Source organism: Orbicella faveolata, unplaced genomic scaffold (genome assembly GCF_042242905.1).
Source record: "Orbicella faveolata isolate gen_17 unplaced genomic scaffold, um_ofav_v1 contig_12, whole genome shotgun sequence".
Taxonomy (NCBI): domain Eukaryota; kingdom Metazoa; phylum Cnidaria; class Anthozoa; order Scleractinia; family Merulinidae; genus Orbicella; species Orbicella faveolata.
The window spans coordinates 21242342-21521925 of record NW_028301539.1 but is presented as its reverse complement, the minus strand read 5'-3'; the positions used below and the strand labels follow the sequence as shown (position 1 = coordinate 21521925).

The 279584-nt window shown below is 38.6% G+C and overlaps 10 protein-coding genes, 12 long non-coding RNA genes and 5 pseudogenes across 28 annotated transcripts; 15 read left to right on the top strand and 12 right to left on the bottom strand.

Moving 5' to 3' along the window:
• The first annotated feature begins 11710 nt into the window (after positions 1-11710).
• On the top strand, positions 11711-17150 carry LOC149117157 (uncharacterized; annotated as a pseudogene).
• Positions 17151-19536: 2386 nt separating this feature from the next.
• Positions 19537-20693, bottom strand: LOC149117156 (uncharacterized). The gene is made up of 2 exons (XR_016204101.1): positions 20468-20693; positions 19537-19726 (listed from the first exon to the last, which is right to left on the bottom strand). It is a non-coding gene; the product is annotated as an uncharacterized LOC149117156 (long non-coding RNA).
• Positions 20694-21643: 950 nt separating this feature from the next.
• LOC149117155 (uncharacterized) lies at positions 21644-22348 on the bottom strand. The gene is made up of 2 exons (XR_016204100.1): positions 22124-22348; positions 21644-21862 (listed from the first exon to the last, which is right to left on the bottom strand). It is a non-coding gene; the product is annotated as an uncharacterized LOC149117155 (long non-coding RNA).
• Positions 22349-38472: 16124 nt separating this feature from the next.
• On the top strand, positions 38473-42840 carry LOC149117154 (uncharacterized; annotated as a pseudogene).
• Positions 42841-45214: 2374 nt separating this feature from the next.
• On the bottom strand, positions 45215-46376 carry LOC149117153 (uncharacterized). Its single transcript, XR_016204097.1, has 2 exons — positions 46147-46376; positions 45215-45404 (listed from the first exon to the last, which is right to left on the bottom strand). It is a non-coding gene; the product is annotated as an uncharacterized LOC149117153 (long non-coding RNA).
• Positions 46377-47322: 946 nt separating this feature from the next.
• On the bottom strand, positions 47323-48164 carry LOC149117152 (uncharacterized). The gene is made up of 2 exons (XR_016204096.1): positions 47798-48164; positions 47323-47541 (listed from the first exon to the last, which is right to left on the bottom strand). It is a non-coding gene; the product is annotated as an uncharacterized LOC149117152 (long non-coding RNA).
• Positions 48165-64494: 16330 nt separating this feature from the next.
• On the top strand, positions 64495-69808 carry LOC149117151 (uncharacterized; annotated as a pseudogene).
• Positions 69809-71839: 2031 nt separating this feature from the next.
• LOC149117149 (uncharacterized) lies at positions 71840-82167 on the bottom strand. The gene is made up of 2 exons (XR_016204093.1): positions 81980-82167; positions 71840-72029 (listed from the first exon to the last, which is right to left on the bottom strand). It is a non-coding gene; the product is annotated as an uncharacterized LOC149117149 (long non-coding RNA).
• LOC149117150 (uncharacterized) lies at positions 72520-75662 on the top strand. The gene is made up of 2 exons (XR_016205574.1): positions 72520-73027; positions 75195-75662. It is a non-coding gene; the product is annotated as an uncharacterized LOC149117150 (long non-coding RNA).
• An 8317-nt stretch (positions 82168-90484) lies between the features above and the next one.
• On the bottom strand, positions 90485-96453 carry LOC149117148 (uncharacterized). 3 transcript variants are annotated; one of them, XR_016205573.1, is made up of 5 exons: positions 96054-96453; positions 93430-93553; positions 91517-91637; positions 90871-91074; positions 90485-90546 (listed from the first exon to the last, which is right to left on the bottom strand). It is a non-coding gene; the product is annotated as an uncharacterized LOC149117148 (long non-coding RNA). The 3 variants fall into 3 exon arrangements; XR_016205572.1 differs by lacking the exon at positions 96054-96453 and having other exon boundaries at positions 93430-93618; XR_016205571.1 differs by lacking the exons at positions 93430-93553; positions 96054-96453 and having other exon boundaries at positions 91517-92023.
• An 813-nt stretch (positions 96454-97266) lies between these two features.
• Positions 97267-151646, top strand: LOC110062877 (uncharacterized). Of its 3 annotated transcripts, none has more exons than XM_089282821.1 (45): positions 97267-97334; positions 111661-111759; positions 112828-112916; positions 113953-114029; positions 114415-114481; positions 115131-115216; positions 115723-115780; positions 115924-115990; positions 117168-117229; positions 117683-117784; positions 118708-118779; positions 120174-120340; positions 120691-120769; positions 121145-121226; positions 121639-121687; positions 121974-122058; positions 123662-123730; positions 124175-124276; positions 125282-125362; positions 125797-125850; positions 127017-127164; positions 128112-128393; positions 129119-129250; positions 129464-129633; positions 131070-131207; positions 131297-131363; positions 131627-131726; positions 132435-132542; positions 132830-132905; positions 133551-133640; positions 134429-134495; positions 135049-135231; positions 135738-136055; positions 137221-137424; positions 138523-138681; positions 138999-139219; positions 139963-140294; positions 141029-141223; positions 146352-146507; positions 147458-147756; positions 148245-148415; positions 148901-149092; positions 149568-149640; positions 150429-150571; positions 151490-151646. In XM_089282821.1, the coding sequence occupies exons 2-45, from the start codon at positions 111678-111680 to the stop codon at positions 151507-151509; spliced, it is 5574 nt and encodes a 1857-aa protein (XP_089138947.1). In that variant the 5' UTR covers positions 97267-97334; positions 111661-111677; the 3' UTR covers positions 151510-151646. The 3 variants fall into 3 exon arrangements, with proteins under 3 accessions (XP_089138947.1, XP_089138948.1, XP_089138946.1); XM_089282822.1 differs by lacking the exon at positions 97267-97334 and adding an exon at positions 107678-107814; XM_089282820.1 differs by lacking the exon at positions 97267-97334 and adding an exon at positions 110653-110968.
• Positions 151647-154959: 3313 nt separating this feature from the next.
• On the top strand, positions 154960-155760 carry LOC149117147 (uncharacterized). Its single transcript, XR_016204199.1, has 3 exons — positions 154960-155205; positions 155499-155563; positions 155664-155760. It is a non-coding gene; the product is annotated as an uncharacterized LOC149117147 (long non-coding RNA).
• Positions 155761-157148: 1388 nt separating this feature from the next.
• On the top strand, positions 157149-159500 carry LOC149117146 (uncharacterized). The gene is made up of 2 exons (XR_016204092.1): positions 157149-157199; positions 158875-159500. It is a non-coding gene; the product is annotated as an uncharacterized LOC149117146 (long non-coding RNA).
• A 6903-nt stretch (positions 159501-166403) lies between these two features.
• LOC149117145 (uncharacterized) lies at positions 166404-167622 on the bottom strand. The gene is made up of 3 exons (XR_016204091.1): positions 167588-167622; positions 167040-167126; positions 166404-166924 (listed from the first exon to the last, which is right to left on the bottom strand). It is a non-coding gene; the product is annotated as an uncharacterized LOC149117145 (long non-coding RNA).
• A 10162-nt stretch (positions 167623-177784) lies between these two features.
• On the bottom strand, positions 177785-178856 carry LOC110062880 (uncharacterized). Its single transcript, XR_002298174.2, has 2 exons — positions 178237-178856; positions 177785-177978 (listed from the first exon to the last, which is right to left on the bottom strand). It is a non-coding gene; the product is annotated as an uncharacterized LOC110062880 (long non-coding RNA).
• A 2808-nt stretch (positions 178857-181664) lies between these two features.
• On the bottom strand, positions 181665-182282 carry LOC149117144 (uncharacterized). Its single transcript, XR_016205570.1, has 2 exons — positions 182114-182282; positions 181665-181861 (listed from the first exon to the last, which is right to left on the bottom strand). It is a non-coding gene; the product is annotated as an uncharacterized LOC149117144 (long non-coding RNA).
• A 5451-nt stretch (positions 182283-187733) lies between these two features.
• Positions 187734-194449, top strand: LOC149117143 (uncharacterized). The gene is made up of 3 exons (XM_089282819.1): positions 187734-187879; positions 190949-191248; positions 192805-194449. Exons 1-3 carry the CDS (start codon positions 187804-187806, stop codon positions 193059-193061), a joined length of 633 nt encoding a protein of 210 aa, XP_089138945.1. The 5' UTR covers positions 187734-187803; the 3' UTR covers positions 193062-194449.
• LOC149117142 (uncharacterized) lies at positions 193572-196947 on the top strand (annotated as a pseudogene).
• Positions 196948-197845: 898 nt separating this feature from the next.
• LOC110062871 (uncharacterized) lies at positions 197846-203371 on the top strand. The gene is made up of 3 exons (XM_020769817.2): positions 197846-198186; positions 199579-199890; positions 200586-203371. The coding sequence occupies exons 1-3, from the start codon at positions 198099-198101 to the stop codon at positions 200945-200947; spliced, it is 762 nt and encodes a 253-aa protein (XP_020625476.1). The 5' UTR covers positions 197846-198098; the 3' UTR covers positions 200948-203371.
• Positions 203372-204502: 1131 nt separating this feature from the next.
• LOC110062872 (uncharacterized) lies at positions 204503-215665 on the top strand. The gene is made up of 3 exons (XM_020769818.2): positions 204503-204770; positions 207582-207887; positions 214141-215665. Exons 1-3 carry the CDS (start codon positions 204689-204691, stop codon positions 214485-214487), a joined length of 735 nt encoding a protein of 244 aa, XP_020625477.2. The 5' UTR covers positions 204503-204688; the 3' UTR covers positions 214488-215665.
• On the top strand, positions 210978-214028 carry LOC149117141 (uncharacterized). Its single transcript, XM_089283575.1, has 2 exons — positions 210978-212113; positions 214017-214028. The coding sequence occupies exons 1-2, from the start codon at positions 211010-211012 to the stop codon at positions 214026-214028; spliced, it is 1116 nt and encodes a 371-aa protein (XP_089139701.1). The 5' UTR covers positions 210978-211009.
• Positions 215666-222597: 6932 nt separating the features above from the next.
• Positions 222598-235242, top strand: LOC110062878 (uncharacterized). Of its 2 annotated transcripts, none has more exons than XM_020769826.2 (4): positions 222598-223131; positions 229440-229733; positions 230314-230637; positions 232860-235242. In XM_020769826.2, exons 1-4 carry the CDS (start codon positions 223065-223067, stop codon positions 233366-233368), a joined length of 1194 nt encoding a protein of 397 aa, XP_020625485.2. In that variant the 5' UTR covers positions 222598-223064; the 3' UTR covers positions 233369-235242. The 2 variants fall into 2 exon arrangements, with proteins under 2 accessions (XP_020625485.2, XP_020625484.2); XM_020769825.2 differs by having other exon boundaries at positions 230314-230700.
• Positions 235243-237365: 2123 nt separating this feature from the next.
• Positions 237366-247762, top strand: LOC110062868 (allatostatin-A receptor-like). Of its 2 annotated transcripts, XM_089282817.1 has the most exons (4): positions 237366-238136; positions 241460-241531; positions 244896-244979; positions 246142-247762. In XM_089282817.1, exon 4 carries the CDS (start codon positions 246150-246152, stop codon positions 247293-247295), a length of 1146 nt encoding a protein of 381 aa, XP_089138943.1. In that variant the 5' UTR covers positions 237366-238136; positions 241460-241531; positions 244896-244979; positions 246142-246149; the 3' UTR covers positions 247296-247762. The 2 variants fall into 2 exon arrangements, 1 of the variants encoding a protein (XP_089138943.1); XR_016205569.1 differs by lacking the exons at positions 237366-238136; positions 244896-244979; positions 246142-247762 and adding exons at positions 241129-241349; positions 242973-243569.
• Positions 247763-248008: 246 nt separating this feature from the next.
• LOC110062873 (cilia- and flagella-associated protein 298-like) lies at positions 248009-258149 on the bottom strand. Its single transcript, XM_089282818.1, has 7 exons — positions 257950-258149; positions 257678-257845; positions 256851-256918; positions 255725-255883; positions 250920-251051; positions 250190-250285; positions 248009-248861 (listed from the first exon to the last, which is right to left on the bottom strand). Exons 1-7 carry the CDS (start codon positions 258086-258088, stop codon positions 248754-248756), a joined length of 870 nt encoding a protein of 289 aa, XP_089138944.1. The 5' UTR covers positions 258089-258149; the 3' UTR covers positions 248009-248753.
• Positions 258150-258221: 72 nt separating this feature from the next.
• On the top strand, positions 258222-263459 carry LOC110062882 (uncharacterized). Its single transcript, XM_020769827.2, has 2 exons — positions 258222-259952; positions 262446-263459. The coding sequence occupies exons 1-2, from the start codon at positions 258305-258307 to the stop codon at positions 262859-262861; spliced, it is 2064 nt and encodes a 687-aa protein (XP_020625486.2). The 5' UTR covers positions 258222-258304; the 3' UTR covers positions 262862-263459.
• A 1989-nt stretch (positions 263460-265448) lies between these two features.
• Positions 265449-272066, bottom strand: LOC149117140 (uncharacterized; annotated as a pseudogene).
• Positions 272067-273832: 1766 nt separating this feature from the next.
• LOC149117139 (neuromedin-U receptor 2-like) lies at positions 273833-276327 on the bottom strand. The gene has a single exon (XM_089282816.1). It carries the CDS (start codon positions 276225-276227, stop codon positions 275142-275144), a length of 1086 nt encoding a protein of 361 aa, XP_089138942.1. The 5' UTR covers positions 276228-276327; the 3' UTR covers positions 273833-275141.
• Positions 276328-279584: the final 3257 nt, after the last annotated feature.

Sequence of the window (279584 nt, the reverse complement as noted above, 5' to 3'; positions counted from 1 at the left end):
TTGTTGGGTTGTAAGAGACGTTTCCTGTTTTAAATATGACATTCTCTGCAGGGAAAGGCGGTCTTATTTCTGGGGGGCGTATTATGGGCATCAACACATCACTTTAGTTTCAAATATAGTCAGGTTGTGGTAGGCGTTTCTTATATTGTAGTATTGATTTTCGGCAGAAGATGGTGGTCCTATTTCCGGGGAGCATATTGTCGGCATTGTACGGATACTGGGAATAGGGGTGAAAAAAATCCTTGCTGCAATTTACTGGTGTTTTTAAACTTCAATGATGTATTCTGATTACCATTCCAGGAATTTTAATATTACAAATAAGGTATTTAAGGAGTTTTACACTTTCTTTTCGTTCAGTTTGTCTGTTTATCTTCAATTCCAGCCCTTGTGTCGAATTCTTCTGTTACTCTTTTGCAAGCGCTGTAAATGGCGTCACACATGTCCCGCATGATCCTTGCTTGTTTTGACATCTGAAAAATTGAACAATAAGGGTGATAGGTTTTTCGCTGAGGTAGCGGATCGGTTAGCCCGAGAGAGGACTCCAGGGGCTTCCCGTCTTATGTAAAAGAAAATTAAATCAAAGATATCATTACAATAATTTGATATGTTGAAAACCGAAAACAAGTTATTTGTAAGCTCAAAGGGAATGGCAATAAAAATTGATACAAAAACCTCGACATTAACATGAAATTATTCTGTTTTGGGAAGTTATAAAACGTTCATTACCAAGATAGCTGATCGCTTTCTACAGGGCCTGCAATTATACCGTGGACTGAAAATTGCGTCTGTTCTAGGCATTATGCAACAGGCAACGAACAGAAGAGAAAGAAGCAATGTACACGTCTAGTTGTGCGTAACTGATAGCAAACTGTGTATCTAGCTCTACTAGTGCCAGTTAATCAGTTGTCCGAAGAGGGGTCCAAATATAAATGATGATTCTTGCCCAGACTGCGACGTGGGAGTTGACAATATGTCGCGACTCGAAGCTTTGTAGAAGAGGTGACGGCCTCAAGAAGCCCTTGTAACAGCAGCCCTAAATGTATGGTTGAGTGGTGATTGTGGTGACATAATTGAAATAATGTAGGAGCCAAAGCCGAATCGACTTTCAAGTGAATACTACATTCAAGTGTGTGACGCTTTTGGAAAAAGGGCAGAACAAACTTCTATTTCTTTTTGGCATATGGTGCTCATCTGCTTACACTGTCGTTTCATAGTTGTTTTTTTTTCACAGTTTTTTTTTTCCAGTTACTGTGAAGGAACTGATATCTTGTTTCTGGATTCCTGAAAGATAAATTTGTTTATTTTAAAATCGAGATAAAACGGCGCAACACATTTTTTGCTTAAAGATTTTGACTGTGCTGAATTCACCCTGCGATCACAAGCACATACAGGTTCGTCTCTTGGCGCTAAACTCGCAATTCTTTTTTCGAGAATGCTGTGTCACTGACATAATTCATCTTCTCAAAACATCTGTTCATTTGAAAAACAGTGACAAAGAAAAAAAGATTTAAAGCAAATGTTTGAGAATTTACGCGTCGCATAACGGCAGCCTGGAATTTAACGTTAGGAAAAATATATAAAGACAAAAATTATAAATGAGGAGTACAATTACTCGTGAAGTGAGTTAGATATCTTGGAACATTTTGCAAGTTCTCGAAAAGGAAAAAACAACAAGAAAATGATGTGATATGACAAGACTCAGTGTTTTGTTAAGAGATCGAAGGACGACGTTCAATAATTTCTATCAATAGATCACGAAATTTTTATACGCCAAATAAGTGGAAAAGAAATTCACTTTCCATCGTGGTACAGGCACTGTTTAAGAGCCAGTTTATCATTTTCCAGGGAAGGCGCTTGGATGACTGCTAAACAACTAGAAGAAGCAATTTTCTTTGTCAAGATATAAGAATGCCAAGTAAAAGTATTCGAACCTAAGCGTCTCTGTATTTCAGTTTGTCTATCACGTACTCTGATAATAACATTATTTTTGAACCCATTGGGTTTTATGTTAATCAATGGTGGCTTCTAATCTCTTTGCTTTTACTGTTTACAGAACAAAGCTACAAAATCTTACAAACATTGTACAATCTGTATAAACGAAACCTCATCGGAAAAAAACCCCGTGGGTTACCCACAGTGACTTAAGCTTTAATAGGTCCGTAAGCAGCCCATGACACCCCGCAGCCTTTTTATAGCGCGGTCAGAATAATAATTTTTGACTACTTCGTTGTCAGTTAACCGTCAGATCGAGTCGGAATATGTAATTTCTGACGATTGAGGGACAAATTAGTCCGAAATTATTATTCTGACGGCACGATGTAGAGGCTCGCGGGTTGTCATGGGACATTTAGGGACTATTTAGGCATTTGGGGGAAGGTTAGGTTAGCTAGTCATCGTGTTCGTCCTCTTTTTTCGTTTCCACATATTATTTGACCACATGTAAACGGTGGTTTTTTAAGTGGTTTTTCGTATCTGGCTTGGTACAGGTTCTAACTGTTACAACGAAGAGTTGTTATTTGCGGGGATACAGGTTATGTTGTAGGATGGAATACATCTATCATCGCAGATGACTGAGTGACGAATCCTCAATAAACTACTCACATTGAATGTCTAGTGTTAAGGTAGTCAAAATTGACATTTTCAACCATCAAATAGGCAAAATTCTTTCACCGTAAAAAGAGACTTCTCCATGTCTCAGTGGTTTCTGTGGCTCTGTGGCTCTTACACGCAAGTTTTTACTGTATGCCGTTGTCACTCATTATTTTTCGAAAGCTTGGAAGGTATATTTCCTGGTGATCCGACCAACTGTCTTAAATTTAAACTATTTGTTTATAATTTTGTTTGATTTTGATTTTTGTCGTGATATATCCAGTAATTCTATCAAAGTACTTGTTATCTAAAATGGTTTTTAATCTGGATCCTAGAGACTAGGGTGGCTTATGTGAATACAGAAGTAAACGAAATGGCTCTTAGAATATTGGCTTATTGGAGGAGGTTTTGTAGATATTTTTTAAAGTATATAAAGAGACTGTTGGTAAGTCTGGGTTTATATCATTCGAGTGAAATAAGTCACTTTAAGTCACCTTAAGTCGCCTTAAGTCCTCTTACAAAAAAATCTACTTAAGTCTAATTAAATCGCCTAAAGTCGCAATATTTGTTTTTTCTGCCAGTCGCCATATACGTGTCATAAAGTCTCCCTATGTTGCGGCGACTTAAGGTCCCAAAGTATGTTGTCCCTTATTGTCAACAGCTTCTGATAACGAGCAACGTGTCATCTCCATTATTCAACCAACAGTTCAGTTGAATACCAAGAGGAACTCTAATTCGCCAGTACAAAAGTGAAGTTGTTCTTTTTGTAATGCCCAATATATGGTGCTTGCTGTAATTAGAGATCATTTGCCATCTCGCCTACCTGGAGAGTATGAATGTAGACTACAAAGAAGGAAGATCCGAATCGCCATCCCCATGACCCATGGAATGTATCTGGGGTCCTTTTCAGAGAGGTATGGGGTCTTACAGTTTGTATGACCGAGCTTGTGAGTCAGTTTTTCAACGATAAATCAAGTCGACTGTGGTGAGTTTTGCTGTAAATGCGAATGAGAATGCGTAATATGATGAGCTGGATATTAGATTGTACCGTTGCAGTTATGTCCTGCGTGGCAGACATGTCCTCTGACGTAATGTGATATACGGAGCCAATCATATCATGCGTTCTATATAATAACACGCAGCATAAGACTGGTAACTAAACTCCGTTTCAGTTCGGTCTTCGAGCAAAATTGATTTTTCGAGGGGTAGCGTAGGGAAGCAGTATTTGACCTTGTATGTCTTTCTTCACTCTAAACCAGAGTGACTCTGAACGTAAATATGTAGCGACTAATTGCAAGAATTGCATTTATCTCACAAGATTTCTATCGGAAATTGACCGCTTAGTCTATTTTCAGTTTCAAATTCAACATGAAAGTTCGATCGAAGATTTAAACAGTGGTTGCTCTCCGGTTTGCGAACTGCGAGTTCCCGGCCAGCCAATATTAAATTCCAGGCTTTGATTATCCTCACTTGAAATCGTTCAGATCGTTCAATGATATTACAGAGGCAAAACAACATTTCTGAGAAGCAGCGTAACCAATTTTAGTTTCGGTGCTGTAAAACTACCACTCAATCTGCGCAATATTTCTCTATTTCACGAAATCCGGTTCGCGAAAGCCCTCTTCTCAGTATAAGTTTGTTGAGGTTGACTGACTGAACCTTTTTGGGTAAGCCGTCTCCTGTAGCATCGAACATTTATTACAGACAGTTTCTTGTCGAGTAGATTTTATGGCCGGAGTGCTTTCTAACTGTTCTTAGTTCGCTTTGCTTTACAAAACAGCAGTAGTAGTCGAAAAACCACAGAGCACTTTGTGGCCTATTGAAAACACCACAGAACGCTTTGTGGCCTGTTCAAAACACCACAGAGCGCTATGTGGTGTTTTATTTTGGGATGTGACACTGAAAACTGGATGGCTCGTTGACTGGCAAATATCGCACAGCTATTTTCTGAAATAATTTGGTTTTTCCAATTTTTCGCACCACAAAGCGCTTTGTGGCCTATTCAAAACACCACAAAGCGCTTTGTGGTCGTCATCGTTATCATAGCGATTCTGTCAGTGGAAGTTATACTATGCGGACAAAGCTGGGAGAGGGGCTCTCTTATTTTGACAGGGAGGTTGGCAGGAGTTTCGCACCAACCCTTACATTAATTGTGCATGCAAGTTTTTGACTGACTCGTTCTTTTCACGATTGCTGTTTGAGTATAATGTGATAGTTTGAGATAGTTGCATACATAATTAATGGATGGCGCTGTACGAAAATCGTACCTGGAGGTTAACCGAGTGCTCTTAAAGAAACCTCTGAAAGGGACCAATAGATTTTCGCAAACGTGCTGAGGCAGGTTATGTTGAACACTATTTCAGTTTTTGTTTTTAGAAAGAAATATCACCGAATCTCCGATATAAGACTTGATAACCTTAAAAGTACTCGTTATGGTTATCAGACAGAGCACTGACTGCTAATGAGATTTGCATTCCTGGGATCGGCTGGAGCTAGCTACAACGGGTGCCTGTTGTTAACTGGGAGAAACGATGAAATGAAAGCAGGTTGAAAATTAGGAATTCAGTGATACCTCAACAACCTATCACTTGTTTCGGTTGGAGAATCTTTGAGGGATTTATTATGTTCATTGATTTATAGCTCTATTGTTAGTCCTCGTTTGTAGACACACCCCTCAGCAATTTAGCATTGAACATGGAATGAAACTTACGTCGGATACTGATATGGGTATTTCTTTTTTTTACAAGTCTATGGATCTCGCCATAACATTGCAAAGTGAAGAACTCGACCAATGTTTTACCAACACGGACCTCATACTAGTTGAATAACATAATTCAGTTATGATAAAGAAGATTACAAATCTTTTTTTTTTTTATTTATGGCTAGACTGGAATTTATACAACTGGTGTTTTCATGGGCAGGTGTAATTACCATTATCACTATCAACTGGAATCTTATAGATCTTTCTACACACGGGCGAACCAAAACAATCTGACTTGTGACCTTGAATTAATTGGCTTGAATTATTGAAATAGTTTTCTTAATTTCCTTTTTTCACTTTTTGTTAGGACCTTTTAGGATGCCCGTAATTGGCCCATGGGCATTAACAGAGAAAAATTTTCAAGTAAAGAATTAGATTCGTTTTAGTGTTAAGTATTTTTAAATTATTATGAATTAGGCATTTTCTTTTTATTTCTTATTTTTTTGTTTTAGTCGCACGTGATGTTTTATGGTTTTACCGACGTATACCATGTAAATGTGGGAGGCGCAGTGGCCTCAAGGTTGTGCGCTCCTCTACGGATCATGCTGTCTGGGTTCGAGCCCTGGCAGGGGACATTGTGTTGTGTTCTTGGGCAGCATCCCATCCAGGGGGGAGTAGAAATACTCCTAGTCGCTTCAGGCTACAGAAACAGGGATAAGCTCCGTCCTGATGGGCCACTTGGCTCGTATGCAGACTTTACCTTTATCTTACCATGTAAATGTAAATAATTCACTTGAATTAGCCAATCAGAGTGTGCCTGATATGGGCTTTAAACACAAACCATATGTAATAAATGTATGTAAATGATATTTTTAGGACAGAGAACTGGACAGGGCAAGAACTTCTCCTTCTTTTGTAAATTTATATATTAATTCCTCTCAGCGCTGTCGAAATATCTCAGGAACCTTCATTTTTGATAGTCCATTATTTTTCACCATACCTGGCACAGAAGCTCACCAAATCCTAACTAATAACCAACATGTGTGTATCTCTGGCCTTTGCTGTGTACTACTTGTATATTCTGTTATCCTGCCTTAACTGCTAGAAACAATTTTGATAGAGCTGTTTCAACAATTTCACTTAAATTAATTTCCAGTAACAGTGCTACATGTAGCAGTGTTATTGAGTATGAGCTTTATGGAAGGTTTTAAATTTTTATGTTTTTATGATTGCAGAAGACAAGAAAATATTGATGTGTATACATAACCTGATGTTGGTGTTGGATGCGAATTGTAGTTCATAATAGTCATCCTATCACAGGTAAGGGAGAAAAGTTCAGAAAGTGTAGAACATCTCTTCCCCCAGCACACCTTCCGTCTACAGGTGAAATAATTGAGAGGTTATATATATACGAAGAGTGTTGGCATCCTCGTCTCGGAGAGGCGATGGTCAGCGAATCAATGTCGACAGGCTCTTGAGTGACTCAAAAGCCCGATTCTTGAGTGGCAGTCTTTGTTGCAGCTGGTACAGATGTAGTTGGTGGCCTCACAAACTGATACTTGTCGTTCCTTTCTCGCCGCCCGCTTGATTGTCGCCTCGGCCCTGGCCTTCATCTCGGCCCTGGCCTTCATCTCGGCCCTGAGTGCCCCCTCCTTCACAGCGTGACGCCAGGCGGCGCGGTCTTGCGCGAGGACCTCCCAGGTATTGGGATTGAATTCAGCGAGTCGCAGGTCACGCTTGCAAACATCCTTAAAGCGAAGGAGTGGTCGGCCCACGCGTCGGGCGCCCTCCCACAGTTCCCCGTAGAGGACTTGCCTTGGCAAGCGATCGGATTCCATACGGTGAACATGACCGAGCCACCGTAGGCGTCTTTGGATGAGTAGTGTAGGGATGCTCGGCATGTCGGCTCGTTGAAGAACATTGGTGTTGGAGACTCTGTCCTGCCATTTGATCTGAAGGAGACGCCGAAGGCAGCGGAGGTGGAACCCGTTGAGCCGCTTCTCTTGTCTGGCGTATGTGGGCCACGACTCGCTTCCGTAAAGGAGAGTAATGTAAAGTTATAGACTCAACATTAAAATCTGACATTTGAACGCCTCCTTTGCTAAATTTAGTCACGATTTAATTGTTATCACTCCCTTTGAATTCATAGAGATTCCAGAGGCAAATTATCAACAAATGTGGAAGTCCTGTCTTCAAGTTAGGGAAAATGACACAAAAAAGTTACAGTGAATGTAAAAAGAATTGTGAATGTTGATATGGTGTACATTGTACATCATGTAAAGGTATTTGGTGAGTGCCATTTCATGTATCGCTTTTTCAGGACAAATTATATAACAGTGACGTTTTAAAAGGTGTGATCAGAAAAATAATGAGTGTATTGTCCAGGCAGTACCAGTTTATGGACGGCATAAGTAGACAGTAACAGGAACTGTAAGCATTACCGGGTAAGTTTGGTTTATGCTTTTGACCCTTGTACTTGGATTTTGTGTCATTTCATGACAAGAATAGGTAATGAAAGATGCAATAGTTGCTGCAATTTATTTTTGAAGGCAAACTTATAAGTCTGCCTATGCTGGATAATAGCCATGTCTAAACTGAATGCAAAGCAAACACACTGTTAAAGATGGAGCAACCCTAAAACCAGGAAACCGGAAACCGGAATCCGGAACCAAAAACGGGAATCCAGAAACTGGAAAACGGAATCCATAAATCAAAGAAAACAAGTTCTTCAAATACTCGAAAATTGTTTTGCTTAGGTTTTTGCCTGTAAAAAAGAGGCGGCCAAGCAAAAAGGACCGCAAACTTAATCTTTTTTGAAAGAAAAATTCCCTATCTGTTGAAATTCGTGCAACCGTTATTTCTAGTGAGGGTTATGATTATGAGAATCTTAGTAAAGTGCGTCGTAATTTTATTCCAAGCACCCTGAGAGCGTCTAAAATAAGCTTGCTGGTAATTAACCGCGCGGCCATGGGCCGAGCGTGGTTCATGTTCTACCCGTGATTTATTTATTTTTTGTCAGTGACCAGACCCAAACCTCCTCTCCGCCAAATTTTGAATCATGCAACCTGTGATGTTTATTCACCGAAAGCTGTTGAAACATTAATACACGGACAATGTTACGGATATTGTTTTCTTTTTTTTCGCGTAAAATATATCTTCTTTTGGTTTTATCAAAGCGTTGGATTCGAAGGGAAATAATAAATACGCTAAAACCACTAAAAAAGGGATGTTGCAGCTTTCATTTTCGCTATGTGACAAATAAGGTCGTGTTTACTTTGCAAGTTTATTTCGCCAGAAGTGATGGTCATTAATTTATTTGCAATTTTGCGAGTATTCTTGTGGGTTTCGGCAAATGAAGCAAATTCTTTGGCTGTTTCATTGCGGCGAGTTAAGAGATTTGAAGAAAAATTAAATATTTGCTGAGGTAAACAAGAGCTTGCCAGAACTTGCAACGTTTAAGTTAGTGCTAGGAGAAAAACACAACTGTTCTAAAATTAGCCGTGGATAGCGTAAACCCTCTGATTGTGTGACTTGCGTGACTACTTCAAAGCACAAACAAATTAAATTTTGACTTTTCAGGAAGAAAGCTGTTTATTAATAGCGTGACACTCCTTTCCTTTTGTATCATTCATGGGCATATCCCAAGCGAACTTCTAGATTAAGACCATTGCATCATCATAGATTTCACAAAGGCTAAGAGTGATGGTGCAATAAGTTATAACACAGTTTGTGTTGATCAAGTGATGTGTTTACAGTAATCAATGAATCATCAAGGCCTGCTTTGGAATGTGCATTGCGTTGTGGCTGTAGTATTAACAAAACAGTTAAATTTTAAAAACACGGTTATAAGATGTAAAAGATCTTCTTGTTGCGATTTTGTTTAATAAGTGATCTGCAATTTACACTGTACCGGAGGTATAAATTTACCCTTTATGTCTAGTAGATACCGAACAAGATAGAAAATGTCATAGAGAACAGGATGTCTGTCAGTGGCAGCCCCCTGTACATTGACGGTCACGCCCCCACTGTCGAAGTCCAAAGGCTAACCTGGCTCATCTAAATATAAAATGTGATTTTTTCAACAGATACGAGACTAATTCCAGATCAACACTATTTCCACACTGATACTGTGACAAGTCAGCATTTCATATTCTTGGCGGCCATCATATTAAAACAATTTATAGAAACGTTGCACACTTACTTCCGTCTGCTTCTCGCTTGCTAACACATTGGACTACATGTGGTTAAAAGATAGTAAAAGACTGCCAGAAACTCACCGCAATAGGTTGTTGTTATTGTGCTATTCACCAGTCTTCTCAGAGCAATTTGATCTAGACAAGAACCGGGCTCTCACCAGGGCCAGGTTGAACGAAAGATGGGTAACTTAGCCTATGAGCAGGCTCTTGTGTTTGGGCTGGGGGCATGAGCGGCAAAGCCGCATGAAGGCACTCGCTCACATGCCAGTGCAGAAGAACACTAAACTCTTATTTAGCCTGCTCAGATACTTGAGACACATACCAGAGCCTGCTCGCAGACTATGAGTAACTCTATCCACCCGAAAAATCACTAACCCTGACTGGATAGTGATTTACCCAATGGATAGCTTTATCCAGCTTTTGAACAATCGGGCCAGATGTATAGCTAAGGGTTGTTCAGAGCTAGTCAATAATTTTTTAGCAATTACAGCTTGTGGCTGAAGTAAAGCCAAGAAAATAAATAACAGCAAAATTATTTTCCCCCATATTTATTTATTAGACATTGCTGAAGTGAATTATTTCTATCATCATTCATAATATCTGGATTCCGGATTCTGGTTTCCGGTTTCAGTGTTTTAGGGTTGCCCTTAATGATGTACGTGCATGTTAATCTTGAATAATCTAAAATTTCAGAAAGTTTAAAAATATCATATCATATCTGTGATGGTTCTGAGGTGGAGGGCTGTTACATGTACATGTAAATGTCTCGTGCACGGTGTTCACTTGTTATGATTCAGCCAATAGTTTCTGTATCTGTTGGTGTGCAACGATCTACACCAATATTTCAACCTAATAATGTACAGTGTATATTAATTAACCAAATTATGCTGTTTTTAGTTGACCAATGCAAATACATAGTAATGTGATGTTGAAGCACACAAATTTACAAACATGCCCAGTGTCAACTTGTCAAATATATGAACTGGCCAGACAGTCTAGATTACAAAATTTTCTGAAAGTTGGAATTATCAGGTAAGATATTTCTTAAACATTATTTTGTAATTAATGATTTCTCAGACATTGTTTTCTTCAAGAAAAGATTCATACCCCACATAAAGAGGTTTTTTCTTTAAGGGCTCCCTCCTCCTGTTACTTTGGAATTTCTAATGACTGGCCATGGATGGGTGTTGGGTGTGAATATCTTCTGGAACTGCACATTCAGATTGAGTCAACAAGAACATCAGTATTTATCCTGACAAAGTCTGATTTTCAGCCTGGATGGCCCTTTGATTGGGACTGTGCACATTGTTGTACTGCAATATTCCAGTTTCTTGTTTAAAGCAAATTGCATGTGCTCTCGAAAGCAAGTCGCGAAGTTCATAACAGTTATATATTTTTGCTTTGCATCTCAGGGTAGAGCCTGCCACTGTGAAAGTTTTGGTACCATCCCCCTAGCATTTGATTCACTACTGTAGACACTCAGTAAACAAATAACAATGAAGTACACTGTATATCAATGAAAGGAATGTCATCTGTTGGTTATAAATTATAATTGATATGTCTTTGTATGTTCAGTGGTGTTCAAGTAGCAGCTATATACAGTATGATTACGTCCCTGTTCCTGTTAGTCAATACACGAACAGTGTACACATAGGCAGCCTGGATTAAAATATCAAAGATTTTCAAAGCAAGCATGGCCATTTGAGATATTTCTAAAGAAATATAAATTCAAGGTCCTTATGATTGCATATAGGGATTGATTTTTATTGTAAAAAATATCTTACTGAGTGTATTGTTCTTGTGTATTAATTGTTGTAGAACACAGAGACCACTATTATGACAGAGATATTAATGTGTGAAAAGTTCCATAAAAAATGCACTGGGAGCAAATTAAATCATCATAGATGCAGCTTCTGAGAGATCCCCAATATTAATGGAACATACATTGTACATACATGTAAAAGAGTTCGATAATTTATTACTTAAGATTGTAATGCTTTGTTTGGTTTCTCTATATTTACAGACAACTTGATGCCATAATAATTTCTGTACTAAGTTCATTGAACAAACTGACTTGGAAGTTGAGTTCTGCAACCCATACTGTGTGTAGTAATATCATAGCTGCAACATTGTGACAGATACACTGTATTACATTATTAAGAAACACCTATGATACATGTATTGACTAATTATTTAGAGTGTCTGTTAAATTAATCATTTTGTCTTAGAGATAATTTACTCATCATGTCATGGTTTAGTTAAATAATTGTTTTTTTTGGCTTAAAAATGATATTTATTGTGCTTGGTTTATGTTGCTCTTAAATCAATTCTGTGATAACCTGTATTGGGCATGGCATTAATTAATATTTTGCCAACACGAAATGGAGAACTGGGTCTTAAGCAACGTTGCAGGATTAGTATTTTTGTTTTTCTGGACGTCAAAGACACAATATTCAGAGATAAGTTTGTAGTTTCAGAAGTTGAGATTGGAAATTTGATCAAGATCCAAAGCAGCTATTCGGTGGGCTTTGATCTCAGACTAGACAACGTAACATTTTCAAACAACCTTGTTTCTCGGATGGGTCTGGTTTACGTAAATGTGATGACTAGCAATCTGAACATATTTCTCAAGGATGTTTTTGTCACTGGAAACAACCATTTGTGCTCTTTTGGAGATTGCACTGAGCTTATCATAGAAAGCAACAATGTGAGCGCAATTATCAGTAGAGCTTTTTTCTTGGGGCTTAGTGGAAGAGCCCTCAGTATCACTGCAACAAACCTGTAAGCACAGGTTTATAACTCGTCATTTTTAGGGTATGGGGTAAATGGAGATGGTGGTGCATTGTTGGTGTCAGCAACTATCCTTGCAAATGTTTCAGCCATCAATTCATCGTTTGTAACAACGGCAGCGTATGGGGCATCAAAAGGTGGTGCCGTTTTGTATAGTGTCCTAACTTGACAGTCACATTTCACAGGTGCGTTTTCGAGGAGAACGAGGCGGTGAAGGTGCTGTTTCAATAAGTGCGTTTAGACAATTACCAATGGATATGGAGAACCTCTCTCTGAAAGAGGATGGTTATTTTTCTACTTAGAATGCAGAATCACTCTTGATGATAGATATATCAGACTGCTTGTTCAAATCCGTTGGTTCATATAGTGCTGGAGGAGGCGCGGTGTCAATTGTTGCTCCGAGGATGCTAGTGCGCCTGCGTAGTTCAAGGTTTCTTGACTGCGGCTCGTTTGGTGACGGTGGAGCATTATTCGCGGGGTCTTTATCTCAACTAACAGAAAGTGTTGTTTTTGACATAGAGCAATCGCACTTTGTTGAATGCAAGAGTGATCGCGGACAAGGTGGGGCCGTATCTGTTAAATCTCCGAGACTGGCCAACGTAACCATTAAAAACGGCGACTTTGTGTTAAACTCGGTATCTGGCTATGGCGGAGCCCTAACTTTCGTCATTCCAAAGTCAGCCATGAATTTAGCGAACAAAGATTTTCAAAGTGGCGCTGAAAATTTCATTACAATTGAAAGCTCACGTTTTGTCAACAGTACTACATTTGCACCTGGAGGAGCAATTTTATCGATGCGGTGACAGCAGAAACTAAAATAGCCTTAAAAAACGCAACGTTTGCGAATAACAGTGCTGGAGGTCCAGGCGGAGCAGTTGCATCCATGAGGCTAGGGAGTGGAGATTCTCGAGTTGGTTCTGAAAATTCCATAACTATAGAGAGCTCGCGATTTTTAGACAATACTGCACTGTATGCACCCGGAGGAGCAATTTATATTGATAGTTCTACAGCAGAACTTAAATTAACAATAAAACACACCCTCTTTAAGAACAATAGCGCTGGCGGACCAGGGGGTGCCATTTCTGCCGTGAAAGCATCGGATAAAAATGGGTAAATTCATTTTGCAAATTTCAGATTGAGGACTCGTGTTTTGTCCGCAATACGGCATCTGCACCTGGAGGTGCTATCGATTTTGGTAGTGGTCATTCAAGTCAAAATATTACAATTAAAGGCACATCGTTCACCAAAAATAATTCAACTGACCGGGGTGGCGCGATTTCCTTGGGTAATGAAACACCAGGAAATTATCTAAAGATCAATTATATAACTTTTACTGGGAATATTGCAGTGGAACCTGGTGGTGGAGCTTACTTTTCGATCAAATTTCACAGGGTAATAATGTCAAATGTAACATATAGGAATTGCAAAAGTTCCATTATCGGGGGAGCTTTCTATCTCAGCGCGGCTGACAATAAGATAGGGATCCTGGTTGAGAGTGCTCTGTTTCTAAACAACTCATCCCCTGCAGCTCCTGGAGGTGCTGCACACATTGTGATGCCTTGGGATACACTTGAAGATCCAGGCTGCATGGACAAAGACCGTCCTACCGCCATGGGAGAAGAGGATAACAACTTTCCTACGTCGGATTATAACAGGAAGCTCTTCCTTAAGGACGCAAGATTCAAGTAAAATACTGCATTGATCGGCGGTACACTCTACTTGAACGAAGGAAAGACAGCATTCCTGAATTGTTCCTTTCAAGACAATTTTGCATCAACTGTTGGCGGAACTATTTACGCTGAAGCGAGGTCGACAACTGTTTCTATACAGGATTGTTATTTTGTGCAATCCAAAAGTGAGTTGATTCGCGACTTATAGACCTCCTCAAAGTCTTCGTTTATTCACACAGAAAGTGAAGGACCGTTAGACATCAAAAACTCCACCCTAAACGGTAAGCGCAACGCTGTTGGAAATTCCTTAGTGAAAATTGCAAAAGGAGGCCTTGTTGACTTTGGAGATGACAATTCCACCCAACTTTACTACCCGAAAGGGAGTCAAATGCAGCTTGTGAGCTTTTCCAATACAATAACTACTGGAACAAAGGATGCTTCGTGCACGATTGTGGTTACTGGGCTGGAGTATAGTTGCTTGCCTTGTGCAGGAGGTCTCTACAGTCTACAGGGTGGGCAAGTACATGGGACGCATTTAATGCCGGGCCACGTAGAGGCCAAACCACCCCTCAAATGTTTCGTCAGTTCTTGGGTATTTCACATTATTTCGCATTACTTAAAAAGTATTGACTCTTTCTACACCAAACTTGGCAAATGAGCAGGAGACCTGTTGCCAATTATATTTACGTGAAAAATGTCAGTAAATGTCAAAGTTGTGACGTCACAGTGATGACGTCATGTTTTTTGCCAGGTTTGAAGTTTTTAACACGCTTTTTATTTTACAATGTGTTCGAAAGAGCACATCAAGGGAAGTTGAAACCTGAAAAAATTTTGTCCATATTACAAAAATTAAATGAAATATGGCATTTTTAAATATGAAAAATAACTCTACAAAATATGGGGTCCCCCCTTGAGAAAAATCCCCAAATTGGAGCCGTAATTTTGTTCCAGCAAATGCGGCTATGTTACACATGTGATGTGGCAGATGACTAAAGCAAAAATAAAGAAGAAAATCGGAATAAAAAATTATCCCTGTGGTGTTATTGCGTTAAAATTAGTTTTGTTACGTCATAACCTGTGACCTCACCCGTTTTTTTACTGTCAATACCATCCTAACAAAGACGAAAATCAAATTTCTAAAACCATACGATTTTTGACAACATCAAGCTTTCTATTTTTCTAAATTATTAGCCTTCCTAGAATAAAACTGAAAAAAAATAAACCAGAGAGACTGACTTAAGAAGGAGAGTATGGTTAAGCAAATTCCGGGGGGACAACAAAAAAAATATATAACTTACCATATCTAAAAAAATAATCATCATAGCAAAAAACGGTTTCCGGCATTTTACTCCTCAAGTCAAGGCCTTTCCAATGACATAATCTTTTTATCAGATTTTAGAAAAAATTATAGCACGTTTTAGTGACGTCATCAATCATGACGTCATAATCTGACATTTTTTCACAACTTCCAAATTAAAATAAACTGGAGAACAAAGAAAGCTCATCTGCCAAATTTGGTTCAGAAATATATAAATCAAGCAAATATAGCCCTCATGAAACATTGGGGGGGTGGTTTGGCCCCTACGTGGCTTTGACTGTCTTATCTGTCCGTTTGGAGCAAACTGCAGTCAGAATATCGTCGCAAAACAGAATTTTTGGGGCTTCGAAGAGTCACACCTCCCGCTAGTCCTGAAGTTTACTATCTTTCCTCCTGGATACTGTGGTCGAAATGAACAGGCAAATTCATTGGAATACAATAGTTGTCAAGGAAACCGTTCAGGCGTACTGTGTGGTCATTGTAAATCGGGCTACACCGAGACACTTTACTCCACCCTCTGTCGGCCAATTCCTAAGTGCTCAGATTATTGGTTTTGGCCTGTTGCAGCACTGTACGTTTTAATAGTGGCACTGTACTTGACATGTAAGCCTCCTTTTCTATCTTGGATAAAGTGCCAAATACTTTGGTTCAAGGAGCCTGTACCCGCAACCCAAGACCTAGACTTTAACAGAGGATACTTGAAGATTATTTTCTACTTCTATCAAGCGGGAAACCTGCTCCTTGTTTCCAGCTCTTCAAAATCGCTTTTAAAAACCTATTTTGTCAAGCCTTTTGTGGGATCGTTTAATTTTCAGCAAAAACTGACCTCCTCGTCCGGGTTTATATGCCCTTTTCCTGGTTTTACGGTCGTAACAAAGAGACTGTTTTCTACTCTCTACGTTTTCGGCACGTTAGTTACGATTTGTCGGCTTTTTTGTTTACATTTTGGATTCCAAATGATAGGTGGTCGGGATGCGCCCTTCCCAGGGCCTTATCTTGGTGGTATACTGGAAGTCCTGCTACTGGGTTACGCCACACTAGGACCTGCTAGTTTTGACCTTCTGCGATGCGTTCCCATTGATTCTCAGTGGCGACTGTTTCACGACTGTAATGTGGTTTGCTACGTGTGGTGGCGGTACGTTTTGATTGCATTTGTTGTAACCTTCATTATCCCTTTCGGGTTTGTGTTGTTTTGGGGTGCACTGAAGTTGTACAGGGAAGCGCTGTCTGTCAAAAAATTCTTGCTTGCTTGTATTCTTCCCGCACCATTCGTAATTCACTTGACAATCACGTCTATTCTGAAGAATTCAAATGATGGGCCCTCTTCCCAGCTCTTGACGGCATCAGTAGAAAAGGTTCTTTATGATGCTTTTAAAAGACCCGTGGATGGTAAGGGAGGTTCCTTGAATTGGGAGAGCATTCTGATTGGTCGTCGGTTGGTGTTAATCATTTTGAAAGCGGTCATCAGTGATCCTTTCTCATATCTGATCCTGATGACGTTCTTCTCGTTTTTGGTTCTTTTTCATCATCTAGCAAGGCAGCCATTTCGAGATTCAAAGGCCAACACAGTGGAAACAATTTCTCTGTTATCGCTTATTGTGTTGGGGATGGAAAACTTGTTTTCTGCCTCGTTCCTTTCCTTGGCCGTTTCATCCACCGGCCCGTTTGCTGATTGGCTGAATGTTTGCTCATGGGTGGAGTTTTTGATTCTTGGTTTTTTGCCTGCTGTATTCGCTCTACTTGTTATAGTGTTTATATTATCTCAGATCTGTCGGTTGATCTTTCATGTTTGCCGTTTTGGGAGCTGCTTTTGTTAGCTTTGCAGGCACTTTGGTTGTTGCAGACTTGGAATCCGAGACGCCGAGCTGTTACCTCCTGTGACTTAACGCTGGGTTATCACCTATCTGTGAAGAAACACAGTCCTAACCTGCAAGAAATCTCGACGAACAGACTTGCGGACTTGCAGACTTGGGGACCGTGATAATAAGTGCTCTATAGACACCAATTTTTTAATGGGTGCAGGGACAGACAGTAGAACAAACGGAGAGCGGAACATAAACCTAGTCTAACATGCAGCTCAGGTATAAATTAGGTCTCATGGAGTGATTTTAAGATATGTTACAAACACAACGTTGCATACAAAAGCGTAGTGCCATTGAATTTTGAAGCGTCCATCTTAATTGTAAACGAACATTTAGGGACCGCCTAAAGGCAGGATACTTGATTTGTGCTATTTGTTACCATGGCCGAGGCCGGACCAAGCAGACGCGAGAGTAGAAAAATCTAAAAAGGTGTTTATTGTAATTCTGTTTATACTGAAACCTTATGATTATGCTTTCGCTTTTGATTGTGCTTGTACTTATGTTTGTTTTCGTCGCATGGGTAAATCAGCCAGAAAACGATATGAAATTAACAGGGCGAGTTTTTTAAGTCTCCTTAAAGTGAAAACATACAAGTTTTCATCATTCGTTTCCCTACTGCTCTTTTGGCACTGATTGGGAGAATAATTAGCGCTTGGTAAAGTTTCGTTACCTACATTATTCTGTGATTGGGTGTTGAAATTCAAGATTGATAAGGTTTTTTATTATATAGATTATATTATAGACTATATATAGGAGTGTTTTACTGGAAAATACACCAATCGTACAATTGATACGAAACTACATCCGGGTCCCGAGTGGCGTATTTTCCATATCCTCACCAGTCATTAATGAGGATACTGATGTCGGTTGTTTACCATTTACCCAGAAAATCCGGAAATTTCGGATGGAATGTAAATGGAAAGATTAATTTTGTCTCCCCGAAAGGAAATTTTGTCAGGAAAACGGGATCTCTTGAAAGGTAGACCAAAATTCTCCAGTGAATTCCCGAATGGAAAAATGTGCGTTCCATTTGCTAGTTTTACTAATTCCAGGCTCGCTCTATAATTTCCTATCTTCCGGGAAAAAGTCGTGGAAATGGAACGAGCGCATCCCCGTGGTAATTTCCATTCGATGATTTAACCGGTTTTTTTAGAGTAAAGGGCAAACAACCATCATTTCCCTTTTTATTGCGGTTGGTTTTGGAAACGGTCAGCTTGGTCAGCTTGTCAACATGATAAAGAGAAAATAACACAGTGGCTTGAAGATTTTCTCCTTTTATTTACTAACACGATTGTAATATATCAAACACGAAATACTGTGTTTGACCAAATTTCCAGACACCGAGAAGAAAGTTGAAAATACTTAGAGTAGTGAAGTTCTTTTGGCGAACTTCGAAGTGGTTCGAAGTGCGGACAAACATGTCTTGAGCGCTTTGCATTTCCTTTCAATCGAAACTAAAACTAAGGAGAAAACGGAATAATGAAATAGCAAAGATCTATGATAATGTTTACGATCTGTACGGCTCATTGCCCGGCAATAATACTTCTCTCGTACCTTAATCCCACTCAGGAAACGATTGGGCATTGTGGACCATTGTGCCAGTGTCGATATGAAGCGATTTATAAAATGATTGATGGATAACTTCAGGAGGGCAAAGCGCCTCCGTGGTTAAATTACCTTGAACGACTTGTCGAAATTATTTTGTACTTAAAGAGACAGCAGTTTTTGCTATTTTAGTTTATAGACTGACATGATCAAGCGTAAAGCATTTTCACAACTTGTCTTTGCTCTTTAGAAATGCTGATCATTAAGTCGACTTTATCCAGCAAAACATGTCTACCTTTTCATGCCAAGCCAAGAGTTTTTAAGGTGTACCTATGTAAGGCTTTTGCGATTATTTTTTTTGTTAAAGAAGAGAACCGTTTTTGAAACTTGCATGCGCGGTCTTTATCAATGGTCCATTGTTCAATCATTTGATCAATGAAGGTAGCAGGAGACTCATGTGGCTTAGAGCCGTTTATGAAAGAGACGTCAGAAGTCTTACGCCTTTTATTTGGCGTTTACTTGTTATGCTAATCTGTAGATTTTCCCCTTTGCTTTGTAGTTCATGTTTTGAGTAGAATCCCTGAAACCGCTCTATGTTATCCATTGAACATATTTGATTTTCTTTAATTTCATTGCTGTAATATGCAAGTTCGTCTTTTCGTGTTGTTCGATTTTGTACTTAAGGCTGGTTGTTGCCTTTTGTCGATCTCTACACATCCGGGCATAATCCTAACTGCGATTGGAGGAATCTATTTTGTTTGCTTGAAATAACCGCGAAGTCTACCTTCGATTTAGTTTCTTGGGAGTGACAAACGAGAAGGGAATATTTACTCTTCAAGGCGTAAAAGAGAGAGACCAGAAACAATTTCATTAACCTAGTTTTACTAATATTTGAAGTTTTCTACATATTGTTTCATTCCTTTTGGTTTTCTTAACTTTGGGCTTTCATTGTGATAACTACTGAATTAAAGCTGCTGTTGATCTGGGTCTGTTTTGCAAACACCTTTGGCGGCAGCACACAGGTCCCTGATATTCTTCTGGCGGCTCTCCAACTTCTAGAAATCAATACAAATAGAATGTAAGGTGGCTTAGAAAGTTTCCAACAGTTGTCACTTTTTTGATGTATCAATGCTAGCTGTCTTTTTCAGTTGAATCTATAACCCATTAAAAGTACCCTCAAATTTAGCCTTAAGTGTTGTATCAAAGAAATGCCTTGTTATAGGTAAACATGACGCAAAAGGCTGCGATAGCAACCGCATAACCCGTTAAAAGCATCCTCAATTTTAGCTTTAAGTGGTTGTGACATTAAGCGCCTGTCGAATTGTAGTTAGAATGTTAAAATACAACCGTTAAATTACAACTGGACAGTTCTGAAACCGTTCCTACGAATATTTTTAACTTTGTAACGCGAGTCTGAAGTGTGCTAAATCCATTAATCGGCCAGAGCGTGACTACAAACGTTTTGGCGCTTGCCTCTTCTCCGGATCGTCAGATGTTCTTTTCTTCTGCTTTTTGTCTTGTTGTGAGATTTCTGGTTGAAGAGACGTTTAATGGTGCTCGCGAATAAATGTTTTACGTTGTACGAGAGACCAGTTCATGAGTGATTTTGATGAGAATTACTGACAGAAAAACTGACCGATTAGTTTATGCACTCTGTAGCCAAAGCACTAAGTTTAGAACACTCTTCAGTCAAAACGTTATTGAAATAAGCCTTTCTGTTCTTACACAATTGATTGGCAGATAGCTATAACTACAGACATTAAGCTCGAGAGATTATAAAGCAAAGTAAAACATACCATGGTCACTGATCGTCTTCCATTGAAATCGGTGTTCTGCCCGTAAATTGCCTCGGTGCCGGACATCAACCAGGCTGCAGATAAGAGACAGAAAGCCAATATAAAAGCCTTGCTGTCCATTTGTGATAAGCGAGTGAGACACGGGAATGATATGACTCTGTGAATAGACGTCGACTCTGTGAATGTCTTCACTTGCAGACGTCTACTCTGCAACCAAATTTAAAGCAAACTCTTTGCCCATCATTCGATGCAGGAACTGTATTGTTTCGTGACCTGCTGTGAACTTTTCCACTGTGTAGATCTACACAGTAGCTGCGTGCAGACGCCAACTTTTGCCTTTGATTCACGCGGCAGAGTCACTTTGCCGCATGAAACAAAGGCAGCGGTAGACGCCTGCTCGAAGGCTATTGTGTAAAGCGCCTCTGCAGAATTAACACATTGAATCTTCTAGTCTTAACTTCTTAATTTTTCCCGCTAAATAGGGGTGCTTTTTAAACTCTCTTGTGTTTCTTTTCGTTTGCTTCAAAAAGACTTCGTAGTCATATATCTGCGGCCTCCACTTTTATTTCATTCAATTTTGAATTTTAATGGGCTGAGAATATTACTGCAACAAAGGAAAAGATGTTGTAAAGCAATATGTCAAATTTCCCTCTGATGACCATCTTCCGTGATGCCTTTGCCTGCACAGTTTTGTCTTTACTGTGTGATAAAATAAAACATCCCAGTTTCATCAACTTCATAAACATCTGTTGCAGGTTGGAAAATTAAAATGGAAGACAGGAGACTCGTAAATCCTGCGTAGAATGAATATTTTCCCGTTAACTTTTAGGGCGTCTGTGTTTTAAGAGTCTGTTGCATTATATATAACTGCACGATTTAAGAAATGGTGGATGCAGTTCAAGACACATCGCTTTACTTTCAAACATTGTTGGGTTGTAAGAGACGTTTCCTGTTTTAAATATGACATTCTCTGCAGGGAAAGGCGGTCTTATTTCTGGGGGGCGTATTAACGGCATCAACAAATCACTTTAGTTTCAAATATAGTCCGGTTGTGGTAGGCGTTTCCTATATTGTAGTATTGATTTTCGGCAGAAGATGGTGGTCCTATTTCCGGGGAGCATATTGTCGGCATTGTACGGATACTGGGAATAGCGGTGAAAAAAATCCTTGCTGCAATTTACATGTGTTTGTAAACTTTAATGATGTATTCTGATTATCATTCCAGGAATTTTAATATTACAAATAAGGTATTTAAGGAGTTTTAAACTTTCTTTTCGTTCAGTTTGTCTGTTTATCTTCAATTCCAGCCCTTGTGTCGAATTCTTCTTTTACTCTTTTGCAAGCGCTATCCATGGCGTCACACATGTCCCGCATGATGCTTCCTCGTTTTGACATCTAAAAAATTGAACAATAAGGGTGATAGGTTTTTCGCTGAGGTAGTCGATCGATTAGCTTGACAGAGGACTCCAGGGGCTTCCCGTCTTATGTAAAAGAAAATTAAATCAAAGATATCGTTACAATAATTTGATATGTTGAAAACCGAAAACAAGTTATTTGTAAGCTCACAGGGAATGACAATAAAAAAAATTAAAAAAAAAAAACCTCGACATTAACATGAAATTATTCTGTATTGGGAAGTTATAAAACGTTCATTACCAAGATAGCTGATCGCTTTCCACAGGGCCTGCAATTATACTGTGGACCGAAAACTGCGTCTGTTCTAGACATTATGTAACAGGCAACGAACAGAAGAGAAAGAAGCAATGTACACGTCTTGTTGTGCATAACTGATAGCAAACTGTGTATCTAGCTCTACTAGTGCTAGTTAATCAGTTGTCCAAAGAGGGGGTCCAAATATAAATGATGATTCTTGCCCAGACTGCGACGTGGGAGTTGACAATATGTCGCAACTCGAAGCTTTGTAGAAGAGGTGACGGCCTCAAGAAGCCCTTGTAACAGCAGCCTTAAATGTATGCCTGAGTGGTGATTGTGGTGAAACAATTGAAATAATGCAGAAGCCAAAGCCAAATCGACTTTCAAGTGAATACTACATTCAAGTGTGTGACGCTTTTGGAAAAAGAGCAGAACAAACTTCTATTTCTTTTTGGCATATGGTGCTCATCTGCTTACACTGTCGTATCATAGTTGTTTTTTTTTCCAATTACTGTGAAGGAACTGATATCTTGTTTCTGGATTCCCAAAAGATAAATTTGTTTATTTTAAAATCGAGATAAAACAGCGCAACACATTTTTTGCTTAAAGATTTTGACTGTGCTGAATTCATCCTGCGATCACAAACACATACAGGTTCGTCTCCTGGCGGTAAACTCGCAATTCTTTTTTCGAGAATGCTGTGTCACTGACACAATTCATCTTCTCAAAACATCTATTCATTTGAAAAACAGTGACAAAGAAAAAGGATTTCAAGCAAATGTTTGAGAATTTACGCGTAGCATAACGGCAGCCTGGAATTAAACGTTAGGAAAAATATATAAAGACAAAAATTATAAATGAGGAGTACAATTACACGTGAAGTGCGTTAGATATCTTGGAACATTTTACAAGTTCTCGAAAAGGAAAAAACAACAAGAAAATGATGTGATATGACAAGACACAGTGTTTTGTTAAGAGATCGAAGGACGACGTTCAATAATTTCTATCAATAGATCACGAAATTTTTATACGCCAAATAAGTGGAAAAGAAATTCACTTTCCATCGTGGTACATGTACCGTTTAAGAGGCAGTTTATCATTTTCCAGGGAAGACGCTTGGACGACTGCTCAACAACTAGAAGAAGCAATTTTCTTTGTCAAGATATAAGAATGCCAAGTAAAAGTATTCGAAGCTAAGCGTCTCTGTATTTCAGTTTGCCTATCGCGTACTCTGATAATAACATTATTTTTGAACCGATTGGGTTTTATGTTAATCAATGGTGGCTTCTAATCTCTTTGCTTTTACTGTTTACAGAACAAAGCTACAAAATTTTAAAAACATTGTACAATCTGTATAAACGAAACCTCATCGGAAAAAAACCCCGTGGGTTACCCACAGTGACTTAAGCTTTAATAGGTCCGTAAGCAGCCCATGACACCCCGCAGCCTTTTTATAGCGCCGTCAGAATAATAATTATCGACTACTTCGTTGTCAGTTAACCGTCAGATCGAGTCGGAATATGTAATTTCTGACGATTGAGGGACAAATTAGTCCGAAATTATTATTCTGACGGCACGATGTAGAGGCTCGCGGGTTGTCATGGGACGTTTAGGTGGCATTTGGCGGAAGGTTAGGTTAGCTAGTCATCGTGTTCGTCCTCATTTTTCGTTTCCACACATTATTTGACCACATGTAAACGGTGGTTTTTTAAGTGGTTTTTGGTATCTGGCTTGGTACAGGTTCTAACTGTTACAACAAAGAGTTGTTATTTGCGGGGATACAGGTTATGTTGTAGGATGGAATACATCTATCATCGCAGATGACTGAGTGACGCATCCTCAATAAACTACTCACATTGAATGTCTAGTGTTAGGGTAGTCAAAATTGACATTTTCAACCATCAAATAGGCAAAATTCTTTCACCGTAAAAAGAGACTTCTCCATATCTCAGTGGTTTCTGTGGCTCTGTGGCTCTTACACGCAGGTTTTTACTGTATGCCGTTGTGACTCATTATTTTTCGAAAGCTTGGAAGGTATATTTCCTGGTGATCCGACCAACTGTCTTAAATTTAAACTATTTGTTTATAATTTTGTTTGATTTTGATTTTTGTCGTGATATATCCAGTAATTCTATCAAAGTACTTGTTATCTAAAATGGATTTAATCTGGATCCTAGAGACTAGGGTGGCTTATGTGAATACAGAAGTAAACGAAATGGCTCTTAGAATATTGGCTCATTGGAGAAGGTTTTGTAGATATTTTTTAAAGTACATAAAGAGACTGTTGGTAAGTTTGGGTTTATATCATTCGAGTGAAATAAGTCACTTTAAGTCACCTTAAGTCGCCTTAAGTCCTCTTACAAAAAAATCTACTTAAGTCTAATTAAATCGCCTAAAGTCGCAATATTTGTTTTTTCTGCCAGTCGCCATATACGTGTCATAAAGTCTCCCTATGTTGCGGCGACTTAAGGTCCCAAAGTATGTTGTCCCTTATTGTCAACAGCTTCTGATAACGAGCAACGTGTCATCTCCATTATTCAACCAACAGTTCAGTTGAATACCAAGAGGAACTCTAATTCGCCAGTACAAAAGTGAAGTTGTTCTTTTTGTAATGCCCAATATATGGTGCTTGCTGTAATTAGAGATCATTTGCCATCTCGCCTACCTGGAGAGGATGAATGTAGACTACAAAGAAGGAAGATCCGAATCGCCATCCCCATGACCCATGAAATGTATCTGGGGTCCTTTTCAGAGAGATATGGGGTGTTACAGTTTGTATGACCGAGCTTGTGAGTCAGTTTTTCAACGATAAATCAAGTCGACTGTGGTGAGTTTTGCTGTAAATGCGAATGAGAATGCGTAATATGATGAGCTGGATATTAGATTGTACCGTTGCAGTTATGTCCTGCGTGGCAGACATGTCCTCTGACGTAATGTGATATACGGAGCCAATCATATCATGCGTTCTATATAATAACACGCAGCATAAGACTGGTAACTAAACTCCGTTTCAGTTCGGTCTTCGAGCAAAATTGATTTTTCGAGGGGTAGCGTAGGGAAGCAGCATTTGACCTTGTATGTCTTTCTTCACTCTGAACCAGAGTGACTCTGAACGTAAATATGCAGCGACTAATTGCAAGAATTGCATTTATCTCACAAGATTTCTATCGGAAATTGACCGCTTAGTCTATTTTCAGTTTCAAATTCAACATGAAAGTTCGATCGAAGATTTAAACAGTGGCTGCTCTCCGGTTTGCGAACTGCGAGTTCCTGGCCAGCCAATATTAAACTCCGGGCTTTGATTATCCTCACTTGAAATCGTTCAGATCGTTCAATGATATTACAGAGGCAAAACAACATTTCTGAGAAGCAGCGTAACCAATTTTAGTTTCGGTGCTGTAAAACTACCACTCAATCTGCGCAATATTTCTCTATTTCACGAAATCCGGTTCGCGAAAGCCCTCTTCTCAGTATAAGTTTGTTGAGGTTGACTGACTGAACCTTTTTGGGTAAGCCGTCTCCTGTAGCATCGAACATTTATTACAGACAGTTTCTTGTCGAGTAGATTTTATGGCCGGAGTGCTTTCTAACTGTTCTTAGTTCGCTTTGCTTTACAAAACAGCAGTAGTAGTCGAAAAACCACAGAGCACTTTGTGGCCTATTGAAAACACCACAGAACGCTTTGTGGCCTGTTCAAAACACCACAGAGCGCTATGTGGTGTTTTATTTTGGGATGTGACACTGAAAACTGGATGGCTCGTTGACTGGCAAATATCGCACAGCTATTTTCTGAAATAATTTGGTTTTTCCAATTTTTCGCACCACAAAGCGCTTTGTGGCCTATTCAAAACACCACAAAGCGCTTTGTGGTCGTCATCGTTATCATAGCGATTCTGTCAGTGGAAGTTATACTATGCGGACAAAGCTGGGAGAGGGGCTCTCTTATTTTGACAGGGAGGTTGGCAGGAGTTTCGCACCAACCCTTACATTAATTGTGCATGCAAGTTTTTGACTGACTCGTTCTTTTCACGATTGCTGTTTGAGTATAATGTGGTAGTTTGAGATAGTTGCATACATAATTAACGGATGGCGCTGTACGGAAATCATACCTGGAGGTTAACCGAGTGCTCTTAAAGAAACCTCTGAAAGGGACCAATAGATTTTCGCAAACGTGCTGAGGCAGGTTATGTTGAACACTATTTCAGTTTTTGTTTTTAGAAAGAAATATCACGGAATCTCCGATATAAGACTTGATAACCTTAAAAGTACTCGTTATGGTTATCAGACAGAGCACTGACTGCTAATGAGATTTGCATTCCTGGGATCGGCTGGAGCTAGCTACAACGGGTGCCTGTTGTTAACTGGGAGAAACGATGAAATGAAAGCAGGTTGAAAATTAGGAATTCAGTGATACCTCAACAACCTATCACTTGTTTCGGTTGGAGAATCTTTGAGGGATTTATTATGTTCATTGATTTATAGCTCTATTGTTAGTCCTCGTTTGTAGACACACCCCTCAGCAATTTAGCATTGAACATGGAATGAAACTTATGTCGGATACTGATATGGGTATTTCTTTTTTTTTACAAGTCTATGGATCTCGCCATAACATTGCAAGGTGAAGAACTCGACCAATGTTTTACCAACACGGACCTCATACTAGTTCAATAACATTATTCAGTTACGACAAAGAAGATTACAAATCTTTTTTTTATTTATTTATGGCTAGACTGGAATTTATGCAACTGGTGTTTTCATGAGCAGGTGTAATCACCATTATCACTATCAACTGGAATCTTATAGATCTTTCTACGCACGGGCGAACCAAAACAACCTGACTTGTGACCTTGAATTAATTGGCTTGAATTATCTGCAATGCTCACGGATGATACAAACCGTTGCTTTATCCAAACATTGTCGAAAATTATATTTTAGGGCCTGTTTTTAGCCTGTGTTGTAAAACCTCTATAATCTTGAGATTTGTATTGTTACAAAGGCAAAATAACCAAAGTCAGAATTATTTTGAGAAATTCTATTTTTGACAGGTAAATGCCTTTTGGACATACTAATATAACACTTATCATTGCATTTACAGTGGTACACTTCTAACACAGGCCACCAAACTAATTTTTTTCATCGTTTTTTGACATGTTTCAACAACTTTCTTATGGCTTCCATTCAAACCTGGCAAATCCAAAATTATGAAAAGAAATGTGAGAGGTGGAGTTGTCGACTGACCAACAGGTTACATGATGCTTGATATTTTCACCATACCAAGTTCATGCATTTTGATTAGCTTATTTAAACCGAGGAAGGTGGCCACAGTTAGTCATGAACGACTGCGACCGGGTTCTTATTGCAAAGATGAAAAGTTCTGTCACTCTTTTGTCCCTTTAATCTAGATCCAACAAACTATTCACAGACAACACGGTGATTTGTGGTTCATTTAGTAAAAAAAAAAGTAATGACATATTTTTTTCAGCCTTTGAGCTTGGGCTAATTTGAATAAGCTGTTGTAAATGTAGGACAATCAAAACAATTTCAGACTCATCCTCTATTTACTTAATTATTACTTATCAATACATCTGTGAAAGAAATACTGATAAAAATTGTAAAAAATCTACAAAATAAATACTGATTATGCTACATCACTGTCACTAAAATCATCCTCTATTAACTTTCTGTAGAGGTGTTCATCATCATTGTATTGTTCTTCTTGCCCTTCCTCTTGTTCTTCTTGATCCTCATGTCCTTCTTCTTCTTCTTCATCTTCTTCTAACTCCTCCTCCTCCTCATCGATCATATCATCTAATGCCTCCAGGTATGGTTTGGCCACGATATTAAAAATATGGAGAGGGATTTACTTCATTAATAGACACAACAATATTGTGGAAAACTGACACTTTCTGTGAAAGGCTCTGTTACGGCTAATGCGTGTTTTCTTTGTGTCCTTTTCTGTTCCGTATGTTAATGTATTTTTTCACATTCTGCATGCTTTTTTCCTCGCGTCGTATGTAAATTTCGTTGCGTATAATTATATTTGTGTTATCCTTTCGTGTTCATTTAGTGCTAGTTTATCGTCCGATACACTTCTTCTTGGTTCGCTGAACCCCGTTGCCAGCATTTTGGTAAGCTGTTTAGTTTATCGTCTGTTTGTATTTTCCTCTTAGTTTTCTGCCGTCTTCGGTTAGTTATTTGTAGTAAATCGTTTCATGTTTATCTTTAGGAATTTACCTTCCTCCTACGGAAAGTCAAATAAATTTGCTGGACTAATATATTGAAAGTGGCTTTAAGTTGTGTCTGAAGTCGGCCCTTTGCCTCTTCAGGGCCCATTTCTTGAAACTTCCTGGCTACTCAAGGGCTGGTCAACTTACAAGGACCGTTTTCAGGCTGCTGTTTTGGGCCCAAAGCACCAAACTACATAATGAAACTGAAATCAGTTTTCAAAAAGAGGTTTGGAATTATAATCTAAAGTACAACAGTAATATTATTATAATTCAAATTATAAATATGCATACCGTATTTTGAAAGTGGAAGTTTCTTCACGAGGAATCTGAACGCCTTTAAGAGATCTTCTCCCGACTGCGCTATCCTGACGACCTTGTGCAGTCAACCATTCGCAGATTTATTGAATCAAAGGATTCACATACCCGAGTGGCTGGTAAAAGAGAAGCCCCAGTCAGAATTGTGTTGCCCTACAGGGACCAGAAATCTGCAAACGTAGCACGTAAACAGCTGGCTGACCTGAGTCGGAAGATCAACGCAGATATTAATATTTGCGGAGCTCCGGCGGCCCGAAGGGCCGCCAAGGGGAGCCCCATACTCATATGGGAGAGAAAAGGAAACCCATGAATGGATTTTCTTTTGTCATGGTTTTCATGGCTAGCGGTATTGCTCGTGGGCGCTACGTACGACGACGACGATGACGGAGTCGCCCAACATGGCGGCCATACTCCAGCTAATAGGTTGACAGAGAAATGCACCCTCGGCTTGTAGCGGAAAAATGCCATTTTTTTGGCGGGATTTTTAAAGAAAAGAAAACTCATTTCTATTTATTATGTCGACAAACGATAGCGGATACGGTTGCACTGAAGCAAAAAAACAGAAAGCAAGAATTAACCGGCAAAGAGGTAGCGAAGAAGACCTCGACAAAGAGCGGGCCAGCGCTGGGGAAGGAGGCGAAACAGTACTGAACAATGCCGTGAATTATAGCGAGTCAAGGGCTAGAGAAAGGAGATGAAATAATACCGAACAATGCCGTGAACGAAAGCTAACGAGGGCTATAGAAAGGAGGCGAAAGTACGCGACAAATTGACTCAGAAGACTGCAGAACTTTCCAAGCATGTTCAAAAATTCGCGCCCGACGTGATGCTGTGCAGCCGTGCAAGAAAAGTCTCATGATTTGGTCAGGTGATGAGCAAGAGAAATCAAACGTTCCTGAGTGTTTAAGGGAATTTACAGAACAGTAAACACAACGGAAGAAGGTGGTTAATTCGTTGATCTATCGAAAAGATTAGTTCAATTCAGTCTTCACAACTTTCGCTGCAAGTTTCTGCCTGCCAGGAAGATTTACACTGGCCGAACTGAATTGCCGACTTGCGGTAAGTGACTTTTGTTGTGGCGTTTGCTATGAAAATTAACAAGTTGCTTCGGCGATGTAAGCTTATTTTCAATTGGAATCCTTTTTAAAGTCTTCCTTATTTGAAGCCATGCTGTGAGACATTTTATAAATTATATCGTTTTAATTTCGCTCATCTCTAAACAATAACACGTGAGTCGCTCTGTGGAGGTTGTTGTAAGTTGCAAACAAATTAAGTTTTCTGTCGATTTTCGTCGTCAACTTAAGCTTATAACCTCACGTCTAAAAACAAACTTAACCAAAACCGTATTTGTAAACACGACCGGGCGAGTTTTGAAGTTTTCTCTGTGTTAGTTGGCACAGCTGCTTCGTAGAAGGTTAAACTTTCTTCTTCTGTTGTTGAAAACCAAGAAAGGTAAACCATTTCAAGCGGGTTTCGACAAAACACTGACCCCCTACTGACCAGCTACTGACCCCCCTTGCTGAGCCCCTTACTGACCCCCTATAAAATCATTGGGAAAATGAAATTAAAAAAGCCCAGAACTATCAATGAGACCGATTCAAGTTCATCAATAAATTTAGCTTACCTAAACTTCCAAGATGGCGGACAAGTTGCAGATTCCCGACTCTCTTGTTCTCCTTTGACTGTTTAGTGGAGGTTTTGTTGACGGAAAATCGAGCACAGAATAAGCTTGAATATCATCAAATATTGTTTTTGTCCGCATTCGAAAATGAAGCAAAGAGAAACGCTGACAAATGAGCAGGCTCGCGAAAGGCTCGCGACGGACTGCTCGTGCGGGCGGCACGAACACGCGCGTAAACCTCAACCGGAAGCCGAAATTCATACGGTAGTTCCAGGCCTCTCGCCATGTTTTTGCATTTCAAGAACTGTAGTAACTGTAGTATAAACCATTTTGACAAGCCCGGCGGATTACTTTCTCCTTGGTGCATGAAGTCGTCAAAAAGACCTCGGATTCTCAAGGTAAAATTCTTGGGTAATCTTATCAAAAACCAACATACCTTTCTACAAGCTCTACCACATCCAGATCGTCAGCAAGGAAAAGTAAGAAAAACGAATTTCATAATGTATTCATGGCATAATTCGGATAATACAAAGTGTAAAATAAGAGGCAAATTGATGAAAAACAGTAATGCCACTTACCGTCCATGACTAAAGCCATGTGCAACGTCGCTCACGGTTAGTCGCGTGCGTGTTAATTTGCCAGAATTTCCTTGCTATTTTCATTGCTTAATTTTCTAATGGGTACAAATACCATACTTGATGATATTCCAACTTATTCTGTGCTCGATTTTCCGTGACAAATCCTTCAGTCAAATGAGAAGGGTGTCGGAAATTTGCAATGCGTCCGCCATCTTGGAAGTTTTAGGTAAGCTAAATTTATTGACGAACTTGAATCGGTCCCACTGATAGTTCTGGGCTTTTTTCAATTTTCATTTTCCCGTTGGTTTTATAGGGGGTCAGTAGGGGGGTCAGTAGGGGGTCAATAGGGGGTCAGTAGGGGGTCAGCAGAGCGGGGGTCAGTGTTTTGTCGAAACCCATTTTAAGCCGAAGCGAACAGGATTTGCTAAATTTACTTGCGACGTTCCTATGTGAATATCTGCATATTGTGATTACAGAGTATGGAGATTTCCTCGTTTGTTAGTTCAATTTATTTGGTTTTGCAAAATGCTTGGGTGAATTCCCAGGTTAATTTGGTTGAAGACTGGTAAAGCTACCGCCGATAAAATGACTGCAAAGCTAAATTAAGCCGTCGGCAAAAATACACACTGTAATCTTCAAATTTAAGGGCGAATAATTATTAAACTTTAACACTGGAAACTTAAACGAATTTTCTTGTTCCTTTCTTTTTTACGGTCACCTTTCAGTGAGAAGGGATTTGCTGTTGATACTCAGATGTAGTGATATGCTTGTTGTGTTTAGAAGGTAGATTTCCTCGTTTTATTTTGTTGTCTGTCCAATTAGTTCGGTTTGGTGAAATGCTTATATAGTCCAAATGTCGAGTAGACGATTATGCATGTAAATCCTGTCTGCAAATAAGGCTCTACTTTGATTTTGATTTGCTCTTTCATTTTATTAGTGCCACTGCTTTTGGTTGGGGGTACATGGGCCCTATTGTCTTAATGAGAGGTTATTCCCCAATGCAGTATTAACACTTAATATGGAAATGTTCCTCAAAAGTGAGATAGCACTAATGAAAAAAATGCGAAGAGCTTTACTCGGTAAATTGAACAGTGTAAATGACATTTACATACTTAGAAAAAAATTACGGCGAAGAAGTTCTTACCCTGACCATTTCTCGGGAGTAAAAATAACTTTTACATACATAAATACACAATTTAGTCGGTGAGAGCGCTTTGCTCTCTGCACTCTCTCTCTCTCTGCTCTCTTCTTCACACTAATTTTTTTATTAACTAACTCATTGACCGAATGTCACTGACTGTTTTCTTTGTTGTGCATGCATATCTTTTTGCTCGTTGAAGAAAGTTTTAGTTTCTTCCTGGCTGTTTCCTTTGTCTTGTCTGGTACCAATTCGTTTGTGATATAACTTTGTGAATTCCCTATTCTCCATAAATTTTATCTCGTCAGGGTGACAGAATGCACTCTCAGAGTGTTCAATCATTGTTTTCAGACGCTACAATTTTCAGGAAAAAAGCAATAGTTTTCTTAATTTCCTTTTTTCACTTTTTGTTAGGACCTTTTAGCATGCCCGTAATTGGTCCATAGGCATTAACAGAGAATAATTTTCAAGTAAAGAATTAGATTCGTTTTAGTGTTGAGTATTTTTAAATTATTATGAATTAGGCATTTTCTTTTTATTTCTTACTTTTTTGTTTTAGTCGCACGTGATGTTTTATGGTTTTACCGAGGTATACCATGTTAATGTGGGAGACGCAGTGGCCTCAAGGTTAGTGCGCTCCTCTACGGATCAAGCTGTCTGGGTTCGAGCCCTGGCAGGGGACATTGTGTTGTGTTCTTGGGCAGCATCCCATCCAGGGGGGAGTAGAAATACTCCTAGTCGCTTCAGGCTACAGAAGCAGGGATAAGCTCCGTCCTGATGGGCCACTTGGCTCGTATGCAGACTTTACCTTCACCTTACCATTTAAATGTAAATAATTCACTTGAATTAGCCAATCAGAGTGTGTATGATATCGGCTTTAAACACAAACCATATGTAATAAATGTATGTAAATGATATTTTTAGGACAGAGAACTGGACAGGGCAAGAACTTCTCCTTCTTTTGTAAATTTATATATTAATTCCTCTCAGCGCTGTCAAAATATCTCAGGAACCTTCATTTTTGATAGTCCATTATTTTTCACCATACCTGGCACAGAAGCTCACCAAATCCTAACTAATAACCAACATGTGTGTATCTCTGGCCTTTGCTGTGTATTACTTGTATATTCTGTTATCCTGCCTTAACTGCTAGAAACAATTTTGACAGAGCTGTTTCAACAGTTTCACTTAAATTAATTTCCAGTAACAGTGCTACATGTAGCAGTGTTATTGAGTATGAGCTTTATGGAAGGTTTTAAATTTTTATGTTTTTATGATTGCAGAAGACAAGAAAATATTGATGTGTATACATAACCTGATGTTGGTGTTGGATTTGAATTGTAGTTCATAATAGTCATCCTATTACAGGTAAGGGAGAAAAGTTCAGAAAGTGTAGAACATCTCTTCCCCCAGCACACCTTCCGTCTACAGGTGCAATAATTGAGAGGTTATATATATACGAAGAGTGTTGGCATCCTCGTCTCGGAGAGGCGATGGTCAGCGCATCAGTGTCGACAGGCTCTTGAGTGACTCAAAAGCCCGATTCTTGAGTGGCAGTCTTTGTTGCAGCTGGTACAGATGTAGTTGGTGGCCTCACGAACTGATACTTGTCGTTCCTTTCTCGCCGCCCGCTTGATTGTCGCCTCGGCCCTGGCTTTCATCTCGGCCCTGAGTGCCCCCTCCTTCACACCGTGACGCCAGGCGGCGCGGTCTTGCGCGAGGACCTCCCAGGTATTGGGATTGAATTCAGCGAGTCGCAGGTCACGCTTGCAAACATCCTTAAAGCGAAGGAGTGGTCGGCCCACGCGTCGGGCGCCCTCCCACAGTTCCCCGTAGAGGACTTGCCTTGGCAAGCGATCGGGTTCCATACGGTGAACATGACCGAGCCACCGTAGGCGTCTTTGGATGAGTAGTGTAGGGATGCTCGGCATGTCGGCTCGTTGAAGAACATTGGTGTTGGAGACTCTGTCCTGCCATTTGATCTGAAGGAGACGCCGAAGGCAGCGGAGGTGGAACCCGTTGAGCCGCTTCTCTTGTCTGGCGTATGTGGGCCACGACTCGCTTCCGTAAAGGAGAGTAATGTAAAGTTATAGACTCAACATTAAAATCTGACATTTGAACGCCTCCTTTGCTAAATTTAGTCACGATTTAATTGTTATCACTCCCTTTGAATTCATAGAGATTCCAGAGGCAAATTATCACCAAATGTGGAAGTCCTGTCTTCAAGTTAGGGAAAATGACACAAAAAAGTTACAGTGAATGTAAAAAGAATTGTGAATGTTGATATGGTGTACATTGTACATCATGTAAAGGTATTTGGTGAGTGCCATTTCATGTATTGCTTTTTCAGGGCAGATTATATATAACAGTGACGTTTTAAAAGGTGTGATCAGAAAAATAATGAGTGCATTGTCCAGGCAGTACCAGTTTATGGACGGCATAAGTAGACAGTAAGAGGAACTGTTAGCATTACCGGGTAAGTTTGGTTTATGCTTTTGACTCTTGTACTTGGATTTTGTGTCATTTCATGACAAGAATAGGTAATGAAAGATGCAATAGTTGCTGCAATTTATTTTTGAAGGCAAACTTATAAGTCTGCCTATGCTGGATAATAGCCATGTCTAAACTGAATGTAAAGCAAACACACTGTTAAAGATGGAGCAACCCTAAAACCAGGAAACCGGAATTCGGAATCCGGAACCAAAAACGGGAATCCAGAAACTGGAAAACGGAATCCATAAATCAAAGAAAGCAAGTTCTTCAAATACTCGAAAATTGTTTTGCTTAGGTTTTTGCCTGTAAAAAAGAAGCGGCCAAGCAAAAAGGACCACAAACTTACCTTTTTTTGAAAGAAAAATTCCCCATCTGTTGAAATTCGTGCAACCGTTATTTCTAGTGAGGGTTATGATTATGAGAATCTTAGTAAAGTGCGTCGTAATTTTATTCCAAGCACCCTGAGAGCGTCTAAAATAAGCTTGCTGGTAATTAACCGCGCGGCCATGGGCCGAGCGTGGTTCATGTTCTACCCGTGATTTATTTATTTTTGTCAGTGACCAGACCCAAACCTCCTCTCGGCCAAATTTTGAATCATGCAACCTGTGATGTTTATTCACCAAAAGCTGTTGAAACATTAAAACACGGACAATGTTACGGATATTGTTTTCTTTATTTGTGTGTAAAATATATCTTCTTTTGGTTTTATCAAAGCGTTGGATTCGAAGGGAAATAATAAATACGCTAAAACCACTAAAAAAGGGATGTTGCAGCTTTCATTTTCGCTACGTGACAAATAATGTCGTGTTTACTTTGCAAGTTTATTTCGCCAGAAGTGATTGTCATTAATTTATTTGCAATTTTGCGAGTATTCTTGTGGGTTTCGGCAAATGAAGCAAATTCTTTGGCTGTTTCATTGCGGCGAGTTAAGAGATTTGAAGAAAAATTAAATATTTGCTGAGGTAAACAAGAGCTTGCCAGAACTTGCAACGTTTAAGTTAGTGCTAGGAGAAAAACACAACTGTTCTAAAATTAGCCGTGGATAGCGTAAACCCTCTGATTGTGTGACTTGCGTGACTACTTCAAAGCACAAACAAATTAAATTTTGACTTTTCAGGAAGAAAGCTGTTTATTAATAGCGTGACACTCCTTTCCTTTTGTATCATTCATGGGCATATCCCAAGCGAACTTCTAGATTAAGACCATTGCATCATCATAGATTTCACAAAGGCTAAGAGTGATGGTGCAATAAGTTATAACACAGTTTGTGTTGATCAAGTGATGTGTTTACAGTAATCAATGAATCATCAAGGCCTGCTTTGGAATGTGCATTGCGTTGTGGCTGTAGTATTAACAAAACAGTTAAATTTTAAAAACACGGTTATAAGATGTAAAAGATCTTCTTGTTGCCATTTTGTTTAATAAGTGATCTGCAATTTACACTGTACCGGAGGTATAAATTTACCCTTTATGTCTAGTAGATACCGAACAAGATAGAAAATGTCATAGAGAACAGGATGTCTGTCAGTGGCAGCCCCCTGTACATTGACGGTCACGCCCCCACTGTCGAAGTCCAAAGGTTAACCTGGCTCATCTAAATATAAAATTTGATTTTTTCATCAGATACGAGGCTAATTCCAGATCAACACTATTTCCACACTGATACTGTGACAAGTCAGCATTTCATATTCTTGGCGGCCATCATATTAAAACAATTTATAGAAATGTTGCACACTTACTTCCGTCTGCTTCTCGCTTGCTAACACATTGGACTACATGTGGTTAAAAGATAGTAAAAGACTGCCAGAAACTCACCGCAATAGGTTGTTGTTATTGTGCTATTCACCAGTCTTCTCAGAGCAATTTGATCTAGACAAGAACCGGGCTCTCACCAGGGCCAGGTTGAACGAAAGATGGGTAACTTAGCCTATGAGCAGGCCTTTGTGTTTGGGCTGGGGGCATGAGCGGCAAAGCCGCATGAAGGCACTCGCTCACATGCCAATGCAGAAAAACACTAAACTCTTATTTAGCCTGCTCAGATACTTGAGACACATACCAGAGCCTGCTCGCAGACTATGAGTAACTCTATGCACCCGAAAAATCACTAACCCTGACTGGATAGTGATTTACCCAATGGATAGCTTTATCCAGCTTTTGAACAATCGGGCCAGATGTATAGCTAAGGGTTGTTCAGAGCTAGTCAATAATTTTTTAGCAATTACAGCTTGTGGCTGAAGTAAAGCCAAGAAAATAAATAACAGCAAAATTACTTTTCCCCATATTTATTTATTAGACATTGCTGAAGTGAATTATTTCTATCATCATTCATAATATCTGGATTCCGGATTCTGGTTTCCGGTTCCGGTTTCCGGTTTCCGCTTTCAGTGTTTTAGGGTTGCCCTTAATGATGTACGTGCATGTTAATCTTGAATAATCTGAAAATTTCAGAGAGTTTAAAAATATCATACCATATCTGTGATGGTTCTGAGGAGGGCTGTTACATGTACATGTAAATGTCTCGTGCACGGTTTTTCACTGGTTATGATTCAGCTGGCAATAGCTTCTGTGTCTGTTGGTGTGCAACGATCTACACCAATATTTCAACCTAATAATGTACAGTGTATATTAATTAACCAAATTATGCTGTTTTTAGTTGACCAATGCAAATACATAGTAATGTGATGTTGAAGCACACAAATTTACAAACATGCCCAGTGTCAACTTGTCAAATATATGAACTGGCCAGACAGTCTAGATTACAAAATTTTCTGAAAGTTGGAATTATCAGGTAAGATATTTCTTAAACATTATTTTGTAATTAATGATTTCTCAGACATTGTTTTCTTCAAGAAAAGATTCATACCCCACATAAAGAGGTTTCTTCTTTAAGGGCTCCCTCCTCCTGTTACTTTGGAATTTCTAATGACTGGCCATGGATGGGTGTTGGGTGTGAATATCTTCTGGAATTGCACATTCAGATTGAGTCAACAAGAACATCAGTATTTATCCTGACAAAGTCTGATTTTCAGCCTGGATGGCCCTTTGATTGGGACTGTGCACATTGTTGTACTGCAATATTCCAGTTTCTTGTTTAAAGCAAATTGCATGTGCTCTCGAAAGCAAGTCGCGAAGTTCATAACAGTTATATATTTTTGCTTTGCATCTCAGGGTAGAGCCTGCCACTGTGAAAGTTTTGGTACCATCCCCCTAGCATTTGATTCACTACTGTAGACACTCAGTAAACAAATAACAATGAAGTACACTGTATATCAATGAAAGGAATGTCATCTGTTGGTTATAAATTATAATTGATATGTCTTTGTATGTTCAGTGGTGTTCAAGTAGCAGCTATATACAGTATGATTACGTCCCTGTTCCTGTTAGTCAATACACGAACAGTGTACACATAGGCAGCCTGGATTAAAATATCAAAGATTTTCAAAGCAAGCATGGCCATTTGAGATATTTCTAAAGAAATATAAATTCAAGGTCCTTATGATTGCATATAGGGATTGATTTTTATTGTAAAAAATATCTTACTGAGTGTATTGTTCTTGTGTATTAATTGTTGTAGAACACAGAGACCACTATTATGACAGAGATATTAATGTGTGAAAAGTTCCATAAAAAATGCACTGGGAGCAAATTAAATCATCATAGATGCAGCTTCTGAGAGATCCCCAATATTAATGGAACATACATTGTACATACATGTAAAAGAGTTCGATAATTTATTACTTAAGATTGTAATGCTTTGTTTGGTTTCTCTATATTTACAGACAACTTGATGCCATAATAATTTCTGTACTAAGTTCATTGAACAAACTGACTTGGAAGTTGAGTTCTGCAACCCATACTGTGTGTAGTAATATCATAGCTGCAACATTGTGACAGATACACTGTATTACATTATTAAGAAACACCTATGATACATGTATTGACTAATTATTTAGAGTGTCTGTTAAATTAATCATTTTGTCTTAGAGATAATTTACTCATCATGTCATGGTTTAGTTAAATAATTGTTTTTTTTGGCTTAAAAATGATATTTATTGTGCTTGGTTTATGTTGCTCTTAAATCAATTCTGTGATAACCTGTATTGGGCATGGCATTAATTAATATTTTGCCAACACGAAATGGAGAACTGGGTCTTAAGCAACGTTGCAGGATTAGTATTTTTGTTTTTCTGGACGTCAAAGACACAATATTCAGAGATAAGTTTGTAGTTTCAGAAGTTGAGATTGGAAATTTGATCAAGATCCAAAGCAGCTATTCGGTGGGCTTTGATCTCAGACTAGACAACGTAACATTTTCAAACAACCTTGTTTCTCGGATGGGTCTGGTTTACGTAAATGTGATGAATGGCAATCTGAACATATTTCTCAAGGATGTTTTTGTCACTGGAAACAACCATTTGTGCTCTTTTGGAGATTGCACTGAGCTTATCATAGAAAGCAACAATGTGAGCGTAATTATCAGTAGAGCTTTTTTCTTGGGGCTTAGTGGAAGGGCCCTCAGTATCACTGCAACAAACCTGTAAGCACAGGTTTATAACTCGTCATTTTTAGGGTATGGGGTAAATGGAGATGGTGGTGCATTGTTGGTGTCAGCAACTATCCTTGCAAATGTTTCAGCCATCAATTCATCGTTTGTAACAACGGCAGCGTTTGGGGCGTCAAATGGTGGTGCCGTTTTGTATAGTGTCCTAACTTGACAGTCACATTTCACAGGTACGTTTTCGAGGAGAACAAGGCGGTGGAGGTGCTGTTTCAATAAGTGCGTTTAGACACTTACCAATGGATATGGAGAACCTCTCTCTGAAAGAGGATCGTTTTTTTTCTACTTGGAATGCAGAATCACTCTTGATGATAGATATATCAGACTGCTTGTTCAAATCCGTTGGTTCATATAGTGCTGGAGGAGGCGCGGTGTCAATTGTTGCTCCGAGGATGCTAGTGCGCCTGCGTAGTTCAAGGTTTCTTGACTGCGGCTCGTTTGGTGACGGTGGAGCATTATTCGCGGGGTCTTTATCTCAACTAACAGAAAGTGTTGTTTTTGACATAGAGCAATCGCACTTTGTTGAATGCAAGAGTGATCGCGGACAAGGTGGGGCCGTATTTGTTAAATCTCCGAGACTGGCCAACGTAACCATTAAAAACGGCGACTTTGTGTTAACCTCGACATCTGGCTATGGCGGAGCCTTAACTTTCGTCATTCCAAAGTCAGCCATGAATTTAGCGAACAAAGATTTTCAAGGTGGCGCTGAAAATTTCATTACAATTGAAAGCTCACGTTTTGTCAACAGTACTACATTTGCACCTGGAGGAGCAATTTTATCGATGACGTGACAGCAGAAACTAAAATAACCTTAAAAAACTAAGGATAGGCTAGGGATTGGATATTCTCGAGTTGGTTCTGAAAATTCCATAACTATAGAGAGCTCGCGATTTTCAGACAATACTGCACTGTATGCACCCGGAGGAGCAATTTATATTGATAGTTCTACAGCAGAACTTAACTTGACAATAAAACACACCCTCTTTAAGAACAATAGCGCTGGTGGACCAGGGGTGCTATTTCTGCCGTGAAAGCATCGGATAAAAATGTGTAAGTTCATTCTGCAAATTTCATAAAGATTGAGGACTCGTGTTTTGTCCGCAATACGGCATCTACACCTGGAGGTGCTATCGATTTTGGTAGTGTTAATTCAAGTCAAAATATTACAATTAAGGGCACATTGTTCACCAAAAATAATTCAACTGACCGGGGTGGCGCGATTTCCTTGGGTAATGAAACACCGGGAAATTATCTAACGATCAATGATATAACTTTCACTGGGAATATTGCAGTGGAACCTGGTGGTGGAGCTTACTTTTCGATCCAATTTCACAGGGTAATAATGCCAAATGTAACATATAGGAATTGCAAAAGTTCCATTATCGGGGGAGCTTTCTATCTCAGCGCGGCTAACAATAAGATAGAGATCCTGGTTGAAAGTGCTCTGTTTCTAAACAACTCATCCCCTGCAGCTCCTGGAGGTGCTGCACACATTGTGATGCCTTGAGAAACACTTGAAGATCCAGGCTGCATGGACAAAGACCGTCCTACCGCCATGGGAGAAGAGGATAACAACTTTCCTAAGTGGGATTATAACAGTAAGCTCTTCTTTAAGGACGCAAGATTCAAGTAAAATACTGCATTGATCGGCGGTTCACTCTACCTGAACGAAGGAAAGACAGCATTCCTGAATTGTTCCTTTCAAGACAATTTTGCATCAACTGTTGGCGGAACTATTTATGCTGAAGCGAGGTCGACAAGTGTTTCTATACAGGATTGTTATTTTGTGCAATCCAAAAGTGAGTTGATTCGCGACTTAAAGACCTTCTCAAAGTCTTCGTTTATTCACACAGAAAGTGAAGGACCGTTAGACATCAAAAACTCCACCCTAAACGGTAAGCGCAACGCTGTTGGAAATTCCTTAGTGAAAATTGCGAAAGGAGGCCTTGTTGACTTTGGAGATGACAATTCCACCCAACTTTACTGCCCGAAAGGGAGTCAAATGCAGCTTGTGAGCTTTTCCAATACAATAACTACTGGAACAAAGGATGCTTCGTGCACGATTATGGTCACTGGGCTGGAGTATAGTTGCTTGCCTTGCGCAGGAGGTCTCTACAGTCTACAGGGTGGGCAAGTACATGGGACGCATTTAATGCCGGGCTTTGACTGTCTTATCTGTCCGTTTGGAGCAAACTGCAGTCAGAATATCGTCGCAAAATACAATTTCTGGGGCTTCGAAGAGTCACATCTCCCGCCAGTCCTGAAGTTTGCTATCTGCCCTCCTGGATACTGTGGTCGAAATGAACAGCAAATTCATTGGAATACAATAGTTGTCAAGGAAACCGTTCAGGCGTACTGTGTGGTCATTGTAAATCGGGCTACACCGAGACACTTTACTCCACCCTCTCTCGGCCAATTCCTAAGTGCTCAGATTATTGGTTTTGGCCTGTTGCAGCACTGTACGTTTTAATAGTGGCACTGTACTTGACATGTAAGCCTCCTTTTCTATCTTGGATAAAGTGCCAAATACTTTGGTTCAAGGAGCCTGTACCCGCAACCCAAGACCTAGACTTTAACAGAGGATACTTGAAGATTATTTTCTACTTCTATCAGGCGGGAAACCTGCTCCTTGTTTCGAGCTCTTCAAAATCGCTTTTAAGAACCTATTTTGTCAAGCCTTTTGTGGGATTGTTTAATTTTCAGCAAAAACTGACCTCCTCGTCCGGGTTTATATGCCCTTTTCCTGGTTTTACGGTCGTAACAAAAAGACTGTTTTCCACTCTCTACGTTTTCGGCACGTTAGTTACGATTTGTCTGCTTTTTTGTTTACATTTTGGATTCCAAATGATAGGTGGTCGGGATGCACCCTTCCCAGGGCCTTATCTTGGTGGTATACTGGAAGTCCTGCTACTGGGTTACGCCACACTAGGATCTGCTAGTTTTGACCTTCTGCGATGCGTTCCCATTGATTCTCAGTGGCGACTGTTTCACGACTGTAATGTGGTTCGCTACGTGTGGTGGCGGTGCGTTTTGATTGCATTTGTTGTAACCTTCATTGTCCCTTTCGGGTTTGTGTTGTTTTGGGGTGCTCTGAAGTTGTACAGGGAAGCGCTGTCTGTCAAAAAATTCTCGCTTGCTTGTATTCTTCCTGCACCATTCCTAACTGATTGACTTGATAATCACGTCTATTCTGAAGAATTCAAAGGATGGGCCCTCTTCCCAGCTCTTGACGGCATCAATAGAAAAGGTTCTTTATGATCCTTTTAAAAGACCCGTGGATGGTAAGGGATGTCCTTGAATTGGAAGAGCATTCTGATTGGTCGTCGGCTGGTGTTAATCATTTTGAAAGCGGTCATCAGTGATCCTTTCTCATATCTCATCCTGATGACGTTCTTCTCGTTTTTGGTTCTTCTTCATCATCTATCAAGGCAGCCATTTCGAGATTCAAAGGCCAACACAGTGGAAACAATTTCTCTGTTATCGCTTATTGTGTTGGAGATGGAAAACTTGTTTTCTGCCTCGTTCCTTTCCTTGGCCGTTTCATCCACCGGCCCGTTTGCTGATTGGCTGAATGTTTGCTCATGGGTGGAGTTTTTGATTCTCAGTTTTTTGCCTGCTGTATTCGCTCTACTTGTTATAGTGTTTATATTATCTCAGATCTGTCGGTTGATCTTTCATGTTTGCCGTTTTGGGAGCTGCTTTTGTTGGCTTTGCAGGCACTTTGATTGTTGCAGACTTGGAATCCGAGACGCCGAGCTGTTACCTCATGTGACTTAACGATGGGTTATCACCTATCTGTGAAGAAACACAGTCCTAACCTGCAAGAAATCTCGACGAACAGACTTGCGGACTTGCAGACTTGCGGACCGTGATAATAAGTGCTCTATAGACACCAATTTTTTAATGGGTGCAGGGACAGACAGTAGAACAAACGGACAGTGGAACACAAACCTAGTCTAACATGCAGCTCAGGTGTAAAGTAGGTCTCATGGAGTGATTTTAAGATATGTTACAAACACAACGTTGCATACAAAAGCGTAGTGCCATTGAATTTTGAAGCGTCCATCTTAATTGTAAACGAACATTTAGGGACCGCCTAAAGGCAGGATACTTGATTTGTGCTATTTGTTACCATGGCCGAGGCCGGACCAAGCAGACGCGAGAGTAGAAAAATCTAAAAAGGTGTTTATTGTAATTCTGTTTATACTGAAACCTTATGATTATGCTTTCGCTTTTGATTGTGCTTGTACTTATGTTTGTTTTCGTCGCATGGGTAAATCAGCCAGAAAACGATATGAAATTAACAGGGCGAGTTTTTTAAGTCTCCTTAAAGTGAAAACATACAAGTATTCATCATCCGTTTCCCTACTGCTCTTTTGGCACTGATTGGGAGAATAATTAGCGCTTGGTAAAGTTTCGTTACCTACATTATTCTGTGATTGGGTGTTGAAATTCAAGATTGATAAGGTTTTTTATTATATAGATTATATTATAGATTATATATAGGAGTGTTTTACTGGAAAATACACCAATCGTACAATTGATACGAAACTACATCCGGGTCCCGAGTGGCGTATTTGCCATATCCTCACCAGTCATTAATGAGGATACTGATGTCGGTTGTTTACCATTTACCCAGAAAATCCGGAAATTTCGGATGGAATGTAAATGGAAAGATTAATTTTGTCTCCCCGAAAGGAAATTTTGTCAGGAAAGCGGGATCTCTTGAAAGGTAGACCAAAATTCTCCAGTGGAATTCCCGAATGGAAAAATGTGCGTTCCATTTGCTAGTTTTACTAATTCCAGGCTCGCTCTATAATTTCCCATCTTCCGGAAAAAAGTCGTGGAAATGGAACGAGCGCATCCCCGTGGTAATTTCCATTCGATGATTTAACCGGTTTTTTAGAGTAAAGGGCAAACAACCATCATTTCCCTCTTTATTGCGGTTGGTTTTGGAAACGGTCAGCTTGGTCAGCTTGTCAACATGATAAAGAGAAAATAACACAGTGGCTTGAAGATTTTCTCCTTTTATTTACTAACACGATTGTAATATATCAAACACGAAATACTGTGTTTGACCAAATTTTCAGACACCGAGAAGAAAGTTGAAAATACTTAGAGTAGTGGAGTTCTTTTGGCGAACTTCGAAGTGGTTCGAAGTGCGGACAAACATGTCTTGAGCGCTGTGCATTTCCTTTCAATCGAAACTAAAACTAAGGAGAAAACGGAATAATGAAATAGCAAAGATCTATGATAATGTTTACGATCTGTACGGCTCATTGCCCGGCAACAATATTTCTCTCATCCCTTAATCCCACTCAGGAAACGATTGGGCATTGTGGACCATTGTGCCAGTGTCGATATGAAGCGATTTATAAAATGATTGATGGATAACTTCAGGAGGGCAAAGCGCCTCCATGGTTAAATTGCCTTGAACGACTTGTCGAAATTATTTTGTACTTAAAGAGACAGCAGTTTTTGCTATTTTAGTTTATAGACTGACATGATCAAGGGTAAAACATTTTCACAACTTATCTTTGCTCTTTAGAAATGCTGATCATTAAGTCGACTTTATCCATCAAAACATGTCTACCTTTTCATGCCAAGCCAAGAGTTTTTAAGGTGTACCTATGTAAGGCTTTTGCGATTATTTTTTTTTGTTAAAGAAGAGAACCGTTTTTGAAACTTGCATGCGCGGTCTTTATCAATGGTCCATTGTTCAATCATTTGATCGATGAAGGTAGCAGGAGACTCATGTGGCTTAGAGCCGTTTATGAGAGAGACGTCAGAAGTCTTACGCCTTTTATTTGGCGTTTACTTGTTATGCTAATCTGTAGATTTTCCCCTTTGCTTTGTAGTTCATGTTTTGAGTAGAATCCCTGAAACCGCTCTATGTTATCCATTGAACATATTTGATTTTCTTTAATTTCATTGCTGTACTATGCAAGTTCGTCTTTTCGCGTTGTTCTATTTTGTACTTAAGGCTGGTTGTTGCCTTTTGTCGATCTCTACACATCCGGGCATAATCCTAACTGCGATTGGAGGAATCTATTTTGTTTGCTTGAAATAACCGCGAAGTCTACCTTCGATTTAGTATTTTGGGAGTGACAAACGAGAAGGGAATATTTACTCTTCAAGGCGTAAAAGAGAGAGACCAGAAACAATTTCATTAACCTAGTTTTACTAATATTTGAAGTTTTCTACATATTGTTTCGTTCCTTGTGGTTTTCTTAACTTTGGGCTTTCATTGTGATAACTACTGAATTAAAGCTGCTGTTGATCTGGGTCTGTTTTGCAAACACCTTTGGCCGCAGCACACAGGTCCCTGATATTCTTCTGGCGGCTTTCCAACTTCTAGAAATTGATACAAATAGAATGTAAGGTGGCTTAGAAAGTTTCCAACAGTTGTCACTTTTTTGATGTATCAATGCTAGCTGTCTTTTTCAGTTGAAGCCATAACCCATTAAAAGTACCCTCAAATTTAACCGTAAGTGTTGTATCAAAGAAATGCCTTGTTATAGGTAAACATGACGCAAAAGGCTGCGATAGCAACGGCATAACCCGTTAAAAGCATCCTCAGTTTTAGCTTTAAGTGGTTGTGACATTAAGCGCCTGTCGAATTGTAGTTAGAATGTTAAAATACAACCGTTAAATTACAACTGGACAGTTCTGAAACCGTTCCTACGAATATTTTTAACTTTGCAACGCGAGTCTGAAGTGTGCTAAATCCAGTAATCGGCCAGAGCGTGACTACAAACGTTTTGGCGCTTGCCTCTTCTCCGGATCGCCAGATGTTCTTTTCTTCTGCTTTTTGTTTTGTTGTGAGATTTCTGGTTGAAGAGACGTTTAATTGCCGTCGCGAATAAATGTTTTTCGTTGTATGAGAGACCAGTTCATGAGTGATTTTGATGAGAATTACTGACAGAAAAACTGACCGATTAGTTTATGCACTCTGTAGCCAAAGCACTAAGTTTAGAACACTCTTCAGTTGAAAACGTTATTGAAATAAGCCTTTCTGTTCTTACACAATTGATTGGCAGATAGCTATAACTACAGACATTAAGCTCGAGAGATTATAAGGCAAAGTAAAACACACCATGGTCACTGATCGTCTTCCATTGAAATCGGTGTTCTGCCCGTAAATTGCCTCGGTGCCGGACATCAACCAGGCTGCAGATAAGATACAGAAAGCCAATATAAAAGCCTTGCTGTCCATTTGTGATAAGCGAGTGAGACACGGTAATGATATGACTCTGTGAATGGACGTCGACTCTGTGAATGTCTTCACTTGCAGACGTCTACTCTGCAACCAAATTTAAAGCAAACTCTTTGCCCATCATTCGATGCAGGAACTGTATTGTTTCGTGACCTGCTGTGAACTTTTCCATTGTGTAGATCTACACAGTAGCTGGGTGCAGACGCCAACTTTTGCCTTTGATTCACGCGGCAGAGTCACTTTGCCGCATGAAACAAAGGCAGCGGTAGACGCCTGCTCGAAGGCTATTGTGTAAAGCGCCTCTGCAGAATTAACACATTGAATCTTCTAGTCTTAACTTCTTAATTTTTCCCTCTAAATAGGGGTGCTTTTTAAACTCTCTTGTGTTTCTTTTCGTTTGCTTCAAAAAGACTTCGTAGTCATATATCTGCGGCCTCCACTTTTATTTCATTCAATTTTGAATTTTAATGGGCTGAGAATATTACTGCAACAAAGGAAAAGATGTTGTAAAACAATATGTCAAATTGCCCTCTGATGACCATCTTCCGTGATGCCTTTGCCTGCACAGTTTTGTCTTTACTGTGTGATAAAATAAAACATCCCAGTTTCATCAACTTCATAAACATCTGTTGCAGGTTGGAAAATTAAAATGGAAGACAGGAGACTCGTAAATCCTGCGTAGAATGAATATTTTCCCGTTAACTTTTAGGGCGTCTGTGTTTTAAGAGTCTGTTGCATTATATATAACTGCACGATTTAAGAAATGGTGGATGCAGTTCAAGACACATCGCTTTACTTTCAAACATTGTTGGGTTGTAAGAGACGTTTCCTGTTTTAAATATGACATTCTCTGCAGGGAAAGGCGGTCTTATTTCTGGGGGGCGTATTATCGGCATCAACACATCACTTTAGTTTCAAATATAGTCAGGTTGTGGTAGGCGTTTCTTATATTGTAGTATTGATTTTCGGCAGAAGATGGTGGTCCTATTTCCGGGGAGCATATTGTCGGCATTGTACGGATACTGGGAATAGCGGTGAAAAAAATCCTTGCTGCAATTTACTTGTGTTTGTAAACTTTAATGATGTATTCTGATAATCATTCCAGGAATTTTAATATTACAAATAAGGTATTTAAGGAGTTTTACACTTTTTTTTCGTTCAGTTTGTCTGTTTATCTTCAATTCCAGCCCTTGTGTCGAATTCTTCTTTTACTCTTTTGCAAGCGCTATCCATGGCGTCACACATGTCCCGCATGATGCTTGCTCGTTTTGACATCTGAAAAATTGAACAATAAGGGTGATAGGTTTTTCGCTGAGGTAGCCGATCGGTTAGCTTGATAGAGGACTCCAGGGGCTTCCCTTCTTGTGTAAAAGAAAATTAAATCAAAGATATCATTACAATAATTTGATATGTTGAAAACCGAAAACAAGTTATTTGTAAGCTCACAGGGAATGACAATAAAAATTGAAAAAAAACCCTCGACATTAACATGAAATTATTCTGTATTGGGAAGTTATAAAACGTTCGTTACCAAGGTAGCTGATCGCTTTTTACAGGGCCTGCAATTATACTGTGGGCCGAAAACTGCGTCTGTTGTAGGCATTATGCAACAGGCAACGAACAGAAGAGAAAGAAGCAATATACTCGTCTTGTTGTCCATAACTGATAGCAAACTGTGTATCTAGCTCTACTAGTGTCAGTTAATCAGTTGTCCAAAGAGGGGGTCCAAATATAAATGATGATTCTTGCCCAGACTGCGACGTGGGAGTTGACAATATGTCGCGACTCGAAGCTTTGTAGAAGAGGTGACGGCCTCAAGAAGCCCTTGTAACAGCGGCCTTAAATGTATGGTTGAGTGGTGATTGTGGTGAAATAATTGAAATAATGCAGAAGCCAAAGCCGAATCGACTTTCAAGTGAATACTACATGTAAGTGTGTGACGCTTTTGGAAAAAGAGCAGAACAAACTTCTATTTCTTTTTGGCATATGGTGCTCATCTGCTTACACTGTCCTTTCATAGTTGTTTTTTTTTCATAGATTTTTTTTTCCAGTTTCTGTGAAGGAACTGATATCTTGTTTCTGGATTCTTAAAAGATAAATTTGTTTATTTTAAAATCGAGATAAAACGGCGCAACACATTTTTTGCTTAAAGATTTTGACTGTGCTGAATTCATCCTACGATCACAAACACATGCAGGTTCGTCTCCTGACGGTAAACTCGCAATTCTTTTTTCGAGAATGCTGTGTCACTGACATAATTCATCTTCTCAAAACATCTGTTCATCTGAAAAACAGTGACAAAGAAAAAAGATTTAAAGCAAATGTTTGAGAATTTACGCGTAGCATAACGGCAGCCTGGAATTTAACGTTACGAAAAATATATAAAGACAAAAATTATAAATGAGGAGCACAATTACTCGTGAAGTGCGTTAGATATCTTGGAACATTTTGCAAGTTCTCGAAAAGGAAAAAACAACAAGAAAATGATGTGATATGACAAGACTCAGTGTTTCGTTAAGAGATCGAAGGACGACGTTCAATAATTTCCATCAATAGATCACGAAACTTTTAAACGCCAAACAAGTGGAAAAGAAATTCACTTTCCATCGTGGTACATGTACCGTTTAAGAGGCAGTTTATCATTTTCCGGGGAAGACGCTTGGAGGACTGCTCAACAACTAGAAGAAGCAATTTTCTTTGTCAAGATGTAAGAATGCCAAGTAAAAGTGTTCGAACCTAAGCGTCTCTGTATTTCAGTTTGCCTATCACGTACTCTGATAATAACATTATTTTTGAACCCATTGGGTTTTATGTCAATCAATGGTGGCTTCTAATCTCTTTGCTTTTACTGTTTACAGAACAAAGCTACAAAATTTTACAAACATTGTACAATCTGTATAAACGAAACCTCATCGGAAAAAAAACCCGTGGGTTACCCACAGTGACTTAAGCTTTAATAGGTCCGTAAGCAGCCCATGACACCCCGCAGCCTTTTTATAGCGCCGTCAGAATAATAATTATCGACTACTTCGTTGTCAGTTAACCGTCAGATCGAGTCGGAATATGTAATTTCTGACGATTGAGGGACAAATTAGTCCGAAATTGTTATTCGATGTAGAGGCTCGCGGGCTGTCATGGGACATTTAGGGACTATTTAGGCATTTGGCGGGAGATTAGGTTAGTCAGTCATCGTGTTCGTCCTCATTTTTCGTTTCCACATATTATTTGAACACATGTAAACGGTGGTTTTTTAAGTGGTTTTTCGTATCCGGCTTGGTACAGGTTCTAACTGTTACAACAAACAGCTGTTATTTGCAGGGATACAGGTTATGTTGTAGGATGGAATACATCTATCATCGCAGATGACTGAGTGACGCATCCTCAATAAACTATTCACATTGAATGTCTAGTGTTAGGGTAGTCAAAATTGACATTTTCAACCATCAAATAGGCAAAATTCTTTCACCGTAAAAAGAGACTTCTCCATGTCTCAGTGGTTTCTGTGGCTCTGTGGCTCTTACACGAAGGTTTTTACTGTATGCCGTTGTGACTCATTATTTTTCGAAAGCTTGGAAGGTATATTTCCTGGTGATCCGACAAACAGTCTAAATTTAACTATTTGTCGCGATGAATATGTTTATAATTTTGTCTGATTTTGATTTTTGTCGTGATATATCCAGTAATTCTATCAAAGTACTTGTTATCTAAACTGGTTTTTAATCTGGATCCTAGAGACTATGGTGGCTTATGTGAACACAGAAGTAAACGAAATGGCTCTTAGAATATTGGCTTATTGGAGGAGGTTCTGTAGATATTTTTAAAGTATGTAAAGAGACTGTTGGTAAGTTTGGGTTTATATCAAAAAAACCACAGAGTACTTTGTGGCCTATTGAAAACACCACAGAGCGCTTTGTGGCCTGTTCAAAACACCACAGAGCGCTATGTGGTGTTTTTTTTTGGGATTTAACATTGAAAACTGGATGGCTCGTTGACTCGCAAATATCGCACAGCTATTTTCTGAAATAATTTGGTTTTTCCAATTTTTCGCACCACAAAGCGCTTTGTGGCCTATTCAAAACACCACAAAGCGCTTTGTGGTCGTCATCGTTATCATAGCGAATCTGTCAGTGGAAGTTATACTATGCGGACAAAACTGGCAGAGGGGCTCTCTTATTTTGACAGGGAGGTTGGCAGGAGTTTCGCACCAACCCTTACATTAATTGTGCATTCAAGTTTTTGACTGACTCGTTCTTTTCACGATTGCTGTTTGAGTATAATGTGATAGTTTGAGATAGTTGCATACATAATTAATGCATGGCGCTGTACGGAAATCGTACCTGGAGGTTAGCCGAGTGCTCTTAAAGAAACCTCTGAAAGGGACCAATAGCTTTTCGCAAACGTGCTGAGGCAGGTTATGTTGAACACTTGATACCCTTAAAAGTACTCGTTATGTTTATCAGACAGAGCACTGACTGCTAATGAGATTTGCATTTCTGGAATCGGCTGGAACTAGCTACAACGGGTGCCTGTTGTTAACTGGGAGAAACGATGAAATAAAAGCAGGTTGAAAATTAGGAATTCAGTGATACCTCAACAACCTATCACTTGTTTCGGTTGGAGAATCTTTGAGGGATTTATTATGTTCATTGATTTATAGCTCTATTGTCAGTCCTCGTTTGTAGGTACACCCTTCAGGAATTTAGCATTGAACATGGAATGAAACTTACGTCGGATACTGATATGGGTATTTCTTTTTTTTCACAAGTCTATGGATCTCGCCATAACATTGCAAGGTGAAGAACTCGACCAATGTTTTACCAACACGGACCTCATACTAGTTCAATAACATAATTCAGTCAAGACAAAGAAGATTACAAATCTTTTTTTTTTACTTATGGCTAGACTGGAATTTATACAACTGGTGTTTTCATGAGCAAGTATAATTACCATTATCACTATTAACTGGAATCTTATAGATCTTTCTACACACGGGAGAACCAAAACAGTCTGACTTGTGACCTTGAATTAATTGGCTTGAATTATCTGCAATGCTCACGGATGATACAAACCGTTGCTTTATCCAAACATTTTCGAAAATTATATTTTAGGGCCTGTGTTTAGCCTGTGTTGTAAAACCACTATAACCTTGAGATTTGTGTTGTTACAAAGGCAAAATAACCAAAGTCAGAATTAGTTTGAGAAATTCTATTTTTGACAGGTAAATGCCTTTTGGACATACTAATATATTACTTATCATTGCATTTACAGTGGTACACCTCTAATACAGGCCACCAAACTAATTTTTTTCATCGTTTTTTTGACATGTTTCAACAACTTTCTTATGGTTTCCATTCAAACCTGGCAAATCCAAAATTATGAAAAGAAATGTGAGAGGTGGAGTTGTCGACTGACCAACAGGTTACATGATGCTTGATATTTTCACCATACCAAGTTCACGCATTTTGATTAGCTTATTTAAACCGAGGAAGGTGGCCACAGTTAGTCATGAACGACTGCGACCGGGTTCTTATTGCAAAGATGAAAAGTTCTGTCACTCTTTTGTCCCTTTAATCTAGATCCAACAAACTATTCACAGACAACACGGTGATTTGTGGTTCATTTAGTAAAAAAAAGTAGACATATTTCCTTCAGCCTTTGAGCTTGGGCTAATTTGAATAAGCTGTTGTAAATGTAGGACAATCAAAACAATTTCAGACTCATCCTCTATTTACTTAATTATTACTTATCAATACATCTGTGAAAGAAATACTGATAAAAATTGTAAAAAATCTACAAAATAAATACTGATTATTCTACATCACTGTCACTAAACTCATCCTCTATTAACTTTCTGTAGAGGTGTTCATCATCATTGTATTGTTCTTCTTGCCCTTCCTCTTGATCTTCTTGATCCTCATGTCCTTCTTCTTCTTCTTCTTCTTCTTCTTCTTCTTCTTCTTCTTCTTCATCTTCTTCTAACTCCTCCTCCTCCTCATCGATCATATCATCTAATGCCTCCAGGTATGGTTTGGCCACGCTATTAAAAATATGGAGAGGGATTTACTTCATTAATAGACACAACAATATTGTCGAAAACCGACACTTCCTGTGAAGGGTTCTGTTGCGGCTATTTCGTGTTTTCTTTGTGTCCTTTTCTGTTCCGTATGTTAATGTATTTTTTCCCATTCTGCATGCTTTTTTCCTCGCGTCGTATGTAAATTTCGTTGCGTATAATTATATTTGTGTTATCCTTTCGTGTTCATTTAGTGCTAGTTTATCGTCCGGTACACTTCTTCTTGGTTCCCTGAACCCCGTTGCCGCCATTTTGGTAAGCCGTTTAGTTTATCGTCTGTTTGTATTTTCCTCTTAGTTTTCTGCCGTCTTCGGTTAGTTGTTTGTAGTAATTCGTTTCATGTTTATCTTTAGGAATTTCTCTTCCTACTACGGAAAGTCAAATAAATTTGCTGGACTAATTGAAAGTGGCTTTAAGTTGTGTCTGAAGTCGGCCCTTTGCCTCTTCAGGGCCCATTTCTTGAAACTTCCTGGCTGCTCAAGGGTTGGTCAACTTACCAGGACCGTTTTCAGGCTGCTGTTTTGGGCCCAAAGCACCAAACTACATAATGAAACTGAAATCAGTTTTTAAAAGGAGCTCTGGAATTATAATCTAAAGTACAACAGTAATATTATTATAATTCAAATTATAAATATGTATACTGTATTTTGAAAGTGGAAGTTTTTTCACGAGGAATGTGAACGCCTTCAAAAGATCTTCTCCCGACTGCGCTATCCTGACGACCTTGTGCAGTCAACCATTCGCAGATTTATTGAATCAAAAGTATCCGAGGATTCACATACCCGAGTGGCTGGTAAAAGAGAAGCCCCAGTCAGAATTGTGTTGCCCTACAGGGACCAGAAATCTGCAAACGTAGTACGTAAACAGCTGGCTGACCTGAGTCGGAAGATCAACGCAGATATTAATATTAGCGGAGCTCCGGCGGCCCGAAGGGCCGCCAAGCGGAGCCCCATACTCATATGGAAAAGAAAGGGAAACCCATGAATGGATTTTCTTTTGTCATGGTTTTCATGGCTAGCGGTATTGCTCGTGGGCGCGTACGCACGACGACGACGACGACGGAGTTACCCAACATGGCGACCATACTCCAGCTAATAGGTTGACAGAGAAATGCACCCTCGGTTTGTAGCGGAAGAATGCCATTTTTCTTGGCGGGATTTTTAAAGAAAAGAAAACTCATTTCTATTTGTTATGTCGACAAACGATAGCGGATACGGTTGCACTGAAGCAAAAAAACAGAAAGCAAGAATTAACCGGCAAAGAGGTAGCGAAGAAGACCTCGACAAAGAGCGGGCCAGCGCTGGAGAAGGAGGCGAAACAGTACTGAACAATGCCGTGAATTATAGCGAGTCAAGGGCCAGAGAAAGGAGATGAAATAATACCGAACAATGCCGTGAACGAAAGCTAACGAGGGCTATAGAAAGGAGGCGAAAGTACCCGACAAATTGACTCAGAAGACTGCAGAACTTTCCAAGCATGTTCAAAAATTCGCGCCCGACGTGATGCTGTGCAGCCGTGCAAGAAAAGTCATGCACATGATTTGGTCAGGTGATGAGCAAGAGAAATCAAACGTTCCTGAGTGTTTAGAGAAATTACAGAACAGTAAACACAACGGAAGAAGGTGGTTAATTCGTTGATCTATCGAAAAGATTAGTTCAGTTCAGACTCCACAAGTTTTGCTACAAGTTTCTGCCTGCCAGGAAGATTTACACTGGCCGAACTGAATTGCCGACTTGCGGTGAGTGACTTTTGTCGTGGCGTTTGCTATGAAAATTAACAAGTTGCCTCGGCGATGTAAGCTTATTTTCAATTGGAATCCTCTTTAAAGTCTTCCATATTTGAAGCCATGCTGTGAGACATTTTATAAATTACATCGTTTTAATTTCGCTCATCTCTAAACAATAACACGTGAGTCGCTTTGTGGAGGTTGTTGTAAGTTGTAAACAAATTAAGTTTTCTGTCAATTTTCGTGGTCAACTTAAGCTTATAACCTCACGTCTAAAAACAAACTTAACCAAAACCGTATTTGTAAACACGGCCGGGCGAGTTTTGAAGTTTTCTCTGTGTTAGTTGGAGCAGCCGCTTCGTAGAAGGCTAAAATTTCTTCTTCTGTTGTTGAAAACCAAGAAAGGTAAACCATTTTAAGCGGGTTTCGACAAAACACTGACCCCCGGTCAATTGACCCCCTACTGACCCCCCCTACTGACCCCCTCATTGACCCCCTATAAAATCAATGAGAAAATGAAAATTAAAAAAGCCCAGAACTATCAATGAGACCGATTCAAGTTCATCAATAGATTTAGCTTACCTAAAACTTCCAAGATGGCGGACGCGTTGCAGATTTCCGACTCTCTTGTTCTCCTTTGACTGTTTAGTGGAGGTTTTGTTGACGGAAAATCGAACACAGAATAAGCTTGAATATCATCAAATATTGTTTTTGTCCGCATTCGAAAATGAAGCAAAGAGAAACGCTGACAAATGAGCAGGCTTGCGAAAGGCTCGCGACGGACTGCTCGTGCGGGCGGCACGAACACGCGCGTAAACCTCAACCGGAAGCCGAATTTCATAAGGTAGTTCCAGGCCTCTCGCCTTGTTTTTGCATTTCAAGAACTGTAGTAACTGTAGTATAAACCATTTGGACAAGCCCGGTAGATTACTTTCTCCTTTGTGCATGAAGTCGTCAAAAAGACCTCGGATTCTCAAGGTAAAATTCTTGGGTAATCTTATCAAAAACCAACATACCTTTCTACAAGCTCTACCACATCCAGATCGTCGGCAAGGAAAAGTAAGAAAAAGAAATTTCATCATGTATTCATGGCATAAATCGGATAATACAAAGTGTAAAATAAGAGGCAAATTGATGAAAAACAGTAATGCCACTTACCGTCCATGACTAAAGCCATGTGCAACGTCGCATGGCATGCGGAAGGCGAGGGGCCTGGGGCTACAAGGTTGCCAAAATAAACTTGGGGTTGATGTAATCGTGTGCGTGTCGCTCACGGTTAGTCGCGTGCGTGTTAATTTGCCAGAATTTCCTCGCTATTTTCATTGCTTAATTTTATAATGGGTACAAATACCATACTTGATGATATTCCAACTTATTCTGTGCTCGATTTTCCGTGACAAATCCTTCAGTCAAATGAGAAGGGTGTCGGAAATCTGCAATGCGTCCGCCATCTTGGAAGTTTTAGGTAAGCTAAATTTATTGACGAACTTGAATCGGTCCCACTGATAGTTCTGGGCTTTTTTCAATTTTCATTTTCCCCTTGATTTTATAGGGGGTCAGTAGGGGGGTCAGTAGGGGGTCAGTAGCGGGTCAGCAGACCGGGGGTCAGTGTTTTGTCGAAACCCATTTTAAGCCGAAGCGAACAGGATTTGCTAAATTTACTTTCAACGTTCCTGTGTGAATATCTGCATATTGTGATTACAGATTATGTTGATTTCCTCGTTTGTTAGTTCAATTTATTTGGTTTTGCGAAATGCTTGGGTGAATTCCCAGGTTAATTTGGTTGAAGACTAATAAAGCTACCGCCGATAAAATGACTGCAAAGCTAAATAAAGCCGTCGGCAAAAATACACACTGTAATCTTCAAATTTAAGGGCGAATAATTATTAAACTTTAACACTGGAAACTTAAACGAATTTTCTTTTTCCTTTCTTTTTCTCGGTCACCTTTCAGTGAGAAGGGATTTGCTGTTGATACTCAGATGTAGTGATATGCTTGTTGTGTTTAGAAGGTAGATTTCCTCGTTTTATTTTGTTGTCTGTCCAATTAGTTCGGTTTGGTGAAATGCTTATATAGTCCAAATGTCGGGTAGATGATTATGCATGTAAATCCTGTCTGCAAATAAGGCTCTACTTGGATTTTGATTTGCTCTTTCATTTTATTAGTGCCACTGCTTTTGGTTGGGGGTACATGGGCCCTATTTTCTTAATGAGAGGTTATTCCCCAATGCAGTATTTACATTTAATACGGAAATGTACCTCAAAAGTGAGATAGCACTAATGAAAAAAATGCGAAGAGCTTTACTCGGTAAATTGAACAGTGTAAATGACATTTACATACTTAGAAAAAATTTACGGCGTAGAAGTTCTTGCCCTGACCATTTCTCGGGAGAAAAAATAACTTCTACATACATAAATACACAATTTAGTCGGTGAGAGCGCTCTGCTCTCTGCACTCTCTCTCTCTCTCTGCTCTCCTCTTCACACTAATTTTTTTCAGTTAACTAACTCATTGACCGAATGTCACTGACTGTTTTCTTTGTTGTGCACGCATATCTTTTTGCTCGTTGAAGAAAGTTTCAGTTTCTTCCTGGCTGTTTCCTTTGTCTTGTCCGGTACCAATTCGTTTGTGATATAACTTTGTGAATTCCCTATTCTCCTTAAATTTTATCTCGTCAGGGTGACAGAATGCACTCTCAGAGTGTTCAATCATTGTTTTCAGTCGCTACAATTTTCAGGAAAAAAGCAATAGTTTTCTTAATTTCCTTTTTTCACTTTTCGTTAGGACCTTTTAGCATGCCCGTAATTGGCCCATGGGCATTACCAGAGAACAATTTTCAAGTAAAGAATTAGATTCGTTTTAGTGTTAAGTATTTTAAAATTATTATGAATTAGGCATTTTCTTTTTATTTCTTATTTTTTTGTTTTAGTCGCACGTGATGTTTTATGATTTTACCGACGTATACCATGTAAATGTGGGAGGCGCGGTGGCCTCAAGGTTAGTGCGCTCCTCTACAGATCGAGCTGTCTGGGTTCGAGCCCTGGCAGGGGACATTGTGTTGAGTTCTTGGGCAAGACACTTTACCCTCACAGCGCCTCTCTCCACGCAGGTGAAAAAATGGGTACCGGCGAACTTAATGCTGGGGGTAGCCCTGCGATGGACTAGCATCCCATCCAGGGGGGAGTAGAAATACTCCTAGTCGCTTCATGCTACAGAAACAGGGATAAGCTCCGGCCTGATGGGCCACTTGGCTCGTATGCAGACTTTACCTTTATCTTACCATGTAAATGTAAATAATTCACTTGAATTAGCCAATCAGAGTGTGCATGATATCGGCTTTAAACACCAACCATATGTAATAAATGTATGTAAATAATATTTTTATGACAGAGAACTAGACAGGGCAAGAACTTCTCCTTCTTTTGTAAATTTATATATTAATTCCTCTCAGCGCTGTCAAAATGTCTCAGGAACCTTCATTTTTGATAGTCCATTATTTTTCACCATACCTGGCACAGAAGCTCACCGAATCCTAACTAATAACCAACACGTGTGTATCTCTGACCTTTGCTGTGTACTACGTGTATATTCTGTTATCCTGCCTTACCTGCTAGAAACAATTTTGACAGAGCTGTTTCAACAGTTTCACTTAAATTAATTTCCAGTAAGAGTGCTACATGTAGCAGTGTTATTGAGTATGAGCTTTATGGAAGGTTTTAAATTTTTATGTTTTTATGATTACAGAAGACAAGAAAATATTGATGTGTATACATAACCTAAAGTTGGTGTTGGATGCGAATTGTAGTTCATAATAGTCATCCTATTGCAGGTAAGGGAGAAAAGTTTAGAAAGTTTGGAACATCTCTTCCCCCAGCACACCCTCCGTCTACAGGTGCAATAATTGAGGTTATATATATACGAGGAGTAATGTAAAGGTTATAGACTTAACATTAAAATCTGACATTTGAACGCCTCCTTTGCTAAAATTAGTCACGATTTAATTTTTATCACTCCCTGTGAATTCATAGAGATTCCAGAGGCAAATTATCACCAAATGTGGAAGTCCTGTCTTCAAGTTAGGGAAAATGACACAAAAAAGTTACAGTGAAAGTGAAAAGAATTGTGAATGTTGATATGGTGTACATTGTACATCATGTAAAGGTATTTGGTGAAAGCCATTTCATGTATTGCATTTTCAGGACAAATTATATAACAGTGACGTTTTAAAAGGTGTGATCAGAAAAATAATGAGTACATTGTCCAGGCAGTACCAGTTTATGGACGGCATAAGCAGACAGTAAGAGGAACTGTAAGCATTACCGGGTAAGTTTGGTTTATGCTTTTGACTCTTGTACTTGGATTTTGTGTCATTTCATCACAAGAATAGGTAATGAAAAATGCAATAGTTGCTGCAATATATTTTTGAAGGCAAACTTATAAGTCTGCCTATGCTGGATAACAGCCATGTCTAAACTGAATGTAAAGCAAACACACTGTTAAAGATGGAGCAACCCTAAAACCAGGAAACCGGAATTCGGAATCCGGAACCAAAAACGGGAATCCAGAAACTGGAAACCGGAATCCATAAATCAAAGAAAGCAAGTTCTTCAAATACTCGAAAATTGTTTTGCTTAGGTTTTTGCCTGTAAAAAAGAAGCGGCCAAGCAAAAAGGACCACAAACTTACCTTTTTTTGAAAGAAAAATTCCCCATCTGTTGAAATTCGTGCAACCGTTATTTCTAGTGAGGGTTATGATTATGAGAATCTTAGTAAAGTGCGTCGTAATTTTATTCCAAGCACCCTGAGAGCGTCTAAAATAAGCTTGCTGGTAATTAACCGCGCGGCCATGGGCCGAGCGTGGTTCATGTTCTACCCGTGGTTTATTATTTTTAACCGCGCGGCCATGGGCCGAGCGCGGTTCATGGTTTACCCGTGGTTTTTTTTTTTTCGCAGATTTGTCTGCGACCAGACCCAAGCTTCCGCTCGGCCAAATTTTGAGTCACGCAACCTGTGATGTTTACTCGCCAAAAGCTATTGAAACATTAATAAATCTCATCTCCGATACTGACTTTCGCGGGAAAAAATTAAAAACCCAGCGTTCGTCAAAAATCATATTTTTTTCAGCAGAAATTTAGCTCGGAACATATACATATTTATATTCCTTTGAATCGTCGATGAAATGACCTTTTCCGGATATTTTTTCCTTCGGGGTCAACAAAAACCTCCGATTACAAAATCACGCCGAACCCACACGTTGCAAAAAAATCTCTTCAAAACCCTGATTTCGAAGCGATATATAATGGTAATTGAACTGAGTGGAGTGCAATTTGGTCTGAAATCATACGCGTGATTTCAAAATCGAACGAGCGCGCAGCGCTCGTTCGATTTGAAATCACAGGTATGACTTCAGACCAAATTGTACGACCCGAAGTTCAATTGCCACTTTATTAAATCCATTTTGAAATCGCTCAATTTTATCGCCTTAAATTTAGATTTTTGGTGTATTGTTCCAGTAGCCGGTTTGTTAAAAAAAAAAGCGGAACCGGAAACGCCTTTACCTCTCATTTAGAATGCAAAACGATGTCATGTGACGAAAACTCATTCGAGCATGACAAAGAAACAAGAAGTTCTGAAGTCAGAACGAAAATAGTGTACTTCAGGGATAAAGTTCAATTCTCTTCGTCTGAATCAATTATGGAAGGCCTTCCTTTCTTCTGTGGTTGAGGCTGAGACTTTTCATTGTCTTTGGAGAAGGAATTTAAAGGTGCATATCCTGTGTAATTCTGCGATCGATTTCTTTTGGATTGTGAAACTCCCGCGAGTGCACGATGCCCAGTGGATAGTACGTTTTATTTCCTTTCAAATACCGGTCAATGGCATGATTTTAAGGGAGTCCAGCTCGTTATCATCTCCGTTTCTTTTTGTGACCTCGGCGTAGGACTCAATACTCAGGACCTTGTCAAGTTCTTGCGGCGCCATTTGTTTCGAGATATTTCCAAGATGGCGGGACTGGCACGGGCTTCGTAAGACGTTCGTTCATTCACTGTTTTGTGCAGTGTGGTGTATTTTGTCTATGTTTATTCACAGCGACAGAGTTGAGCTCTTTTGTTGCTTCGTTTGAAACTACCGGAAACCTGGAAACATCTACCTTCTTGAGATGGCTCTGAATTTGTTGTCGTTTGTTTATGTTTTACTGGACTCGGTATCATACGGATCTTGAGCAGATATTGAAGAAAATCGCCAAAATATTCGTCAAAATGGACACTGAAAGTTGGAAACTTCCATTAAAGTAGGTCTTCATCCTGAAGGAGCTCATAATCGTCATTTAGAAACTGTAATTAATTAAATTCGTTAATTTTTTTGGGAAAAAAACTACAATAACAACAAAGTTTTGGCAATAGACTAGTAGTTGCTAAATTCTCCACACGATGGCCTTTTGTCTTTCATTTTCCTGAAATTTTATTGATTACTTTAAATTAATCTTGAAATCTGATTGGTTGTTTTGTTTTACTGTCCCATTCTCATTGGCTGAGAAAAAGATGCGATTTAGAGCAAAAAATAGTGCGATTCGTTAATAAATCGCACCACTGAAAGCCAATCAGATTGCAAGGATAACCAGTGATTTCAAAATGGATTTAATAAATCACTTATGCGTTAATAGCTACCACACATAGGCAGGCGGTAAATCTATTCCTTAACAATCCAGCTTTATCGTGTTAAAATTTCAGCGAAATCGAACAAAACCAGAATAATTAGAAGTTTTTGTGACCTCGCTCCCCAGACTTGACCTAACAAAGGAAGCCACGGTCGCCCATAGCAACCGAAAAACACGAACATAACAAAGCCAAAAAACTCCAGAATTATCGCCTGAGAGCTTAAACTTGAATGGGAACGTCCTTTTCGAACTTTTTTCAACAGATTTAGACGAAAGACTGGCCTCGGCGGGCTACAAAAAAGACCAAGAGAAAAAACAGAACAAGACAGCCGGCAGAACAAACCGATAATATTTCATCGCGTGGCTTTCGGCACGAAAACGAAAATACAGCTTACTTCTGGATAAATTCAGCTTTAGAAGCCAGCAACTGGTCCCAAATTACTTTCTGTATCCTCACAAATGTCCTGATTTCCATCTCCGAAAGATTTTGCCCTAATTTTGAGCAAAGAAACATTTCGCCGACGGCGACCGCCATTACGGTGGCTTGCATACTAAATTAGCTAACTTAACAAAATTCTCACGAGGGGGGGATATGACAAATTTGGTGAGAATCAAAAGTAACGATACATCGGTCGGGATAGGGTTTTTTTATATGACTTGTGTGATTACTTTGCTAGCCCTTTACTCGTGGAAAACACCAATTAAATTTAATCATGACTTTTAAGAAAGAAAGCTGTTGTTAATAGTGTTATTATTGTGTTGTTCATATCGTTCATGCCCATACATATCCCGAAGAAAGTTCTAGATTAAGACCATTACGTCATCGGAGATTTGTCAACGGCTACCACTGGTGGTGCAATAATACAGTTTGTGTTGATCAAGTGATGTGATGTCTACAGTAAGAAAAGAATCATCAATGACTGCTTTGGAATGTGCACTGCGTTCCGACGGTAGTGCTAAGCGAACCGTTAAATTTTTAAAGCGCGGTTATAAGATCTAACAGATCTTCTTGTTTTTTGTCAGTGACCAGACCCAAACTTCCTCTCGGCCAAATTTTGAATCATGCAACCTGTGATGTTTATTCACCGAAAGCTGTTGAAACATTAATACACGGACAATGTTACGGATATTGTTTTCTTTATTTGTGTGTAAAATATATCTTCTTTTGGTTTTATCAAAGCGTTGGATTCGAAGGGAAATGATAAATACGCAAAGAACACTAAAAAAGGGACGTTGCAGCTTTCATTTTCGCTACGTGACAAATGAGATCGTGTTCATTTTGCAAGTTTATTTCGCCAGAAGTGATTGTCATTAATTTATTTGCAATTTTGCGAGTATTCTTGTGGGTTTCGGCAAATGAAGCAAATTCTTTGGCTGTTTCATTGCGGCGAGTTAAGAGATTTGAAGAAAAATTAAATATTTGCCGAGGTAAACAAGAGCTTGCCAGAACTTGCAACGTTTAAGTTAGTGCTAAGAGAAAAAACACAACTGTTCTAAAATTAGCCGTGGATAGCGTAAACCCTCTGATTGTGTGACTTGCGTGACTACTTCAAAGCACAAACAAATTAAATTTTGACTTTTCAGGAAGAAAGCTGTTTATTAATAGCGTGACACTCGTTTCCTTTTGTATCATTCATGGGCATATCCCAAGCGAACTTCTAGATTAAGACCATTGCATCGTCATAGATTTCACAAAGGCTAAGAGTGATGGTGTAATAAGTTATAACACAGTTTGTGTTGATCAAGTGATGTGTTCAATGAATCATCAAGGACTGCTTTGGAATGTGCATTGCGTTGTGGCTGTAGTATTAACAAAACAGTTAAACTTTAAAAAAACCGTTATAAGATCTAATAGATCTTCTTGTTGCCATTTTGTCTAATAAGTGATCTGCAATTTAAATGTACCGGAGGTATAAATTTACCCGTTATGTCTAGTAGATACTGAACAAGGTAGAAAATGTCATAGAGAACAGGATGTCTGTCAGTGGCAGCCCCCTGTACATTGACGGTCACGCCCCCACTTTCGAAGTCCAAAGGCTAACCTGGCTCATCTAAATATAAAATTTGATTTTTTCAACAGATACGAGACTAATTCCAGATCAACACTATTTCCACACTGATACTGTGACAAGTCAGCATTTCATATTCTTGGCGGCCATCATATTAAAACAATTTATAGAAATGTTGCACACTTACTTCCGTCTGCTTCTCGCTTGCTAACACATTGGACCACATGTTGTTAAAAGATGCTGAAAGACTGCCAAAAACTCACCGCAATAGCTTGTTGTTATTGTGCTATCCACCAGTCTTCTCAGAGCAATTTGATCTAGACAAGAAGCATGCTCTCACCAGGGCCAGGTTGAACGAAAGATAGGTAACTTAGCCTATGAGCAGGCTCTTGTGTTTGGGCTGGGGGCATGACGGGCAAAGCCGTATGAAGGCACTCGCTCACATGCCAATGCAGAAAAACACTAAACTCTTATTTAGCCTGCTCAGATACTTGAGACACATACCAGAGCCTGCTCGCAGACTATGAGTAACTCTATCCACCCGAAAAATCACTAACCCTGACTGGATAGTGATTTACCCAATGGATAGCTTTATCCAGCTTTTGAACAATCGGGCCAGATGTATAGCTTAGGGTTGTTCAGAACTAGTCAATAATTTTTTAGCAATTACAGTTTGTGGCTGAAGTAAAGCCAAGAAAATAAATAACAGCAAAATAGTTTTTCCCCATATTTATTTATTAGACATTGCTGAAGTGAATTACTTCTATCATCATTCATAATATCTGGATTCCGGATTCTGGTTTCCGGTTCCGGTTTCCGGTTTCCGGTTTCAGTGTTTTAGGGTTGCCCCTAATGATGTACGTGCATGTTAATCTTGAATAATCTGAAATTTCAGAGAGTTTAAAAATATCATATCATATCTGTGATGGTTCTGAGGTGGAGGGCTGTTACATGTACATGTAAATGTCTCGTGCACAGTTTTTCACTTGTTATGATTCAGCTGCTAATAGTTTCTGTATCTGTTGGTGTGCAACGATCTACACCAATATTTCAACCTAATAATGTACAGGGTATATTAATTAACCAAATTATGCTGTTTTTAGTTGACCAATGCAACTACATAGTAATGTGATGTTGAAGCACACAAATTTACAAACATGCCCAGTGCCAACTTGTAAAATATATGAACTGGCCAGACAGTCTAGATTACAAAATCTTCTGGAAGTTGGAATTATCAGGTAAGATATTTCTTAAACATTGTTTTGTAATTAATGATTTCTCAGACATTGTTTTCTTCAAGAAAAGATTCATACCCCACAGATAGAGGTTTTTTTTCTTTAAGGGCCCCCTCCTCCTGTTACTTTGGAATTTCTAATGACTGGCCATGGATGGGTGTTGGGTGTGAATATCTTCTGGAACTGCACATTCAGATTAAGTCAACAAGAACATCAGTATTTATCCTGACAAAGTCTGATTTTCAGCCTGGATGGCCCTTTGATTGGGACTGTGCACATTGTTGTACTGCAATATTCCAGTTTCTTGTTTAAAGCAAATTGCATGTGCTCTCGAAAGCAAGTCGCCAAGTTCATAACAGCTATATATGTTTGCTTTACATCTCAGGGTAGAGCCTGCCACTGTGAAAGTTTTGGTACCATTCCCCTAGCATTTGATTCACTACTGTAGACACTCAGTAAACAAATAACAATGAAGTACACTGTATATCAATGAAAGGAATGTCATCTGTTGGTTATAAATTATAATTGATATGTCTTTGTATGTTCAGTGGTGTTCATGTAGCAGCTATATACAGTATGATTACTATGATTACATCCCTGTTCCTGTTAGTCAACACACGAACAGTGTACACATAGGCAGCCTGGATTAAAATATCAAAGATTTTCAAAGCAAGCATGGCCATTTGAGATATTTCTAAAGAAATATGAATTCAAGGTCCTTGTGATTGCATATAGGGATTGATTTTTGTTGTAAAAATATCTTACTGAGTGTATTTTTCTTGTGTGTTAATTGTTGTAGAACACAGAGGCCACTATTATGACAGAGATATTAATGTGTGAACAGTTCCATAAAAAGTGCACTGGGAGCAAATTAAATCATCATAGATGCAGCTTCTGAGAGATCCCCTATATTAATGGAACATGCATTGTACATACATGTAAAAGAGTTCGATAATTTATTACTTAAGATTGTAATGCTTGTTTGGTTTCTCTATATTTACAGACAACTTGATGCCATAATAATTTCTGCACTAAGTTCATTGAACAAACTGACTTGGAAGTTGAGTTCTGCAACCCATACTGTGTGTAGTAATATCATAGCTGCAACATTGTGACAGATACATTGTATTACATTATTAAGAAACACTATGATACATGTATTGACTAATTATTTAAAGTGTCTGTTAAATTAATCATTTTTTCTTAGAGATAATTTACTCATCATGTCATGGTTTAGTTAAATAATTGTTTTTTTGGCTTAAAAATGATATTTATTGTGCTTGGTTTATGTTGCTCTTAAATCAATTTTGTGATAACCTGCATTGGGCATGGCATAGATTAATATTTTGCCAACACGAAATGGAGAACTGGGTCTTAAGCAAAGTTGGAGGATTAGTATTTTTGTTGTTGTGGACGTCAAAGACACAATATTCAGAGATAAGTTTGTAGTTTCAGAAGTTGAGATGGGAAATTTGATCAAGATCCAAAGCAGCTATTCGGTGGGATTTGATCTCAGACTAGACAACGTAACATTTTGAAACAACCTTGTTTCTCGGATGGGTCTGGTTTACGTAAATGTGATGAATGGCAATCTGAACATATTTCTCAAGGATGTTTTTGTCACTGGAAAAAACCATTTGTGCTCTTTTGGAAATGTCACTGAGCTTATCACAGAAAGCAACAATGTGAGCGCAATTATCAATAGAGCTTTTTTCTTGGGGCTTAGTGGAAGGGCCCTCAGTATCACTGCAACAAACCTGTTAGCACAGGTTTATAACTCGTCACTTTTAGGGTATGGCTTGAATGGAGATGGTGGTGCATTGTTGGTGTCAGCAACTATCCTTGCAAATGTTTCAGCCATCAATTCATCGTTTGTAACAACGGCAGCGTTTGGGGCGTCAAAAGGTGGTGCAGTTTATATAGTGTCCTAACTTGACAGTCACATTTTACAGGTGCGGTTTCGAGGAGAACAAGGCTGGAGGTGGAGGTGCTGTTTCAATAAGTGCGTTTAGACACTTACCAATGGATATGGAGAACCTCTCTCTGAAAGAGGATCGTTATTTTTCTACTTGGAATGCAGAATCACTCTTGATGATAGATATATCAGACTGCTTGTTCAAATCCGTTAGTTCATATAGTGCTGGAGAAGGCGAGGTGTCAATTGTTGGTCCGAGGATGCTAGTGCGCCTGCGTAATTCAAGGTTTCTTGACTGCGGCTCGTTTGGTGACGGTGGAGCATTATTCGCGGGGTCTTTATCTCAACTAACAGAAAGTGTTGTTTTTTACATAGAGCAATCGCACTTTGTTGAATGTAAGAGTGATCGCGCGGACAAGGTGGGGCCGTATCTGTTAAATCTCCGAGACTGGCCAACGTAACCATTAAAAACAGCGACTTTGTGTTAACCTCGGCATCTGGCTATGGCGGAGCCCTAACTTTCGTCATTCCAAAGGCAGCCATGAATTTAGCGAACAAAGATTTTCAAAGTGGCGCTGAAAATTTCATTACAATTGAAAGCTCACGTTTTGTCAACAGTACTACATTTGCACCTGGAGGAGCAATTTTTATCGATTTCGTGACAGAAGAAACTAAAATAACCTTAAAAAACGCAACGTTTGCGAATAACAATGCTGGAGGTCCAGCCGGAGGACTTGCATCCATGAGGCTAGGGAGTGGAGATTCTCGAGTTGGTTCTGAAAATTCCATAACTATTGAGAGCTCGCGATTTTTTGACAATACTGCACTGTATCCACCCGGAGGTTCTACAGCAGAACTTAACTTGACAATAAAACACACCCTCTTTAAGAACAATAGCGCTGGTGGACCAGGGGGTGCCATTTCTGCCGTGAAAGCATCGGATAAAAATGTGTAAGTTCATTCTGCAAATTTCATAAAGATTGAGGACTCGTGTTTTGTCCGCAATACGGCATCTACACCTGGAGGTGCTATCGATTTTGGTAGTGGTCATTCAAGTCAAAATATTACAATTAAGGGCACATTGTTCACCAAAAATAATTCAACTGACCGGGGTGGCGCGATTTCCTTGGGTAATGAAACACCAGGAAATTATGTAACGATCAATGATACAACTTTCACTGGGAATATTGCAGTGGAACCTGGTGGTGGAGCTTGCTTTTCGATCAAATTTCACAGGGTAATAATGTCAAATGTAACGTATAGGAATTGCAAAAGTTCCATTACCAGGGAAGCTTTCTATCTCAGCGCGGCTAACAATAAGATAGAGATCCTGGTTGAAAGTGCTCTGTTTCTAAACAACTCATCCCCTGCAGCTCCTGGAGGCGTTGGACACATTGTGATGTCTTGGGATACACTTGAAGATCCAGGCTGCATGGGCAAAGACCATCCTACCGCCATTGGAGAAGAGGATAACAACTTTCCTAAGTGGGATTATAACAGTAAGCTCTTCTTTAAGGACGCAAGATTCAAGTACAATACTGCATTGATCGGCGGTGCACTCTACTTGAACCAAGGAAAGACAACATTTCTCAATTGTTCCTTGCAAGGCAATTTTGCATCAGCTGTTGGCGGAACTATTTATGCTGAAGCGAGGTCGACAATTGTTTCTATACAGGATTGTTATTTTGTGCAATCCAAAAGTGAGTTGATTCGCGACTTAAAGACCTCCTCAAAGTCCTCGTTTATTCATACAGAAAGTGAAGGACCGTTAGACATCAAAAACTCCACCCTAAACGGTAAGCGCAACGCTGTTGGAAATTCCTTAGTGAAAATTGCGAAAGGAGGCCCTGTTGACTTCGGAGATGACAATTCCACCCAACTTTACTGCCCGAAAAAGAGGCAAACGCAGCTTGTAAGCTTTTCCAATACAATAACTACTGGAACGAAGGATGCTTCGTGCACGATTATGGTTACTGGGCTGGAGTATAGTTGCTTGCCTTGAGCAGGAGGTCTCTACAGTCTACAGGGTGGGCAAGTACATGGGACGCATTTAATGCCGGGCTTTGACTGTCTTATCTGTCCGTTTGGAGCAAACTGCAGTCAGAATATCGTCGCAAAACAGAATTTCTGGGGCTTCGAAGAGTGACATCTCCCGCCAGTACTGAAGTTTACAATCTGCCCTCCTGGATGCTGTGGTCGAAATGAACAGGCAAATTCATTGGAATACAATAGTTGTCAAGGAAACCGTTCAGGCGTACTGTGTGGTCATTGTAAATCGGGCTACACCGAGACACTTTACTCCACACTCTGTCGGCCAATTCCTAAGTGCTCAGACTATTGGTTTTGGCCTGTTGCAGCACTGTACGTTTTAATAGTGGCACTGTACTTGACATGTAAGCCTCCTTTTCTATCTTGGATAAAGTGCCAAATACTTTGGTTCAAGGAGCCTGCACCCGCAACCCAAGAGCTAGACTTTAACAGAGGATACTTGAAGATTATTTTCTACTTCTATCAGGCGGGAAACCTGCTCCTTGTTTCCAGCTCTTCAAAATCGCTTTTAAAAACCTATTTTGTCAAGCCTTTTGTGGGATTGTTTAATTTTCAGCAAAAACTGACCTCCTCGTCAGGGTTTATATGCCCTTTTCCTGGTTTTACGGTCGTAACAAAAAGAGTGTTTTCCACTCTCCACGTTTTCGGCACGTTGGTTACGATTTGTCGGCTTTTTTGTTTACATTTTGGATTCCAAATGATAGGTGGTCGGGATGCGCCCTTCCCAGGGCCTTATCTTGGTGGTATACTGGAAGTCCTGCTACTGGGTTACGCCACACTAGGATCTGCTAGTTTTTTCAGCGATGCGTTCCCATTGATTCTCAGTGGCGACTGTTTCACGATGATAATGTGGTTCGCTACGTGTGGTGGCGGTACGTTTTGATTGCATTTGTTGTAACCTTCATTATCCCTTTCGGGTTTGTGTTATTTTGGGGTGCACTGAAGTTGTACAGGGAAGCGCTGTCTGTCAAAAAATTCTCGCTTGCTTGTATTCTTCCTGCACCATTCCTAACTGATTGACTTGATAATCACGTCTATTCTGAAGAATTCAAAGGATGGGCCCTCTTCCCAGCTCTTGACGGCATCAATAGAAAAGGTTCTTTATGATCCTTTTAAAAGACCCATGGATGGTAAGGGAGGTTCCTTGAATTAGGAGAGCATTCTGATTGGTCGTCGGTTGGTGTTAATCATTTTGAAAGCGGTCATCAGTGATCCTTTCTCACGTGTCATCCTGATGACATTCTTCTCGTTTTTGGTTCTTCTTCATCATCTAGCAAGGCAGCCATTTCGAGATTCAAAGGCCAACACAGTGGAAACAATTTCTCTGTTATCGCTTATTGTGTTGGGGATGGTGAACTTGTTTTCTGCCTCGTTCCTTTCCTTGACCGTTTCATCCACCGGCGCGTTTGCTGATTGGCTGAATGTTTGCTCATGGGTGGAGCTTTTGATTCTCGGTTTTTTGCCTGCTGTATTCGCTCTACTTGTTATAGTGTTTATATTATCTCAGATCTGTCGGTTGATCTTTCATGTTTGCCGTTTTGGGAGCTGCTTTTGTTGGCTTTGCAGGCACGTTGGTTGTTGCAGACTTGGAATCCGAGACGCCGAGCTGTTACCTCCTGTGACTTAACGCTGGGTTATCACCCAGCTGTGAAGAAACACAGTCCTAACCTGCAAGAAATCTCGACGAACAGACTTGCGGACCGTGATAATAAGTGCTCTATAGACACCAAGTTTTTAATGGGTGCAGGGACAGACAGTAGAACAAACGGACAGTGGAACATAAACCTAGTCTAACATGCAGCTCAGGTGTAAATTAGGTCTCGTGGAGTGATTTTAAGATATGTTACAAGCGCAACGTTATATACAAAAGCGTAGTGCCATTGAATTTTGAAGCGTCCATCTTAATTGTAAACGAACATTTAGAGGCCGCCTAAAGGCAGGATACTTGATTTGTAGTATTTCTTACATTGGGCGAGGCCGGACCAAGCAGACGCGAGAGTAGAAAAATCTAAAAAGGTTTTTATTTTAATTCTGTTTATACTGAGACCTTGTTATTATGCTTTCGCTTTTGATTGTGCTTGTACTTATGTTTTCGTCGCATGGGTAAATCAGCCAGAAAACGATATGAAATTAACAGGGCGAGTTATTTTAAGTCTCCTTAAAGTGAAAACGTACAAGTGTTCATCATTCGTTTCCCTACTGCTCTTGTGGCACTGATTGGGAGAATTTGGTTAAACTATTTTTCTGTAATTAGCGCTTGGTAAAGTTTCGTTACATACATCATGCTGTGATTGGGTGTTAAAATTCAAGAGTGATAAGGCTTTTTATTACATAGATTATATTATAGATTATATATAGGAGTGTTTTACTTGAAAATAAACTAATCGTACAATTGATACGAAACTACATCCGGGTCCCGAGTGGCGTATTTTCCATATCCTCACCAGTCATTAGTGAGGATACTGATGTCGGTTGTTTACCATTTGCCCAGAAAATGCGGAAATTTCGGATGGAATGTAAATGGAAAGATTAATTTTGTCTCCCCGAAAGGAAATTTTGTCAGGAAAGCGGGATCTCTTGAAAGGTAGACCAAAATTCTCCAATGGAATTCCCGAATGGGAAATGTGCGTTCCATTTGCTAGTTTTACTAATTCCAGGCTCACTCTATAATTTCCTATCTTCCGGGAAAAAGTCGTGGAAATGGAACGAGCGCATCCCCGTGGTAATTTCCATTCGATGATTTAACCGGTTTTTTAGGGTAGAGGGTAAACAAGCGTCATGATTTCCCTCTTTATTGCGGGTGTGTTGGAAACGGTCAGCTTGGTCAGCTGGTCAACATGATAAAGAGAAAATAACACAGTGGCTTGAAGATTTTCTCCTTTTATTTACTAACACGATTGTAATATATCAAACACGAAATACTGTGTTTGACCAAATTTCCAGACACCGAGAAGAAAGTTGAAAATACTTAGAGTAGTGGAGTTCTTTTGGCGATCTTCGAAGTGGCTCGAAGTGTGGCGAAACATGTCTTGAGCGCTGTGCATTTCCTTTCAATCGAAACTAAAACTAAGAAGAAAACGGAATAATGAAATAGTAAAGATCTATGTTAATGTTTACGATCTGTACGGCTCATTGCCCGGCAACAATATTTCTCTCATAACTTAATCCCACTCAGGAAACGATTGGGCATTGTGGACCATTGTGCCAGTGTCGATATGAAGCGATTTATAAAATGATTGATGGATAACTTCAGGAGGGCAAAGCGCCTCCGTGGTTAAATTGCCTTGAACGACTTGTCGAAATTATTTTGTACTTAAAGAGACAGCAGTTTTTGCTATTTTAGTTTATAGACTGACATGATCAAGCGTAAAGCATTTTCACAACTTGTCTTTGCTCTTTAGAAATGCTGATCATTAAGTCGACTTTATCCAGCAAAACATGTCTACCTTTTCATGCCAAGCCAAGAGTTTTTAAGGTGTACCTATGTAAGGCTTTTGCGATTATTTTTGTTGTTGAGAACCGTTTTTGAAACTTGCATGCGCGGTCTTTATCAATGGTGCATTGTTCAATCATTTGATCGATGAAGGTAGCAGGAGACTCATGTGACTTAGAGCCGTTTATGAGAGAGAAGTCTTACGCCTTCTATCCATTGAACATATTTGATTTTCTTTAATTTCATTGCTGTACTATGCAAGTTCGTCTTTTCGCGTTGTTCTATTTTGTGTTTAAGGCTGGTTGTTGCCTTTTGTCGATCTCTACACATCCGCGCATAATCCTAACTGCGATTGGAGGAATCTGTTTTGTTTGCTTGAAATAACCGCGAAGTCTACCCTCGATTTAGTTTTTTGGGAGTGACAAACGAGAAGGAAATATTTACTCTTCAAGGTGTAAAAGAGAGAGACGAGAAACAATTTCATTAACCTAGTTTTACTAATATTTGAAGTTTTCTACATATTGTTTCGTTCCTTGTGGTTTTCTTAACTTTGGGCTTTCATTGTGATAACTACTGAATTAAAGCTGCTGTTGATCTGGGTCTGTTTTGCAAACATCTTTGGCGGCAGCACACAGGTCCCCGATATTCCTCTGGCGGCTCTCCAACTTCTAGAAATTGATACAAATAGAATGTAAGGTGGCTTAGAAAGTTTCCAACAGTTGTCACTTTTTTGATGTATCAATGTTAGCTGTCTTTTTCAGTTGAAGCCATAACCCATTAAAAGTACCCTCAAATTTAGCCTTAAGTGTTGTATCAAAGAAATGCCTTGTTATAGCGGAGCTCCGGCGGCCCGAAGGGCCGCCAAGCGGAGCCCCATACCCATATAGGGAAGAAAAGGAAACCCATGAATTGATTTTCTCATGGTTATCATGGCTAGCGGTATTGCTCGTGGGCGCGTACGCACGACGGCGACGACGACGACGACGACAACGACGGAGTCGCGCAAGATGGCCGCCATACTTCAGCTAATAGGTTGACAGAGACATGCACCCTCGGTTCGTAGCGGGAGAATGCCATTTTTCTTGGCGGGATTTTTAAAGAAAAACGATAGCTGAGGTTGATCTAATATTTTTAAGACAGGGTTCCACTCAAGCAAAAAACAGAAAGCAAGAATTAACAGGCAAAGAAGTAGCGAAGAAGATCGCGAAAAAGACTGAGCGGGCCAGCGCTGGGGAAGGAGACGAGACAGTACTGAACAATGCCGTAAATTATAGCTAGTCAAGGGCTAGAGAAAGGAGGTGAAATAATACCGAACAATGCCGTGAACCAAAGCTAACGAGGGCTATAGAAAGGAGGCGAAAGTACCCGACAAATTGATTCAGAAGACTGCCGAACTCCCCATGACCAAGTTCAAAATTCGCGCGAACGTGATGCTGTGCAGCCGTGCAAGAAAATTCAAAAGTCACCTGATTTGGTCAGGTGATGAACAAGAGAAATCAAACGTGCCCGAGTGTTTTAGGGAAATTACAAAACAGTAAACGTAGCGGGAAAAAGTGGTTGATTCGTTGATCTATCGAAAATATAACTTCAGTTCAGTCTTCACAGCTTTTGCTGCAAGTTTCTGCCCGGAAGATTTACACTGGCCGAACTGAATTGCCAACTTGCGGTAAGTGAAATTTGTTATTGCGTTTGCTATGAAAATTAACAAGTTGCCTCGGCGATTTAAGCTTATTTTCAATTGGAATCCATTAAAAGTCTTCCTTATTTGAAGCCATGCTGTAAGAGATTTTATAAATTGCATCGTTTTAATTTCGCTCGTCTCTAAACAATAACACGTGGGTCGCTTTGGAGGTTGCTGTAAGTTGTAAACAAATTAAGTTTTCTGTCGATTTTCGTCGTCAACTTAAGCTTATAACCTCACGTCTAAAAATAAGCTTAGCCAAAACCGTACTTGTAAACACGGCCGGGCGAGTTTTGAAGTTTTCTCTGAGTTAGTTAGCACTGCCGCTTCGTAGACTGCTAAAATTTCTTCTTCTGTTGTTGAAAACCAGGGAAGGTCTACAAACCATTTTAAGCCGAAGCGAACAGGATTTGCTAAATTTAATTTTGTTCCTATGTGAATATTTGCATATTGTGATTACAACGTATGGAGATTTCCTCGTTTTGTTAGTTCAATTTATTCGGTTTGGCGAAATGCTTTTGTGAATTCCGAGGTTAATTTGGTTGAAGACTGGTAAAGCTACTGCCAATAAAATGACTGCAAAGCTAAATTAAGCCGTCGGCAAAAATACAGACTCTCAGTAATATTCAAATCTAAGCGTGAATAATTTTTAAACTTTAACACCGCAAACTTAAACGAATTTTCTTTATCCTCTCTTTTATTCGGTCACCTTTCATTGAGAAGGGATTTGCTGTTGATACTCGAGCTCAGATGTAGTGATATGCATCTTGTGTTTATAATGTAGATTTCCTCGTTTTATTTTGTTTCCTGTCCAATTAGTTCGGTTTGGTGAAATGCTTATATAGTCCAAAATGTCGAGTAGACGATTATGCATGGCAATCCTGTCTGCAAATAAAGCTCTGCTTTGATTTTGATTGGCTATTTCATTTTATTTGTGCCATTGCTTTTGGTTGGGGGTACATGGACCCTATTTTCTTAACAAGAGGTTATTCCCCAATGCGGTATTTACACTTAATATGGAAATGTTCCTACTAAGTGACATGGTACTAATTAACTCAGTAAATTGAACAGTGTAATAGAAGTTCTAGCCCTGACCATTTCTCGGTAATAAGAATAACTTTTACATACATATATACACAATTTAGTTGGAGAGAGCATTCTCCTATCTCCACTCTCTCTCTCTCTGCTCTCTTCTTCACACTAATTTTTTATTAACTAACTTATTAAATGAATGTCACTGACTGTTTTCTTTGTTGTGCATGCATACTTTTTCGCTCGTCGAAGAAAGTTTCAGTTTCTTCCTGGCTGTACAGTTTCCTTTCTCCTGTCCTGTACCAATTCGTTTGTGATATAACTTTGTGAATTCTCTATTCTCCTTAAATTTTATTTCATCGGGTTGATAGAATGCACTCTCAGAGTGTTCCATCATTGTCTTTGGTCGCCACAATTTTCCGGGAAAAAGCAATAGTTTTCTTAATTTCCTTTTACTTTGTGTTAGGACTTTTTAGCATGCCTGTAATTGGCCCATGGGCATTACAGGAGAATAATTTTCAAGGAAAGAATTACATTCGTTTTAGTGTTGAGTATTTTAAATTGTTATGAATTAGGCATTTCTTTTTATTTTTTATTTTTTATATTTTTTATTTTAGTTGCACGCAATGTTTTATGATTTTACTGAGGTATACCATGTAAATGTAAGTAATGCACTGGAATTGGCCAATCAGAGTGTGCATTATATCGGCTTTAAACACAAACCATATATAATAAATGACTTGTATGTAAATGATATTTTTATTGCAGAGAACTGGACAGGGCAAGAACTTCTTCTTTTGTGAATTTATATATTAATTCCTCTCAGTGCTGTCAAAATGTCTCAGGAACCTTCATTTGTGATAATCTATTATTTTCCACCATACCTACAGCACAGAAGCTCGCCAAATCCTAACTGATAACTAACATGTGTGTATCTCTAGCCTTTGCTGTGTGCTACATGTATATTCTGTTATCCTGCCTTAATGCTAGGAACAATTTTGACAGAGCTGTTGCAACAGTTTCACTTAAATTGAATTCCAGTAACAGCGCTACATGTAGCAGTGTTATTGAGTATGAACTTTATGGAGGATTTTAAATTTTTATTTTTTTATGATTACAGACGGCAACAAAATATACATGTGTATACATAACCTGATGTTGGTGTTGGTTACAAACCGTAGTTCATAATGGTCATCCTATTACAGGTAAGGGAGAAAAAGTTCAGAGAGTTTAGAACATTTCTTCCCCCAGCACACCTTCTGTCTATAGGTGCAATAATTGAGAGGTTATATATATATACGAAGAGTAATGTAAAGTTACTGTATAAACTTAGCATTAAAATCTGACATTTGATAAAATTAGTCACGATTTAATTGTTATCACTGCCTGTGAGTTCATAGAGATTCCAGAGGCAAATTATCACCTAATGTGGAAGTCCAGTCTTCAAGTGAGGGAAAGTGAGACAAAAGAGTTACAATGAAAGTAAAAAGAATTGTGAATGTTGATATGGTGTACATTATACATCATGTAAAGGTATTTGGTGAGTGCCAAAGGCATAACATTTCATGTATTGCTTTTTCAGGACAAATTATATAACAGTGACGTTTTAAAAGGTGTGATCAGAAAAATAATGAGTACATTGTCCAGGCAGCACCAGTTTATGGACGGCATATGCAGACAGTAAGAGGAACTGTAAACACTACCACGTAAGTTAGTTTTATGCTTATGACTTCTTGTTCTTGAATTTTGCATCATTTCATCACAAGAATAGGTAATGAAAGATGCAATAGTTGTTGCAATATATTTTTGAAGGAAAACTTATAAGTCTGCGTACGCTGGATAACAGCCACAAGGCTGCTGCCTAACGGGCGCCCGGTCGCCTGAGGCGCCTAACTTACGAGTGCGGGCGACTAAAGTTTTGTTCAAGGAGCCCGAGTGGGCGCCTAAACATGGAGTTTTGTTTCCCATGTAATATGTCCGATGACTTCAATCTTCTCATGAAATTGGTCAAAAAATCGTTCACACAATAAATTAAACGGAAAACAACAGCTACTCTGGTCCTATTTTGCTTTTATCATGAGAAATCTGGGCAAAAGCACGGCAACAAAGTCTCTGTCCGCTCACGAAACAGCCGAAAACAGCCATGTTTGAAAACCGCCCTATAATGCATTGCAAGCTCAGTATTGAATAACTGTACATCATGTATGGCAATGGATTGTGTCTCTGTTGATGCCTTACTGATTCCAAGTTGCAAATTAACTACTTTGATAACAAATTTTTTTGGAATTGGAGTGATGATCCTGCTGACATTATATTTACAGTTGAAAAAAGATAAATGTGTCTAAATATTTGTCTGGTACTTCAGAAAACTTCACTTAGATGTACTGAATGAATTTCTTTAGGTTCTGAAAGGATAATTCAAGTAACGAGCCAGCAAAAAGAACACATCATTACAATTCTCTTTGCATACTAGGGTTCTATATTTTAAATTATCAAATGAATTGTCGCGACTTCACCTAATATACAAGAATTTATTTTCTCCAAAGAAGTGGCCAATATTGCTGTAATGCTGCCTCGAAATCACCTTTAGTTTATACTAATGTCCCAAGCCCGGGGAAGGAACGCACATTTCAGTGAGGCCAAATTCAAACCCCCCCAAATGGCTCTTTCATTTTTGTTTGTTTTCATTTGTGGCTTGCATTTCATGATTTGTACAACGTATTTCGTCTTTTTAAAATAGAATTACAAAACTCAAAAACGAAAGCAGCAATATAAATTTTTGTAAAAAAAAGCTGCGGCACCTGCATGGATACATCAATAATTGAGTTTGACCAGAAATAGTATTCTTTCTCAGTCATGACCTGATCACTTTGCTTAATGCTTTATTTATAAAATTTGATTGATATTAGACCATATTAGTGTCTCATGGAAAATCTCCGCCCCAGGATCCCTCCCCAAAATGTCCACAATTAACCCCCCCGCCATCTTCCTCAACCTCCCCAGGCCCCCCCCCCTGGATTGAACACGGAGAATTTTATTTGGGCTCCTAACTTTTGGTGGAAGAAGCCCGAAGGGCTCCTTAAAAATTTCCTTAGGCAACAGCCTTGAGCCATGTGTAAACTGAATGTGAAGCAAACACTCTGTTAAAGATGGGGCAACCCTAAAACCCAGAAACTCGAATCCGGAATCTGGAACCAAAAACTGGAATCCAGAAACTGGAAACCGGAATCCGCAAATCAAAGAAAATAAGTTCTTCAAATACACAAAAATTGTTTTGCTTAGCTTTTCGACAGTAAAAAGTAAGCTGCCAAGTAAAAAGGACCTCAAACTTAACCTTTTTTGAAACAAAAATTCCCCGTCTGTTGAAATCATGCAACTGTTATTCTTAGTGAGGGCTATGACTATGAGAATCTCAGTAAAGTGCGTCTTAATTTTATTCCAAGCACCTCGAGAGTGTCTAAAATAAGCTTGCTGGTAATTGCCATTTTGTTTAATAAGTGATCTTCAATTTACCGGGAGTATAAATTTATCCTTTATGTCTAGTAGATACTGAACAAGATAGAAAATGTCATAGAGAACAGGATATCCGTCAGTGGCAGCCCCCTGTACATTGACAGTCACGCCCCCCACTTTCGAAGTCCAAAGGCTAACCCATCTGGTCTAAATATGAAATTTGATTTTTCCAACAGATACGAGACCAATTCCAGATTAACACAATTTCCACACTGATACTGTGACAAATCAGCCTTTCATATTCTTGGCGGCCATCATATTAAAACAATTTGTAGAAATGTTGCACACTTACTTCCGTCTGCTTCTCACTTGCTAACAGATCAGACCACATGTTGTTAAAAGATGCTAAAAGACTGCCAGAAACTCACTGCAATAGCCTATAATAGCTTGTTGTTAATGTGCTGCTCACCAGTCTTCTCAGAGCAATTTGATCTAGACAAGAAGCGGGCTCTCACTAGGGCCAGCTTCAACAAATGATGGGTTTTGGGCTGGGGGCGTGAGTGGCAAAGCAGCATGAAGGCTCTTGGTGACATGCCAATGCAGAAAAACACTAGACACCTATTTAGCCTGCTCAGACACTAGAGACAGATACTAGAGCCTGTTCGCAGGCTATGAGTAACTCTATCCACCCAAAAAATCAGTAACCCTGACTGGATAGTGATGTACCCAATGGATAGCTTTATGCAGCTTTTGAACAACCGGGCCAGATATATAGCTAAGGGTTGTTCAGAACTAGTCAATAATTTTTTAGCAATTACAGTTTGTGGCTGAAGTAAAGCCAAGAAAATAGATAACAACAAAATAATTTTTGCTCATGTTTATTTATTAGACATTGCTGAAGTGAATTATTTCTATCATCATTCATAATATCTGGATTCCAGATTCTGGTTTTTGGTTCCGGATTCCGGATTCCAGATTCTGGATTCCGGATTTCACTTTCCAAATTCAGTGTTTTAGGGTTGCCCCAGATGATGTACGTGCATATGTTAATCTTGAATAATCTGAAATTTCAGAGAGGTTAAAAATATCATATCATATCTGTGATGGTTCTGAGGTGGAGGGCTGTTACATGTACATGTAAATGTCTCATGCATGATTTTTCACTCGTTATGATTCAGGTGCAAATAGTTTCTGTATCTGTTGATGTGCAACAATCTACACCAATATTTCAACCTAATAATGTACAGTGTATATTAATTAACCAAATTATGCTGTTTTTAGTTGGCCAGTCCTACTACATAGTAATGTGATGTTGAAGGGCACAAATTTAAAAACATGCCCAGTGTCAACTTGTCAAATATGTGAACTGGCCAGACAGTGTAGATTACAAAATTCTCTGAAAGGTAAGATGTTTCTTAAACATTATTTTGTAATTAATGATTTCTCAGACATTGTTTTCTTCAAGAAAAGATTCATACCCCACATGGAGGTTTTTTCTCTATTAGAGCTCTTGATTCCTGATACTTTAATTTGGAATTTCTAAAGACTGGCCATGAATGGGTGTTGGGTGTGAATATCTTCTAGAACTGCACATTCATTCATTGAGTTTACAAGCAAGAACATCAGTATTTATCCTGACAAACTCTGATTTTCTTCTGGAAGCTGAACTCATACAGTTGTGCAGTTATATGTACAACCAAACAGCCTGGATGACCCTGTGATTGGGACTGTACACATTGTTGTAACCCTCAATGTTCCAGTTTCTTGTTTGAAGCAAATTGCATTTGCTCTTGAAAGCAAGTGGCAAAGTTCATAACAGTTATGTAAGTTTACTTTGTATTTCAGGGCAGAGCCTGCCACAGTGAAAGTTGGAGTACCAACCCCTAGCATTTGATTCACTACTTAAACACTCAGTAAACAACTAACGATGAAGTACACTGTATATCAAAGAAAGGAATTACATGCCTGTTCCTGTCCGTCAATATATGAACAGTTTACAGATGGGGAGCCTGTATTAAAACATCAAAGATCTTCAAAGCAACCATGTCCTGGTGAGATATTTCTGAGGAAATATAAATTTAAGGTCCTTATGATTGCTTATAGGCATTGATTTTTATTGTAAACAATATCTTACTGAGTGTATTTTTCTTGTGTACTAATTGTTGTAGAACACAGACATCACTGTTATGACAGAGATATTAATTTGTGAAAAGTTCTATAAACAAATGCATCTGGGAACAAATTAATTTATCATGGATGCAGCTTCTGAGAGATCCCAAATATTAATGGAACATACACTGTTCATACATGTAAAAGAGTTCAGTAATTCATTACTTATGATTGTAATGCTTTGTTTGGTTTCTCTGTATTTACAGACAACTTGATGGGATTATAGATGCTGCACCAAGTTCATTGAATAAACTGACTTGGAGGTTCAGTTCTGCAACCCATCCTGTTTGTAGTAATATCATAGCTGCAACATTGTGACAGATACACTGCATTACATTATTAAGAAACACATATTAACTAATTGTTTTTAAGTGCCTTTTAAATTAATCAGTTTTTCTTAGAGATAATTTACTCATGGTTTAAATAATTGGCTTTTTGGCTTTAAAATGATATTTATTGAGCTTTTAAATCAATTTTGTGATAATCTGCATTGGACATGGCATAAATTGATATTTTGCCAACACGAAATGGAGAACTGGGTCTTAAGCAAAGTTGCAGGATAAGCATTTTTTTAGAAAGAAAGGGTTGAGAAATTTGTGACATTCTACAGACAGCCTTGCCATTTGCAATGTCCGATAACGTTAATTTGTTCCATTCTGTTGTAGAAATAGTGTTCTGTAATTTATAAATTATTTCAATCTGTTGTTTAAATGATTGCCTTATAACCCCATGTCTGGCTTTGGTGCATGTAGGATATTGATGTATTTTTTAGCCATTTTGCTGTAAATTATCTTAATTGATGTGTCAATCAAAACATATCTTGGATATGCTGGGCTCTTCTGACAAATGTACCTATGCCTGATAACCTTGGAGTGCATTTGGTTGTGTAGTGCAGACAAAATACATGTACATAATATAACTTCCTCTTAGCTTACTGATAATTCTTGGTATAATTTAATCATAGCAAAATTAATTAATGGAACCCAATAACAGCTCTTGTAGTCCACAATGCCAGTCGAGAAAAAGAACAAATCACATTGAAATTGAATAATAAAATTATTATTAGAAGCCTATGCAAGTATTCATGATCAGCAAAAAAATATATATATCGTAATTACCATTCATGCGAGGGTGATTTTGCTTATTGTAAACCCTTCCAGCAGGAGGAGACTCCATGCAATAGTGAAGATGGCTAAACGTATCTTTGGGGACAAGTTAGAAAACAAAACTTTCCACCTTTTCACATATGTATACTGTTTTGGTATTTTTGTGAGATTTCATTTGGTAGAGATTCAGAGACTGAGTATATTGTAACCACAGCATTTCAATCAGTCCCCACAACAACAAAAAATGTGTAAACTTCTTTTGTGTGGGAGTCCCCATGTTAACTAAGGAAGAATATAATGATTAATAACAATGCCTTGTCTTTCTGAATAAGGTAGGAAAGAACAAGAAATGCCACCAAAAAGCACAGAAGACATTTCTGTTCTGTGATCAAGAATTTTGGTGGCTTCCAAGAAATCCTTGAAATCATGGCTCTATATTTCATAATCACACCATCTTACACCTCGATCTGCTGATGTAATACTAGTTCCGGCTGAAACTATTAAATCATTCGCAATTTACCTCATACATGTTGGATTATTTTCATTAGTAACAACATTCCGAAAAATAACTGAGGAGCTCCGCTTTTAGGCTGGCCTAAATCTATATATTAGGTAAACATGACGCAAAAGGCTACGATAGCAACAGCATAACCCGTTAAAAGCATCCTCAATTTTAGCTTTAAGTGGTTATGACATTAAGCGCCTGTCGAATTGTAGTTAGAATGTTAAAATACAACCGTTAAATTACAACTGGACAGTTCTGAAACCGTTCCTACGAATATTTTTAACTTTCTAACGCGAGTCTGAAGTGTGCTAATCGGCCAGAGCGTGACTACAAACGTTTTGGCGCTTGCCTCTTCTCCAGATCGCCAGATGTTCTTTTCTTCTCCTTTTTGTCTTTTTGTGAGATTTCTGGGTAAGAGACGTTTAATGGTCCTTGCGAATAAATGTTTTTCGTTGTATGAGAGACCAGTTCATGAGTGATTTTGACGAGAATTACTGACAGAAAAACTGACCGATTAGTTTATGCACTCTGTAGCCAAAGCACTAAGTTTAGAACACTCTTCAGTTGAAAACGTGATTGAAATAAGCCTTTCTGTTCTTACACAATTGATTGGCAGATAGCTATAACTACAGAAATTAAGCTCGAGAGATTATAAAGCAAACTAAAACATACCATGGTCACTGATCGTCTTCCATTGAAATCGGTGTTCTGCCCGTAAATTGCCTCGGTGCCGGACATCAACCAGGCTACAGATAATAGACAAAAAGCCAATATAAAAGCCTTGCTGACCATTTGTGATAAGCGAGTGAGACACGGGAATGATATGACTCTGTGAATAGACGTCGACTCTATGAATGTCTTCACTTGCAGACGTCTACTCTGCAACCAAATTTAAAGCAAACTCTCTACCCATCATTCGATGCAGGAACTGTATTGTTTCGTGACCTGCTGTGAACGTTTCCGTTGTGTAGATCTACACAGTAGCTGCGTGCAGACGCCAACTTTTGCCTTTGATTCACGCGGCAGAGTCACTTTGCCGCATGAAACAAAGGCAGTGGTAGACGCCTGCTCGAAGGCTGTTGTGTAAAACGCCTCTGCAGAATTAACACATTGAATCTTCTAGTCTTAACTTCTTAATTTTTCCCTCTAAATAGGGGTGCTTTTTAAACTCTCTTGTGTTTGTTTTCGTTTGCTTCAAAAAGACTTCGTAGTCATATATCTGCCGCCTCCACTTTTATTTCATTCAATTTTGAATTTTAGTTCTCATGCAAATTGTGTTATTGAAAGTCTTTTGTTGAAAACTGAATGTCGTAAAGTGTAAATGATTGTCGTTTCGTGACAACGAATTTTTTTTCGACCAAAATGAAAATACATTTACAGTCAATGAATGTCAAATGAAGGTATTGTTTTTCTTTTGATGATTTTGAATGTTAATGCATTTGTAAATGTTTTTCTTGAACGTTCCTTACGCGCAAATGAAGGTCATATTGGTGTTAATGAGAGTTTAATGACCATAATGAAAGAAACTTGGACACAAATGAATGTTTGTTTTCTGTAAATGAACAGCAAAAGGTGCACTACAACAAAGGAAAAGATGTTGCAAAGTAATATGTCAAATTGCCCCCTGATGACCATCTTCCGTGATGCCTTTGCCTACACAGTTTTGTCTTTACTGTGTGATAAAATAAAACATTCTAGTTTCAACAACTTCATAAACATCTGTTGCAGGTTGGAAAATTGAAATGGAAGACAGGAGACTCGTAAATCCTGCGTACAATGAATATTTTCCCGTTAACTTTTAGGGCATCTGTGTTTTAAGAGTCTGTTGCATTATATATAACTGCACGATTTAAGAAATGGTGGATGCAGTTTAAGACACATCGCTTTACTTTCAAACATTGTTGGGTTGTAAGAGACGTTTCCTGTTTTAAATATGACATTCTCTGCAGGGAAAGGCGGTCTTATTTCTGGGGGGCGTATTATCGGCATCAACAAATCACTTTAGTTTCAAATATAGTCAGGTTGTGGTAGGCGTTTCTTATATTGTAGTATTGATTTTCGGCAGAAGATGGTGTCTTATTTCCGGGGAGCATATTGTCGGCATTCTACCGGTAGTGGGAATAGTGGTGAAAAAAATCCTTGCTGCAATTTACTTGTGTTTGTAAACTTTAATGATGTATTCTGATTATCATTCCAGGAATTTTAATATAACAAATAAGGTATTTAAGGAGTTTTACACTGTTTTTTCGTTCAGTTTGTCTGTTTATCTTCAATTGCAGCCCTTGTGTCGAATTCTTCTGTTACTCTTTTGCAAGCGCTATCCATGGCGTCACACGTCCCGCATGATGCTTGCTCGTTTTGACATCTGAAAAGTTGAACAATAAGGGTGATAGGTTTTTTCGCTGAGGTAGTCGATCGGTTAGCTTGACAGAGGACTCCAGGGGCTTCCCTTCTTATGTAAAAGAAAATTAAATCAAAGATATCATTACAATAATTTGATATGTTGAAAACCGAAAACAAGTTATTTGTAAGCTCAAAGGGAATGACAATAAAAATTGAAAAAAAAACCTCGACATTAACATGAAATTATTCTGTATTGGGAAGTTATAAAACGTTCCTTACCAGGTAGCTGATCGCTTTCTACAGGGCCTGCAATTATACTGTGGACCGAAAACTGCGTCTGTTGTAGGCATTATGCAACAGGCAACGAACAGAAGAGAAAGAAGCAATATACACGTCTTGCTGTGCATAACTGATAGCAAACTGTGTATCTAGCTCTACTAGTGCCAATTAATCAGTTGTCCAAAGAGGGGGTCCAGATATAAATGATCATTCTTACCCAGACTGCGACGTGGGAGTTGACAATATGTTGCGACTCGAAGCTTTGTAGAAGAGGTGACGGCCTCAAGAAGCCCTTGTGACAGCGGTCTTAAATGTATGGTTGAGTGGTGATTGTGGTGAAATAATTGAAATAATGCAGGAGCCAAAGCCGAATCGACTTTCAAGTGAATACTACATGTAAGTGTGTGACGCTTTTGGAAAAAGAGCGGAACAAACTTCTATTTCTTTTTGGCATATGGTGCTCATCTGCTTACACTGTCCTTTCATAGTTGTTTTTTTTTCATAGATTGAAGGAAGGAACTGATATCTTGTTTCTGGATTCCTAAAAGATAAATTTGTTTATTTTAAAATCGAGATAAAACGACGCAACGCATTTTTTGCTTAAAGATTCTGACTGTGCTGAATTCATTCTGCGATCACAAACACATACAGGTTCGTCTCCTGGCGCTAAACTCGCAATTCTTTTTTCGAGAATGCTGTGTCACTGACATAATTCATCTTCTCAAAACATCTGTTCATCTGAAAAACAGTGACAAAGAAAAAAGATTTAAAGCAAATGTTTGAGAATTTACGCGTAGCATAACGGCAGCCTGGAATTTAACGTTACGAAAAATATATAAAGACAAAAATTATAAATGACGAGTACAATTAGTCGTGAAGTGCGTTAGATATCTTGGAACATTTTACAAGTTCTCGAAAAGGAAAAAACAACAAGAAAATGATGTGATATGAAGAGACTCAGTGTTTTGTTAAGAGATCGAAGGACGACGTTCAATAATTTCCACCAATAGATCACGAAACTTTTAAACGCCAAATAAGTGGAAAAGAAATTCAGCGCTTTCCATCGTGGTACATGTACCGTTTAAGAGGCAGTTTATCATTTTCCAGGGAAGACGCTTGGACGACTGCTCAACAACTAGAAGAAGCAATTTTCTTTGTCAAGATGTAAGAATGCCAAGTAAAAGTGTTCGAACCTAAGCGTCTCTGTATTTCAGTTTGCCTATCACGTACTCTGATAATAACATTATTTTTGAACCCATTGGGTTTTATGTCAATCAATGGTGGCTTCTAATCTCTTTGCTTTTACTGTTTACAGAACAAAGCTACAAAATTTTACAAACATTGTACAATCTGTATAAACGAAACCTCATCGGAAAAAAACCCGTGGGTTACCCACAGTGACTTAAGCTTTAATAGGTCCGTAAGCAGCCCATGACACCCCGCAGCCTTTTCATAGCGCCGTCAGAATAATAATTTTCGACTACTTCGTTGTCAGTTAACCGTCAGATCGAGTCGGAATATGTAATTTCTGACGATTGAGGGACAAATTAGTCCGAAATTATTATTCTGACGGCACGATGTAGAGGCTCGCGGGTTGTCATGGGACGTTTAGTGACTAGTTAGGCATTTGGCGGGAGGTTAGGTTAGTCAGTCACCGTGTTCGTCCTCTTTTTTCGTTTCCACATATTGTTTGAACATATGTAAACGGTGGTTTTTTTAGTGGTTTTTCGTATCTGGCTCGGTACAGGTTCTAACTGTCACAACAAACAGTTGTTAATTGCAGGGATACAGGTTATGTTGTAGAATGGAATACATCTAACATCGCAGATGACTGAGTGACGCATCTTCAATAAACTACTCACATTGAATGTCTAGTGTCAGGGTAGTCAAAATTGACATTTTCAACCATCAAATAGGCAAAATTCTTTCACCGTAAAAAGAGACTTCTCCATATCTCAGTGGTTTCTGTGGCTCTGTGGTTCTTACACGCAGGTTTTTACTGTATGCCGTTGTGACTCATAATTTTCCGAAAGCTTGGCAGGTACATTTCCTGGTGATCCGACCAACTGTGGTGAAAGCCTTCGAAAAAGATTCGGTTCACTATAACGGTGACATCAAAGTTCTATGGAGCGGGCCAAGTAGTTGCAGAAATTGGAAAGGAAGTGTTCTTACTAAGGACCTTAGCATGTGGTACTCATTATGGTATTGGGATATTTTGTCTGACTGAGGCAGGAGAACAAAAAATCGATTGGATCCCCGAAAAGGACCGATGCAAAAATGACATTGGACGGCCCAAAATACGGCAGATAAGTTTTATACGAAGATAACCATGTCTATATTTTGGGAAGCTGTGTGAAAGAAATACATGTGTAAGCTTATTTCCTTGTTGTTTGAATTATGGAGAATATATTAATAGTTTTATTTACATCAAGCTAAATCATGTCTCTATTCTTAAATTTAAACTATTTGTCGCCATGAATATGTTGTTTATAATTTTGTTTGATTTTGATTTTTGTCGTGATATATCCAGTAATTCTATCAAAGTACTTGTTATCTAAAATGGTTTTTAATCTGGATCCTAGAGACTATAGTGGCTTATGTGAACACAGAAGTAAACGAAATGGCTCGTAGAATATTGGCTTATTGGAGGAAGTTTTGTAGATACTTTTAAAGTATATAAAGAGACTGTTGGTAAGTTTGGGTTTATATCATTCGAGTGAAATAAGTCGCTTTAAGTCACCTTAAGTCGCCTTAAGTCCTCTTACAAAAAATCTACTTAAGTCTAATTAAATCGCCTAAAGTCGCAATGTTTTTTTTTTTCTGTCAGTCGCCATATACGTCTCCTATAGTCTCCCTATGTTACGGCGACTTAAGGTCCCAAAGTATGTTGTCCCTTATTGTCAACAGCTTCTGATAACGAGCAACTTATCATCTCCATTATTCAACCAACAGTTCAGTTGAATACCAAGAGGAACTCTATTTCGCCAGTACAAAAGTGAAGTTATTCTTTTTGTAATGCCCAATATAGGGTGCTTACTGCAATTAGAGATCATGTGCCATCTCGCCTACCTGCAGAGTATGAATATAGACTACAAAGAAGGAAGATCCGAATCGCCATCTCCATGACCCATGCAATGTATATGAGGTCCTTTTCAGAGAGATAAGGGGTCTTACAGTTTGTATGGCAGAGCTTGTGAGTCAGTTTTTCAACGATAAATCAAGTCGACTGTGGTGAGTTTTGCTGTAAATGCGAATGAGAATGCGTAATATGATGAGCTGGATATTAGATCACGTCTCTTAGTCTGGGTAATAATTTACATTTTCGGCCGCGTAATGCTAGGCTTACCCTAGACCATTGATAAAAATTCATGGAAGAAAAGCAAAGCAAAATGAAACTTTCATGCGATAGTTATCAACATCTTACGGTGTCTTTGTATTTTGCTTTTGCTTAGTATGTGTCAGTGAAAAACAGCCTTTGAAACACAAATGTTCAGATAGAAAGAATTATTATTGCTTACCACCTGATATACTTCGTTTCAGACACATATTCATGATCACGATTCACGTAAACGTTTCTCACATACTTCGGCCCCTTATCCACGAAAACTCGTGTAAACTCGCTTTTGACAATCACACCACTCAAGAAGTTACTGGTATCGGTTTCAAATTACCATGTTCCGGTGTTACATAATTTTAAAGCAAAAATGAAAAGAACCTTTCCCAGGACACGCTAGCAGGTTCGAGGTTTATTAGCCATCTGGACAAAACGCGAGCCTAGTTCAGACTGGCGAATGGGTGAAAGATCACTGAACAAAGCCCTTTTTAGTATGATTATTTCAGTGATACCAACCCCGGGGATTCACACAATCAGCGCGATCTAAGAGTGAGGCGTAGGGAGCATTCCGTTCAAATCGAAGCGGCTGGAATATTGATCTTTTTTAAGGCAACTGATGAATATAAAAAAGGGCCAGAAAAGAGAAATAAAGGAGTATCACACATTCGAGTTGGTCATCGCTTTCTTATATTAGGTGGCTCCTAAAGGAGCCGTTTGTTTAAGTGACTACGCAGCGGTAGTTCACTGTTGTCTACTTGGCGACTGATCTTGGTTTCGCCCAGGTTAGTCTCGTGCGCTCCTTGGGGTTTCGCTCGGCTTGCTTGTTCCGCTCACGGTAGAATGAGACCTTTAAAAGAGTTAAACCGAACACTACGGTTACTGGATAGTAAATAACCAAAATGGTGCAAAAAAGAATTGAGGAGTTTTAGTTTTATTGAAAAATAATTGTTTTGAAATTTTAAATACTTGATACATATGTTCTCTGCGTGTGCAGCATTAGGTACCTTTTTACGATGCAAGTATGGGAAGGCCAGGATTGGGAACGGTACTGGACGCGGGAAACTTTCGCTAGTCCCGTCGTGTCGCCAAAGACGAAATGCTTTAAGATGAGTATTTTTCGTATAGGACGGCGACGTCAATGACTCGAACTACATATATTAAAAAAAAAGTTTTCACAAAACCGATGACGTCCTTTAGTGATCTTTCATATATTCATTTGTATTCTTCACCATCTACAGTTATATTACCAACTCACAACGTGGCCAGCACCCAGTTGGCTTGATAGCTCAGTTGATAGAGCAGTGCACCGGTATCGCATAGGTAACGCCGACCGGTTAGCTCAGTGGTAGAGCACCGGACTAGCGTGCGGGAGGTTTCGGCTTCAAAGCCCGGCCAACACTCAGGGTCTTTAAATAATTGAGGTGAAAGTGCTGCCTTTGTAATGACATCTGCAATTGGTTAGACGTTCTAGTCTTCTCGGATAAGGACGATAAACCGTAGGCCCCGTCTCACAACTCTTCACAATTAATTTTGTGGGACGTAAAAGAACCCACACACTGATCAAAAAGGGTAGGGGACGTAGTTCGCGGTGTGGTGGTCCATCTCTGTTCTGATGGTTAAATGCTCGGAGATATTAGCTGCATAAGTTACTCTGAAATCCGACGGTAAATAAAGTAATGTATGTAATGTATGTATGTATGTATGGGTTTGAATCCCGTTCAGGCCTGAATATTTTTCAGGCCTTAATTTCACAACTGCTTTAGTTGTGTGTAATATATAGATTTAGGCCAGCCTAAAAGCGGAGCTCCTCAGTTATTTTTCGGAATGTTGTTACTAATGAAAATAATCCAACATGTATGAGGTAAATTGCGAATGATTTAATAGTTTCAGCCGGAACTAGTATTACATCAGCAGATCGAGGTGTAAGATGGTGTGATTATGAAATATAGAGCCATGATTTCAAGGATTTCTTGGAAGCCACCAAAAATCTTGATCACAGAACAGAACTGTCTTCTGCGCTTTTTGGTGGCATTTCTTGTTCTTTCCTACCTTATTCAGAAAGACAAGGCATTGTTATTAATCATTATATTCTTCCTTAGTTAACATGGGGACTCCCACACAAAAGAAGTTTACACATTTTTTGTTGTTGTGGGGACTGATTGAAATGCTGTGGTTACAATATACTCAGTCTCTGAATCTCTACCAAATGAAATCTCACAAAAATACCAAAACAGTATACATATGTGAAAAGGTGGAAAGTTTTGTTTTCTAACTTGTCCCCAAAGATACGTTTAGCCATCTTCACTATTGCATGGAGTCTCCTCCTGCTGGAAGGGTTTACAATAAGCAAAATCACCCTCGCATGAATGGTAATTACGATATATATATATTTTTGCTGATCATGAATACTTGCATAGGCTTCTAATAATAATTTTATTATTCAATTTCAATGTGATTTGTTCTTTTTCTCGACTGGCATTGTGGACTACAAGAGCTGTTATTGGGTTCCATTAATTAATTTTGCTATGATTAAATTATACCAAGAATTATCAGTAAGCTAAGAGGAAGTTATATTATGTACATGTATTTTGTCTGCACTACACAACCAAATGCACTCCAAGGTTATCAGGCATAGGTACATTTGTCAGAAGAGCCCAGCATATCCAAGATATGTTTTGATTGACACATCAATTAAGATAATTTACAGCAAAATGGCTAAAAAATACATCAATATCCTACATGCACCAAAGCCAGACATGGGGTTATAAGGCAATCATTTAAACAACAGATTGAAATAATTTATAAATTACAGAACACTATTTCTACAACAGAATGGAACAAATTAACCTTATCGGACATTGCGAATGGCAAGGCTGTCTGTAGAATGTCACAAATTTCTCAACCCTTTCTTTGTACAAAAATGCTAATCCTGCAACTTTGCTTAAGACCCTGAGTTCTCCATTTTGTGTTGGCAAAATATCAATTTATGCCATGTCCAATGCAGATTATCACAAAATTGATTTAAAAGCTCAATAAATATCATTTCAAAGCCAAAAAGCCAATTATTTAAACCATGAGTAAATTATCTCTAAGAAAAACTGATTAATTTAAAAGGCACTTAAAAATAATTAGTTAATATGTGTTTCTTAATAATGTAATGCAGTGTATCTGTCACAATGTTGCAGCTATGATATTACTACAAACAGGATGCGCTGCAGAACTGAACCTCCAAGTCAGTTTATTCAATGAACTTGGTGCAGAATCTATAATCCCATCAAGTTGTCTGTAAATACAGAGAAACCAAACAAAGCATTACAATCATAAGTAATGAATTACTGAACTCTTTTACATGTATGAACAGTGTATGTTCCATTAATATTTGGGATCTCTCAGAAGCTGCATCCATGATAAATTAATTTGTTCCCAGATGCATTTGTTTATAGAACTTTTCACAAATTAATATCTCTGTCATAACAGTGATGTCTGTGTTCTACAACAATTAGTACACAAGAAAAATACACTCAGTAAGATATTGTTTACAATAAAAATCAATGCCTATAAGCAATCATAAGGACCTTAAATTTATATTTCCTCAGAAATATCTCACCAGGACATGGTTGCTTTGAAAATCTTTGATGTTTTAATACAGGCTCCCCATCTGTAAACTGTTCATATATTGACGGACAGGAACAGGCATGTAATTCCTTTCTTTGATATACAGTGTACTTCATTGTTAGTTGTTTACTGAGTGTTAGTAGTGAATCAAATGCTAGGGGTTGGTACTCCAACTTTCACTGTGGCAGGCTCTGCCCTGAAATACAAAGTAAACTTACATAACTGTTATGAACTTCGCCACTTGCTTTCAAGAGCAAATGCAATTTGCTTCAAACAAGAAACTGGAACATTGAGGGTTACAACAATGTGCACAGTCCCAATCACAGGGTCATCCAGGCTGTTTGGTTGTACATATAACTGCACAACTGTATGAGTTCAGCTTCCAGAAGAAAATCAGAGTTTGTCAGGATAAATACTGATGTTCTTGCTTGTAAACTCAATGAATGAATGTGCAGTTCCAGAAGATATTCACACCCAACACCCATTCATGGCCAGTCTTTAGAAATTCCAAATTAAAGTATCAGGAATCAAGAGCTCTAATAGAGAAAAAACCTCCATGTGGGGTATGAATCTTTTCTTGAAGAAAACAATGTCTGAGAAATCATTAATTACAAAATAATGTTTAAGAAACATCTTACCTTTCAGAGAATTTTTAATCTACACTGTCTGGCCAGTTCATATACTTGACAAGTTGACACTGGGCGTGTTTTTAAATTTGTACCCTTCAATATCACATTACTATGTAGTAGCACTGGTCAACTAAAAACAGCATAATTTGGTTAATTAATATACACTGTACATTATTAGGTTGAAATATTGGTGTAGATTGTTGCACATCAACAGATACAGAAACTATTTGCACCTGAATCATAACGAGTGAAAAATCGTGCATGAGACATTTACATGTACATGTAACAGCCCTCCACCTCAGAACCATCACAGATATGATATGATATTTTTAAACTCTCTGAAATTTCAGATTATTCAAGATTAACATATGCACATACATCATCTGCGGCAACCCTAAAACACTGAATTTGGAAACCGAAATCCGGAATCCAGAATCTGGAATCCGGAATCCGGAACCAAAAACCAGAATCTGGAATCCAGATATTATGAATGATGATAGAAATAACTCACTTCAGCAATTTCTAATAAATAAACATGAGCAAAAATTATTTTGTTGTTATTTATTTTCTTGGCTTTACTTCAGCCACAGACTGTAATTGCTAAAAAATTATTGAATAGTTCTGAACAACCCTTAGCTATATATCTGGCCCGGTTGTTCAAAAGCTGCATAAAGCTATCCATTGGGTACATCACTATCCAGTCAGGGATACTGATTTTTTGGGTGGATAGAGTTACTCATAGCCTGCGAGCAGGCTCTAGTATATGTCTCTAGTGTTTGAGCAGGCTAAATAGGTGTCTAGTGTTTTTCTGCATTGGCATGTCACCAAGAGCCTTCATGCGGCTCTGCCACTCACACCCCCAGCCCAAACACGAGAGCCTGCTCATAGGCTAAGTTACCCATCTTTTGTTCAAGCTGGCCCTGGTGAGAGCCTGCTTCTTGTCTAGATCAAATTGCTCTGAGAAGACTGGTGAGCAGCACATTAACAACAAGCTATTATAGGCTATTGCAGTGAGTTTCTGGCAGCCTTTTAGCATCTTTTAACAACATGTGGTCTGATCTGTTAGCAAGTGAGAAGCAGACGGAAGTAAGTGTGCAACATTTCTACAAATTGTTTTAATATGATGGCCGCCAAGAATATGAAAGGCTGATTTGTAACAGTATCAGTGTGGAAATTGTGTTAATCTGGAATTGGTCTCGTATCTGTTGGCAAAATCAAATTTCATATTTAGACCAGATGGGTTAGCCTTTGGACTTCGAAAGTGGGGGGCGTGACTGTCAATGTACAGGGGGCTGCCACTGACGGATATCCTGTTCTCTATGACATTTTCTATCTTGTTCAGTATCTACTAGACATAAAGGATAAACTTATACTCCCGGTAAATTGAAGATCACTTATTAAACAAAATGGCAATTACCAGCAAGCTTATTTTAGACACTCTCGAGGTGCCCTGAATGAAATTAACACGCACTTTACTGAGATTCTCATAATCATAGCCCTCACTAAAAACAACGGTTGCACGATTTCAACAGACGGGGAATTTTTGTGTCAAAAAAGGTTAAGTTTGAGGTCCTTTTTACTTGGCAGCTTACTCTTTACAGTCGAAAAGCTAAGCAAAACAATTTCCGTGTATTTGAAGAACTTATTTTCTTTGATTTGCGGATTCCGGTTTCCAGTTTCTGGATTCTGGTTTTTGGTTCCAGATTCCGGATTCCAGTTTCTGGCTTTTAGGGTTGCCCCATCTTTAACAGAGTGTTTGCTTCACATTCAGTTTACACATGGCTGATATCCAGCATAGGCAGACTTATAAGTTTTCCTTCAAAAATATATTGCAACAACTATTGCATCTTTCATTACCTATTCTTGTGATGAAATGACACAAAATCCAAGAACAAGAAGTCATAAGCATAAAACTAACTTACGTGGTAGCGTTTACAGTTCCTCTTACTGTCTGCATATGCCGTCCATAAACTGGTGTTGCCTGGACAATGTACTCATTATTTTTCTGATCACACCTTTTAAAACGTCACTGTTATATAATTTGTCCTGAAAAAGCAATACATGAAATGTTATGCCTTTGGCACTCACCAAATACCTTTACATGATGTATAATGTACAGCATATCAACATTCACAATTCTTTTTACTCTCATTGTAACTCTTTTGTGTCATTTTCCCTCACTTGAAGACAGGACTTCCACATTAGGTGATAATTTGCCTCTGGAATCTCTATGAATTCACAGGGAGTGATAACAATTAAATCGTGACTAATTTTAGCAAAGGAGGCGTTCAAATGTCAGATTTTAATGCTAAGTTTATACAGTAACTTTACATTACTCTTCGTATATATATATAACCTCTCAATTATTGCACCTATAGACAGAAGGTGTGCTGGGGGAAGAAATGTTCTAAACTCTCTGGACTTTTCTCCCTTACCTGTAATAGGGTGACCATTATGAACTACAGTTTGTAACCAACACCAACATCAGGTTATGTATACACATGTATATTTTGTTGTCGTCTGTAATCATAAAAAAATAAAAGCTTAAAATCCTCCATAAAGTTCATACTCAATAACACTACTACATGTAGCGCTGTTACTGGAATTCAATTTAAGTGAAACTGTTGCAACAACTCTGTCAAAATTGTTTCTAGCAGTTAAGGCAAGATAACAGAATATACATGAAGCACACAGCAAAGGCTAGAGATACACACATGTTAGTTATCAGTTAGGATTTGGTGAGCTTCTGTGCTGTAGGTATGGTGGAAAATAATAGATTATCAGAAATGAAGGTTCCTGAGACATTTTGACAGCACTGAGAGGAATTAATATATAAATTCACAAAAGAAGTTCTTGCCCTGTCCAGTTCTCTGTAATAATAATATCACTCACATACAAGTCATTTATTATATATGGTTTGTGTTTAAAGCCGATATAATGCACTCTGATTGGCCAATTCCAGTGCATTATTTACATTTACATGGTATACCTCAGTAAAATCATAAAACATCGCGTGCGACTAAAATAAAAAATATAAAAAATAAAAAATAAAAGTAAATGCCTAATTCATAACAATTTAAAATAATCAACACTAGAACGAATGTAATTCTTTCCTTGAAAATTATTCTCCCGTAATGCCCATGGGCCAATTACAGGCATGCTAAAAAGTCCTAACACAAAGTAAAAGGAAATTAAGAAAACTATTGCTTTTTTCCGGAAAATTGTAGCGACTGAAGACAATGATGGAACACTCTGAGAGTGCATTCTATCAACCTGATGAGATAAAATTTAAGGAGAATAGAGAATTCACAAAGTTATCTCACAATCAAATTGGTACAGGACAGGAGAAAGGAAACTGTACAGCCAGGAAGAAACTGAAACTTTCTTCGACAAGCGAAAAAGTATGCATGCACAACAAAGAAAACAGTCAGTGACATTCATTTAATAAGTTAGTTAATAAAAAAAATTAGTGTGAAGAAGAGAGCAGAAAGAGAGAGAGAGAGTGGAGATAGGAGAATGCTCTCTCCAACTAAATTGTGTATATATGTATGTAAAAGTTATTCTTATTACCGAGAAATGGTCAGGGCAAGAACTTCTATTACACTGTTCAATTTACCGAGTTAATTAGTACCATGTCACTTAGTAGGAACATTTCCATATTAAGTGTAAATACCGCATTGGGGAATAACCTCTTATTAAGAAAATAACCGAACTAATTGGACAGACAACAAAATAAAACGGGGAAATCTACATTATAAACACAAGATGCATATCACTACATCTGAGCTCGAGTATCAACAGCAAATCCCTTCTCAATGAAAGGTGACCGAATAAAAGAGAGGATAAAGATAATTCGTTTAAGCTTGCAGTGTTAAAGTTTAAAAATTATTCACGCTTAAATTTGAATATTACTGAGAGTCTGTATTTTTGCCGACGGCTTAATTTAGCTTTGCAGTCATTTTATTGGCAGTAGCTTTACCAGTCTTCAACCAAATTAACCTCGGAATTCACAAAAGTATTTCGCCAAACCGAATAAATTTAACTAACAAAACGAGGAACTCTCCACACTTTGTAATCACAATATGCAAATATTCACATAGGAACAAAATTAAATTTAGCAAATCCTGTTCGCTTCGGCTTAAAATGGTTTGTAAACCTTCCTTCGTTTTCAACAACAGAGGAAGAAATTTTAGCAGTCTACGAAGCGGCAGTGCTAACTAACTCAGAGAAAACTTCAAAACTCGCCCGGCCGTGTTTACAACTACGGTTTTGGTTAAGCTTATTTTCAGACGTGAGGTTATAAGCTTAAGTTGACGACGAAAATCGACAGAAAACGTAATTTGTTTACAACTTACAGCAACCTCCAAAGCGACCCATGTTTTATTGTTTAGAGACGAGCGAAATTAAAACGATGCAATTTTTAAAATCTCTTACAGCATGACTTCAAATAAGGAAGACTTTTAATGGATTCCAAATGAAAATAAGCTTATATCGCCGAGGCAACTTGTTAATTTTCATAGCAAACGCAACAACAAAAGTCACTTACCGCAAGTTGGCAATTCAGTTCGGCCAGTGTAAATCTTCCGGGCAGAAACTTGCAGCAAAAGTTGTGAAGACTGAACTGAAGTTATATTTTCGATAGATCAACGAATCAACCACTTCTTTCCGCTACGTTTACTGTTTTGTAATTTCCCTGAAACACTCGGGCACGTTTGATTTCTCTTGTTCATCACCTGACCAAATCAGGTGACTTTTGAATTTTCTTGCACGGCTGCACAGCATCACGTTCGCGCGAATTTTGAACTTGGCCATGGGGAGTTCGGCAGTCTTCTGAATCAATTTGTCGGGTACTTTCGCCTCCTTTCTATAGCCCTCGTTAGCTTTGGTTCACGGCATTGTTCGGTATTATTTCACCTCCTTTCTCTAGCCCTTGACTAGCTATAATTCACGGCTTTGTTCAGTACTGTCTCGCCTCCTTCCCCAGCGCTGGCCCGCTTAGTCTTTTTCGCGATCTTCTTCGCTACTTCTTTGCCGGTTAATTCTTGCTTTCTGTTTATTGCTTGAGTGGAACCCTGTCTTAAAAATATTAGATCAACCTCCGCTATCGTTTTTCTTTAAAAATCCCGCCAAGAAAAATGGCATTCTCCCGCTACAAACCGAGGGTGCATGTCTCTGTCAACCTATTAGCTGGAGTATGGCCGCCATCTTGCGCGACTCCGTCGTCGTCGTCGTCGTCGTCGCCGTCGTGCGTACGCGCCCACGAGCAATACCGCTAGCCATGATAACCATGAGAAAATCAATTCATGGGTTTCCTTTTCTTCCCTATATGGGTATGGGGCTCCGCTTGGCGGCCCTTCGGGCCGCCGGAGCTCCGCTATAATTTCATTTACAAATAATAGCTCTTCCTAAACAGTTGCAGTTTGAAAATTCTGTGAACAATGCAGATGAAATCAGCACGCAAGGATAACTCGCGGATTTTGTTATTTCATGGGTTTGTGTAATGAACAAATTTCAAAAATTAGCCTCCATTTGAAAAGAAAATGATGAAAAATATATTGCAGTTAGTTAGTTTGGAGCTTATTCATCATTTGCCTATTGTTAGTTCCAATGGGAAAATAACATGAGGCTTTTTCCGTTATCTTTGTTTAGCTATCTGAACTCAAACAGCTAAGTAGACAAAAGAAATCCTTCTTTACATTGCGGTATTGACTGTCATTGTTTCTTTTTGTAAGCATCACAATCTGTGGCATAAGTTGATAACTAAGTCGAAGCTTGCATTCATTTCAGCTGGACACCTTCCAGTGAAGAGGTAGCCGTTTGTGCCTTGGTAAGTGAGCAATTTCTCGGATTGTTTCACCATGAAAACAAATACCCAAGTATGTTTGTAGCAAGTACAGTATTTAATATCAAACTTAGTGGGAGGGTGTCTCATAATAGCCGGAATAGTTATTTTGATATAATTTGCAATCAGCTGCATAAAGAAGTTTTGCTCCAAATAGTTAAGTTGCATCTCTGATCTGGAGTCATCTGTTACACGGTGCGGTACTAAGTGACATGCTGCAATTAGCGTTCTTTGTTTCAGGACCGCAGCCAGAAAAAATTATGACTGAGGCAATATTATATGTTTGTTGGTTTATCTATCTGCTAGCAGTTTTTACTTTCCCCTTCCAAAAAACAAAAACATCGAAAACAACAAAAAGGAAAAAAAAAGGTATCGCTATGTTGATGGTTGCTCCTTATTTTCAGATTGCGTAGTAATTAAAACCAAGGGGATTTTACCGTTTAAGTCCACTTGGATTTAACTACGAGGCCCTGTAAGCAGGTTATGTAAGTCCCCATATCGCTGTCGTAATTTGGCGAACGATTGACATGAGCGAGTCGAAGGGCAGAGCATAAGTTTCTCATACAGTCTAAATTGTCTTAATGAGAGTACACACACAGAGACTTTTCTTCCTTGCATAATTTTTCGACAAATCAGAATTTTTCTCCAACGGTTAAATTTCTTGACCGATTTAACGAGACTGAAAAGACGCCACAAGAATCTCTGATGCTCTGTGTATCAGGTTCAATTCTCAGGAATTCAAACCTCAGACGGTCATAACTATCCCATTTACTGTCATTCTCAACTAATAACACATTTCTTGCCGTAAACGATTGAAAATCACCATGGCACTGTTTCAAAGGCGTGAGTTATGTCGAAAGTTATCATTGCAGGGTCTCATTAGTGCAGTTTTGAACGCCAGGAGCTATTGACTTTCTGGCTTAGAAGACAGGATAAAAGAAATTGTATTTGTGCAGCTTATACAAAACCATTGAACAGTGGCCCGCTTTTCCTGATATCTTCCTGAGAGAAATTAGTATTCATTGTTTCGTCGCATTTGAAAACAACAGCTAACCTTAAACAAACATAGCTGTGAAAACACACATAGAATTGGTAACAAATAAAATTAAACTGCATTGTGATGTATTTTTCTCTCCATGGTAATCCGGCGTTTTTTTTACAACTTCGCGATATAACACAGGAGGACTTTAACAAAGACTTTATCTCAACTGCTAATTAATAACAAAGGTTGGTGTCACCTAGTTGTAATACAGCCTATATCAAAAACTTGACGGCCCAGACAGCGAGCATTTCACACCTTCTTTTAAAACCTTTTAAAAAAGATGAATTAATAGCTCTTTTCACGGTCAACTTACAATGTAGTCGGTTCTCGCCTTGTTCCGAGGGTTTTTGTCCGGCTTCTCCGGTTTTCCTCCCCCCGGAAAAAGCCAACGCTCCAAATTGTAATTACATCAGGCTAGAGGACCCGCATGAACACCAGCTGAGGCTGATGTGGCTTCCTCTCTGAATATTGCCATTCAGTTATTTTGTTTTATATAATCCAACGTGGATACGCGGAAATTTCGGGCAGAAAGTTCCGAATTGCCAGAAATTGCCTCACGACATATTGGATGATATTGTAATGTAAATGAGGCAAGTGAACCTTGATAAGAGTTATTCTCCACGTGAGTCAAGGAACTTCTGCTTTGCTCCTACGGAATATTTTGAATTAATTTACTTCAAAAGTATTCTAGGATTTCTAACGTTACAATCTTGATGGGGAGGAAAATCTCAAAACTTATTTTCTTCTTGCATTCCCTACTATTAAGTTAACCTTTTTGTCATAGAAAGTGAGAACGCACAGGCCTTTTTTTTTTTATCTCGGAGATTATCTTCAAGATTTAGTAAATTTGCGTAAATATTTTCAATTTCCAAAATCGCCTAGAATGCTGAAAACGATAAAAGCACTGAAAACGAAAATGATAATTATCAGCGATCAACAGAGACAGGCAAATCAAAGTCCTCTAGTTGTCTTGCAAAAAGTAAACAGTGCAGTTTACTTTTATGCTTTGCAACAAACTGTTTTTAGACTGTTTGGCTAATTTTCATGATTGTTTGACTAACTGCTTTATTCTAACACGTAATACTTGTTGCCCATCCCAGATTTTCTCGGATGTGTGAATGGAAGTGTCGAGATAAGCCAGTATAATCTAAATGTAAATCGCACCAGTCACAAACAAATCTATTTATTTAGTAGCTTCCTATCACTATGCAATTCAATGATCCCCTCGGGATTATGCAAATGACAGTATAAAAGAATTGATACGTGTTCCACCCCATCACTCTACTGAAGGCCGTCAGGGTGAAGAAGTTGGCGACCCATCCTTCCACTCAACGAGTAAGTCGGGCTTGATCTCAGCAGTCCACTTCTACTTAGCCGGGATTGTCCCTGGCCAGAGCGATTGCCAATAACTTATTATCATGTCATTATTAGCAATACCCAGGGTAGAATATTACACTATTCCTCTAAAAAAATGACCGTTGCCAAAATTACGGTAGGATTTTTGTGAGCTGCAATGAAACTCATTGTATCGAATTCTCAGAGTAAATCTCACGTTTACATTTCTTCTAACGATTAATATATAGATTTAGACCAGCCTAAAAGCGTAGCTCCTGGCCCGGGTTGTTCAGAGCCCGATTAAGGTCATTCCTCACATTTGCATTGCGCATCCTTACTGCGCATAATTTATGGCGTCATTAGTGCGCGCTTGTGCACGTGCATATTGAAAACATGACGGATTTGCCTTGATATTGAGCTCTGTCAGTTGAAAAATGGCTCTAACTCACCAACGAGCATGGGCACCCCAATTTTTTTTCCAGTCGTTGTAATCAACTATTCATAAGCTTTGCGTGAGAAAAGACTCATCTAATTTCTATTGCTGAAAATTAAATAAATAAGAAAAATAGCAGATACACTGTGGTCTTTTCTATTTTGCAGTCGGTAACCACGTCAAGAAATTTGATTCAAATTTTTAATCAAGGATTTAGCTTTCTGTCTGAATCAAACTTAAACGTCTATTTGTGTCCGACACAATGTATTGACTGTAGTTTAATGAGTGTTCTTATGAGTCCGGGCTTACAAAGATGTTACAATTACTGGGAATGCGTTCTTATAATAAGCATTAAATAATGCCAAAATGGGGCATTTTCAATGCCTCACTGCTCCTTAATGAGCATGGGCACCCCCCTTTTTTATTTCAAAATTAAAGTTATCATATGACAAATATTCAGTAAACAAAGTTTGAACAAAAATCTATTGTCACTTTTATTTCAGAGGAATTACCTTAAGCTAATCCAGGATAAGGTAGAATTTTGATTTGAGTTTTGTAACTTTGTGGTGAGGTTTTCTGTATATTGGCGTTCTGTTTTGAGTTTTAACACAAAACAAAAGCAGTGAAAACGGTTAACTTCTAGTCTTGGGTTAGCGTTAACCGGCTTCCAAATAACCCGGCCCTGTTTTCAACAAGTTAGCCTGACATGAGCCCGCGATCCAATCGAAAAAAAAACAGCACTTGCTCAGCGGTAAACTTCCAAAAAACAAGTGACCTCGATGAGCTCTAAACTTAAGCCCGCGATATGGTCTGTGATGCTGGTCAGCGGATACCTTGTTTTGACAGATAATAATATCAAAGAAATACACGGTAAACCAAGTCTGCATGTCCCTGTCAACCTATTATTTGAAGTATGGTCGCCATGTTGCGCGACTCCGTCGTCGTCGTCGTCGTCGTCGTCGTCGCCGTCGTGCGTACGCGTCCACGAGCAATACCGCTAGCCATGATAACCAAGAGAAAATGCATTCACGGGTTTCCTTTTCTTTTCTATATGGGTATGGGGCTCCGCTTGGCGGCCCTTCGGGCCGTCGGAGCTCCGCTATTATTCGTTTACTTTTATTTGTAAAAATTTTTAGTATGGTTGAATTGACGCAGTGCAATTTTCGAACGTCGTTCGTGATGGAGGAAGATTGAGTGACGAGCCCAAAGAGCGTCTGGCTCGAGCTTTCAGCGTTAATTTATATTTTCACGTGTGAAATTACAAAATTGGCATCGCAACGTTTCGCGCGAGAGTTCTCGATACAATAAACAAGTTGAAAACCCGCGATTGTAAGGGTAATTTGTTACCCATTATAATCAAAAGGTAATTAAAATACAAACTGGCAAAATAAGGTAATAATTTCAATAGCGCCTGTCAAAATTGCAATAATTTCTCGCGCCCAAAGGTTCGGGAAAGTATAAGAATTTTGACAATACCCGCGTAAAATTATTTCGTAATTTCTCCCGTCACAGCCCAATGTACAATGAATATTTTCCCATTAACTTTTAGGGCATCTGTGTTTTAAGAATCTGTTGCATTATATATAACTGCACGATTTAAGAAAGGGTGGATGCAGTTTAAGACACATCGCTTTAGTTTCAAACATTGTTGGGTTGTAAGAGACGTTTCCTGTTATATCGGCATCAACACATCACTTTAGTTTCAAATATAGTCAGGTTGTGGTAGGCGTTTCTTATATTGTAGTATTGATTTTCGGCAGAAGATGGTGGTCCTATTTCCCGGGTAGCATATTGTCGGCATTGTGTTTATACTGGGAATAGCGGTGAAAAAAATCCTTGCTGCAATTTACTGGTGTTTGTAAACTTTAATGATGTATTCTGATTATCATTCCAGGAATTTTAATATTACAAATAAAGTATTTAAGGAGTTTTAAACTTTCTTTTCGTTCAGTTTGTCTGTTTATCTTCAATTCCAGCCCCTGTGTCGAATTCTTCTGTTACTCTTTTGCAAGCGCTATCCATGGCGTCACACATGTCCCGCATGATCCTCGCTCGTTTTGACATCTAAAAAATTGAACAATAAGGGTGATAGGTTTTTCGCTGAGGTAGCCGATCGGTTAGCTTGACAGAGGACTCCAGGGGCTTCCCTTCTTATGTAAAAGAAAATTAAATCAAAGATATCATTACAATAATTTGATATGTTAAAAACCGAAAACAAGTTATTTGTAAGCTCAAAGGGAATGACAATAAAAATTGATTAAAAAAATCCCTCGACATTAGCATGAAATTATTCTGTTTTGGGAAGTTATAAAACGTTCATTACCAAGATAGCTGATCGCTTTCCACAGGACCTGCAATTATACTGTGGACCGAAAACTGCGTCTGTTCTAGACATTATGCAACAGGCAACGAACAGAAGAGAAAGAAGCAATGTACACGTCTTGTTGTGCATAACTGATAGCAAACTGTGTATCTAGCTCTACTAGTGCCAGTTAACCAGTTGTCCAAAGAGGGGGTCCAAATATAAATGATGATTCTTGCCCAGACTGCGACGTGGGAGTTGACAATATGTCGCGACTCGAAGCTTTGTAGAAGAGGTGACGGCCTCAAGAAGCCCTTGTGACAGCGGCCTTAAATGTATGGTCGAGTGGTGATTGTGGTGAAATAATTGAAATAATGCAGACTCGGAAGCCAAAGCCGAATCGACTTTCAAGTGAATACTATATGTAAGTGTGTGACGCTTTTGGAAAAAGAGCGGAACAAACTTCTATTTCTTTTTGGCATATGGTGCTCATCTGCTTACACTGTCGTTTCATAGTCGTTTTTTTCCAATTACTGTGAACGAACTGATATCTTGTTTCTGGATTCCTAAAAGATAAATTTGTTTATTTTAAAATCGAGATAAAACAGCGCAACACAAATTTTTTGCTTAAAGATTTTCACTGTGCTGAATTCATCCTGCGATCACAAACACATACAGGTTCGTCTCCTGGCGCTAAACTCGCAATTCGTTTTTCGAGAATGCTGTGTCACTGACATGATTCATCTTCTCAAAACATCTGTTCATTTGAAAAACAGTGACAAAGAAAAAAGATTTAAAGCAAATGTTTGAGAATTTACGCGTAGCATAACGGCAGCCTGGAATTTAACGTTAGGAAAAATATATCAAGACAAAAATTATAAATGAGGAGCACGATTACTCGTGAAGTACGTTAGATATGTTGGAACATTTTGCAAGTTCTCGAAAAGGAAAAAACAACAAGAAAATGATGTGATATGACAAGACTCAGTGTTTTGTTAAGAGATGGAAGGACGACGTTCAATAATTTCCATCAATAGATCACGAAATTTTTATACGCCAAATAAGTGGAAAAGAAATTCACTTTCCATCGTGGTACAGGCACCGTTTAAGAGGCAGTTTATCATTTTCCAGGGAAGACGCTTGGATGACTGCCCAACAACTAGAAGAAGCAATATTCTTTGTCAAGATGTAAGAATGCCAAGTAAAAGTATTCGAACCTGAGCGTCTCTGTATTTCAGTTTGCCTATCACGTACTCTGATAATAACATTATTTTTGAACCCATTGGGTTTTATGTTAATCAATGGTGGCTTCTAATCTCTTTGCTTTTACTGTTTACAGAACAAAGCTAAAAAATTTTACAAACATTGTACAATCTGTGTAAACGAAACCTCATCGGAAAAAATCCCGTGGGTTACCCACAGTGACTTAAGCTTTAATAGGTCCGTAAGCAGCCCATGACACCCCGCAGCCTTTTCATAGCGCCGTCAGAATAATAATTTTCGACTACTTCGTTGTCAGTTAACCGTCAGATCGAGTCGGAATATGTAATTTCTGACGATTGAGGGACAAATCAGTCCGGAATTATTATTCTGACGGCACGATGTAGAGGCTCGCGGGTTGTCATGGGACGTTTAGTGACTAGTTAGGCATTTGGCGGGAGGTTAGGTTAGTTAGTCATCGTGTTCGTCCTCATTTTTCGTTTCCACATATTATTTGAGCGCATGTCTATGGTGGTTTTTTTAGTGGTTTTTCGTATCTGGCTTGGTACAGGTTCTAACTGTTACAACAAACAGTTGTCATTTGCAGGGATACAGGTTACGTTGTAGGATGGAATACATCTATCATCGCAGATGACTGAGTGTCGCATCCTCAATAAACTACTCACATCGAATGTCTAGTGTTAGGGTAGTCAAAATTGACATTTTCAACCATCAAATAGGCAAAATTCTTTCACCGTAAAAAGAGACTTCTCAATGTCTCAGTGGTTTCTGTGGCTCTGTGGCTCTTACACGCAGGTTTTTATTGTATGCCGTTGTGACTCATTATTTTCCGAAAGCTTGGCAGGTATATTTCCTGGTGATCCGACCAACTGTGGTGAAAGCCTTCGAAAAAGATTCGGCTCACTATAACGGTGACATCAAAGTTCTATGGAGCGGGTCAAGAAGTTGCAGAAATTGGAAAGGAAGTGTTCTTACTAAGGACCTTAGCATGTGGTACTCATTATGGTATTGGGATATTTTGTCTGACTGAGGCAGGAGAACAAAAAATCGATTGGATCCCCGAAAAGGACTGATGCAAAAATGACATTGGACGGCCCAAAATACGGCAGATAAGTTTTATACGAAGATAACCATGTCTATATTTTGGGAAGCTGTGTGAAAGAAATACATGTGTAAGCTTATTTCCTTGTTGTTTGAATTATGGAGAATATATTAATAGTTTTATTTACATCAAGCTAAATCATGTCTCTATTCTTAAATTTAAACTATTTGTCGCCATGAATATGTTGTTTATAATTTTGTTTGATTTTGATTTTTGTCGTGATATATCCGGTAATTCTATCAAAGTACTTGTTATCTAAAATGGTTTTTAATCTGGATCCTAGAGACTACGGTGGCTTATCTGAACACAGAAGTAAACGAAATGGCTCTTAGAATGTTGGCTTATTGGAGGAGGTTTTGTAGATATTTTTAAAGTATATAAAGAGACTGTTGGTAAGTTTGGGTTTATATCATTCGAGTGAAATAAGTCGCTTTAAGTCACCTTAAGTCGCCTTAAGTCCTCTTACAAAAAGTCTACTTAAGGCTAATAAATCGCCTAAAGTCGCAATGCTTTTTTCTGCCAGTCGCCATATACGTCTCCTAAAGTCTCCCTATGTTGCGGCGACTTAAGGTCCCAAAGTATGTTGTCCCTTATTGTCAACAGCTTCTGATAACGAGCAACGTGTCATCTCCATTATTCAACCAACAGTTCAGTTGAATACCAAGAGGAACTCTAATTCACAAGTACAAAAGTGAAGTTGTTCTTTTTGTAATGCCCAATATAGGGTGCGTACTGCAATTAGAGATCATTTGCCATCTCGCCTACCTGCAGAGTATGAATATAGACTACAAAGAAGGAAGATCCGAATCGCCATCTCCATGACCCATGCCATGTATCTGAGGTCCTTTCAGAGAGATAAGGGGTCTTACAGTTTGTATCACAGAGCTTGTGAGTCAGTTTTTCAACGATAAATCAAGTCGACTGTGGTGAGTTTTGCTGTAAATGCGAATGAGAATGCGTAATATGATGAGCTGGATATTAGATCACGTCTCTTAGTCTGGGTAATAATTTACGTTTTTGGCCGCGTGATGCTAGGCTTACCCTAGATCATTGATAAAAATTCATGGAAGAAAAGCAAAGCAAAATGAAACTTTCATGTGATAGTTATCAACATCTTACGGTGTCTTTGTATTTTGCTTTTGCTCAGTATGCGTCAGTAAAAACCAGCGTTTGAAACACAAATGTTCAGATAGAAAAAATTATTATCGCTTACCACCTGATATACTTCGTTTCAGACACATATTCATGATCACGACGCACGTAAACGTTTCTCACATACTTCGGCCCCTTATCCATGAAAACTCGTGTAAAAAACGTAAATAAAACAAAACCCCTCTAAGAGGACATGTGGTTACTGGATAGTAAATAACCAAAGTAGTGCAAAAAAGAATTGAGCAGTTTTAGTTTTACTGAAAAATAATTGTTTTGAAATTTTAAATATTTGACACATGTGCTCTCTGCGTGGGGAGCATTAGGTACCTTTTTACGATGCAAGTATGGGAAGGCCAGGATGGGGAACGGTAGTGGACGCGGGAAACTTTCGCTAGTCCCGTCGTGTCGCCAAAGACTAAATGCTTTAAGATGTGTATTTTTCGTATAGGACGGCGACGTCAATGACTCGAACTACATATATTACAAAAAAAAAAAAACTTTTCACAAAACCGATGACGTCCTTTAGTAATCTTTCATATATTCATTTGTATTCTTCACCATTTACAGGTATATTAACAACTCACAATGTGGCCAGCACCCAGTTGGCTTGATCGCTTAGTTGGTAGAACACTGCACCGGTATCGTAGAGGTACCGCCGACCGGTTAGCTCCGTGGTAGAGCACCGGACTAGTGTGCAGGAGGTTTCGGGTTCAAACCCTGGCCGGACCAACACTCAGGGTCTTTAAATAATTGAGGAGAAAGTGCTGCCTTTGCAACGACATCTGCAAATGGTTAGACGTTCTAGTCTTCTCGGATAAGGACGATAAACCGTAGGCCCCGTCTCACAACTCTTCACAATTAATTTTGTGGGACGTAAAAGAACCCACACACTGATGAAAAAGGGAAGGGGACGTAGTTCCCGGTGTGGTGGTCCATCTCTGTTCTGATGGTTAAATGGTCAGAGATATTAGCTGCATAAGTTACTCTGAAATCCGACGGTAAATAAAGTAATGTATGTAATGTATGTATATATGTATGGGTTCGAATCCCGTTCAGGCCTGAATATTTTTCAAGCTTTAATTTCACAACTGCTTTAGTTGTGTGTATAACTGCGATGGTCAATCATGTCTTTATAGTTTGTATCGTGTTATGTAAATAGAAAAAATCTGAGAGTTTTCTATCTCAGTTTTATAAGATAAAGCCACCCATCAATTTTGTTTACATGGCATTCCAGCAAACCACTTTACAACCAATACAACCAAAGTAAGGGGCAAATTTTGAACCAAATGAATTCTTCGTGCTAGTCTGACAGGAAAACTCCATACGGTAGTGTCATTTATTTTATTTTTAATTTTTAAATGAATCAAGGTTAAGGAGATTTTGTATCGATGATTGGCTCAGAGGAGTGTGTGAAGATGTTTGAATATTTTAATTTCATTTACAAATAATAGTTCTTCCCAACAGCTACAGTTTGAAAATTCTGTTAACAATGCAGATGAAAACAGCAAGCAAGGATAATCCGCGGATTTCGTTATTTCATGGGTTTGTGTAATGAACAAATTTCAAAAATTAGCCTCCATTTGAAAAGAAAATGATGAATAATATATTGCAGCTAGTTAGTTTGGAACTTATTCATCATTTGCCTATTGTTAGTTCCAATGGGAAAATAACATGAGGCTTTTTCCGATATCTTTGTCTAGCTATCTGAACTCAAACAGCTAAGTAGACAAAAGAAATCCTTCTTTACATTGTGGTATTAACTGTCATTGTTTCTCTTTGTGAGCATAACAATTTGAGGCATAAGTTGATAACTAGGTCGAAGCTTGCATTCATTTCAGCTGTACGCCTTCCAGTGAAAAGGTAGCCGGTTGTGCCTTGGTAGGTGAACAATTTCTCGGATTGTTTCACCATGAAAACAAATACCCAAGTATGTTTGAATCAAGTACAGTATTTCATATCAAACTTAGTGGGAGGGTGTCGCATAATAGCCGGGATAATTATTTTGATATAATTTGCAATCAGCTGCATAAAAAAGTTTCGCTCTAAATAGTTAAGTTGCATCTCTGATCTGGAGTCATCTGTTACACGGTGCCGTACTAAGTGTTATGTTGCAATAAGTGTTCTTTGTTTCAGGACCGCAGCCAGAAAAAATTATGACTGAGGCAATATTATTTGTTTGTTGGTTTACTTATCTGCTAGCAGTTTTTACTCTCCCCTTCCAAAAAACAAAAACAACGAAAAAATAAAATAAAAGACTGAGGCAAGTTCCTCGGTTTGCCTGTTACCAGCCACGAGAGAAGTGCCTGCCTTCGATAGCTGGCAGTAAACGTAGATTTCATCATGGGCTGTGTACTGTTTAAAGGTATTTTATGAATATCGCCATGTTGATTGTTGGTCCTTATTTTCAGATTGCGTATTAATTAAAACCAATGCAATTTTATGGTTTAACTATACTTGGTTTTAAATACGAGATCGTGTAAGCAGGCCATGTAAGTCCGCATGTCGCTGTCGTAATTTGATGATAGATTGAAGTTAGCGAGTCGATGTGCAGAGCATAAGTGTCTCATGCACTCTAAATTGTTTCAATGAGAGTACACTCTCGATCTAGGACACACACACAAAAAAATGTTTCCTGGTATAATTTTGTGACCAATGGGAATTTTTCCTGTAAGCAGGTTATGTAAGTCCGCATGTCGCTGTCATAATTCGGCGAACGATTGAAGTGAGCAAGTCGATGGGTGGAGCAAAAGTGTCCCGTGCATTCTAAATTGTTTTAATGAGAGTACACACGCAAAAAATTTTTCCTTGTATAATTTTTCCACAAATGGGAATTTTTCCTCCAACGGTTAAATTTCTCGACTGATTTAACGAGACTAAAACGACGCGATAAGAATCTCTGCTGCTTTGTGTATGAGCTTCAATTCTCAGGAATTCAAAGCTCAGGCTTTTATGACTGTCTCATTTACTGTCATTCTTAACTATTAACACATTTGTTGCCGAAAACGATTGAAAATCACCATGTCACTGTTTCAAAGCCGTGATTTATGTCCAAAGTTATCATTCCACGGTCTCATTAGTACATTTTTGAACGCCAGGAGCTATTGACTTTTTGGCTTAGAAAACAGGATAAAAGAAATTGTATTTGTGGAGCTTACACAAAACCCTTGAACAGTGGCCCGCTTTTCCTGATATCTTCCTGAGAGAAATTAATATTCACTGTTTCATCGTAGTTGAAAACAACAGCTAACCTTGAACAAACATAGCTGTGAAAACACACATAGAACAGGTCAAAAATAGAATTAAACTGCATTGTGATGTATTTTTCTCTCTATGGTAACCCGCTTTTTACAACTACAACGCAGGAGGACAGAAAGACTTTACCTCAACTGCAAATTAATAACAAAGGTTGATGTCACCTAGTTGTAATACAGCCTATATCACAAACTTGGCGGCCCAGACAGCTGGCATTTCACACCTTCTTTCAAAACCTTTTAAAAAGATGAATTAATAGCTTTTCACGGTTAACTTTTCTCATTTGCATTACAATGTTGTTGGTTCTCGCCTTGTTCCGAGGGTTTTTGTCCGGGTTCTCCGGTTGTCCTCCCCCCGGAAAAAGCCAACGCTCCAAATTGTAATTAGATCAGACTAGAGGACCCGCATGAACACCAGCTGAGGCTGATGTGGCTTCCTGTCTGAATATTGCCATTCAGTTATTTTGTTTTATATAATCCAACGTGGATACGCGGAAATTTCGGGCAGAAAGTTCAGAATTGCCAGAAATTGCCTCACATACATGTTGGATGGTATAGCAAGGTAATAAGGGTTATTCTCCACGTAAGTCAAGAAACTTCTGATTTGCTCCTACGGTATATTTTGAATTAATTTACTTCAGAGGTGTTATAGGATTTATAACGTTACAATCTTAATGGCGAGGAAAATGTCAAAACTTATTTTATTCGTGCATTCCCGACTATTAAGTTAACTTTTTTGTCATAGAAGTTGAGATTAAGAGATTAAGATTTTAAGATACAGACTGAGTAAAATTAGCATAAACATTTTCAATTTCAGAAGTCGCCTAGAATGCTGAAAACGATAAAACGACTGAAAGCGAAAATGATAATTGTAAACAACACTCCTGTACTTTTTGAATTCGTCTTTAATTCTAACGATTCACTTAAAAAGGAAATAGCAAATACAGAATTAATAAACACGACCTTAAACTTAAATAAACCGAGAATACGACAATACGAAAAGCAGCAAAAATAAATAAATAAATAAATAAATAAATAAATAAATAAAAATATAAAAAAAACGAAAAGGAAAATACGAGATTACTTACAAGATCTGTACGGCACTCGGGAACTGACAACGAGTGAACACAACTAGAAAACTACAACGCTAAGAAACGGAATTTTGAACCAAAAGAATAGACTTCACGAGGTTACGTGATAAACAATAGACGATTACATAACACGACGTGAAAAAACTAATTTACATTTAAAATTGCATGAAAAAGTACGCAAAAATTAACAGATGACAAACAAAGACAAAAAACAAAAGAGAAAAAGCGACAAAAACAGAAAAATTAAACTCTCGTGGTTACAACAATTACTAGCGATCAACAGAGACATGCAAATCAAAGTCCTCTAGTTGTCTCATAAAAAGTAAACAGTACAGTTTACTTTTATGCTTTGCAAAAAACTGTTTTTAGACTGTTTGGCTAATTTTCACGATTTTTTGACTAATCGTTGTTATTCTAACACTTAGTACTTGCTTCCAATCCCTGATTTTCGTGGATGTGTTGATGGAAGTGTCGGGATAAGTCAGCATAATCTAAATGTAAATCGCACGATTCACAAACAAATCTATTTATTCAGTAGCCTCTTTCAAAGTAAAGGTCACTATGGAACTCAATGATACCCTCGGGATTATGCAAATGACAGTATAAAAGAATTGACACGTGTTCCACCCCATCACTCTACTCAAGGCCGTCAAGGCGAAGAAGTTGGCGACCCATCGTTCCACTTAACCAGTAAGTCGGGCTTGATCTCAGCTGTCCACTTCTACTTAGCCGGGATTTTCACTGGCCAGAGCGATTCCTAATAACTTATTATCATGTCATTATTAGCAATACCCAGGGTGGAATATTACACTATTCCTCTAAAGAAAATGACTGTTGCCAAAAGTACAGTATGATTTTTGTGAACTGCAATGAACCTGGTTGTATCGAATTTTCAGAGTAAATCTCACTTTTACATTTCTTCTAGCGATTATTATTCGTTTACTTTTATTTGTAAACATTTTTAGTACGGTTGAATTGACGGAGTATAATTTTCGAACGATGTTCGTGGTGGAGGAAGATTGAGTGACGAGCCTAAAGAGCGTCTGGCTCGAGCTTTCAGCGTTAATTTATAATTTCACGGGTGAAATTACAAAATTGGCATCGCAACGTTTCGCGCGAGAGTTCTCGATACAATAAACAAGTTGAAAACCCGCGATTGTAAGGGTAATTTGTAACTCATTATAATCAAAAGGTAATGAAAATGCAGACTGCAAAATTGCAATAATTTCTCGCGCCCAAAGGTTCGGGAAAGTATAAGAATTTTGACAAAACCCACGTAAAATTATTTCGTAATATCCCCCGTCACCATTTGATTACCCATACTAAAGTTCAGTCCAATACGAAACTTGACATTTTTTTCTCTTTGATGCTTTTTTCCTAAGGGAGAAACATACCCGAGATGACGAAACAAAGAGCAGCCAGAGCGCTTATCTTTTGTGCGTTTGCTCTGTTTTTAAGCTGGACCTCTTTCAAGTTTGCGGGTAAGTCTTTGTTTCCAGTGCACCTGCTGTACATAGCTCAATCGAGAAAGGTTGTTGGGCCTACAAAAGGGTAAAAGCGTACTCGACAACGCCGAAAGGTACTATGTGGTGTTAGCTAACCCCTGTTTAGTCCAGTACGTAACCTCTCTCTCTTTCCTGTTTTTTGGTGAAAATTAATAAAATATGGAAAGGTATTGATCTACGAAAAGGGAAATGGAGGTCCCGAGCATCTAAGAGTGTAAGTTGCAGGCGAAGTTAGCCAAACCCTATACTTGCTTAGTTTTGCTTGCTTATTTTTTAGCGCGCGCGCTTGATGTATGACGTGGCATGACGGTGCGACATGAATTTCACGCAGAAAGGATGCGCAGTAACAATGGGCGCGAACGTCCTTAATTCCTATTTACAGTACACGGCGAAGAGAAAACTTAGAGACTGTTTGATTGAAGTTCCTGGTTTTTGAGTAGCATAGAAGGAAAAGTCAAGAACGTGCATTTTTGGTTTCTCCTTCCTCCCATATTAAGCCCCGGCCAAACGATCGCAGCATTTCAACGCAACATGTGCCAACATTGTTGGCCCGGCATTTGCAAGCTCCGGCCAAACGATCGTAAAATTTAAACGCAACATATCGCAATATTGTTGGGCGCAACATGTTGTGTGCGTTTGGCCACTATGTTGCGACGTGTTGCTGCATGGTATTGAAAATGGAACTAGTGTGCATGGCTGGTGGTAACATTGTTGCATGAAAAATTTGACCATTTTCAAATTTGAGCCAACAACACCCAACATGTCGCAACACGTTACAACAGGGTGGCCAAACGCGTGCAACATGCTGCGCCCGACAATGTTGGGATATGTTGCGTTGAAACGTTGCGATCGCTTGGCCGGGGCTTAAGACACGTGAACTTTGATCTAGCCATGCTGGACGACCACTACCCAAAGTGCATTTTGGCATTGTTGCGCACGCTTTTGTAGGACAATATTTCTCAAAACAGCTGTATTGATATAAGGTACCTGATAAACCTTTTACTTTCTCAAGCCTTCTAACAAGGACATATATTTTATTTACAGAGGGGACCTATGAAGATCATTATCACATAACATACCCAGAACGTGTCGATGGAAGCCGAGACAGGAGAGATCTTTCAACTTCTTACAAGGTTAATAACTGTTTTGATTTATTACCAAGAAGTAGATAAATACATAGATATAAAAAATTACAAAATTAACCAACAATGCATAAGATCGTTCATCGACCCAAATTTTGCTCGTTAGAGACTAAGATAGGTCAACTGGAAAGAATCATGAAAAAAATTTTTTTGGAAAAAATTGTGCTTTTCTTTAAGGTGTTAGAGCAGTTTTCACTTGATTGTCAAAAGTAATTCACTTTTGCTTCGTTCTCGCATTACTATGCTGAGCGATTGGCTTAGAAAACGCGCGCAACTTTCTAACCAATCAGAAGTAAAACCGAAATCAATCGTGACTCAATGGCACAGACTTTCCCGTATTTCACTTCAGCTTCATTTATTTGCTTCCAGTATTGATTGGTTCACTGGTTTGTCTGCGACCTATGTGATTGGCTAGAGTTATTGCTTTGGTTTTATTTAAGCGACGCAGGGGTGCGTGGGTGATTTCCATTCCTTCTTGGAAAACATTTTATAAAAACAGAAATTATTGCCCAGACAATAAATATTTTATTCTGTCCCTCGGTTAACATTTAAACTTAACTAGCTATGCTGGCTAGGGTATTCCAATAACGGGTGCATCGTATTGGAACATTCTTCGAACCCTCTGGGCGGTCTATCCATCTCATGTGCTTTTGGACTCGACCGCCTCTCCGCCTTTGTTTTACCCACTTCCCCCACCCTTGTCTTAGCCACATATACCTTTGAATATTAGATGCGGAATTTGGCCCCCACCTTTGCTGTGTAGCTAGGGCTTTCTTCATTTGTTTGTAATTGACATTGAATTGAAATGATTATTAAAGCGGCCATGTGGTCACCCACAAAGTCAAAGTTTATCCAAAATTGGAGAGTTTATTGATTCCTTGTCAAACACCCTTCTCAGCAAACAGAGCAAGCCCAAACAATAATGTTTATTGCTATGCTATATAATTTGAAGAGGGGCGGATAAATGTGTATTTGTAGCATTCACCTTTCCTGGACGTTTTAGAAAATATAGGTGTTTTTGTTGTAGGGAGACCACGTGGACGACGCGTCGTATCGATTGGATGCTTTTGACAAGGACTGGACGCTGGATATAAAAAGAAACAAGTAAAACAAAAATAAACAAATAAATAAACAAATAATCAATATTTTTTTTTTTCGAGTGCTCTCACGATAAATCAGCACCGGAGGCCATAACGTTTTCACATATTTAATACAACTGAGTATACTTAGGTAGGACTTATAGCACGTATGAACTCCTCATGCATTGTGTTTGGCCAAGCGGGAAAATTGTTAAAACAAGGCAGTCTAACAAAATGCCAGAATTCGATTATGAGGGAGTATCTATTTGTCAGTTCATGTCACTACAGAGGCTGGAGTGAAACGCCTGCACTAACTTAGTAATAAATCGCTTATTTAATGAATATTATGACTCGTATTAGACTGGACATTGAATTTGTATATTAACAGATCGTTTGATTTAATGTTGCAGAGAGCTATTTTCCCCATCGTTTGCAGTTCGCACGTTTGAAAATGATGGCTCTGAAGCGATACAAGAGGTATAGTAAGGAGATGTGACATAATGCTTACCGTTAATCTTTGGAAACCGGTTAAGGCAAATTAAAGTTAACCAAGGTTACACCATCGTCATACGCATAACATACCTTTCCCTAATTCCAACGAAAAGTGGCGCCGAGTCGAGGTCAGAGTGGGCAAAGTACAAACAATGTACACCCAGCCTCGTTCTTAATCTGTTATTGTTTTTAAACACTGTAGAGGGATGCAAGAATGGTCTATTATTTCTTTCACCGGCACTGTTGAGTAGAATTCGTTTTGGAAGAATTTTATGTTAAGACAATAAAATTTTCCCTCGTTTTATTACATGGCTTGTGTTTGCAGCCGATAAAGCGCGCTCTGACTGGCAAATTCTAGGGAATTCTTCTCCCGTAATGCCCACGGGCCGATTACTGGAAAACCTGCAAAAACAAAAGCAAAAAGCCACATTAATTAACAATTTATTAACCTCGAACGTTCGGTCTTCACTTGAAAATTTCAAACCTCGGCCTTGCTCACTCTCGGTTGATAAGTACTCAGTCTTATTCTACTGGTGTGATAATTTGATTTCAAGAGGAATTTGAAACAGTTTCATTTTACTGATAGCGATTTTTGACTGCCCTTTATCACAATTGTTTTGAACCCTCCTTTCAGGGTGTTTCGGACCATTGTCATTATCAAGGAAACATTCGTGGCTTGAAGGATTCCAGTGTTGTACTTAGCACGTGTTCAGGATTAAGGTAAGATCTTTCTTCTGATTTCTGATTGTTATTTGCCAGGGGACGAAAGGCAGTTTTTGGTTTGTGTCACACAACGGTGACTGTTTCTAAATAGTTAATTAAAAATGGAAGAGTAAAGCAAAGAAAAAGCAAAAGTAAAAGCAGAAGCAAAACAACGACAACAGCAGCAAATAAACAAAACGAGACCACGAAGCCAAACGAAACAACAAACAAACAAACAAATGAACCGAACAAACAAACAGAACCTCGCGCTCTTTATCGTTTGCAACTAATTCTAAAAGATTCAAGTTATCAAGAAGCAGACTTGTAGACAAAAGGTAAAATAAAATGATTAAAAATCTCTCCTGGATGTCCACTAACATAGCAGCGTGGACGTTAATTCCAAATCAAAATAGTGTTTTCACTGAGCTGGTGATACAAATGTAACGCAAGCGAAAGGCCACAATTATCATGACTATTGTGTTATTATATTATTTTAGCCTTAAAAATTACTTTGTTCTTAACAGGGGGATTATAGATGATGGTAAAGATACTTTTTACATTACTCCTGAGACTGGACACGAAGTAAGTTTGAATATCTAATCTCCTCTACCAGCGATGATCTGATAATTTTGCAACAAAATTGGTTGATTGTAGGTAATCACGAGTATTTGTCTTTTCTTGTTTACACTTTTAATGATAATGAAAGTGTTGTTCTTTATCTCCAGAACTCTGGTGCTCACAGAGTTTTTCAAGCCAAGGAAGAAGACTTCAATCACATTCTTGATACTTGCGGTAAGCGAAACGTCATGCAAAGTACAAGATCTCTTTCCGAGGTTTTTCGCTTGGTTTGATTTCAGCCATTTAAGGACAGACATTTCATTTGTTATTCAAATCTAAAAACACTTTGCGTTCGCCCTGTTTCTTAGATCAATTTTCGACCTGTGGAATATTTCAGTGTTTTTACTTATTGGCAGGGGACCCCAGCAAATTTTCTCAAGCGTTTTCTTGCAGAAAGAGTTTTCTATATTAGTTATCATTATGTGTCTGAGAACCACATGATTGGTTATTATAATATATACATGTACTATTTATTTTAATTAAAATTCGGATAGACAAATTGCCTATTTGTTTTTTCACTTTTCTTCTTATTATAAAAGGTAACTTTTAGATATTTTATATCGTGGTTTCTTAAGTTTTCAGCAGGAAATATTTACCTTATTAGTCAAACCTTTCGTATGTCGCATGCATATTTATATCTCACTCGAACAAAGTACTCTAAAAAGAAGCGACTTTTTAAAACCTTTAGCCATTAAAAAAGTCGCGAAAAAACTTTTCTTAAACACATTTAAGGAATTTTTAAAAACGGTTCAAAAACATACGACGTTTCGACGTTCTCGGACGTCATTACCAAGTGAAAAAAAAAAACAGTATGAATATTCTATAAATACAAGAAAAACAATAGTTCATTAAAAAGAGAGGTAACATAGAAATATGCTACAAGCTATAAAACGAGTTTAGCACTGATGGAGTCACTCTAAGTGTTAAGGCTAGGCCTCAGTTCTTGGATGAATAGCATTTGGTAAACGAGGCAGTCAAATTTCCCATGGCACAAACACGAAACTGGCCCTCATTAAGAAGATTTCTGTCACCGTGCACTTCTTAAAGGTGTTTACCGATAGCCGAATACTTGTGTTCGGCAATGCGTTGTTGAAGGTGTCGGGCTGTATAAACAACACAATCTACTTGTAGTATATTTTTATGTTACCTCTCTTTTTAATGAACTATTGTTTTTCTTGTATTTATAGAATATTAATTTTTTTAACTTGATAATTACGTCCCTGAACGTCCGAACGTCTTGTATTTTTTAACCGTTTTTAAAAATTTCCTACATGTTTATAAGAAAAGTTTTTTCGCAATCCTTTATAGCTAAACAAAGTACTCATTCCACTTTGTCTTCTCATTTTCTCAGGAAACAAAGACACAGAAGCAGATTCCCACCCTTCCAAGGAAAACTCCGGAACATTTTCCAGGGTATTTTATCAGTCACAAATCAGAGAGATGCTTTTGCGATATTTTCTTGTCTATCATCTTTTATTATATCTCTCAATTACTACGAGCGCTGTGATTGGTCAGTTTACAGGGTCGTATTCTAGTGTACGGCCCGCTAAAATTTGAAGCTGTTTTTGTTTCCAAAATGTTTCGTGATTTATCGCCACGTTTTCCTAACTTTTATAGTACGTAAAAGTTTAACACTTCCTATTACTTATTACAAGTAAAAGTCCCATATATAGTATGATATTGCATTGGTGATTGAGTGCTCTTAGGCAAAAAGATTAGAGAAGCTCGGCAAACTGTATAATTATCGTTTAATTATATAATATTTTTTGTATTCTCCACAGTATTTGCTAGGTGGATAAAACTATCATCAGATATAACGGTGTGATGACCAATTATTGCTTCTAATTTACGATTGTTTTCTTTCAGATGCGGCGCAGCATATCAAATATGGATTCATTCTACAAACCATACCTGACAACAGATGAGACTCGCTATAACGAGCTTTTGTTTGTAGTGGATTTTAGAATGGCAAGTGGTGTGAAACTTACTTAGATTAATCTCTTATAATTAATGATGACGATTTGTCCCTTAGCTCCGGCTGGAGCATAGGGCATTGGCCACTTCCGATCTCCATCGGTTTTTGTCCTGGGCAAGCCTTCCTAGTGTGTACCAGGTGTGATCCCACTTCCTTATTTCACACTCCACTCCCTTTCTCCAGGCGTTCCTTGGGCGACCCCTCTTCCTCTCTCCCTGAGGGTTCCATCGTAATGCCTGTCGGGTAATGTTGCTAGCCGGTTTCCTCAGGGTGTGACCCATCCGCCTCCACTTTCTCCTTTTGTTTTTTGTGGATTTTCGAACGCTAAGTAATGGGGAACTTACTTAAATTTACCTCTTATAATTAATACTTTCTGATAATTAAATTAATAATTAATAATTAGTAATCGATAATTGTTATTTAATTTGTCCTGTACTAACCAATATGGCATAAATGTCGAGTATATTGGAATTCTACCGATAAGAGAATAGATATTTCCAGTTGTAGTTTTCTTTAAATACTAACCGGTGGCGATGCTCTTAAACCTCGAATATCTTTTTGGGGAATTTTTTGAAAATAACCTTTACTGGCAAAACATTAGTCATTATAACTTTCCTCGTTCCATCCTGTCTCTATTTCCTAAAGAAGTGTGTTGAACCAAATTAAAGTTGGATTACATTTTACACTATCTTGATGTTACATCTGAATACTGCTCGAGTATAACGATTTTCTACTAAAGCGACGACGCCGCAGCGCGAGTTTTATAGTTGACGAGTATTTTGGCGCAATATTCTCATGCTTATTTTGACTTCTAAACTGGTTAGTACTAAGGATACTTGAGTAAATTAATTATTCTACAATAAACTTTAAAATCGCCTGAAAAATATTTACTATTTTACTTTCATTTGCCACGCAGTACAAGGCATACAACAATGACACCAACGTCATTAAAGACCGAGTTATGGCGTTAGCGAATGCTGTTGATGCGGTAAGTAATGTCAGAAATACCAATTACTATAGCGTCGATATTTACTTTGTTATTTAATCTATTGACGCCAGTGCCGCCCGTAACCGCCCGTGACAGGCGCTGGCCTTTGTTCCACCTCTAACGTCATGAACTTTGGCCAAAATTGGCATCACTTATACTCCAGTTATGCAGGAGGAAAAGATCTCTCTTACGATTCCCAGATCGGAGTGATTGGGTCAATTGAGTGTGAAATATGCACAAAAATACTTAAAAATTTGAGCGAAAAAGTCGGGGCAAAATTTCCCTCTACTACGCTTGGCTACATTACTCAGGGGTAAGAAATTTCTGTCTCGATGATGCTTTCGCGGGAATTCTTAAACTGGAAGCAAGCCCAGTAGTAGGTCAACGACTGCGAAAAAAAAAGATAAGAAAAGGAGAAAAAGGAAAGGCGAAAAAAAAAATAAAAAAATAAAAAAATAAAAAATTGACTTCTGCACATGCCCGAGCAAAAATGTCGATGGTATGAATGGCATGCCATCATGTTGTAAAGGTCTTTTCGAGTAGATCGGGGCTAATGTAGCTGATATCCAGGCTAAAAATGTCCAAAATGTTCAATGCTTGGAAATCCCCTTGGGCTTTTGCTTTACTAAGACACATTAAAATGACTTTGCGATTGGTATAAACACATTACCTTTATGTTCTATAAGATGACAAATTTGTTGTTGATTAAGACGTCACAACATCCGCCATCTTGGTTTATCTGTTAAAAGTAATCCAGAATTGATAATGATGGAATGTAAAAAAGTGCATTGTCTGCAATGATGCTCAGTTTAGAGGATAGTAAATTCATCCAGTTATAATTCTTGATTAGCGCTGGCGATAGATATTCATTTTGTTGCAGAACGTTTGTGCTGAATGGGAAGGGTCCATATGCATATCGTAACAGTAAACTGAAAAGCCGATGATAAAAAGTGTCATTGCAATAGACCAATTTCGATGTATTAAAATTCAGCCTAAAACAATAGACCTCAGTGCGAGGCTCTGGGGAATAACTACAGACTTTGTGGGGTTTATTTCCCAGAGCCTCGTGCTGAGGTCTATTGTGTTAGGCTGAATTTTAATATATCGAAATTGGTCTATTGGGCAAGTATGCACTGGTCATGCATTGGACTGGGTGTCAAATTCTGGCCAATTTAGGCAATACGATTCATATTTCAAGAGTCCTATTAAAGTAATACATAGCATTTTTCCTTTTAGTCCATCAAATTGCCCGTTGTCCAGCAAAACTAATGTCGGGCATCGCCTATGCTAACAATGAATGATAATCACATTTAAACTAAGCTCAGAAATAATCAGTTTATCTCTCTTAAGGATGTCAAATACCTATAATTTCTTTTTATTTCTTCTCGGTGAAGATTTATCAACGAATAAATATCAGAATAGTTACGACAGCACTGGAAATCTGGACAAATGGTGATCCTTATGAGCGCGAATCTAAGGGTGGACCTGACCTGTCATTGTTTAACAAATATCGACAAAAATTGAAGGAAAAGATTCCTCACGACAATGCGCAGTTACTAAGGTAAGAAATGACTGTTTTTCGAAAATTTTTTATTCTTCGTTGTACTTTTGCAGAATCAAAATCAAGACCAGCAGAATTGTGCGAAAATTGATATCTGGTACTTCCTTAAATTCTTCTTGAGCCATTGCTTTATTTTCTTCAAATCTTGATATAACATCATGGTCACGGGCCATCTTACAAAAATTTGTAGACATAATTACTAACTATTTATTGGTACTGAATCGAACAGCAAATGTGGCCGGATATGAAAGAACTTTCAATCGCAGTATAAGCGAGAAAAAAGACTTTAATCATGTATCAAGCTGTTTAAATGATTAATTAACGTTTTTGCAATGTTATTTTCGTTTCAGTGCATGGGGTTGGTCAGATTGTGCAGGAATGGCTTATGTATTTGGGATGTGTGGTTCTGTCTCATCTGGTGTAAACCAGGTAAGTCAAGAATGTCATCAATTGTAAAGAAACGGTGAAATCTATTATTAGTTGATCCTTACTGAAAAGAAGACAGAGTCGTAATGATTGATTTTTTTATCACCTCTGATGGTTGGAAAGCGACGCGAGATTTTTGTGGGCCAATCACTAAGTGCAGTTCTGTAACAACAATGCAAATCATCAAGCTACTTAAGGCACTCAAGCAACGCCGCTGTTGAATACCAACTTTTTGAAACCAAATATGAAACATCATAGGCCTGAATTTTTTGTTCTTTAAAGAAATAGAGTGTGTAATTAATGTTGTCCCTTAATAACAAAATTTCCGAAACTTTGACTGAAATTCATGTGCTTATTTTTAACTGCTGTCTTTTGTAGTGGAACTTTGGAAGTATCATTGGTCCTTACGTTGTCGTTGCTCATGAAATGGGTCACAACTTTGGATTTAGCCATGACTCAGGTGAAACTAGACAATAACAAAGCTTAAATGTCCACAGGCTGGAAAGTTGGGCAATATAGAAGCACCAGAAGCCTGTCCCGAGTTGCTACAGGGAAAACACTGAAGTGCGACTCTATATGCGCCACGGGAAAACACTTGGATTAACCCCATGCCTCTTCTCTCAATTTAATTCAATTCTTGATTTGCAATTTAGAGGGCGTGTGCACACATTTTATATGGTAAAGGAATGAAAATAGTAAAATATTAAGAAATATTAAGACGTAAAGAAATATAATTCATATATGTTCATATGCTTTCTGTCTCGTGGCAACATGCAGTATTATTAGCGGTTATATGGATCTTATACTGGCTTGCCATAATGTTGTTCTCTAATTAGAAGTGTTATTGATATTCATCTATTTGGTAATTTTAGGATCCTGTAAGTGCCTAACTCCAAGGGGATGCATTATGGGTGGACACAAGTAAGTAAGAACAAGAAAAAAAAAATCAACATGGAAATACTGGGTACATGAAGACTCTTTCTATTCTAATTAAAGTCAAATATCAAAATTTATAGAGTTTGAAGCGCAACAGTCTACTTTAAATTCTTATTATAGATATGTTAACGATGAGAGCCAAAGTTGGTAGAAAGTAATAACGGAATTATTCATTTTAGTACAATGATTGCGATCTCAGTTATGTGTTGTAAGAATTGCATAGTACAAAAATTGCTTCGATATAATAGTTAACATTGTAATTTGTTCACAGGACTAGAGTTCCAGGATTTTCTAATTGTAGTATGGACTCACTAAAAAGGCTCAATGATTGGTGTTTGTACAACGTACCGACTAAGGTATCTTTAGTTAGTAATCTTCTCAAAATGCTAAGTGTATTGCGTGTACATAAGCTATCGCCTCAAAAGTTTCTTGTTCATATATTAAAAAACCCCCAGAACTTTAAGAATTTTGCTAATAGCAAACGTTTAACCTTTTCTACTTTAAAATTCTGTTGAACAATTAGATTATGAGCTCTCAATTTCTATGGGGTAATAGTTGATGAGGCAGGAGGCTGAATCAACTATTACCCCATTGGGAAATCGAGTGCGAAAAAACAATGATTTCCAGTCATTTCTGAGCGTAGTGTTAAACTTCATGCTTTAACAAAATCTCGCAGATTGAATTAGAAATTACAGTTGGGCGCACGAGCTCATCGGTTTATTGAGAAATTTTGAGGTTTTAAAGTCGCGCAACGGTCAGTTTCCTTCCTTTAGTGTTCTTGAGAATAAAATTATCCCGTAATATTTCTAAATCGTCCTCGAAACATTAGACAAACCAGAAAACGTTGCCGAGCTCCAGCCTCTGCACTCTAATGTCTGTAGATAGTGTACGAGTAGCTCAGCCAATCAGATTACAACATTTGCCTTAGTATACCAGTAGAATTCTACCAAGAAATCTTATCAAGCGGCCTATATATTGATCCATAAATAAAATGTTCAATCATGCAACTGCGGACGAGGATTATTTTGGTATACGTTGGATCAATCAATAGTGATCGAAGTTGCTTATCAAAGAAAATGAAGAATATAAAAGCATAGACCGGTGCAATGAAGGATTACTGTAAATCCTCGAATTAGCGTCCCGCCTCGAATAAGCGCCCCTCCTATCAGCCAAAATTTAAAACAAGCGCCCCCCTCCCCTCCCCCTATTTTGTGGACGAGTAATGAGATAGCAAAGGGTTTATAGTTCTCATCGTGTAGTATTACATTTGTACATTGTTTCAGTTTGTGACCAAGTGAATTTTTAATAGTGCCGCGATTTAAACTTTAGGATCAGCGTTTTATGTCGATAAACAGCTTATGTTGATGTTTACGTCCAGATGATGTATTAAAAGAATGATCATATCAGGCCACGATTTGGGAAAAATTAAATAAGCGCCCCCTTCGAATAAGCGCCCCCCGTGTTCTCCTAAATTTGAAATAAGCACCCTGGGCGCTAATTCGAGGGTTTACGGTATTTATTTTTTACGTATAGTACACCTTAAAAAAATTTATGATGGATCGGTTTCTGCTTTTATATTCTTTTATCTTGATGCTGTACTTGAGTATATCTATAGGAGAGTATAGGGCCTCTAGAATATCGTATCAGATCATTTTAATGTCATACACATATGGCGCCAACGAAAAATGGGCCACAAACAAGAATACTAAAATAATTGTATTGGAAACAAAGCCATCTCGCTTTAGTTACCCAACCAAATGCAATTAACACATTTGGGTAAAACTCTAAATGTTTATAAAAACGCGCAATTGAACCTCGGAATCTCACAATTGGCAGTGTTTTTACGGTACCTTGCACAGTGAAAGCTTTAATCCTAGTACAAAAAGCTTTTTATTTCTTTGCAAAAGTTTGCGTTTTCAATTTTACACTGAATAAGAAAATCACTGCTTTTTATTATAGCCTATTAGAAGTATTTGTGGAAACGGAATACGTGAAGAGGAAGAGGAATGCGACTGCGGTACTCCCGAGGTTTGTTTATTTAAAGTAAAAGTCCCGGCAATACGAGCAAAGTTCTTCTTGCATGGGTGTCACAAAGGAACGCGCGCCGCGCTCAACAAAAATGACGCGAGAATAGCCCTATCTGCACCAAATAACGGTACTATCGTGTTTTCGGACATCTTGCTACCTCATGCAGGCGAAGCACCTGTGCAAGAAATTGCTCGAGCAGTAGTAATATAACTGGAAATGTCCATACAAATGAAGCTAACCAGACAAAAATAATGTATATAAACTATTATAGCCCCGCCATTTTAGCTTCCTCTCCCATTCAGCACTAAATAATTTAACTTCTGGAAGGATATTTATGCAAGACAAGTATTATTCAAGCAATATTGATCAAACTCGGTAACTCTTTCGCCTTAGATTTATCAAGGAGAGAGAGAGTTACCAGAAAGTTTATTTTGTTCTCCTCAGATGTGCATGGCTAAAGATCCCTGTTGTGAACCCCATCAATGTGTTCTCAAGACTGAATCACAATGCAGTGACCTACACCACGCATGCTGCAAGAATTGCCTGGTAAGATAATTTACAAAATCAAAAACACCGAGAAAAAAATAGCATAAACATAAGTACAAGCACAAGCACAAGCACAAACATAACCTTACTGAGGACGCCTACAACACAAGTATAAGCACAAACATACGCGGAGCAACGTTTTTTCTGCTTGTTCTTCTGCTTATGTCAAGTGAGAACTCGCTTCTGTTAGCATAAGCATGAGCGTAATCAAAAGTCCACCATCTTGTTTTACTCTGTCGAGGAGGTACAGAACAAAAAATAAGGAAATTATCCACACCGCGCATGCCTACGTGATATGCTTGTGTTGCTGGTGTCCTCACTACCGTTATGCTTATGCTTGTGGTTGTGCTTTTGTTGTTGTGGAAACCAGGCTTGAATTTCCCATAGCCTTCGTTGTTTTGCTAAACTCTGCACATCCCGTAAAGAGCTCCTACGCAATCAATTTTTGTTTTTTGAACAAAGCGCGATGTTTTTACGGCTATTTTAGTCCGCATTGTCGCGATAACCCCACTCCGCTGATTAATGTGGATAACGGGTTCAGGTGAGGTGGATTAATGATCCAGTTTGATTGTCAGTAGCCGTTGTATTTACAAGGATAATAGTGAGGGCTGGCATCTTGTTGTCCTTTCAATGCATTTTTCGGCACCATTTCCCCAAGATTTTGAGCGAACTTGAAGAACTTCCTTTTAAACTCAAATTGTTTACTTGCAGTCTAAAGTCACGTGTTCCTTGAACAGGCTAAAGGCACTGGCCTGGGCAAAGCATAATAACCGGCACTGTTCCATATAGCTTTCGTTGGATTGGGTCTGAGATGGGTCTAAACCATTGTGTAAATTATTTTCACATAACCTGGCTCATCTCTGTCATCAGATGTCTGCTGAGCCAACTTGAGGTTAAAAGTTTTTAAACCAAATTTCATTCCTTAATTGGAATGATGTTTGTCAGCCTGTTATTGATACTATAATGTTTCACAGAGTGACAGGCTCCATGACAATTGTTTTTCAGTTTAAGAAACAAGGATCCTTATGCCGCGAAGTGAAAACAGATTGTGACGTGCCAGAATATTGCCCTGGTGATTCAAGTGACGTACGTAGCTAGGGATAGTAAGAGTTAGATAACTGTGCTATCAGACCTACTTATTTTCACATGTTACTCTGTGTACTAGTTGTTTATAGCAATACCAAGACATTAGTTTATGAATGGTGCAGGTTGGAGCGAACCTGGGAGTAGAGCGCGTGAGGACTGTACGGGTGGTAGGGAAAAAAGGGCTGGAATTAAGTCCCAAAGAAGTGGGAACCGAAAAGAAAAGTCTTTACAAGAATTAAAATATTTTGTAATATTACGTTACATCTTCCTCAAGAAAAAGTGCGAAGAGGAGAGGTGGGCAAAAAAAGAAAAAGAAGAGACCGGGATGACACAAGTTTTTTTTAACAGATTTGGCAGATATTCTTCCTTCATGCTGGAGATAAGCTGCCTGTTTAGTTTTGCTGATAATTTTTGTGTTTCTTCTCAAATCTCAGTGTCCAGAGGATACTTATATCCTAGATGGATATCCATGCAATCAGACGGAAACGGTACGTTTAACGGGCAGGTACTTCAACGGTTTTTTGTGAAAAAAAGGGCCCATTCAAAGCTGCCTTTGACGTAATAATGGCGAATTAACCGTTAACTTGAGATGACGCTTAGATTGCTTTCGTCGTGATTTCAAACTTTCCTAACAGCATGCATTGAAGATATAGTGATAAAACTTTGTAAATTTTCCTAAAGATTATGAAGTAGCGTTTTGGTTTATCGAGTGTTTAGTTACGCAGTTTAACTTCTCTATGGCAACCACATTTCAAAGCTTAGTGTTGAGCTAAAAGCTTAAATTTAAGCACTAATGAGATTATTAATTTTATAAAGATGTTTTTTTAACGACTACAAGTCTTCCAAAAATCGAACTTTATCTACTGTTGTAGCGTTAATTACACGTTTTGTTTTGAAATGTAGTCTAGATTTAAATATACGGAAAATTTAACTAACAATTCTGACATCTGGTATAGAATTTCCTCCTTAATCTTAATTTGAGAAGGGTAAATATGTCTCGGGGGTTTTGAAGGGTGTGTTATGGTAGAAAAACGTATGTATTTTAAACTGAGAAAAAATCAACGTCGATCTAAGGGTCTCTCTCCCTGGCTTCTCTGGTTGTTGATTAGAAAGAGAGAAAGGGAGAGATCCTGGTTGTGGATGTTCATGTGACCTCCCAGAATCTGGAAGGACAAGAAATATGTTGGTTGGGAGGGTTGGATTTCAAATACTCGGGCAATAGCTAAAATCTGGACTTGAGAAATGAACGCCAACGAAGACAGGGTACTTTCGCGGGTTTTCAGAATGTGAAGTATCGGATGCTAAAAAAAATTTTTCCAATAACTTCTAAATCAAAACATATCGAAAGTAAGATGCGTTTCTAACCTTTGAAGGAACCCTCTAGCTAGGAATAATAAAAATTCTTGTTGCACCCGGTGGGTCTTGGGCAGTGAGCTTGTCAATTTCGGCAATTTTTCATCTTGGCTATGCTCAAAATTAGACCATTTGTAGCTTTGATTGTTGTAAACTCAGAAAAGTTATTTTGACGTATTTCTCAAAACTAAAGTCGTGGCATTTACCTATAACTTAACATGGTTTACTGGGCAAAGTTTGAGGGAGAACTGTTTTCCGATCCACAGAGACTGCCACGTAATGTTGTTATTTTTCCTTAAAGGTCATACTAGGCAATACAAACTACTACAGTGTGAACACTCGGGAACTGAACCCTAGAATCAGTGCTCGTTATCTTCGTATCAGTCCTCAACACTGGTATGGATGGCCATGTCTTCGAACGGAATTTCTTGGCTGCTCATCGGGTGAAGGTAATAAATTATGACACACGGCTTATCCTGCTTGGTATCTGTTTCAGCAGAGGGATATTAAGAATACAACAGGGACCATAGCAACGCTTGCAATGGTGGCACGTGAAAATATTGAAACTGGTAAACTTGGGTTGGGATATTTCAATCTTCAGGATGTGGTTAATTAAAAAAAATACAAGTTAAAAGCACACGCCTTATTAAAATGTTTGCACTGAAATCCAGTGCGCTTTATGGAAAGTTCAGTGTTGCAGGGAACCCGTTGAGAGCTTGAATGTTTGCAAAGGGAGCCGCTCTGTCAGGGTCCAAGTCTAATTAAGGTGACTCTTTTGTGAAGCAAAGGCGCTGATAATTCTGTGTTGTTGATGCTTTATACTTCTAAATGATGCTGAATAAATATCTATTACTCACCGAACGGAGGAGAATAGATTTGAAACGTATACCTCGTCTACTTATCACATTCACGGACTGAGGTAAATTATTATCCTCGCATCGTTTCTCAGGAAAGAAATGTCTGGCAACTGAAAACGCGTAAAACAAATACCGTAACTATATTCGCAATCAGAAGTCCTGTATTGATTCTTTTATGATGAAGTCGTGAATAATTCCGGAAACTGTTGCGGGCAATCGTAACGTGTGCGGTTTTTTCTCATTTTTTTGTGGGAAAACGGGGAGGAAATAAGACGAATTGTTCTTTTTGGTCGTGCCACAAACCACAATGACTTTATGTTACTAGCTTATCAATGCTGTTTTGAATTCGAAGATAAAAAGGGTTTACTTCTTGATAAAAATGTTGGATTCATTGTCTTACTATTGTTGTTGAGCAATGAGACCTCAATGTACTGACCTCAATGTACTGACTGACATTTACGCACTAAGTGACGCCAATCAGCAGGTGGATTTTCTCAACAAGTAAAGTAAAATGTGATCGATTGATATGATTTCAACAGTAAACCCAACTGCGCCAACACCACTGATGTCTTATGGCCTCGATCTGTGTCTCACACCTTCAAGCAAGACTTGTTCACCAGGAGATAACGAACGTCTAATATACGTAGGTGGTTTGTGCAGAGAAAATCATCTTCAATTCACGTTGGGCTCTGACGGAGTGTTACGTCACGACTGCAGCGGAAACATGATCTGTCCTGAAAATGGCGCAACTCACAACGGTGCAAAAATTGTTGTGAGCAGCACATGCACAATCGAAAACTCCAAGTTTGAGCGTACATCAGGTAAGTAACATTTGAAAATAACCATTGGCCTATATGAGACGTGCTTGCAAGGAGTCATAGTAGTTGTCTTCGTCCTGGACATGTTTTACTTGTTTAATAACAACTAATATTATTCTCTGCGGACGAATATCTTAAAAAGAACTGAGCATTGAAGCATGGTTTCATTTGTCTAAGAGCTGCGGACAAAACAGGGCACCTTCTCTACTCGATGTTGAGGTTGATAATTTCTCCGAAAGTGTTTTACAAAGTTAGCGTCTCAACCACTGATATCTGGATGGAGTACTAAAGACACGTCAAAGGCTAAACCAGCAACCTTTTCTCAGGCTGGCCTAATGATACGTTTCTGAACTACGGGAGAATTGAAAGCGCAAAGGCACTAGCCATAAGAGAAGTGTATTCTTTAGTGTCTCAGCACATACCATATAAATATTACGTAGCACAGTTCCTGGATATCCTCGACCAGTTGAAATAGTGAAACTCCAATGGGTCTTTTTAAAGAGAAAAAAATTTTTATATTGATTCAGCCGTAGGGCATAAACGGACTGGATGTAAATACACGGGAGGTATTATACAAAGTATTTCATCAACGTCTCCGTTGTGGCTGCTCAAAAGAGGTTTATAGAAAGCCTTCATCGTAACCCTCTTGTTTAAAGCTACTGTTCTATCTCCCTACATGGTTGGTGTTAGCATCTTATAAGTGGATTTTGGTTTTGATCGTTTGATAGGACGGTCTTTGAAACATGTCAAGACTGGTAAATGTATACACACCAACGGAGCTTGGCCTGGTAAGGGCAGATACATGGTGTTGTGGTCAGGATGCAATGAGCAGAGGCTAGAGTTATGGTTCAAGAAACAAGGTAAATCTTTTTTCAGAACACTATTTTAAAGAAGTTATTGATTCAGTTATTGCTGTTGTGCTCGCGTGTAAGTTTCATTTTGAACTCTGAATTCTCTAATTAGTAGGTTACACTAGTAACTGAAAAAGCACTTGCTTTTTGTAAAAACACTCCTTTAACTTCAAGAAGGTCGATACTTATTTTGTTCTTTCGTTGTAAATCTCATATGTAAAGAGTGCATAGAACCGCTTGGAATGGAGAGTGGTGAGATCAAGGATGACCAAATCACAGCCAGCTCATCGAGACCAGCGGATCTTCCTCAATATGGACGGTTGCATAATGGAAAGTACTGGTGCGCGGCAAAAAAAAGTGAAAATGAGTATTTTCAAGTTGATCTCGGTCAGGTGTGTAAGATTAGTAAAGTCTTCTGTGCCTTTTGTGTAAACAAATTATTTTGTGTGTGTTATGGACTACTCTATAGGATGAACAGTTTACGTGGTGCCAGAGAAACCAGAACTCGTGCTATCACTTCCTCTTCAATATGGAAACTTCTATAACACGGAAACTTGACCATACCAGTTTGGTACTTGGATTACAATGTAATCCAACGCGGATGCCGTGCAATTTTGGGCCAGAACTACAAAATCGTCCAAAATTTGCCGCACGTGTTGGATAATTTTAATTATTAGCAACATCCAAATAAATGACTTTGGAGCTCCGCATTTAGGCTTGGTTAAATCTATATATTATGAAAACTTCTATAATACGAAAACTTGGCCATACCAGTTTGGTGCTTATATCAAACAGGTTCGGATGTATTTGTATAAATCTCCATCTCCATGAAATCTAAGCACGAGTCTATTTCAGCTCTGAAAACCCGATTGTAGCCTGTTGGTAAGCTATTATTCGCGCTGGTCTTTTTTGCTTTAATTCGACTGAAGTAAAAAGGTTTATTTATGCTGAAGTGCAAGCTTCCACAATTCGAGAACATGAAGTTAGGGAAATGAATCAAAAGAGGAATTGTGAAATTAATTGAGGAGATATTTGAAGGATACAGTATATATACAGTACATTGTACAGTCGAACCTCTCCATACGGACACTTCTCTTATACCGACAGTTTCCCATGTACCGACATCATTCTCATACATTTCCTCTAAAAAAAGCCCTCTATAATACGGACCCTCTCTAAAACGGACAACGGACACTAAATCTCGGCCCTAGGGAGCAAATTTATATAAATCTGATTTAACTTCTCGATTGCGGACACTCCGGGGACGCGGTGTCGATAATTTGCGGTATGTACCATTTTCTGTCGGCGGTTACACAAACATTCACACGAATTGATACCAATACTAGAACTTGTCGAAAATGTCACTTTTGGGCCTGATTTTAGTTACTTAACACTCTAATCTGTCAGTGAAGACTTAAAAGTTACGTCATCTTGGTGACCTTCCCAATACGGAGAGGTTCGACTCCACCTGCATTGGGTTTGTACACATTTGTGGCCACCTTCTAAGATTGTATGGAAATTTATACAAAATATTTTCAAATCGACCTTATTTTCACCCTAAAATCATTACATGCACGAGGAAGTATTTCCTTACAGTTCCTCACCGACTGAGTCCCAAGAATGTAGTAAATTAAAACATTACTTCGTAGTGCAAAATCATCATTGTCACAGCTTCTAAAGTGCTGTAAGGCAATATTTTGCCGCCCGCTTAAGGCTCCTTTCGAGGGGTTAAAAACAGTTACCAGTGTACTTGTTATTTGTCTGAAAGCTTCAGATTGTGGTAAACTGGCAAGTTGCTTACAATTGTTGTTGTTGTTTCCAATCTTAGGTAAAAACGGTCAACAAAATTTTAATACAAGGACGCGGAAATTGGTACGACTGGGTGACCGGATTTTTCTTGTACTACAGTGATGATGGTCAGCGGTGGACAGGCTACACAGAGAGCGGAGACAAAAGCCACTCAAACGTACGCCATTCAACTTGAACGAGTTAATATTTATTATCTCACTTAAAGTGCGACCTGTTTTAAATGTAATCTCTCTTTTTTTTTGTTAGTCTGTTTGTTACCTTGGAAAATGCAGCGAAATTCACGAAACTCAGTGCAAGGACTTATGGGGAGCTAGTAAGTGCGCAGCTTGTCTATGTAAATGATTCTTTGATAACTCTATGTTTTGCTTTGGATGAAATTTGTCTTCGGTTATCAGTTGGTTTGAAGAGCCAGTTATACACCTTAGACCTTCGTATAATTCAAAGACTGATCCTCAAATGGAGCGATTGAGACATCCCTCTATGTTTGCTTTCTATTTTCCTGCACCCTGAGTATTTAGGTAGCTTGAAAAATGTTTATCAAAATAAGTATATTGTAACTGTTGTAACCAATTATAGCTGCCAAAAACGCCGACAAAGGATGCTATGACAAGCTTAACACCGAGGCTGCAGGATACGGTACATGCGATCCAACCACCAACTCATCTTGCGCTGCCAGGTAAACTGTTCAAATTATTAGTTCAAAACACAAAGATCGATTTTCATACTACTCCATGCAAGTTTATTTCTCATATAACACAATCGAAGGGTTGAGGTCCCTGGTCATACACAATACCAACGGATCTACAGCCAGCAAAGGGTATCTTGTGCCATCCCTGGCGATCTATTTTTTTTTTGTGTTCTATACACGCACAGGATACAAACCACTAGTTGTAATAGACCATTTCTGAGTTACCTTGAACCTCTATTTCAAAACAATTTCTCGTGCATAACCTTTGAAATGCAAATGTGTTTGATGTGCATGAACGTGATCCTGTAGGGGACACACGACACGTTTTGATATGACTGGTTTCGCTCGAAGACTCGTTTTGACACAGATGTAAAAGGCAACTCGGAAAACGCCTATCGAGCTTTGATCTGACTTAAAAACTGATTTTCATTGGTATTATACTTCACGCTATGAACTAATGCAGATTATGATTAAAACAAACTTGACTGCTTATGGGCGAAAATGAATGAAATTTCGCTTTAAACGAAATCTCACGGAAATGTCGAAATGTTATTTGCTACACTCTACGAAATTTCGTTCTGCTTTGCAAATCTGACTGATTTGCCACCAGCATGGTTATCATGGCAGGATTAGCTACGCATCATAACCATATCACGGCAACACAAGCTGAGATAAATGAACTTTTCAAATATTTAGTGCCGTTTTATGTGGCCAGCTGCAATGTGAAGACAGCAGAAACTCTCCCGTTGTAGACTATGGATGGACATACTCCAAGATCGCTTTGGATAACGGAAAGCAATGCAGGTGTGGAATTCTGTTTGCTTGTCATTTTCTACCTCAACTAACGGATAACATACTTTAAGCGTATGTGAGATAGCCTTAAAGTTAAGATTAAACGAGGAGAGACTCTAGGAGAGAAAACAACAGTTGATCTCGTATGGTTCTCGTATGGTTCTCGCATGGTTCAATTCAAGATCTTTCGTTGTGCGACAAAAACTAATTGTTTTCTTCTGCCTGATGATAAACTGTGAAGAGTGTGAAAATAATGATCTTGATCCATTGTAATGTTCTCATGTTCTTACTTTCCACAGTGCTGCAACGTTAAAGTCAACAGATAGTATTGGTCAAGGAATGGTCAGAGACGGAACAAAATGTGGAGCTGACAAGGTACCAAGGGCATAGTATTTTAATACAGGAAATGGACCGTCACCCAAGCCTTTTATTTTGATTGTTAAAGCAACATTTCTGGTAATTGTTACCTTTCTAAAACTGATTTAAGTAGACCTACTAAATCGATACTGATAAAATTTTACCCTTTCATACTACTGACTTTTTGTCAGTGTCCTGCCGTTTCCACAGCAACCTTGTTTGTAGCTTGATGTTACCAATTCTGAGAATTTTCTGCTTTACGTTTTTGCTTCTTTTATTTTTCTCTAGTTTTTAATCGATTTTGGCGATTTGTTGAATTTATGACGTTACAATTATGCTGCGTACGTCACTAAAGCATTTAAATAATTGCATGACAAACCATATGGATATATTTCCTTAGCTAAATATCTGATTACTTGGAAAAACGAGAGGGGTCGGATACCTCTGAGCATCCACATAGTCATTGATAAAAGCCCAATCATTGCTTTCTTACTTGACCTAAAAACTTGCTTGCAGTAATTGTACAATTAAGTCTCCGTGAAACACAAACCAATACAAGTAATCTAGACTACAAATTTCTTACCGCTTTTAAAGATTGACAGGAACGCATTTTAAGTCAAGTTATGAATTACTTCAAATTTGTTTTCCCCAAAAATGTTTTAGATGTGCGTCAATTATCAGTGCCAGACATTTAAGGATCTCAACAATGGCACGTGTCCAACTGTAGACAACAAAGAGTGTGGAGGTAGAGGGGTGAGTAGGTTGAAAGCGTCTAACAAGTCTTTAAAACTATTTTAAATACAGGTTATATGTCACCTCATCAATTTATAGCTGACAGTAGTGTAACAAGGGTAGCGAAAGTCTTCTTTTAAGATCTGGTTTCTTTAGTATGGCATCACAAAAACGGTGAATTAATATAAATTCATTTAATACAATTGCTCCCTGAATAAAGTCTTTCTTTTTCGCATGCATATAAGTGACACGTCTTTTATCCATAGTTTTGAACAGTATACAATTTCCCTCTCAAACTCATTTTAATGAACTATTAAAATAACTTATCAAGTTTAAACAAAGGAAATCTTGACCACGATGTTGTCTGGATATCTGACCTTAATATACACTGTTTTTTTATGATTTTAATTCTCCGTTTTCGATTGAGAAGATATATAAAACACTCAAGACAGTGTTTAACCACATTACCAAACACCTCGACGTTCGTCAAAAATACTCCTCTGCTCGTCGTATTTTCAACTGTCTTCTCGGTGTTTAGAAATGTGGAGAGACTAGGTCTTTCATGTTTGATATATCACATCGGGCCGTTACACTAAATTGTTTCATTATAAATGTTTGTTATAAAGCTAAACCTTCATAAAAAATGACCGTAGAAAACTTTTCTTAGCGGGCAGATGATATGTCAACGAACAATTGGGTTAACAATCGATTAAAGATTAGAAGATAAAAACAAACGTGTCCGTATAAGCTACAATTTTCACTACAATGTGATTCTCCTTGATGCATTACACCGGGCTATTCGTTCATAGGTATGTACAAATAAAAAGTCTTGTCATTGTGAAGGTGGCTTTGATCCCAAAAGTGGCTGTGCTTCTGGTAAGCGTCAGTTAAAATAATTATACCTATACATTTTGAAAGTTGTTCTTATCGCTTTATCATCACATTGGCATCGGACCTAAATGAAAAATAACGGGAAGAGTACCTAATTTCTGATTTGGCCAGGGTCAAGTGATCGCAAAGCCTGTAAAATAGATGCTGCAAGTTTTTGAAAAAAAAAAAAAATCCGATAGCGCTTACGTTTTATTTGCAAGCTTATATCAATTTAACATTTATGTGTCCGAAAATCATTAATAATTGATTAAGTTCAAACGTAGGGAATCATGACCATGACTGTGTTTGGATATCAAACACGAAAGACCGTGTTTGAATACATTTCCAAACGCGTTGAAATTAGTCAAAAATACTCCGCTACGCGTCGTATTTTCAAACACGTGGTGAAACGTGGTCTTTCGTGTCTGATATAACACTTGGAAAACTAGCTTTTCTATTACAAAACTTGAGTGTGCATCGTAGATCTCGTAGTTCTCAGTGTTATTTCATTTGTACAGACTTTCAAATTGTACCAAGTCGATACACTTACTCATTTTAGCGTTGGTAGCCCGAGATGGAGCCTGGGGAAATTGGTCCTCGTGGACAGTCTGTGACAAGGGCTGTGATGGCGGCAAGAGAAAGAGACATCGATTTTGTAACAATCCTTTTCCACAACATGGTGGAGCTGACTGCCCTGGAGTCCGACAGCAAACAGAAGACTGTAACACTGAGGATTGCCCTGGTGAGTGCAAGTTGGTAAAAACGAATATGTGCTAAAAATGTAAATGAGAGTGCTTTTCATCAGCCATTGTTCGCAAAACTTATTCATGGCATTTTCCTCACTTGAACTGAACGTATTGAAATAGTACTAAAAAGGGTGACCGATTGAAAAGTATACCTCTCTTCCTTTTTTTATACCTGATCGTACCTTTTTGGAACACAGCGGTGTATCTGGCGAGTTTGGTGAAAATTCCCATATACGATGACAACAGGCGAGTCTAACCTGCCATCAAACCGCACAGAGATACAAATAGGCTTTTACCGTACCCAGGGTTAGCCAAAAATCCAGCGTCACCGGATCGGTGACTTGATATCGTAAGATATCAGAGCAGTAGACACGGCTTCTGATTGGGTAATTACGGTACAACCATATATAGGCATTTTAAACACTTTAAGCATAAAGGAAGATTAAACTGTACCACATGAATGTACTACTCAGTTGTTTTGTTTCACATTTGTTTGATGCAGTGGTAATGTCATGCCGCCAATTACAGAAAATCGGCGTGGAAAAGAACCATCATTATCCCGACGGAGTCTACAAGATCTTTCCTACAGGCTCCCAGCCAATCATGACATACTGCGATATGTCACGTGACGGTGGTGGATGGACACTATTGGTTACAAGTCACACCAACAGCTGGACAGCACAGAACGTTAAATTGAGAAACGCAGATTCACCAAATCTAAAGGAAGACTACTCTATCCTTCAATACGCTGACAATATCAAGGATAACATCAACGTGGCGGGATCTAAGTTTGAATATCGACTAGAAGCTCAAAGTCGAGGTAATGTTAACGGAGATAATATTATGTGTTTACAGCAGCCTTTTTACTATTAAAATTTGTCAACGTTTAATTTTGAAGAATTGTTGCACTTAGCGGCAGATGTCTGGTAGGTACATAATAAAACCGATCAGGGGGATGTCTACCATACGTTTGAAATCACAGTCTTAAGTTGAGGCTGAGGATCTCGGTAGGCTGACGAAGTATTTTGGAACAACATATAAGATGTGTGAAAAATAATGAAAGATGGTAAATTTTCAGATTGGTGAATAACAACAACAACAACAACAACAACAACAAAACTTTATTCATTTTTCATTAATTCACAGCCATGAATTTTAGATTAATGAGTTGTCTTCCATCTACACTTTATTATTAAAAATAATTAAGTTAGAAACTTAAATTAAATAAAATAACAGCATGAACCTGCAGGTAGTCTCGGCTAATCTAGGCGGGTCACATCTATATTTATATTGTACCATTGATATCTAATAAGCTTACTATTCAACTACTTAGGCAATGATTTACGAAAACGTTTATTACAAGCGTTACGAACTATTTTTGACTGGTAATCATTTATATATAATTGATACTAGGAGCTATGATTAACTAGAGATAAGCTAAACGATGGGTTAAAATTAATCAGGCACTAAATTTAAGAATTTTAGTCAGGGTGTCGACTTCAACATAGTGATCAAGATGAAATATTCATTTGTTTCAATAGCCAATAGTTAATAACTAGTTTACAAAAAAATTAATAAATAAATGTTGAGGTACGTTGATAAATACTTATTTACAGCATAATAATAAATACTATGGAGTAAGAAGGACGTGTGTCACTTATACGCCTTGACTAGCTCACCAAGAGTCTCTCCGTAGCTCAGTAGTTAAAGCGCCTAACCCGTGATTGGAGGTCTTGGGTTCGAGTCCTGTCGGGGACTCCTCATCAGACTTTGTCTTTGTCTCAAGCTCGTGACAAATTTATCAATATATGTGATTTTGCCTTAACACAGTAACAAGACATTCGTGTATTCAGCGTGTTACTTGTACACGTCCTTAACTTGAATGTTACATTCCCTTAACATCGATTTAAGCAATAAATTCGAGTCGATAATCTTAGCCTGCAAGGTTTCAAAGATGTTCAAAGATTGATTCGACGTTTTCGCAGGTCACTGGGGCGGTATCTGGACTGCACAAAGAGGATATTCTTTTATAGCTACAAACAACAAGCAAACGGACATCAACCTGATCAAGAAGTTTGACAATTGGAAGTATTCTGATAGTGGAATTGAACAAAGAATGCCATGGATTTCTGGCGCCAGGCTAACGACATCAAACAATGCCAAATCTAACTGGTGGGGAACCATAACAGGTACATGAAACAAAGACAAAAATAACTCCATAGCTTGTTTAAATTCCTTAGTGAATGACGGCGCTTGGGCGCACACTTCCTCATTCTGTACCTTTCATTAATTCTACTCTCTTCGTGAAATTTTGAACATACTAGCCTTGGTCGCTTTTAAAATTTCCCAAAGTCTAGTCAATTTTATTCCTTACTGTGGTAAGGGATGTAGTCTTTTGGGGAAAAATTCTAGACACGTAGTCGTGAATATGGAGATTTTTCCCGTGTCCCTGAAGAGGAAAACACCAAGACCCACTCTATTGCTTAATCATCGTCGAGGGGTTTTCTCAAGAGATTTTTTGGGTTTAGAAACGTACAACGTCGTTTTCTAGTAGAACTTTATCATTAGTTTGGGTGCAGCGGCCGGCCATTAATTCTCACGTGTGACTTCATCCGCCATGTTGAAAGTAGAGAATTGCTGGCTAGCCTGCGAAGTTGAACGCAGCTCAGTTTCGCAGGCAAGAAAGCGCTCAATGCCTGGAACAGATTATGATTCGGTGATAAATGTTCAAATATGCCGTTGTGGTGCCCCAAGCCGGTTTCCCAGGTATGTCAGCAGCATATGAGAACCGGTCTCAATGTAAACCACGAGACGATTTTTTTGTGGGATGGGAATGTGCTAATTAGTGCTGTTTTTGATTTGACTGTGGTAGAAACCTAGGTGGTATTATTGACTTTGTGTATGGGGTTATTCGAAAATTTGAAGATCCTTAATATTATTTTGAGAGAATGTAGAAATCATGCAATTGTAAAATAGCTGCTGGATAATGTGAACGAAAACCACATCTTTGTTAAGCAGCATATATGTTCCTCTGGTAAAGAAGTAACTTAAGCTGTTCCCCTACGCTTTCCAATCTTGCTTTACCCACCACTTGAACAAAGCAGTTTGTCCTGAGCTTCTGCTTCTAAGTTTTATACATTGTTAATAAAATTAGTAATGAAACAAGTAATCGTCGTTGTCTTATTCATGAATTGATCGTTTAGCCTGAGGGCAGTTTTGTTTTCAATTCAAGAGCTAGGTACTGAAAGGGAAGTCTGTTAACAGGTTATTTTATCGTCATTTTTTAGGAAATGATAAAAGCTATCATCCCGCACCGTGGATTAGTGGTCACCTTCAAGAGAGTCAGCCTTCTTACATCTGGTACTGGATGCGAGAGGGTCCTTATGAAACTCCTAGGTCCTGCATGGAGGTCTACTTCAGGGGGCTTCAAACTAACCCAGTGTCAGGTAAATTTCTTTAGGTTATCGAAATGAATAGTGTCTGGTGACTGCATGCAACTCTTAATAGCTCGTGACGTCATGATCTATTTTGATTAGCTGAAATGGCACAATTTTTTTTCTCTCGTCCGTTGATTTCCTCGTTCGTTCGCTCATTGGCCTGTTCGTCTTTTTCCCTCGTTCGCTCCTTCATTCGTTTGTTTGTTCGTTCAATCGTTCGTTTGTTGGTTAGTTGGTTCGTTCATTGGATTTTTCGATCATTGATTTTCTCTCTATCGTTAAGTAAAAAGTACAAATATTTGGTGTTTTGTGATTTCCTTTCGCAGGCGGCATTTTTACAATTAAGCCTCCCGGTCAGTCCGAAGTTAAAACGGTTTGCGACTTCACAACCGAGGGAGGGCCCTGGACACTGCTAGTCACAAGCAAGACTCACAGTGGGTGGGACAAGGACAACATCAAACAGAGAAATGCAGACAAGCCTTCACTGCAACACGACTTTTCTATTCTTGGCTTGGCGGATGCCATTAAAGACTTTGATAAATCACAGGTAACTCACTGGTAAACTGACATGTTTAATTTTCCTTTTGCTAAAATTCTAAATTGTTTCTGAGGCTGAGATGAGTACAACAAACGAAATTACATCAAATCGAAGGATGGAGATTTTTCTCTTTATGTTGTCCTATAAAACACGACAAGATCCAAGAAAGAATTTCACTTTCAGAAAAAATTCATATTTCATTATCAAATATTTTTAAAATGAGATTGAGCTTGATATAGGCAATTACAGATTTCGGGTACACGAAAGCTGAGGAGTTTGGCCGATAACCCAAATGTATGGCATTTGTGCAGCTCTGTGGTGCGTTGCAGGCAAAAAACAACCAAAAAACTGTAATCTTTGTAAATGACCTATTAAACTATGGTGAATCATTTTAAAGTCGTCTCGAATAAGTATGGCTTACTTGCAGCCAATCCCTCAAACATAACGAACATATTACATTGTATATTCTACATTGTAAAACCTACCAGCATTTTTCGGTTAATGTTTCTAGTCAAAGGATAATGCATTATCACAAATTAAAATGATCTATTTTTCCTCCATTTTCCAGCACGCGGAATAACACTGATTTTAAAAGGCCTTTTCAAATGCCAGTGAATATATTCATAGGGTGACTGTCATAGGTCATAGATCACCGCTACAAGAACACATTATATAAGCTGAATCCTTACTTGTAATGATCGAGAATGATATTCCGTACTTGATGGCTATTTTGCTGCCTTGTTTCCTGAAAGAAATTCTTCCAGTATCGAATTGAGGCCGATGGGAAAAACCGTTGGGGAGGAATCTGGGAGGCCCCACGTGACTACACATTCCTTTCAAACGGCGACAAACAAACCGAAGTGAAGTTGATAAAGAAATTTGACTCCTGGGACGAGAAGAGCAACTTGGCAAAGCGCATGCCACGATTGGCGTCATTGAACGGTCTTTTACTAAGCAGTGCCTCTACTAAAGACGACTTGTCGGGTTCTCTGGTGTACAACAGCGGTGCTTCCTCGGCCTCGTATTTGGAGAAGGAGAAGCCAAAACCGAATGTGGTGAGATTTTGGATGAGAGAAGGTGCCAGGTAAAAATGCAATATTAAATATGTATATTTATTATATGGCTAGCTCAGTGAGCGAGCAAGACGAACAAAATCTTGCGCCGTGATTGGACATCCGAGCGGACAACATGGCGCTATCTTGCCCGCCCGGGACTACCCTCTGTGTCCCGCAAGAAGCATTTTCCCGAAAGCCATACAATAAATCCTTTATTGACCGAGCTTGTTCGGTCAAGATGGCTGGATATCAGCAGGAAGATGGCTGGATATTTTTTTTTTCCGAGTTTATGGACCATGACTCCGTCTCGACCATAAACACGCACAAAAAGGGAACCTGGCCAATATCCAGCCATCTGGACCTCATGCTTGGTCAATAACCCATAGGATTGTGATCTTGTTAGTTAATCATCTCTGATCGATTATCTGCGAATTAACAAATTGACTTCATTTTTCCATGCGTCTGTCCTGTTATTTCGTCTTAACATTGTCAAAGTAGCTGTGGATGAACGAGGCGATAGCAATGTTACGATGAAATGCATTGTCAGTAACAGGACAGACACATGAAAAACTGACGTCAATTTGTTATTTGCAACTTGTCTGATCTCGCTCCCCGCGTCAACATCGCATAGATTGTAAATGCATGCGTCCTTACGCTTATTGACAATGAAAATTAGTCAATGAGCGCTCGAGAATTTCTGCACTTATTGTAAAAACGTGTTTTACACATTTAATTTATTAACATAACCATGGCTCTTGGCCAGATTATCTTGTAACGACTTGAAATTACACGGTCTGAGAGCTGGTAACAAGTACGAGGAGGATGGTTTCCAAATGATGAAAGTCAGTGATGCCCAGTACCTCCCGGTCTACTGTGACATGACAACAGCTAAGGGAGCATTCACTCTTATTGTGACCAGCGCTCACAACAACTGGACTCGGGCTCAGGTTCCACGCAGGTGACGTAGTAAACATAATTCCAAGCAACAGTTTTATTTATTTATTTATTCATTTATTTCCATCAATAATGTCTAATTTTATTTAATTATAAGAGCTTTTAATCAGGGCTAATTACTGCTTTTTCACAACAATCATTGCAAATTTCAAGAATAAATTCGAAAGAAGTGGATGCAATCAAAAGGCGCTATTCAATGAATCCGGCGCGAGTCTAAATATAAAATAACCACTCTGTCATTTTGATACAGAATAGGAGCAAACGATTAAGCCTACAATCGTGGACAAAAGTGCTTGGGACACTGATGTAATTTAACGAATTATCTGTGTTTTACAACTGAAGTTTGAAAAAAGCGCTGCTTTCCATTTGAAAACGCGTTACTGTTCCCCATCCCCACCCGATACAATATTGAAAATCAGAAGAAATTGCAGATAGTAGTTTTCAACATTGTATGGGGGTGGGGGGCAAGGTTAGGCAGGTGAAGTATTCGCGCCTGGCGTGTGCGCAAAAGCACCGAAAGAAAGATTTTTGTCCATGATTGTAGTTCGCACTACCGAAATAACGACACAACGATATAAACCTAACGTCAGAAGAAGGACATTATGTCGTTATGTTTGTAAGTGAAGTGAAGTGAAAGACTTTATTTAATGAGGGTGACCCGTGACAGTAACTTAAGTTACTGATAAACTTGGGGCCCTCAGCTTAAAATAATCAGAATGCTAAAAATATATCATTACAATAAAATGCTAAAATACGATATTATTTACAATAAAATACTTATTAAGTTACTATTAAAAATGGTTACAAATAATAAACTGGACTTACAATTTCAAACATACTACGAATAATAAGAGTTAAAAAATTCCATTAGTTTTCTGAGAGTTAAGAATAGTATTACATAATTTAGCCTTAAACGATTTAACGGACTTCTCTGTTTTTAAAGACCGGGGTAAACTGTTCCAATCTTTAATAGTTCTGACGGCGAAAGTGCGTCCTCCCTCAGAGGCGTTTCTGTGAGAGGGGCATAATAAATTTAAATTACAATTTCTAGTACTTCTCGAATGGACGTCAGAGTTTTTCCTTAAAGATGTGTTCATGTATTCAGGTAAAGTTCTGTTTATCCTTTTGTAGGCCAGTGCACATCGATTTATATAAGCTTCTTTGTAAAAGGGGATCCAGTTTAGCTTGTTAAATAAAGTGACAGTTCGACTAGTACGTTGTGCTGCAAGAATAATACGCGCAGCCCGTTTTTGCATACGGAGAACTCTCTCGAGTGCCTCTTTGTTACACGATGTCCATACTGTGCTTGCATACATGAAGAGTGGTTTGATTACTGCGTTATAGTAGATCAATTTTTGATTCTTTTTCAAGTAGCAGCTTATATGGCGTAGAAGACCAATTCGTTTTGAAAGTTTGTTACATAGTTCGTCAACATGTGCTTCGTAAGTTAAGTTCTCGTCGATTATCACTCCAAGAAGTTTATGGCTACCAACTTGTTCAATTTCTGCATTTTGCATCCTAGCTTCAAATTTTCCTGCGTCATGGGTTATACGTCTGCGCAGACGCTTTCCCGTAGCCAACAACGCTTTGGTTTTCTTGGTATTTATAAACATTTTGTTTTCACTAGCCCATTTCTCAACTTCTGTCAAGTCCTTTGTTAATGATTTGTTTAGTGCAGGAATAGCTTTCCAGTCTGAGCTTAAAGACAAGGTGGTATCGTCTGCATAGATATCCATAGTTGACTTGTGAACGTTTAGAGGCATGTCATTGACAAACAGGAGGAAGAGCACCGGTCCCAATATTGATCCTTGGGGAACGCCCTGTCTGATAGTCAGCTGTTCAGATGTGGTTTTCCCTAATGTGATAAATTGCTTTCTCTGAGACAGGTACGATTGAAACCAGGCAACAGACGGAGGACTTGCACCGTAAATAGACAGCTTTTTTAGAAGAAGTTCGTGATTTATAACATCAAAAGCTTTACGAAAATCTATAAATACCAGACCGGTCACTTCGTCATTGTCCATGTTTTTCAGGATGTGATCCGTAAGTCTGATTAGAGCTGTTTCTGTAGAGTGACCTGACCTGAAGGCTGATTGATACTCATATAACATGTTGTTGTCATGTAAAAACTTAAGAAGACAGCTGGCTACGTGTTTTTCGATAATCTTCGAAAAGACAGGTAAAACTGATATCGGGCGGTAATTGTTGATATCGTTTCGTGCGCCACCCTTGTGCAGTGGTGTAACTTTTGCTACTTTCCAACGGTCTGGAAAACTGTTTGTCGATATTGAAAGGTTCAGCAATTTGCATAATGGACTTGCAAACGCTGGTGCAATAGTTTTGAGTACACGAATACTTATGCCATCGTGCCCAGAGGCCTTGTTACAAGCGATTTTCCCTATGGTGTCAATGATCTGCTTAGGCGTTATTGGAGGGATGTTGAAAGCCACATTATCATTCAATCGCGAAGAGACAAAATTTTTCAGCTTGGTGTCATCAAACTCTACGCCAGCGTCGTTTTCCTTGCCAATTTGATCTAGGATGTTTACGAAGTACTGATTAAGCTCATTTGCAATGGAAGCTTCGTCACTAATGATGTTGTTTCCTGTGTTTAATTCATCGATGCGAACTCGAGGTTTACTAGTCCCACTTAATGTTTTGAGTGCTTGCCAAACTCCTTTTGGATTTCCTTTGTTTTCGTCGATTTTCTTGCGGAAGAAACTTCTCTTTGTTTTTTGATGAGACTTGTAGTTTTACCCTTTGCATGCGTATAGCGTTCCCAGTCTGCAGGCAGATTTGAAATTCGCGCCGTTTTCAACAGCTTGTCTCTTGTTTTCATAGACGACAAGATCTCTTTAGTCATCCAAGCAGGCTGGTTCGGTTTCTTGACGCGTTTAGATTTTAGTGGAATGTGCCTGTCCAAAACGTCATTTAGCATTGTTTCCATTGTAATCAAAACATCGTTTAAATCATCAAAAACAAAGGCAATGTCCCATGGGGCACATTGTAGATCATGTAATAGTTCATTTGTATTCAGATTTTTGAAGTCACGATATTCTATGGTACTGTGGGTTTGATCTCTTTGCTTTTTGGAGTATTTACGTCTAATAAAAACTGGCAAGTGGTCTGAAAGACCAATATCTGGTACAGAGATTTCAGTAACAAAACCAGGATGCGTTGTGTAGACATGGTCGAGACAAGTTGAGCTCACGGGACGTGTAACTTTGTGCACGAGTTGGCTTAAATTTAGGCTTTTTAATGCCTTCGCTAATCGATGATGTTTGTAGACATATGTATCCAAGAAGTTTATATTAAAGTCTCCAAACACATATATTTCTTGGTTTCTTAAATAAGCTGTTTCAATGTTAAGCTCCAGTTTGGCATCTGTGTCCGCCGTTGAAGAAGGCGGGCGATAAACAGCTCCTGTGAGTATCGGGCGATTTGATTTATGGGGATAGACTTGTAACCAGACGGTTTCTAGATCCATTTCTTCCAGGCTTGTAATTCTTTCGACTTTTAGATTGTCAGCAACGTAGGCGAGAATTCCGCCGCCCTTCTTGGTTCCTTGCCGGTCTTTCCTGAAGAGCGTGTAGCCAGGTATTTCTAGAACGCAGTCAGGTTTGTTTGGTTTAAGAAATGTTTCGAGGAGAAAAAGCACATCGATTTCTTGACGTCTAGTGGTTAGTAATAACCTTATCTGCTCAAACTTAGTGTCCGTTAGATTGTTTACGTTCCACTGTCCTAGTCTGAGACCTTTTCCTGGTAAACATACCTTGGACAAATTGACTGTCTTGTCATTCTTGTTTTCACTTGGAGTAGTCGGGCCAGGATTCGGGTTTACATCACAGGCCTTAAAAATTTCGAGCTCCAAAATACGAGGATTGAAAGTTGAAACACCATTTGTAGTATATTTCATCACAGAGTGAAAGAATTTTCGCTTGAAGTTCTTCGGTTGGAATGCTGAAACTGCCTTTAGTCCCAAAATGGCCGCGCTCGTCGGGCCTTGCTTTGTTGCCGTAACAAATTGCTGCTGATATCTACCCAAATTTCCGATATAATCGCTTTCAGAGAAGTTATGATTGTCATAACTTGCTGAGAGAAGCACGAGTACTTCGAAAACCAACTGTAGTACTCGAAAATTTAGCCTTTTCACCGAGTAAGACGCCATGCGGCTCTCTCGCTATTGTGTCTATGTGGAGTGTCCAATTGTCAAAAGTAGAGCCTTCAGGCTGATGTATAGAGGGTATTACACCAAAAGTAGTGTAGTGTGAGCAACCAACCATAATGACATTTAACAAATGGTAAACGCCATAACGTGTACTATTGAGTTATGGATGCACGCGGGAGGTTGCTAAGCACGAAAGAAGCGTAAGAGTCGCACGAGGCGATAGCCGAGTGCGACTCTAGCTTCTTGAGTGCTTAGCAAACCTCCCAAGTGCACCCATAACTCAATAGTGCACGCTATGGCGGTTACCATTTGTTTTATAACATAACATTGAGACATTGGAACAACAGAAGTCCTTTTATTGAGCTACATCACAAAAAATGTTCGTGTAGTCTCACATGACAAGAGAAAACAAGTGCGCGAAAATTCATTCATGACAACCGACTGCACACCAGTAACTCGATAAAGTTTCATCTTCACACAACTGTGAAGACAGTTTCGCATTTCTGGGAGAAGGACGTCGGCCATTACAGTGGAAACAATGTCTGTCAAAAGATTTGCTTTGTAAACATTAGCACACACGTCAGCAGCGTACACCCATGGGCAAATAGTAGACGCTAAATTAACCAATCAGAGCGCGCGCTTTGCTTTAGTTATGTTATAAAATAATTTGGTTTTATCAACTGGGTTGATAATGTGAATTCGCCACCGTGAAGAGATTCGAAAACTGACGTTTCGAGCGTTAGCCCTTCGTCGAATTTGCTCCGACGAAGGGCTAACGCTCGAAACGTCAGCTTGCGAATCTCTTTGCGGTGGCCAATTCACATTATCAACCCAGTTGATAAAACAAAATTATCATGTTATATTCCCCAACGACGCAGCACCACAGTTTCTTTAGAAACTTACCCCCTCATTTCATAATGACATAATCGCAACATGACGACTAATTACTTCTTTTTGTTATTAGAAATGAACTCTACCCTGGATTGAATCGGGATTACTCTATATTGGACTTAGCAGACAGCATTAAAACTCTCAACAATAATGGAACTTTCCAATACATGATGGATGCTAATTCTCGTCGTCACTGGGGAGGAATTTTTGAAGCTCCAACCTCATACAGGTTAATTAGTTGTGAGAAAAACATTTTTTGAACTTACCTTTGTTGGAGGATTATACGTCGCCGCTACTCAAGAGATTGTATGCGGGTGTTTTTGAAGATGCAAAGGGCGAATACACACCTTACAATTGAAATATTGTAACATGAAAGTGCGTAAAAGGAAGTTGCAGTTACTGATTGCTAAAAATGCCGGTAGACGCTTTTGGTAAAAAAGGTATAGTCTAATTATTTTGCTGCAATTTTCCGGCGCTGGACTATTTTCCATTCTGGCAAGTAATTTCTTCGATTTAAAGTCGGTGTGTTTATACAAGGGAGCTAAGCTATACAGAAAAGAGGGCATCAACAGACGTTTTTAGGACACTACTTTAATTATGTGTTTTAAAATAGTTAACTGGTACAGCACTCTGTGCACTGAAGTTGTGAAACTTGCCGTTTATTCACAAGCCTTGAGGGCCACGGTTTTAGCTTAGAACGCGGCCTCAAAAACTCTATCGTGTTTGAATAAAGAATTGTCGTTATACTTGTTGTTTTGTAAATATTTCACCGCCGCGTCTAGTTTCTTTCGCGAATCGGGCCAGATCGTTGTTCGTTTGTGTTCCTTGAATTAGCTTAAAGACAGGCGTTTAGTGTAAGCTTGTGAAACCCCCTGCAGAAGTCTACGACAGTAAGACGAAATAACCGTAAGAAAATAGACAAGTTTTGCAAATTCAGTTCACAGGGTGTTGCTTACAAGTTTGGTGATTTTTTTTTTCGTTTTTAGACTTTTTTTGTTATGTATTGTAATTGTGGGATTGTAAAACTACAGTGAATTGTGCAAATAATTGAAAAATACTATCTGAAATATGAAAGATCAGATTTATTGAGGTCCATCAATTGATAAATTTTTTCTTGATCGGACTGCAGATTTAAATTTATTTCGCTGAAGGTTAAACTAGTTTGTTGTCTTTTTCCAGCTTCATGGCAACAAATGACAAGCAAACGAAAGTGAATTTAATAAGAAAATTTAGCAAATGGGAGTATTCATGGTGGAAGTCGTTAAACAAGCGAATGCCTTGGTTCGACGCCAAAGGAACTCATAACAAGGCTCTATTGACTACTTCCAGCAGTTCCACCCACTACCCCTCGGGTTCTATCATATGGGGTGGCACGGATCGGCATCCAGCGGACTGGATCTGGGACGGTGGAATGAGAGATCCCGGAGTGATCTGGTATTGGGTGAACGAGGATGACTGTGACGAGGATAGAAAACCAGGTAAAAAAAAAGAATGAAAGACTGAAAGATTAAAGGGGACATTTTAAAAAGTCGCAATTACTTTACATAACTTCCAGGCCAATCCGTCACGATTGCTTTAGTCCCGCCAATCTACTTGTGACCCTTCCTCCTAAAAGAAAAAACACTCAAATTAAAAGGTCGCAAGAAAAGGGCCAAGTTACTTGCTAGTTGTTTACACTTGGGTGGTTGATCAATAACTTGGTTAGGAATGGGTAGCTCATTGTAATTATAAGTTTTTAAAATTTCACCCCTTCCTAACAAATTTCATTTCATTCATTTCTCCGAATTTCCATATGTATAAGATAAATTTTTATTGCTGACTAATTTTTGGTGCCAAATCCAGTTGATAACCTATTCATCATGTGCGAACACGTATGTTTTAACCTCAAAGAAGAAACTATTTTTGAAAAAAAAAAAGAAAACTACACTCTTGTAAATCGTTTTGAACATCAATATTGATGTTTTAGTGGATGGCGGATTAACCGAGTGGAGTGAATGGGGAAGATGCGATCAGTTATGTGAGCCTGGAAAACAGAGAAGGCACAAGACCTGCACCAACCCTAAACGGCGCTGTGGTGGGAAACAGTGCGATCCCAGCGTGGACACAACAGTCGAAAAACCCTGCATGTATTGCCCTGGTAAGCACTTTGTAAAAAACGTTTGGTAGCCCTTCTCCACTTACGCTAATGTACAAGAGACCCATTTTAATTTACTTATATTTGTGTCCCGGGAATTGAATCTCCTTTCCTGATTTTCCTTGTCGAACGCACTTTGATTGCGCGAGAAATAATGAACTAACAAACAAAAACGGTAAACTTGTTTTGTTGGTAAGGACCAGTAAAAAAACTATACGGTCATCATTGTTCATAATCTTTTAGAAGAAAATTTGTATACACTTTCATCTTGTCGAAATGAAATGATTTACTTGGGGCTTTACCTCGACGTGGGTTTTTAGTGCAAATATTTGAATTGGCAGAACTGAAACGTGTAGCTGCTAGCTAACAGAACAAGTAAAATTATAGCATTATCTAGACAACACTTAGGCATTGAAATATCTGTTTATTTTAAGCGGTTTTCAACAGATAAAAGCTATTTTGAAACATTCTGCTTTATTTTTTGCTAGAAAGTGGAATACGAAGCTACGGCGACTTTTGTGTTGCCCCTAACAATGCAGGCTGTTCTCCACCTGACGGCACCTATCTCATCTTCACCAAAAAAAGAGGCAGGGCTTGTAATGCGACCGACATGATTTTCCTCTTTGACCAGGACGGCGTTATCCATCACAAGTGCAGCAAGAAAGTGATCTGTCCCCAGGGTAACTTTGCTTTATTTTGTTTACGTTTTAGCAGCTTTTTTTGTAGTGTTCTTTTTCTTGACAATATCCTCACCGCAAGAGTGAAAGTACAGTTCGTGAGAAATACACAACGTCTTTTTGTTTACGTCCGTTGCTTTCGGGTTGTACGTCTGATATGATATGTTTAGTTCTAAGTCTTTTACGATCAGCTAAATATAACTGGTAAAATGTTTTGGAGTCCCTATAAATTCTATGATGAAATAAGTGAAACAGATTACTTCTATTTAAGTCTGTTTGGCTAGAAAGTGACATTTTGTTTGACGGTCAAGATGTGAAAGCTCCTTGAGAATTTCGTTGTGAACTCTGATGTCGATTGAGAAGTTAGTAAATGCTTCAATAAACCTGAGGTTATTTTCAAATCAGTTTACGAGAATAACGCAAGCAAATGATTAGGTACTGTTTATTGTTGTGTGTATTTTGTATTTTTCGTCCTCAGACAATAATCCTACTTACGGGAAGAAACTTATGCTGAAGGACAAATGCGATCTGAGCATTTCCAAGCACGTCAGGTGTGTCCATAATTACGGCAATTTATTTTAAGGGCACGGTGACTTTAAAAAGTCAAAATCCAAAAAATGCATTTTTAAATGAGTGATGGTAATAATTTAGTTATGGCCTAGTTTGTGTTGAAAAAGAACTCTACTAAATTGTACTTAGAAATGAACGGAAAGTTAGAATGATTTTCACCTGCACAAGTTGTGATGTCAACTTGAAAGAGACGTTTCCAAATTCTGCTGTCATGTCTTGGAAAACTTGTTAAAAACTAATTTTAATTTGTTTCCGGCTTCAGCAATTCAGTTGCTACCTACATGTACCGTCATTTATCATTCCGTGTTCGAGGGAAGTACTTAATGATAATTTTAGCTCTCTTATGACAAAAAACAAGTGTAGCAAAATCACCTTCAAGTATCCTTTGAGCCTATTCATACCGATTTTTTCAAAAAGAGAATGAACTGAAAGATTGAGAACTGTAATATGTTGCACAAAACCCCCAAAAGGCTCCAAGCCAGAAGCCCATTGGCATGCTTGGTTAAATGCTAACTCCGTTGGGGAAAAATGTCGATCCAAAAGTGCTATGAGTCGCCAAAAATGTTATAAAGGGCTAATAAATGAAACCTTGTGGTTAAGTCCCTGACTATGTGTTCTCAACCGTTAACCTTCATGTGAAAAAAAAATAAAGAAAACACTTTAATTTGTTTCATGCCATAAAATCTTAATCAACTAACCCCTCAAATGAACAAGCTTCCAGTATCCTAGTTACATTCATTTGATCTGGTCATGTTGTTCGTCATTTCAGATTGGCAGCTGGTTCTTCATTGAAGAATTTGAAGCATAACTTCTGCGTTCACCCAAATGGAGGATGGCCTGGTGAGGGTGTCAGCTTGTTGTACTGGCCGGGATGTTCAGAGGACAGGTTGAAGCTTGACTTCTTTGATCTCGGTAAGAATTAAGAATGTTTCTGGGTACCAGGCGTATACGAAGGTTGTCCACTTTTAAGGCACTTATGCATTCCCAAATATAGGTGTTTACAAGTAGATCACGGAGCAAAGAGTATGGTTTGGCTGCAACATTTGCTACTCTCAGGTACTCAGAATCTTTGCAAAGCTGACAAGGACACAGATTTGTCGATATGAACTGATATTGCTAAAAATAAATGCATTGAAAATATTTTCTTACATTGACAATTTTGAGCATTGTAACAAGTAAATAAAAACTAAAACTGACTAACCACCGTCTAGTGTAGGTATTTGAGGTTTTGGTTACTTTCGAAATAACGTTTCCATTTTTTTAGAGCGGTTTTCACTTGAGTGTTGAAAAGTAATTGGTTTACGTTACTATAAGCTACACGATTGGCTTAAAAAAAAAAAAACGCGCTCAAGTTTCGATTGGTTCACCAGATTGTCTGTGTCCTTTGTGATTGGCCTGAGTGATTATACTGGCTTTGGTATTACCATGCTAAATTGAAAGCTGTCTTATCAATATCAAAGTAGTTACAAATTGAAACTGGGATCTAATTGAACTCTTTGATATGCCGTTCTTCATGTATGTATACATACGGGTTATCGACTAAGCGTGAGGTCAAGATGGCTAGATATTGGCCAAGTTCTTTTATTTGCGTTTCTATGGACCGAGACGGACAAACGAGGCCAACATAGCTAAGTCAATAAAGGATTTTTTTTCATATGGAAAAAGAACACGATTTTCTTGCAGGACACAGCAGGTAGTCCCGAGCGGACAAGATAGCGCCATCTTTCCCGCTCGAGTAGCCAATCACAGAGCAGGATTAGATTTCTCTAGACCGCTCACAGATTCATTTGACAGTTCCTTTGTCACTTTCGGTTTTCCTTTTGTTTTCAGATCCCCCAACAGCTGCCTGATCGTCAAGAAGGAGAATGCGGGGTTAGATGTTTAAGAAAAGAGTTATAGCAGATGTATAACGATATAGGATTTCGTGAACAATCGCATTAAACTTGGATGGAAAAAAATAAAAAAATAAAAAAGAAGTTAATCTCAACATTTTGTATTTAAATATTTATTTACCTTAACCCCGCTAAATTCTAAATACATATGGAGCGACATGACGTCATGGCTGACATGTTGGTGTTCCCATAACATGCTTTCCTTGTAAAGCATTTCATATTCTTTGGGTACGCCGCGAAAACTCTAACAATTATTCCACGAGCGGGCGTTGGATATGAGAGGATAGATAGCCAACGAGGAGCGTAGAGCTCAGTTGGCTATAATCACGTCATGTCCAACAAGCGCGACTGGAATAGCTGTGTTATTAAAATTGTCTCCAGAATATGAGAACTAAAATAATAATAATAATAATAATAATAATAATAATAATAATAATAATGATAATAATAATAATAAAACCCAGAAATTACGTGTCCGCTTACCATATTTGTTACTCCTATGCCATGATGGTTAAACTGCATTATTCAGTGATCCTATTTGTAATAAAAGCTAATAATTTCCACAGACTTCTTCTCACTGTCTCGGGGACTTTGATATGCCACGAACAATGAAATGAACGTGCCTTGAAAGTGATACATTATGTTTGAAAATGGAACAAATTCTGCTAATAGCAAGATCCCTGTCAGGGGAAACGAGCTGTTCATTTTTCATTGAATTCATTGAATACCTTTTTGTGACGCGATTTTAAAGACTTAAAATTTAACAAAGATTGTATCTGCTCATTAGGCTTTTTTTTTTTTGCTGCCCAGAAATTTCAAAGTTTTTAAAAGGTACTATATATCTCCTTTGATAGTACACCACAAAAGCTAAACATTTTACCAATTATTAACTTCAATTTCACAAGGTGTTGAAATGTTTGTAGTCACTCGACCTTTATCTAGGATGATGCCTTCTCTAAAAAAAGTCGTATGCTAATAAGACAAAATATAAACAACAACGTCAGCAAGAGTTTTCCTGTCTGCTTTGCCACGTGTTTTATTCTCGGAATTCTTCTAGGTTTTTATGCTTGGTACAGCACGTTTCATCGCCCCGGGCCAGGAAATTGAAAATACTGATCCTTGAACAAAAACCATTTCGTTTTAGATGACAGTTTCTACTATCCTTTTTAGTGCTTCAGTTCCTGAAAAATCTACCCTTAAACATACCTACTGAAAAAAGATATCCCTCGAGGGCGGAACCTCGTGGTACTCTCTATATGTCTACTCCGCCGGGCGGAGAATTTGGTAGTGCAAAAAGGAAATTATCGCAAGACACGACACAAAATGGAATAAAAGAGGGAAGGCAAAAACAGAGAACGCAAGAAAAGCAAAGAAGGATCCCTCGGCGGAACGCAAGAAAGGAAGAAAAATAGAACTCAAAAGGAGACACTGAAAAGGAAAGTTATGGGAAATGCAACACAAAGAGAACGCATCTATGGAACCTTATAGGAAGCGCAGTAAAGGAACACAATAGGGAACGAATACATTGAGTAAGGAAAGTAAGATAATAAGAAGACAAAGGGGAATTTTTGAGGGATCACCAAAGCGTAAAGCAAAAAGGAAAATGGAAACACAAAAAGAAGGGAAAGGTTAAAAGGAGTGCAAAAGGCTGAGGGGAGGGGTAGGGGAAAAAGGTAAAGGAAGTCAAAGGAAAGTGACAAAATGTAAATGGGAACGCAAAATCTGAATGCAGAGTGGAAAGCAAAATCGTAACCCGATTAGAACCCACCATAAAAAGGACCCAAAGGAGAACGCAAAGGAATTTTAAAAGCGTAACAGAAGGATGAACGCTAATACGGAGCGTAAAAGAGAAATGCAAAAGGGAAAAAAAACGGACTGCAAAAAGAAAGGCACAAACGGGGCAAAAAATAGAGCTTAACTGATAACGCTAGGAGAACTCGATAAGGAATACATAAACAGAACACAGAAAACCAAAAGTTGTTAAAACGCAATATGGACCACAAAAGGAGAAAGGAATGACGACGTCAAGGAGGGAACGCATTAAGAAACGCAAACTGGATCGCTGGTGCATTTTCTCGAGCATCCCTCCCCCATTAGGTTGCTCGCTATTCATCTCCGTTTGCCCGTGGGCCCTTCGAACACGTTTCTGAGGTCCCGTTCACACTACGTCGGAGAAATTTGAAAACGCAACAGTCACCGGTGCGTACATACATACATACATACACATACATAAACTTTTTTTAAGCTCGAATTTCAGAGTAGCTTGACGAGCTAATATTTCCGAGAACAAAATATTTGTGTTTGAGGAAAAACTCGGGCAGGGAAATCACATGGTTATCGTTACATCATCATTTTCTAATAGCTCCGTTTTCAAATTGTTTTCCGTCCACACTAAAACGCGAAGCCGGCGTTTTCAAATTGCTCCGGCTTGAAGAGTGGTTTTAAGAAGCTCCCTTTACTTGACGGATTAGTGTGGACGGTAAGCCTAACTGTAGCAATAAAGTTGCGTTTTCAAATTCCTCCGGAGTAGTGTGGACGAGATATGATTCCTTAAGTACAATTTGAAGTTTTCATCGTTTCCAACCTCCTTCTTTGCGACACCATCATCGTGAGCCGTACGTTTGATAAGCAAAAATGTCAATGAAGGAAATTGCTTTATTTTGAATCAAAATGAAGTGCAATGAACAGAACTGCTAATCTCTCAGACTTTACTTCGAAGTTTGTTGTGCCCTCTACATAGAAATATTTTAAGTTAAAGAATCATCACATAGGTGCAATATCCGAACTAGCAGGTTTTAAGGTTTTATGGTGACAGGGCTGTGAGTGAATAGTCTCTTTCAGCGAGCAGTTTTCTACACGGGTGAGGTGATTTCAATTAAATTCAAACCTTTTTTCTTCTCCTCTAAGTGTTTGAATTCTGATTCTACGTACCTTTTATGACCTCACATACCTTACACTCAGTGTTAGCGATGTGATATATTTCAGACGTCCCTGGTAAGCAAACGACAATACTTTTCGTGTTCTAAAAATTAAAAAAAAAATGCTTTCTCTACTACAGCGGCTCACACCCTTCACACCCCCTCCCAATCTTTGCTATGTGGACCCCTTTGTCGTAGACTTATTCAGTTCATAGGATTAAAAGCCTCCCATATTGCAGTCCCACATATATGCACATTCTTTACGCATCTCCTATACTGTTATTATCGACAAAGAAAGTAATTTAAAGCTATGGACTAAGGGAGACCAATTTTGTAATGTGCTTGCAAATTCTGGCGCGAAACCTCTGATCTTGTTTACAAATTTGCATTGCAAATTATTTCAAGAGTGCATGCCGACGCTGCTAATTATTCATCACAAGTTCAGTTTGCCACCACCTTCGCTAGTTCTTGCTTCGTTTATGTAACCACAATGGAAAGGAAATGTTTGCTGCTGGTTTGCTGTAAAAATGTGGGAAAATCAAAGACTGTTAAGTTAGAACAAGGAGGCAGATGAACCGCATGGCCAAGTATCGATATTGGAGCAAAACTCAACACAGAAGAGTAATTGTGACCCGAACTGGCCTTGGCGACAAATACACGTGCATAATTTTGGAGACTTGTTTTGAGCTTTGAGCTCATTCTGGTTGTGGCTCTTGACTGATTGGGAGTTTCTCAGGTTGGTAGAATATAAATGACTGCGCTAAACCTTAAGATTACCAATAGGCATGACATTATTGATATAAAGTCGTATCTTCGCGCTCTTAAAAGCGGTAAATTAAGAGTGATAAACACACTATCAATCTATATTTCGAGGTTAAATTTATAGACTAAAGGCTTGCCAAATTAGTGTCACGTGCTTCTCAGAATAGACAATGATTTCACCCTTACCGCGTATCCTTGATTCACCTCAATGTTTAACTCTAAATCGCGTTTTTTGAGACGAGGTTTAACATTTTATTGCCATTTCAGGGATTGCAAAGAATCTGAGAGTCATGGCTTCACTTCGTTTATTTCTGTGACGTCTGCACCTTAAAGTGAGCATCACTGAGTTCGTTTGCGTAAACCACTGTGATTACGCTCGCTTTTTCCATTTGTTACAGGAAATGGCTAATTTGATCATATTTTCTTTCTCAGGTGGACACAATAAAGTTTACGCATACAAGTGCTAAAGATCATGCAAGTCTTGCAAACAACAAGACATGGAGTTTGAGTATCAGGCGTTTTATGGACTAAAATGGTATGTGATAAAACGTTTTCTGTATTAATTTTGAAACGCAATTGAAAATAAAGAGTGTGTGTGGTATGACGGATTTTGGGATATAATTTTTGGAAATTTAAGCCGTGGAATACGCTAATGGGACATAACTTTTGTAGAGCATTGCGAAGCGAAACAGTCATCTCTCTGATGACTAGCACTCAGTGAATTCGAAGACACGACTAAACAATAAACTTCCACTGGCGAGGGCAGTTCTTGTTAAGTTCTTTAAAAGAATCCAGTGCTACAATTTGTTTTAGTTCATAACACGACGATCAGATGGTAGTATCATCAGAAGGCTTAGTATTGGTAGACAAAGTTGGGATGTTTCAATATTCAAACACATTTAAGGTGGCACCTCTTTCAAAGGCTGAATTGGTTCAATTTTGTCAAAGGTCAATATTGAGATACAGTCTTATGATAATAATACAATGAGTCAAATATCCAAACATTTAAGGTGGCTCTGAAACTTCTCCACAGAAATTTCCTAAACTTTGCAAAATGTTGCATCTTATCACATTTATCACAATTTGATAACAAAAATGGGGCTCACCGAGCTCGTTTTCAAGTTTTAAGTGTTTGAAGCTAAAAGTAAGGGTGTTTTTAGGTTGTAATGTTGTTATGGTAAAGAATGACTCCGACTTGTTTACCAAAACAGTGGTAGTATTCATCCTTCAAATTATAGCTGTTAGAGAAGTGCTGAAAACTTTTGCCAGCCTACTTAAGGGCTAATTAACCGATTTGTGCGCGCGCTGGCACGCGTTGGTAAGGAATTGAAAATTCAGTTCCCGTTACTTGCGTCAGCCTGAGCGCGGAAAATGTAAACAGTTCAACGGTTACATTTACGGTTACATTCGGTTACATTTAAGATGTTTTTCTTTGTGTCTTACAAAATGCAAAGTAAAAAAGCACAAGCAAAACCGAAATAGGTGAAAAACGGAAAAAATGGTAACTTCCAATAGATGTCAGGGGGAACTTCCGGTTTCTTTAAATGCTCAAGGAAATGCGGTTTTCCATTAAATCCAGCTTTTTACGACGTGTTACAATTTAACCAAAGTTGGAAACATGGCTATGCATTCCCTTAGAATCATCCTTTTTCCAGAAAATTACGAATTTGTCAAATTAAATTTTTCTGAAAATCGGACCTTGTAGAAATGGAACAAAATCTATGCACAGCGTAATAAAGATTAAAATTAAAATATTAAATCAATGAAAAGATCCCGATAAATTAATATGCTTGGGAGCCTTTACTTTTTTCAAAATTAATCACTGATTAAATGCCTCGTTGGCAAATAGTTATTACAAGTATTGTTTAAGGGTGTTTCATTGACGCTTATTTTTTTGCTTTGTTTTTCCGTTCTATAGAGCAAGCATTGGTTATTTACAATAACGATTGAAAGGCCATCACTCACTTGGTAAGTTCATTGGCGTCTTTTTTTTATATAGATCTTTGTTATCTAAATTTGGTTGGTGCCGTTCATAAGAAAAAAACTTGTTCGTCATAGCAAAAGCTACCAGTTGAACATTGAAATTTAATGAAGACCAGCTATGATTTTTTGGCTTTGCTCGAAGTGTTTTGTTTCAATTACTTGGGAAACATGCCTAAGTATTTCAATCAGCACTTTAAAGAGTATTTCAGGCGGATCGTTATTAAGATCCTTCGTATTAATTCGAAATTAATGGTTACAGATTGTCTTTTGGTCACATGCATTTTTAGTTGAATCGGTGTCGCCATGACAGCAGTAAAGAGAACAGGTTGATTTCAATAAAACGCAAATTTTCCAAATTAAGATGCCATCACGAGGAGAAAGCGTTTCAAAAGCATTTCTAAAGTTTTCTTCCGAAAAGATTTGATTGAACACTGGTACAAGAAAATACAGTAATGCCAAATGTACCTTGGAGTTGATGTTTAATGCTCTGAAAATTTTGTCGATTATTTGACCCTATTTTACGAAAGACTTTTTCTCGATCAGATATCATTGGCGCCGGAACTCTGGGGCGCTATTTATTGTTTAATTTTGTGGAATTTGCCCGTAAGGAAAATCTGGAAGAGATATAGCGAATGTAATCAAACAAGAATAAACAAAATGTTGGAAGTGCGTTGAAAATCTGTCCCCATTCTTTGGGGGAATAACAATACAATTGTAATATCGTCTAATTAGAATAATCATGATTCAGTCTTTTTCTGCGTGTCAGTAAGAGAATCTTTGTTGATGTCATTGTTTACATTTTTCCCCATCAACACGTGACTTTGCGTGGAGAAGGCATCACGCTAGACACGAACTGACTACAAACATTTAATGAGTTTGCGAAACTTAGTAATTGGTGTGAGTTTTGGCTCTTTGGGTGTAATATTCGAGGAGAAACTGGCTTTCAAAAGCTGCAAAATTACTGGGTGGCAAAAGCGCTACATTCTTTTTTAAATTTTGAGTTTTTAAACCCGCGCCGTACGAAAAGCACATGGGGCTTAATTTCCTTGGGACAGATAATCGTGCTGTGACTTTTTTTTATTCAGAACTAATGTTTTTGTAGCTCCATCAGAAACTGTATCGCTTATGCTAATGAGGCACAAATTGTAAACAAAGATTCTCGTATATAATGCAGAATATTACATTTGTAAAAGGAAAAATAAAAGAGCAATGGTAAATATTTCCGCAGTTTTTCGATTTCCCGATGTATTTTACTTACTACTTACTTCGAAGAGGTGCAATGTTTAATAATTTGTACTAATGTGTGTAGTCATTTAAATTTGCCGAATTTTTAATGTGTGGATTTCACCGGTTTGTTGAAATTATAGGCCACAAGTTAAACGGTGTATTTCATTTTTATTGTCGTACTGTGGATATGGAGTCTGCTTTGATTTTAACTAAGAATGGCATCCTACTCAATCCTGAACGCGCAACGTTATCCCAGATGGAACGTTTTAAGTCTTAAAAGGAAATCATCCAATCTCACTGCATTTTGTTTGTAGTCTTGTTATCACATTTAAGCAGTCTAAATTTTCACATGATTTTATAAAGTTCATTGTAAATCACTGTTTGTACACCTGTGGTCGGTTAACATTTCTAATGTTGTTTTCTTTTCTTGCAGGAGTTGAGAAAGTGTATCGGGTTATTAAATCACTTTTGAAGTTGCCTGAAGCTGTCTTTGAGTGGTTTTTTCCATGCTAAATCCGTGCAAATATAAAGAACGGGAATGCTTGATGAATATTTGCCAAAGTGGAAGAACACTGAGGAGGAAAACCTCAAAGACTCTCGACGAGGAAAAAATTTAATAAACAAATTCTAAGTGTTTTGGCGGGAAATTATATGGCTTTAAAAGTGCCGAGTCTGAAACTGGGTAAAAAAAACTATGTATTTTGGCGGGAAATGCTTTGGGCTTTTGAAAAGGATCTGTAGATAATTAAAAAAAAAAACTAAGTCTTTCAGCGGGAAAAAAAGCTGGGCGTTTAGATGGAGTCGTGTAATGAGTCAAAAATAAGTCTTTTGGCAGGAAAAATCTGAACAGTTTGCAAACAGATTTCGCCCATCAAAAAACAGCATTTATTTTGATTTGTTACTAGACCCTGTTTAAAAGTTCAGAAATTTTTCCCGGCTCGGCAACCCTACATAGTCAAAAAATAGTAAAAGAGATAGCCTACATTCCGACTAGTTTCCAGGCCTCTTTCAAAAGCGCAATTTTTTTTGTTTTTCGTGTAAATAAAGGAAGACTCATTTATTGATTACAACTGTTTGTTTATTTCAATTTTACTAACATATTTGACTGATGTTAACTGGTTTACAAGTTGTTTCATTAGTTATATTTAAATAGAAATGAATTAAACTAAATACGCCATTAACAGAAGTCGCGTACAAGAAACTAAGTATGAAAATAAATATAACCTTACCGAATATTGTTTACCCGGTGATGTCATTCGACTAAAAAGTAAAATTTGTTCTAGTTTACAAGCCAAACTGATAACTAAGGAGACAGAAAACGTTGCTTCGATATTTGAACTAAAACGTTGTACTCCCCTTCTAGAAAATGTTTTGTTGAACTAATCAGCGAATTAAAAGCCCGTGCAATAAACGAAGTCGTGTAAATGTTGGTGAAATTCTGCATCAAGTGTTGATTTCATTGGTTTTGAAAAATACATCCGTCTAATTCTCGTTGCAAAAGGGCGACGTATTGATTTTTTAGCTATGTATAAAATAATGCGCACCCATTGATGAAAACCTGACAGAAATTAAGAACTGTAGGATGTAACTGGAATTGTGAACAGCAAACGTTGTTTTTGATATCCAATACCGTTTGCAAGGTACAGTGTAATAGCTTAAAACGTGTTTGAAAATACCTGGTGAATTCTTTCAAAGTGTAATTTGGTGTCACACGAATTAGAATGTAAACAAGGATCAAAATAATAATGTTAATGTTTGACGCCTAAAAAACCCAAGCAATTGTACCGCAAAATAATCAAGATTCAATTGACTAAACGAAATTTCTTTCAAAGTTGTAATTTAGAATGTAAACAAGGATCAAAATTTAAATGATGTCTAAAAAGCCCGATAAAATATACTGCAAATGATCAACAAAAAGTGGAATCAATTTTGGCTCGTACTCTGAATAATTTAGCTATGGTTTACTGAAGGATTGGTGTGTCAAGCTGCAAAGTTCCGCTTCTAATTTGGTTTCACTCGAGTGACAAAATTTAGAAAAATTCCCAATTAATTGTTCTTAAAAATATTCAAGAAAGTTCCTTGAAGGAAAAAATCACAAAAAGTCAAATTAATTTTGGTAAGATTTCAGGATTCAACAACATGGGTGCGCACTTATAACTTAAAAAAGTTACTCTGTGTAAGTTCGATAGATAAAATCATCATTACTGGTTTCCGTATAGAACCCCGGCTTTTAAAATTTGGTGTGAGAATATTGTGATAGATCAAGACAATACTCCTTTGTAGAAAATGTACTCCTCACTCGTCTGCTTGAAGATTTAGTAAGTGAAATGTTGCCACATTCGAAAGTGAAAGGCTTGCGTCTAGTACCTATACAATTCTCTATTGATATAAATTACTGTGCTTTACCTAAAGAAGTACAGAGAAAAGAAACGGAGGATCCAGAATCTACTTCATGCGCAAATTTAGCTATCTGTCGTCCATGATGAACCATGAGTATCCATAGGAATCCATGTGAGGAATCCGTAGCTGGGCAAAGAATGACTCTATGGAAAAATCAAGGAAATGCATCCATGAAATCTTTACTATCTTTTATTTTGCTATTGGTAGGATAAGCAAACATTACAATAGGAAAATTCCTTAAAATCTAGCTTTAAAGAAATAAACGTAAACAATAACAAATTTAATAACAAGAAGATCGAATGTGGTTTATGGACGTGACATGTGGCGAAATAAATTATCCTTTTTCATGAGTAAATGTAAGCCATTTTAAGGAACCAAACTAGAGTCCAAAAAATAACTTGAATATATTATCCAAAATTATGATGCTATATAAATGAAATGGCTTTGAAATATTTTTCAGAACATTGAAGCCATGATCGGAATCTTTCCGTTTTAAGCTAAAACGCGCTTATAAAATGGACTTACCCCCTAACTTCGATTGCCAGGGAAGCTTTGCAAAGGAAATTCTTACATAAAACGCAAAAGCGCACAATAAAAAGGATCTTCCCAGGGGCCAAGATTCATTTTTCAATCAACTGTGTAGGACACAATAGCTTGAAATTCGCTGAGAATACATACATTTTCCAAGTAAAGCTTTTGCAATTACTTAAGCCAAAGGATATTCTCAAACTCAAGTATAATCTCCGTAGTTTTAGTTCAATAAGCCCGGCAGACCGCTGGGCGAAATTCAAACTCATTCCCTTTAACGATTAGCCATGAGCTTACAGTCTGCAATATTGTTTGTTATATTCATTTTGATTCGCACATTTTAATTTGCTTTGGTTTCTGGTGCTACGAATTTTGAGGCAGCACAAAGTTTTCCCTCTAAATTTCCACGTGCCGAAATAAAATGCCAATTTTCGGTGTTAAAAAGTTGAAGGAACACCGTCCTGTTTTATTTCAAATTCTCTGTAAAATTTTTTCCCGATTGATGCAGATTTAGGTAGATTGGTACGGTTATAAAAATTTTAAACCTGAAAACTGTTGAAAAACTGCGGCAGTAGAATGATTGAAATAAGAAGGCAGATTTTTTCTGCATTGATTACATTGTTTTTGTCACGCTATTAGTTTACATTATAAAGCAAAAACCAAGGAAAAACGACCTTGTAAAGGTCATTCAAGGTCAGCCGAACTGCCAAGGTGTATTTTATCAGCGGTCGTTTTCTACGAGAAAATGTTTGTGTACGGTTGTGTCAGATGATATTTTTCATAGCCTCTTAGAGAGATTAAAAGTGATGAGGAAAAAAATTCAGACGTTTTCTCTAATACAAGCATTTCAAATTTCTTTACAGTAAAGAAAACCAAATAATTTTTTTTCATTCAACAACGATCAATGTCTCAGTCTCTTGTGGTTTGACAAATGAATATTCCATGACAAAATCCCTGTTAAAGCGCGCCTTTGCGTTCAAGATTCAGGAATTATGCGAGTAATTGACGGATTCGGCTAAAGTGAAAACATCCTTGTTGCGACCCAGTTAAGATCATATGATGATTTATTAAATCCATTTTGAAATCACTAGTTATCCTTGCAATCTGATTGGCTCTCAGTGATGCGATTTATTCACGAATCGCACTATTTTTTGCACTAAATCGCATCTGTGTGGATAATTTAGCAACTAGTATTGCCAAAACTCTGTTGTTATTGTGTGTTTTTTTCCAAAAAATTTGACGAATGTAATTAATTACAGTTTCTAAATGACGATTATCAGCTCCTTCAGGCTGAACACCAACTTTAATGGAAGTTTCCAACTTTCAGTGTCCATTTTGACGAATATTTTGGCGATTTTTCTTCAACATCTGCTCAAAATCCGTATGATACCGAGTCCAGTAAAACATAAACAAACGAAAACCACTCAACAACAAATTCAGGGCCATCTCAAGAAGGTAGATGTTTCCAGGTTTCTGGTAGTTTCAAACGAAGCAACAAAAGAGCTCAACTCTGTCGCTGTGAATAAACATAGTCAAAATACGCCCCGCTCCACAAAACAGTGAATGAATGAACGTCTTACGAAGCTGGTGTTAGTCCCGCCATCTTGGAAATATCTTGAAACAAACGGCGCCGCAAGAACTTGACAAGGTCCTGAGTATTGAGTCCTTCGCCGAGGTCACAAAAAGAAACGGAGATGATAACGAGCTGGACTCCCTTAAAATCATGCCATTAAACGGTATGAAAGAAAAAAAACGTACCATCCACTGGGCATCGTGCACTCGAGGGAGTTTCACAACTCAAAAGAAATCCATCGCAGAATTACGCAGGATGCACCTTCAAATTCCTTCTCCAAAGACAATGAAAAGTCTCAGCCTCGACCACAGAAGAAAGAAAGACCTTCCATCATTGATTCAACCGACGAGAATTGAACTTTTATACCTGAAGCAGACTATTTTCGTTCTGACTTCAAAACCGCTTGTTTCTTTGTCATGCTCGGATAAGTTTTCGTCACATGACATCCTTTTGCATACTAAATGAGACGTAAAAGCGTTTCCGGTTCCGTTTTTTTTTAAAAATTAAGGCGATAAAAATATGGGATTTCAAAATGGATCTAATAAAGTGGCAATTGAACTGAGTGGAGTGCAATTTGGTCTGAAATCATACGCGTGATTTCAAAATCGAACGAGCGCGCAGCACTCCACTCAGTTCAATTACCATTATTTATTTGGGAGGTTACAATAGGCCATTTTCGTATTCTCGGTATTAGCGAATACTCCAAATAATAGCGGAGCTCTGGCGGCCCGAAGGGCCGCCAAGCGGAGCCCCATACTCATATAGGAAAGAAAATGAAACCCATGACTTGATTTTCTCATGGTTATCATGGCTAGCGGTATTGCTCGTGGGCGCGTACGCACGACGACGACGACGACGGTGACGGCGGAGTTGCCCAACATGGCGGCCATACTCCAAATAATAGCGGAGCTCCGGCGGCCCGAAGGGCCGCCAAGCGGAGCCCCATACTCATATAGGAAAGAAAATGAAACCCATGAGTTGATTTTCTCATGGTTATCATGGCTAGCGGTATTGCTCGTGGGCGCGTACGCACGACGACGACGACGGCGACGGCGGAGTTGTCCAACATGGCGGCCATACTCCAAATAATAGGTTGACAGGGACATGTAGCCTTGGTTTACCGTGTATTTCCTTGATATTGGACATCCATGTTATGATCAATTGACACATGTCAAAGCAAGGTATCCGCTGACCAGTATCACGTGACTATATCGCAGGTTCAAGTTTACAGCTCCTTGAGGTCACGTGATTTTTGAAGTTGACCGCTGACCAAGTGCTGGTTATCGATTGGATCGCGGGCTCATATAGGGTCAGCTTGTTGGAAACAGGGCAGGATTGTTCAGAAGCCGGTCTACGCTAACCCAGGATTAAAAGTTAATCGAATTATAACTTTTTCTTCTATACAAATGATTTTTGCTGTTTTGTTTTGTGTATATGGTAATTATCAACTCAAAACAGAAGGCCAAACAATATACAGAAACCTCACTGCAAAGTTACAAAACTTAAATCAAAATTCTATCTTTTTCTGGGTTAGCTTAATCGGGCTTTGAACAACCCGGCCCAGGAGCTACGCTTTTAGGCTGGCCTAAATCTATATACTAGGTTGACAGAGACATGTAACCTTGGTTTACCGTGTACTTCCTTGATATTGGACATCCATGTTATGATCAATTGACACAGGTCAAAGCAAGGTATCCGCTGACCAGTATCACGTGACCATATCGCGGGCTCAAGTTTACAGCTCCTCGAGATCACGTGTTTTTTTGAAGTTGACCGCTGACCAAGTGCTGGTTATCGATTGGATCGCGGGCTCATATTGGGTTAGCTTGTTGGAAACAGGGCAGGATTATTGGGTTAGCTTAATCGGGCTTTGAACAACCCGGCCCAGGAGCTACGCTTTTAGGCTGGCCTAAATCTATATATTAGACTGGAACTAGCTTGCAATGGAGGCTTATGCGGGGGAATGTCATTAAAAAGAGATTAAAGTCATTTGCATTTGAAAAGACTTCCCGCATTAGCCTCAGTTGAAAGCAGTCCAATACCGAGAATACGAAAACGGTCTGTTGTTCTGTTTGTACATACTACCACGTAATCACTCGAGTGTAACAATTTCACAACTGCAACCTCCCAAATGAATCATCACGTAATCTGAACTGGGTAGCGACACGGATGTAAACACTTTAGCAAAATCCGTATGTTAGCATTCTAATACGAAAATCAACATGGCGGCTATCGTACACACGGCCAACTGAAGGTCATTCAAGGTTAGACAAGATGCGACCGGAAGATTAAAAGCAGGCAGCGTTCACACAAGCGAAAATAAAATAGAAAGTTTTAGTCATTGTGTATGTAGAGGCTTCTTATACGATGCAGAGGCAATTTTGTATAACAGGATTATAATATCTTTTTCCACATAGCTGCTTTAAATTTAACATCTTTGTCCATGCGAGACCGAGAAAAGTGACTTACAATGTACGCAGCACTTGACCTTTAAGTATTAAATTCGTCATCAAAAGAGTTTACTCTAAGAATATTGAACACTTTTTTAAGGAATTTTAGAATCACTTAATCAATACAAAAAGATGCATCAACTTACCACTTGCACGCCAATCTTATCAACATGTTAACAGATCAATAACCACTCCATTATGCAGCAGTCTGAGGAAAAAGAAACAAAATGTATCTAGAAGGGCAACTCACGAGCAATAACCGACGTACAAGGGGGAAGAGCGGCGAGGGGGTGGGGGGGGGGGGTGGTACTGCCACACACGAAATAACATTTTCATAAATTTGAAAAGATACCTTATTTTGTGATGCTTTTTGTGAAACTTTCAATAATGTGTCAACAATTTATCCAGGTCATTTTTCATTGTTATAGCAACCGCGTTTTGGTAACCAGGCTTAGCCAAATTTACCTTTTTAACACAATTTCGTTTCCTTCTAATTTTTTTGAGCAGCATTGAAGGATTCGAATTTTTTAACATCCTATTATCCCTTTGAATTGATTTTTCATCGATCTAATACGTTCTGTTCTTATTTTGCGAGAAGACAATGAAAACCAAGATTACGTATTTAAGATAAAATAACCACATGTGACGTTGCTGAGGTCATAAACAACAAAAACATCTCATTTTGCAGAGCAAGCTGAGCTCCATCTATTAAAGGAAAAAATATTTTGATTGTCTTATTACAACGAAAACTCAAGGAGAGGTTCCATACACACCCTCTCCCCTGTCCTTGTACTAAGGTGGAATCATTGATTTCCTTGTCGTCGGGTTGTAGAATTGTTTAGTTATTTGATTGTCTCCTCCATGAAGAGAAAAATGGTAATAGCAGAAAAGGTTGATTCTGCTTCACGATGTAGCTTGTAACTACTTCAAAACGTAGAGGGGCCCATTTTATCATTTTATTACTTTAAAGTTTCAGAATTTGTTTTATCACCTTGTATGTTTATTTACCGTAGTTTTACACTGAAGAAATACTTATACCTTAATTTATTAAATTGCTCTGACTTAATTACTAATAGCTAAGCGTTTCAATGTCACCTTATTAGTTTGAAAACCAAGATGTGAATTATTTTCCACTAGTGATGTGGTCTCATTTTTCTACGTTAAGATTGTCCCCTATCTGTGACAGGGGTATCTTCAAAACCTTCCATACCCTTTGAGACGAAAGGATTACTGGTAACTCTTCTCCTTTCCTTCCTCAGTCTTCTCCCTCCCTTTCCTTCTCGCTCCTCTTCCAACCCTTGGTCTTCGCTTCCCACTGGATCTTGAATGTTATTATCTTCTTGTTTACGTATCGTATTGTCGTCTCGGTACTTAAAAAAAAGGTATAGAAAGAAAAAAAAAATTAATTCAACACTTACCATCGTAGCCCACCAACAACCCTTGCCAGCGACGCAAGCCTCGTGCCTAGCTGTTTCAGTGGAAGCCTCCCTGAATGTTCATCGAAATTGCAGAATGTTTGTAGACTTTGTCAGCTTTGACCATCCCAGTAAAACAAGAAACAGAAAATTGAATCATATGACCGAAGAAGATTGGAGTTCATTTCTAACCACATTACAAGCAAATGTACGAGGACAAAGTAATTCTCACCATCAGCATTCTCATCACAGGTGTCGCAGAGGCCATTAAGAAATCGGTGAAGTGCCATCTCTTTTACTTTTGAGAAGGTCAACAAACCTGCAAATAACAAAAAAAAGGTAAAACTTGAGCCTAATGGCGAGATTTGAAATCCTAAAGCTAACAGAACGCTTTAAAATTGAAAACGAATTAATACTCTCGGATTTTGCGATCTAGTATTTATTGTATTGCAGGCGACTCCAGTGGGAAATGTTTACTGCGGACGGGCATAAATATTTCGTCTCTCTTGAAGGCGGTCTGCCCTTAGCGTCATCGTATATCATGTCTTCAAAGGAAAGAATATTTGCTGTTAAACTCCAACAGGAATGGGCAGCTTTTCTCAGAATTAGGATAATTCAAGCGATTCACAAACACAATACTAATTAGCCGTTAACAGACAACACTGCATCAACGAGCCACAAATATATGTACGGTAGATTAATGTAGGCACCGTGTACAGGAAAGTATAACGAACATCCGTTTTAGTACCAGTTAACAGTTGTTTCTTTAACTCTACCAACCTGAAATATCATCCGACGAGTTTGCGCCAGCCATATTCCATCAATATTTGAGCGAGAATAAACCTCTAGGATTAAACACGTGTACCGCCTTTGCGCGCAGATTACTTGACTTTGTTTCAGGATATCGTTGTTTCGGACAAATTGTCGGGGAATAACCATGGAGTTTGTGTAATGCCCTTCCCTTTCTGTGTAAAAATAAATTTTGTTTCCTCACGGAGACTTAAACGCAGCAAGAACTAGCGAGGTCGTTAGCAAACTGAACTTGTGATGAATAATTATGAACAGCATGCTCTCTAAGAATAATTTGCAATGTAAATTTGTAACTGACATCAACTTCACGCCAAAAACAATTTCATTCCCAATTTTTTTTCAATGTTATCTTAAAGACCTGATGGGGTTCGCACACACGACATCCCAGATATCGGACGAGAGCCCAAACTTTTATGCACAGAGACTCACGGAGAACTGAAAAATGACATGATTTGCGTCCTGCATACTGCTCGCATTGACCAGCGATGTTACATGCATCATGTGAGGATATAAATAATGAAAGATGGTAGAACTTGAAGCTCGAAGGATAAACGTGACAGATAAAATGTTCGTTATGTCATTATTTGTGCTCTTTTCCTTGCAAAACTGGGTCTCTCTAGGTTGGAAAGATTTTGACCCATGAAATTATCGTAACGAGATATTTTGATCTTGAAATATAAGAGGTGGAAAAAGTTGGACTTTTCCACAACTCCCTGTTAAAAAACCAATACATATGTCCAGTAGTTATTTGCCTCGCAAGGAAGTTTTAAAAAGTTGCCAACAAATCGTCAGATTGCCCCTATAGCTTGAGAGAATAAAACAAAATATTTTCTCTATGTTAAAGTCTTGTCAGGGGTCTTTGGTCGGATATAGATTTTAACCCATGGCCGTATTACGTGTGCTCCAATGCTAATCGTCTTCTTAAGTGTTTTGTGAGGGATTGATCGATCGATTCATTCAATATGAAAATTGATGTTGTTACTGTGGCGTCAAGATGTGGAACATTATGCCATGTCTTATGCCATTATGCCATATCTTATATCTTAAGTATTCAATAGGACCAGTTAATTTAAGATTAAAGTGCGATATAAAACTAAATCCGAAAAATAACGTTATCCACTCCTTTTAACGCCAAGGAAGGGCGTTCCTTTTTCGCTAGCTGTTCCTTGTTGTGGTAAGAAAACAGTAACGATCTTCTCCTGCATGCAAAATTTAATGACACAATCTGACAAACATTCCAGTATTTTTAACATTATCCTCGTATTTCCTTACAGCGATTTATTTTTTTAAATTTTCTTTCAGGTTGCTCCCTGGCTAATCAGTTTCTTTCAAATTCCAGGCGTTACTTCGAATTCTTCTGTTCCTCTTTTACAAACGCCATTCATTGCGGTACACATGTCCCGAATGTTTCTTTTCCGCTTCCACATCTAAAAATTAACAAAGAACTTTGGTACACTTTTTGCTATATTGACCATAAATTGCCATGAGTTGAGAACTTTACTGCTTTGACATTACATACACGATGCATAACACTTAGCTTAATTTCAATTCCACTGGTGTGGTGATTCTATCTGATCTTTTTTACCGCTAGGGGCAATTACGGTAAATTATCAGTAAGCTCACAATGAACAAAACCAAACGAAATTTTCATCACACAGAGAGTTAAACTAGGTAATAGAAGTCAAGGAAAAGTGTATATTACCGAGATGGCTGATCGCTTTCCAAATGGCCTGCCCATATTATAGGAAGGATTGCGAACTGCGTTTGTTGTGGGCAAGATGCACGAGGTTACGAACAAAACAGCGAACAAAAACAACTAGCGCCAGTTAATCAGTTGTCCAAAGAGGCGGTCCACATATAACTGACCATTTTTACCCAGACTGCAGCGTGGGAGTTGACATTACGCCACGACTATTCATAGCTTTATGTTAGTGGTGAAGGCGCCAAGCCCTTGTGCAAGAAACCTTAAGTGAATGGTGGAGTGGTGATTGGGAGGAAAGAATCAACTGAAGTAACGCAGGCGCAAAAGTTGAATTGAGTTTTAAGAGTGCCTGCCTGTAAAAATCAGACAAATTCTTAATTTCGCGGCAAGGGTCGAAAATTCGATTTCGCTCATATTCTTATAGTAGATAGGCTAGGGCATGACAAAAACCACGGGATAGTTTTTTTGGCAAAATATCCTTTTATTTCAAAGAAATATGCAAATTACCAAATGCCGTTAAAATCGTCATTTGACGTACCATTTTATTAAGCAATTTTGAGAGCCTCGCATGCAAAACCACACCATTCTCCCGTCTTTAAAACACTCAAATATTTTTGCGCAATGTTTAAATGTGTACTGGGTTGGTTTTAGGGAATGTTGCGTTGTCTTTTTTGGGTGCAAAATAATTAAATTTCGAAGATATGTATTTCATTCACTTAAAAGTACTTCGTGAATATAATTGATTTTCACCATGTGCGAAACCTTCAAATGGATTAAGCTTCTGGTGGTTGAATCGCAGAAGGATGGTCTACAGACTCCTGTAAAAATTTCTTTGGGCAAATGATTGTGAGCGACGCGAGAGCTTTTAAAAGTACGTCAAAAATGCAAATATTTGACCATCCGTCGTCAAATTTCAATTTACGGGTTAGACGTATATTTTAGCATGCGCCACATGACTTGACCTATAATAAGTTGAAATAGACACAGAGCTGATAATTTCGAATTGTTCTAACCTCATTTGTTGCAAAAGGCAGGTCCAAAGCCGATTTGACGTGTTTCTAGTCGATCTCTCACTATTCGTCGCACATAAAGCAGAAGTTTGCTTTTGTTTGCACAAGATTAACGTCCGATGTACATCTCCAACTGTCAACCTATTGTTCGTCGAATACCAGGAATCTGTGACCATCTTTCTGCGCATATGAACATCACTGCATCTAAGTCCAAAACGGCTGAGTCATTTGTAGATAGTTGCTTGCTTTGCACTGCGCCAAAATGATAAGTTGCTGATAAGCTTGTCGGCGCAGCACAATCTTACAGCCGTTATTTGTTCGTCACGTAATGCTGTCAGGGCATGTGCTGCACATTTTGATCTATTTTGTATAGAGCACTCTCAGGATAAATGAACGCCTGTACTCACTAGAATTTTTAAAAAAATCGCCATGAAACAAATTATAGATCAATGAAGCAAGAACTAGCTGAAATAAGAATAGGAAATCACAACGTGTCTAATTCGTGAGAAAAACAGACTAAATTTAATTAGTAATTACGTGAGTAAATAGCCCTGGCCATGCCATTTTATTTGGTGTATTTTGTTTGCCTAGTGGTGAGGCATTGGTATGTTTGTAACAGAAAATAGAGGAGGACTGTTGTCAATACAGTCCAAAATTATTGCCAGTAAAATATTGTAAATAAAACACTTATTGACCGGTTACCTCCGCGGCCACCATTTGGTCGTTCCGATAAGGGTTTCATTATTGTCTTTACCCCTATTAAGCGGCCACCCAAAATTTAAAAACTTTGTTTTGGAAAGGGCTATGGCAGATAAGAGTGAAATTGAAGGTGCATGACGAGTGATAATTCAAATACACGTCTATCATGATTGTCTTGAATTGACTTCATGTTCACCAAGAAATTTATAACCCGATAGTGAAAAATTAAATATTCAAGGGTCAACAACCTCTATTTAAGCGGCTAGCCCCATTAAGCGGTCACCACCCATTTTCCCGGGGGTAGCCCACTGTATTACATGTAAACCAAAAATAATTGCACAGCGCGAAAAGACCTAGGTATGAGTTTAGCGTTACAGTATTACGCAGGGCATGTAGGTAGCGGTGGTCGAGTGAAAGATAACAACAGGGGCAATGGTAAACTATTCATTCTTTTCATTTCTTAATTTAATCTCTTCCTATTCAACACGATTGTGTGCTCCCAGTGGTTCCAAGCCTTACGGAGCCTTACGTATTAGGATAGAAATTGTCCTACCGCTACCCCCCAAAATGGAATGACAGCATTGCGTGACGAACAAGGAACCGCAAGGATTCAAGCCATCAAACCATGATGATCAAACGTAATCTTTTGGTGTAGTGCAAAGCAAGCAACTATCTACAAATGACTTAGCCGTTTTTGACTTAGATGCAGTGGTGATCGTGTGTGTCGAAAGAGGGTCACAAATTCATGGTATTCGACCATTAAATAAGTTGACAGTTGGCGATGTACATCGGACGTTATGTAAACAAAAGCAAATTTCTGCTTTATGTGCAACGAATGGTGGGAGAAACACGTCAAATCGGCTTTGGACCTGCCTTTTACAGCAAATGAGGTTAGAACAATTCGAAATTATCAGCTCTGTGTCTATTTCAACTCAACATAGGTCAAGTCATGTGGCGCATGCTAAAATATATATCTAACCCGTAAATTGAAATTTGACGAGGGTGGTCAAATATTTGCACTTTTAACGTACTTTGAAAAGCTCTCGCGTCGCTCACAATCATTTGCCCAAAGAAATTTTTACAGGAGTCTGTAGACCATCCTTCTGCGATTCAACCACCAGAAGCTTAATCCATTTGAAGGTTTCGCACATGGTGAAAATCAATTATATTCACGAAGTACTTTTAAGTGAATGAAATACATGTCTTCGAAATTTAATTATTTTGTACCCAAAAAGACAACGCAACATTCCCTAAAATCAACCCAGTACACATTTAAACATTGCACGAAAATATTTGAGTGTTTTAAAGACGGAAGAATGGTGTGGTTTTGCATGCGAGGCTCTCAAACTTGCTTAATAAAATGGTACGTCAAATGACGATTTTAACGGCATTTGGTAATTTGCATATTTCTTTGAAGTAAAAGAATATTTTGCCAAAAAAAACTACCCAGTAGTTTTTGTCATGCCCTAGCCTATCTACCATGAAAATATCAGCGAAATCGAATTTTCGACCCCTGCCGAGTTATTTTCCATTTTTATGGACAGGGACTCTTAAGGGGTAATACACAAGAGTACCGTAATGACTTGATTCAGCGCCTGGGGCGCTAAGATACTTTTGATAGCCGAACGGAGGGGGCTTTTTGGAGAGGGGCGCTTATTTCTTTTTTAACGTTTACATCTAAATGTGGAACAATTCTTTCTGCATTGAAAACAGCAGATAGTTAGACTCAAGAACTGTAACAGTAGAGTTTCTTATAGTCATAATGTTCAATATTACGTTTAGATGATGAACTAGACTTCATATTTCCTTCGGCTAATCAGCCAGTGTCTTGCTTGCTGCTTTCATCTTAGCGACGCTTGTAGGAAGGGGGCCCTAATTGGAATATCGAAGCTCATTAAGAAGCGGCACTCAATGTGGAGCGCTTATCAGAAAAAAGGACGCTCATTAAAGGGAGTGTGCTAGTTCGAAGCAATACCGTTTGCCATGGTTTACCAAAAAAACTTGATTCTTATTTGCATGTGGGCTTCATCTGGTTACTCTTTTTTTTGGAACTTATATCTTATTTGTGGATTCCTAAAAGAAAAAGAAGTTCATTTTAAAATCGGGATAAAATTGCGCAAGACATTCTTTGTTTTTTAAAAGATTTATAGCTATGCTAAAGAAGACATGGATTTCTAATTGCTGGGTTAACAAGCTCTGACATACAGACAAGTAATGGAAGTGAAACATCTGCTCATTCCAAGAACAAAACAAGCGGTAATGTAATGCTAGGGAACGCAAGCAAAGCATAACAGCGGAGTGGGCTGTAATGATAGGGAAAAAGATATTAAGAAGCACATTTTTTCGGTATGTGCGTTAGATGTCTTGGTACATTTCCCAGTTGTCAAAAAAAGATAACTATGTGATATGACAAGATGCCTTTTTTAGAGTTCGATACTTTCAATTTCTACTAGTGAATCGAAACATTTTAAATAATGTCATGTACTAAATGAATGTAAAAGATAGTCTTTTTTAATCCGGCGTCGTCATCTGTTGTGGTTCATGCGCTTTAAGAGGGAGGTATTATTAGTTTCATAATATTATTTTTCAACGGAACTGAGATAGTTGAGAAACTGTTCGACAAACAGAAGAAGCTTTTTTTTCATGGACAAGGTGTAAGAATGCCACGACGTAATTTTTTTCCAACGGCAAGAACTTATACGAATTCAAATATAAAGGTCTCTGTGTTTCGGTTTGCCTGTCAAGTTTTCTGATAAGAGGTTTCAGTTTTGAACCTGTTCGGTCTTATGTTAATTAAGAGCAGCTTCGTCTAAATATCAACTAGACTTGGAAATAGCGAAAAAATCGAATTTCTTCAAACTCGCCCAGAATGAAGCCCTACGGGCACTAGTTACAAAAATATTGTCTTAAGTTCGATAAATCAAAAATTATTTTTTTCCGCAACTTTTTCGTTTCGATGCCCCAAATCGGCCAAAATCCATCGAAAATGAGCGGCATATTCAGAGGCTCGTAAACTCAAAAGTAAAAATCTTCATTACAAACTGATTGCACGTCGTATTTGTATTTCCTTTCTTGTCTATTTAGAGCTAAATAGATCGTGATTTGATTAGAACAAAAATATTTGATGAATTTTCTAAATTAACGACCCAAGACAGTTTTACAAGAGGTCTACATTTAGCCTATTTTCAAATGCTGAAAAGGCGTTCTGGTACACGGCTTTTCCCAAAACGCCTAGTTTGGTCTGAAAGAGCATTGTTTCTTCTTTAAATTAGTGAAATAAAATTTTTGGGTAAATAAAATAACGAGCGATGAGATAGCGAACTAAATGCAGCACTTCTTCCTGAAAACGTGACCGTTGACCCAAGTGTAACGAAACTGATTACTGCAAGAAAACCCCGGAAGAAAAGCAAACGCTTCGTTATTTTGAAACAATTTCTAAGGATATCTCTCCGAAACCATGATTGCAAGAAACTATTTCCAGATATGAAATCTTACAGGGTGAAGGAAGGAGCTAAAGGGCGCATTTCGACACAATAACTTTGTTTGCTGAGAATTGAATTGAAGTCAATTCCAGTGAAATTTGCAAACTTGAAGTATGTTAGCCGATACTTACCTGATTATTTATATTTATAGAAGAGTCGTCTTCTTGGATTAACCTTCAAAAGAAGCTGGACCCAGATTTGGAAACCTCTAAAAGAGGAAATGCTTGTTTAATGTTCCGTGACCTGCCCGCTGCTATAAATTCCATGCACATGCCAACCGCATGTTTGTCGTAAAACCAACTGAACTCCACTGACAGTTTCCATGGGCAACTCCAAAATAAATAATCGATCCCAAAAATGTAAAGTGAAATTGGCTGTCTTCATGAACAGTTAGAAGCTAGAGTCAAGTTCCATTACCTTTTAAAAGTGCTTGATTTTACTTTGTTCACTCAGTAGTTACTGTCACGTTCGAATATTGCGTAGTATCGGTCACGCCAAAACACTGCAGACCGTGCAGACTGAGTAAGTTTCCCATACAAAGTCTCGTACGCGTTTGTCTATTCAATCAAAAGTCAAATACTGCGCTTGTGCAGCCTGTGGATAAATGACAAACTTTCAGACATATTTAACACTATTTTGTAACTAAACCCAAAAAAAAGGAGTCACAGTGAAAAGCCCAAACAAGTGTCTGCAGTCTGTACGGTCTGCACTGTTTTGGCGTGACCGATTTGCGGTATTCGAACGTGAGAGTAGTGAACAAAGTCGACGCAAACAAATAGAATCAAGCACTTTTTAAAGGTAATGGAACTTGACTCTAACTTCTAACTGTTCATGAAGACATGCGGTTGGCATGTGCATGGAATTTATAGTAGCGGGCAGGACACGGAACATTAAACATTTCTTCTTTTAGAGGTTTCCAAATCTGGGTCCAGCTTCTAACATACTTCAAGGAGGGTTCCCAATAGGTTTAGCGGGATGCGGGATTTGGCTTTTTTTCGCCGTGATATTTGGGATTTGAGCTGAAAACAGGGGCGGGAAGCGGAAATTACAATTACGAGCGGGAGCGGGATTTCGTGTTTTTGTGGGGTTGGGACGCGGGATTTGCAAGGGGAACAGAGCGGGATACAGGATTTCAATTCTTACGTGACTTCAGAAATTGTTATTGACCAGCGCAAAACCACAAGCTGGCAGAAACGAACCATATAGCTGTGTCAGGTTTCGAGTAATGAATAGCAACCGCTCTCACCCTGCAAGCAGAGCCTTTTCTTACGGTACATATTCAAAAAAGCGATAAAAGAGGCTCTGCTCGCAGGGTGAACCGCTCTGTACCCTGTCAGGTTCTGTCAAATGTATCGTCCATTTCCGACATTTTCGATGCTTGCGTCTGTAACCTTGACCTCCCGATCCTTTCTAGTTTTTTCTAGTCTCTCGACCTTTTCCAAAGCGCTTGGCTTGTTTTGGCCAGGATGACCAAACCGAATGGCGGTGATAGTGATTTAACGAACGAAATATGCGACATTACGAATTGCGTCATCATATACTAGACCATATTACGAAGAGGATGTGCGAACAGGGATGCCTTCATTCGGAAAGAAAAGTTCTGAGCCCTGATTTCAAGTAAAGTGAAGACGCTGAAAGCTTTGAAAGAAACTGTCAAGTGTGTTTCCGGCAGTCTCTTGAATATGGGAATGAACAATCTTTTTCTCTCACTGATACGTGGACAAAAGGAAACAAGATAGTAAACCGTTTACAGAAAGAAACGTTATAATCATTTGTGCTTACTTATCTGCTACCCATTGAATTCTTTTGCGATCTTTTATGCAATATCTTGTTTTAAAAAGTTTGTGTCAATAATTAAATTAATTATTAATTTAAAAATTAATAATTAACGCAGAAACGTCCTTGAAAATTAGGCGGGATCGGGATTTCCAGGCAAAAAAGGGCGGGATGGCGGGATTAACAAGAAAAAATGGGCGGGAAAGCGGGATCTGAGAACCCTATTGTGGACCCTCTTCAAGTTTGCAAATTTCACTGGAATTGACTTCAACTCAATTCTCAGCAAAATGCGTCCTTTAGCTCCTTCTTTGACCCTGTAAGATTTCATATCTGGAAATAGTTTCTTGCAATCATGGTTTCGGAGAGATATCCTTAGAAATTGTTTCAAAATAACGAAGCGTTTGCTTTTCTTCCGGGGTTTTCTTGCAGTAATCAGTTTCGTTACACTTGGGTCAACGGTCACGTTTTCAGGAAGAAGTGCTGCATTTAGTTCGCTATCTCATCGCTCGTTATTTTATTTACCCAAAAATTTTATTTCACTAATTTAAAGAAGAAACAATGCTCTTTCAGACCAAACTAGGCGTTTTGGGAAAAGCCGTGTACCAGAACGCCTTTTCAGCATTTGAAAATAGGCTAAATGTAGACCTCTTGTAAAACTGTCTTGGGTCGTTAATTTAGAAAATTCATCAAATATTTTTGTTCCAATCAAATCACGATCTATTTAGTTCTAAATAGACAAGAAAGGAAATACAAATACGACGTGCAATCAGTTTGTAATGAAGATTTTTACTTTTGAGTTTACGAGCCTCTGAATATGCCGCTCATTTTCGATGGATTTTGGCCGATTTGGGGCATCGAAACGAAAAAGTTGCGGAAAAAAATAATTTTTGATTTATCGAACTTAAGACAATATTTTTGTAACTAGTGCCCGTAGGGCTTCATTCTAGGTGAGTTTGAAGAAATTCGATTTTTTCGCTATTTCCAAGTCTAGTTGGTATTTAGGCGAAGCTGCTCTTAAGAATGACTTTATATAGAATTTAGTCTCCACTATTATTCAAAATATAAGATTGCGTTGCGAAAACTCGTTCATAAATTTTCCCTGGAAATGTTAACCAAACTCTATTACATAGGTTTATTCACCTTACGCCGGAGGCTTGTCTCTGATCGGGTATAAATTTGAATCTACGGATATAACACACCTGCTTTAACGCTAATCAATCGTATGTTTATCTTTTTTGGTGAAGATTTAGAGATTCAGTCAATTTCATGATTTGTCTTGACTGCGTTGTTACGATATAGAATATTATGTCAATTTTATGCATCTAATAGGAAAAGTTAGTTAAAGGTCAAAGTGTCACATCAAAATAAATCGAGGAATTAACATTATCCGTTATTTTCTAACGTAGAGCATGCTATGGTCGCTAGGGAAAGCTTGTGGCAAGAAAACAGCGACGATCTTTTCCTGTATCACTTTGCGAACTTTAATGAAACAATCTGATAAACATTCCAGTAATTTTAATATTATAATAGTATTTCAAGGCGATTTACATTTGATTTTTTCTTTAAGTTTGCTCCTGGTCTAATTAGTTTCTTTTAAATTTCAAGCGTGGCTTCCAATCCTTCTGTTCCTCTTTTACAAGCGTCGTTCATTGCGGCACAGATGTCCCGGATGTTTCTTTCCCGTTTCCACATCTGAAAATTAGCAAAGAACTGTCGTAAGCTTCTTGGTGTATTGGCCACAAATAGGACTCTACTGTTTCGGCACCACATACAAGTTACATGTACATAATGCTTAGATAAAATAAAATTCCAATGGTTTGACAACTATATCTGATATTATTTTTCCACTGAGGGCAATCTACCAGTAAGTCCATAATGTACAAAACCAAGCGGAAGTCTGATCACATAAAGAATTGTTAGGTTTGAAAGTTAGGGAAAAGTGTATATTACCGAGATAGCGGATCGCTTTCCATTTGGCCTGCCCTTATTGTAAGCCGGGTTGTGAACTGCGTCTGTTTTAGGCAAGATGCAGCAGGTTACAAACAAAAGAGAAAGAAGCAGTACACACGTGCTTTTGTCCATAACTGATGAACACCCTGTATATCCAGCTCAACCAACGCTAGTTAATCAGGAGTCAAAAGGGGCGGTCCATATATAGCTGGCCATTTGTACCCAGACTGCCATGTGACTATTGATAGTTTTATGAAGTGGTGACCGCGCAAGCCCTTGTCCAAGAAACCTTAAGTGAATGGTGGAGTGGTTTATGTGGGGCAAAGAATCATCTTGAAAAATGCAGGCGCCAAAGTTGAATTGCGTTTTAAAGGAGTAATACATAGAGGTACCTTAATGATTCTATTTAGCGTCTGGGGAGCTATTCACTTTTGGTAGCTCAAGGGATGGTGCTCACTGGTAGGGTGCGCGTATTGGCCTGTTGAAAAGAGGGCGCTTATTGGAAGGTGAACGCTAAATCGAAGCTGGAACATTGTGGTGCTTTTCCAAAGAAAAAAAAAATTTATAAGCATACTGCTTTTATCTGCTTACACTGTCTTCTTATTATAAGTTAATTTGTCGGCTGAAATCATGTGCGCGCCAAAGTTGAATTGAGTTTTGAAGGAGTAAGACATAAAAGTACCATACTGACTCGATTTATCGCCTGGGCTTCAATTTACTTTTGGTAGCTAAAAGGAGGGCACTTATTGGAAGGGGCGCCAATTGGAATAGGGGCGCTTGTTAAAAAACGGCGCTAAATGTGCAGCACGTTTAAAAAGATGGCGCTTACCGGAATAATAAAGCTAAATCGAAGTAGTAGCGTTTGTAATGCCTTTGCATAAAAGCTTTCATATAAAAAAAATTGTTTCTTATTTGCATATGGCATTCATATGGTTACATAGTCGTCTTATCCTTGTTTTTGTAAAGTCTTCTTTAATATCTAGAATCGTATAAGGTAAAGTTTTTTATATTAAAATGCAGATACAACGGCGCATGACGTTCTTTATCTTTATTTTAAGGTTTCTCACTATGCTAAACAAAAAAATGGATTCTTATTTCTGCGCTAACAAGCATCTACAGACAATTAATGGAACTGGAACATCGGTTCATTCCTAGAGCAAAAAAGCTCTTAAGCAAATGTTATGGAACTCAAAAGCATAGCGTCACGGCGGGGAAACTTTAGAAAAAACGATTTCATCAGCAGCACAAATACTCTGGATGTGCTAAGGTATCTTGATACAGTTTGGAAGTAAGCAAGAAAACTTTGTAATATGACAACATGACGTTCATTTTAGTGGATCGAAAAAGTTTGAAATACCAGGTAAGTGGAAAAGAGAGTCACTTCTTAATCGGCGTCTTTCTTCTATTGTGGTACAGACATACTAGCGGTTTTATTAGTTGTACAATTTTATTTTCCACGTAGCTGAGATACTTGAGAGACTACTCGACAGACAGAAGAAATTTTTGCATGGAGAAGGTGTAAGAATGTTACTACTAGGTATTTTTTTTAACTAACGGCAAGGATTTTATAGGAATTCAAATATAAATGTCTAAATGATGCATCAGGTTACAAGCAATAAAGAAAGAAGCAACACAAACGTTACGGAATTTAAGCGAAACATAACGGCGCAATAGTGATGCTCATTAAATCTTTATTCGAACACCACAGGGCACGGCGCCGTTATGCTTCGTTTGAATTGTTAAAAACGTGTGCTACTTCTTTCTCTATTTTCTGTTACATCATTATACGTTTATATTTGAATTCCTATAAAATCATTACAAGTGGAACTTATACCAAAAGGAAGACGCTTGCGGACAGCTAATAAACAAATGACGTATGTTAGATTGAGGACAAAAAGCAACTTAAAATAAGGAGACAGTGGAACAATATGCTTATAAGAAACAAGTTTTTTATTTAATTGTACGGGGTGACCCATTCAGCTCGAAGACTGGTATCCATACTGGCGCTGTAAATATTTTCAAAACGTTCATTAAAAAGTTATGCGCAGCTTTAAAGAAATGTCCTTCTCCCAGAATAGAGCTTCACTTCTGGCAAAAAAAAGCCTTAAACTCTGCCTTGTGGTATAGTTATAAGGATTACAGTCATTAAAAGGATTACAAGACCTGCTTCGATTTAGCGTTCGCCTTTCAATAAGCGCCCTCTTTCTAATAGGTGCTACACATTAAGTGCCATTGTTTAATAAATGCCCCTGTTCCTATAAGCGCCCCTTCCTGTAAGCACCACAGGCGCTAAATTGAATCATTACGGTACTGTTATGTATTACTCCTTTAAAACTCAATTCAACTTTGGCGCCTGCATTATTCCAGCTGATTGTTTCCCATAGAAACCACTCCCCCATCCACTTGCACACTTGTTTCTTGCACAAGGGCTTGACGCCGTCACCACTTACACAAAACTATCAATAGCCACGATGCAGTATGGGTAAAATGGTCAGTTATATATGGACCGCCTCTTTGGACAACTGATTAACTTGCGCTAGTTGAGCTGGATATACAGCGTTTTCATCAGTGATGGACAAAAAGACGTGTATATTGCTTCATTCTCTTTTATTCGTAACCTGCTGCATCTTGCCTAAAACAGACGGAGTTCACAATCCGTCGTATAATATGGGCAGGCCAAATGGGAAGCGATCAGCTTTCTCGGTAATATACACTTTTTGACTTTTATTACCTAGTTTAACTCTGATTTGTGTGATGAAAATTTCGCTTGGTTTCGTTCATTGTGGGCTTACTGATAATTTGTCCTGAGTGAAAAAAACAAACAAACAAACAAAAAAATAGAACAGATAGAACCACCAAACCACTGGAATTTAAATTTATCTTAGCGTTATGTATCTTGTATTGTTCATTGTTGGCTTTTTTTTCATGCACAAGGTGTAAGAATGTCACTAAGTAATATTTGTAAACGTCTCTGTGTTTCCGTTTCCCTGTCAAGTTTTTTGGGTAAAATATGTAATTTAGAACCCATTCAGTAAATAATTATGGCTTTAAAAAGATTTCAGCCTCGAAGTTCATTATATTATTCAAGATACATATTGGGCTATAATTTTTCCGGGTACATTAGCTAATGTCTGTTTTAGAGGTTCATTGTGCTTACACTGAGGGCTTGTCTCCATTTAGGTTCAAATTTAACTCCACGATCATATTAAACCTTGTCTAATGTTAATTTATCGTTCGCGTATCGTTTTTGTGAGGATTTGGCGAGTCATTCAATTTCGTATTTTTTGACTGTGGTGTTGCGATATAGAACATTACGTCAATTTTATGCGTTTAGTAAGGAAAAGTTAGGTTAAGATCAAAGTACGACATCAAAATAAATCCGGGAAATGTAAATTTCTTCTAAATGCAGACGTTATGACACAATCTAATAAACATTCCGGTACTTTTAATATTACACTTGTATATTAAGGCGATTTACATTATTATTTTTTTCTTTACATTCTGCTCCTCGTCCAATTAGTTTCTTTTAAATTTCCGGCGTTGCTTGGAATCCTTCTGTTCCTCTTTTACAAGCATCAGTCATTGCGGCACAGATGTCCCGGATGTTTCTTTCTCTTTTCGATATCTGAAAATTAACAATCAACTGTGGTAAGCTTCTTGCTGTTTTTGCCATAAATAGGACTCTACTGCTTTTGCATCACATACATGATACATAACGTTTAGATGAATCTAAATTCAAAGAGTGTGGTGATTTCATTTGAGCTTTTTACCGGTCAGTGTAAATATCAGGAAGCCCAAGGAACACTCCGCAAAACTAAACGGTATTTGATCAAACAGCACTAAGTAGGTTTGAAAGTTAAAGAGAAATTCACATTACCGATTGAGTGGATCGTTTTCCATGGGGCCTGGCATTAAATTGAGGACCTTGAACAGCGTCTGTTCTCGGCAAGATGTAGCAAGTTACGAACAAAAGATAGAGAAGCATAATACACGCCTTCATGTTCATAACTGATAAGCAATGTGTTTATCAAGCTTTACTTGTTCAAGTTGTTCAGGTGCTGAGAAAGATGGTGCAAATATAAATGATCTTATTTACCCAGACTGCAACGTGGGAGTTGACACTACGCCACTACTATTGATAGTTTTATGTAAGTGCTGACTGCCTTTAGCTCTTGTGCTAGAAGCCTTAGGTAACTGGTTGAGTACTTGATTGAATGGAGGGCATCAGCTGACTTATTCAATGGAGTTTTAAAGGAATAATTAGTTTGTAATGCTTTCGCAACTTGAGTAAAAAAAGAAAACTTTTATAAATTGCTTTTTGTATGTGTGTTCAGCTGCTTCCATTGCTATTTTGTTCTTTTTTTTTCTCCTATATTTTAGGCTGATATATTTTTCCAGGGTTATAAAGCTACGGTTCCTAAAGAAAGAGATGTTAATTTTAAGATAACACATTCTTAGTTTTGACCCTTCTTACTATGATAAAGAAAATGTGAATTTCAACGCCACTGACTAGCATATACAGGCAAGTACTGGAAATGAAACATCCGCTTATTCCAAGAAAAAAGGCCATTGAAAAAATAACCACGGATTGGACTATGACTTTAGGAAAAAAGATGGTATTAGGCAGTACAATTGCTCTGCATTTTGCAAGTCGTCAAAGAGGAAAAAGTTCGGAACACATTTTCGAATAACAATTAGAGATAAAAAACGACGTTTCGACCTCTCTGAGATCGTTTTTTAAATTTTAAAAGTGATTAAAATTTTTGCATACATGAGTAAAATTATAACATGAGAATTTGAAAAGCGATAAACATAAGTGAATATGCACTAAGCGTTACAAAACGTTAGTGCCAAAACTCTAAAATACAAAAAGCTGGATGAGCCAGTAATAATATGTTAAAACCTACAAAAGATATAATGAATATTAAATATAAAATACTCTGCGCTGTAAAAATAGTTGCCCGGATAGAGTCGGACTTCATGTTCAAAGTTGACTCTAGGTCTTTTATAAAAAGCATCTCATAAATTGAGCAGTCAAGTTTGCTCTATCGAAACATCACGTTCATTTTCCATTAGTGGATCAAAAAACTTGAAAGTCTCTTTTTAATAGTTTTTATTGTGGTACATGTACTGTAAGAGGGAGGTTTTATTATCTTTGTAATTTTAGTTTCCAAGGAATATACTCGAGAGGCTACTCAACAATCAGAAGAAGCTTTTTCTTAGAACGCCGCTATGTAAATGTATTCCCAAAGGCAAGGATCATATAAGCCTTGACATATAATCATCTGCGTGGTAAAGAAAGTTAGGACTGTCTCTACAAAGATTGTCATTTATTTTTAAAGAGGTTTATCTTCGTACATCGTCTGCATCTTTTGCTAAATTCTTCGTGGGCGCTATATTAATCCTAGGGGGATTGTGTTTTTAAAAATTTCATAATTAATAGCCACATATCTAACTTGGCGCGGCTCATTTTTGTTTGAAGTCATTTCACTGTGGAAAAAAAAAGAAAAAGAAAACAACACGATAGAGCCAATTTCTACGTTTAATCAAGAGTTCAAACCGCCGTGGTTTGTGCATTTCATTGATGGAGCCCAGTTCTTTTTAAGCTGCAGCTGGATCCCACTAATTCGACCTCGGTTATGTCGAATTCCCCGATACGGCAAACTAAAAACCATTTCCCTTGGTTTTGCTCTTCGGGCATTTACCATCGGCCATTTCGAGCTCCCACTATTTCGAACAATTTTTCGTCTCCCATGAGAGTTCGAAATGGCGGAGTTTAACTGTAATTTTAATAGACCTCGGCCTCTATAATGGTCGCTAAAACTACCTGCTTCTATCGTAACACACCCCTCCAGTAAAAACAAAATGTTGAGCACGTCACAAACCAGGGAAAATTTCAAGGGGAGCACGTATTAAATTCATTTTACTTCCTTTTTTATCGAAAGACACTCAAGAGACTACTAAGCAGCCTGATGGAGCAATCTTTGAACAGTTGTTCACAATGGTTGTCACTTACTCTGAGGATGACTTTACTTTTGAACGCATTTCCGTTTTATGGTAATTGTGGGTGGCTCTTGAAAACTTTTAGCCTTCACTTTGTTATGACTTATAATGTTCCGTTGTTGAACCAGCCTTCTCAAAGTTATTAATTATTCATCAAGTTTAAACAAAGTAAATCATGACCGTGACGGTGTTTGGATATCTGATCTTAATTAGCAAAGATTTTACGATTTTAATTCTCCGTTTTCTTCTTAGTTTTAGTTTCGATTGAGAAGATATATCAAACACTCAAGAAAGTGTTTGACCACATTTCCAAAGACTTCGAAGTTCGTCAAAAATACAAACGTCTTTCGTGTTTGATATATTACTTGAAATTCCTCTCTTTATAGTTCCATTTACATTGGAGTTTTGGCACTAAATACACGAAGAACCTTTTTTATAGTCTAACCGCTAGTAAAATAATCATAGGTATCTATTTTATCTGAGCCCAACCGGCCTAAGCTCATATAAACACAGAGCCTTTTACATTAAATAAACAAATGCGCCTAAAAGAACGTCTTGCGTCTAGACAAAAGGAAATTTTAAAAAAATTAGTCACATAATTTTATTTTTATTTTTTAGAGATATCGAATATAAAAAAAGTACTACCATCATCCACGGCTACAGGAACTAAACGTCCGAGTAAAAAATAACGCCCTGAGGCAGTAAAACACTTTAATATCCTCGGACCATTTTCAAATCACCTCAGACTCTTTGCAAATGCGCACAACTATATTACTTGTTCATAAAACATCAAACTGTATAAAGGGGAACAATGTTGCTTGATGTTTTGTATATTCCATTATCGTTCACTCCCTGAACTCTCTCTCTTCTTCTCTTAGAAAACATGTGCCGTGTTTCCATCGAGTTATGGAAACACGAGTAGAAGTTTGGGAGAACGAGAAACACAAGCCGACAGGTGAGTGTCTTCACAGCTTTTCCGAGTTCTCCCAAACTTCCACGAATGTTTCTATAACTCGATAGAACACGGAGAACATGTTATCTTTTAGAATTCACGGGAACTAAAAAAGAAAACAGCTTGTTTACTTTGATCATCAAAATGTAAAGTCTCTTTGTTCGCGTCATCATTACGCTAACATCTTCGAGTAATAGAAAAACGATCTTTAACCAATCAGCGCTCGTATTTCCTTACGGCTGTTTTCTAAGCATTGTTTGAACACAGGCAGAAGAGACAGTCTCTGCTCTCCTTCCTGGATTAAATCCCAAATAGATTTCATGTTGCTGTGCGTCTGTACATTAATTGATAACAGATGACGTCATCATGTAGTGAGAACAAAAAAGTGGCACACGAGTCGATAGCTGAGTGTGTCACTGATGTTCTTACCACATTTTAAATGACATCTTCTGTGATCTATGACTGAACAGATGTACTGCAACATGGAATCTATCTTTATTACACAATCAAGAAACAAAAGCAAATGTTAATGATGAATGTACATGTCTTTCCTCCAATTGCTCATAAGTAAAAACCACTGAAAATGCGAGAAAAATTTGGCTTATTATATAAACTTAAATCGATACGTAAAAAGACCGGGAGTAGGACGAAGGAGATCGTGATTTATAGTTATGTAGAGGAAACACTTGAGAAGCGTTCTTTTGTTTCCTGTATTGTAAATTGCTGGCCGCTGATGACTCTGACTGTATTATGTTTCGTTGTATTTATCATGAGAATATGTCCATTATCAATGTTCATTATCAATGGTTTCTGTTTAAGTTAGAATTCCTGGGAGGTGGGGATACTCCCTTATATGGGCTTTATAGGTATGTGTGGCCCCAAAGGGTAGGTTTTTTCAGCCGCTTTGGTCATAAATAGCGTATCGATTTTGGCCATTTTGGTCTTAAATGGGGTATGGTTTTAGCACTCTAGTCTTGAATTGGGTATATTTCTTGGAAGAAGATACTTTTTCATCATTATCAATACGACCGTCAACAAAAGCCCTTCATAACTTACTATTAGGGCAACTGTGCCGGCAGAAACGGTAATAAATAGGGCATCGAATTTTTGGCCAGGTCATAAATAGGGTAGCAAAAATCAAAGATTTTGGTCATAAATAGGGTAAGGGTTTTGGGAAGTGGGCCGCACACCCCCATCTAACTTTTCTAGGAGTAACCCCCCAGGTTAGAATATTGTTTCCTTTTTAAAATATCCACCTACGCCCTTGTCAAGTTATCAGGAGTAAGCTTTCGAGTGCGTCAATGCATAGAGACTGCAGTATTACAAATAACACGATCACGTTATCACATAAACTCTTGCTCTTAGGCCATCGTAGTTTGATTAAAAATTTAACACAAATAGCGGCGATAATCACTGCACATCAGCGCATGTGAAAATGAATGTTGCCTTGAATACGAGACATGCTGTTTAATCTTAAAATGAGTACGTTGGTGTACACTGTTTATAAGCGCTGTTTTTTTGTTGTTATTTTTTTTAATAATCGCGCTAGTCATTGGAGGTGAGCCGATGACTTTCTGCAAATCGTTCAGACGCTAACCGTGGCACTACAGGATCTAGAAACGAACCAGATCATTTACTGGGTTCATATGCGGCATACATTTCCTGCATGTTGTAGGTGTCAGTAACGTCGAAAGCGTCAAGTGTAAGTATGAATAAGATGGTAAATAGTCGTACTCTAGTAAGTACGCGTATTCAGTTTTTCAAGAGAATGGGACAAGAGAAACAGTATGATGACTATTTCTAATATCAAGGCACACTTTGAACTAAAATTCAGTCTTTCTGATAAAAATTAAATGTTGCGTCAAGAAATCTGATGCAAAACTACCCGACAATGCTCCTAATTTGAAATAAATCAAATTAACTTTTTGTAAAAATTTTAGCTTCACCTTCAGCTAGCGATAACTCGAAAATTAATTGTTAAGTAAACAAAAAATGCCTTCTGTTTTAATAAAACAGCCCTTGTTCAACTAAAATTGCGATTTTTTTTTGTTCGGAGTAGTGATCTAGTCTCGAGAAAAACATAATCTTAGCGTCATTAACAAATGTAAGGTGAAAATGTTTTAGAGTGTTGTCGCATTTTATAAAAGCCTCCCGTCTGATGTGATCCACGGGAGATAGCAAAGAGATTAAGCTTTAATCTACAACCTTTCACTGGTCTTGAAAAATCCAATAGAATAATAAAAACCTTAAAAAAAATGAAAACAAAACAGAAGATTTGGCCTTCAGGCAACTGACTTTTAATGCGGGCTCGAATGTTGATTAAACTTCATGTTCAAAATAAAGTTCTCAACTCAGAGATTCACATTTAAAGCTGTTTCGCATTCATTATTAATAAAACACACACAGTGACCTAAATGAGTGTAAATCACTGAAGGTGGGGGAAAATCATTGGAGGAAAGCTACAAATGTAAACACATTTCCCCCTAAAGCGTATTAGTGTGGTATTGCACTTTATTCAGAGCCCTGTTGTGCTACTGCTTGAAGGGGAATTTTATCTTGGAATTTCAGAAAACTTTTAAGTGGCCGATTGCTTTTAATCTCAAAAGGATAAAATGTATCGTTTGTCGTATTTACTATTTCAAGGATTCTTTTTATTCGCGATCCATGATGAATTTATTCTTCATAATGGTAAGGCTTTCGTTTGTTTTTTCACTATTGAATGATCTTATTTTTTGCCATGCATGCTCAATTTTTAATATCTTTCACTGTACACTTCTATTTGATTAAGCTTGTGGAATAGAATTTGTAGCAGACTTTTTGGTCAGTCAGGCTCAGTCGTAGAAACAGTTTGAATCCATTGTTACTCTTCTTTCTTTACTACTTCCTTTGTCTTAATGAGAAAGGAAATTTGATTAAGAAAGTCTAAAGCACGGCCTTTTGCTACAGAGGCAACGAACTCATTGATTGACAGTTTCAATAGAATGGGCCAATGTACAACAGTGGCTTTCTAAAGCATATTTTCAAGGAATCGAAGTAGATGAATTCGCTTCGTTGCGCTGTGTATATTGCTGGTGACTGACGCCACAACTGAATTTAACACAATGCATCCCAGAGAAGTTATTGAACCTCTTTCACTCCTCATGTTACGCCATCAAACACGCTGGAAACACATTGCTGTTTTTGCAAGAACGTATACTTTTGTCATACAGGTAAATCCCTTTTATTGTAGTAAGCAAGTCTTCGAATGAAGATGAATACAATTTATCAGTTATCTTGCAGGAGAAGTTATCTTGACTTTCTATCAAATTTCTCCAAAATTCTAACTCCGATTTAAAAGCCAAAGCCAACACTCTTTGCTTGTTTTGACTACACTAAGAATTTATGGAACCACAAATATATATGGCCAAATCCAGGAAAAATGTATCTGGGTACGAAACGTTGATCTTAACATAAAATTGCATTTGTACAACAAATAACAAGCAACCCTACATTTACATAACCATCAGATAAAAGAAACTCAAACATTTCTCTACCATACGTTGCATTGCATCTAAATTGGATTCGAAAATTACCACAAAAAACATTACGCCACTAATATGGAGATTGTACAATTTGCACGTTTACTGATACTGATGGATTTGTTGTCACGTTCGAGCTAAAAAAATAGTGGCGTTTCGCTTATTTGATCTGAGTTATAATTCTGATTTAGCTTAATGATATTCAACAAGTATAAACGTTAATAAGGACAAAACGTCAACTACAAAAGTTTTGCTTACCTCCTATTGAGAAAAATCTCAAATGGGACTTTTCTCGGTTTTCTGTTTACGAAGTGATATGATAGAACCAATGAACGAACTTCATTTAAACTTCTCTTTGAAGGATGGTCCATACCTCATCTAAAGTTAGAAAATGCACGTGATATTTCAAATCAAAATACCGTATTCATTTTTCAAAACAAATTACAACGAATATAAAACACATATTAGAAGGTGCGTCTCTGCTTAAATGTTTAATAGTAAAAATTGCAACAAAGGAAAATAAAATTGGACGCACTAATATGCAAGTGTGGAAACTGTAAAACCGAAATTTCATTAAACGTACTTATGTGTTGCGTGACATATCTTGTAAACCCATGTAAGTGTTTCAAGTTTGCTATTGTTCTAGCCTAACTTTTCTACTTTTCTGGCTTGCTTGCTTGCGTTCTTTCTCCTTTGTCTGTTTGTTGGTGATGATGCGTGAATGGACGCCTCTAAAATGTCACCGATAAGACAAATTAAGGACGTTCGCGCCAATTGTTTCTGCGCATCCTTATTGCGCACGCAAATTCACACGCCACCTCATGCATGAGAGCGCGCTAAGTAATAAAATGAACAATGATAGAGTAGATGGCCATTGCTATAGCTTTGGCTGGATTTAACGATCTCGGACGTTCGTTGACTCCTACTTTTCTTTCCAGAAACAGATTTTATTTACAATTATCTCCACATTGTCCAAAAATGAACAAAAAGTCAATGTGGGAAGTTAAAAATAAATTTCAACATTTCTCTCCACGGGTCATCGAATCCTAGTGCCATGTTGCGGCTGCAAGGCGCGTGAAACTATGGTCCCTAAATGCGAACTTGTTCTTTAAGGAACCTCACCATTGACTATATAAATTCACTTAATAGGTCCACTTAAACAATATTTGGCAGAGAACATTTCACTTCAAAGATCTAATTGCAATATGTTTTGGCTTACAGATACTGTGGCCTTATTCGCTAACGAAGCCCGATTTTTTCAGATTTAGGGTGTTCTTCCAGGCATGCTCTCTCCAAAACGAAGTCGGTGACCCCCCTTTTTTTACATTTCTGACATAACTAACTCATCATCTTTCATCATCTTACAGTGGTAAATGTTGGAAAATTTTCGCGCAAACGTCGTTAAGGCCCCGGTAAAACGCCGAACTTTACATGTGGCAAACCTAATGTCGCTATTAGATACATATATCAAGTTCGCCATGTAAATTGTTTCGACCGACACACATGCATTTGGGTCTACCTTGCCGTTCTATTCGCCTACGGCAATCGAGAAGAACTGCAAAAGTTTGGCCTCGATTCAGACGACGAACGTTACATGCGTCGAATCTAATACATATATACATTACGGATACATAGTATAAATAACATTTTTGAGTCGAATTAACAATTAGGCTCGACGTCTGAATCAACCGCCGAAAGCTATTGTATTTGAGTCGACTCAAAGGAGTGTAAGGTTCGGCACATGTAAAGCGCGACGTTTGAACAGGGCCTTACAAAAATAACATAAATAAATCAAACATGTTAAACGAGGGTAGCACATTAAGAGTGCCTGCCTGTAAAAATCAGACAAATTCCTAATTTCGCGGCAAGGGTCGAAAATTCGATTTCGCTCGTATTCCTATGGTAGATAGGCTAGGCATGACAAAAACTACTGGATAGTTTTTTTGGCGAAATAGTTTTTGTCATGCCCTAGCCTATCTACCGTAGAAATATGAGCGAAATCGTATTTTCGACCCTCGCCGAGTTATTTTCCATATTTATGGACACGGACTCTTAAGTGTGCCCCTCGGATTACCGATCAAATTGGATTCAGAATTGTTTTTTTTTTTTATGGAGGGCAGAAACTGGCGAATCGGGTGAAAGCCCCTTTCAGCAAGGGTGAAAACCAACAACAAACTCAAACCACATCTGACGCCGGTTTAGGAAGGGGCCCGTATAAATTGAATGATTGTCCTTTCAGGTGCAATTCATCAAGCGGACGCCCGAATAAGAGTCAAATTCACCTGCCAAGATGACGTTATGAATCTACACTGCCAGTCACCGAGGGCGATAAAAATTCATAGCGCAGAGTATTCCAGAAAGCAAAACAGCATATGCAATCGCGGTAACAGCGCTAAATATTGCAACCCTGTGGATAAGATGAATTTAGTGAGGAAACTTTGCGAAGGACAGATGACATGCAATGTCAGTGTGGACAAGAACACTATGGGAGATAAATGTCCAACAGTATTTAAGTATCTTGATGTCGTGTACGAATGCAGTAAGTAAACGTTGTTTATATCACTTCTATGATGACTTTGTAGCTAGATTAATATTTGTTAAAAGCTCAAACGATAGCATGGCACATGATCATAAAAATATAAGCAACAACAGCAAGTTTGTTTGTGTCCAACATTTACATTATTCTTTGCACCATTAATAATAAGAAATAAGGGACAAGAAAAACTGGGCAGTAAGGTAAAGGTTACGTCTGCATACGAGCCAAGTGGCCCATTAGGCCAGAGCTTATCCCGGTTTCTGTAACATGAAGCGACTAGGGGTATTTCTACTCCTCCCCCCCCCCCTGTATGGGATGCTAGTCCGTCGCAGGGTTACCCCTAGCATTAAGTTCGCCGTTACCCATGTATACACCCGGGTGGAGAGAGAAGTACTGTTAAAAAGTGTCTTACCCAAGAACACAACGCAATGTCCCCGGCCAGGGTTCGAACCAGGACCGCTCGATCCGGAAACAAGTGCACTAACCATGAGGCCACCGCGCCCGTCTGTATGTACCTGTTATCAGGTACATACAGAACACGCTCACACAGAAAGAGAACTCACGCTAATGGGCTAAACAAGCCGGAAATAATAAACTGAATCGAGGAATGTGAGTAGAAGTTCTATTTAAGAATTAGATGATGAGCTCGAGATTTCTATGAGGTGATAGCTGATGAGGCCAAAGACCGAATCGACTATCACCTCATAGAAATCGAGAGCGAATAATCGAATTGTTTTAGTAGAATTCTAACTGAAACTTTCTTCAATTAACGATTCCAATTATTGCTGGTCTTAGTATTAAGCTACACGCTTTAGAGAATTCGCACGGACTGAATATAATTGTCACTTTGACATTTGCCGTTGTGTACGCATGCTTATCAGTTTCTTTCAAAAATTTCGGGCTTTTTTTAATTCAAGAAACCGTAAGTGCCCTCCTTTTAGTCTTCTCAGGAAATTGATTATCCATTTGTTTCTATATGTTCTTTCAAAACTTCAGAGAAACGAGGAATCGTTGCATTTTTGTCGTCCACACCAAGCCACTGCACATTTATTGCTGATGGTGTGCAATGGCTCAGTCAATCAGATTACAGCATTTGCATTAGTATACTAGTAGAATTCTACGTAGAATTCACGCGTAGAAATCGAGGGCGAATAATTTCATTGTTTTAGTGTATATTAATTAGCTCGTTGTTCAGAACGCTAGCTAAATCCTCTTTGCAAATACGTCGTTTTGTTAACAAGCGCACACTGCAAGGCTACTCGCTGTCTACAACACAATAGATAGTGAGTAGCGTAGCGAATCAGAAAACGGCATGCGTGATGGAACGCTAGTAGATTTATACTAATAGTTGATAGAACTTGAAGAAATGAAAAACAGGGTAAAAGTTGCTTCCCAGTACGGTAACAATGAATTCTGACCAAACAAATGCCAAAAAAGAACTCTCGATCGTTATTTAGATAAATCATCCAACAACTATTTATAATTAATAACTTTCTGTTTTATCCTGATCATAATTCTTCAGATTTTCATTCTTCGTCCTTTCGTTTTAACTTTGACAGAAACACTTCCACCGACGACAGAACCCCCGTCAACTATGGTGCTAACGAGGCCCTCCACCTCGCACCAATCTCTAAACGGGTCAACTGGCAATCCAACCCAAGATACGGCTTTTTATTCATCGACAAACAAAGAAATTGAAAAAGAAGAAGATTCAACACCAGTTGTCTATGGTTTTGTATTGTACAACGGGGAAGGCGTTTATACCATTTCTAGTGTCTTAATTGCGCTAATTCTGGCTTTGGAGATTTTCATGTGAATTAATCTTTTCAGCAGCAGTTAACTACCATCTTCTCCCAGCTATAACTTTAGTTGCATTTTATATTGCGTTCTTGTTGTGTGACCCCATAACTGATGGTCCTTCAACTGCGTACCATTATTGTGTCCTAATTGTGTACCTCCCTTGCATGTAATGGCTTGATGTATCTTAAAGCAGCTTTCTAGCTAGGAAACACATTGTGTAACACGACATTACAATACCACGATTATTTCTAATTTAAGCATTAACAAAGATAGTTCCTTATGAGAGGGCTCAAGGTTCTCCCAGTTTCAGCGGCAGTAATTCATTGTTGAATTTATTGACGTAATAAAATTATAATAGTCCTTGGTGAAAAGGTCGACGTCACGATGGCCGATGATTTACGAACGGTTTCTGTTACTACAATGTCAGAATAAGCCTTTCCTAAAAATGCCTTAATAATGTTCGATGAGCAGGTATATTCTCACGTGAAAGAAGTAGTTATTTCATACTTTTTATTCTAGAGGCACAATGCAATTACGAACGCATGTAGCCATCTTGTGTTTGAGTACTGCTTGTTCTAAAAGTAAGGAATTGAAGAATCTTATTTCTCAAATCAGTGGCAACCAGATTACAGATTAATGGCAAATTCCATCTATAAGACACGCCTGTAGGAATCATGGTACTGTAGTTGCATTCATCACCTTGGACTGGATATTTGCTTTGATGAACACAAACACCATGTCGAGGAAAAGGTTGTTGTTATTCATCGTGATAGATGCAATAATAAATTGTATTATCGTTTGTCGCACGATGTAGTCACTTTAGATGTAGATCGCGACGTTTCGACTGCTTACTGCTAGTCTTCTTCAGGCGATAAGGTCGACTGATTGCACGGTATCATTTATATCACAAAGGTCGGCTGTGATTGGTGCATTTCGATCCTCCTATTGTTCCATTGTTCCGACAAGTAGCTGTTCCCTCAGTGGTCCGCTGTTGTACCGTTCTCCTGTTGTTGTGTTTTTTGATCGTGGGCATCCATGCTTCAGCAATTTCAATTCCACTATCCCTGTTGATGTTATTAGGGTGAAGTCTTATGTGAATAGCTTCCTTGACCCTGCATGTGTACCAGTGAGGATCTCGATCAATAAACTTGACCTCATTCCAGATAGGATAGTGGCCGGTCTCGTGGGTGTGTTCAGAAACAGCGGAGGTCTGGGTACGGGCGAGTCGTATATCGCTGTCGTGTTCTTTGATCCTCTCCTGCATAGATCTCCCTGTTTCTCCGATGTAGACTTTGCCGCACTCACAGGGAATCCTGTAGACAACACCATCTTGTTTAGCCGGGTTGACGGTGTCCTTTGGTCGCACTAAGTGTGACCGAAGTGTCGTGTCGGACTTGAAGACGGTGCGAATACCTTGTTGTTCTAGGCAGCGGCGGAGATCTAGAGACTCCGAAACTCGTTGGACATAAGGTAAAACGGCGGTGGATTTAAATTCCGCGACGGGCTCTCTTCTTGGGGTTGTTTGTGCCTTTGTGATCTTCTGTACAAACGAGGAGGGATGTCCGTTAGAAACAAGTACAGATGACAGATGTTTCTTCTCTCCAGCGATTACTGATGGTTTGGTGACGAGACGTTTATCCCGGTCGTACAGACACCACCAGTGTCCACAGGAAACCTACACATACTGATCGGTACCTAGCGTATAATTCACACCACCCTCAGTCAGTAAAGCGCGGTATTTTCTACAGGAAACCTACACATACTGATCAGTACCTAGCGTATAATTCACACCACCCTCAGTCAGTAAAGCGCGGTATTGTGAAGTTTCTGTACGACCGGGCTAAACATCTCGTCACCAAACCATCAGTAATCGCTGGAGAGAAGAAACATCTGTCATCTGTACTTGTTTCTAACGGACATCCCTCCTCGTTTGTACAGAAGATCACAAAGGCACAAACAACCCCAAGAAGAGAGCCCGTCGCGGAATTTAAATCCACCGCCGTTTTACCTTATGTCCAACGAGTTTCGGAGTCTCTAGATCTCCGCCGCTGCCTAGAACAACAAGGTATTCGCACCGTCTTCAAGTCCGACACGACACTTCGGTCACACTTAGTGCGACCAAAGGACACCGTCAACCCGGCTAAGCAAGATGGTGTTGTCTACAGGATTCCCTGTGAGTGCGGCAAAGTCTACATCGGAGAAACAGGGAGATCTATGCAGGAGAGGATCAAAGAACACGACAGCGATATACGACTCGCCCGTACCCAGACCTCCGCCGTTTCTGAACACACCCACGAGACCGGCCACTATCCTATCTGGAATGAGGTCAAGTTTATTGATCGAGATCCTCACTGGTACACATGCAGGGTCAAGGAAGCTATTCACATAAGACTTCACCCTAATAACATCAACAGGGATAGTGGAATTGAAATTGCTGAAGCATGGATGCCCACGATCAAAAAACACAACAACAGGAGAACGGTACAACAGCGGACCACTGAGGGAACAGCTACTTGTCGGAACAATGGAACAATAGGAGGATCGAAATGCACCAATCACAGCCGACCTTTGTGATATAAATGATACCGTGCAATCAGTCGACCTTATCGCCTGAAGAAGACTAGCAGTAAGCAGTCGAAACGTCGCGATCTACATCTAAAGTGACTACATCGTGCGACAAACGATAATACACTTTATTATTACAAACACCATGATTCAATCGTTTTTTTTAGATATACTAATTTTTCAAATTTTGGTGCTGAGAAGTTGTTGCATGCCAAGTGCAGCTTGAGCCCAGAACAAAGGACATGAAAAATTCATCTTGAAAACGGGGCTTATTTTTAACCTGCCGTTTTGGAAATATGGTACTTTTAGGACAGCAGGCTTTCTTGCTAACAACATCAAAAAGAATATAAAACTAACTTAATAAGTAAACACGTAAATCATTAAAATAGCAGTTGCACATATCTAAGAACCTCCTCATGCAGTACTTTTTTAAGCAACAGACCACGCGTTTTTATGGTTTATCATGCCTCTAAACCATAGAAGCTTGTGGTCTATTGCTTTTACATAATTATTCAGAAGACACACGAAATTTCCATGAGTTTACTGGCACAATAAACCATAGCTGATTGACCAATCAGAGCGCGCGCATTCATTAGATTATTATATAAAACAGCTCAAACCTAAAGGTCTAGTTGGTGTAGAAGGTGCTAAGCGGCATTAATGAGTTTTGCAGTAGAGGTCGAAAATGGTTTTCGAAACAGTTTTGTATTGCCCCGTCGAGAAGCAGTTTGCTAACACAGCTAAAAAATTCACTTTTTAATTTCTCGGCTGCAAGTTTCAGAAGCCTTGTAGAGTCTGGAAATTATTTTCTCGCACTATTGTATCAGTAACTGTTTCAGCAACTTCAGCATATTTGTTTGTCCCTTGCACAGTATACATGTATGTGTTAAGGTAAAATTTGTTGCCTTTGCAAGGGATTGAAATGAAGTTTGCTCATTGTAGCAGAGACAACTCCTATCATTCTCAGCTTAACATTTTTTAAATGCGCAATACTGGTCGCCATTGTCAATGATAGCTCACATCCAGTTGACGCTGTCGTGCATCCAAGTCAGTTGTTCGGTTGATGGAGAAAGGATAAATTATGCAGCAAAGGGTGTTTTGAACGTATCGTTAGAGAACGCCGGATGACGCGGAAAAGTGCAATTATAAGAAGAAGGACAAGCAGGCGTTATGCAAATTTATGTATCTTATTTAAAATATATATTCTTGTAATGTAAAAAGCTTGTAATTATCATTTACTATTTACTATTAAAACGTGTACGCGTTTAAGCTCGTAGTGTAGTCCCATCTATAAACAAGGCTGAAAAAATTAATAAACCTGAAGACATTTTTTACAACATGGTGTCACTTAACACGCGACTTGGAGGCGGTAAACGATTCTGCTTAAATATTTCAATTCAAATCCTTTCCGCTTTGGGGAAGTGATCAGTTAACGAATTTATGATTATACCTACAACTAATTTCAAAAGACCAATTAGTACTAAGTTGCTTCCACATATTCACATAGCCAATGTGAATCCAAAATGAAGAATGCATTTGGAGTTAATTCTGGTTAAGCAATAATCCAACCACAGGCCATAATGAGTGAATGTCCTTTGATGTAAGGCTAATGCCAAGTAATGGAGTCCATTAATTTTGAATGTGGACCAGCTTGTTAGTTTTATTTGAGTCGATAAAAAAGCTGACCGTATAGCAAAATTTGGACCCCTAAGGAAACCAATCATAATTCTCATTTTCATCGCGGAACACTTCAGCAATATAATAATTCGGAAAAATAACAGATTACAATGGAAAAAAAAGATGAAGTGGTATAAAATGATGCATAATTTATAAAATTGCTAAATAATCCATATATAAATGTCAACATGTTATGTTGCTTAATTATCAAAGTTTGTCACTGAAAACATACGGAGAAAGAGCATTTGCAGTAGAAATACCTAGACTATGAATACCATTACGTTCAACATGAGGACTAATAATTCCATTCATATTAAAAATAATAATAAGAAGAATAAAATAAAATAATAAGCAAATCATTTGAAATCCTATCTTTTTAAGATACATTTCTTTTAATTTTTCTTGAGACTTTGTTATTCAAATTTTTAAATATAAGCGCTTTTAATCTTTAAAGTTAATCCATTAAATTAAAAAAACAAAACACTTGAAATCATGTCTTTTTAAAAGCGCCTTTTAACATCCATTTCTTTTAATATTTCTTGAGGACGTTTTAATTTACATTTTAATCCTAAACACTTTTAACTATGTTAACTCATTTTTATTGTGATGCGCCTTCGGCAATTTGTAGACTGGGGCTGTAGAAGTGTAATTGTTGTTATCACGTTTTCGGGTATTTATTCGGGGCCTATGCCGAGCCCAAGAAACAAGCCTCGACGCTAATAGCAGTGCAGGAAGCCTGCACGAGAAGTTCGTATTTTTTTCATAATTTGAAGTGGAAAGTACAACTCAGTGTTGCATTGGCTAAACAACCATGGCTGCTGGTGGCACTCTCCTGGTCATTCTTGTTCTGACGTCAGTGAATGTAATGCTTGCTAAGAGGCCGAACTCCCCAAATCATCGTAAGACTTTAAATATCCTTCTTAAACAGAGCGAATTTCTTCGTAGTTTTCAGGTAGTTCACTATTGGTATGGTATTTCTATACATGAAGAGCACTATATTGTCGCTATTGAATGTTCTTGAAAATTCGTAAAATCGCGATTGAAGCATGGATTGTATATTTTTCTTGACTTGGAATCGGCTTTTTTGAGTTTATTTTTTAAGAGTAATAGTCCGCAAGAGAGAATTGGATCTTATCAGTTTCAAACATATTTTATTACTTGATTTTCCCACAACAAATATAGTGAACAATGAGAAATGACAATTATCTACTTTAACTTTCATGTAATTTTACCAAAGTATTCTCCCAGTCTGGCTCGCTGAACGTTTTAGCATTTATACGAGATGTATTTCCCGTGTTGAATTCTTTACCAAAAAGCATTCCTTGAATTCTACACGGTACACACGAAATAACGTATGGAATAAAAAGTCGACGTTTTTTAATTTACTTTAGCTGTCATGTAGCATAGACTCTAGCGAGTATGATCAAAAGGAACTTTTTTGGCAGGGATATTCAACTGTCAGTTAATATTGTCCAGAAGTATTGCAAAAAAACAAATGTCAATCAAGCACCCTATTTTAAATTTTTATCATCAAAAGAGGTATCTAGTAAGGTAATATATATGTATTTTTTCAGTTTACTTAAGAAAAAATCTATTAAGGTAATATTATTTAACAGCGCCCGTTTTAGGTTTTCATGACGACGAGTACAATAAGATTGTATAGGAAGGCAAGTTTTTTTTGTTCCTGATAAAATGTTTCTTCATGGAAGGGACAAAATATAACGAGCTTTTAAATCAATCAATCAATCAATCAATCAGTCAGTCTGTCATTCAATTAATCAATCAATTTGTTGTTGATATACCTTATCACGGTTTTCGATGCCATCTTGACGAGTAGGCAAAGCGGTCAGAAATTACAGTGTTTGTATGGGAATCCGTTGTCAAATAACTTTTTCCAAACTTGAATTTTACACAATTTGTGAATTTCAAAGTTAAAATACTAGGTAGAAGATCTTATTCGCCAAGTTTGAAGGATTTAGCTCGGCTAGAAGACGCTCGGCTAATTTTTCTAATTTTCCATACATTTGTCAGTAAATTTGGCTGAGTGGCGCGGTTCGCGCGAAAAAAAAATTACAAGCAAATGTATGGAAAATTAGAAAAAATTAACTGCACGTCTTCTGGCAAAGCTACTGGTTCTGGATTAAATATATTTTAACTTTGTCATTCGGTAATTAAGAGCACACTTTGATCTTCTGGGGTACAATTGTAGGAGATTAACTTTTCTTGAATAATGACAACACCTGATATCAAAACAATCCGTACTTATACCTGAATTTATTCTTCTTTGTTAGTATTAATCTGCGAGAACGCTACGGGAAATTTCTCTAAATGTGAGAACTATCCAGGTATAATCAACATCATGAATGTGGAATTTAAAGAGGAAAATGAAGATTACTGCGACAATCAACCCAGCCGAAACAGAAGTAAGTGCTTCGCCTCAGAACGTGACGAACAAAAACTGACATCCATTCTCGGAAAAATATGCGATGGCAAGCGGAAGTGCAAAGTCCACTTGTCACATGGAGTTTACGAAGGCATGGATCTTCCCTGCCGAGACCTGAACATTAGGATACGCATTGGGATATTCTATGACTGCATATACTGTAAGTTAGTATGTGTTCCCTCTATATGCAAAGTCTACGCTTTTAAGCTGAACCAAAGTCAAGAAGATGATATAAGATAACATAATTATTTTATAGCAGGAGTTTAGTTTCTTTTAACATGCGTCCTTATTGGTTGCATTATGGTTATGTTTCAATGGCTAAATCTGAACGTCACCCTGCGGGTGAAAATTTTGCAATAGTCACCAGCTCTCTTACTAACAAGAGGTTACTTTGACTCGAAGGTAATTCTTGCCTAATTACTTTACACTAAACTCTAGCTATGTAACAAAACACTGAATTACTGTTCCATTGGGAATCCGTCAGTTTTGTTTTCACTAAAATTTTCATATTTTACGAGACGAAGCGGAGTGGATTCTTGGGAAAACAAAAACATAACTGTTTCCCAAGGGGCTAGTTGTTAAGAGGGAGTATGACCTTAAATATGGGCATTAAGTAGACGCGCAGATAACTTAAAAAAATTTGCTGCGCATTCGAAAGTGGGAGACAGCACAATTTAATTAACCGTAGAAATGTGAGTTGCTTTATGAAGTTCACGTTGTTTTTATACGCGAAACCACAGGCAGTAAAATACTTAACAAGGTTGATTATTTCCGAAAAAGTCGGATGTTCTAGCTAAAGAAGCAAAATTTTTGTAACTTGGAAACTTATATTTTTGTACAAAACATAACTTTCAGCCCCCAAACCTTCCGGGTCGCCTTACAAGCCAACTCACTCAACAGCAGAACCATCTACCACGGAAATCTCAACTACTTCCTTGTCAACGCTCCCCAGTTCTACCTTAACCAGTGCCACGGTAGAAGTGTCCACGGATGCGAGTAGGGGGACCTACGCTGGCGAAACCACGACAATACAAGTATCAAACACAACAAATGTATGGAAACGACGGCGTCCCAGAAGCTGTAACTTATCCGAAGAGATTGATGGTACCTCGGTAACTCAGCTCAGTTCCGAGGGCAATCTTCAGTTTCCCATGCCTTGCGGCACAGGCTCTTTACTTGTTTATATTTATTCCTTGATGCTCACGCTTGTTTCATGACCTGGCGTGGCACCACTATATGATTTTCGCGCACAGTAAGGATGAGCAGAAATAGTGTCTACATTTGTTCATAAGTATCCTCAAGGAATTACAATTTGTTTGAATCTAAAAAAAATATTGCTCTGACTGACTAAAATCCTTCTGGCGGGAAAATTACAAAATATATTTTAAAGAATGAATAAAAACTAGATAAATAGAAAGCTGAAAAATATTTTGACGCTTATCTAAAAAGCTAAAATTAATCTCACGGGAACTTTGTTAAAGCCTAAATTTTCGGCCAAGTGTTGCCTTGAGGTAGAAACTGTAGATTATGCAAATGACTCTGCTTTAAATTCTGGCGATGGGAACAGAAAGTTGATAAAAAATTAGTCTTTAACAATTATTTTTCTTAATTTTATTGTTTGAGATCAGTTTTAAAATAGTTTACAATTCGAAACAAATAGAAGTTATTTTGCGAGGATGCCTTGAATATAACGTTTTCGCAAGTATAGCGACGTACTCTAAATTTTATAATTCTAAACGAAGCCGCGATGTAGCACTGTTATGGAAAATACTTAGTTTTCATTGCAGCGAGAAATAGGTAGTGAGGTAAAGCACAAATCCCTGGAAGTAGTCGTTTTTCTTATCAGCGCAGTAACGGATTACTGCTTTCACCTATGTTAAAGTAAAGATGTTTAAAATTCACCAAAGTGTAATTCAAAACCTGGATTGCCTTTTCAGCGTTCATCTCAAGGACCTCTCCTTTTTTCTTTTATGTCTCTGTGTTCAGCTACGCCTATGGCTATGATTATTGTTTGGATAAGTTCGTTTTTTAATAGTAGATCAAGAACTGTACTCTGATAGAGAGTGGTGTCCTTCGTTATCCTAGCTCGCTTACCATAGTCACTGATCAGGCAAGTAATAAAATGCTTGTGTTGTGACATGTGGCTTACTAAAAAATATGCTGTTATGCAACCCAAAATAATGTACCAATGCTCTCTCTACTTTTTCCACGATGTTGCAGCACAGATTTCTCGCTCTTTTTCCCAAAGATACTACATGTAAGGTTTTTCGAAAGGTGGAGGCCCGGCGAAAAACTTGAGTTCAAAATTTTGTGGCTAACAGGAATAATCTTCAGCATCACCCGAAGAATTATTAGCGTTTTCCATATTTTAGGAAAAGAAAAATAGGAATTATGTTTTAAAAGTGTCAACATCCATGAAAAAAATTGCTGTTTGACTTAGAAAAAATACCAATAGACAAACTGTCGTCAGCGTGCAATAACTGTTACCAGCTTGAAGCCGGGTTTTCACTAAGACATAAGCATAAGCATGAGCATCACGGCAGTGAGGACGGCCACAGCACAACACAAGCACACGGTAGTGAGTACATGGATAACACAAGCACAAGCAGAACAAAAAGTTTTGTTATTCTTGTGCTTGTACTTGTGTTTGTGTCAAGTGAGAACGCTCTTCTATAAGATAACTATAAGCGGAAGCGGTAGTCCGCCATCTTGTTTTACTGTATCGAGGAGGCATGGAGCCGAAGATGAGGCAATTATCCCGCGCATGCTGACGTGCGTATGCTTGTGTTGTGGGCGTCTTCACTACCGTCATGCTTCCGTTTGCACTTGTGTTCGTGTATTAAATGAAACCAGGCTTAACATTTAATTGGTATTGGATACTTTTTAAGAGTACACATGTTGACATGTGTGCAAATGCAAACATTATAAACATTATGATAAAAAAATACATAATTATACCAACAAACTCGATCTCACAGTCACAAGGTTTTCTTACGTTTCTGTCAAATTCAACAGTCCGTTCGTTGCCAATATGTGTTTAACAAACCAAGTGTAAAAAAATAGACAATTACTGGAAAGGTGAAATCCTTTACTAATTTACACAGGGTTATAATAAACACACACCTTCATAGTTAACAGTAAGAGTTTAAAAACGTATTACAGCTAACGATAACCCTTAAAAAGTTCAAGTTGTTGAACTTGTTGGGCAAGGAACATTTTGAGTGACTATTCAACAGCAATCATGGCATTTATTAGCCTTGAATTACCCGAATGTCCGATGTTGATTGTTATAAGTTATGGACGACTATGTTATGAAGTCTTGAATACGCGCTTATGGAGAAAGAAAGATAGCGTGCAAGTTCTTGCATATTTCTGGGAGAGGTTTTCATAATGGTATTATAAGTTACATAGGGTTCCTTATTAACCGCACAAGGACGCTCTTTAAATGGCACTTACTGTGATAAGGTTACCGGGATGCTGTGTGACATTAAAACAACGCTTCAAGTCAACTTAGAATCAACAAAACAACAGCATCTGGTGTCTTTCTCACGAAGGTTGTTTATGTTTTGTACGCTTGACCAAAATCAGTTTGTATTAAGAAGAAAAATTAAAATATAAATACAAAAAAATGTAACAACAAGGGCAACAGCGTGGTTCTCGATTGGTGGAGCATAATCCAGTTAATGGAGTTTATGATTGTTTAGGATTTATTGAATGAACACGAAGACACTTGTTTATGGTAAAACTCAATTTTGTTTTCATCAAATTAGCGCCTGTGTCGCGATATGTAACTCTTAGGCGAGATCTCTCCACGGATTGTATGTCGTCAATTTGTTAGTCTTTGTTTTGATCTCAAAATCGACGGAACTTTGGAAAGTCTCCATATAGTTTAGTGTCTTTATAATAATTTATTCAAAATCCATCCATTTTAATTTCGCGGAAATCTCAAAGTAACACTTAGAACTGAGAATAAATTGCTTACAGTCCGTTCTCAAGCAGTTAAAGCTATTTTCTTGGGAAGCATACACCCAACACTCGGTTCTTGGTTGGACCTATAAACATACATGTTTTATTCAAGATACAAAAAAAAAAAGAGAAATAATACAAAACATGGATATAATATACACCAATAAAGGTCAAGAACTACAGAAGGTATCTTGAAAGAAAAGTTAAGAGGTCAACCCCATGTAAAACTCCGTACAAAATAACTATAAAGGAATTAAGATCCTTTATTAAACATTCAAATCCAATTTAAGCTTGGATTAAGATAACTGAAGGCTGTCAGCTTCCAGAATGTCTCTTGTAGACGTGGTAAACTTTGAATTAAAGTATAGTTTAGAACACTCAACTTCCGTTCTAATACGTGTTTTGTTTTGAATTCCGGCTTAAGATTCAGATTTGCAATATTCTTGAAAGGTGCAAGTTGATAAGAAGGTAGAACTTTTATTCGCCGCGGAGTGAATTAGAGACGGAGCTAAAATGTACAGTGTCCGCTAAAATTCCCAGCTGTAGTACTGTCATTCCATGAAAATGCAAAATCATTGCACGGAGGCGATTGACAGTCCAAAAGTTACCGAAGAATGAACAATAATCCTTCGAATAAACTCGATAGGAAGGAAAGATCACTTTTTAGGGATTAATTTTGGCAGATGACGACAAATTTCTTTGTCTGCTGTCGCAGAAAAGTCTAAATTGTTGACACAGATTTAAGACTGCCACCGATTTTAATATATAATTCATAAAGAGTTAATTGGATGCGTCAATTTGAATTTCATGACCGGAAAAACGCATGAAGGGATGCTAATAAGAACAGTAATGCGACTTTGGATTCGGTGCCATCCGTTTCTTGCCAGCTCGGTTGCTTTTGCGCAAATTTAAACGCGGTAGAGGCAAAACGTGACTAAAAGAAATTTCTGCTCCACAGCGAGACTACGTCCGATAACCACTGCCAAAAAATTATGTTTGACTGGCGACGTTGCAGTTGGATTTTCTTGATAACCGTTACGTTTACCGTCGGTGGAATTCGTGCTTCGAGAGCAGGTATGTTCGATGTTGTGCGAATCATTGAAGAGATAAAATACCCGATATTAGAACCACTGAGGTACTGTTAATCGTTTCACCTGATAAAGTTCTATAAGAATGCTCAAAATCGTGTGTTATCTGTGACGCCTTGAGAATTTCTTTAAAGTCTTTTCATGTTAGATAAGGAATTGTAAATATTTACACCAAGCAAATTTAGGAGAAAGCGGTTGTATTGGACTTTGTTCCTACAAAATTGCAGCTCGATGTTTTAGATCGTGGTTAATAAATCGATCAAAGAAAATTCAGTTGCAGCGCTGATAGATGTAACCAGTTACTTTTTCCCCTCAAAATCCTTGAAAAGATATATTTATTGGTAACAGGGAGAGTGTCATTTTTCAAATTCATTTTCCTTTGATGTGTCAATAACCTTGTTTTGATTTCGGATAGACAGACATTTCATTGTAATATTATCTGATGTGTTTTACTCCGACGCTACATGTACCTTATAAAGTTGACAATATGTCTTTCCTTTAATCTTACCGACGAAATATTTCAACAACTTAATGAGCCGCTCAATCTGCAGAATGAGCTTCAAAATTTTATTCAGGACTTGTTCAAAAAACTTGTTCAAAAGGCTCCTAGCAGTTTCTTACTTAAGGATAGGATCTTACTGATAAAATAAATACCATGGTTAAATCTAGGAGATTTTCTTAGGATGGAAGATGGTTAGGTGTAAATCAGTGCTAAAACTTTATCAAAGCTAAATGACGACAAAACTTCGAATCCTATTAATTTTTGATGATACCGGGAAGTTTTTTTAAGGCAAGGTTTTTACACTACCCAAAAATACTTATTACTGCACAAACCAATATATCATTATAAACAAAAGAGAAAACTTTTTTTCTTCAAATCCTTAGAAAGAGAGCGTAATTACAGCGTTATACCTCAGTCAAAACAATAAACTAATTTAACGGTTAAGTTTAAAGCTGTGTACCACAAAAGAGATTAAGCACATTATTTTTAAAGTGTTTGGAAGAGCAAAATCCTTTTGTGGTTGCCGAGTAGACAAGTAGTAAAATGCTTATACCGTGACATGTGGCTTACTAAAAAAATCAAATAGCTCGTTGTTATGTAACCCAGAGCTAGGGATGCAATGATGTCCTGATGCTCTGTTATTTTTAAACTTTTTTCACGTCGCAGCACAGATTTCCCACTCTTTTACCCAACGATGCTATAATAATGCTATGTAAGGTCGATTTGGAAAGTCTTAAGTCGAGAAATTTCTCCCGGAGGTTAGTGTAGTTTGTTCGAGCGTTGTTTTGTTCACATTGGGGCTTAATGGTCTTGATGGTCACGGAATACATTGTTTGGGTCTGATGCAAAGAACGATGCATGCCAAACGCAAAATGAGGGAGATTTTCCGAGGATTAGACGTAGACTAATTCTATATATTTTTGTCCTCAACATCATCGCAATTGTACGTCGCTAGTTAATACTCTTCAACTTTCCGTTCATAATCAGATTGTTGTTATTCCATCATATTATAGAACATTTAATGAAGTGTTTGTTGTTTCGCTTTACCTCCTCCGAGGAACCTTAGACTATTAAGATTTCATATATTGTTTTGTAACCGCTCTCGTGAATAAATTTATCCATACGCAGTTTCAGCCTGCGTACCCTTCTTCAAACTACTGAGACCTCAATGAGAGCTTGGGCTACTTAATTACGTCATGCATTGGTGCAAAATAGGCCCGGCAGAGAGATGGTCCTCACGACTGACACGATAACTGAATTTTGACTGACATGCCAGATTTAAATATGACTGTTAGAGAAAATTGTTTCAATAAAAAACTGTTTCCAGTAGAATGGTACACCCTGTGCGCAGCTTAAACAGTTAACAATTGAAATTAGCTAATGTATTTGAATAGCCGGTGTTTTTATCTCTTTAAACTGAAGCCAGTTTGGGGGATTAATTACTATCTTTTACTGTAATGTAACACTCGGAAATTTGGAGTATGGAAACCTTGGAAATAATAAGAAAGTTGGGTTTTAAACATTTGAAAGAGGTATTCGCAGTTTCTCTCGTCCAGTGTCTTATTGGAAGACTTTTCGTAAGTAAACGTTTTAACAAGGACTAGAATGAACAGGTACAGCACATTTTAGACGATGTTAAGCAATATTTCGTTTTCTAATAACAGTAATCTATCTTGAAACTGGCAGATTATTTCTTTAAACCTCTACCTCAATAAGTGTTAGTTCACATTATAGTATCCGGAATTTGCTTGATTGTTTGATATATTGATTGTTTGACTGATTAATGACTGACTGACTGATTGATTGTTTGTTTGTTTAGTTGGTAGGTTGATTGATTGATTGATTGATTGAATTCCCATGTTGCTCTTTGGGCCGTTTATTGTGGCGTGCGTGTTTCAGTATGGCTACGTATTCCAAAGGCGTCATACATGAGTGAATAAACAAATTAAGAAATAAAAGAAGGAACACATGAATGAATGAATGAATAAATGAGTAACTAATAAATTAATAACAAAGGAGCAGACAGTAAGTTAATGATTATTCTGTGGTATTGTTCTCACAGGAATGGACTGTTTCTGAGTTACCTTTTAGCTGTTTCCAAACGGGCTTAGCATTAAACTGCACATCACCGCAATTTTGTTTCCTTTTTAATTCAAGTTCATTTTCAAATAAAAGGTATTGCTGATGTGCTCACCTTGAAACACAAGTGAAAGTCAGCTCAGAAATTGCGCCATGGGGCTGTTTGAACCAAAAAACTTTTCTAAGTACCATATAAAAATGAAAGTTCATTTCCAGATCCTAGACTGGTCCACTCGAAGTACGTCTGTGAGCGTAACGTTATACACTTGGTCTGCAGCCCAACAACTGTTCTTGAGATTCAAGCGGCAGACTTCGGCGAGTCCGCCGCTCTCATCTGTGGAAAAAGCGAAGAATCAAATCAGTTATGCAGACTGTTAGAAAAAACAGAAATAGTAAAGACGAGGTGTGATAACAAACCACAATGTTACATCTCGGCATTGCGTTCCATATTTGGTGATCCTTGTCTGGGGTTAAACAAGCAGACGGATACGTCAATCTATCTTAACGTCATTTACGCATGTGGTAAGTTCCCTTTTTCAGGGAGAGACTTGGCAAAGTTCTTACTAGGTGGTAAATAGAAGTAACATCGCAAACAGAATATAGCATGATATGAAGCTGTATGACGAAGAAAGAATACATAGCATATTCTCTTTTATGGCTATCTCAGGAACAGACAGCCTAAGAACACTGCAAGCTTAAATTGCTTCTGGCTGGTTTGAGCAAAAGATGATGAGAGGCGGTGTGCCATCCTCTTGTTGAACTTCATTTTGATGCGTTTATGCATTTTTTTCATTAAGTTACTTCTACACAGGAGTAATTCGATTCTCCTTATTCCATCCGAATTCCATTTTGTTTCGCTTCATTCTAATTTCTTTTTGTTCATTTCTTTCAGGAGCTATTTGTTTAGAACTCCTTTGGCTTTAAAATTATCTCATGTTATCGTGTTTGTTTCCGAACCAAGTTCAAAATTTTCTCCTATTTAGATTTGGTAGAATTCTACTAGTATGCTAATGAAATGCTGCAATCTGATTGGCTGAACTACTCGTAAACAATCAGCCATTCCTGAGAAGACTAAAAGAACGACATTAAACGGTTTCTTGACTTTAAAAACTTGAAATTATACAAAGAAAACAGGTGCGCGCGTAATTACTGCAAATTTCCAATGAAAATTAAATCCGCGCGATTTTGTTAAAGGGCAAAGCTTATTAATGCCTAGCAAAATAATTAGAAACCGCTATTAGCGTTAATTTTGGTTAGAATTCTACTAAAGCAATTAGATTAATAAAGTGTATTATCGTTTGTCTCACGATGTAGTCACTTGAGATGTAGATCGCGACGTTTCGACTGCTTACTGCTAGTCTTCTTCAGGCGATAAGGTCGACTGATTGCACGGTATCATTTATATCACAAAGGTCGGCTGTGATTGGTGCATTTCGTTCCTCCTATTGTTCCATTATTCCGGCGAGTAGCTGTTCCCTCAGTGGTCCGCTGTTGTACCGTTCTCCTGTTGTTGTGTTTCTTGATCGTGGGTATCCATGCTTCAGGAATTTCAATTCCACTATCCCTGTTGATGTTGTTAGGGTGAAGTCTTATGTGAATAGCTTCCTTGACCCTACGTGTGTACCAGTGAGGATCTCGATCAATAAACTTGACCTCATTCCAGATAGGATAGTGGCCGGTCTCGTGGGTGTGTTCAGAAACAGCGGAGGTCTGGGTTCGGGCGAGTCGTATATCCCTGTCGTGTTCTTTGATCCTCTCCTGCATAGATCTCCCTGTTTCCCCGATGTAGACTTTGCCGCACTCACAGGGAATCCTGTAGACAACACCATCTTGTTTAGCCGGGTTGACGGTGTCCTTTGGTCGCACTAAGTGTGACCGAAGTGTCGTGTCGGACTTAAAGACTGTGCGAATGCCTTGTTGTTCTAGGCAGCGGCGGAGAGACTCCGAAACTCCTTGGACATAAGGTAAAACGGCGTTGGATTTAAATTCCGCGACAGGCTCTCTTCTTGGGGTTGTTCGTGCCTTTGTGATCTTCTGTACAAAAGAGGAGGGATATCCGTTAGAAACAAGTACAGATGACAGATGTTTCTTCTCTCAAGCGATTACTGATGGTTTGGTCACGAGACGTTTAGCCCGGTCGTACAGAAACTTCACAATACCGCGCTTTACTGAACGAGGGTGGTGTGAATCATACGCTAGGTACTGATCAGTATGTGTTGGTTTCCTGTAGACACTGGTGGTAAGGCGGCCATCAGGTTCTCTGTAAACTGACGTGTCAAGAAAGGCGATCTTGTTGTTGTTCTCGATCTCCATGGTGAAACGGATTGATGGTTGTTGACTGTTCAGGTGTTGCAGGAAGACGTCAACTCTATCCCGATCCAGGATGGTGAAAGTATCATCTACGTAGCGTTTCCAGATCTTAGGCTTGCAAGATGCGGACTCTATTGCTTGTTCTTCAAATATCTCCATGTAGAGATTAGCAATAACCGCGGATACAGGGCTCCCCATGGCTGTGCCGTCTCGTTGTTCGTAAATCGATCCGTTGTACTGGAAGTACGTAGATCTTAATACGAAATTCGAGAGGTCCGCGATTTGAACTGGTGTAAGTGTCGTGCGGTCAGCCAGGTCTGCGTCGTTCTCCATTTTTTGTAGCGCGGCTTGTACGGCGCCCTCGATCGGTACGTTGGTAAACAGTGACTCTACGTCGAAAGACACCATGATCTCGTGGTCCTGGATCTCTTCACTGGCGATGGTGGAGGCGAAGTCAGTCGAGTTCTTCACTGTGAAGTTCGAGTTACCTGCAAGACGAGATAATACGTTAGCCAAGAAAGCAGACGGGTCGTATGCAAAGGTGTTGACACACGACACAATTGGCCTAAGCGGTGTGTCGGCCTTGTGGATCTTCGGCAAACCATAGATCCTAGGTGGTTGTTTGTGTCGAGGTCTGATCTTATTATAAACCGCCTCTGATATGTGTCCACTCCGTTTCAGGGTTAGCAGCTTCTCAGATAGCTTCCGGGTCAAGCGGTCTGTCGGATCTTTGTTGAGCAGCTGGTACGGTCCGGAATCAATTAGCGCTGACATTTTTGCGTGGTATGTGTCAGCGTCCAGGATTACGCTAGCGCGTCCTTTGTCGGCCGGAAGGACCATGATTGAGTTGTCCTCTTTTAAGCTTTTAAGAGCCTCCTGCTGTTCCTTCGTGATGTTGGGCGTGGGTGGTTGTGCCTGTTGAAGGATGGTGTTGACGGATCTCCTGACTGTGTCTGCTCGCTCCGCATCTAGTGGCCTGACTGCTGACTCAATGTTGGCGATGATCTCGGTGGCTGGGACGCTCGTAGGAGTCACGGCGAAATTTAGACCTTTCTTCAGTAGGGACACCTCAGCTTCGTTAAGGGTCCTGGATGACAAGTTGATAACCCACTTTGAATAACAAGAACCTTTTCGTCGACATTGACCAGAAATATGGGCGCACAGCTCTAAGGTTGATTCGTCGACATGAGCGTTGCTCTCGCAAGCTCGCACGCTATACCAACCATCTCACCTTTCTCACAAGGTGTATTAAGAACCACATTGTTCCAAGAGATCTGCAAGTTCGGCCGCCAGTTCCCACCAGAGGCGCACGCACAGTCGCTGAACTAGCATCCATGAGATTCCTGAGGGAAAGAATCAGACTGACGCAGAGAGCCAAGGCAGATATGAGGAAAGAAGCCGAATCAACAGCACAGAGCATAACATCTGCTCTTTCTGCGGATGACGCTGCAGAGGTACTCGCCAAGGTTAAATCCACTACCCAGCGAGTCTTTAATACCACCAAAGAACGTCAACAGCGCAAGTTTGAGAAACTTTTGCGAGAGAAACAGTCTTCTGTTTCTCCTACAACTTTTGTTGACAAAACAAAGTGGGTTATCAACTTGTCATCCAGGACCCTTAACGAAGCTGAGGTGTCCCTACTGAAGAAAGGTCTAAATTTCGCCGTGACTCCTACGAGCGTCCCAGCCACCGAGATCATCGCCAACATTGAGTCAGCAGTCAGGCCACTAGATGCGGAGCGAGCAGACACAGTCAGGAGATCCGTCAACACCATCCTTCAACAGGCACAACCACCCACGCCCAACATCACGAAGGAACAGCAGGAGGCTCTTAAAAGCTTAAAAGAGGACAACTCAATCATGGTCCTTCCGGCCGACAAAGGACGCGCTAGCGTAATCCTGGACGCTGACACATACCACGCAAAAATGTCAGCGCTAATTGATTCCGGACCGTACCAGCTGCTCAACAAAGATCCGACAGACCGCTTGACCCGGAAGCTATCTGAGAAGCTGCTAACCCTGAAACGGAGTGGACACATATCAGAGGCGGTTTATAATAAGATCAGACCTCGACACAAACAACCACCTAGGATCTATGGTTTGCCGAAGATCCACAAGGCCGACACACCGCTTAGGCCAATTGTGTCGTGTGTCAACACCTTTGCATACGACCCGTCTGCTTTCTTGGCTAACGTATTATCTCGTCTTGCAGGTAACTCGAACTTCACAGTGAAGAACTCGACTGACTTCGCCTCCACCATCGCCAGTGAAGAGATCCAGGACCACGAGATCATGGTGTCTTTCGACGTAGAGTCACTGTTTACCAACGTACCGATCGAGGGCGCCGTACAAGCCGCGCTACAAAAAATGGAGAACGACGCAGACCTGGCTGACCGCACGACACTTACACCAGTTCAAATCGCGGACCTCTCGAATTTCGTATTAAGATCTACGTACTTCCAGTACAACGGATCGATTTACGAACAACGAGACGGCACAGCCATGGGGAGCCCTGTATCCGCGGTTATTGCTAATCTCTACATGGAGATATTTGAAGAACAAGCAATAGAGTCCGCATCTTGCAAGCCTAAGATCTGGAAACGCTACGTAGATGATACTTTCACCATCCTGGATCGGGATAGAGTTGACGTCTTCCTGCAACACCTGAACAGTCAACAACCATCAATCCGTTTCACCATGGAGATCGAGAACAACAACAAGATCGCCTTTCTTGACACGTCAGTTTACAGAGAACCTGATGGCCGCCTTACCACCAGTGTCTACAGGAAACCAACACATACTGATCAGTACCTAGCGTATGATTCACACCACCCTCGTTCAGTAAAGCGCGGTATTGTGAAGTTTCTGTACGACCGGGCTAAACGTCTCGTGACCAAACCATCAGTAATCGCTTGAGAGAAGAAACATCTGTCATCTGTACTTGTTTCTAACGGATATCCCTCCTCTTTTGTACAGAAGATCACAAAGGCACGAACAACCCCAAGAAGAGAGCCTGTCGCGGAATTTAAATCCAACGCCGTTTTACCTTATGTCCAAGGAGTTTCGGAGTCTCTCCGCCGCTGCCTAGAACAACAAGGCATTCGCACCGTCTTTAAGTCCGACACGACACTTCGGTCACACTTAGTGCGACCAAAGGACACCGTCAACCCGGCTAAACAAGATGGTGTTGTCTACAGGATTCCCTGTGAGTGCGGCAAAGTCTACATCGGGGAAACAGGGAGATCTATGCAGGAGAGGATCAAAGAACACGACAGGGATATACGACTCGCCCGAACCCAGACCTCCGCCGTTTCTGAACACACCCACGAGACCGGCCACTATCCTATCTGGAATGAGGTCAAGTTTATTGATCGAGATCCTCACTGGTACACACGTAGGGTCAAGGAAGCTATTCACATAAGACTTCACCCTAACAACATCAACAGGGATAGTGGAATTGAAATTCCTGAAGCATGGATACCCACGATCAAGAAACACAACAACAGGAGAACGGTACAACAGCGGACCACTGAGGGAACAGCTACTCGCCGGAATAATGGAACAATAGGAGGAACGAAATGCACCAATCACAGCCGACCTTTGTGATATAAATGATACCGTGCAATCAGTCGACCTTATCGCCTGAAGAAGACTAGCAGTAAGCAGTCGAAACGTCGCGATCTACATCTCAAGTGACTACATCGTGAGACAAACGATAATACACTTTATTATTGCATCTACCACGATGAATAACAAGAACCTTTTCGTCAACAATTAGATTATTCGCTGATAATTGATTCGGCCTTCAGCCTCATCAACTATCACCTCGTATAGTTCACCACTAAATTTTCTCCGATTCTTATTGGCTTAACTTGATCACGTGGTGCAATAATGTTCGTCCGCGGAGAGACACTACCAGACCATAGCGGCCGTCCGCGGAAAATACCCGGATGTATAGAACTCGTCCGTGAAAAATTTTCTGTAAACAAACGGGTTTGTAGAAAATAAACAGTTGAAATTGTATTAAGTGGGTTTTTGTCTGTTTTCTTTTATCAAATTTTACATCTGGCTGTCACGGCTTTCATCAGGGAAGAAAATTTAGTGGTGAGCAATAAAGACAATAGACAGTTTATGTCTCGGAACTATCGGTCTGATAGGTGCCCCTTGGAAATTTGATGTTCTTAAAACTAGTATATTTGTCCTCGAAGCTTCGCTTCTCTGGCAAATATTTGTATTAAGAACATCAAATTTCCGCGGGGCAACTATCACCCGATAGTTCCTCGACAGAAGCACTCTATTGTTTAAATAGAAATCTCAAGCGAATGATCTAATTGTTAATTAGACCATCCAGTAACGTTTTATTATAAATCACTTTAAAATGCAGGGCTTATGTCAACACCCTCTGCAATTCAAAGCGTATATACCTTTTCAGTTTTTAATGCACTTATTTCCCAAATTCACTTTAGTGAAAGCAGTTAACTCTGCGAGATCTACTGAGATAACACCAACGCAACCATCAACTTCATCAACTGGCATCTCCATCACCGAAGATAACGCCACTATCAACACCAGTCTTAACACAACAGTAAACACCACTCAACCAAAGTCTACGGGACCGACAAAGAAGACAAAGAAGACGGTTCCCAACATCCCATCAAAACAAGAGGGCCCCAAGACACAAAAGGAAATACCAGTGTTTGATCCAGCAAAAAGCGTTGACCTGGACGTTATTTCTGGTACAGCCAGTGGGATGAGGTCTACTGTTGTGGGATTTCTCATTTGGAGTTGCATTGTTAGTATGATCTCGAACTAACAGTGTTTGGGGGTGCTGTGCGCGCGGTTATTTCGATACGTTGTTGAAGAACGGCACGGCTCAAGTTTAGGCAATTTCAGTCTACTTTTTGCTACTCAAAACTTCTCTAAACTTGTTTTCGTAATATCTGCAGCCGTTGCATTCATTATACTTACAGCAACGGCGTTTCGCCTAAATGTTATTATATGTAATTAATTACAGATATCTTAATTAGTGCTATAACATCTTTTTGACAAAATATTTAACTTGAGAACATAACTGTAAAATTTTTAAGCATACGACAGGTTTACGAAATTTAAGTAAGCCTGAATTGTTGAAGTCCCCAACGAATACGCCCGATTTTGAAAAATTTGGCTTAAAAAAGTACATAGAAAGAGAACTAATTGATGATCAACGTCCAGGTTACGCAAACATCTTGCCAGCTGAAAGTGATTCTTCTTGTATTTTCGATTCCTTCTCTTTGATTATTGTCGGGATTCTGATTTAAGGTATCTATCAGTAGACAAAAAGCTCTTTTTCTTACTACAAAGTGCCGCCACCATTGAACGGGGTTATTGTAGAGAACCGTAGAAGCTTTAGTATGCATGATTTCACGACTGTTAAGGAGGTCAAACTGACCCATTATCTGAGTTCTGAGGTTAAAAAAAACACAATAATAGATGAAATCTCTTCTTGCCACCGAAAAATCTGCAAAGCCTAGATGTGCTGGATAACGTGCTAATATTACTGTTGGTCTTAATGGTATCAAACATACTTGATTTGCAGCCAATGGGTGTAAAGCATCTGTGTGGTAGGTCGAGGGAATAATAAATGTAAGAAGCTCTAAAGCATGAGTAGAATTAATATACGCTTAGTTCTCCCAACTATTAGAAGTTGCTGCTTACTTCTTTATTCATTTGATTATAGCGAAGTAAGGAAATATGTGCATAATAGATCTCAGCGAGAAAAAAGAACGTCCTTTTAATGCTGAAAACAAACTTCTTCTAGCATGTGAAAATCGGAGACCCAATGTACAGAACGCTAGATTACCGTCAGGTATTGTAAATGTTAACCAATACTGTCTTCAAATAAATTGTGAGCAAAAGTAAATAAAGGCTTTCATGTTCTTTATTAATGGCTAAAATGATAACTTCATCTATCGATATACTGTTAATAAAGCTGGCTGTAATATATATGTACATACATGTCGTCTCTTTTGTGGTTTGTGAGTCTTTGTAGCCCTATCTTCGATGGGACCACGGAAACAAAAATTATAGTAAGTGTGTGATATTTTAGAATCCCTAACTTTGCTTGAATTTAAGATAAATAATAAAATGTTGTATTCCATTTCTTTGCCATAAAATGCAGTGAGCCCAGTGCGAGTAAAAATACCATTCTTTCATAACTGGTCTAATGGTTGGTCATCTGCATCTTTAATTAGATGAGTTGTACGTATTTTTAAAATCTCAATTACAGCGGTCGTGGCCCTGGTTTATCAGAAGACAAGGAATGCGGATAAAGTACCTTACAAACAATATATTTCGCGTCAAAACACGACAAAGTTTTGTGGAGTTGCATAAATAGATACAAGCGCAAACTAAAACACATCAAAGCTCACTGAGTCACTCACTCACTGCTTTTGTCGTGTTGCCTCTCTATTACCCAGATTGCGTTGAAGAACGTGGAGGGGGCTCATCATATCCTAGATGTCTCGTAAATTAAATCGGCCGATTAGTTAGCTAGCCGAGAATGAGGAGTACTCATTCGCTTGTTAAGTAGACGCGGCTACAATTTTTACGGGACCTCACGCACGATGAGTTCGTGAAAGCAATTTCTTCGTCGCATTTACAAGAATAAAAAAAATCCCGTCAAAGAGAAAATCTTACCCGTCCTGACTGTCTTATTTTCGTTATTTAAAGCTAACGAATGCAAAAGATTACAGATCGTCTCACCTTTTATTCCGTTAACTAGAACTGCATTATTGCTTTTGACGCAGAAGAAATTCTCTCTCGTCTTGCGCTGATTAGATCTCCAAAGCACCTTAGAGCACCCCACAGAATAAAAATAGCACCATAATTGTAGAATAAACATGATGAAACAGCGTGAAATACAAAATCTAAATACAAAAACGGACAGAAAAAGTTTTGATTAGTTCATTAAGCGAAAAATCCCTCTGATTACAAATTAATTCAACAGTAATTACTTCACAACAAAGTGGGTTTTCTTTGGTCATCATAATTATTTCAAAACGACTGACTGAATAGCAACCAACCACAAAAAGGAAGTTGCGCAGGTGCAAACATCTAAAATATTCTGATATGTCTGACAATTCTTAAAATAGCTACTGAACAAGGTAAAAGCTTCACCTTGCATTTTTGGAAACAATAGCTTGTTTTGTTAAAATCGCAAAGAAACCACCGTCGTTGAGTCCATTCCAAATTTCTTTCACAGGTACATGTTGTGTTTAAAATGCAGGTTTCTTACACTGTTATTCGTTATTACTGCCCACGTATCTTGGTCTTCCTACAAGCACAAGCACGAAAACTGCCACCGAACCATAATTGCTTCCAACTCCGTTGAGTGATTAAAGTCAGTATCATCAAAGTGCAGAACAACTTTCCTTCTAGTCTCTCATGGTTTTCTAATAGTTAAAAAATCAGGTTACCACAAAGTCGAAACAGAAAGCGAAATTAAACACTGCCAATCAAGCCACAGCAATCTTATTCCTGACTCCACTCGCGAACTAAATTTTAGGTCTTAGCAGAATCAGGAACAAGCGTTTTCCTTCGGTTTCTCGAAGGACTAGAAGTAGCTGCTAGAGCTTAGCATTTCTGATTGCCTAAAATTGTAAACTTTATGATGTAAACAGCTGTATTAATCTCTCGAGTAAATTATAAAAAGCGAGCGGAAGAAATATTTTGCGAGTGTTTCTTTTCCAATATTTTCTGTTTGCAAGAAATTACGCGTGTAGCTTCGAGAGGTTCGTATTGCACGTGATGAAGGCTAACAAAAAAGCCTTCGCGCTTGTCGAATTTTACCATGCGCTGTAGAATGAGAGCTTTTGAATTTTATCTGCAATTAAAATTATAAAAGAAATGCCATTTCTTCTAAAGGAACGTACATCCAGTGAAAAACGTGTTTAAAAGTTTGCCCGAAAAAGAACAAATAATTCGCCATGAAACGAAAAACCAAACACACTACACTTTCGTGAGACCACAGTTAAGCGTTTGATTTCGTTTCAGAAAACCATTATTTTCTTTTAGCGGAGCAAAACATGGTGCGGTTTGATGTCCTGCCAATAACTCTTTCTGTACCGTTTAGTTGGCGGTATCAAAGTTTGTCCGGTCTTTTAATCTTCAGAGGCCACAATATTAACACACAAACCGTGTAACCGGAATACCTGTGCAATTATTAATAGGAGACATGTTATGTGGCTTGCTTGTTGGCTTTGTTGGTCAGCAGGTATCTCACGCGGGTCTCACGTACAAGGAAGGATTGAGCTTGTTCATGCGCTCTCGTTTTAGTCTAGTCGAGTTTTGGCCGGGATTCTTGATTTTCGTTGCTTTCCAAGTTCATTCTTAAATTCTAATTGGAACAGGAATGCCATTTACAGTTGCAAAGTACACCAATACTTTAAGAAAGTCGATTTGTTTTTTATTTCTGGTTTGTGGGCTGTTGACGTACAGAAAGCATTCTAATCAACTGCTTCTTCTGTACGGAGGTGAGTTTGCATAATAAACATTAGATAAACGCAATCTTATCAAGAATTGCATTTGAGTTTGGACTGGGATAAAATAAGATAATTTGCTTACAGACAGCTGTATTAGGACCCCCTTAGGGGTTTTTTAGCTCTAATTTCTACTCACTTGTTTGTAGATTTAGTGGAAAAAAAAAAAAACATATAGCATATATGTTGTTCTATTCAACTGTCCTGTCACATACATATTCTTAATGAAGTACTACAATAAAAGAGCAAACTTATGCCTGTTGAAGGTTGCCTGTCAAGTGTGTCAGTAAACTCCGGAGCTAAAGGAATTCACGGAAAAGAAAATCGACATAAATAGATGAAATTAAAATAGCTGTATATCAACATATTGCATTTGTTTTTCCGGAGCCCTCAAAAAAGCAATCTAAGAAAAATCAGCGCAAACGGTACAAAATGGATAGAGATCCCTGTTATATCTATGGTGACCTCAAACGCCCATTTTGATTATCAACATTTTAAATATATGTTTCTGGAAAACAGGGCGAACTTTGCTTGATTATTTTAATGTTCTATGCCTATAGTCTAAGTAACCCTAAAATTGCCCTTACACTATACAAAAAAAGCATAGTGGTGTCAAGAATAAGGAAAGGAAAGGAAAGTTGCAGGATAAAATCCTCGTAATCTACAAAGGAACACAGAAAGATTATCCGTAAGTAGAACTTTGGGCTCTACTGAAAAGGTTGCTTTGGGCCCGGAAGGGTTTCTTTCAGAGCCTGAAGATCGAAGATCTTCTTCCTTTGGAGCAGGCAAAAAATTTTCATTCTCTTACTTTGCAGTCTTAAGGCAATACTGTTTTTCTGTCTTGAGGTCCTGGGACCCTTGTTTTTTAGGAGAGAGTCGTGATCATTTTTAACTTGATGAATGAAGGAACTCGATACTAATGAAATTAGAAATGTCAGGGGTGTCTGCCGAAAGCAACATGAATGTCTGAGAGAAAAACTATGCCTAAAAAAAGTTGACTTCTCTCTTGAGTAAGAGTGCTCTTGAACTAACTTACTACGGGTGCCTTACGCGCTCTTTTCAAAGTTAACCCCGCCCCTACCCTCTCTAGTAAACGACGGTAATCCAAGGCAATTTACTAAAAAAGTATCAAATTGTTTGAAGTGAATTGATTGTTCCGCCGTACTTCTTTTTAATTGATCCTTTTCTGTGGAGATGTGAGCAGCCCAGCCTTGGATGCTCGGTACCGAATTTAAGATTTGAAATAGGCTGACCCCATCGTTATAAGCATCCTCCCCTTCCCTTTCTAAAGGTCTTAATGCCGTCCGATGCGTTTGTGATAATTCAGTCTATCGAAATGCAAGGTATTGTACATTTCAAATAAGAAGAGCAAGTTGAGAACAATACCTACCTGTAAATCAGGTTAACAAGTAAATCAAAATGGGATCAGCACGTATCGACAGTCTCAAGCAAAACATCTAAAGTACTTGGCGTTGTGCGGCGGAACTTACATAACTATCCCAGATCGGTAAGAGAAACGGCGTACAAGACCTTAGTTCGAGCAACCCCAGAATATGGAAGTGCCGCATGAGATCCCTATTACGAGAAGGATATTCAGAAGCTGGAGAGAGTTCAGAGAAAGGCAGCACGACTCTGCGCGGGCAACTACAATCCTTACGCAAGGGTGACAGAAATGCTGCGGGAACTTAACTGGGAAACCTTAACCACTAGAAGGAAAACCGCCAGATTATCTTTTATGTATAAACTCTCCCACAATCTGACGGATTTTTCAGTAGAAGCCCACCTAAAATTAACCAAATAATGAAAGAAGAACTCGTGGGAGCCACGCATTTAGGTTTGTAGTTCCTAGAGCGAAGAGAGATATTTCTTCCCACGAGCAATCAATAAATGGAACTCTCTTCCTGAGGATGTTGTGAATACAACGTCCGTAGATAGCTTTAAATCAAAGTTAGTTAATAGTTATTAATATTCCATTGTATTATTTTTATTTAGATTTTTTTATTTTTTATTTTTTAATATCCCATTGTATTGTTTTTATTCAGATTTTTACAGTTGGTGTGTCACAATTTTTACCGACTTAACTAAGTGTTGTTGCGAGCGTGGCTATGTTCTTCGGTGGATTAAAACATCAGAGACAGCAACTGGAACTCAAGTTTTATTCGTACACGACGAAAACTTCTACATCACAACATGGACTCGTGTAACAACTCAATACGGTGCAATACATAGCCTCAACCTGGTGTTGAGCTTACAACTACTTCCGGTCTACATGAAACACTTCCGGTTTACATAAGTTGAGTTTGTATCTTAACAAGTGTAGATGTAGATATGTTAGGACGCTTAAGTCAACCGTTTAAAAGTTTAGTTTACAATGTTTTGAAACAACTGGAGCATTGTTCTCAGTCGAGTATCTCCAGCATGTTTGTCTGTTTAGTAAATGTAGGTGAAAAGTTTCTCTTATAAGAATTTAAAATATTTTCTTGTAATGCAAAGCACATTTTGTTTTACTGTCGTCTGCCTTGTTTGAAGGTGGTGTAATGATAAAAATTCTCAATGTGAATTAGATCTATAAAATATGTTTATACCTTCTCTTTCTTGGCATTTCCACTCTAAATAACAGTTGGTATTAAGCTTGACGAAACCAATGGTTCTATTTTTTCAGGTTTGAAAATCTAAGAGTTAAGTTGCCTTGAACTTTGCAGTCAGAAATGATTTGATTTGTAAATCAGTTTCTGATTGCAGTACTTACATTCAGTCGACCCACAATTCTCTACGTTTTAACTTGAAAAGGGTCCAATTCACAATCACTCCGAGGCTTTCGGGAGAAAAATTGCAAACTCAAAGTTTTTTTGTCCCTCAGTTCCCAAAAGAGACTTGAGTACAAAGAAAAATTGCAAACTCAAAGTTTTTTTGTCCCTCAGTTCCCAAAAGAGACTTGAATACAAAGAAACACCACGAAATATTGATGTTTGTCTTGAAAGCTTCTGAGCCGTGTAGAATATTGATATATCGAACTTGCTATTACAAAAACCTACAAATTCATTTGAGTGTTCAAAGAAAGGTTACTACTTGTCGGATTTTATCGAGAGAAAACAAAATTCACCATAGGACGTTGGCTTTAAATCATTCTTCCTATGAGTACTTTTTCAGTCTAAGAAAACCCCACAAGCAGCCCTACTTTTGATATTTATCAATCTACACCTCTTATAATGAAACGCTGTTATAAATAACTTACGTGTATCCATCATAAGCTGTAAAAAGGTTGCCATGTGATTTCTATACTGAGGTTTTTTTAAGGATGTGTTTTTTTTTTGTTATCGTCTGATAGACAGGTTTGTGTGGGTTTTTTATGATACAGACTTAGACATTGTCATCAAATAGAATAAAAGCCGGACTGTCTTTATACCCGTCGAGAATACTCAGGCGCTGAAACGTGTTTTCCGTTTGCTCTGTGAAGGTGCTAAAAAACAATACTCTTTTTCAACAAACCAGGAGAGCTTATTTGCCGATACAGCTGTTTCCGACTGCGATTACCTTTCAAAGCGGATACGGCGTGTCAATCGCGTTTTAACTACGCCCACAAGCACGCGGAGCATTTCGTAATTCTGATCATGATTTGAATAGACATCAAGGTCAGATCACATCCTAAGAAGATTGATTTGGAATTTTAAACCCACTCGCTTTCAAAGAATCTTATTTTTAAAAAAAAAAAAAAAAACCTTTAGCTAATACATCAGTGCCACAAGTAAATAAATGTAAATAAATGAGAACCAGATTTTTGATCATTAATCCTGAGAAGGCGAAAAACATCCTTGTCACTTTAGATTAATAAGATGATAACTTTAAGCCAAGGTGCACTCAAACAGGATCAGTTTTTTAAACTGTTTTGTTATATGCACATTTTCAACAGGCCACGCACGCGTTTACTTAGAGTGAATGGTAGATTACTTAGTATTTTAATCGTATGGCAATAGAGTAAGACAGTCACACGAGCGAAAAACACAAATGGATATGTGCAATTTGTTTGAAGAATACCTTCAATAAACAAGTGGCTTTACGTTAAGTCTATGGTATTCACTTTTAAAGTCTAAAGCGAAACCCAAAACAACTTAGAAATTAGCAATACTGTTCTCACGAGAAGATTAAATGAAAGATGTTAAACGAACGCTCAAGAGAGCATGCCGTATCTGAAGAGCAATATAGCGCAGAGGTTCTAAACATTCGAGTTTGCGTTATCACACTGTAGTCATCCGCATCTGTTTTGTTTAATTATTTGTATCATGTTAGTGGTTCGTAGTATCACTGAAATATATCAGACCCACCGAGCTCCACGGCTGGAATCGAAGCCAGAAAAAACGATCTGCTCTGGCATAAGAAAGGCAAGGTGTCTTCAGTGAATTTTTTTTTTTATTTACAAAAACCCAACCACCTTTGATTAAAAACCGACAATACCGCTTCAATCAATTGTTAAATCAAATCATTTATACTTAGTTTCCTAGACACAACTATTCCAGACACGGCCAGTCTATGTTATCGAAAGCAAACACGAGATTACGCCACATACAGCATATTTCCACCATTTATCAAAGATTGACGGCAAATCAACAATCAGGTGCCGCGCATGCGTCCCGACATCAATTACGCTGCTATTAATTTGTGCTGTCGACAAATCGCAACGAGAAATGCAGCAGGCCATAGTTTGCAACTCACTGTTACGCAACTGCTGATCCAAGTCTCGAAGAGTGGCACCAAAATATACGAGTAGTGTGGTCGCAACGCACGTGTCAAAACAAAAACTCGCCATATTGTTTCCTTGGTCGATCAGAGCTTTCAACATCACGCCGCAGTGCTAAACAACAGACCAGGGCGCGATGTGCAAGGGGCCACTGCAACAAGCTTTGCTTTTGTTTTTGTGTGGATCATGTTTTCTTATTTTGGGTAAGTACGTTGAGAGTTTGCTTCGGTAATAGTTTTAGCGCCACCGGTGTAGTTTTGGCGGAGTGCTTTGGGTGGCATGCTGACTACACTAACTGCGTTATCGATCTCCGAATCGAAATCGAAAAAACAGCAGCAGCTGGTTGTTCCGCGTGTCAGAGCAACGAGGTTCTGTTTACTCTGTGCAAAACGCTTGTTTGATACGAATCTTTTCCAGATGTTGTACAGGAACGCGTCCATTTCCATCATTTAACTTTAATGTCATGTACGAAAAAGTATTGAAAATTTGAATTGAATTTGAATAATTGCGCAAGTTTTTAATAATCTTGGTCTTGAGAATAATTTTGGAATAATGTGGATTTTTAGTACTAAGATAGCCTCGCTCCCGAATATACTCGACAGTCACAGACATGAAATAAAGCGGGCATATTTATTTATTATCCTTTACAGAATGTGATTAAATATTTATTCGACTGCGTTCAATAAGGAAACCGGTCGATAGGAAAACCCGTTTGAGGGTATTTCCGCAAAGCGATTTGCACAAGGTGCTGTGTACTTGAAAGGATCCCTGAAGGGCTGACTTGATTAAGTTTGTATTAGTTAATTCAAAGCTGGCTCAGAACGAAAAGCACGTTTAATTAAACTTTGGACCAGGAGAATTATTGTATTCAACTAGAGCGTTGTCTTCAATATTCAACGCACAAGTGAAAAAAAAGTTGATTTATATCTCTCTAAGTTTATTTCTGGTAACATTATGTACGTGCTTGCAATATATATTTGGCTTTGAGCCTCTTCTCTAAACAGAAGAATTTAATCCTGTACAATCCGGGTCACTTAGCTTGAGAATAGTGTATTGTAAATAAAGGATCGTGTTTGTTCAAGTTTCAGTGGGTCGTAAGGAAAATAATATTTTACTGCGCCGTTGGATGCCTGAAGTATTTTATCCAATGCTGTAGCGGCAGTTTTGATAAATCTTGAAAAGTTTTATTTCTTAACAAGAGAGGGCGGAGAGTGTTCTTATCTCTTTGTGACGGATCTTTGGCAATTATCAGTTCGTAATTGCCACACAACAGCCACTCTCTTTAAAGGAAGATTAAAAGCTTTTGCATAACCAATACCGAAATCTTTTAAAAATCCAGGTGTGATATCATTTCTTTTGCTATACAGTGGCAGCTTTGTCTCTGGCGAAGATCGGTTTTGGGAATTGACCTAGCGCGATACCTTGTAGAGAATATTGACTGGAGACAGTACATTCGTGGGGTACTGTATTGTGAATACTCTCAGACTTCGCTTTGGTAATTAAAATTCTTTGTTCCATCTACAAATAATCTTTCGTCTTAAAATAATTACCCTTTCAATGAAGAATAATTCGCTTTTGATCCTGAAAGACAGCTTCGCGGGAAATTCGTTCATCGAAAGACAAAGAGTAATTAAAATAGTACCTGTAGAAATATACTCGATTCATATGCAAATCTACCAACGCTTTTGAGGCGGTTAACGTAAACAAGCTGATGTTTCTGGTTGAGTTTAGTACATGCTTCGCGCCTCAAATGTCAAAACTTACACAAAGTGTATTTACTTTAGGTAAATATATTGCTCTAGGTCGGGACATAGTTTCTCGTCTCAACTAGGTGGCAAAATTGTCGAGTGCTCGCTCAAGTATTTTGAAATGTTTTTTGAGGGAGAGCAGATAGTTGTTGCCCCTGTACAATGAAAAGAAGTCTTAGAAATTAAACGAATAAATAGAAAATAACAGGAAGTTCTAAAATTTTACCCCCTAGCTGCCAGTGTGTTAGGAATTCAGTGATAAACGCCCACTATTGGATCACTCCACGTATATAGTTCAAATAAACCTCCTACGAGTAAGCTGCTGAAGAAACCAAACTACAATGACTGATTTTAAACTTCCTTGAAGTACAAATCATAGTTGCAGAGGAATTAAGAAAAGAACCCAAACAAATAAGCTTATGTATACTTTGTTTATCACGAAATCCAGAACCGCTGTTTTTAAGACCAAACTTTGAGCGCATTCTTGGATCACATTAAATTATGTGACTTTGTTCTGTTGTGTAATGTAGTTCCCAAAGGTTGAGTTATCTATTTAGTTTTCAAAATTCTTACAACGGATGGACGATTTTTTTTTTTTGCTTTAGAATCTTGATACATCATCAAGCAAACAAGTGACGAGAATAAAACAAAATCATTTATATAGTGGACTCTGTCTTCATACAGCAACAAAAGATTCAGAAGTAGCTTTTATGATTACCGTACTTCACACTTATGACTGAGTCTGGGATTTTCTGAACTTTTCGTGCCTATCATATCTCTGTTCAGTTAACGTTAATTTAATTTCCATCACTTAAGCGATCGAACGAGTGATATTCGCCCACTTTACCGACAGTTTTTGAATTGCTTTCAATTGAATCTTGTTAAATGCAGCGCGATTATTTAGACGATTCAGCAACGTTTACACCTTTACTTTCCTCGCGGTGTATAAGGTCAATCTGTAGTCCTTGGACACTTTTGAGCTCATTTCTATCGAGTTCCATTGAATTGAAGTTTTCCAAATTACGTTTCAAAGCTTTCTGAAGTGAAGCTCTCGCAAAGCGTCCACTGTCGGTTGTCTCAGACATTTTTGCCTGTTTGTTTGTTTGTTTGTTTTTTTGCTTTGATATGGAAGCCTTTACCTCCGTGGCTCTGTTTCTGGACAAGTAGAGAGCGAAAACCTGCCTCTTTCTTGAGATACAATTGCTCTTTCAGAGGTAATCAACGGAAGCATTCGTCTTCGACTATGAGCTACTATGTCAACGTCGATGTCTGTGTCTATAACATCAAACGTGGGAACCAAACAATTTCTTTTACAATTTGTCTCTTTTTCCGTTTACAATTAATTAGCGTCAACGACTTGAAAACGAGCCCTGTTGTACTGTTGATAACCTTTGGTCTTTATTATTCTTGCCAAGGAAACGGCGATGTCAGGAAACATATAGTTGATTTAGCTTTCGACAAGTAGTTAAAATCAATTTGTCTGTGCAAAATATAAAGATAGTAAACTACAGTAGAGAATAGACCACGAGAGCTGGAGTGTAACCTCAAAATTTCAAAGTGCCGACCGTTGCTGGCAGGCCAAGAGTGATTGAGATACGTTTTCGAGCAGGGGATCGTTCTAGACATTGCAGCTTGGGCAAACATTTTACTCATTTTTGCGTTTTAAGTCTTTAGTATGTGTTGCAACATTGCATAATCTTATGCCGGAGGAAGTGTGGAATTACGCTAGCGACAAGATCAGGATTTGCTAAAAAAGGAATCGTGCTAAATTTCTCGTGATACTTTGGGGAAGTGATTTGAATATTTGACCATTTTCTGTCATCCTAATGGTCGACGGGTTTGAAATCAATCTTCTTATACTGTTCAGTGCACCTTCAAGAATAGATAACATTTTTACGGATTTACATCGTTCTGGATTACTTCCAAATGCCGGTAAGCGCAGCCTTACTAAAGGAGCTAAAGATAGGTGTTTGCATTCAGCTAAAGTTTAGTTATATTAAAAGTTTTGGGCTTATCCCTATATGGTTGTGGTCGGGTTTAAAGAACCTTAAAATTCTCTAGGTATATTTTTTCTTGCAAAGACGTTATCAAAGGAAGCAGCCGACGCAACGTGCAAGACAGCATTGTTGGCGTTGTCTTTATTTTGCAATTACTCATGACAAGAGATTAGCGTCGGTTTTGAAAGGTGCCCAAATCGTGTGTTTGATAACCTTTGGCCCTCATTGTAGGTGAGGGAGCCACGATCTCAGGAAACAGATAGTCGATTTAGGTTTCAGCAAATAACTTACCATAATTAATTGTTTAGGTTATTTTGTCTGTACCGAAATAGGAGAGATCAAAGGATAAGTTATGAGAGCTATAAGAGAACTCAAAAGCTCGTAACATACAGGATGCAGATATATTTTAAGAACAAGACGAGAATTTCCTAAAACGCACAAAAAGTGGGGTGCGCAAGAGATCAAAGTGGTCATCTATATGCGATACTTAAGAACAGATATTTAAAGGTTGGAAAGAACACATGTTGGGAATAAATTGGTCAGTTCAGAGCTACGATAGGCTGTAGGGACATTTGCTTACATTCATTTGTTGCTAATTTGTCGGAGGCTTAATATATATATATATATAAATCTTCACAAACACCAGCCACACATAAACGATCTTCATGAACTCATATATACTATCACAAATGAAGACAAACTGCACAATTTAGTTGCACACCTATATTTCGACTGCCTACTGTTGTAGGCAGTCGAAATATAGGTGTGCAACTAAATTGTGCAGTTTGTCTTCATTAGTGATAGTATATATATATATATATATATATATATATATATATATATATATATATGCGGGGTAAACGTCTAAGAAAAGAGAAAGCCAAACTAACGCTTTGCAGATGCACAACCTTGAACAAAATAACAACTTTTTCTCAAGGAAGTGCAAATTAAATTTGCATCATTATTTGCTTATCAAGAGCATGTAAAGTTCATGTTTATTATTATATGGCTTTATCAAGGAACGTAAATCAAAACGGGGTGCACAATCTTTGTTGCAGCAGTTTGAAAGAGATATTTTTTCTTGAAACCCCAAGCTATTTTTTTGGCATTCCAGAATCATATTTTGCTTAGCTTCACTGTAGTACTATACTCACTAATTGTAAAGCTCTTAAGGGCCCATTAGCCGATCTTTTCGAGCCGTTGCTAAGGAAAATTTAGTCTCATATAACCTCATCATTTTTAGTTAATTCAGAGTTATTTCATGTGTTTCAACTTTTTCATGATCAGTAACACTAGTGATGACGTCATCAGGCCACGCCCATGGTCATGTGACTAATACATAAAAAATGCAAAGGCTCCCAGGCAAATTACTTTCTCGGGATTTTTTTCATTGATTTAATATTTTGATTTAAATCCTCATTACGCTATGCATCGATTTTGTTCCATTTCTAAAAGGTCAGATTTTGAGATAGTGAAAAATTCGTAATTTTCTGAAAAAGGCATGATTTCGAAAAAGGAATGCATAGCTATGTTGCCAACGTTGGCTTTAATCGAAATTCGTCGAAAAAGGCTGGATTTAATGAAAAACCGAGTTTCCTTTAGAATTTAAAGAAACCGGAAGTGCGCGCGATATCTATTGGAAGTTACCCTATCAGTGCGTGCGCAATTTACACTACCAGCGCTCTTGTTTTTCTGTCTTTCTCTTATTTTGTCTTTGCTTGTACTTTTTATACTTTGCATTTTGCGAACCACAAAGAAAAACATCTAAAATGCATGCGAATTTGCAAGTTTTTGAGTTGTTTTTATTTTCCGCGCTCAGGCTGACGTAAATGACCGAAAGTGAAATTTCACTTCCTTAGCAACGCGCGCGAGCGTGCGCATGAATCGGTTAATGGGCCCTTAATATGACTGTTGCTAATCAATGGCGGAAATTCTTATTTATTGAAAATGGTTTTCTTGCGATCTCTAACAACTGCCGACATTTACTGGCAAATGCTACTCAGTTATTTAAGTGGTTTATAATGGCCAGTTTCACTTAATACAGTTCAAGGTAATTACGCGAATATTTTTCTTGAAAATAACTGAAATATTCTACAAATTGAACTTCGCTTCTCTTGACTGTTTAACTCGGCCTCTCTTAGCAGTAAAGGCTTGTGTAAAGGAATATGTAAAACAAAAGGACCTTGCTTTGCCGTGGATAACAAACGTGTCGGCATCCCGGGGATATTACTGAATCGGCTGACCATAATTTCTTCAATCAGCCCTGCTTTGGTTACAGAGAAACGTAATTGATGTTCAGTAAACAATTCATATTTGACAACTAGGTAACAACTCTAAAAGTTCATTAAGCGACAGTTGTTAACATCGGCAATCGTTTTTAAATCCGTGCTAATCGCATTGCATTGTTATGCTTATAGAGTCGGTAGTTTTAGAAAATTAATAAAACTTGCAGTTTAAGGTAAAAACAGTAACGCCTTAGGAACTGATTAGGTGTAATAAAATCCAAATGGAGACATAACTCACTCTCGTTAGCCAGCAATGTTCTTTGCTAATTGTCAGTCTGCCCTGTATTTCTTTAAAACGTTTGAAAACGTATTATTACAATAGGAAGGTATCCTCTGGCTGACGATTGTATTTATTCTCACCACCTGCCTTCTTGGAAACGTACTGAGAAATAAGATTTCGATCATCTCTTTTCGCTACTTCCATAATCAAAGGTGAAGTGAGTCATTTGGAATCTAACATCTGACTTTTTGTCAATTCCAGGAACCTTTGCAGTGAAGTCAAAATACGTGTGTCAAGGTCAGAGGTTACGCTTGCGTTGTGAAGGCGACTACATAATCCGCATACTTGGGGCCAAGTATGGACGCTTGGAGCCTGGAAGCTCCATCTGCCCACATGAGAACATCACCGATATGAATTGTCGAGCGCCTGATGTACTTCTCAAAATGACTGTGAGATGTGGCAACAAACGCAAGTGTACCGTTAAAGCAGATCACACAATGTTCGGAGATCCTTGTCCTGGGACTTTCAAATATCTGGACGTCATCTACAGATGCAGTAAGTTCATATTTATTGCCTCTATTCTTTTAATTCTTTAATTTTCCAAGCTCTCTTGTCAAGAGGCAGGTTTCTCTCGTACCTCCGTTAACAAACAATCCTTTATTTGAAAGTGTTCATTCGGATACTCAGTGACAACAGCAAACTAGAAATATATTCAGGTAAGCTTTCTTATATTTTCTCAACTTGCCGAGTGGAAAAGGTTATCACTTAATTTCCTTCCGCTTTGCTCTTACTCTGGGATGTTTGTACATTGAGAGAATTCTAACATATACCATACAGATAACTGTAACTAGAGTTGATCCTCATCTAACTTTGTAAGTGTGGGGCAGTTTCAGAGTCGAGACGCTAAAAACAAGGTCATTGTATCCAACCAATCATAGAAATCAAAGCATTAAAGGAAGAACAACCAATCAAACTGGTGCGAAAATTGAGTAAGCTCGATTAGCTTTGGTTTTGTGTCTCATCGTTGAAACCATTCCGTTGCAAAGTTCAGAAACGGTAAAACTGATTGTAAATCCATTACTCATTTCATTACAACTGAAAACCACTATAACTTTTAACTGACTCCGTTTAACAGTTCCTGGCGATACATGGACCCCAACGCCAACGTCAAAACAGCCAGAATCAAACCACCATAGTAATCGGACAAATACAGAGACACCGAAGTCACCAACACCGAAAACAACACACCCTGCGAGTACCAACGCCACAACAGAAACACAAGCACCAACTTCAAAAAGCTCAACAAAAACTGTCAACGAGACAATAGGATCAAACAAAACTAGAATATACCTCACTACGATAAAGCCTACCACTTCCAGCTCGAGAGGAAGGCTGTCTACTGGGACCACGGAACAATCACCTCCAAAGGCGCCAGAGTCGGAGGCCTCAGAGAGCCGAGGTGAGGGGTGGGCCTTTATAGCCCTGCTGAGATCTCTGTACTTCACATACCTGTTAATCAAAGGTACGCAATTAAAGAACCTGAGCGCTAACGTTGCAGTCACATGAGTCAAGACAGTTGTAATGAAATATTTGTTTCAATGTTTTCTGATATCTTGTTGAAGTATAAAACAACTCGGTTCTTTGTTTCAAAACATTTCTTAGTGGTTTCTGGTGTAAGATGAAGAGGGCCTCTACATAGAAAGTGCGAGGAGATCGTGCCGGACCATTAAACAATCGTGACGGAAAAGGAAATTTGGGCGAACATGGCGAAAATATACTGTTCTAAGAGGAAGCAAGGCTAATTTGTTTTGATTAGGAATGCAATTAGTTTGAAATTGTACGGGTGTTGCATACTTGAAAGTTACGTCAATTTTATAGGGAAGCTTAATTTGAACTTGAACAACATACTATTCCAAGGCTTTACTTTGTGCCCTGTCTTGTCCCTTATACCCAAATTGCTGCAGTAAATGTAAAGTGATCTACGGTCGAGGACCCTTCTGCCGTAAATCATCTTGTCACATAAGCTTCGTCGGTGAAGAACATGTCGTTTGCAGAATGCAGTTCTGGACAGCAGTGGAAGCTAGACAACCAATACATAGTGGTAAAACATTCAATATCCGGGTCCCTTTTAAATAGAAACAGGGCATCCTATTCCAAAGCTTAACGTTCCTCATTTGTGTCTTGCTTCCTTATAGGGATTATCAATGCATGAAGTGCATGTGACTGTGACGTCAGTGCCAGGGTGGCACTGTAGAGATATCAGTTGATAACGTGTGTATTTTGTGTCGGTAACACGTTAACATTCTTGTTTTTGAAGTAAAATTCATCATAAAATTCTAAAAGTAATATTAAATTCGAGATTAAAACTAAATACAAAAAAATAAATAAATTGAAATTGTTCCTATTCAATTTCAAGCGACCAGTGATTGAAGTCCTTCTAAAAAGAAAATGAAATATATCATAACCCAATTTGTTGTCCGTTGTAAAACAAACATTTCTAGGGGTATTTTTAAAATAGTCGTTGCCAGTAAAAGTCTGACATAACACTGTTACCAGCTTACAGTCCTGTTAAAAACGACTGAAACTAATCTTTTAAAAAATGAACTGAGATTTGATTAGAATATAATGTAATATTCCTATACCTGGTCCTGGTTCTCTACTGTGCCACATTCTGCGTCTAAGGTAAAACAATTATTCCCTTTAATTGTAAAGAAACCATTAGGGAGAAAAATCATGAAATAATTAATAGACCAGCAAAACTTAATCAAAGCCATAAAATGTGTCGCAAGAACATTTTTCCTTAAACTTTCCTTAATTTTTCATAACAACGGAGGAAGGCTTTTTTCCTAAAGGTTTCTTATGACTGAGCTTGTTATTAATATTTGTTTACCTGTATTATTTTTCTGTACCTTACAATTAAACACACACTGATGAATAGTGCTTGATCAAGGTTATGTTTAAGAAAATTGAAAAGGAGTCGTGAAAAATATATATCAAAGTTAACTTACCACAACTCCGGGGAAACTGACTTTAACCTTAAATTATCAGATACTGAGACAAAATTGAAATGAATGTGCTAAATGAGTATCGCAAATACCTTTTTCACGGTTTGTTTGGTTTTTTTTTGTTTATTTCAATCGTGATATAGTCTAACGTGAATGTGAGGCAATTTCAGGCAATTTTGTAGTTTCTTTCCGAGTGAAACTGCCTCGCTTATCCGTTTAGATTTGTTATAGAGTAAATGAGAAAAAATTGACCGTGGTATGGACTATTATGTAGTCATCATTGTGAATTTTTATACCGTACAATGTTTTGAATATTTTCATTAGCCGCCACTTTTCGAAAAGAAAAAAATCCAGACTCTAAATTATCTATTTCGGTGCAACAAAGACATTTTAGGAGGCCTAAAGCTGACGTGACAAATTTGAAATACTCAGCATATTGCATAAGACTAGCAGCTCTCGTAAGCTTGTAATTTTCATTGTCAACATAGTGTAGCAGCTGTTACTGTTTTAGGGCTAAGTGCATTGTTTCTGTTGTTTGTTTTAATTGTTCTCTCAAAGGGTATTAAGCCATTCATGTGAGACCTTACGAGAACTGCTACCTGACCCCATATTTTGGTATTAAAAAATACATATATGTATGCAAATTTTATACACATTTCATACATATTGTTTGCAGAGAACCCACGTCACACTCTCGTCGTGTTCCTCTCAGGGGTAGCTGGTGCCACTGTTTTCTTGCTATTGTTCTTGTTAGCCATTCGTCTTTTCAAGAAACAGCGAAAGAAGAAGAAATTCTCCATGAAGAACAGAAAGAGAGACGAGGAAGACGAAGGAAACAAAATTAAAAGTGTTACGATAGAATTACAGGGCAGCGACGACGAAACAAAAGAAATCAACGTTAATCCGGGAGATATCATTATTATAGACCACAATGACGTTGATCGAGCAGGCAGCGAGGACCTTGGATATCTGTCGGAAATTGTCCGGTTTTATAATAGTCAAAACATTGGAAGTGACGATCAGATATCGATTAGAAAGCAATTTTCCATTTGCGACAGTCCGTCAGTGATATCCACGGAGGCGAGTGAAAGTAGAGACAGTAAGCATGACTCAGTTGGAATGAAACAATGTTCGTGTCAGCATGGTTCGTTGCTACGTCCTTCCTCTCCACTAGGTGTTATTTGAGAATTTTAAACCCAGTACAGTTTTAGTCTACAACAATACTTCGTCGGTTTTTTTTATTGAGGACAGAAAATTGATGATTTAGCTTCTCCGTGAGGTAACCTAAAACTGCAATCTACGAATAACTGGAAAAAACAGCGTGGCACGAGAAATAAGCAGAGAAACACTGGAAAATCTCCCAAGCACCCTTATTCTAATTGCCATTTAGAAAATGACCATCTCAGTTTTGTGTAGGTGATTTTCTTCTGTTTTTACTTCAAGGGATTTGTTACCTTGTAGCTGCATTTGAGCAAATCTTCTCTTTCTGGAAATTTATTAATCACTTCTACGATTTGCTATTTTTTAGCAAAAAGCATAAACTAACTTTTTCTAATTTTAAATGTATTTTACAAGTTTATGTTCTATATTCTCAGGCAGGCCTGGAGCAGACAAAGAAAAACTTGATCTTGACTTATTATGACATAACTTATTTTGATATACAAAATTTGGTATTGTTCCTTAAAGAAACTGGTTTTAATTTTAAAATTATAACTATATGTTGTTAACTAGCTTACTCCCTTTGTTATCAGGAAGGCCTGAACCAAACAATTTTTTTTACCCCTTACATTACCCTTATGTCTCAACAAACTCGGAAGGGCCCATGAAAATATTTTCTTAAAAAAGGAACCAAAAGTCAGATGTCGGTAACGCAATTTAAGAGTCTGTAAGTGATAATGTGCATGTTAAAAAAAGATTCAAAAGTTTGATAAGCCTGAAAAAAAAAATGCCAAGATGGATGGGTACGGATTTCAGTATAGTTAGTCAAAGCCGTGTATTGTTGTAGTCATCTGTTCATCAAAGCTATGCATGTGGACCTGTTGATAAGCAGAAAACTTGTCCCTGGTCAAAGAATCGTTGCCCATACAAAGTCAGCTCGCGCCAGGGAACTTTTAATACAATTCTTTATAAAGAGTAAGGAGCTATTTCTACGACAAATCACAAGCTTGACTCGGGGGCTAGGATGACCCTGGGTGGAGGGTCACTCGCTTACAAGAAAAAGTGACTTTGGAGGGTCAGCTTGTCTTTTCTATGGACTTATAAGCAGGTCTTTGGTATCGTAAAGTTGAGGTGCTCATTTCTAAGAAGCATGAAACACCTTTAAATGCGTCGAGTGGTACGTATGACGTCAGGAAGAAAAAAAATGGTAATGAGCAAATCGACAAATTTTCCCTTTCTATTCACGTGGATTGAACCTGTCTGGTAGCGAGGATGGAAACGGATAGTAATACAGATAAGAATCTAGGATCTTTTTAGGTTACGTTAAGAAAAGTTCTTATGTTTGCAAAGTCTATTCAGAATTTAGACTAATTAGGTCTTTAAATAAGCTCCTATTTTTAAGTGGAAAGGTGAGATGCTTACTGCACGTTTAAATTGTATAATTAAGTACAAAAAGTAAGACTACATTCCAAGGAAATACACACACCAAGATATATTTCTAATCTTTTTGTGCTCAATACACTGCCACATGTTTTCCAAATACGATTCTAAGCAAGGACCTGTTCCAAACGGCAGGCTCAACAGGTTCTTACAAAATGAGAATTAAAATCCTAAAACTTTAGCTTTCAGGTTCTTAATCACAAGGTCCACATGGGCGGGAGTCCACTGCATGTACCAGCCGGGAAAAGCGAATATCACGTTTTCAAGTTGCCTCCATCCGCCGATATTACACAAAATGTCTTGCTACTTGAAATGCTCTTTCTGCAACTTGGATTGACTCTTGCATAGATTTAACTTGGATTTCTTTCTGTAAACACTGTATTGACAGTCAAAAAATGTAAATATTTTTATTTTTTTATTGACACATATTTTATGCAAATAAAATGTAATTACATTATTAATCGAGTCTGGATTAAATCTTTCTAATTAAGTCTGGATAAACTTATAACTGACCTGTATCAAAACAACTGTTACATCAAAGGAAAATACTGGAGAATTTCCCACCTGGTTTATATTTTAGAGATATTGACGAATACCGTCACACGAGCGCCATCGAGGTGCTTTTGGGGCTCGATTTTCGAATTAAGTCAATTTTTGGTCCATGTTGAACAAATTCGACAGTGCTTTTCGAAAAGCAACAACCATAACACACAACAGTTCAATCGACGTTGTAACTCCAGTTAAATGGTTATATGGTTACATGGTTAAGAAGTCGTAAAAGGCCGATTTAAGGGGAATTTTTTTCTTGGGACCCGAGAATGTCCCCACTAACTGAACAGACCCCACAGTGCTTGTGTGTTTCCATATCTACGTTCCCGTGAGTAGGCTGGGGTGAACTCAATCGACTTTGTAACTTCAAAGTTCTGGAAAGATCTCTCAAATCTAACTGCCTAAGGCTAAGCTTAATGCGTACTTCCTTGAGACCGGTTTTGTCAAACAAAACAAAACAAAACAGGAAGAAAAGGAAAAATTACATTAAAGTTCAGTAATTGATCTTACATTTTTCCAAAAAAACAAACAAAAAAAACCATTGACAGGGGCAACAGTTGTCGAAAAATTAATTTTGTTTTGCAGTGGAGATCTGTATGAACATTTACAATGGCGAGCAGAAAGCCAGCTTTCGTAACTAACCACACAGAGCCGACGCGAATAGTTTTTATTGCATCACAGTTGTGAAGTGAAGTTGTAGTATTTGTATATGAACACCATGAAAACGTGTATTGGTATGAAAACAATAAAATGATGCAATCAGTTGGTCCCAAGAGGGCTGGAAGATCAGATAAGCAAGGGACTTTGCAATTTGATCACCGGTTAGTGACCTTTCCAGCGGTTGGAAGTGCTGCACTGGCTACGAAGCGTCGTTGGATTTTCGACCTCCAAAATCCTCAGCGCTAGCGGAGGAAGATTTTTGTTCTGCTTAACAAGGTTAGACCAAAAAACAGTTAGTGCAATAAGAAGTACGTTGATGAGATACTTGATATTTAGGCGCGGTGGTGACGGGCCAGGGTAAATTTATGCAGACAGTAAAAGCTGGATAAAATATCGGCGGAAATTATCAAATTTTTGCTTTTAGAGTTCATTGCCGAAGTCACCAATCAGCGTTGGCAGTCGATATATGCTGAAACATCTGTCTTTACTTGTTCGTCTCTCCTCGAACTTAAGAGTCGAGGATCATGTTTGCACATGTTTTTCGTAAGTTGCTGAAAAATTAATACACTCATTCCATTTTCTTACCAGAGTCAAGATGTTTCGGAGCATGCTTGATGCTAAGAGGAAAGGCGCAGCAGAAAAGTATAGATAAGACGCCTAAAATGAAGTCAGAGAACAAGTAACTACATGGAGCCGGTGAGCGTTGGTATGGGAAATCTTTGGCCCTCACTTGGTGTTCCAGCATAAGTGAAGAGAGCTGATAATGGGTAACCTGAGCAAAAATTTCCACCAAAGAATTTTTAAATACTCCGCTAGCATATATGATACGTAAACAATGAGCTATTTACGCTACAGACCTTCCCTTATGCATAATGTTTCAGGCAGCCGCCATGAGGGTTCTACCTTTATACTGCAAATTAGCCATGCCGTCTACCAGGGGATTAAACAATGGAAAAAGGGCAGTTCTTGGAAAATCGGCTCGTCCAAAAAGTGAAAAGTGTGCAAAATGACTTTTGAGAGCCAAGCTTTGGAATATCGATTTTATTATTTAAGGTTAGTTTGGAATAGTTAATCGATATCTTGACTAAAAAATTGAGCCGAAATTGCCTAAAATATAGAGTATTTTATACTACTGTACAATGCTTAAAGCATAATACGGCGTCGTAAATCTTACTAAATAGCAAACCAGTTGAAATTTCGTTATTTTAATTTCTCTGCCCCCTAAGAAATCGCGTGTCTAATATACATTATGTTATGTAAACAAACTTGGCAGCCATCATGAATAAGGATTAATAGCCCTAAGACATCAGACAAGACAATTTCAACACTGGACCTCGTTTTGAAAATTCAAATTGTAATATTTAACATTTGTTAGAGACAGTTTGCCTTACCGTGCCCCTCTGTACCCCCCTTGGGCGGGTCACGTGATTTCTGCGACCATGTGCTCTTGGCAGTTTGATGTGCGTTGTTTTGTGTGTAGGCGGAAAGTTTGCTTTTACCTTCGCCTTTTACTTTCTCGATGTTGACATCTTGATTAAGCCTGAAGATGCCCAAAAATATGTAAGTGGTCGCTCATTTGTATTGTTTTTTTTTGTAATTCAATATTTGTTCGAGTCGCAAGCTTTACATTTGTAACTTTCAGCTGTACCGAACCGACGGAAGGACGAGTAACAGAATAAACATCTTCAGTGTACAATTTGTTTGTGGATTTCTTCAACAACATTCTTAAACAAATTTCCAAGGCAGCAAAGATGATGAAAATGACGAGATCGTCTCAGTTTGTCTGCTGACTTCAGCGCTTGTTCGGTTAACATTTTCGTCAATTCTCAGGTATTTTCTATTTAATTTCTTATTCAGAACATTACACGTTTAACTAGCTAGAACAGAACCTACATTAGGGAATTGTTTTTGTGAAGAGCAAAATATGGGTAAGTGTAAAAGGATTGTAAATTTTCGTCTGGACTTATCATAATTGCAACACAATGCACCTCCATTTGCCACATTTGGTTACAGGGGTATTTGAAAACTTGCATTTTGGTCAAAAAGGAATTTAATTCTACAGATCTCCTTTTCTTAACAGCACATTGTTGGACCTTGCGATTTCGTTAACTATCGAATAACATGAAATTCGAAAAATAGGAAAAAGGTAAGGACATATTTGTTCTGGATGTCTTTTATTCTAGGCAACTAATATGCATTATTTGCATTTCCAATTCGACACTTTATAAAAAAAAACGGCAAAACATCGTAACGACCCTTTCTCAAATAGAAAATAGATCACCTGCTCTGAGGGAAATAACATTTCTGGAAGTACTCGCTTAATATTAGACCTAGCAGTGTATCTTTTCGATATCGTAATTATCCTAACCATAAATAGTCTGATTTAGATTGACATATTCATAACGACGAACATTTTTGGAATTGAGCGAGAAAATTACACTTATTTATTTAGTGACTGCATGGACAACTCCAAGATAAACGGTGGTATCATCTGCATACTGCGTGACGTACAGTACATTTCTTTAATCAATTTTGCCGCCTTTTATTTCATTTGAGCGCCTAATGGCATTAGAATTTATATCCCAATAATAAAAAGGATGTCAGAAAGTGGGCAGGCTTGCCTGACTCTCTCCTTCCAAATTTAACTGCCCAGCGGCAAAAACGTTGTTAGGTGGCTGGCACATGTAACAGTTTCCAACACTTTCCAGCAGTGCTGAAAAAAACAAAAAAAACAAAACAAAACAAAAACAAAAAAAACACAAAACAAAAATATCTCAATTTGTCTAAGTCATGTAAAATTTTTAAACGCGACATCGATAAGTTTTTATTAGCTGTATATTCTTAGCGTTTTTCATTAATTATTCTAAGAACTTTTTGTGATCAGATAATGAAAATTACTTTTAAGCATTTTCTGTTTCATCTGTTCGCTTTTAACTTTTATCTTGACTTGTATTTTAAACTTTAACGAACATTTTTGTTTGAGGACCTCCTTGAAACCCACTTTTAAGTGATGGAAGCATCCCCTTAAAAGATTTTTAATTATTAATTATTATTATTATTATTATTATTATTATCATTATTATTATTAGTTGAACTATGACGGGTCAATTCAATATCCCCACACTTGAACAAATGATTTTAAAATAGTCTTATCACAGAAATACCCAATCATCGGTCACATTAAATTTTCAAAGTTTGAAATGTCTCTGAATCCTACTTGCAGAATTTTTTAAATAAAAAGTTGCATCTTATCAAAATTCGGTAATAAAAATGAGTTTCATCGAACCGTTTCTGAATTATAAGCACCTAAAGCTAAAATCAGGATATTTTAAACAGGTTGTATCGTTGCCATGGAAACCTATTGTATCATGAAGATCACAACAACTTGTTCACCATTGGTTGGGTATTTGTGTGTTACCAATATTGTAACACAGCTGAAGAAGAGTGGTACTATTTATCCGTCAAAGTATAGTCACTTTTAGGATTCAACTTGAAATGTCATATGAGTTGTCATATTACTCTAATACACTGCCGTAGTTGCGGACCAAAGTTGTAAAGTTTCTAGGCATTTCTGATTATTCCTGGGTTTTTTTTTTTTCGAAATCTAGAAAAACGGAGAAGCCGGATTTTTTACGTCCTTATCTAAAAAAGTCCTGATACTTTTCACTTTCTCCCTTTGACATAGCCTTGTAGACTAGTTTGTATGAATAATTTAGGTAGGACGTTTTCCAATTTGGGGCGATTTTATAATCATTTCTTGAAAGAGAAACTGGCCTTCAGTTTTCTTATTACATTGTTTTTCAGTATCAAGAACACTCGGGAAAGTTTGTGAGAAATCAAGAAGCATAGAAACACTACATTCGCTAGCGGCTTGTTTCCCACATCATTTCTCGTTTTCGTAAGCTTCCATTCGTGTTTATTTTACTCGAAAAAAGCTCGCAGAATGTTTTCCGTTCCCTTATTATTACATCACACATGAGCACAGCAATTAGAAAACCTTTCCGGTAGTAAAATTCCAGTCTTTTCTATTACTGCAGGAGTCATGGGTTCCAGAGTTTCCGGGGCAGATGGAGTTGGTTGTTTAGTTCCCATTAATTATCAACGTCAAATTTCTTCTTATGATATCGAGGCATACTCAAATACTAGGAAATGCATGAAAAACAGTAGGAAGATTTCCATAGCATTACACTGAGGACCGCGAGGGTGAAAGCTAAAATTTCGCAAATTTTTTTGATGAATATTTCAAGAAAAGCAGAGACAAGCTAGTTTCTCAAGCATATCATAATAAACCACAAACAATTAACTGTTTTAAAGTGCATAAATAAAGAGATAATATAAAAGTTTGGACAAAACGCCCACCATTTTCTGGGTAACTCCATAAAGGAAAAAAAAAATTTATGACGTCAAAGGTTCATTAGAATTGTGGAATCAACGTTATTTTCCCTCGGCCATATAAAATGTAGAAATGATTTTACTGCAACATGTTCACTCTATGCAGTGTATTATTTCATTTGTAGTGTCAGTAACTACGATCACCAGTCGTGTGAGGCGCGTCGAAGATTTGGTGACCAGCTTTTGACGTTAAACTTGTGTTGTTATCACGGGCAGCTGGCTCCGTTTCCAGTGGCAACTTGTCGGCAAAGCGCGGGAAGTTGCAGGCGACGATGATGTTACCATTGGAAACGAGGAAAGTTGCCCGTGGCAACAACGTAATTTTAAGTCCGAAACATCTTCACCAAAGCTCCGTCTCGCCTTACCCAACTGATAATCGCAGTAATGTTCACGACAGTGCCTTTCATACAAAATCCGTAAATAATTTTACCTCAACATGTTCGCGTTATGCAGTGTTGTCAAGCTTTCATTTTATTCACGGTGTCAGTTAATTCTTACATCATTACTTTTCATACCGATTTGGAAATGATAAAATAGAAATTAAATTGACGTTTTTTTGCGAAGTTTGTCGCATACATATACAAAGGAGCCGAAATTTAAGATTCTAATCAAAAATGCAGGTCGCAGGTGATGCACACTGTAATGAGTTGCTTAAGTCCGTAAATCCGGTTTCTTAAAGGAAACATTATCATAACAAGTTGGCTCATTACCGTTGTTAACATTTCCAGGGAAGTAAAAACCACGCGCTATTATCTATCTGTTATTATTGAGCAGATCAACGTGGGCTATCACCACATTGTGTTTTGAATTGCCATATTTACGAACAAATTGTATGCAAATGATCATTTTAGTTCAGATGCTCGGAAGTCTTTTTCCAATTTAGCGGGAATCAAAGCGAGATCTGTAGGTTACGACAGACTAAGTATTTTTTCCCGGCTTCATCCTCGAAATAGTTCAATTTCAAAACGTAAGTTCCACTTCTCCTCTCCTTGTCATACTTGAATATACTGAGAATTTTAACATCTTCGCATTTCTTAAAGAAAAAGAGGAGGGTAACAGTTATTCTCTCCATTTCAGGTCTATAGTATTTTACTACAAACAGACGCTGGCGTATCATATCTTTATGGGAGAGATAACGTTGCCAAATAGGTAAGGCGACGAAATGTTAATGCGCGATAAAACGGTAAATCGAATTTAAAATCATGTATTTTTCGTTTAATAAGTTAAGCAAGTAAGTTGAGTCACGTCAAAGGAATGCGTCGAACTACGCTCAAGTTCCAAATGGGTGTGTTCGTTTGATACTGAATTCAAGGATGATTAATTGCAGTAAAACTTCACTGTGTGATGTAAATCCCATCTTAACGTGTCCTGATCTTTCGTGCAACAAAAAAAATTAAATTATTAATTTGGTCAATTAATACTTTTATGTATATTTTGGCATTTCACTTATTATTTATTTACTACTACCGTGAGTTAACTTGGCGAATGGACTGTAGTTCAACAAAGTTAGCTAAGACCACCGTTTGGAAAAATCTGAAGAAAATTATTAAGCTGTTGCTGACAAAAAAAGGTATGCTTAATTCTAAGCAGTTTCTGTTTAGGAATACACACGAAGGCAAAACAGACATTTAAGCCTACTCTGCGAAACTGCGATCTATTGCGCAGCATCTGTACTATGTGAAAGATATGCAAATGAATATATGAAACATCATTTAAAAGATAAACAAAGATGAAGAACCAGCGTTCACAACGACATGGAAACATTTTCGGCAAGCGTTTAAGAGAAACAAATAACTGACTTGCGCGACGAAAGCTCACAATACTTAAGTTCCAAGTAATGAGTTAATGGTATGGTATGGTTTGCAGACTGAAAAAGCTAGCTTCCAATAAATTTATAAGAAATTATAACAGCAAGAGATAGCGCCAGCTTTGAAAACAGGTACCTCTAACTGGGCCTGGCAAACCGCTTAAAAACAGTCATGCGGGTAACGAAGAAGTCCGAGGCTCGACCACACCAATGCGTTTTTAAAAGTTACGGATTTCGTCTGAACCAAAACGAAGCAAAATATTTTCGCTCACTCTAGCGTTTTGTTCGGTTTTCACCTGTCCACAATTTCATTCGAAAACGAATACTGCTTGACGCGTTTTACGCTAAGCACGCTGGAAAGTCGAGAGGGGTTCCTGTGCAGACAAGACTCAAATGAAGAAAAAAAAACAAAAAATAAGTATTCCGAAAATTAAAAGAAAGTTTATTACTAATAAAACCACTCTATTTTTCCTTTATCCTTATCTTTATAAAACGGCTGTTTATCAGCCGCATTAGAAAGCAGTCACAAGAGTTCTAGAAACTGAGTTACATGTTTATCACCATAAAGCACCGGCTAAACTGGAAAACGCAAATGTTTCCCAGTTTAGCCGCGCGGGAAACATATGCGGAGGAAACAAATTTTGCTGCTTGGGGACAAGAAAATGTTTTTGCCGCAGGTCAAAATCATTTCTCCTTCCCGGACACAGTTTTGTTTACGAAACATATGTTTCCCAATTTATTCACCATGAAGGTAAAGTGATGCTCATTAAAAATTTTTCCCAGCAACGGCGAGCGTACAACAATGGCTGATCGCGAAGTCGATGTAGAAGAGCCACAAGCAGTTCATAGAAAAGGGAAGAAAAAAAAGGAAAGGAATTGGAAGGACGAGGAGAGACAGTTACTCATTGCATTGTATGATTTTTTTGTGGGATATAGTCATGAAGACTGCATGAATAAGGAGAAAAGGGAGTGGCTCACTGTTAAATCTGTCAGAAAAATATGGTATCACAAAGGACTACTACAAAAGCAAATGGAGCATTCTGAGATCACAATTTATGAGGGAACAAGCCCTGGAATAAAGAAGTCTCCTCAGACTTCTTCGAGAGTCAGTTTATTATAACTGAATGCAAGATTTCCGAAACATTGCATGTTTTCTCGTTTAGCCACCCGAGGAGCAAAATGTTTTGTTTGCTTCCCGCTAATTTAGCCACCCCGGAAACATAACAAGAATAAATGTTTCCCCGAATGTTTTTTAGTTTTGCCACGTCCTAAGTGGTAGGTTAACGTACATGTAATATCTCAAATTGCAAATGATCAATTTTGCTTCCAGCAAAACGATTAAAAACTCGGAAAAATAAATTCATTTGACAGAAAAAAAAATGCTAGTTTATTTGGAAAACCGCAAAAGCTTTTAAAACAGGTCTTTTGATTTCGCTCTTCTTTATTTCGTTCGACACAAAGGAAGAACGCATCTTAATGCAGAATAATGCGAGAACATTAAAATTTTCATCCGCGTCGACTTTTAATTCCACTTCATTTGTTGACTTTTCCAGCGACAACGTATTAGTCAGTCACTATCTCGCTAATATGGAAAATCAGTATCTAAAATCGATAGAAAAAAAGTTCTCTGGAGCAGCACTAAGCCCCCACCCCACCCCGGCACAAGACATGCACGAATTCAGACGTTTCCAAGGTCTGGATTTTGTTCATAACACAGAAAATTACCTCTTTTGGCCTTAAAACGGAAATAAGAAGCACCGAACACCGAAGCGAAGAGGAAAATCATGAGGTTGAGAGTACTGGAGAATGGTTCTTTCCTTTCGATGGACTTGACGATCAATGTATTTTCAACTACGTTTTGAATACAGGTCGCGAAATAAATGCAGTTTTCAGATTTTCTTAGAGATCAAGATTACGTAACACTAATTTTGCTTTATTGCATCTTGACGTTATTTACCCGATTAAAACCACTCTTGATAGCATTTACTATTTGTTTGTTTACTTATTTATTTATTTATTTACTGATTGATTGATTGATTGACTGATTGATTGATTTACTTATGTACTTATTTATCTATTTATTTTTTATGTGTCAAATTCTGAGCCTTGCTCATATTAAATCCACAACATTTTCGATTAACTTCATAATGACAGCCTCTGAATCCTGAAAATCTTCGCCAACGTGTAAATGTGCTGGATATCTCTTGTGAGTGTAGTCAGAATCGCAGATTATTAAGACCGTGACGTATGTTATCTGAACAAGGGAGATAATTACCGATTCAATATGCGTGGTAGTCTCAAGGAAATGAAAAGTAAGTCATGCCTTCAAGTACTATATTGACACAAGAGAGGACGAGTTGGCCCTTTGTGCCCCACGTCCGCATGAAAAAGAGGGTGGCCTGAATTATCTCAGTAATATAGAAAAAAGGTCCACTCTGACCCATAGAAAACTCAGTGGCACCATTCCTAGCTAACACTCTTAGGGAATTGTAGATATTAGAGTTTTTATGGTCAAAATTTCTATAGTCAAATTTTTCTGTAGATATATTGTAGTTGTAAAAGAAATGAATAGGGCCACAAGTTTATCAGCAAATTTTGTCCTATATCACGTTAAATAGTAACTGCATAAGTATTTCAGATTTCTTCCGCCTAAGTTTTGGTCGTAACAACTACTTTGTACGTGCGCTATTTCTTTCCTCATTTTAGTTCTAAGCCGGCAAAGTTCACACCCATCTGGCATAGAATTCCTCTGAAAGCTGCTGAACTTCAGCAGATTACACGTCGAAATAAGTAAGTGATTGCAGTATGCTTTCGTTTAACATGAATTAATTACTTGTTAAGTAATGTCCCTTGAGATGCCGTATAAACAGTCCTGTTTGAAACGCACATCAAAAATGTTTTTCATTTTATGAGATAATGATTTTGCAAGGCAATTTTTCTCTTTTATGAGCAAAAAAATAACACTTAATCTAATTGAGCCTTATACATAGCAAATGTCTGTGACTCTAGAAGACATTTCAATGCATTGTCATAGGCTACGAGCCGGGAAATATATTTTATATATTATATTTTTAACATTAAAGATTTTTCTTCGGACTTTCAATCAATATAATTCCAGAGCTAGGAAATTAAGTTACCAGTCAAACAGTGCATTCGTAGATCGCTGGAAAACTGGTTCGTTCATTTCCTCAGAGCTGTCAAGTTTGTTTACAAAAAAAGAGTCCTGCAGATTTCTGTAATCTCTGACGGCTTCCACCATGTTCGATTGTAATTCCATAGCTAAATGGTTCTCTGTAAGCAATTGGAAGCTAAGGCTTGGGAGCCTATCAACTGTTAACTGGTGAAAAACTGCCAAACCTTTTTACGATAGATGGCATGCCTCGTCCACACCACGCCGGAGAAATCTGAGAAGGCAGTTTCATTTCTACGGTTAGGCCTACCTTCCACACTAATCCATCCGAAAAAGTTCTTCAAACCGGAGGATTTTGAAAACGCTGACTTTGCACTTCAGTGTAGACGGAAAACATTCTGAAAACGCAGCTTTTCAAACACAATGACGTCACCATAATCACGTGATTTTCCTGCGCGAGTTTTCTTCAAACAGAAATCCAAACTGTCCGGTGATTGTTGCGTTTTCACATTTCTCCGGCGTAGTGTGGACGGGACATTATTGTGAAAAATTTTGTTCCAGGAATGTCGCCTCTATCAGTCTCCCCCTTAAGTAATGCGATAGATAGGACATAAAGTAACTTGATTTCTGAGTCACTTATCTAGAAAATGGTGTCTAGCATTTATTTATATTTATGCTACTTTCATATTATATTGATTACGTTTTCCAGGTATGGTAAGTTTTCTTTTGTTTCTTTATTGGTGCTCTACTCTACTGTAAGCTTTGTATTTCTGAATATTAAATCTTTTTTTTTAAAAAATGTTAACTCTTGCACATTTTTAGGACCCCATATGGCTGGCATTCCAGAAGTTGACTCATCAGGCAGCACCGAGAGTCTGAGCCCTTTGAGCAACATGTCAGGACATGGACCTTTTCCACTCTACATTTTCACTCCAGCCGGTTACACGACAAAACTTTCTTTGTTGGTATCAATGGGGACTGTGGGACTGTTGGGCTTCGTGGGGAGTTGTTTAATACTGTGTTTTATTTCCTCGAGGAGACAGGCGTTATACCTGCAGTCAAGTCGCTTCACGAAAAATCTCAATTTCTATATACAGAGCTTAGCTCTCTCCGACATGTTCTCTGCCATAGTATCACTTCCCCTAACTTGCGTCCAGATTTATTTTGACCTCTTTCAAACTCACTGGGCTTGTAAGATAGTTCGCTACATCAACATTGTGTTCCCTATTATAACTATCAATAATTTGGTAGTGATAGGTATGGAGAAGTATTTATCGTTAAGGAGAGTGCCCCGCACCTTAAAAGTCTCAACGGTTCGTAAATTGATCTTTCTCGCCTGGTTAGCTGGATTTGCTATAACTCTGGTTCCTGCTGCCACATTTAGGGGGATTAGGTACGATCTAAATGCGACCCACTTCACGGTCATCTGCAAATATGATAGAGAATACTTATCATTTCGACTTATGTTTCTATCATTTACTGTAGTAGTGTATGTTCTCCCCAGTATATTTCTCATAGTGGTGAATATCTCATTAGTTAGAACGGTGTGGGTCAAAGTCAAAATGACAATTTCCATTCAGGTAAAGAACCCCATCAAGGCAAGACTGGGGGCTGCGAAAATTCGAGGAACGTTTCTTCTAATTGCTATCACGTTCGCCTTTGTCATTCCCTATTTTGCGTATTTGGGTTACGTGACATACAACATGCTCGCCAAACCCGATATTGATTTTCAAACAGATTACATAATTCGCTATGCTAGCGGGGTGCTCGCATTTTCCAACAGTGCTATCAATTTTGCTATATACATTGTGCAGATGAAAGATTTCAGGGTATTTCTAAAGAAAATTGTTTGTGGTTCGAGTTTTGTTGAGCATTCTGTAGAGAGCTACCCTATGCGGGGTACGACTTTAGTAACTGCTCAGCAGGCCATGGAAATGAACAAGATCGAACCAAGGGATAAAATATGTGTTAAATAAAGAAGTTAAAGTTAGCTATCAATAGCGACACCGAGGAAGTTTGGTGGTGAACGGGCTGGAAGCATTTTGTCTCCCTAAAACAGCTTCCATCTTCAACAGTTACACTGAGGGCGCTTAAAGTCCAAGCGTTTCTTCCTTAGCAGTAGTAAACCAAAATAGAGACTTCCTGGTTTTTTCTCAATCATGCCCTAGAGGTGCAATATCTCCTCTATGAATGACTTCCTTACCCAATCTTCCTAATCATGCAATAATTAACAACAGTTGCAAAAATGTTGTTAATAGATAATTTGCACCTGACTCCATCAGAATTGTAAATTGCGAACCACTTTTTCCATAAGGTTGTTCATTTTGGGCATGTCCTTTGTGTTATAAACAATGAAAAAGTTCATGCATATTCTTATGTACCACTATAAGCTAATGTTAAAGACGCGGTGCTTTAAAACTGACACCGGTCGTGGATTCCCCTCCCCCCCCCCCCCCCCCGAGATCCACTATTTTTACTCTGTCTATCGGCATTTTGGTAAAGCAAGCCTTAAAATGTAAAATTGTAGTAAAACGGTAGTGCACTAGTTAAGGAAGCTATTCATAGTTTTAGTCGCTTCTGGGACTTGTTTTGGTTTGCATGTCGGTGACAGAAAGTTTAACACCGATATGGCCGATATGGCATGTAAAGAAAATAGACTTGAAAGGGGATCTTATGAAACATATCCAAATCAATACCATTGTCACTTTATTTTATTTATCTCTCATTTTTTCTGCACTGCAGTTATTTTTTTGCTGATAATAAAATATTTAATATATACCACACGCAGCCGCTGAAGCAGGGAGTAAATGAAGGAGTTTGAAACATACATGTTCCATCTGTACATTTTTTTTAAACCGAGAGAGGTTTCGCTGTCTTTAGGGATTTTGACTAGTAAATGTACTCTGTGTTCACCAAACAAATTTATCACTTAAAAATTCATACCTGACCAAAGAAATACTGAAATGGAATATCTTCATTGATGTTTTTTCTTAAGCATCTCAGCGGTACCTTAAAATTTGATTGGCTGATTACGCCTGGCAGTTTTTCACTATACAAACCACTAATCACGGACCGCTCACATCTCCTTGCTTGAACCTTTAGGTATTGGTTCACTTTGAACTATGTAAGCTATGTTTACGTAAAAAAAAGAAAAATCTGGTGCAAAATCTCTTGTCTTGAGTGTGCGCCGACATTCAAATGGCTGTTTTACTCTGTGTATCCTTCTGGTTAAAAAATCTTTCGTCCATAGAGTCTTTAAAACACTTGCATGTATTCTCAAGTTTGAATGAGTGGAAATGCTGTTCCTGTGCAAGATCTGCACCGAAAAATTCAACGCCAGCCGTCCGTTTTCAAGAACAGTAAACTTGCCTGCTGTAGAGCACTCAGTCAAACCTGCATGTTTTTTTTGTACAAAGTCAAACCGCTTGTCAATCCTATGGCCTCCATTTAACATTCCCAACGCCGTGAAATTGTCTTTTGAGCGACTGAGGATCTGCCCAGCCAGAGTTAAGGTAGCTGTCATCTTCGTCGGTTTCGAGTTTCTGTGAAGTCAATGCCAAAAACTTTTAGTTCTCTTCCAATGTTTTAAAGGAATTATGAATTTAGTGTTGCTTTTCTTCGACAAAACTTTCCAAAGGTGGATGAAACCCTCTTACACGTAGTCTTAAGTATAAAGTATATTTCCATACTGATTGCCAGAACTTTCTTTGGATGTTATTTCTGTGTACAGGCTCCTTACAGTTTGTAGAGCTAGTACAACAAGGCAACATCCTCAGGTTAGCGCTTTTCGTTAATTATAATCACCCGCCTATTTGATAAAGAGCTGATACTTTTAAGTGCCTATGAAGTAAAAAATAAGTGATGCTTATTTGAAAGGCTTTTCAAAGTAAAGAAGAATGGTTTTTCCCTTTTTGCAGTATCCTTTTTTCGTTTTAGAGATATTTACGTTTTTGCATTATGCAAATGAAGAAAGTGATGACGTCATAGGTGGTTCCATTTGAACAGTAAAACTCTGAATCAAGAATATCTCTAGAAATATTGGAGCAGTGTTCTTCAAACTTGGCACCACAAATGTGCATCACAAAAGAAACAGAATGACACCTTCTGTGTTGTTGCTATGGCAACAATTTTGGCTCCAGTCTCTTTCTGTGAAAAACAAAATATGCCAATTTGCAACCCTTCGAAAAGGGACAGAGGGTCTTGCTCGGAACACACATGATTCCCATGTTGTCTTAACTCTCCCCATTCGATTGTTGGGAGTGGATGATCCTTGTTTAAGATAAAATCTGGTAATGTTGGTTTTAATTAAAACAGGACCAGCGGCATAACTGTTGTCATGGCGACGGCACAATGGGTGTTATTTTGTTTCTTTTGTGATGTACATTTCTGGTGCCAAGTTTAAAGAACACTGCTTTAATATTTCTAGAGATTTTCTTGATTGAGTGTTGAACTGTTTTAGTGGAACCACCTATGACGTCATCACTTACAATACAAAAACGTGAATATCTCTAAAACGAAAAAAGGTATTCCAAAAACGAAAACGCCATTCTTCTTTACTTTGAAAAGCCTTTCAAATCAGCAGCAATTATTTTTTTACTTCATAGGCACTTTAAGGTCAGTGACTTCAGTCCATAATTTTAGGATCCAACGCAAGCTGAAGACAAAAGCTTTTGTAATCACCGCGCGCCCAAAGTAAATTTTATTACATTTGATAAGTTTAAGAGTCAATTGGGTTTAAAATAAATGCCACACCAGCTTTAAAAATACAAAGCTAACATGCACAATGCGATAAATGATTACCCATGGAGCCAACTTGAAGAGAAAGTATCAGGAGACATTATTTTGTGAGTTAGACAATCGTTGAACCAACCTTAAGCTCCTCTTGTTTCCTGTAAGCATAAGCCATCATTTGTTTACGCTGTTCTTCACTGAACACAGGTTCTCTGCTTGGTGGCCCTTGCCCCTTCTGCAATAAACAAATTAACTAATTAGTTCCCACTGGGGAAGCTTTTAAATCGAATGGCTCGGAGCAAAGTAAGAAGCAAGGGTTAGTAATGTATGTGGACTTGTTTTGGTTTTGAAATCTATTGATTAACATGGTCATCTGGGATCGAGCTCACACTGGGTTCACAGTGCTGGGTTCTGAGACACGACACTTTTCTTCACAGTACTCCCACCCAGTAGTATAAATGGGTACTGACAATCCATGTAATGGCACCCTGCCAAAATGCTGTGGGAGGGGCGATCATGAGGTGCAATACACAGCCATCCTACTCAAAGGAGTTTCGATTCCCTTAATAGACCACATTCGTATTCTCGGTATTGGACTGGAACTAGCTTGCAACTGAGGCTAATGCAGGGAGCCTTTTTAAATGCAAATGACATTAATCTCATTTTAATGATATTCCCCCGCATGAGCCTCCATTGCAAGCTAGTTCCAGTCCAATACCGAGAATACAAATATGGTTTATTGCTTCATGCAACAGAACCTAAAATGAGATAGACAAGTGCTGAGGGTGCAATATCATTGGTCACTCTGGCTAACTGTTTGCACAGTGGGAAGGTTCAGCTGAGAAGATCTAGTACACTTTTTTTCTGACCTTTTGAATCTTGACAATAAGTTTAGTTTTCTCATTTTTCCCGATGAAGTCTTGAAGCTTTTTTCCTCTTTGAAGCTCTTTCCCAGCCCACCACAACTGGGTAGCACCTTCATCTAGCACTTGAAGAGAAGCCTGAAAATACAATGCAGTACTGTATGTACATATTAAGATAAATACGTTGACATTTACAAACACATTGTACGTATCAATGAAGCCAGGCAATTACTAGTAATACAGTCAAACCTCTATTAAACAGCCACTCTCGGGGACAAGACAACTGGCCGCTTAATAGAGATGGCAGTTTAATAGAGGTTCACCCGAAAACAACATTGGGCGTGGTCCAACGCAAGTGGAGGAAAGTAGAACAATGATGGTTACAATACGGTCCATAAGGTTAACAAAAGCCAAAGAAACAATTACGTTTCCACATTGTCATTCTTTTACCTTCATCTGGCTAAAAATGTCCAGCTTCAAATCTTCCTGGCCATTTAATAGAGGTATAAAACAAAACAAAACCACCCTTGGGACGGCAAGAAGCTGGCCGTGGTCACTTAATAAAGGTGGCCATTGAATAGAGGTTTTTGTTACAGTGTATAGCTGACAATTTTTCTGGGACTCTGACCAGACCAGGCTGCCAAATAAAGGTTGGTCACTTAATAGGGGGCCGCTTAATAGAGGTTCAACTGTATAAACTGTAGATTTAGCCAAGCCTAAACGAGGAGCTTCTGGGTCGGGCTGTTCAAATACCAATTAAGCTAACCCAGGATAAGGGACAATTTTGATCTGAGTTTGTAACTTTGTAGTGAGGTTTACTGTTTATTTTGTTTGGCCTTCTGTTTTGAGTTTCAATAATCTCAAACTACACAAGACAGAAGCAGTGAAAAACATTTGAAGAAGCTAGTCATAAAAGGGGATAAGTGACGATTTTGGTTGCTTTTCTTTTTTCTTGCTCCAAATTAGCTGAATTTTTGCATGTGGTCTTCAATGTAATAGAAAAATGTGGTTCTGTATTTTTGTCGCTGGTTTTTGCTTTGTTTTCGAGTTAAAACGTAGGCAAAAAACTTGGCTTTTCCTAGCCATGTCTTTAGGAGTTTATTTGTTGAACAGCAAACAAGCAGACTGTTTATAGTGTATGAAGTCAAAACCAAATCCCACAGCATATAGAGCGGAAATCTGGGAACGGATTGTTTACACCGGTTATTGTGACGTGAACACAACACGTGAATCGATCGAGCGTCAAACGAAATGCCATCAAACAAAAAAGAGATGTGCCGTATTAGAGCTCTGTCAACTAATATCTTAAGCATTGTTTTAAAGTACCTTGTGTGCCTACCTGGTGGTTGAGAGGCATCATAAAGCCTCGATAAACCCGTAAGTCATCAGCACGTTTTAAAGAATCAAAATGTGTTCTGAAACTTCGAAGGCAGCTGATATACCGTAATCGTGTTATCGGCGTTCGAAGTCAGATCGAGCCAGGTAGCAAAGTCCAAGAGCAGTTCTTGCCCAAGAAAAATACCCTCTGGTGAGTTGTGGCCCATTTGCCAAGCGTTGCTAGCGTCAAAGTTTGGAAAGCGAGAACTGGTTTTAGACTTATAAAATTTGTCTTGTATCGACCGCCATGTCTTCCCGCGCACGAGGTGTAAAGACCCTTCCCGGCATGCATTGCGATTACGTTCTGCGGACGTTTCTCGAACTGGTAACTAGATTTAAACATAATAATGGCCAGCAAGTGGCGATCGATTGTAACAGATCTGTGATCCAGTCTGCGTTGATTTTATTTCAAATCGACATGATTTGTAGTGTTTTGAGCTTCTGGGATCAGGGGACATGCAGATGTATGGAGACCCGTACGTTGCGCAGAAGGGTTAATCTGTTAATCTGTCAGCCCTATTTATAGAGCGTTTTCACGTGGAGTCATCAAATTCTTAAATCCAAAACTAAACAGCCGCCAAAGTTGTTGTCCTCATCAGGCATAAGAGGTACCAGCGCATTTTGAACTTGGAAGTTATGGCGGTGCGTGACATAAAGCTACGATCGCGTTTGTCGAAAACTATGTTTTATCTCGTGATTTTTTAGCCATTGAAGACGTTGCCGTATTTGAAAAAGTGTTTATTGAAATGTTTATTTGTTTCATTTTATTTTTATTTACACCTTTTTTAGACCTGAAATCAGCATTTTTGAGCTTATACGTTGCGTGAAATTACCATTTTCAGGAGCCCATCATGGGCTCCTACCATTTTGCTGTTTTCTAAGTGAAACCAACATCCTTGCCGTCACGCGTTAACGCGAAATCAACATTTTAACCTATTTAGACCTGAAATCAACATCATTGAGCTTATGCGCTGCGTGAAATTGACATTTTGCTGGTTTCTAAGTGAAATCAACATCCTTGCCGTCACGCGTTAACGTGAAATCAACATTTTAACCTATTTAGACCTGAAATCAACATCATTGAGCTTATGCGCTGCGTGAAATTGACATTTTGCTGGTTTCTAAGTGAAATCAACATCCTTGCCGTCACGCGTTAACGTGAAATCAACATTTTAACCTATTTAGACCTGAAATCAACATCATTGAGCTTATGCGCTGCGTAAAATTGACATTTTGCTGGTTTCTAAGTGAAACCAACATCCTTGCCGTCACGCGTTAACGTGAAATCAACATTTAAACCTTTTTTGACCTGAAATCAACATTTTTGAGCTTGTACGTTGCGTGGAATTGACATTTTGCTGGTTTCTAAGAGAAATCAACCTCCTTGCCGTCACGCGTTAACGTGAAATCAACATTTCAACCTACTTAGACCTGAAATCAACATTTTTGAGCTTATACGTTGCGTGGAATTGACATTTTGCTGGTTTCTAAGAGAAATCAACCTCCTTGCCGTCACGCGTTAACGTGAAATCAACATTTCAACCTACTTAGACCTGAAATCAACATCATTGAGCTTATGCGCTGCGTGAAATTGACATTTTGCTGGTTTCTAAGTGAAATCAACATCCTTGCCGTCACGCGTTAACGTGAAATCAACATTTTAACCTATTTAGACCTGAAATCAACATCATTAAGCTTATGCGCTGCGTAAAATTGACATTTTGCTGGTTTCTAAGTGAAACCAACATCCTTGCCGTCACGCGTTAACGTGAAATCAACATTTAAACCTTTTTTGACCTGAAATCAACATTTTTGAGCTTGTACGTTGCGTGGAATTGACATTTTGCTGGTTTCTAAGAGAAATCAACCTCCTTGCCGTCACGCGTTAACGTGAAATCAACATTTCAACCTACTTAGACCTGAAATCAACATTTTTGAGCTTATACGTTGCGTGGAATTGACATTTTGCTGGTTTCTAAGAGAAATCAACCTCCTTGCCGTCACGCGTTAACGTGAAATCAACATTTCAACCTACTTAGACCTGAAATCAACATTTTTGAGCTTATACGTTGCGTGGAATTGACATTTTGCTGGTTTCTAAGAGAAATCAACCTCCTTGCCGTCACGCGTTAACGTGAAATCAACATTTCAACCTACTTAGACCTGAAATCAACATCATTGAGCTTATGCGCTGCGTGAAATTGACATTTTGCTGGTTTCTAAGTGAAATCAACATCCTTGCCGTCACGCGTTAACGTGAAATCAACATTTTAACCTATTTAGACCTGAAATCAACATCATTAAGCTTATGCGCTGCGTAAAATTGACATTTTGCTGGTTTCTAAGTGAAACCAACATCCTTGCCGTCACGCGTTAACGTGAAATCAACATTTAAACCTTTTTTGACCTAAAATCAACATTTTTGAGCTTATACGTTGCGTGAAATTGACATTTTGCTGCTTTCTAAGTGAGATCAAAGTCCCTGCGGTCGCGGCGGGCCGATCCTTTGTTATGATAAACCGAGGCGAGACTTCCACTTATAACAAAGGCTTGGCTTGGTTATTATAACAAAGGATCGGCTCTGTTTATCATAACAAAGGCCCGGCTTCGTTTATTTGCAGCCTCGGCGGGAAAAGGGCGTTAGGTATTTTAATCAAAAGTGAACTTTGTCGAAAACGCTCCAAATTTCGCATAGAGTTTTGTTTAGGTATGTTTAGCAATGTCCCGTAGTTTTTGCGCTAAACCTTGCTTCGTTTTCAGGATATTGCGTATGCAAAAAACCACTCGGTTTTCCTAGCGGCGTCTTTATAAAGCGAAGCAAAAACCAGCGGCAAAAATACAGGAACACGTTTTTCTATTACATTGAAGACCACATGCAAAAATTCAGCTAATTTGGAGCAAGAAAAAAGAAAAGCAACCAAAATCGTCACTTATCCCCTTTTATGACTAGCTTCTTCATTTGTAAACCTTCCGAATCATCCAGCCCTGATTAACAAGTTAACCTGGCATGAGCCCGCGATCCAATTGGAAACCAGTACCTGGTCAGCGGTCAACTTTTAAAAGTAACATGTGATCTTGATGAGCTCTAAACCTGAGCCCATGACATGGTCACATGATACTGATCAGCAGACACCTTTTTTTGACAGCTGTCAATTGACCATAAGATGGATGTTTAATATCAAATATGTAGGCTGTAAACCAAGGCTGCACGCCTCAGTCAACCTTTTAGCTGGAGTATAGCCGCCATGTTGTACGATGTCATTGTCCGGCACACATTATTCGCTCTAAAATTTCAACTTCCTGAGTTAATTTACACCTATGGCTGAAAGGATATTATATACGTGCATGTATTATTAAATATATTTAAAGACATGCATCCATTTTAATTTACATATATACATTTAGAATACATGTACATCTGTTTTAGACCTCACCTGTGTTCCTGATAAGTCTTCAGTATTTTCCAGCTCTTGTTTGATTGGGTCGTGAGGAGGTAGTCCCATGGGATACACAATCATCACAGCTCCTCTCATTTGATCAAGAACATCTTGTATAACCTCACTTGTCAGGGGGATATTTGCATCAACTTGCTCCTGCAGTTATACAATGTAGACTTACAAACGGGTCATGACCAGTTTCCTTTCAAACTAAGAACTATATTAATGATCATTATGCATGTCTAGAGATCTGCATTTAATTGGGCTCATTTTTGTCCCAATGGCATTTTGACTGGCATCAGTTTTTAAATCTGACAATTACAGACAATATTGGTACACAAATATCTCTGTACAATATGCAACATTTTACCCTGTGGCTATCAGAATTGAATTTAATATTTTGAAATAATTTGTTGTCATCATTTTTTCCAAAACAGAGCTAAACTATGGGTATTAAATTTTGGGTGGCTGTTTAATAGGGGACAACCATAAGGTGACTGACTGGTCACTCAATAGATTGGGCTGCTTAATAGAGGTTCAACTGAAGTTTTGTTGAATTGACTACATTAGCCTGATCTAAATTTCAGGAATGTAGCCTCTTTTATTGCTCACAGTGGTAAGCTAAGATTATCTTAAAACAAAAAAAGGTTCTAAAACGCACAATCTTCAATGCACCTTATCTCAAAAACTAGTACAGTGACCCCCATTTCTTTCCTTTCATTATTATTATTATTATTATTATTATTATTATTATTATTATTATTATGATTATTATGATTATTATGATTATTATGATTATTTTTTTTTTGCCTTTTTGGCAAAAGTTCATCTTTACTACATCTTTACTGCATGGCAAGTTTAAAAAAAGTCTGCATGTGCGAACTTTTGGGGCACGGACTACCTTAAGTGTAATCCATGTACATGTAGTGCCTGTGCAAAATATACAATCATCCAATTTGAAAACAATTGAATTCTAAGCCCTGGCCTCTGTCAAATTTGATTTGATCAATGATGTCCTTGGAATATTTCATTCAATTCAAATTGGACAGCTTGTAGTGAGTTACTTGCACACACACTGTGCGTTTTTGAAATCCCTACAACTGGAAGCACACTTGCAACAAACCTTAAAAATTTTGGCCTTTGCTTCTTTTCTTGTTCGGTTGATGACTTCTGCCATCTTCTCACCAGGTGCTGCAACAAAGACAAGCATGGAACCTAAGTTCAAGATCAATCAGACCATTTTCAAACCAGTAAAAAACAACATGACTGCAAGAGTGCAAAAAGTATCAAAACTTTTGGCATAGTTTTAAAAAATTCTGTACATGGGGTTCAGAGCCGCCTCTCTGAACCCCATGTACAGAATTTTTCTAAAACTTTGCCAAAAGTTGCGTCTTATCATGCTTATGAAAAGTTGATGATATAAAAAAAAATTCACCATGCCGTTTTTGAATTATAAGCCCCTAAGGCTGTAATTAAGGGTGTTTTTAGAAGGTCATACTGTTGCCATGGTAACCTGTAGTGTCACGAAAATGATGACAACGTGTTCACCAATGCTTGGGCAGTTTTTTGATACCATGATTGTTGTATCAAGTGATAAAGAATAGTTATAACGACCCATCCAAATATAAGTCCTGGAAACTGTTTTGAGCCACCTTAAGTCAATTAGTATCACTACCCTCATAAGTCCATTAGCCTCCAAATAAAACTATGACTCTAACTTGGTGTAGAAGACACCGTTGGCTAATAACGACACAGAACAAAAGGACAAAAGAACTAGAAAACTATTGTTTCTATTATTTTCCTTGTTCTCTAGTCCTTTTGCTCTCTATTGTTTTAGACCAACACCAAGTAGGAACCAAAACTCTTTAAACTCTTTTTAAACCCAAAAACTTATTCTTCTGTCACTCGCCCAGTCACCCCAACAACCTATAGTACAGGACTCAACCTAACCTTTCCCATTTCGCCTTCCAATGGGATCCTTATTTTCATTGACACCTCCAGTAGGAATACACTCATCCTCCCATTCGTCATGGAGATTCAATTCAGAGAGCTGTTCTTCTGTCAGGCCCTGCATGTTGGGTGGAAGAGTAATTCCATGCTTTGCAAGCTCTTCCATTTCTATAATAACAGAGAAAAAAAACTGAGAATTAGATTAAAGCCTGTTTTAAACGTTTATTTTTAATGTAAGCATATTATTTTTGCTGGTAACTCGATTTGCTTACCGTAAAACAAGCGCTCGATTTTTAGTCTTCCATTCTGAATTCTGACTAGTTGTGGTATAAGCTCGGAAAGCTCAGCTTGACAAGTTGTCTCGAAAAGGAACAAACTCTCGTCTCCTTGTTTTAAGTGCAGTTTTACCATTGTAAAAGTGAAGGTCGATTTTTATGTGCGATCAAAGATGGCGGAAAATTCTCTTTTGCACCGTTGCCATAGACACCGAGGACGCTATACCACAGTGCATCACGCTTCTCTGCCGAGACGTTTCGTGGTTCTCTTGTATGAAATAAACTTCAAAGTCATCGTGAGTTTGCAAAACTCCTGCCAATTCTCGAATTTGAAAGCGCTTTCATTAGAAGCATGGACAAGCCTTCGTCTTCAAATGAAGATAAGTGTAGTGGCACGAAAGACAAGTTTGGTTTCACAGTGGATTTTTCCTGGGGGGTTAGTTCTCTGCGGCAGTGTGCTGGTTTTCCGGCTCGCGTTCTGGACCCAGAAGACCAGAAATCCTATGTTGCACCTCTCGGGGCCCTTGTAGTGTGCTGGGACATTACAACAAGGCAGAGAAAGTACTCATTTCAAGGTCACAGTGATTTGATAACTGTAATGCTTCATAACGTCCACCTCAACGCTGTTTTCACGGCATGTTACAGTGGAGAAATCAAACTCTGGAGTCCAACATGGGAGCTGCTTTTAAACAGTAAAACGAAAGTGGGAGAGGTTCATTTTGCAGATTGGTCCAAAAATGGAGACGGAATTTTACTCTGTGGTGGAGAAGATTCTGCTGTGACTGTGTACGACCTCGCTAAATGTGACTCAAAGTGGGAAATTAGAGAAAGGTGGATTGTTATGCCGCAAACGCCTAAGAATTCTCCGGACAAAGCAATTGTGAACTTTGTTCAAACTGATTCAGTGGGCAAAAAGGGTAACCCAGGCAGCTCCACATATGTGGAGCAGAAAGATTACTACGACATGGCAATTTTTACACCACAAAACAAGGTTATTGCACTTCTTCAAAGGCACCATAACAACTTCAGCGAGGCTCATTTGTACTCAGAGAGTGGTAACTTTTTGAAATCCCAAATTTTAGATCCCCTTGGAGATGCAAAGGCATCATTGCTGTGTCTGTCCCCATGCCACAATGGCATCTTTGCTGTAGGATTTCAGGGAGGGATCTTTCTTCTCCTCGATGAAAAGGACCTGTCAGTCACATCAGTTCTTCAAGCCACAGGCTCGGCCCAGGTGGCCTTGTGGCATGGGAACTGCCTCCTCACAGTATCCTACCTGTCTGGAATTTTCTCATGGTGGACATCCGGTGGTGAACTTGTCCATGAAATCCGTGGTGGTCCCAAAGGTTCTATTATCCACCTCAACTGGGCAGAACCAGGAAAAGAGTTATGGGTGGGCGGAATCATGTCACTCCATTATGTCTCCTTGGAATACAACAATCCCGAGGAGAAATTTCCTGTCCAAGTTGAGGAGCAACACAGCATCAAATTCCTTGAAGTCACAGGATGTGGTGTTGCAGTAAATGATAAAAACCTAGTACTGGCGGGAGATTTTACTGGGAACATCTGTGTTTGGCAGCAAAGTAAGACTGATCCAGTTTTCCAAACCAAATATGAAAGTGCCATTAGATGCCTCACATGGAATAATAGCTATGCTTTCATTGGCTGCCTTGACGGCAATCTTTTAAGATGGCTTCCTGGAAGTGGTCTCTGTCCCCATATTGCTTTAACCTGCATTGGTGGTGTTTTAACAATGGCATGGTCACATGATCTCAGTAGCTTGGCCATTGGTCTGGACACAGGAAATTTATGCCTCTATAGATTTCAACCAGTCAACTCGTCAGAGCCTGAGGAATTGCTTAATGTTAGAGCCCATTCTATCAGGAGGGATGGACAAGAGATGGCAGCTGAGATCTGGAGTGTTTGTTGGAGTCCATGTGGTTCAATGATTGCAACTGCATCTGAAGATCAGACAGCTTGTGTGTGGAATTCTGCCAATGGTAAGTTTTTTTTTTAATGACTTCAAAATATTGAGCAAAAATTAAGACCCGGGCTAGCTTGATGAAGCTATAGCTGACATTTTGACAAGGCTAAGCATGCAAATACATTATGTTACAACAGTGTCACTCAGGGATTAATTGACAGATGATTATGCATGTTCTGTATAGTGCAGTGAACATACAGCTGTACAGGACATCTACTTTTAGTTTCTGATTGATTGATAGATTGATTGATTGATGCCTAGTGTGGGTGTATGATGATTATACATGTGTATTTCCTATGCCCATGCCTCAGTGCAAACTAGTTTCTAATTAATTTTACTAGGCATTTATTCAATTAATAACTTGTAAATATAAATAACATATATTGTATAAAAGACATGTTAACTGTCAAAATCTTTGCCCTATTCAGGCCTTCTGATATTACACGATGGTGCGATTTCGCACAATCGACCTCAAATCGCATCCGATCGCACAATTCAGGAAAAATCGCTTAATTCACAAAAGAACGCACAACATTCATAAAATAAAACATAAATCAACAAGTTTCTTAGGAATTCCTGCATAAATACGCCATTTTTAAGATGATTTACCTTGGAAAAAGCCTAAGAAACCTTTGTCACCTTCAATTTTGTAAACATTCGAAGCTGCAAGGCGTTATTTTGCATGTCAGGGGCCTGGTGCGAGTCTTATTCTTAAAGAGTCGCCTACTGGTGAAACAAACGCCCTTTGTTCAGATTAGCCAATCTGAATGGCTGATATATACACATTTGGACTCAATGGAGTGTATACGTTCGATTGGAAATATGGTTTGTTGCTTAGCTGGGAATGGTTCGACATTTTTAACCAAATGGCTTGTTTTACTGGCTACATTATCTGTGTAGACGTTCGGTTGTGGTATTTTTTCGTCACCTTGCAACTTAAACCAGTGAGATTTTTGAAACGTGTTGAAGAAAATTTTGTTCATGACAAAATTTCCCGCAGTCAACTTGTACAGTAGAACCCCGCTAACTCGAGTCGGTTTTCTCCAATTTCCCTTGGATTTGACCAAAAAATTTCAGTTGTGACTTGAAGAGTGCCCTTTGATTATCAACTACTGCCTGCAAGGAGAAAGACTGTTTTGTTATGTTCAAGCTAGTTTTGTTATACAATACTATTATGAGATCAGATGTGAGTTTGACAGACTGTCATATGTTATAAATTAACCTACATGTACATGTACTGTGGGGTTTTATATAAGTTTATGATCTGCTGGCTTAATTATGGATTGAATAATATTATTGTGAAGCAGGATGAAGTGTTTAAAAACTGAAAATTCAATGGTGGTCTTATTGATGATCCTTGCAAAATAAATTTTAAAAAGTTGGTTTGTTGTATTCAGAAATATAATGCTGCACATAAAAACAAAGCGTAAGAAGCTAATCATAGCATGCAAGAGTATCAATAATTATTGATCATTCATTTGGCATGTTAGCTGTGTCCTTCCAACCTTTAACGTGGTGCACCGATAGTGCAGAAGACCTCTTTTTTTTTTATTTATCCCAACTAATGTCGATCGATCAAGATGCATAATTACTGTTCCTTTGTGTTCAAAATGTCTTTAGGGCAGCAAAAAAGTGTTTTTCTTATCCTGAAACCTCATGAAACAAGCTTAAAATTGCTCAGAAAAAAATCACATAATTTACATTATTTATCGCATAGTTGTCCTTTCTAATCGCATAATCTGCCCTGAAAATTTTGCATAATTTGCATTTTTCATCGCACCCTATCAGAAGGCCTGCCTATTACAGTTGCATACTGTGGTTATGAATACGCCTTTGTTATATATGGCACATCTCCACTTCTTTAAGATGTATATTTAAATATATTTCCTATTTCCTTTCCTTCTAAAACTGGATTGGAGTATCAGATCGGTTCTCATTGTGCATATGATACCTGGGAAGAGAATTACTGAATACCTAACAGTGGAAACACATTTTTCATAAGCACAGGTTTTGACTCTCTTACAGTGTGTACATGTGAGTTTGAGTCAGTAAGGATTATAGTTGTTGTTGTAGTTGTTGTTAGTGTTGCTGTTGTTATAGTTATGTACACATGTATGTTGTTCAAAGCCATGACAGTCCTACAAATTTACCCGCAGTTCTGTGTCCCCTGTCAGACAAAGATAAATAAATTTTGATATCATAAAGAAAACACACTGCTGACTCAATGCATGTATCTTGTTCCCTTCAATACTTGTGACAATCAATGTGAGCAATAATTTTTGAATTCTCCATTCCTGATACCTGTATGTGGACAGGGGACTATATGTACATGTACATACCAGTATACAGTAGACAGTGTGTAATTTTAAATTACCTAGAGGCATAGTTTGTATGTCACTCATTTGTAGGGACAATAGTGCCATGATCACTCCTTGAAGATTAGAACCTGCATAGCTTGTTCTGAGTAATATTAAATTTCCATAAATTATTTACTAATTGCAATTTTTAGGTCTGAAAATTGACACACTCACTGGTCACACTACTGCAGTGACATCAATAGACTGGAAGGAAATGGTCAGTGGTCAACTGTTATTGGCCACCTGCGCTGACGACAGGACAGTACACATAAGGGATGGAGTTACATTCAAAATGAAGTATTTGTTTGACACAAAAGACATCCATGGCTGGTACACGCTGACCTACTTGAGCCTAAATCCTGTTAAAAATTGGTGTCTCTGCTCAACGCAAAATGGCCGTTTGGTTCTCTGGGATTGCCTGAGTGGTGAGCGACTTGGATGTCGCAAAATGCATGCTGGATCCATTGAAGGATTGGTGTGGAACAAGGATTACACTTTGTGTGCCACTGTGAGTTCTGATTGTGTAGTGAACATGTTTAGGGTCAATGAAGTACACTGCAAATTGTGATGACAAAATTGCATGTTGTACACATGCATCAGTTGCTGTTCTTGAGAAATTGAACACAATTGTAGTATGTATGTATCATTATTACTGGAATCAACTTAATGCTTAAAATAAGTTTAATGAAATATTATAGTGTTTTCAATCAGGCAATAGTCTCTTGTAAAGCAATCAGACAATGAATTTGTTTGTACCCAACATTTAGATAGACGCGTTTAGTTTAACCAATAATCAAAAAGAAAACTTTAAAAGAGTATGGGCTGCCCAATATAACCATAAGAGGCAGCCATACTTAAGGAAAAATAATCAATATATATTTAATGGGTCAGGTACTTACTGTAGTATGTGTACAGAACACAGGCACATGCACACTACACAGAAAAGCAACTTTCACTTTTTTTAAGAAAGTAAGAATAATAATTTCCTTCAAAGCCAGAAATAACTAGAGCTATTATCAAAAAACTTGTTTTCAATGTTAAAAGATAGTGGCTTAATGCCATTGTATTTTTTCAAATGTTTGCAACACAAGACCACCCTGTGTAAAGCTGAGTGTAGTGGAATAAAACAGTTGCAATTACAATAGCAATCAAGACATGAAGGTAAATGAATGACTGGTCAACAGCTGTTCATGAACTGCTCTACACGCATACTTTCATGCTAAACCTTAGTGCAGTGTATAATTATGTACAAATTGCACTTCACATTCTGCCACAACTGCTGAAACTTTACAGTTACAGTATACATTTACAGTGTACGTGCATGATGAAACATACATGTACCATGAAACTACAAAGGAACTTACAACTAGGAGGATAATTTAAGAAATTACATATTTCGAGATCCTACAAACCTGTACATCTATTTTCATTTAATTAGATCATATATGTAATTTAGGTTCAGTTTTACTAGCACATGCTTTGCACCTTTGGTTTTTGGCTTTGAACCTCAGACCCAGTGCAGTGCACCTGCAGTACCAAGTTTCCTGTTTCACCATTTCAGCATAAAGTTCTACATTTTCTACAGGGACATGCATGTGTAATTAGTTTGCCAGTCTGGAGGTTTTTCTCACAGATTCTTAGGTGTTCTTTCCTGTAAAATAAGACACTTCTAAATCCCTGTTCAATCCTGGGACTGAAGTCTATCAGGTGAACTCTCCACCATATAACAAAATTACAATGTCTATCAACAGCACTTATACAGGAGTACCCGACGGAGCCGCTCGACAGAAAACCCGCTCGACAGAAAACCCGCTCGACAGAAAACCCGCTCGACAGAAAACCCGCTCGACAGGCTGCAATTACGCTGGCTGGGAAATATTAGCATTAGATTATTTACTGGCTGGGATTTTCTTTCAGCATCTGGCTTGCTAAAAACGTATTTAAAACACTGTCCCTAGCTGGTAAAAAAAGTGACTTTTTTGTTTTTTCTGGCTGTGACTTTTTCGAAAAAGCAATCAATCCCGCCCTGGGACGTAAAAAACGCGAGACGATAAACCGCAAGCGGTCGTACTTACTCCCAGCGCCACACGCTACAAAAAAAAAGAATGCAAATCAACGCGCGCGTGATCCCATGCCCGAAAATGATGGCTCCACTGTCAGATTGTTGCGGTTTATCTTTTTCATCAACCAGTAAAAATTGCATAACACCAGCAGCTGTCATTTTCAATGACGTAATAACACTAGTATCTCGAATGGCCGAATCCGTTAAAAACGTTTTTTTCAATGGAACACGGCCGATCTCCAGGATCTCCGCTCGTTTGTCGTTCCAAAGGCCTTAAGAAGCCGTCACTTCAGAAAACCGCTACTGGCGCTATTGTGCTGCAAGCAGTCAGCAGTTATAAAGAAACAGTGGAAAGCAACTTAAAGGTTGGTAAATTCATTCCTATAATTCTCTTGCTTGCACACGGGGCAGTGATGGTACATTGTGCTGGAATCAGTGACACTGTTCGCTGTCTGTTTTGCATTAATTCTTTCATTTATAGACAACTAAATTTAAAAAGGTATCGGAGGCATAAGAACCTAGACTCTAAGGTATTCATTTACATTCCTATTTTGCAGTCATTCTGAGTTATTTCGAGGGCTCCGCTGGTAAAGGAAAGAAACGAGATCTGCCAAATCTGAGATCTGCTGTGAAAGGGACTTGGCGCAGACAAGCAAAGCAGCTGGATAAAGGGTAGGCATAATGTTCTGTTTATATGCGCTAGTCGTCTGCATCGGTGGTCAACTTTCCTCTCTTGATGCTAAAGTAATCAAGTAAAGTAATCTCATTGTACCATACACTCATCGTTTCGCTCACAGCATTTTTGGGTTGCTATAAATCTGCAAATTTGCTTAATCGAAAATTGCCCGAAGGTTGCCGGAAGACGAAGGACAATGGTTTGCCCTCTTTTTCAGTCTTATTGGGTACATTAAATGCCTTAATCGTAGTTCAGTACCAGCATAACGAGTTAATGTTTGTCCTCTGGAAAACAAAGGACTATCGTGCGTTGCTCACCGGAAATGGCCGTCGGGTGAATTCATTCCACACTGTTTGCTGTCTCTTTGAGAGAAATGCTTTTATTTTGAGACCCTAAACTTATTAATGTATCGGCGATTCAATTGCCGGGAGTTAATTTACATTTGCAGTCATTCTGAGTCATTTCAAAGGCTGGAGAGAAAAAAGAAGAGAGACTAAGAAAAGGACTTACCAAAGGGACAAAGCAGCTGGATAAAGGGTAGGCGTATTTGTTTATATGCGCTAGCTCGGACTGCATTGTTGGACATGCAATTATCCTCTCTGATGCTAAGATAAAGGGATCATTGTATCATACAATCAACGCCTCCCGCTCATGGCACTTTTGTTTTGCTTTAAATCAGTGCAACTTTGCGTGATGGAGTTTTCCGAAAGTTGCCGGACGACGAGGGTCAATTGTTTGCCTTCTTTTTCAGTCTTATTGGGTACATTGAATGCAAGGGACTGTCGCGCGTTGCTCACTGGAAACTGTAGTTAAATCATGCAATGTATTTTATTGGCATAATAAGTAAAATGTTAAAATTGTCTATGTTATTAAAATCTTTGTCAGTTAAAAGAACTCAAGATTTTACCTTCTTCAACTTTCCTTCAGTTTGTAGTTGAGAAGGAAACAACTTTCGTCTTACCGTGCGGCTTTCTTTGAGCAAAAATATATCATTTGTCGCCTTTAGTTGTGTTTCACAAAGCTAGCTGGTCGGACCTGTAGGCTCTGCGTGTAATCATGTAATAATTGAATTTCTGTACTAGGAACCGGAGGATCTTTCGAAGCCTAAAGAAGACAGAAATCAGCGAAGGATTACAGAACTCGGGATCGTTTGTCATTTTGAAAACACTGTTTTAGAATTGTGAAAAGCAAACTACTAAGCAAGTGTCCGGAAAATATTGCCAAAGTACAATTTGACAAGCATAACGCGCGATGTGTTTGATTGCGCCAAGCAAGTGAATTTCCGGTAATAAACGCGATCCAAAACAGCTTTCATTTGAACTCGTCGTTGACCTACTAGTTGAGGCAACGGTTTCAATCTGCACGCTAGTGCCGTGAATCAACTGGAGTCGTGTAATGAATGATCTATCGATGAACTGTATATCGAAGTGGACACTTCTGCCAGTTTAAAATTCTTTGACCAAAGAGCGCACGTCTGGATAATAATTTTGCCAGATTATTTGGCAGGCATCTGTCGCCCGTGGTATTGGGCGGGCGTAAAGGCGAAAACTCTTATTTTTTTTTTTTCGGCATGTTCACTCGCTTAACACAAGGCGAATGGGGCGAATTCCTTTGGGGTGATCCAGGTCAGGATTTATGATCCGAGATCACACTGATCATGTTCAAAACGAGAAGCCGCAAATGACCTTTGGAACGTCAGGAGATAAGTTGACCCATGAGAAACTTGACAGAGCCTTAAGACATGACCGCAAACAAAAGCGGTTGTATTCCTAATTAGGCGCTTTGACAAGGTCTGTGCACCCAGTACGTGCACAGGAGCCACACAAAATTGCAAAAGTCGTTTCAGTTCGTCGACTAGTAGAATGGGTGATTGGGGGTATAGATCACGTTTCACGGAAAATAAAAAGGCCTTTTCACAATTCACGAAAACTGATATAATATTGGTATTTTACGCTTCACGGAAAATAAAAAAAAGAACGTTTTGGAAAATCACGGCTCACGACTACTAAGACAAAGCCAGTCGCTTCAGTTATGAGCAACTAACGATTGCTTACGCTCCGAATCATTCCGACTTCTGTGGTGAGTCTTTTGCGGTGATCGCCTTACGAACGACTAACGATTGCTTTTGCTGCGAATCCTTGCGGCTTCTGTCGTGAGTCTTTTGCGGTGATCGCCTTACGAACGACTAACGATTGCTTTTGCTGCAAATCCTTGCGGCTTCTGTCGTGAGTCTTTTGCGGTGATCGCCTTACGAACGACTAACGATTGCTTTTGCTGCGAATCCTTGTGGCTTCTGTCGTGGGTCTTTTGCGGTGATCGCCTTACGAACGACTAATGATTGCTTTTGCTGCGAATCCTTGCGGCTTCTGTCGTGAGTCTTTTGCGGTGATCGCCTTACGAACGACTAACGATTGCTTTTGCTGCGAATCCTTGCGGCTTCTGTCATGAGTCTTTTGCGGTGATCGCCTTACGAACAACTAACGACTGCTTTTGCTGCGAATCCTTGCGGCTTCTGTCGTGGGTCTTTTGCGGTGATCGCTTTACGAACTACTAACGATTGCTTTTGCTGGGAATCATTGCGGCTTCTGTCGTGAGTCTTTTGCGGTGATCGCCTTACGAACTACTAACAATTGCTTTTGCTGCGAATCCTTGCGGCTTCTGTCGTGAGTCTTTTGCGGTGATCGCCTTACGAACGACTAACGATTGCTTTTGCTGCGAATCCTTGCGGCTTCTGTCGTGAGTCTTTTGCGGTGATCGCCTTACGAACGACTAACGATTGCTTTTGCTGCAAATCCTTGCGGCTTCTGTCGTGAGTCTTTTGCGGTGATCGCCTTACGAACGACTAACGATTGCTTTTGCTGCGAATCCTTGTGGCTTCTGTCGTGAGTCTTTTGCGGTGATCGCCTTACGAACGACTAATGATTGCTTTTGCTGCGAATCCTTGCGGCTTCTGTCGTGAGTCTTTTGCGGTGATCGCCTTACGAACGACTAACGATTGCTTTTGCTGCGAATCCTTGCGGCTTCTGTCATGAGTCTTTTGCGGTGATCGCCTTACGAACAACTAACGACTGCTTTTGCTGCGAATCCTTGCGGCTTCTGTCGTGGGTCTTTTGCGGTGATCGCTTTACGAACTACTAACGATTGCTTTTGCTGGGAATCATTGCGGCTTCTGTCGTGAGTCTTTTGCGGTGATCGCCTTACGAACTACTAACAATTGCTTTTGCTGCGAATCCTTGCGGCTTCTGTCGTGAGTCTTTTGCGGTGATCGCCTTACGAACGACTAACGATTGCTTTTGCTGCGAATCCTTGCGGCTTCTGTCGTGAGTCTTTTGCGGTGATCGCCTTACGAACAACAGTTACTAACGATTGCTTTTGCTGGGAATCATTGCGGCTTCTGTCGTGAGTCTTTTGCGGTGATCGCCTTACGAACAACAGTTACTAACGATTGCTTTTGCTGCGAATCCTTGCGGCTTCTGTCGTGAGTCTTTTGTGGTGATCGCCTTCCGAACAACCAACGCTTGCTTTTGCTGCGAATCCTTGCGGCTTCTGTCGTGAGTCTTTTGCGGTGATCGCCTTACGAACAACAGTTACTAACGATTGCTTTTGCTGCGAATCCTTGCGGCTTCTGTCATGAGTCTTTTGCGGTGATCGCCTTACGAACAACAGTTACTAACGATTGCTTTTGCTGCGAATCCTTGCGGCTTCTGTCGTGAGTCTTTTGCGGTGATCGCCTTACGAACAACAGTTACTAACGATTGCTTTTGCTGCGAATCCTTGCGGCTTCTGTCGTGAGTCTTTTGCGGTGATCGCCTTACAAACAAGTAACGATTGCTTTTGCTGCGATTCCTTTCGGCGTCTGTCGTGAGTCTTTTGCGGTGATCGCCTTACGAACGACTAACGATTGCTTTTGCTGCGAATCCTTGCGGCTTCTGTCGTGAGTCTTTTGCGGTGATCGCCTTACGAACGACTAACGATTGCCTTTGCTGCGAATCCTTGCGGCTTCTGTCATGAGTCTTTTGCGGTGATCGCCTTACGAACAACTAACGACTGCTTTTGCTGCGAATCGTTGCGGCTTCTGTCGTGAGTCTTTTGCGGTGATCGCCTTACGAACAACAGTTACTAACGATTGCTTTTGCTGCGAATCCTTGCGGCTTCTGTCATGAGTCTTTTGCGGTGATCGCCTTACGAACAACAGTTACTAACGATTGCTTTTGCTGCGAATCCTTGCGGCTTCTGTCGTGAGTCTTTTGCGGTGATCGCCTTACGAACAACAGTTACTAACGATTGCTTTTGCTGCGAATCCTTGCGGCTTCTGTCGTGAGTCTTTTGCGGTGATCGCCTTACAAACAAGTAACGATTGCTTTTGCTGCGATTCCTTTCGGCGTCTGTCGTGAGTCTTTTGCGGTGATCGCCTTACGAACGACTAACGATTGCTTTTGCTGCGAATCCTTGCGGCTTCTGTCGTGAGTCTTTTGCGGTGATCGCCTTACGAACGACTAACGATTGCCTTTGCTGCGAATCCTTGCGGCTTCTGTCGTGAGTTTTTTGCGGTGATCGCCTTACGAACGACTAACGATTGCTTTTGCTGCGAATCCTTGCGGCTTCTGTCGTGAGTCTTTTGTGGTGATCGCCTTACGAACGACTAACGATTGCTTTTGCTGCGAATCCTTGCGGCTTCTGTCGTGAGTCTTTTGCGGTGATCGCCTTACGAACAACAGTTACTAACGATTGCTTTTGCTGCGAATCATTGCGGCTTCTGTCGTGAGTCTTTTGCGGTGATCGCCTTACAAACAAGTAACGATTGCTTTTGCTGCGATTCCTTTCGGCGTCTGTCGTGAGTCTTTTGCGGTGATCGCCTTACGAACGACTAACGATTGCCTTTGCTGCGAATCCTTGCGGCTTCTGTCATGAGTCTTTTGCGGTGATCGCCTTACGAACAACTAACGACAGCTTTTGCTGCGAATCCTTGCGGCTTCTGTCGTGAGTTTTTTGCGGTGATCGCTTTACGAACTACTAACAATTGCTTTTGCTGCGAATCCATGCGGCTTCTGTCGTGAGTCTTTTGCGGTGATCGCCTTACGAACAACAGTTACCAACGATTGCTTTTGCTGCGAATCCTTGCGGCTTCTGTCGTGAGTCTTTTGCGGTGATCGCCTTACGAACTACTAACAATTGCTTTTGCTGCGAATCTTTGCGGCTTCTGTCGTGAGTTTTTTGCGGTGATCGCCTTACGAACGACTAACGATTGCTTTTGCTGCGAATCCTTGCGGCTTCTGTCGTGAGTCTTTTGTGGTGATCGCCTTACGAACGACTAACGATTGCTTTTGCTGCGAATCCTTGCGGCTTCTGTCGTGAGTCTTTTGCGGTGATCGCCTTACGAACAACAGTTACTAACGATTGCTTTTGCTGCGAATCATTGCGGCTTCTGTCGTGAGTCTTTTGCGGTGATCGCCTTACAAACAAGTAACGATTGCTTTTGCTGCGATTCCTTTCGGCGTCTGTCGTGAGTCTTTTGCGGTGATCGCCTTACGAACGACTAACGATTGCCTTTGCTGCGAATCCTTGCGGCTTCTGTCGTGAGTCTTTTGCGGTGATCGCCTTACGAACGACTAACGATTGCTTTTGCTGGGAATCATTGCGGCTTCTGTCGTGAGTCTTTTGCGGTGATCGCCTTACGAACGACTAACGATTGCTTTTGGTGCGAATCTGTTCCAGCTTCTGTCGTGAGTCTTTTGCGGTGATCTCCTGACGAACAAGTAATGATTGCTTCTGCTGCGAATCCTTGCGGCTTCTGTCGTGAGTCTTTTGCGGTGATCGCTTTACGAACAACTAACGATTGCTTTTGCTGCGAATCCTTGTGGCTTCTATCGTGAGTCTTTTGCGGTGATCGCCTTACGAACTACTAACGATTGCTTTTGCTGCGAATCCTTGCGGCTTCTGTCGTGAGTCTTTTGCGGTGATCGCCTTACAAACAAGTAACGATTGCTTTTGCTGCGAATCCTTGCGGCTTCTGTCATGAGTCTTTTGCGGTGATCGCCTTACGAACAACTAACGACTGCTTTTGCTGCGAATCCTTGCGGCTTCTGTCGTGGGTCTTTTGCGGTGATCGCTTTACGAACGACTAACGATTGCTTTTGCTGGGAATCATTGCGGCTTCTGTCGTGAGTCTTTTGCGGTGATCGCCTTACGAACGACTAACGATTGCTTTTGGTGCGAATCTGTTCCAGCTTCTGTCGTGAGTCTTTTGCGGTGATCTCCTGACGAACAAGTAATGATTGCTTCTGCTGCGAATCCTTGCGGCTTCTGTCGTGAGTCTTTTGCGGTGATCGCTTTACGAACAACTAACGATTGCTTTTGCTGCGAATCCTTGTGGCTTCTATCGTGAGTCTTTTGCGGTGATCGCCTTACGAACTACTAACGATTGCTTTTGCTGCGAATCCTTGCGGCTTCTGTCGTGAGTCTTTTGCGGTGATCGCCTTACAAACAAGTAACGATTGCTTTTGCTGCGAATCCTTGCGGCTTCTGTCGTGAGTCCTTTGCGCCGATCACCTAATGAACGAGTAACGCTTGCTTTTGCTGCGAATCCTTGCGGTTTCTGTCGTGAGCCTTTTGCGGTGATCACCTTACGAACAACTTGCGATTGCTTTTGCTGCAAATCCTTCCGGCTTCTGTATTGAATCTTTCGCGGGGATTTGCTATTTCGCTAAGGAAATGTTATACTGATAAAGGTAGCTGACATCTGTTTGTTTCGTACGTTCATTTGATTATAAAAATGGCAGACACTTGGTAGCCAAAGCCTAGTGAGGGCTTTGTAATCTTGTTTTGCTTTTACTTCATGAGCTAAACAGTTTTAGTTTTTTGCATGGAGGTTCGTTGACTTTTTGGAACAATAACTCTGGGAAATGAAATGAATGTGAAAGTTTGTCGTATGTAAGCGTTTGAAACAACTGATAGGTTGCTTGTTGTACTTGTAATAACAACAATAGATCTTCATTAACTGAATATCTAGATTACGTCTGTTAACCGAATGGACATTGTTTATACTTCACTCTTCTTTTGGAAGGAATTCACGATTTATTTTCAGAGTGAAGCTTGGATCCCTCAAGGATAATCAGAACACTGTAAGCACATTTTATCTTTCCCTCTCTTGGTTTACTGTTGTATGGTAAGTGTAATCTTTTGAGTGTTACGAAACCTTTCCAGTCAAAAGTAAAAATGAAACCATTAACGTATTTTTTTGCGTTCAGGGTACGTAATACTAAATCCGTTGTTATATAAATAGTTTTAAGGAAATGTACCTTGCTATGGTATATTGAAATTACTCGCTCGCTGGCTGGCAAAAAATGGTATACTCGAACATGCTGGCAAACTTTTGGCAAACTTTTTTTATGCTGGCTAGCTAGGTGACAAATTTAAAGCATGCTGGCTCGTTGACGACCTCAACGTCGAGCACTGGCCGGGAGTCCGATAACTTCAAAATCACGCTTGCTGGCGGTGAAGAGCGGGTATTTTTTTCCCAGGAAAGTTAAATATTAAACAAGATTGACGTAGCGACACTCGGGTAATGTTAAGCACACTGTACGATGGATTTTCTTCGAAACTGTCGTTTGGTACTCCTGCTTATACAGGAAAATGGCATGGCTGTCACTAAGGGCCTGGGACCAGGGGCTGGGGAGGCTTGGGATGTTCTGTGGCTACCAGGTTACTTTAATCGAAAACTACTTTTTCAACACAGTAAAATATGGTATCACCAACTTTTACAGTGAAATGATACACGTTATCTGCTACAATAATTAGTTCTTTGTCTTATTTTTTTTACATGTAATTTTTTCTGTTTCAAGAGTATGCAACAAGTCTACAGTTATATACTCAAAGAATGTAGCATGTCCAGATACCCTGCACAGCAAGCGTAAACGAAATAACTTGTGTGTGTTTAAGTTAACAGTCCCACCCGTTGAGTTCCAAACTCAACATCAATAATACACCTAGAAAGGTTACTCATTAATTATAATGTATAGATTTGGCAGAGCCTAAAAGCGGAGCTCCTGATTGCAATAACTAACCGTGAAGAAAGAGAGGATTTGTTTTTCTTGGATCAGAAACTCCAAAAAATTATTTATATTGAGCATGTAATTGTACAGCGTGTGGTTTTGCTATTTTTTCCAGTTAAATTTTAACAAGCTGACAAGATGATTGTGCAAGGGATATGTCGGAAGAAAAGTCAACAACACGCCAGGGGTTAATTTGCGCTGAAATATTGCCTTTGCACGTACTCCCTCCTACCCAGAGTAATAACCTGGTTTGAGCCTGCAATCCAATCTAAAAACGGTCAACTAAAAAAAAACACGTGACTTCAGTGACCTCTAAAACTAAGCCCGCAATATGGTCACGCGATACTGGTCAGCGGATAGCTTGTTTTGAAAGCTGTCAATTAACCATAACATGGATCCCCAAAATCAAATATGTAGCTATGGTAATGATTCTACTCTCTTATTTTTCAAGGTATACGTACGTACGGACAGTCACTTGACAACCAAATTTTTTAGATCAATGGGTTGCCAAATTTTCTAAGGTACGGGGCTCCGCTCGCGCAGCAGCTCCGCTACCAGTATAGAAGACGTGCAGGATGTTCATAGAGCTTTAACAGCAAGCAGGCTCTCCTTTCTTTCCCGGCGAAGAGTCTGCTCTCAAGCTAGGAGATGCCCCTAGCGGATGTGCATCAGGAAAATTTGTTTGTAATACCTGGCGTGTCAGAAGTAACTGACGTCGACAGTTGTCTAGTTATAAAGTAAGTTATTGAGTAAGTAAGTAAGAACTTTATTTAAGTGTCAATGTATTTAGCCCATGTGGGTTAATTTGGGACAATGTATTAACTCTACCTAAAAATTTTCATTAATAGTATTATAAATATTGGCAAACAATGAAAGGAAATAAAAGAGTATATGTTGTCCTAAGAAACGTCTTAATTATAATGTTATATTAATTAAAGTTTAACCTTCTAAAATTCTATATTAATGTGCATTTACAATTGTAAAAATTCGTCCTTTCTTCTTAATGGGTGGGCGAGGCCTCTTATTTCGGACGAAAAAAATTACTGGCCGCACAGGTTGCGGCAATTGTTGTTGTTACTTAGATAACCCGAAGTCAATATGATACAGTGAAGTATACCGTGTAATACACTTAGCTATATTTAAGGTGTGACATCACATGAAGGATAAAATGACGCGCCAGCTAATTTACAGGTATTTCACGTACATTAAAACTAAAATTGAAAAATATAATACAGGAATAGGATCGTGAAATACAATCTAAAGTAATTATACGTTTATGCTATAGAAGCAAAATGATAGTCATATTTACAACCAAAGAAAGAGTGAATAATAAGTCGTAGTAACGTTTAAAGGCCGGAAAGGTCAACTCTCTTCATACTGTTTGTAAAGGCCTTAAAATGTTTTAATAGTTGATTTTATAGTTAAGCAACGCCACGATTTCAGACCGTAGGTAGAGGTGTTGACCTCTGCACTTCAAAATGTCATTTCTCATCAGATCATATTTAGTGTTTCTAAAATCTTACAGGAGCATGATCGTGGTTAATAGCTTTAGAAACGGTACAAACTACTTATCTTTTTATAGCATATTATATGATTGTTATTTTCTATAACTATAATTATCATCTTTTTATTTATTCGTATTTTGTGCAAGTTTATCTAACTTAAAAATGTAGTTGCTAAAATAAATTGATATACACTTAAAAGTTACTCTTAGTTGTACGAGTTGCTACTGTCGTCCTCACGTGTTTATTGGCTGGGACAGCAACTCACTGTTTAATGTGAAAGTACGTTTATTTTAGCCGAATGAGACAGGCTTGGCATCGACTTGAACGCGTGCCCAGTGAGTCCTTTTTCTCTGACATACTTATACATTTATTATGCACCTGAAGCCTATTCCTGTTCCTTAGGATTACATGTATATGTGCTCTGTTTAATATGTTTTAGTACATGAATTAACGATTACCAATTTGAAGTTCACATATTTTTGGACGACTTTGGGTTTATATTCCGCACTTCTACAATTCCTTGCCGAAACCAAACGATGATATTCCAGCAGGTTTTAAAAGCGTGTGTCTTGTGTTCCCTGTTCCATGGTAGCTATGTAACTTCCAGTTTCTTTACTAGTACGAGTGATATTGCGACGGGATGTGATGAAATTTTGAAGGAAATTACCACATAAAAGCCGCTTGACTTGCTGGCGAAAGTCCTTGTTTACCACGCAGTAAACCATCGGGTCTGCTGCCGAGTTGATCGCTGTAGATATTACCACAACTGTGATCAGAACGGTGTAGTAGCTCTGGAAGGGAAGATCTGTTCGGTACGTCAAAACCAGGCGAAAAACATTCAGAGGGAACATGGCCACGGCAAACAAAATCACCAGAGGTTTGAGGATGCGGTATGTCTTTCTTTTTTGGCGGAGCATGGTTCTGACCCTTGAGTATTGGGGAGGACCATGGCCGTCTGTGCAACTGGAGTGTTCGTCTTTAAAAGTGTTCGTCCTTTTCGAGACGAGCATCGCAATGCTGATGTAACTAAAAGCTATGATGGCAAGTGGTAAAACGTACTGTAAGGCAGTGAGGGCGATAATGTAGATCAGGAACACCTTCACTGACCAAGTATGGTAGCACATTCGGTGGCAAGGATTGTACTCTTGAAACATGTACAACGGCACCGAGGTCACGGCGAACGATGCAGTCCATACAACGGTTAGAACAAGACGTCTTCGATTGTGGGATAGTGACCGACGGGCGCGAAGCACTGTCCGGGCAATGTTCAAGTATCTCTCAAAAGCAATCAGGGTGATCGTAAATATGGCCGCTCCAAAGAAAGTTTCAGTAGCGGGTACTACGTACAGACAGAACGCCCTCCCCAAGGACCATCTCAATGGATCTTGTTCCTTTAGAATGCCGATGGGAAAATTGAAGATCAGAATACCAATGTCTGCGATCGCCAAACTGAAGAGGTACTGGCTGGTGGGTCCGAGCACTTTTGGTTTTCGCATGATCATCAAACAGACTATCGCGTTTCCAATGATCCCAAAGAAGCCGATGGCAATTTGAAACCCAATTCTGAAGATCGTGACAGCGAATGGTTCTTTGAGGTACACAGGAAATGTTACATTGGTTTCAGTGCAGTTGGAAGCCATGTTGTTGGTAAACAGTCTTGTTGCTCTGTGTGGATCAGATGATGAAAACGATTCACAATAAAGCAGAAACCACCGACAAAGTATGCCTCAGCTCTGATGTGTGTGCTGTCGTGCATTGTCTTCACAGTTGTTGTGAATTTTAACACCTGCCGTAAATTGTAATACTAGATGGTCCTAACTGTCGTGTTTTGTATTGTCACAGTTTGAATTAATCTAGGTGTCGACAACGATAATTAATCTTGGTAATTTTAAATTGTCTTGTTTTGTAACAAATACAAGCCCTTTAAGTATCAGTTAAACTCAATTTCTCTAAGAAACGCGAATCTACTTCGCATCAGTCACTGGCTAGGAAATTCTGTGGTCATTCTTTTTCAAATATTCGGAATGATGACAGTAGAAAACGATTTCTAATTTTTAATTACTGCCGACAGAACGTTGACAAATCCCTGTCATCACTAATGCATTCCCCATAAATCGTCACATGTACATTGCTCAATACTTGCGACCGGAGTTACGATGAACTTTCACGTGATCGCCATTTGATTATCCGGTTCTCGTAAGTTATTCATAATTCGTTTACTTGATTCTTTTTTTATTTCGCTCTTTCTATGTTCTGAATTTGCGATGCGTTCACACATTATCGTACAGGTTTGCTTCAGGAAAGAAGCCGAAACGGCGTAAAAACAAGCTGCCGTTTCCAGCTTCAAAGGCTGTCAATTTGTCAGCGAGTGATCGCGGCATCGGGCCCTTGTGACCTAATGAATAAGTAGCTAGTAATCGGATACCCGTGTTTGCGCGAAGAACTCTGAGATCGTCAGGGGGCAAACATTGCTAGTCGCTAGAAGGAAATGTATGGCGAAAAGTTGTTTCGAGGTACAAGAAAACGATTTTTGAAAGAGATCAACGCTTTTTCGCCGTCGTTTTTATCGCAAATGGATTTGGGCAATGTTGATATGTGGAATATGTAAGTTTTTCTTTGAATAACCATGAAATATGTGACAAAATCTACCGATAAACTCCGTTGTTTGCGTGAGGTTTATTGTGAAATTTACATCGCGTAATGGTCTGAAAGTATTACAAAATTAATTAGGTATAAATCGAGACGGAGGAATAACCCAGTAAAGCCTTTTAAGTTGTGTACAGGCTACTTTTGGCTTATTTGAAAGCTCGGTCGTACAAATAATACTGGAAATAAGCCCGGTGGCGATCATTGTACTGTCAGGGGTTGATTTAATGACAAATGAGTCCGCGCGACTCATGCTGTGTGGCTACTGTGTTGCTCAAAGCCTTTGTTTTGCTTTTACAAGCACGTATTTCAGTGATTTTCCATTTCTATAACAGATCAAGGGTAGCTCCTTGAATATATCTCTGAGTATTTGTATTTGAAAGTGCCATTGGTGCGTGATTATGCTTTCCAAAGTTTGGTATTGACGGTTGAGTGAAATTGCCCGACACAAAGGGTAGTAGTTCATTCTGCAATTTCGATTTGTGTTTTAGAGCTTCTTTTCTGTCTTAATATTTAACTTCTCGGAGGGTCTTTTCTACCATTTGCTCCGGGTAGCCTCTCGAGATCAGGCGTGTATTGAAATTTTCAATATTCTCTTCAATGTATTTCACAATAAACCTCACGCAAGCAAAAGGGAGTTTATCGGCAATTTTTTTCACTTATTTCACGGTTATTCAAACAAAAACTTACATTTTCCATGTATCAAAATCATTGATTGCCAAAATCCATTTGCGATAAAACAACGGCGAAAAAGCGTTGATCTCTCTCCAAAACCATGTTTTTGGGCGTCGAAACAACTTTTCGCCATACATTTCCTTCTAGCGACTTGCAATGTTTGCCCCTGACGATCCCAGAGTTCTTTTCACAAACACGGGTATCCGATTACTGGCAACTCATTCATTTCTCTAAGTATCTGCTCCCTTATAATTTGTGTCCCTTAAAAGTATGTGAAGGTTCCCTTTTTGTCGCTAAACACAGTCCTTCTTTCACCTAAACCACCTTTCAAAGAAATCTTCTCTTCTCGACTAGGGATATTGAAAACTTCCCTCTCACTTAGGCAGATAAATTTATGTGTCCAGGTCAACTTTGATTTAAAATATGGAGTGGGACGTCGACTGACCCGGCGAGTGCTGCTACTGCTCTGACTGCTGCTTGTTGAACGTGACCGGAAAAACGGAAATAATCTAGACATTTAGAAAGAAATAGAAATTTTCCTGTTCATTTGTTGGTCTAGGAAGGGCCAAGTCGCACTAGAGGACAAAACTGTTTACTTGTGTCAGGAATCCGTCATCATAATGAAAAACCAAGTGCGACCGGTTTGTTCCCCAAAGGACAAAATTTGGTCGCGGACGGACAAACTTCAAAGATGCCGTCGACTACCTCTGAAGCAGGCCAAATTGAGACAAATCTTGGAAAACAAAAGCGAGGGTGTTTTGATTCGGAAATGATTTGACAGGTAATATTTAGTAGAGTCTCTATGCGATAGACTTCGCGCTAAAATTAATTAATCACGTTCTCATTTCGCAACAACATGAATCCCGGCGCGGGCGACCAATTTTTCCCGTACGAATTTCCACAATATCCACCAGGATATCCACAATCACTGCGAGAATTCTTCGTGGTAACATATTTTGAGATCCCTCGTGTCGCGTTTTTGTGGATGTAAACAGCGAGTAAAGGCGGCTTCGCGGGAAATCACGGGAAATCGCAAGGCGCTCACAGCATGGCGTGGTGTTTGTTCACAGATTTTGTTCTTAAAAAGCGGGAATCTTTAAAATGAGGAATCTTTAAAATGGGAATCTTTAAAAGCGGGAATCTTTAAAAGCGGGAATCTTTAAAAGTGGGAATCTTTAAACTGGGGAATCTTTAAAAGCGGGAATCTTTAAAATGGGGAATCTTTAAAGACTCCCCATTTTAAAGATTCCCGCTTTTAAAGATTCCTCATTTTAAAGATTCCCGCTTTTAAAGATTCCCCGTTTTAAAGATTCCCGCTTTTAAAGATTCCCCATTTTAAAGATTCCTCATTTTAAAGATTCCCGCTTTTAAAGATTCCCCATTTTAAAGATTCCCCGTTCCCCGTTCTCCGCTCCCCATTCCTATTCCCCGATTTTCCGTTCTTCGTTTTAAAGATAGCCTCGATTTTCTTGAATAAACACGCAGTTGACATGTTTAATGAATTTTTGTTTTCTTTGGGCTATTTTGGAAAAATCTGCCTGCCCCACCCATACACTACGGCGTCTTTGATCTTTTTGGTCCACTGACAAATTTTTCCAAATTTTGCTCGTAGGGGTCGCATTAGAAAAAGCTCCAATTTTGACCCAATTTTTAGTAAAACAAACAGCATTCGCTCT

Bases quoted from the DNA above. Each gene is read 5' to 3' on its own strand.
- LOC110062878 (XM_020769825.2), top strand. From the start codon at position 223,065: ATGTGCAAGGGGCCACTGCAACAAGCTTTGCTTTTGTTTTTGTGTGGA. The intron at 223,132-229,439 runs GTAAGTACGTTG...TGTCAATTCCAG, and splicing joins ATCATGTTTTCTTATTTTGG to GAACCTTTGCAGTGAAGTCA. The intron at 230,701-232,859 runs GTACGCAATTAA...TATTGTTTGCAG, and splicing joins CACATACCTGTTAATCAAAG to AGAACCCACGTCACACTCTC.
- LOC110062873 (XM_089282818.1), bottom strand. From the start codon at position 258,088: ATGGTAAAACTGCACTTAAAACAAGGAGACGAGAGTTTGTTCCTTTTC. The intron at 256,919-257,677 runs GTTAGGTTGAGT...TCTTTGTTGCAG, and splicing joins TGGAAGGCGAAATGGGAAAG to CACCTGGTGAGAAGATGGCA. The intron at 255,884-256,850 runs GTTTGTTGCAAG...GTATAACTGCAG, and splicing joins CAAAGGCCAAAATTTTTAAG to GAGCAAGTTGATGCAAATAT.
- LOC149117143 (XM_089282819.1), top strand. From the start codon at position 187,804: ATGTATCGTTTGTCGTATTTACTATTTCAAGGATTCTTTTTATTCGCG. The intron at 187,880-190,948 runs GTAAGGCTTTCG...TTGTCCTTTCAG, and splicing joins TGAATTTATTCTTCATAATG to GTGCAATTCATCAAGCGGAC. The intron at 191,249-192,804 runs GTAAGTAAACGT...TAACTTTGACAG, and splicing joins TGATGTCGTGTACGAATGCA to AAACACTTCCACCGACGACA.
- LOC149117141 (XM_089283575.1), top strand. From the start codon at position 211,010: ATGAGATTCCTGAGGGAAAGAATCAGACTGACGCAGAGAGCCAAGGCA.
- LOC110062877 (XM_089282821.1), top strand. From the start codon at position 111,678: ATGACGAAACAAAGAGCAGCCAGAGCGCTTATCTTTTGTGCGTTTGCT. The intron at 147,757-148,244 runs GTAAAAAAAAAG...TTGATGTTTTAG, and splicing joins TGACGAGGATAGAAAACCAG to TGGATGGCGGATTAACCGAG. The intron at 148,416-148,900 runs GTAAGCACTTTG...ATTTTTTGCTAG, and splicing joins ACCCTGCATGTATTGCCCTG to AAAGTGGAATACGAAGCTAC.
- LOC149117139 (XM_089282816.1), bottom strand. From the start codon at position 276,227: ATGGCTTCCAACTGCACTGAAACCAATGTAACATTTCCTGTGTACCTC.
- LOC110062868 (XM_089282817.1), top strand. From the start codon at position 246,150: ATGGCTGGCATTCCAGAAGTTGACTCATCAGGCAGCACCGAGAGTCTG.
- LOC110062871 (XM_020769817.2), top strand. From the start codon at position 198,099: ATGGCTGCTGGTGGCACTCTCCTGGTCATTCTTGTTCTGACGTCAGTG. The intron at 198,187-199,578 runs GTAAGACTTTAA...CTTCTTTGTTAG, and splicing joins GCCGAACTCCCCAAATCATC to TATTAATCTGCGAGAACGCT. The intron at 199,891-200,585 runs GTAAGTTAGTAT...CATAACTTTCAG, and splicing joins ATTCTATGACTGCATATACT to CCCCCAAACCTTCCGGGTCG.
- LOC110062872 (XM_020769818.2), top strand. From the start codon at position 204,689: ATGTTTGACTGGCGACGTTGCAGTTGGATTTTCTTGATAACCGTTACG. The intron at 204,771-207,581 runs GTATGTTCGATG...GTTCATTTCCAG, and splicing joins AATTCGTGCTTCGAGAGCAG to ATCCTAGACTGGTCCACTCG. The intron at 207,888-214,140 runs GTAAGTTCCCTT...AATTCACTTTAG, and splicing joins TAACGTCATTTACGCATGTG to TGAAAGCAGTTAACTCTGCG.
- LOC110062882 (XM_020769827.2), top strand. From the start codon at position 258,305: ATGGACAAGCCTTCGTCTTCAAATGAAGATAAGTGTAGTGGCACGAAA. The intron at 259,953-262,445 runs GTAAGTTTTTTT...TGCAATTTTTAG, and splicing joins TGTGTGGAATTCTGCCAATG to GTCTGAAAATTGACACACTC.